The 288,358-nt window shown below is 32.3% G+C and overlaps 1 protein-coding gene across 5 annotated transcripts; it reads right to left on the bottom strand.

Annotated features, from left to right (window-relative positions):
* Positions 1-53,111: 53,111 nt before the first annotated feature.
* Positions 53,112-285,794, bottom strand: LOC122516087 (carbonic anhydrase-related protein 10). Of its 5 annotated transcripts, none has more exons than XM_043633650.1 (11): positions 285,738-285,794; positions 284,096-285,340; positions 170,227-170,274; positions 125,077-125,213; positions 103,149-103,340; positions 85,107-85,202; positions 77,500-77,566; positions 56,637-56,791; positions 56,044-56,169; positions 53,714-53,762; positions 53,112-53,626 (listed from the first exon to the last, which is right to left on the bottom strand). In XM_043633650.1, the coding sequence occupies exons 2-11, from the start codon at positions 284,151-284,153 to the stop codon at positions 53,562-53,564; spliced, it is 993 nt and encodes a 330-aa protein (XP_043489585.1). In that variant the 5' UTR covers positions 284,154-285,340; positions 285,738-285,794; the 3' UTR covers positions 53,112-53,561. The 5 variants fall into 5 exon arrangements, with proteins under 5 accessions (XP_043489585.1, XP_043489584.1, XP_043489586.1 ...); XM_043633649.1 differs by lacking the exon at positions 285,738-285,794 and adding an exon at positions 285,605-285,639; XM_043633651.1 differs by lacking the exon at positions 285,738-285,794 and adding an exon at positions 285,605-285,638 and having other exon boundaries at positions 284,096-285,286.
* Between the last annotated feature and the right edge of the window lie 2,564 nt (positions 285,795-288,358).

Here is a 288,358-nt window from a genome sequence, read left to right as displayed (position 1 = left end):
GTGTATATTTTAAATGTAGACCCCGACAGAGTTCATCTTTGGAAAGGAGATGCCGAAATCTGCGTAACAAGCTGCAGAATCTTTCCGACATAAGGTAATTAACTTTGGTAAGCCACGAAGGAACGAGATGGGCGAAAGGAAGCCCGCATAACCATACGCTAACATAAGTTTATTTTACGAGGATGAATTTAGTTAGTCTAGAGTAAGAGAGAAAGAGATAAGAGTGGGAGGAAGGGGGGAGGGAAGGAGGAAGGGAGGAAGGGAAGTATTTCTCTTCTGTACAAGTTTATCAGGTTGAATTCTTCGGCAGTTACGTAGCCAGAGAGTAATGTTTAATCAAGCCAATAGACCGTGTATATTGTTATCTTATTTTCATTGAAATTTGATCGTTCGAATAATCTAATACGTGATTAATATTTTTATACTTTGAATTCGTTTATAATTGTTAGTTATTATACTTCATTTCGTGTTTATTTTGGAATAGACATCGTTAGGATCGTGTATACTTATGTTTGTACACACACTATTCAAATGCATAATTATTAAAGTATTATATTATTTTATTATAATATTATTAACAGTGTTTTTTGACTTCGATATTAATATTAAAAATTTTCTAAATTTTCCAATAATTATATACAATGATTAATATTGCTACTAAAAATTGATGATCAACGAGATGTTAATATTATTCCTAATTAGTTTGCTTAGAAATTAGTAATCAAGAGACACTTCTAAGATCGTGATAATTCAATCAAAATTATGTTAGATAACACATATTTCAATTATAACTTTTGAAAATTTATTATATATTATACTTATTAATTATTAATGCGTTAAAGTAATTCCTAAATGATTTGTTTTGAAATTACTAAACTCGTGTTGAATATTTCTTTTGTTATAACATTCGTCTTGACTTCTATCATAATCATTATCATCTATTATCGTTATCATCTTCTTCTCCTTCTCCTTCCCTTCTTCTTCTTCTCCTTTTTCTTTTTCTTTTTTCTTATCATAGTCTTTCAGCAACATATCAGTCAATTTCTCGTCCGATAGACACGCACGATTGCTTATACTACCGCGAGCTGCCGTGCATAACCTTAATTTCCGCTTAGGATCCTCTCTTAATTAAGGATCCTTCTCGACTTCCCATTAGATTCTCTTCCTTCTAACATGCTACTACTACTACTACTACTACATACTACTTTACTCGATATATACTCGATATAATATTCTACTCTCTTTTACCGAACTCAAAGATAACGTTTATATTTTCCGGCATCGATGCTATACTACTACTAACCGTGTCCGTTATGATAGATACTTCATCATATATGTTAATACTTATATATATATACATTTATGTATATCTGTAACGGAATGTTACAGAATAATTATTACGAAATTTATTGATCCGATACCAAGACATTTAATTAATTCAATAGCATTTACAATTTCCTTATTTTATTTTCGAATTCGAAGGGATCACATTTTTTCGGACAATAGTTATTACTTTCTTTTTTGAAGTTATACTTCTTTTGGCGCGTTGGGGAAAATGTAATGGGGAGTGATTTTGTTCCGAGCGTCTGGAAAAACGACACCATGAAGTTTGTCGGTATTTACGACGCGCGGCAAAGCGATTTCAAGTATACGGCATGAAGTTGTCTTCTCTTCTTCTTCTTCCCCTTTTTTTCTCAAGCGGGTCACCCATCCAAATACTAATCGTACTCAGCGCTGCTTTACTTAAATGATCGAAGCGAGAACTAATGCTGTAACCGCGCCATGGCTGTTGACGCGTGAATTAATTCGATATATCTCTGTTATATTTAGTGTGGACTGATATCTATATTTTGATATTTTCTTTTTCTTTTTTTTATTCTTTCTTATATATATATATATAATAATAATTATTTTTTTTTTAAGCTATTTTTTTTTCTTTGAAGTTTGGTACGGCAAAGAAGTATAACTTCTTACGTGCGTACATAAGTACACACACCAGTTTTTTTTGTTTTTTTTATTTAAACTGTCTCGTAAGACAATATGTTTTTATCGTGTATTTAAATATTTTCCATGTATTAGGATGTTTTATAATAATTATTTGTAATTTTTAGATATGATACACACGAGGCATGTAATTTTATTTTATATATTTTCATTGTTTTTATTTTTTTGTAATAAAAATGAAAATACGTTTCAGATAAAAGTTACTATTTTCTTTTTAATTCTTTATCTTTTATTTAGAATATGTTGCAACAACTGTTCTTAATTTTTTTTAGATGTGATATTGGGTCCTCGTGATAATTGATTCTCTATAATGCAATTATTTTGTTGTATTTATAATGAAAAATATTTCAAAAAATATTTATTACTTTTTTTATTGATATTTTTTTAATTTAGAATGTGTAGCAATTAAATTACCGTCATTATGTTTAAAAAGAACAATAATGTTGAAAGACTTTATGAAAATATATATCTAGAATTCAATTGGATATGTTTGAAATTTGTGGAAGGAAATATTCATCATAGAAAGCTTTATCAATCAATCTCGTAGAAGATTTTCAGTATGAGCTGAATGAACGTATTTCAAACATTGATTTAATAGATATATGTGTATATCGTTTGGAAGTTTGTGTCAACGTCAAACAAAATTTCGTGATATGTATCTCATTGGATATATATAATAATAATAGTAATGATAATAATTATATATATATGTATTTATTAAATAAGACTTTAGAAAAAAAAAAAAAAAAAAAAATCTATAGATATTTTAACTCGAAATAGGAAGGAAAATAGATTGATAGAAATTTGAAATTATTTCAATACGTAATAAATTAACTTACATCGTAAAATTCATCTACATTTTATTTATCAAAAAGTTAAAACAAAAATATATGTATATATATATATATTTCTTCACGTTCCACTAGACATTTTTAAATATTATTTCAATAAAGTAATTGCGCGTACATTTTCATGGATTTTATTCTTTAAAGGGAAAACATTCTATAAATATCCTGTATACAGAGTGATTCCAAATACGTGGACATAACTTAAGGGGTAGGGATTTCAGTACGATTAAAATAAAAAATTAAAAAAATAACAAAAATTTACACAATCATATAAAATAAGATATAAACTTGTTTTTATAATTATACGTGCTGTTACACGATTTTCGTAAAAAAAAAGAGAAACAAAAAAAATACAAGATACTGTTCGAATTTTCTGTCAACGAAAAGTAAAAATTAACCTACTAGCCTAAATATTCGAAACAAAAACAAAATAAACAATCATTAATGTTCATCAGGAATTTTAATTGTGGACAAAAACAAAGTATTATTTGGAAACAATCAGACAACTCAGATTCGCACGAGATTACACAAACATATTTTTGTTTAAATTCAAACATATTAAATCCACCCTTAGAGGTGGTTGTGGTTAAATATTTAGAAACACCCTGTATATCATATAAGTTGAATTATTGTATATTACATTGGACGTGTTCGTTGGTATCCAATTTTTGTTCATATTATTTTTATTTTTTATTCATTGATTGATCGAAGTGAGATAGGTTTAAATTATAAATATATATATTTTTTCTCTCTCTCTCTCTCTCTCTATTTCTCTCTTTCGTTCGTTCGTTCGTTCGTTCGATGGAATCCTTTAAAAGCTGCCGGCGACATCCGCCTATAGAAACGTATCTACATATTGCTTGTCGGAATAAATAATTCATGTAGAGATGAGAGTTCTCGTCGAGGGTTAAAAAACGGCGTAGCGTTGGCAGAGACGGGGGTAGGAGGAGGGGGTAGGGGGAGGGGAGCGTGAAAGGTGTGGATGAGGGGTGGGTAGGGATGAGTTGGGAGAAAAAGGGAGTTGTTGGTGTTTAAGGGAAAGGGTGATGAATCGATCTGTAGATGTTTTAAACAGCTGCTTCTAAAGCCGGCATTTAAATACGAAACACATTTCGCACTTGTAGTAATGAATTTCAGAAAGGTAGAGACAGAAAGATAGAGACAGACAGGCAGATAGACGGACAGATGGACGGACGGACGGATGGACGGACAGACAGACCGAGGAATCGCATTGGGGTGTTGGTACGACGAGGAAGGAAGATGAGTACCGAGTTGAAAAGTTGCTTGCAGTAACCGAAAAAAAAAAGAAAAAAGAAAAAAGATAGGAAAGAAAGAGATGACACAATGAAAAGAGAGAGTGAGAGGGGGGGGTTGCTGTAAAGTAAAAAAAGGGAAATGAGGGGGAAAAAAAAGATGTTGAAAGCTTCGGAATATATTCCACGAGGTTGGAACACGAAGGAACGAACGAACGAACGAACGAATGAACGAACGAACGAACGATGAACGAACGAATCGCAAAAAGTCGCATTAACGGTACTAAACCGTACTGAAGATTTCCTGGGAGAGATGACGCGTTACTATCTTTTTTTTCGATTCTTTTTTGTTAGTTGTTGTTGTTGTCGTTCTCCTCGTCTTCCTTCTTCTTCTTCCTGTTTTCCTTCTTATTCTTCGATCAAAAGGGAAAAAAGAGATTGGTAGGGATACAGAAAAAAAAACGAAGAAATCGAGGAGGAAGAAGAAGAAGAAGAAGATGAAGAAGAAGAAGAAGAAGAAAATAAACAACCGACGGGACAAATATTCGCGAACGTGGAACGCAATGGTAACAGCAAGGGTTGATTCTAGAGAATTGTAACAAAACGTTCGAGAGCAGGGAGATTTTTTTCTTTTTTTCTTTTTCTACATCCTTCCTCGGCGAGTACGTGTTTCTTTTTTTTTCCCTTATCGTATTTAACAGCCAAAGTTTATACACGTTTGTACGAAATAATTATTAGAAATTTGTATTGCTCGTAAAGAAATATCGTCGGGAGGTTATTTAAATACGGGGATCGGGGTATATTTTGTATTTTTTTGAAATTAAATATATTATATTCAATTTCATTATTAATTATTTTAATAATGTTATATTATGCTTAATAAATTGAATAAACGTTAATTCGTGTTCGTTGTAAACTTAATAAATTTAATTAATTGATTTTTTTAATACTTATAGATTATTATTTTATAAGTTTGAAATAAATCAAATTGCAATAAGTATAATCGTGGTCAATAATTTGAAATATTTTTGAACGTTATCGTGGAATCGTTTTAAATTTAATAAATTCGATTAATTGCTTTTTTTTTAATAATTATAGCTTATTATTTTAATATTGAAATAAATCAATTTGAAATAGTTAATTAAGATCAATTATTTTGAATTTAATCCGTAAGAAAATGAGATAAAATGTATACATTGAAAAATTGGGATGTATTGTATGTATGTATACATGCATGTATGTATGCATGTATGCATGTATGCATGTATATATAGAGAGTATGCTTTTAGGGAAACAAGACATGTCGTTATAACGAAGTCGTTGAAATCAGGATCTTGCAGAATGGGGAAGATTCGTTGTCGTTGTCGTACGAGTCGGTTCAAAGACTCCCTTATGGTTGAGTACTCACACCTCTGTGAATCATGAGAACTCAGGTCAGGCATCTAACTCTTCTCAAGCAACAGGAGACGAGAAGTAGTATAGAGATACTAACAGTCATGCTAGCCTCAGGCTCATTGTCACTCAATGACGACCTCCAAACTATGAAAATGTGTATAGGTGTATACGTATATGCGTGTGTGTCTCTCTATTGAGTGAAACGAATATGAGAGACCCTGAGAGAGAGAGAGAGAGAGAGAAAGAGGGAGAGTAGAACACAACGGTGAAGCTTCTATCAAAGTTTCTTCTGGGAAAAGGAAGTTTGGACACTCTGTTCGTAGCACGTGGAACTTCGTCTTGCTAGTACAAAGGTATAAAGCTGTCGTGTCGTATCGTTTCTATGCAACTTACCAAACGAGATTCTATCTCTGTCTTTTTCTCTCTCTTATTTTTTTCTTTTTCTTTTTTTCATATTTTTATATTATTTTTATTTTTGTTTTTTTTTTTTTTCATTTCGAAAGTAAGGAAACACGTATTTTCTATTGATCTATAAATTTTTTGTTGATATTATTCTAATCGAGATAATAAGTAAATTCTGATCTTTTTTCATAGTTCAGATTGAAAAATTATAATACAATAAATTGTTATTATTTTTATATATAAAAATAAACGCTATATGGGGTATTTTATTTGATTATCTTCAAAATTTGCGTCATCCACGATGGAAATGATTTACACCGATTATTTATCGGCCCGAAAGAATGCAATAAAATATAATCTATTGTTTTCTTTTTTTTTTTTGTATAACAATTCAGCGACGTATACGATTAATCGATTATATTTTATAATAATTTTGTGTTCGAAATAATTTATTATTATATATATAATTATTTAATTCACATTACCTTTCAAAACTTGTCTATTATTTTAACGATAAAAAGAAATAAGATAAATGAAAGAGACGAAGGAATAATAACCGTTGATTAAAAAACGAAAAGTTTCTTCAATTTGTTTTTGTTGTTTTTTTTTCTTTTACAATAAATGGTTTATTTATTCCTCGTAGATATTGACGAGTCTAAGCCGTTTCGACGAAAAGTCAATTTCTCGTTTCCATTGGGTGTCGTCGTTTGAAAATCCCAGCTACGTATTCGTACATGGGGTGAGGGTGGGGGATGGGGGTTGGTACATAAGTATGTTGTATCTTTTAAAATTCTTCGGAGAAGTCGAGGGTGACGGTAACGGAAGTCGTAACGGTGCAACGATCATTCATAGGACATAACCGTATTCACGAATAACTTTCTATTTGCCTTAGGCGATGCAATTTTTTTTTTTACTTTCCTTTTTCCTTTTCTTTCCCTTCTACCTTCCTTCCTTTCTTTCTTCTTTTTTCTTTTTTTTTCTTTTTTATTAACTTAACGTACGGATGTAGAAGTTCAAAAAATATATATGTATATATATATATACATTTGAATGGGAGGAATTTTCCTTTTGTGCATATTGTTAGTTGAAATTCGTTACTCGTACGTCGTTTGGAGGTTACATTTTGTCAAAGGTAAAAGAACAATTTTTATATTCGTTTTTCGAGCAGGTAGTCGAGATTATCTGTTCTTTTCGTTTTTTTTTTTTTAGAAACTAGATATGGTTTTGTCGTGTTTTTCAAGTTGAAGATTATTTATTCGCTTTTTTTTTTCCTTTGCTTTTTTTTTCTTCTCAAAATGATGTCATGAAAATGTGAAAAAATCGCGACTGGTATTTAAAGTAAAAAAAATAAAATATATGTGGGATGCGAGCACCTCCAAACCAAACACTTAAGTAGGCGTTCGTGAGGAGATTGGACGGTGGGCCCTGGATAGCTCAATTGGTTAAAGAGCAGTCGCCCGGAAAGCGGAAGATCCGAGTTCGAGTCCCGGTCCAGTCTGTCCAATGGCCCAATTTTTTCACGAATTCTACATATACGACTTGTTTGTTTCTCGAGCAATTAAATTCATGATTTTTAGTTAGTTTTTAACTGTTTATATTGAATTATATTTTAAGAATGTGAACATAAATGGGAGATAAGATAAGAGTAGCGTCTCTTGAAACTATGGGGGTATTTTCTTCGCAAAATTTGTATTTTCCTTAGGTATATAAGTGTAGTCGTGTACGCGGAAAACATAGCGAGTGTAAACGGAGAATGGTAGTATGCCCCTTGAGAGAAAAGGGTAAATGAATAGAGACAACTTGTATCGTGGCTTCAACGAGGGTTTAAGAGGTAAAAGAGTAAATGCCTTTCGATGGGTAATACCAGAGAGAGAGAGAAGTATAAAAAATACAATGGAGATCACGAAACTAGGATGTCTGTTCAAGAAAACAATTACGTACAAAGGTACTTTGTTTATTTCATTCTTATTTCATTGTAGTCTTAAAAGATATAGAATAAAAAAAGGGGTTGTGTATTTTAAAAATATTTGTAAAAATAATTATTTCAACAAGAAATGATATTTTAATTCTGCAAATAAATAAATTTATCGTTATGATACATAATTCATTCGATGAGTATTATTGTTAAATGAATGATCGATCTGTGTGTGATTGTATGATTAAATATAAATTATAATTAAACGTATTTTGGTTGGTTTCATGGTTTTGTCAAGATTATTTATTGATAGTGTTATTTTTGTTAGAAATATCGGTGAAAAATATCTAACAATAATAAACCAATAAACAGAAACATTTAATTTATATTTCATATCTGATTTTTTTCTTCTTTTTTTTTTGGTTAAAAATGTGTTTAATAAAATGAGAAAATTCATGGGAACGACCTAGACAAGTTCATTTAATATACCTGGAAAAAGATTTAACAAAGTGATGAAAGAACAAGAGAAGGATAGAACTAGAAAAGGGTTCTTCTCAAGAATCATGTTTAACGTGTTTCGTGGTCTCGTGGTTTCTTTGTGAGATAATGTAATTTAAGTATTCTCATATTAGTACAAGTATATGCGCACACACATACACATATACACACACGTATATATAATACATATATTACCAACAAAAAATTGGCGTTTCCTTTTACTCAACGAATTTTTATCATCTGAAAAAACACAAAAAATAAAGAATTTTACATTTCGGCGAGTTATACGAAAAAAAAAAAACATTGTTGTATTTCCGAATTACATACGTGCGCGTGCACTCTTGTTTTCTTTTTTTCTTTTTTCGTTTTCTATTTGATGGGTGGAAATTTTTCTACGAATTCGAATACTCGATCGTTTTACTTTCCGATTTATAAAATCGTTTTAACGGGATTGCAGTAGTTAGTTTTTCTCGTGTCTGGATATGGCAAGTTGAACGCGAATCGATTACTTATTTTCTAGTGTATAAAACAAACTTGTAATTCAATATAGTCATTCTCTTTCTCTCTTTTTTTTTTTTTGTAAAAATTCGTCCTCGTTTTTTTTGCCCTCTCCTTACTTAGAGTTGCACAGATTGAACGGTCGTTAAAGATTTGTTTCAAGATTTACATCGACATATTATTATAGGTTTTTTTAAATTTTCGTATTTACCGTATAAAAAATGTTGAATTATATTTTTTTCTCAAAAATTTGACTTAACTTTTTAATTATTTAAAGCGCATTTTACGTTTTTCTTTTTTCCTATTTGTTACTTTATTCTTTCTTTTTTCTCTCTCTCTCTCTCTCTCTCTCTCTTTCTTAAGGAATGAATATTCTCTGAGTAGGTAGTCGATAAAATCTCACGTGTTAAGAATTCAATTAACCGGTCGAGCTTATTGCCTTTAACCTTACACTCTAATCCAGATTTCTATCTAAGTAAGTAAGTACTTACATGTGTAACCGCGAACAGAATTCTTAAGGGAGAAATCGTATTAGCGATGGAATTGATTCTTATTCTCCATCTCTCTCTCACACACACACACATATATACACATCTCGCCATTCTTCCATCCAACTTCCCATGAGATTTACTTTTTCGATCTTAAAACGTCTTTACCTCTGTATCTTTTACTTCTTTAAGAATACGTTATAATATTTATCGAAATTAATCATTATCATCTCCTTATGGAATCATTTTTTCCAACAATATTTATAATGTTAATCTAATTATTAATTTAGTGTATAAATTTAATCGAATATTTGCTTTAAAAAATGATTATTTAAATTATTAAAATTATGTAAATTTGTTATACGAATCAATTCAAATCTACTTTTTCATATTCATTAATAAATATTCTTTCGCAAAAATGAGGAGGGGGGGAGATATCGTTATCGATATTACAGTGTTGAGAAAGAAAGAGAAAACGAGGTGAAAATGATTCTCTCTCTCTCTTTCACTCTCTTTCTATCTTTCTCTTTTACTTTCTCATCGCAAAAATTCGATTTCGTTCCAAGTCAAAAAGATTAATGCGACGAAACATTTCCAATCATCAATCATAAGGGCCAAATGCCTGCTTTAGATACGATAAAGCTGTTCATTGTTAAGCGGTTAGGTTTTATAATTAATTATGCGCTTTATGCCAGATACACACACACGTTAGATTCTCGACTTTTTATTTGGATTTTTTGTTTTTTGTTTTTTTTTTTTTTTTTCGTACTGAAACCTTGCCTTTTCCTTTGACTTAAATGTAAGATCATTTTCTTTTCACTTTTTTTTCGTCTTTTTAATTTTTTAATTTCAACATTAACACAATTAAAACGTCGGAGTGTTTCAATTTTGTTCGTCAATGAATATTCCCCTAATCAAACTGTTAAATAAAATGAAAATAATTGCCATTTAATTTACTCGTTAGTTAAGAAAATAATATTTTGAATCTTTTCATTCCTAATGACCAATCTAGGGGTGGGACATGCATGCAAAAATCTCGTATGAACGAACGACTCATAGAAGAATCCCAGTATATTCGTTTTCAAGGTAGAAACAAAAAGATAAAGACAGAGAGAAAGAGAGAGACAGAGAGAAAGAGAAAAAGAAAAAAATAAATATTTCTAATTCGTCGGACTACCAATCAGAACGCGTCGAATAATTCGAGTGTTATAACATTTTAATGGAACATTCTATTTCTTTTTTATCGCATTGTATTTATTTTTTTTTTTTATATTCTTTTGTACGGTTTTTGTATTAACACGTTTCGATGTACCACTATCTTTCTCTCTCTCTCTCTCTCTCTCTCTCTCTCTCTCTCTCTTTCTTTCTTTCTTTCTTTCTTTCGCTTTTTCTGATGGACAAAGAATAGAAAGAAGTACTAGCCAATAGGAGAACGTTACCAATTTTGAAATCCAATCGAGTGGGATTACAATTTGTATCTCTACCGCGAAAGGTTTCGTACGTGCGGAAAATGATTTGCACGCTCGCCTTTCAAACCTCTTTTCAAGCTTTTCCATTTTTCTCTCTTTCTCTCTCTCTTTCTCCCTCTCTCTTACTCACGTGTTCGTGTCTATCCACTTTTTCCGCTTCTCGGCGTCCACCCTTTTGCCTGGAAACGATGATGGAAGAGAAGAAGAAAGATGAAGGAAGGAAGAAATAAAGAAAGAAAAAAAGAAAGAAAAAAAGAAAGAAGGAAAGAAGGAAGGAAGGAAAGAAAGAAAGAAGGAAGGAAAAATCGGATTGTCCGGTTTGTTGGATCCGACAGTGCTGACTCCGCAAGCTCACAGTCGGTAATACATCAGAGGCTTACCAAGCCCTCAAATGTAAAATACCTATCTAACTTGCTCTCCTACTTTCTACCTTCTCTCCCCCACTCTCTCTCTCTCTTGCTTTCTATCTATTCATCCATCTATCCTACTCTTTCTCTCTTGTTCTAGTCGAATGCGTTTTTCGAATTCTTTCCTCGCGAATACCTTAACTCTGCTCAACCGATACTTCCTTTTCTACTTCGCGTTTTCTCCAACGTCGAGTTTCTTCCTATCGCTTAAAATTCTCTATGTTCCACGGAAGGGAAACTGTCTTCCTCCCCCTTTTCCTCCTCCTCTTCTTCTTCTTCTTCTTCTTCTTCTACCCCCTCCACCTTCTCCTTCTCCTCTTGATTCTGTGTTTCTTCTTCTTCTTTTTCTTCTTCTTTTTTCGTCAATCGTATTCCCACGTCACCCCTTTTTTCTACCACCCCACAACACTTCTTTTTCTTTTCTTATTTCTTTAGGTTGCAAGAACGTTTGTCCAGATAGCTTCGGTTACGCTTTGAGTTTGTGATCGAAATAGATGCCGGCTAGTAGACTGAAAGAGTAAGAAAGAGAAAGAGAGAGAGAGAGAGTTGGAGAAAAAGAAGAAGAAGAAGAAGAAGAAGAAGAACCGTAAGCGTTTCTCCGCACGTTCCTAGGATGGTGATGTTATTGTGCCGAGTAACGTCGACTCGTTCGATCTTTTCCCGTTTAGTTCCTTCTTTCCCCTCCCCTCCGCTCCCCAACCTTCCCCCATCCTTTACTTTCCTTTACTTTCGTACGAAATCGCGAGCGAAGCTTCACGAACCGGTGGACGGGCTACGTTGAACGTTCCTTTTCCAAAGATTCCTACGAAGAATCGCAATATCGAAGGAGATAGATGGATAGATGGTTTGGTTGGTTGGTTGGTTGGTTGGTTGGTTGGATGGATGGATGGGTGGATGGATGGATAGATGGATGGGTAGATTGCTATCTCGATAGATCTGTGTATATGCCCATGAAAATATTGGACAGTGAATATGGAAAGAATAAAATTATGTGAGATAGTAGTGGATTTTGAAGGATATTAAATGTTCGAGTCCGATATCTGTCTGTTTAGGAATTTTCTTCATACATTTCTATTATATCGCTTGTTATTGTTGGTTAATTATTTTTTTGTCTGACTCGTAGTAATTAATTACTAGGGATAAACGGAATTTAATGGGAAGGGGGAGGGGGAAAGTGTATTTTGAAAGTGCGTTTAAGTTTAGGTTGATATTAATTTGATTTGATTTAATTAGGAAATATTTTTATATTGTAAGTTTCAATGGATGAAATATGTTTTATTTGATATAGAAAATGATTATTAATAATGAATATAATTAAAGTCTATATATTAATAGTGTCTAAGTGTTTGTAATAATATTATAAAGAAAAAATAAATACAATTACATGAAAGATAATAGATTCGAACGATATTAGAAATTCGAATTAGTTTTTCGAATTCAGAATTACGAATTAGAAGTTTCCTTTCTTTTTTAATATTGCTTATTCCAATATAAAAACATTATTTTTTTACCATATCAATTAATTATTATAGATAAACCTAATTAACTGATACGTATTATATTATTATCAACGTATTAAATATTAAAGAAAAAGAAAACAAGAGAGAGATATTACTAAATAAAAAAAGAAACTCGATATCGACAAGAAAATAATAAAGAAATAGCAAAAAAAAGAAAAAAAGAAAAAATAGATAAAAATAAAAAAATTAAAAGAGAAGACAAATACTTACGCCTCGGCATAGATGTATATAAAAAAAAAATAAAAAAAAATAACAAAGATCGATATTATACACCTTTTCGTTAGCAGGTACTTTATTATCTATATTCTAATAATATTCTCGATCTACCCGTCGACGTGACGCGTCTAATTATGTCCTCGTTAAAAGCTAGCTCAGACGACGACGACGACGACGACGACGACGACGACGATGATGACGAGAACGACGGCAGTGTTTTCCCTTCTGTTACCAAAGACCGTAGATAGGTAGGTAGATAGATAGATACATAGAAGAAGAAGAAGAAGAAGAAGAAGAAAAAGACACGAGAAAGAATGTTGTTGGTGGTAGAAGAAAATATACAGATACGTAAAAGAAAGAAAGCAAGAAAGAAAGAAATAAATAAAGAAAGAGAGAGTAAATTTATGGAGTGACTTGAAGAAGGAATCCACGTTTTACTTGCATAATTAATGTATATAGTACCGTTGCAAATTGATAGACACTCTTATGTTAGTGCAGACGTGCTGTTATACCAACCAGAACGTACTTACTTACTTACTTACTTACTCACTTACTTACATTTCTATGTGTGACACCCTATACAACTAGTCTACATCTTTTTCCTAGAGCATATATACAGTACCAACTAAAAGTTTAGAATAGTTATGTAAAATTTTGGAGAGAGAGAGAGAAATATGATATTTGTAAAGAAAACAATTGAATGGTTTTAGAATAACCGATCAATTTATCAAGAAAAATTTCAATATAATACGTTTTATATTTTTTATTATTTGTTTTTTGTTTTAATCGAAGAACGGGTTGTTTTTTTCCCCTTCAAATTATTCTATTTCATAAAAAAAAATATTCGAATTTTATTCTTAATCACAGTCTGATATATTTTGGGCACTACGATTAATTAATTTTGACGAAAATCATCAGGAAAGTGATTTTAAACTTTTGGCTGATAGTGTATGCATGTAGGTAGTATAGCTTTGTACGTATATATCTATGTGTATGAATGTATGAGAACATGGCGCAGGACTTGGATGGAAAGGACGAAAGAAGAGTGTGAGAAAGAATATTAAAGCAAACGTTGGAATACTCGCTTTCATATTTCGAGCGTGTCTTCTCGTACTACATCGGAGGCCAGGGGCTATACAAGAGATGTTGGACCTCCGAAAAGAATTTGCGAACTGAAAGAGAACGTCACGAATTCATATAAGAAGGATACAGCCAAAGACTCTACGGTGTTTTATCTAACGTACGACTACACGACGATGTAGAAAGAAAGAAAGATATGATATGATATTCTTATTCGTTCTTTCGTTTTACCAAAAGTGGATCTTAGTATTTTATTTGATCCTTAAATTCGACCAATGAGAAATTTGCCAGAAGATAAAGGAGTCGCTAAGATATATTTTCGATATAACTAGATTAACGTTTTTAGATAAGAATAATCGCAAATTCATAATTGACGAGTTTTTTTATTTGCTAAATGTTAAATTGTAGGTTCTTTTCTCTATTTTTTTTTGTTATTAAAAATTATTAACCAAAATAGAATAATTTTGTCTTCTCGCGATATCTCGTCTCTCATGTGTCTTAAATTTTAAAGATTTATATTTTCGATTTAAAAAATTATTAAAAACTTCGCATATTTATATTGAGACTAAGGACAACATTTTATCTACGAATATCCTTCTAACATATAACTGCAAAGTAACATGGGCGTCGTGTAGGATGAAAAATAAAACAAAAAAAAAGAAAATAAATTAAATATAAAATAGTTTAGAATTTTTCTGACATAAATTTAATCGGGATAAAAAAATCAATAATTTAAAATAAATAATTAATTGAGAAAAATATCAATTAAAAGAGATAATTCATACAATTAATCTTATTTTTATTAATAAAAACAAAACGAAAATGTCTCGATACATTCGATAATCATTTATATGTTGATTTCAAATAATTTCGAATAAAATTAATTCGTCGAGCCAAAACGTAGTTCGATGCAAATGTAAATATGAATATTAAAAAAACAAAAAGAAAAAATATAAAAATGTGCTTAACATTATTCGCGACCGTAGTAGTTCGGTGGATAGTTTGTTTTCACGCGTCTACTTTCGAAGGTGGGAATTCGTGAGTGAAATGTGGTGTGTTCTGTTGTGTTGTGTTATTCTCGAAGGCCGACTGACGCACGAAACTGTTCTGCAACCATGGTATGCATTTTAATAAGAGCACGCGCGTGCTCTCGCGTTTTCGAGGTTTTAACATCGATGAGCGTGAGAGAGAGAGAGATAGAGAGAGAGAGAGAGAAAATGAGAGAGAGAGTCCATTCTCGGGTTTGCCGTTTGCTCTTGGACGTTTCGTTTCGTTTCGTTTCGTTTCGTTTGTTTTAACGACGTCGCTACCAAGCTTTAGTTCAAATGGTTTACTATCAGTGTGTTGATTTCAAATGTAGTATAGTACACTGATTTACTGAAGTATATATCTTTGTCTCTCTCTCTCTGTCTCTTTCCCTTTTTTTCTTTCTTTTTCATCCTGAAAATGATGATTTGGTTTAATGAGTCAAAATAGCTAGCTAAATTGAAAGATACGTATAATGTTTATTCTATAAATATCAAATTATAATGTTTTATTCGGAATCAACTTTTATAGCTTACAATTAGTTTAATTTATTCTTTAAATATATTTAAAAATATAAATATATTATTAGTATTATATCTATTATACTATATTAAATTATACCTATTATGTATAAGATTTTGGATATGAACGAACGATTAATTAAATGAAAAAATAAATTAAATAAAATTGAAAATTTGCACATATATATATGGAGAATTCCACGTGAAAATCGACCACTTTTGACCCTGACCTCTTTCAATTTGGCTGAAATTCTTTTATCATTTTAAGATAATGTTCATAATCATCATAAGATAATGTTTCGAAGATATTTAAGTAGATCGATTTAAATGAGACACCCTGTATATATATAATATTATACATATATATATAAAAGTAAGGTGATACTTCATGGTGATTTCATTCGCATTTACGTTCTCAAACTGTCGCTGCCACATCGGTGATTATTTAATGGCATATAATTCTAAGATGTCTACCAACGGTGCTGTGTGCTAACAGCTCTGAGTTTTATGATAATTAAATTCCGTGTAACGTTCTCGACGACAAAACGCTCCTTGTGTCGCTCTTTAACAGTTCGCGTCACTTTTTCTCTCTCTCTCGCTCTCTCTCTCTCTCTCTTTCTCTCACTGATACACACACACTCGTTCACACACTCATGCATATATTTTATGTTGAATCGCCATTAGAGCGTCTGCTTTAATGAGCTTGAAAAAGAAAAAAATAGCAAAATAATATTCCATCTTCTTTCGAATAATAATAATAATAATTATAATAATAATAATTATAATAATAATAATAATAATAATAATAATAATAATAATAATAATAGTAATAATCATTTAAAAATTATATATATATATATAGAATGTCACATATAGTATTTATTAATAAATAATAATTACCATATTGTGATAATAAAAAGGTTATCGCAATGAAGTACGAATCGTTTTATTATTCGTGTCTATCTTTTTTATGATATATTATAAAAGATATAATTACTTCGTAAATAAAGATTAAAAAAGAACAAAATAGAATAAGAAATGTGTTAGTGGATCTCTTTCATAATCATTGGCATAATTATTTTCTTTTTCTCTCTCTCTCTTTCTCTCTTTCTATGCTTCTTCATTTTCTTAACCGTCTTTCAGTATCAGCCTTCTATAAAAGAAGGCTACATAAATATTTGTTGAACCTAGATTAAGGCTAATTATTTAAGGAAGTGTATTCTAGGCTTTTCTTTTGTTTTTTTTTCTTCTTTTTTTATTATCCATCGAAACAACTCTTTACGGTAGTTTAGGTTGTTGGCACCATCCCTTTCATCTTTTTCTTTTTTCTTTTGTCGTCGCGTCTTTTCTTTTTCTTTACCATACACACATTTTAATTATATTATTATTAATCATTTTTGCAATCCTATTGCTCATTTTACATTAGTTTATAAATTAATGTCATAAAAATTCTCGCAAAAAGATGAATGAATAATATCAAAAGAGACAAACAAAGTGTTTATGAGTTGCCATAAGAACAATCAAAATTTACAAATTATATTCCTTATACTTTTTCATTATCTTCTTTAATTAAAAAAGAAAAAAAAAGAAAAAACATTTAGATTATACTATCATGTCATTTAAATATGTAATGTCCGATTTCGAACCGAAAGTAAATCAGAGTAATTTAAAGTCACATACTTAATGATCTTCAATATCAACAATATTTACGAGCCCATCGATAAATTAGTTGAATAATAAATGTGTTTAAAAATTGACAAATAAATATTATCATATATTATACATTTGATATTCCAAGAAAATAGCGAATAGGTGAGATATAAAAAGTTCGAGAAAGAGACAGACAGACATACATACAGAGAGAGACAGAGAGAGACAGAGAGAAAGAGAGAGAAAGAGACAGACATACATACATACAGAGAGAGAGAAAGAGAGAGAAGGTTTGTTGGTTATCTTAGAAGGGGTTGAGAAAATGTCAAGAAAGGGATGGGAAACTGGATAGTCGGAGTTGGTTGGGAGGAAAGGAAAGGTACGGTGGAGGGGGGTTTTGAAGAAAATCGAGGTTGCATCCTTGGCTTCTCCATCCTGGGCTATGTCGCTCCATCTAACCGAATGTCTATTGTCTTTCGAGAGGCATTGATTGAAGTTTGTCTTCGTAGTCGCGGGGGTTGGAGGCGGGAACGGGGGCGGGGATTGGAAGGATCGGAAGACGCCACTTCCTCGTCTTCCTCGTCTTCCTCGTCTTCCTCGTCTTCCTCGTCTTCCTCGTCTTCCTCGTCGTCTTCCTCGTCGTCGTGGGACCCGTTATTCCATTACACCAGCCGCGTGTCAGACGTCAAATAAAGGATAAGTAAAAAAAAAAGAAAAAAAAAGGAAGGAAAAGAAATAAAGAAAAAGAAATAAAAAAAGAAAAAAAATAACGGAAGCGAAAGGGAAAGAAAAGGAAAGAAAAGGAAAGAAAAGGAAAGAAAAGGAAAGAAAAAAAAAGAAAAGAAAAGTAAAAGAGGAAAGGTGATAGGATTATATATATGTGAGCTGACAAAGAGAAAACGTGCGAGGAAAAAGAGAGAGAGAGAGAGATGGGGTGAAGGTGAAACGCGTTTCTTTCGCGATGAAAAGCCAACTTATATATCCAACACACATATCTACGTGTTTTCATGCATGTGTCGTGTGTTAGTACATGTATGAGAAAGAGAGTACGAGTGAGTGAAAAAGAACGAAAGAGAGAGAGAGATAGAATAACTCAACGTAGGTGGCACGTGCCTATTTTCACGTGTCTCTCTACGTTTCTCTATGAACGACACGCGATTTCTTCTCGTTCGAACGATCAATCATAGAAAGTTTGACCGACGACTACGACGACAATGAAAAAGAAGGAGGAGGAGGAGTGGAAGGGATGGAGGAGGAGGAGTCTTTATTCTACTCCTTGCACGTGATCTTTCTAGTCGGTAAGCTAAAAACGAATAGGATCTATCTCATATATCTATGAAGATTCTTATTTTTTGGATGGAGTAGTGGATGAGGTAGAAGGGGTGGAGGTAGAAATATCTTCATTCGATTTTATCGAATTCGGTATGTGGAGATAAAATAAGATTCGATGGGCTACGTTATAATAATTAAATATCTCAATAGTGAAATACGTAATTATGTGTGTAATATTTTTAGAATAGATTTTTCAGAAAAAGATTATTTTATTATTATTATTATTATTAAATTATATTTGATTGACTTATTTATAATTTGATTTTTTTAAAATAAGATTATAATGCAGAAGTTGTATCTTCAGTGAAGTTATTATTATCATCTTTCCGTTTCGTTATATTCCTATGTGTTTAAGGAAAATCAATAGGGCGACGGAAGACCATGTATTCTCATATATATTAATATCATTATACAATCCACCCCCGTCTTCTATCTCTTTTTTTCATTTTTCTTCTTTCTCCTATTACGATGTAATAAAATTGGATATTTTGTTGAAATGTCACTAGCCCTTGGCCATCATTTCTTTCGAGTCAATCTCTAATTTTATATCACCCATCTAAATCTCATAATTATGTAATCGATTTTTTTCTTTTTTGTTTCCTTTTTAATTCAATCTCGCAATAATTTCATATAGAAAAAAATATATATATATGATTAATCTAACGAATTATTCTGAACGAACGTTTGAACGGTCATCGAACCGAATGCAAATCTCATTGCTTCTAGTCATGATAACGTACACACACACACACACACATATATATATATATATAGCCTTTTATATGCACACACGCACATATTTCTCTACATATACAAGAACGTACATGTATTTACATATATATCACGTTAATGTAATTATCAGAAACGTGGTGGCCCTCTCTCAATGGGCTACTATGCTTAGAGCGCTTAGATCGTTAGCAACGAAAACGTTCGTCGTTTCTCGTACGTCGTATGCAATACGACAGCCACGAGCGGCTACATACAAAACGTGAGAGAGAATGGGAGAGAGAGAGAGAGAAGAGAGTGGGTGGGTGGTTGGGTTGGTTGGCGAACGCGCGTCCCGGTGGTTTCAAGCGACCATTAAATCAAAAGCCATTATACTAATCGACATTACAGGGCGTTGCTAACGTCGTGCGAGCGGCGGGTGCACGCCGACGTAAAAGGGGCTATTACAAATTTAGGAATATCCTCTAATACGCGAATTTTCATATCCATTTCGTATTCCTTCCTAACTAGACGGGGGCGGGGGAGGGTGTGGGATACCACAAAGTACAAGAAATTTCTACACTTACAATTTAGTTACAGAATTTTCTATATTTGTGGGAATACGTGTGGTGTACTCGTTCGTTCGTGTGTACGTTATTTTTAAGTATACGTTTGTACGTATGTTTGTATGATAGAAAAACAGAAAGAAAGAAAGAATGCAAGAGAGAGAGAGAGAGAGAGAGAGAGAGAAATACTCTTAACTAAAATTCATTTGTGCAAACGCGCTAATGGTACTAACTGCCATTGCGACAAAAGCAATTTCTTTCTTTTTTTCTCTCTCTCTTTCTCTCTTTTTCTCTTTCTCTCCTCCCTCTCTTCTTTTACTTCGTCTTCTTTTTATTAAGGACATCGACAAGGACGAACTAATTAGTAAGTAAAGTGCACGTCCGTAATTAGAAGTTACTAATCGTATATCTTATGTTTTGTATTGTTCCGATACGGGATAGTTTCATAATTCAATCGGCAACGATAAATACTATTATTGTTATAAATAATTTTATATTAACGAATATATTTGAACATAATTATAATATTATTATTTATTTTAATTGGTTTTTATCTTGTCCAGAAAATAAAATTATTAAAATAGGTGTCGTAGGAAGATTGGACGGGTTAAAAAATTTTTTTGAACGTAATTTTGATCTTGTTGAAAGCAGTTATTTTGATCTTTCAACAAGATCAAAATAACGTTCAAAAAAATTTTTTAACCCGTCCAATCTTTCTACGACACCTATTTTAATAATTATTTTTTATATTCAAGTTTACAAGTACTACCGATCATTAACGAGCATCGTCATTTAATGAAAGTCCATAAAAATAAGAAGTCGAAAATGATTTAAAAATTTCGCTTTCGAATAATTTTGTTTTCTTAAAAAAAAACCCCCCAGAGTGTTTGAACGTTCTTGAACACTTTTTACAAACCATATTTTATTTATATTTACTTCCTACTAATTTGTACCACTATCTGTTGGGACACTGTCTACATATTCAAGAATTTTAATTACGAAATATATCAGACGGTAATCATAATATTCTTTTTTAAATTCAACTTTACGAGTGTTACCAATCACTGAAACGCTTTTATTTAAATTACATCCCACCTCACCTCCCCGTTCCCAAAAAAAGAAATAAGTCAAAGGGGGATTTAAATTTTCGCTATCAAATAAATTTGTTTCATCTCAAAAAACTCAAGTCACGTGTTTAAAAACTTTATTAAACATTTTCCATTGAATTTATGCGCGAGATAATTACATTCTTCTTATTTGCATTACAATTGTCGGAACATTTTTTACATATCCACTGCATTTCTAGAAATTTTTTTTTCTTCTATTATTATCACCATATGTCGATAGTTTTTATTAGATGCCGATAAAAAGATTTCCCTTGAGACGAGCTAGGTGTTATACATATACATACGTATATATATGTATATACACATACTATATACACACTAGTGGAGTGCAATTGAAACGCTATTGTTAGACTTTATTAAGCATATTCTAATAGTTCGTATAAATAAAAAAATAAAAAAACGCAATACTGTAAGCAAAATTGGAGGAGCTTAATACGTACTTGCGTACTTGCATATCCACTTACGGTGCAGTTGATGACATTAAAAATTCCTTTCATTCATATATTCCTTATTTATCTACGGATATGAGTAAGTTAGAAATGCGTGTAAGTAATCTATAGTTAACCAAGTCAAAAATGACCTATATACACCGATTTACATAAATTCAATTTACAATTCGTATCTTTTTCTACAATACTGAATAACATGATTTTTTCGTTTTAACATATTTAAAAATTAAATTACGTTAAAATAATAACGCGAATGAACAATGGATCTCATACAACATGGTATTTTCTAGGAACCTATTTAACGTTGTTATAGAACGGTTACCTATACTGAAGATAGTAAGATTATGAAAATTTGTAATATGTAGAAGAAAATTAATTTGAATAATTTTCCATTAAAAGGAATATGGTGGATATTACGACGGCGAGGGGGGGGCTCATTAATTGGTCGAACACGATGAGCCTTGAGAACTGTCAGATCCGCTTTAGAGGATAGAATAATATCATTAAGGTTTAGGAAATAAAATATCCGGGGTATGTTACCTCGGTGTTCTACGCTCTTCCCTTTTCAGGGTACGGTATTGGTTATTCAAAAAGAAAAGAGACAAAAATAAATGAAACGATTTAATTCGTCTACAAAAAAAAAAGAAAACAGAGTCTCCCTTTTTCCAAAAATCATAAATGACTCTCGTTATGGTTTGTATATGTTATGTAGCTGGTAGGTGATGAGTGTGTGAATTGAAATGAAACATATATATATGTGTTAGTATAAATATCGGTATGTGCGTTCGAATTTTTTTGATTAGATATTTTTTTCTTATCGTCAGGATATATACAGTTGTATTGTTGACAGCCAGAGTCACATTTCAACTAAACAGATTTTCTCAAAAATGTTCAATTTAAAAATTTTTTTAAAATTTTATAAGGATATGAATTCAACCGAAATTCGTGTAATTTTTTAATATGAGTATAAACTTGGTAATGCTGCAAAATCTGCAAGCAATATAAACCAGGCGTTTGGGAAGAATACTGGTAACGATCGAAAAGTGCATCGTTGGTTTGAAAAACCTCGGTCTCGGGAATTTTCCCTTCAAAACGAATCGCGTCGAAGACTCAAAACGTCCGTGAAAAACGATATTTGGGAACGAATTCAACTTTATCTACAAGGGAACTTCCTAACAGAATGAAAATTAATCATACAACAGTATTGCGATACCTTTCTGAAATTGGCAAGGTGAAAAAAATGGAACAGTGGATAATACTGCACTAACTAACCAAGCGAAATAAGCTGGATCGATTAAACGTATTCTCATCATTGCTAACCCAATTTTTTGAAGTTATACTTCTTTTGGCGCGTTGGGGAAAACGACACCATGAAGTTTGTCGGTATTTACGACGCGCGGCAAAGCGATTTCAAGTATACGGCATGAAGTTGTCTTCTCTTCTTCTTCCCCCTTTTTTTCTCAAGCGGGTCACCCATCCAAATACTAATCGTACTCAGCGCTGCTTTACTTAAATAATCGAGCGAGAACTAATGCTGTAACCACGCCATGGCTGTTGACGCGTCAAGTAATTCGATATATCTCTCTTATATTTAGTGTGGACTGATATCTATATTTTGATATTTTCTTTTCCTTTTTTTTATTCTTTCTTATATATATAATAATTATTATTTTTTTTTAAGTTATTTATTTTCTTTGAAGTTTTTTTTTGAAGTTATTTTTGAGATTATTGAGATTATATTCGTTTTGGTACGGCAAAGAAGTATAACTTCTTACGTGCGTACATAAGTACACAGACCAGTTTTTTAAATGAATGAAAATATGAAATTTTGCTGCACCTATCTTATTCATCGGATCTTTCGCTAACTAACTTTCATTTTTTTAAACCTTTACAACAATTTTTACGTGCTAAACAATCTAAAAATGAAGACAGTCTGAAAAAGTCCATATCAGAGTTTATTTATTCTAAAGATCAAAATTTTTTTAGACCGACATCTGTGCATTATAATCTCGTTGGGAAAAGTGTATTGAAGAGAATGGATCATATTTTGATTAAATAAACAGCTTTTGAAAAAAGATATGCAGTTTTATATATTCACTTAAAAATCCGACATTTAATACACACCAACCTAATATATATGTTACATGAGGTAGGTGGTAGGTGAGGGTGCAAAAGGGGAGTGAAGAAGAAGGAGGTAAGGGACGGCTCGAAGTCACTTTTCCTGACGATGCAGAAAGATTCTGCCTTTAAGTGGTACTTTGCAAGCATTGTCAACTTAAAGAGAAGGAGGTGAAGGTGGAGGACTAGTAAGAGTTGCTGGAGGAGGAGAAGAATGGGAGGAATAGGAGTAGGAGGGGGAGGGGAGAAGGTGCACCAACGAAGGTTCTTCTCAACGTTGTACCTTATGAATAATTAACATGCGTTGTAAAAGGGTGTGCTAATGGAATCACGTGGACGGAGACTTTAAATTCTTTCTCTCTCTCTCTCTCTCTTTTTTTTTTCTTTCGCTATACTCTTCTCTATCCTTTTCTTTCAACGGTACGACGTGGGTAACATTTTCAAACGAAAAAATACGAAGGAGAGGAGGATAGTCAAGAAAAAAAGGAACAAGATTTTTTGCAGTCAAAGTAAATAAGACTCTTTTTCTCTTTCTCTTTCTCTATTTCTTCTTCTTTCTCTCTTGATTTGATGATTTTTCTTTTTCCATGTTTTTTTGTCTTTCATCTTTTTCTTGAAGTTATGATAAATCTTCGAAAGACATGCTTTTACGTTCCTCCCTTCCTTCTCTGTATGTGAGTTAATGTATATGCATGCATGCATATACATATGCATGTCTGTGTGTGTATGCGTGTGTATGAGTAAAGAAACGAAGAAAAGTCGTTCGTTCGTTCGTTCTTTGCTATATCATTCGTGTATTAAAATATCATCATAGAAAGGCAAGCTCTCTTAAAGTCTCGTAACTGAAAAGATTAGAAAGACTTCTCTTTGGTGACCCTTATGACTTATTATAGCTTCGAATAAGAGCTTCCTCTTTTTTTGTTTTTTATTTTTGTAATTCTCCATAGACGACTCGCTGTTGCGAAAAATTGTGGGCGATTATTTTGACGAGATGAAAATATTAAATTTGGTTTTTTTATTTAACTGCGAATTAATACATTTAAATGAATTTTATTGACTTCATTTGAGAATAGATGAAATTATTTGATAAGATAAAATACGCGAATAAAGAATGTTATTAATTGGATGGAAAATAGGATGGGAGAACAAAATCAAAAGAAAAAAATATACAAATAAATGGAAATATTATAATATGGATATATTATATTACGATTAATAGTTATTTATATTGCAAGGGCGATAAAAGATTATAGTATGGATTCTATTTTGTTGATGAGGGATTTGAAAAAAAATATGATTTATTTTGCGATACAATTCTACCAGGAGTGAATTTTGGAAATTACCCATACCAGATTTGCTATTTCTCGGACTTGTTGCATACGATATTATATGCAATTCGTGACAAGAACATCAAATGCATAAGTCATGGAATCCTTATTAATCATAAGAAAATGGCGAATTAGTTTTTCTTAGCTCATAATTATTATTATAATTAATATTTAGCATCGATTCTCTACTTAAATATTGCAAGTAGGTATATCATTTAAAAATATCAATAAAAAATGTACTCTCTGTACTATAATAAAAGTGTATAAAAAAATATTCGAAAAAATATGAAATGTGGATTAAGAAGAAAATATTAATATTAATATTATTATTATTATTATTATTATACAATTTTTCTACATGTTTCAATTAAAAGATAATATCTGCCGAAAGTAAAATGGATAAGGAAAAATAGTGACGAGGACGAGATTTGAAATTAAAAAAAAAAAAAAAAAAAAAACCAACAAAAAAATAATGCTCCAGCAGAGAGATGGGCAGAAGTCGCAATTTTTTAAGAAAATAAGGAAAGAAAATTGTTAGTAGGCTGAGATCGTCGGTTACGATAACTTGCACCTCGGTGAATATTTTCAATCCTAGTTTCTCTCTCTCTCTCTCTCTCTCTCTCTATTTCTATCTCTTTTTCTCTATCCATCTACCACATCGCTCCGTCGACATCGCTGTAAATCTCATTATTTCGCTCCTCGAATAACGATCTTTTTATGCCCCGCGAGGTAAATCGTTAAGAATAAATTAACGATACCGCGAGCAAAATGGATGGTATTATATTCGTCCTCGGTATTATTATTATTATTATTATTATTATTATATTATTATTATTATTCGTTGCTCGATAGAGAGAGAGAGAGAGAGAAAGAGAGAGAACGTTGTTGTTGGTGCTCATCATCGTTCGTCGAATCCAAACGATGAGAGAACAAGAGAACGAGACAGAACAAAATGTAAGAGAAAGAGAGAAAACTAAAGAAAGTGAGAGAGAGAGAGAGAGAGAGAGAGATAGGTATAGAGAGATGGTTTGAAGAAAAGGATTTTGCAATGATGTCGAGAGAAATTTCGCGAACGAGAATGCATCCCCCTTTTATCGAGAGTCTAACAAATCTAATTTGCTTCGTTTCCTCTCTCTCTCTCTCTCTCTCTCATACACACACACACATACACTCACTATCTTTCTCTCTTACTTACTGCGTTAGTTTCAAAGTTCTCACCTGGTAAGGGCTGGGCTCATTTAGTTGGTACGATATTAAAGGTTCGATAAAGAAAATGGCACTCGGCGCGCACACCAGTGTTGTTGGGTGAATTTCTTCACTCGGTCGATGGATATATATGTGTGCGGAAGATTTTGAGAGGAGACATCGTAGAAAGGGACACGGAGCTTGAGATTTGGATCGGTTCGTTGAGAAGATACAAAGAGCTAGCTAGCTAGCTTGGCTGCGAAGATACCTAAGGGTAGATTCTAATGATGAGACGGTACGGCCCGCGGCAAATATTTTCACCCGATACCTGCAAAACCTTCTGCCTACCTTCTTCTTATTCTTATTCTTATTCTTTTTTTTTTTTCTTTCCCTTCATCTTTTTCTTATTTTTCTTCTTCTTTTCCGTCTATCTGTCTTCCTTTTTATGGTCGTTCATACAACGCTTTAAACCCTCCTTCTTGCATAGGCTTTTACCTAACCCTCGACGGATCCTTTTCTTACAACCGTGAAAGTCGCCAAGAAAGAATAATGAAGATCGATCAAGTAATATGCTTTTCATCGGTATTATTATTATTATTATTATTATTATTATTGATAATATATCCTTTCTCTCTCTCTCTCTGTCTCTCTCTCTTTTTCTCTCTCTATCTGTTTATCTTTATTTTCCTGATATTTTTGCACTTTAGCTGTTGAAACGTTTATAAATTAAATATCATCGATACCACGTGAAGATATTTTAAAGATATTTAAGAGGTACAATCGGAAATTAAGAGTACTGAAAATTTAAAATTCGTGAATATCTACGTTTTATATCACGTTATGAAATTAATTAATTATATTAATATTAGAAAAACATGTATAATAATAAAAAAAAAAAGAAGTAAGAGGCATTTTGAACAAGAAATGATAGATAATATAGACAAAATGGGAAAATAATTTTTGACAGGGAATATGACTTGATTTTAATATAACAAACTAAAACAATTTTGATTTAAATCTTAATATCGTTATTAATAATATTAAAGTTATTAATTATGACATATAAAAATATTATTTATTTTACGTAATCGTAAGAAATAAAATTCTAACATAAAAGGAATAAATTGACTATTAGAAAAATGTTGCACATTCATTCGATTAGAGTAAGATTTTATCTTTCAATCACACATATATATACATACGTATTAGGGTATCTAAACTTTTTTAACGATTCCAAAAAAAGAGAGTAAATTGCTACTAAAAAGATGCTCATTCATTTGATTAGAGTAAAATTTTATCTTCTAATCGCATACACACACACACACACACTCACACACACATACATACACAGAGAAACCATATGTGTATTAGGTCCGTTGTATAGAAGTATGTACGCGTGTCTCTCTTGAAAAGGGAATTCGTCGAGCACGTAGATCTCTGATAAGCCGGATCTATTAATGTCAACGCGCGTTGAGGATTAAAGGATCAAAGGATTAATCGCTTGTTTTGCCTGGGGACAATTATCTTGATCTACGTGACAAGGTGAAACCACCACCGGTGTTGGTTGGAAACGTCCGTCACGTGTTTGCACGTGCACGAGGACTATGACTATGAGGAAAGGAGAGGGTAGGGAAGATAGAGAATGGGGGTATCCTAGGGTACGAGGGTATAGACGGGGGTTGATGGTTATGGTGGTGATGGTGGTGGTGTCTTTAGGTATGTATATATCTTCTACCTTTAGCCAGGAACGTCTGTACGAATCCCCCCAACCACTAGAACGTTAAGTATTCTCAAGTGTTTAGTATTCCGTCGTCATTTGATTCCTCGGCTTCTCTACGTGGTGAGCATTGTTTGCAAGCCTCCTGCATCCTCGACGTTAAGACCAGCCAAGCAAGGCTCGGTCAACCTTTCCACGAATATTCTCTCCAGGAATTATTATCTACGTAATACCTAGTCCCACAGATGACTACCCTTTTTTCCCCTTTTTTCTTCTTTTCCTTAGACATTTTCTTAATTTTTTTTTTTCTATTTATTTGCCTTAAGATTTGCCACCTTGAATAGTTTGATTTGTTATTATCGGTTTTTAGATTTATATTTATCGAACCAGTCAGTGAAATTTGAATTGTATCTAACGCAATTAGATACGGATTTGTTTTACCTTTGAAACGATATATAACAATAGGATATTTTTCATTATTTTTAAATAGATTTAGCTGAAGTGAAATATAAATAGTTCATGTAGGTTTGATTATTTCTTTATTTTATCTTATAAATAAATCAATAGAATTGAATTTGTCTCCAACACGATCAGATCCACATTTATTTTATCTTTATGATGATATATCGCAAGGGAATGTAATTAAAAATTTCTTAAAGAGTAGCCGTAGATGGTACTAATGGAATATGAAACATTAAATATAATCATTATTTTATTGGTTTAATTTGTATCGTTTTTAATTGTAGAGATAATATCAAATAGGATTTATTTAATGTTATTTTCATTAAGAAGAAAAAGTATCTCTTTCTAAAGCATTTTCTCATTACCTATGTACATTACACTAATACCAGGCTCATGTAACCTTCATTTAGCCGAGAGCAGTACTATAAACCGACCACGTTCGTTCAACGTATACACTAAATCCTCCTACCTATCCACGAAGTCCTATCTTTCGGCCTTCGTCTTGTCGTTTGATACTCTTGTACCATCTTCCCCTTTAAACCAAAATCACTGTACTATAGTTAAGATGTATCAGGATAATGTTCTTCCTTTATTAAGATTCTTGTCTAATTACTCTAACTATCATTTTAATCTTTAACGAATTTATTCTATAATATGTATATTATACATTTACATTTAATTATATAATTATAATTAACGAAATAATTATTCTCGCAAATTCGTGTTTTCATTTATATGTGATACGTAAATAAATATTTGCGTTCGTGCATAATCATATTGATTATAATATACATTGTGTTATCCGATTTGTAAACAACTATCTAAATCAACGCTCTTATTTTATTACATAATTAAATATTTATAATCGGTAAACACTTCTAAGGGCAAACCTGACGCAACTCAATGTGCCCTTTTCGTTTGTTTGTTCGTTATTTAAATAATCGCTTGATATGCGACTGGGGAATGTTTTAATTAAAAAAAATGTTGTTGGCTTAAAGAAAAAAAGAAAAAAAGTAGGGTGAAAATGTTAGGGTTTAGGCTTAAAGCCAAAGTTTAGGGAAAATTGGCCAAATGCCTTTGAAGATAGTAGGTAAAGCGTGTAGACATGGTGTGACCAGACGTTTGGTAGTTGCATTTGGTTGTTCCGTTTATGCCAAGCAGCTGTCGACGTGTAGGTGTCTCTTCGTCACGTTGATCTTAACGCCTGATTGTGTCTGCTTTCCTGCCTACCTCACGATCATAGATAAACTCTTGCGTTCCTCTGACGTACCATCAAGAACCATCATTCGAATACGCATACCCTATTGATACGATAATCGATATTTATGTATAGATATAATATATGATATTTATGTAAGATACGTTACTAATATGTATTAACATATTATGAGAACGTGTCGATAAGTTTATCTATAATGTGGGATGCGAGCGCTTCCAAGCCAAGACGCTTAAATAGGCATTCGTGAAGAGATTGAACGGTGGGCCCTGGTAGCTCAATGGAAAGAGCAGTCGCCCGAAAAGCGGAAGATCCGGGTTCGAGTCCCGGTCCAGTCAGTCCGACGGCCCAATTTTTTCACGAATCCTACAATAAATTTCGATGTGTTGGTTATTTTATGGTTTATTCGACCAAACGGTATCAAGGTTGCGTCAAGAATTGCATCATAATTGCGTACGAATACGCAAGAGAAATTGATTTTCTTTCGGGTTTGTGTTTATATCACTTTAAATTAATATAAATCTTTTACGTATGATTAACGAGGTAGAAAGATCAACTTTTATTTTAATACGGATAATCTATTGATACATATATAATCTTTCTGACAATACTAATTGATATTTAAAATATTTTATCGTTTACTATGTGTGAAAACACATAGATAAATTTATCTATAAATTTTTATATTCCGGGTGTCCGAGGTTTTTCCGTTTCAAACGGTACTAGAGTTTGCGTCAAGAGAATTGATTTTGTTTGGGATTCGTTAAATCACTACAAATTAATATAAATATTTTGTAAAATGTTAACGAGATGTTAAAGATCGACGGTCTCTCTATTTGATTTATTTATTTATCTTTTTTTTTGTTTTTTTGTTTTTTGAAGTTATACTTCTTTTTAATTTAGCGTCATTTATAATTTATTTGTAAATAATAGTAATTTTTAGAATAATTGTAAGTTTTTATACGACAAAATATTGATTAAGTTGTTCGTATTTAAAAATATTATTATATTGCATTTTATAGGCATAGTTTTTAATGTTTGGATTTTTGTAAAATGGTCGTTGAACGTACGATAAATTTAACGATTTCATTAAAAGTGAAAAAGAGATAGAAGAACAATGAAGATAATAACCTCTTTGTGTATGTCATCGTCGAATAATCGTTATTAAATCCGAGATAATTACACTCACCGGTGCTACATGACAAAATATTCTTCCTATTCCCAGGTTCATTTTCAATCGTGACACGTAAACGATTTATCGGCATAAAGTAACAACGTCAAATAGGAAAAGAGAAGAGGAAGAGAAAGGGAATAAAAAGCATCGAACGAAAATGCAACGAATGCAAATAATAAATGACTCATATTTTACCATAAAAATGCATATTACAACATTATCGTTACTCTTTGTACTCTAAAAACAAAAATAATATCAAAACAAAAAAATCCAATCTCGAAGTCAAAGTACGATTAAATCGTTTATTTGCTACATGAAACAACAATAGTTAATATTTAATAGAAACAAATTTCGTACGGAAGACACCGATCTTTAATTTCAAACGAAACGAAAATTAAATTAAAAAGAAAACAAAAAACAAAAAAATTACTTTACTTTACTTTCCGCACGTTCGAGCGGAAAGATAAAAAAAATAAAAGTACGAGTCAATCATATTTTATTTGCAACGCAAAAAAAAAAGAAATAAAGAAAGGAAAAACAATCGTTTAATGCAACATTTCGAAAGAACGAAACCGATCGTTTTAATTTCAAACAAAAATCAAAAAAAGAAAAAATATATAAAATAAAGAATAAAATACAACAACAAAAACAACAGCAAAATCCGATCGCACAACGGAATCACGTTGGGCTTTATCATCCGATAGAACAATTTTAATCTAATATCTCATCAAACGGATTCCTAACGACGATATCATCCAATATTTATCTAATTTTCAGATATAAACAAGACGCGAGGGAAAAGGAAACCCAAAAAAAAAAGAAAAAAGAAAATATCAAGGCCTAGCATATCCGAAAAAAGGAAAAAGAAGGAAGAGATGACTCAACACACGGGATCTTCTCAAGTTAATCCTGAGGAAAAAAAAGGAAAAAAAGAAAGAAAGAAAGAATAAGAAGAAGAAGTGGTCGAGGAGCGATCCCCCAGAAACAAGAAAGCCTTCCTAAATCTGGGAGGTTAAGAAGAAGAGTCGGATACACACATACTCGCCAAAGGGAGAGGAGCTGGAGATTCGGGTAAACAGATTCTTCGAGCGGAATCCGCGATCGATAACCTGAAACCGAGGAATCCTCTCTTCCTTTAACCTTCCTTTCCTCTGCCTCCGTTCCCCTGTTCCCCCGTTCACCCTGCTTCCTTCTTCCGTCCTTCTTACAGCTCCTATCAAGCCCTTCCTCCTTTCCTCCTTTACTTTCCTCTTCATCTTGCACCCCCACCCCAACCCCCCTATCCTTTCCTCTTCCCTTTCCTCTCTCTTCTTCTTTTTCTTTACTCTTCTCTTCTCCTCTCCTTCTCTCCCCTCCCCTCCTTCACCTTGTTCTTTTACGCTTTATCCTAGCCCTCTACTTCTATCCTTCAGGCTGCCCACTTATCCAACGTTATATGATAAGTAGAACGAGCGATTGTCTGTAGCCAAGTTAAGGAGGTTAATGCAACTTAACTTCAATTTCGAAGGTGAGTATCATAGTTTTGGTAATAGTATATGTTATATGTATATTTGATCAATTTATATGTGTTATCGTGAATGATCGGAAGTGGAGAATGTCAAGATTCACATAGTCGCTTGTTAACGCATACCAAATACGTCGGTTAAAAACCGAATATTTGGGTTTATTCTTATACATTAACATTTCTAACATATTCCAAGTGACCATGTGAATCTTGACATTTTCTAATTTTGGTTTTTTACGGTAGCATTTGTCTACATATTAATATTGATTTATTATATTTATAAATACATGCAAAATTTGTACTTTCTCAGGTATAGATACTTATTTATTTATTAATTTATAGTGAGAATTATGGTTTTAATGTTAGAAATGTTATATTTGCTCGATTTATAAATATCAGTGTCAATGCATTTAAATATAATTTATAATTATATATTTATATGTATCGAAATATTTATTTATATTATTTTATATTGAAGATCATAGTTTTAGAAATGTTACATTTGCTCGGTTTGTAAATGTCAGTGTCAATGCATTTAAATATAATTTATAATTATATATTTATATGTATCGAAATATTTATTAAAATTATTTCATATTGAAGATCATAGTTTTAGGATAGGTAACATTATATTTGTTTGAATTTTCATAAATATACACAATGTTTTATCCTGTAAGTATATTACTTCAATATTAAGTTATTGGACAAATTAGGTCAAATTATAAGACTAAGAAATAGGGCTTAAGAAATATCGTGTTGATAAGGTTTGATTCATAAATGAGTAATGTGATAGTTTAATAAGTTATCAGTTAAAATTAGAAATCGCGTTAAATAAATATCACACTTTTTTGATAGATTCATAAACATGTAGACACTATTTTACTAAAACGCAAATAATTTATGTTTTGTTGATATTCAACAAAAATAACATATTTATTAGATTGATTCATAAATAATTATATTATCGTACAAAAAACTTTACTTTTAATATCACACAAACTTATACACGAATACATATACAAACAATTATTTATTTGCGAACAAATGAAAAATATTTTGAAAAGAACCATACACGCACAGAACAGAAAGAGAAAAAAAAAGGAAAAAAGAATAAAGAAGGAAAGCAAAAGAAAAAAAAATAGAAAAAGAAGAAAGAAAAAAAAAGGTTTTGACTGATCCAATGGGTGATGGATGTGTTTGAATAGCAAAACGTAGAGCAGAGACGAAAAGTTGGACATTCCGATTGGAAGGTTTTTTTTCGGAGGGTGACATTGTGGGGTAGATTTTGTTGGTGATAGTTGCGTTAGGGATGACCTGACTCTGTGTGAGTTTTTTCGATTGTTGGCAAAGCCATTGCGGCGCGGGGAAGGGGTAGGTCTAGGGGTAGGGGTAGGAATAGGAGTAGGAGTTAGGGGTTAGGAGGGGTTGGAAAAAAGAAAAGGGAGTGAGAAAAAGGGACAGAGGAAACGTTACTTCTTCCCTTATTCCTATGTTTCTTCTTGGCACGGTTTAGTCTTGCGAATCCTTACTTTGGTCTCTCGGTTTGTCCGGGTTTGTCTGGGTTCCTCTCGAGCCACGGGGAGTCTGATTGGCGCCGGTTACATCGAGTAGCAGACAGAAAGACGCCGTGACGTCGTAACCCTGGCGCCAGATATTCTCTGTCTGTCTGTCTCTCTCTTCTTCTCTCTATCACTCACTCTCTGTCCCCTTTTATCTTACTCCCTTTCTTTTTTCTTTTTCTTTTTTTTTTTCTATCTCTCCAACCCCTCTGTGTTTGTCTTTTTAACGGCACTCGGTCTTTTCGTGTTTTATCGCTGCGTGAGGAATATCGATAATAGTACAGTCCATCTAAAAAATTTCTATAAATATCCACCTCCTACCATCCCCTCCCGCTCCAACCCTTAACCCCGACTCGTCACCTATTAACACTCTTTTGTGTTTGTCTCATTGTTATAATTATATTAATGTAGAATTCGTGAAAAAATTGGGTCATTGAACTGACTGGACCGGGACTCGAACCCGGATCTTCCGCTTTCCGGGCGACTGCTCTTTAACCATTGAGCTATCCAGGGCCCACCGTCCAATCTCTTCACGAATGCCTATTTAAGTGTTTGGCTTGGAGGCGCTCGCATCCAACATTAATAATAAATTTTGTCTCGTTTTGTCAATTTAAAAGAGACAAGAAAATATAACATTGTATCGTTCGGTATTTGACAAATACATTGAGTTTAAATTTTAATATAATTATAATGAAGAATATTTACAATTTATTTGATGTAATTACAAATTAACCTTATCACGATTTACTTTCGTATACGTTGATAAATCTCATTACAATGATATTTGTTATCATTTCGACGTATCGAATTTGATAATTGTTTTGATAAAATGCTTAAAAGAAGTTAAAAGAAATTTTTTGGATATATAATTTTGATGTCCTAGTATTAATAACTCAGTGTGTTCGTGGGATCAACCACGACGATATCAAATATCTTTACGGTATCGCAAAAATATTTAACAAAATCTAAGCCATGAAGATTTATCTTTTGGAATCCGCAATTATAAATTATATTTACATAGATTTTACGCATAGGCGTAACTAAGAATTTGATTGGAGATTAAACAAAATTATTAGATATTTTCTTTTATGTTTTTATTTTTTATTTTTTATTCTTTATTCTTGTTGTTGTTGTTGTTGTTGTTGTTGTTGTTGTTGTTGTTGTTAAAATGACGTATTTTTCGTATATGTTTATAGTAGAGAGAGAGAGAGAGAGAGAGAAAAAGAGAGAGTGGCATATGTACATTGAACGTATTTGAGGTATAAGAATTTCCTATAAAAGGTCAGAGCATGAGTCAGTATAGTTATGGTGCAGCAGTGTGCGACCATTTGAGAAAGATCGAATAGAAAAGGAAGAAGCACGTCGTAAACGTGGCGCCAGATACTTTATATCTACCCTCTTATATTCTATATGGAACGAGGGATGCTGGCCAGTACAGACTAGGGCAAAAATATTGCTCTTACGTCTAGGCGAAAGGGGTGTCTTTTATTCCTTTTTTTCTTTTTTTTCTTTTTTTAAAAGGATGAGAACTTTCGTCATTCTTCGAATACGAGGTGAAGAACGGAGGTGTGGGGGAGAAGGGGGGAGGGTGGTGGTGGTGCTCAGAGGTTGAGAATTAATTCAACCGGGGCTTGTCAGTGATTTATTATTAACCTTAGCGCTCGCGAAGAACGTGTGTATAGTACATAAGTTATTCTCGATAAATATCTTTCAAAAATGTTGATAAAGAACGTGACTTTTCCAAGCGATCGTCTTTGAAAAGAAACATTTTCTTTTATTCTTAATATTTTTCTAAATATTTCATAGGGTTAACCCGAAAAATTCGTGTCGATTTATAAATAAGTGTTAATAATATTTCATTTATATTTTCGATAAATAAATTTATATTCATTAATTATTAATCTTTTCTCGTTATACTGGTGACAAATCGTTCATCTAAAAAACACATCATAAAGGGTTCGTACTTGTGCTTGCAACCGATATTTTTCTATTAGAATTTTATTGTTTTTATTTATCTCGCGATATTAAAAGATATTTTTTGCAATGTTGATAGAATTGTTAAAGATCGTCGAATGTAAAATCGCGACTCCCAGGAGTAACGCATTTGTAATCGTGCCTATTCAAAATGTAAGAACGTGGAGAATACTTTAGGGAAAAGTAGAAAAAACTAACAAGCAATACGGATTTCGTATTCTATTGAAAATATTGACTTTTATGATCTAAATATGTGTTTTTATATATTTTTCTGATTTATCATTCAACTAACATATGCCAATTGTTATAATACCGAGAACCATTTTTAAAATACGCGAAACGTTTAATTCGAAAGTAGCTTAAGTTAAAAAATAGAACAAAATGAATTAATAATATTTGTGATTGAAATTTCATTTGATTTAAAAAGAAATTAAAATAATTGAATTCACGTTACTTTTAATATTAAGACGAGAACGTGAATCGATTTATTTCGAGAGCAGCATAAGTCAAAAAATAAAATCAAACTATAAATAATATTTACGATTGAAATCTGATTTTATTAAAAGGAAATCAAAATAACTGAATTTGCGTTACTTTTAAAATAATTGTGGTTACATTAATAGCTCGTTTTAAAAGTGCAGCGTCAAAAGATAGAACAAGAATGATTTGATTAAAAGAAAAAATTAATACTTTTAAAATGAATTCGTTGAAAAAGAAAAAAAAACCCCAAAAATTTGCTATTAAAAAAAAAATGTCTTATTAACCAATTGATTTTCCTAATTCGACGTGAGTTGTTAATTCATCGAAAATGAATCACGAAAAGTCAAAAATGAAATGTGTGTAATCGAACGTATATGCACGAGGGGTTATCAAAATAATTGGAAATAAATTAGAAAATGGATAGTTCGTTTTATTAAATTCTATCGAATATTATTGCTCCCTCCTCCCTCCCCCTCCTACCCGATTATATCTATCTCTCTCTCTCTCTATCTATCTTATTTATTAGTAATATGCATAAAACAATTTCGTAATTTGTTTCCTTTCTCTTCTTGTCCGAGATATTTCGAGTCAGCCCCGACGGATGTGTTAAAAAATGCACAAGTTTCCGACGGCCTTAAACCTCGTGGCTCACCTCCCAAAGCTGTTTCGCCGCACGGTAGGGTTTTGAATTATGAAATAGCCCTTACTAAATTATTTCCACAAGTATACAGTTTCCTATCTTTCTCCCACTACCCCTTTTTCCCCTTCTTTCTTATTGGGTGGACCAAGGGTCTAACACAAGGAGCCGATTGTTTCTTTATAGATCCGTAATCAATAAACAAAGTTTATCAATTATCAAAAGTATTCAACAATTACGAATATTTTTATTGACTGATATTTGGTCGAGTGCAATCTAATATATTGTTTTAGGGTTTAATTATTAATATAATATATTGATGTGTAATATTACCCCCTTGTGTGACCCGTATTAAAGGGTCATCCATGCAAAAGGGATCTTAGGTACGAACGGCCCTTATATGAGCCGTATCATGCAACAATACTCGTACTGAAGAATGCTGTAACGCGAAGGGATTAATAATAAAATATTATTTAGTTCGTATCAACGAGTAAATTTAACTCAATCCCCTTATTCTATTTTAAATAATAATTAATTATATTACACACTAATAATTAATTATTTTCATTTAACAAAATACTCACATACGTATATAGATTTAGCATTTATTTAATATTAATATTCCTTTTAGAATATAATGAGAAACTTATGTGTAAAATCCTATCGCTTAGTTAATAATTTATAAATTAAACGCAAAAATTCGAATCATTTTATTTTCTTCTTTTTCTTTTTTATCGTCGAATTTATTATCCAAGAGAGCGTCACAGGATTGCTTTGGTTTTAGTTTGGAATAGGAAAAAAAAAAAGAAAATTAATAAAAAGAAATAATAAAAATATAAAAGAAAAGGGAACAAAAAAAAAGGAAACGAGAGGAAAAGAGAAAGAAAAATAAAAAGTAGGTAGCAGCGAGTGTCCGTTGAAAATTTTGTTCGGACACGTACTACTTTCCTTAATGGGATGCAATTTTCTCGGGAACGAAGAGGAACATTTCATAATTTTGACGAGTACTCACACTTTAACTCTCGTTATCTTCTCCCACCATTCCAACAAGTCTCTCTCTCTCTCTCTCTCTTTCTCTCTCTTTCTAGTTTTCTTTCACTCTGATGCATATAATACCGTACACGAACGAATGAACGCACGCATGCAAGTATATGTTACTCTCTTTTAAACGTAGTTCTGTCCGTTTTCCCACGCTTACCTTTTCCACCACCACCACCTTCACCACCACCACCTTCACCACCACCACGTTTACCATCACTATCGCATACGAGTTTCGTGTCTACAGTTTCGAAAATCCAAAAAGTCACGTTTCCACAGGCTGATAATGAACCGTGGGCCCTTCCCGATTCGCGTCGCTTAATTGTCCCGTACGTAACGTTCCGCGTTTCTGTTGTTCCAAATAATTATCGCACTCGACGATTTTCACTTAACGCGTCGAAACCTAGCGAACCTTTTCAAATCTATTTAAATCGCAAGCACGATTCGTTCGTTCGTTCGTTCGTTCATTCATTCGTTCACTCGTACTTTATACTATTTCGAATGAGCGAGAGAGAGAGAAAGAGAGAGAGATGCCCTACCCCCTTCCCTTATCCCTTCTTTTTAGGAGAGATTTTCTTCTTTTTTCTCTTTCTTTCTTTCAAGGTTACTTGTTTTATTTCTCGATAAATTCGATTTACTAGCTGCGAGGATCACGGGGATCTTTACGAGCGATATCCCTGAAATAGTGCTATAGTAAGTGAGTATGTAAGTAGTTTAGATAGTACTTTGACATGAAACTATCTTTTAGATTCGGCCACGCCCGAAAATTGAATTTCTTTCGGTTGAGAAATGACACGAAAGATTTCTTATATTAATACTTGCAATACGATGGATGCATCGATATATAATACATATATGTGCTTATAATTATGAAAGTAGTCTAAGTCAAAATTAAGAAAAAATAAGTTTATTAGTTATTTCACACCACATTATTTTAAACTAAATGAATTCAATGTAATTTTCACTAACTAAAAATTCAATGTAAAGTTAGATAGTGTTTGTTATTTCAATATTCTATAGAATTCATTTAATGTTCAAATGTAATCCTTTAAATATACATATATATAAAACACAAGAAATATATGACTTAGACCACTTTCATAATTATGGGCACATATGTAATAACGAATTTGTATCGTAGATACGTCGTTAATCGAAAATTTTGAAATAAACCTTTACAGATTTATAATATTTTTTAATTTGTTTTGATAAATAATATGTAGTGATTTTGATCAAATATTTATTGGAACAAAAATAAGAGAAAAAGGGCTTTGCGTTAAATAGATACGATAAATCATATTTTCATTCATTTCAAAAATATATTTTATTATACATATATGGTATGTAAGTGAGTCAAGAATTAAATAATAATTTCTTTTTTCATTTTCATACCGTTTTTATGAAACAATGTTTATGTAATAATGTATACGTTAATTATTCCATACGTGAGTCACGAATCAGAAGAACATTTGTTCAAATTATATATTTAATATAATTATTTCTAATGAATAAACGTATAGATTACGATTGAATATTTGTTAAATAAAAGAAAAAACATTCCATTATATTAGATAAATGATGTTCTGACTATTAAAGAATAGACAATCGAAAGATTATGGTTCATCCAGTTATGAATTTCTTGGAGAGGAGAATCTTAAAGCAAATTATCACACGATATATCGTTAGTATGAGTTTATCGCGTGACGTTTGTCGATTAGGATCGGCTCATACAACTATCGATCGATCGATCGATATATCGAACAAATGACCAAGGGATCCCCATGTCTGTAGAATTTTATTGAATGAATGGAAGAAAAAAGAAATAAGGAGAAAGAAAGATATATAGATAGATAGATAGATAAATAAATAGATAGATAGATAGGTAGATAGATAGATAGAGAGCGAGAGAGAGGGAGAGAGAAAAAAGTAAATACAATGAAGCACGTCGGACACTTTATTCGAAGAAAAATACTCTCAAGGGAGTATCGATTTGATGAGAAAGAAAGGAAAAAAACAAAAGAAAGTAAGAAAACGCGTAAGAGAGAGAGAGAGAGAGAGAGAGAGAGAGAGTGAGTGAGAGAGAGAGAGCGAGAGAGAGTGAGCGGGGGAAATCTCTCTAGGAAATAATTAATACTTTGCTAGAATGTTAAACCCACTTTCTTTATCTCTCTCTCTCTCTCTCTTTCTTTTCTTTTCTTCTTTAGAAAATAAAGTAGTGATAATCGGAGATCAATTCTCGCGAATTGTCTTCAGTCTCAACGGAGAGCTAATTAACAACTCTCAAGATATCGCGAGAAGAACAAAGTCTGAGATAAAGCAACCAAGTAGTAGGGGTTGATGGAGGGTAGGGTAGGGGGGAGGGGCGAGTTATGAGAAAAACAGAAGAAGACAGACGGAATCAGAGTCGAAGAAAAGAAGATAGAGAATGAGAGAGAGAGAGAGAGAGAGAGAGAGAAAGAGGTTGGTAGTGAGGGTTTGATGAAGGTGGGGAGGATTGGGGGTTAGTAAAATGTCGACAACGATACCCTTCGTGAATGTATTTTATCATACCGTCGGGAAGTCGGCGTTTTCGTTTAATTAGAAGCTCGCTCGAGTGAAATGAAAATGATTTTTCTACTAATTTTGAGGAGAAACGCGCCGGAAGAGTAAACGCCTAGTGCACCGTGGTGATCAGTGGTGGTGCCAGTTATACTGGTTTCAGGATCGTTCTGATGGGAAATCAGAGAGAGAGAGAGAGAGAGAGAGAGAGAGAGAGAGAGAGAGAGAGAGATAGTAATAAAAAGAGAGCGAGAGAGGGTAAAGAAACTTACAGTTTGCGATGCGCATTGGAACACACAATGACATTTCATTGATTTTCACTTAGAGAATAGAGTTCAGTTAACCGTTCGTTTTGATATTTATACGAGTAAAGGATACGTAAAAAATCTAGATTCTATTTTCTAAAATCTCAGTTCTATTTTCGAGCTTTTTTTCCTAGAAAAAAATAATTATATTTTTATTCATGAAATATAACGAATTTTTATAAATTCTATAAAAAGTAATTAGTAATGTAATTAGAGTAGAAAGGCATTAGAGTTGAAAAGCAGTAGGAATGGTAAATTTTTATATTTGTTTTTTTGATGAAATAATTAAATACAATATAATAATGAAAATTATGCATAAAATAATTAAAAGTATTTTTACAAATTGAATAGACAATAATTACGGTAGTATCGTAGAAGGGTTGGTCCTAAATGCTGATATATGTTTTGTTATATTTATTTTCCTTCTATTTTTACGATTTAACTTTTCATCCCCTTTAAAACTGATAACACAACAGTTTATATTTTTTGATAAAATAATTAAAAGTATTTTTACAAATTGAATAGATAATAATACGGTATCGTAGAAGGGTTGGTCCTAAGTGCTGATATTTGTTTTTTTATATTTATTTTCCTTCTATTTTTACGATTTAACTTTTCATCCCTTTAAAACCAGAGAACGGAATAGTTTGTACGTGTCGTAGTTTTCGTCGTCATCGTCGTCGTCGTCGTCGTCGTCGTCGTTGTTGCGCTGTTGTGTTGGTTTTGCCGTGCACTTTATCGTGTTGCGCCAGCTGGTTATTTATTATCCGAGAGCGTCGTCGTGCGTACATTAAATTTCCATTACCCATTTTACACATTGCCGAATCAATAGATTTGATTTACGGTCAAAACTGGGGAGAGTATCGATATCTCCTGCTTTTACTTATTTTCTCATGTTTTCTTTCTATTCGCGGCTTCTTTACTGTTATCGGGCTTTTTTACTTTTCTAAAGGAACTTACTTTCTTTCTTTCTTCTGTTATAATTTTTTTTTTTTTTTCGTTACTTTTCTTTTACCAACAAAAGTGGACGTGTTTTACCTTTTTTGTTGTTAAATCGAATCCAATCGAATTTATTTATAGTTACATTTATTTGATTAATAATTTTTTTGTCATCCTCAAATGCAAAACCCAATGCTATGTGAAAGATCAGTAAATTTCGTAATTTTGTATCGGTACATTTATACGTCGTTTTTTTTACTCTTAAACAGTGATATTTTTATTGTAATCTTTTCTATGTATTTAAAATACTTATTAATAACGTTTGAAAATATTGAACTGTTATAAATTTCATACCTGTTATTGTAACTGTTATAATTTATCATACCGAAAGGTAAAAAATGAAGTTGAATAATTTCGTAGAAAAATAAATTAAATTCTAGAAGAAAAAAAAAAATAAAAAAAAAAGAATAAGTAATTGATAACGTAATTAAAATCAGATTGAAAATACTGTTCCATAGTTAGCATAATTGTCTAAAATGATCGAATAAAAGGAACCATCAATTTGTTATTTTAAAATGTAGAAAGTTAAAAGTAAATAGCAGTATACTCGATATTCCTTGTTTTTCGATTGAATCGAATAGGAGAGTTTGTTAGGATGATTCGATAATATCGTACCGTGTTTCCTCGTCTCTTTCTATCTCTATTTTCTTTTTATTCCTTTTTCTTCTATCTCTGTGGAAGTGTAAATTATTCTTCACGAATCTACGGAAACAACGTTCACGCGTTTCAACGGTTGCGTCTAGAGACGAATGCATGATGGAAGACGTTCGTCGATGAAAATTTACGAGGACACTCGCTTACCCATATACTATACATTCCTATGTATATATGTGTGTATATACATATCTACGTATGAATATTTCATTCGGTACAAATACAAAAGTGTATAAAAATTTATGACGCCGAACGTTTAAATGTTTTATTTACTAGATAGCTTGTGCTTGGAAGGTAACTACCTTATCGACTGAATAATATTCCAAATTTTCTGATCAATTCTTTTCTTTCTTGAATTTTTAATTCGCTACTAATTGTTTTTTTTAATTTTACAAATAAAATGTCAACTATGTATGTAAATATAACTTATCTTCGATTGATTCTTATTCATAATTATAAACAAAAAAAATAATTCTTAAGTTATCAGTGCGTTCTTTTTGCCATGTATACCGTTTTCGGTATAGGTACGTCAAATGTGTCTGTGTGTGTGTGTGATATTTTTTTTATAAATAATAAACGATGAACATTGATATAATTTTAATATGATCTATAATTATTTTCGAAATATTTTTAAACCATTTACCGTTTTAGTTATACATGATGTGACAAACAAATTACATTTGTTCAAATGAATCTTAACAAGGAATATTTTTAATTACAAATTATATAATTTTCATTCAAAAAAAGCAATTATTTGAGATCAAATATGATCTAAATAATTCGAACGATTATATCATTAAATTCAAATTTAAGTGAAAAGATATACAATTATTTAACATGTTTATTCTAAATACATGCATTTAAAGTATGTAAGTCAGTATAATACATGATAGAGAAAAGGAAGATTCGTGGAAGGTAAATTGAAATTCATCCGTCATCAATCACCAGATACGACACTTTCGCAAGCTTTGGACGCGTTATTGTAGACCGTTTACCTAGTGGCATGACTTAAGAATATTACTTACTATCGCGATAACCAGAAGCAAGTGCTATCGGTGTTAACGAGTTTTCGAGATTCGCATTTACTTATTGGCAACATCAATCATGCTATTGGATCCTTTATCTGTTAGGAAAGATCATAAACCGTTACTATGTATCCCACAAGAGTAAGTGAGAATAAGAGAGAGAGAGAGAGAGAGAGAGAGAAGGAAGTGAGGGGGTGAAGGACGGGGGGGAGGAATTGAACTTCCTTCGAAAGTGAACTTCCTTCCAAGGATATTATCATCTCTCTCTCTCGAACTTTCTTATCGCGATGAAGAAGAAGTAGGTGTAAAATTACCTTCGCTCTGGTTATCGTTCGGAGAAACTCAATGACACATACTGAAATATATAATGACACGTACTATTTAAAGAAACAAAATTACAACGAAAAAATTCGGATATAATTGCATATTAACTTTCGCGATTTTGTTTATAAACATTGATTTAATTAAATAGAAATAATATTATGGGATATATGATGATAGGATTTATTCAAAATTGCGTTATTAATCACTTGCTTGGTGGATAAAAAATGATTATTCTGCATGCAAAGTGTCAAAGGATTCTTTTATTCGTTCATTCTATTGGTATGCTTGTGATTAGAAAAAATCGAGATTATTATAATAATTTCTTTTTTAAATCGTATATCTGTAAGAAAATTTATAAAATTCTTCTTTTATTTTTTTTTCTTTTTTTTTTTGGTTTCGAAACTTTTTTCACAAATTATTTTCTATATAAATTTTGTCTATAATGAATAATGAAACTTTAATATGAAACACGGTGTACTGCACAAAATCCAATACCCACATTCCTGGCAATAGAAACTCGTTTCTTTTCTTGCTTTTTGTTCTTTTCCATTTGTTAAAAAAAAGTTCTCGCTCGACAACGCTATTACGTAATACGATTATGTTAATTTCGATAAGTCAAATAAGTTAGACAAGTTGTTAAACATCGACAAGAGACAAGTGTTTTGAATAATATGTTGTCTCTTTCTTTTTTCTCTTTAAAAAAAGAAAAGAACAAAAATGTATACCAAAGTTTGTGGAATTGGAAAATGAATTTTTAAATGCAACTCGAAACAAGTTTGACTATCGAGAATAAAATAGAACATTGTTAGATGTGAGAATATAAGAGAAAGAAAGAAAAAATGTAAGGAAGGAAGGAAGGAAGGAAGGAGGGTTGATAGAGGGTGGACGTCATCCGGTCGTAGTGGTCGTCTTTCGGGGGATAGAAAATCCAAATGATGATATCGGAGCTTGGGAAACAGTCTCTAAGAGAAGAAAAGTAAATCCTTTCCGGGGTTTCGATCGAATTGTTTGAATGTGGTAAGTCCGTTATGGAGGTTTTGGTCCTTTTCAGTGTGCCGCCGGTAAATCGTTTTCCAGTTTGAGCATTGTAGTCGGTAAGCCGATTTCTCTCATGGAGGAATAGAAACGATTTGATGTCCCGGCGTGTATATACGTTAACGTATGTGTATGCGTGTGTGTATGTGTGTGTGTTGTATTGCTATGCTCGTAAGAACTTGACTCGACACGACGGTAGTCGCCGAATGAGGAGTCCCTTTTCCTTCCACCTCCCTGTTCTTCCCCCTTTTCTCCTCATCCCTTCCCTTCGTTTCTTCCACTTCCTTCCTCGTCGTCCTTCTTTATTATTATGCCAAATCGTAACAGGGGAAATTTAACAAAGGAACCTTTTTATCCTCGTTATCAATTTAGGAAGAACGAATTAAATGTCTGTGTTATTTTTTTTTTCTTTTCTTTTCTTTTCTTTTTTTGGGGGAAAAGAAATGAAATGACACAGTAATGGGGGGTGTGCTTTGCCTGATTTATTCATATTTTCTTTATATTTTTCTACATATTACAGAGATTTTCTTTTTTATTTCTTTTGTGATATAAATATTATATTTTTGTTTTGTTTTTTATTTGATTAAATTGGTTTTTCTTTTTTTATATTAATGTGTTGGTGTATTCAAGATAATTTTATTCAATAGAATTAATGACACAGTACTTCAATTAGGATATTTATATATATATATTATTAATTTGTCATCATTTTTATTTCAGATCGATAAGTAATTGTTTTATATGACAGAAAAATTAGAATATACTAAAAAGAAAACTGAAAAATTGACAGTATTTTATTTCCATTAAAATTTTTTAATATAAAAGAAAAATTAGACTATTAAAGATAACAATTCTATTTGATATAAAATGGTATACGGGTACTTCAATTAGAATAATTGTATATATTATTAATTTGTCATAATTTTTATTTCAGATCGGATAAGTGATTGTTTCATATGAAAGAAAAAATTGGAATATGAAAAGTAAAAAAAATTATATTTAATAAAAAAATTGACAGCATTTTAATTAAAACATTTGTAGATATTACTAATTTAATATTTTAATTTTAGATGGTACAACGATCGTAATAAAATATTTAAAAAAGTAATAATTCTAAAAATAGCTATTTAAGTTATCGTTTATTTAAATAAAAAATATATTAATGAATTATTTTGAATAATATAAACGTTTTTATATAGTAACACAATTTTGCACGATAAAGCCACATAGTAATCGTTAGTTATTTGTCAGCAAGAGATATGGCGGATTTGATAGGACTTAAGAATATATCCGGAGAAAAACAATTTTAAAGAATCCTCGACACAAGAATACTCCTCGGTTTCCAATTTATGAGATTTGAAATCTCACAGTGCATCTCTCTCTCTCTCTCTCTCTCTCTCTCTCTCCCTATCTTACTTTTTTTCTTTTTCTTTTTTCAATCGGCTTATCTCTAAAGCCGAATTTTTGTCTCGTACAGAAAAGAGGTGATGTTATGAGTAAGAAAGAAAAAAAAATATTACATACCAGCCAAAATACACATACACGCGCACACATTTACGTGGGTTTAACGATCTCGAGTAAAGTATGTAACACCGTGAGCTAGTACAATCAATGGATGATCCAAATATAGGTGATGTAGGTGTGATTTAATACTCGTAAGATCTTACGTGTAAAATGAGCCGATAAAAATATTATGGGCTCTAAGCTTTCTCCTATAATGGTATCCATAATTCCTTGATGCGTCGTGGAATCATGATCGAACCTACTACTACTACTATTACTACTACCTCACCCTTACGCCCTGCAATTCTTTACTTTTCGATCCCTTTTCTCCTTTTCTTTCTCCTCTCTTTTCACGTCTCCTTTCACGTCGTCGAATCAACCTACAATTTCAAAGAGGAGGAACTCTTTCTATATATTTCTCTTTCCATCTTCCTTTCCCTATGTCTCTCTCTCTTTCTCTCTCTCTCCTTTTCTCTCTTTTTTCCTTCCTTTTTCTTTTTCGTGTTTTTTTTCCCTTTCTTTTTCTTTCTCTTTTTTTTTTCAAACGTAAAAACACGTTGAATGATATCTTTTCGTTCGAGCTATATATATCCCTTTCTCGAGCTTTTCTCAAAGCTTTCGTGGAAATTAAAAATCTTGCTTATATCCTTTATATCGATTTATCGAAATATTTATTGAAATGTTATATTTCGTTTCGACGAGCTTGAACGATTCGGCTCGTGTTGCACTAGGAAGAAAATAAATATTTTATTAATGATTTATATATTTCTTTCATTAGTTACGCGGATATGATTAAATATGTTGTACGATGTTGTATGATTACATGTTTGTCGAATAATAATTTTGTTTTATTTTCTCCCTTTTTTTTTTAATTTGATTAAAATAATGATTTATATATTTCTTTCATTAGTTACGCGGATATGATTAAATATGTTGTACGATGTTGTATGATTACGTGTTTGTCGAATAATAATTTTGTTTTATTTTTTCCCTTTTTTTTTTTTAATTTTATTCGGTAGGAATTCTATTCAAAAAGGTAATGTGGAAAAAAACTAATATTTATTATTTTTATTGCAATAATTTGCGATGTAACGTAGACCGGTTATTAAGGAAAGTGCTTTAAGTCGATTTTTGATAGAAAAAAAAGAACAAAACTAAACTTTGTTGTTTTTACAATTAGTACAAAATTATTTACAATTATGTACAAAAATGAATTTACACGATTGTTCATAACGAACGCTACACATTAAACTATTCATCAATTTCTAATATATACTTTGAATGATTCATCAAGCATCAATTTAATCAAATACATATTTTTATTTAATATAATATATTATTTATTAATTTTTTCCCCGAAAATATATCTATAAATAATTTTATCGATCATTTAATCCCGTAACAAAATTACTTTGCGTTGTTATTGGCATTCGCGATAATAAAAAAAGAAAAAAGAAAAAAGAAGAAAAGAAAAAAAGGAAAAAAAAGAAACACAATGCAGCGTTAACTATAAAAAAAATATTCCCGATCGTTTGATCGTATAAACTGTCGCCGGATGAGTTTATTATTAATGCGAATAAAATAAAAAACAGAAAAAAAAATAAAAATAAAAAGCGTAATAATAATTCGTCCTTCTCGAGATGAGTGAAAATCGCAAAAGGTAATGGTAGGGGGTGGGCAGAGCATGAGGAATAGAGGAGGAGGAGGAGGAGGAGAGGGGGGTAGATTTATCGTCAGGTAGGGTAGAAAATCGCGAGGTTTATTGAAACGGCAATGGACGATAAATAAATCGTCCTTTAACGTTGAAACGTGATTATCGAAATATCCGAAGAAGTGGATTACGTCGATGTCCGTGTCCTCGATTAAAGTCGGATAATGGAAGCTCTATTATGAATGCAACTCGAGCCGTATTATTTAGAATAATCCGATTATCGACAGGTATGTCAACGCGATACACTTTTCTTATTTGCCTGTTCATTCGCGGATCCTTCTCTTTCTCTCTTACGTTATTGTAAACATTTACGATCCTTTTCTTTCTTTCTCTCTTTTTCTTTATTTTTTGTTCTTTTTTGTATTTGTAAGTCTCGCGCGTCTCGGTAAAATTTTGTTCTTTTCGTGTCTTTCTCTTTTCGACTTTTCGGAACATTAACCGCGAATCTTCGTTGCGTTTACGAGCTTAAAAGCACCTTTCTTTCCTTCCTTCCTTCCTTCTCTCTCTTTCTCTCTCTCTCTCTCTCTCTCTAAACCTCCTTCTCCCTCTCCTGTGTTTGCGTCTTTGTCTATTTTTTTCTTTAATTCTTTATTTTTATTCGTTTTATTTTTAGAAAATAATGTCACGTTCGTGCTAGACGGAATGCAAATTCTAATGGGAATTAAGGGAAAGTGATTTGTTTCTAATGACTCTTAAGTATGCAAATAAATAACGTCATTTGTTTTCTTTTTTTCGCAAAACAAAAATTGTTGATTAATAAAATGGAATATTAATTGAATGTAATAATGAAATACTTGTATGATAATAAATAGAATTAGTTACTAGGGGTTGCATTGGAAATAAAATATTCATTAAAATATAATATCGAAATATTAAATAACGTAAAAATTACAATCTTCGTAATTTACAATGAATATAAAAAGAAAATTAAAAAAAAAGAACATAAGGAATTCAAAAAAAAATTTCGATCGCTGATCATTGATCAATAAAAAAAGAAATATTTTCGACAGAAAGATATGATTGCGTCAATATTATTAATTCCTTTTTTAAAAAAAAAACAAAACGAATAAATAATCTTTGTAGCTGCGATGAAAAAATTGTTAAAAAAGAAAGGAAGGAAAAAAAGAAAAAGTGAAAATCCCGACAAGAGTTTTATGAACTCGTTGAAATTTGTTCCCAGTAATTCGAGAACGGTGAAGAAATTTCGATAAAAAGTATCTACCGGTAAAGCCTATGAAGAGATTAACGAAGTGGTTTGAGGATGGGGAGGAGAGGCGGGGGGGGTGGGATAGGAAAAGGGAATACGACATGTTCTCGTGGGACTTGAAATCACATTCTTAATTTCCATAAAGGGGTGCGGAGTGTTCTTTCTTTGTCTTTCTTTCCTTCACACACGTATATATACACACACACAGAGAATATACACGCACACATGGATATACTTGTAGGATGGTTAAAGAAGATCACGAGACTCTTTTACCTTACTTTTTTCATCCCCTTTTTTTCTTCACCCTCGTTCGGCTTTCCTCCATCTTCTTCTCCTCCTTCTTCTTCTTCTTCTTCTTCTTCTTCCCACCTCTCCACCCCTCCTCTTTTTAGAATTTTAAGCTTGGTAAGCATATCCTACTCAAGTCTGTCTATCTCTTTTCTTTTTCTTTTTACTTTCTTTTTCTTTTTCCTTTTTTTTCCCCCTTATTTCTACAGAATTTCGCAACTCGAAGCATCCCTGGACCTTTCTCACCCTCCTTAACTAAATTTCTATGTCCATGTATTAGATACAAACCTTGGGTATGCTAAACCCATAACTGTAAATATTTTTCGCCATAAGCTTCACCATTTTTCTTTCTTTTTGATTCTTTTATAATACGTAGGAGGGGGAGGAGTAGAAATAGAATGGCGTATTAGTTTAAAAAAGGTCGAAGGGTGGTTTATTTATATACCCGTATGTTCCTTTTTTTATATCTAATCTTAGTCAGCACTGAATAAATTTATATATATATTTATTTTTCTTACGTTGTAATATTTATTCATCGAAAATTGAAACTTTTAATCAACAATATCTGACGTTGATAATTATTTAAAAAAAAAAAAGATTAATTTGTTTACTTACCAACGTTCGAAAAATCGCACGAAAAGAAAAGGAAAAGGGAAATTAATTTTCTAATATTTTTTTTCCTCATATTTATTTATTTTTCTGTTTAATTTGCTTAACAAAAAAAGAAGAGAAAAAATAGAATGAGAGAATTGATAAAAAAGAAATTATTTGCGAAAATGACATTAAAGTCGTCTTGTACGGATCTTACGTATCGTGGAAATAATTTTTCTCCAGAGATCAGCACAATCGATTTCACTTACCTTTCATTTGACGCGACTTTGACGCCAAGAAATTCATTGAAGTTTCTTCTTTCTCTCTCTCTCTCTCTCTCTCTTTCTCTCTCTCGATTTTTAGAAAAGTGGAGACTATTAACGGAAGACGGTGCATAATATTAGAATCTTTTATAGGTTTAATCTTTATCTAGTTTAATAGGGATAATCTGTCAGCTATATCCGACGTATTATTCCGACAATATTTTTTATCGAACGTTCTCGATCTCTTTGAAAATTACGAATTAAATTAATTTTTCAATTCTTTTATTTTTATTCAAAAACGAAAAAAAGTAAAAAAAAAAAGAAAAAGAAATTCAATATAGTACGAAAAAACAATTCAAATTCACAAATTAATTATATAAAAGAGAAAAATAGTAACCAATCTTTTTCGAGAATATTTCGGAATCATGAATTACACCAATTGCTAGGATATATTTTCGTACATATTTTTAAGAAAATTAAAAAATAAAATATTTATCAGAATAATAAAACGCGAAGAAAGGAAATGGAGGAGGAAGAGGAGGAGGAGGACGAGGAGGAGGATAAGTGATAGAATGAAAAATGAGAAACATGTACAATATAACGTTGCGTTTATTATTATCGTTATTCGTTAAACCCCGACAATATCACCATCCCTCGTATATTTTATTTATACAGTTTCATTTACTATACACTGTTTTTTTCTTTCGCTCTAGCCTTTTGTTTGTTTAGATATTTTTTTATCCTTTTTGCTTTTTTTGTATATTTTTTTTTCTTCCTTTTTTTGTTTTCTTTTTCGTTAGTTAAATCTGCGTGTAACACGTGTGTAATCTTTCTTGTTTATCCTCTGTGTTTATGTATATATGCGTGTGTGTGTACATGTATTTTATGTACGCCTGTTTATTAATTTATTTTTTTTTCCCTTTCATTGTTATCTTTATTTAATTTAATTTAATTTAATTTAATTTAATTTAATTTTATTTAATTTAATTTTATTTTATTTCATTCACTGTCCATATCGTACATACATAATATGTACGTTATATACAAAAGCGTTGATTTTAATCGTCCCTCCCCCTTTTCTATGCGATGCTACGAAGACACCCAAAAAGAATAAGAGAGAGAGAGAGAGAGAAAGAGTCAGAGAGAGTGAGAGGGGTAAGAAAAAGAAAGAGGATGAGACCGATTTTCTTTCTCTTTCTTTCTTTCTCAGTCTCTTCCTCTTCTTTTTCGTCTACTTCCGATCACTGCTTCTTCCTTTCAACCAATCCCCCAAGCCTTGTGTTCGCGTTCGAAATCCTTTTCCCTTTTTTCGTCTATTATACTACCGACCCTATTTGCGAGCTATTACGAGATTACTCAGAAACGTCTCTCCCTCTCTCTCTTTCTTTCTCTCTCTCTTTTCCTCTTTCCTTCTTTCTTTCTCTTTTTCTTTTCTTCTTTTTCTATCTCCTTTCCTTTTCCTTTCCTTTTTTTCTTCTTCTTGCGAATTCACGAATTTTTGCACGAACGTATTCTAACCTGTCCCTTATCCTTCCTTTATCCCTTCCTTCCTCCCTTTCCTTTTCTTTTTTTTTCTTTTCTTTTCTTTTTTTTTCTTTTCTATCTTTTTTTTTTTCTTCCTTTCTTTACGTCTTAAAATTTCACCGTTCATTCGTTGACGATCCTCCGTTCTTTCCCCCAGTTTCATTTTCTTTCTTTTTTTTAATTATTAGTATTATTATTATTATTATTATTATTATTATTATTATTATTATTATTATTATTATTATATTATTATTATTATTGTTATTATTATTATTCTTTTTTTTTCTCGTCATTTTTTGCTAGTTCTCAACGCGTCGTTGATGTCCGTTTAAATAACTCGGCTAGAAAATAATTGACAATAATCTGTCAAGTAATTCAAATTAATTCGACCCTAATATTTTTTCACCGAACGATCGTAATTCTGACCCAGTTTCCTTTTCCTTTTCTTTTTTTTTTTCTCTTTTTTTCTAATTTTTTACTTTTCATCGAAAAAGGGAGACATTTCTTTTCCCTCCCTTCGTGACACGTTTTTTTAATTTTCTTCTGTTTGTTCTTCTTTTTTTTTCTTTTTTACGGGAACTTTTCTGCCTTTTTAAATTATTTTTTATTTTTTTTCCTTGGTTTATGTTCTTTTTTTTCTTTTTCGTTTGTTTCAATTTTATATTTCGCTTCTCTTATCTTTTACAAACTAATTTATACATAAGTACAACACATCTAAGCGCTCGGTTGTTCAAGAAATAAATTCTCCGTTTGCGTTGGACGCGAGGATTCCACCCCCCTTCTCCCCCCTCTTGACCCTTTTCCTTATGCTCTTTCTTTTTTCTTTTTTTTTCATCTAATATTTTTTACTTCATTTAGATTTTTTTTTTCTCTTTTTTTATTCTTCAATTCAGATACTCCGATGAAGTTTTACACAAACTTTACAACCTTATAAATCCCGTGTATAAAACATAAGTAATTAAAAGTATACCACCGATAATTATTGTAGAAAATCACAACAATATATACCACCTATATAAACCAATAAGAAAAAAAAAAATCCGTAAACAATCTTATCCCACGATATTATTTAAATATAACATATTTCTTATATAATATATATTTCAATTATCGCGTTAAACTTAACTTTAACAATTGTGCGAATTGATTTTCATCTCGTTATACATCACCCGAAACAAATTTAACTCGCATGAGAGATTTGTTTTGATCGTTATTAAAAAAACGTTCAATGTAAAGAACTCACATCATCCCCCATTCTCTCCTATGAAAGGAAAGAAAGAATAAGGAAAATAAAATATATGAGAAAAATAGATAAAACAAAAGAATAGTTTTTCTTCTTCCTTCTCTCATTCTTCCTTTCTTCCTTCCTTCCTTCCTTCCTTCTTTTTGTTCGTCAATGACGTCGTTCTTACATCTTCATTGCACACATCCACACACACACACACACACACACACCTACACGCACACACTCGCAAGTAGTCTTTCTTTTCTAGTAGAAACGAGGAACCGATTCGAGGAGTGCAGTCGGTCTTTATTTTGTCGCGATTAAACTTCAAGTCTCGTTCGTTTTCGTTCCTCTTCGTTTCATCTCCTTTCCCTCCTACCCCCCTGCCCACCCCTCCTGCCACCCTCCGTCAAAGTCCATCGTCTCCAATCCTTATGGCGTGTATCCCCCTACCCCCTTCCACCTTCCCCCTTTCTCCCCTACCCATCCACCCCTCGTTTCAGTAGCTCGTTCACCTAGATCCCCGTTAGTTTCTTCCGCCTCCTCCGTTTCCACCTTCTTGGAAAATAAAAGGTGTCTCGTCGAAAGCGCGTGATCGTGCGATCAACTCAAACGACGTTGTGTGACAAGGATCTGTCGTCTCGCCAAGCATTGGCTGGAAAGAAAAAGTCATCTTTTTAAATTCTCATCGAGTATATTCCTCAATGACGTAAAACATTTTCCCCGGTTCGAGAAAGTTTGGATGATAGGCTTGGGTTACCTCTATAATGCATCTCCTGTGCCATTGTCGGACATTTAGCGTCTGGTCGCTGAAAAAACAAATAATATTATATAGGTTTGAAATAATTTTTTTTTATTAATATGTATTTATTACACACACTTTTTGTTTAATTTATATATATTATATATATTATAGGTTTTATATAATAATTATATATATATTATATATATTATAGCTTTGAAATAATTTCTTTTTATTAATATATATTTATTACTTTTTGTTTAATTTTTAAATATATTCACGCGTATATTATATTATATTTAATATTATATTATTACGTCGCGGTTAATGAAATATTTATTTTTATTCGCATTAATTTGATATATATTTTTTTATAATTTCATTTATGATAAATAAACTATAATTAGAAATTTTTCTGTGTATAATATTATATTTAATTAAATATTTTATTATTTATACAAAAATATATATTGGTATATATTAATTGAATATTTTTCTCAAATTTATATTCGCGTATATAAATTTAATATTACGATTGCGATCAGTGTGTTATTTATTTTTATTCGGATACTTTGAATTATGGTTGTAGAAGAAGAAAAAAAACTATAATTAGATATTTTCGCTTAATTTTGTATTAAATTGTGTTTAAAATAATATCGCGACTAGTGTGAAATTTGCTTACGAATATTTATATATTGGGATAATTTTATTTATAATTATTTTGGGTGGATACATAAAAAAAGAAATTTAATTAAACATTTACGACTAATTTTTATTAGATTCCCATTAAAAATCCTGATTATTATACTTCGATAATAATGTTTGATTACTCCTTGGATATTTGTTTATTTGTATAATTAAATTTCTAGAAATATCAATTAAATGTACTTTGTCATTAGACAGATAATTATAAACACAATAATTAAATTTTAATAGAGAAACGTTCGTAACAATTGCATAAACAATTTTCCAATCATTTTCTAATTATCCCATTAAATATCGCAAAACTTTTTATCTATCATCAAAATTAATTGAAAATCTAATAACAAGAACATCGATAAAATTTAATTAACATATATAATATTATTCGTTAAAATGTTGTTAACATAGAATTAAATAAGAAATGCAATAGGGGAATAGAGGAATAGGGAGGGATGAGTAAATAATCCTTTAAAACATTTTTGCGACACACATTTCCCTTTTCTTTTCTTATTTGATCCAACCTCGTGTTCCTTTCTTCAGTTCCATTGCTGTCTCACCAAGAAAGGATTTCATTTTTGGCCAAGAGAGAAAGAGAAGGGGGGTTTGAGGAGGGTGAGTTGGGAAGGTGCTTTTGGAATGGTCGAGTAGAAAGAATTTAGGGTAGGTAAGTGATGAGTCAGATCAGATTTGCTCGTATGATTTTGCTGAATGTTGTGTGGGGAGGTTGCTGGCTACGAAAGGGAGTGGCTTTCATTCTCTCTCTCTCTCTCTCTCTCTCTCTCTTCCTCTCTATCTTTTTCTTTCTTTTTTCTTATTTTCTCTTTTTATCTTTCTCTTTCTCGTTTTCCAAGCGACCTCGCTGATAGGACACCAATCACTTCCACTGCCTTCCAGTGGTTCTTTGAAGAAATTTAGCAAAAAAGCTTCCAGGGAATATCTATTCTTTGACTATTTCTTTTTTTTTTCTTTCTTTACCTTACCTACTCCCCTACATAATCTTCATCCTTCCCCTCGCCTACTATTCTAATTCATTTTTAATTTTATTTTTATTTTTTTAATATTCTTGAAATACATTGTAATTTTTCAAGCGTACGAAATACGTTAGGTAAAATTGTATTTTTATGATTTCAAATTAATTGTTATTTTATATCGTAAAGTTTTTTTCTTTCTTTCTCTAAATATAGTGTAATCATATTGGTATAATTTTTCCGATTAAACATTCATACAGATAATAAGTATTTTCAATTTACAATAATTATGTATTTAATCGATTTTAAAAATTAATTCTTATTTCGCGCTCTCAGAAGTTTATTTAAAAAAAAATATTTATTTTTTATTTCATAAAATTACTATAATAGATATTATATTTATTTTTATTTTTATTTTCTTATTTTTCAGTTTTGATAAAAGGGGATGTCGTATGAATTATTATAGTACGATTATATTTGTAGAATATTTGGATTACGTATTTATGTTGGATACGAAAAAATAATTGGATTGTATACATAGGGTTGAAATATTCATTTTTTTTTCTTTCACTCGTTGTAACGAGATTGTTGAAAGTAATAAAAAAAATAGGTAGATGGGTTGGTATATAACATAGATATTAGAAAATGGAGGTAAAAGGTAGATGGGTAAGTAGGTACCTTGCGGAAATTGATGTTCGTTCGTATAGTCCTGTGATGAAGGTCTTGCAAGGGTCTGGAATTATTACCGAGGGGTGCCTTTGGGGCGTTGACGGGACCCTGCATGAGTTTCCTCAGGGCATACAACTGCAAACAAAGTAAAGTCTGCCTTTTCACGAGTAATTCGACTAGAACTTCACGATTCTATTCAATTAACGCATATTTTCATTGTTAAACTTCAAATATATATCCATTATATTTATTTATTTATTTAAATTGATAAGAAAAGAAACATATTAAAATAAATTAATATAAATATTTGTATTTTACTATCATCCGATTGGTTGGAAATTTATTTGAATTTTATCATTGAAGAAAAAAATTTGTTTTTTTTTTCTTTTTTTTTTTATGTATACAATTTTAATTCGTTCGTTGTTTCATTTTAATTGAAATATATTATCATATTTTATGTTGCAGAGATATTCTTAATAAAAACTATCACATATTGATCTAACAAAGGGGACTAATGGAAATACAAATCTAATGGGTGCATGAGAAGACCATATCGGATAAGATAAACTTGTACTTTCAGATAAGGGTTAAGTAGTAAGTACCTCTTGTGCAGTAATGTAAATAGGTTTGTTAAGGATCAGCCAAACTGCCGTTTCCCAGCATCCAGGATGCGTTGTACTGCCTTCGTAAGTCATATAACCATTTGTATCCGGAAGTAGACTTCTCAACGATAGATAGCTCACCTGTGCCGTATCACCTGTTTAAACAATTTTTTCATATTTTATTGTATTAACGTTTTAATACAATTTATATACATTTTTTTCTTATTATTATTAAATATACAATTTAATTATTTCATTTACTCGTTAATCACATTCGTATAATTAATTAAATAAAAGTCAAACAAACGATGATTACGATTAACATATGGATTAGTGACCCGTTCGAAAAATCGTATGCTGTTGACCACAGAGAATAAAAATAATTAATTGCATTGAGAAAAGTTTCTCAAAATCACATTTATTTTAATTACAATCGATTCTTCTCCTTTTTCAACATTTATCACAATTTTTTTCTAATAAATTTGTCAATTTTGGGATATTAATAAAAAAAAAAAAGAAGATTAGAGTTTCTCGATAGGAAGAAAAGTTTTAGAGATCGTAGACATAATCAGGACTCGTCAGATCGTTAGCACGTGACAAATACATTTGCCAATCACGTATCTGGATGACTAATCGATATTATTTTCTTTTTTTTCTACATAGGATTTTTCATCCCTCTTTCGACGTCTCGGGGAGCTATAAAAATTGAGGAAAGAAGGTAAGACAAGGAAAAAGGAAAAAAAGGTGGAGGAGGAGGAGGAGGAGGAGGAGGTGGAGGGATCTAGTCAGCGTTGTGGGACCCCTTCTTCTCCTTACGGTTCGTTTCCTTCAAACGACTTCATCTTCGGCTCGTGAGAATAACCTCGAAAATGGTTTGTCTTATGAATTTAACTTTCTCTTCCTAAAGATCTTTTCTTATTTTATTCTTCTGATATTTAATAACGTTATTTATTGGGTTATTAATTTGAGAAAAAAAAAGAAAAAACGAAAACAAAATGATAATACAAATTAATAATTTGATATAGAAAATTATTTAATTTCTTTCGTTATGGTGTGCTTTTGTATTACCCTTATACGGATCGTTGGGTTATTCGATGACCCTTTTATGGGTCGTTAGTAAAGAAAGGATATAAAATTATTATATATATATATTTCTTTTCTATATATTATTATTTTTATATAACATAATTGATAACGATAGACCTTTTTCCTTTCGACTTGAAAACATTTTTCGCAAGATATATTTCTAACCATTTTCACGTATATATAAAACACGTACAGACGTTTTTACGGATGTGTATGGGGGTTGTGGTGGGTGGGTGGAGGGGGGCGAGGGTGGCGGTTTATATGACGAAGGTTCACGAAGGACACGACTAGAAATTACACGAAAATTCGTCGTGGAAAGGTGCTTTTGAACTTTCAACACCGTATTCGTTTCTACGAAACGAAACGAAACGAAACGAAACGAAAAGTAAGAAAAACGCCGATGAATTCCGTAGACGAGGAAAGAAAGGGAGCAAAAGAAAGTGTGCTTGCACGGTGCACTGCAATGATTGCTGCTGTACAAATATACCAACTTCCAACCTACACTTACGTACACACTTACACACAAATTTATCTTGTACTAAGGGATATCCTATAGATATGTACATATATATATATATAAATATACAGGGTGTTTCCATTGAAATCCTGTTCGTACGAATAATATTGCAAATTTGAAAGAAAGTGAGGTAACTTTCAAAAATAAAACTTCGAAACGCAACAAATATCTTATTCGCCGTGTAGATGCGAAAAGTTTCAGCAGAATTTGACTCGATGTTACCAATTTTTCTTTTTCCTTTTCTTGATTTTTGTTGGTTAAAGAGATGTTTTTCGAAATGTGTTCTACGGAACACTGCTGGGGATTCTACGTAATCTTCTCAAGGGTTTTACGAATTATTTTGTAAATATATGACGTCATATTTTATATCATTTGTCGCGTTTGAAAAATTTCATCTAAGATATATTATGTGTGAGAAATTAATTCGGTGCCTTGATATTAAATTCATTGCAATAAAATTGTCATCTTTTATTGTCAAGGTATTCGACAGTATTGACAGATGGACCAAAAATTATCGAAAATAATGGAAACTATTTCGAAGAATAACAAATGTATGTGATTATTTTTTAATTAAATATTAAAATTATTAAAACGACGAATTAATTTCTATTGGGAAAAACCCTCTCCCGTAAAAATCAAGAATTTGGATTACCATTTCAAATGGTATAAAAAGCAATAAACAAAAATATTAACAAACGAAAAGATGGTTTCGTTTGACGTAGTAATAATTCCACGAAAAAAATGTTTACACTCGTAAAGGATTGAACCGTGAACCGAAAAAAGTTTGAAGATCATTGGTTTAGAAAAATATTTGATGTTAACGTCAAATCGAGGATTAGTTTTATCGATTATGTTATGTCTTTTTAGAGAAGAGATTTTTATTCGAAATGGGAGATAAGAGTTTTGTTGGAATCGTCGGTTACAAAGTACCGTATCGATCGTTTTTGATATATGGGCAGATATTGTTACGTGATATGTGTATATATATGTGTGTGTGTGTGTGTGTATGTGTGTATAGATATTTTTTCGAATGGATACATCTAGCAGGTAGTTCTCGATCGTTCTCAAACAGACGTTACGGTGCTGGGCGCTGATAGGGCGTCACTTGTCACGAACCCATCCAACCGATCATTTTACCTTTTATCTCTTTTTTTTTCTTTCTTTCTTTTTCTTACCAACAAGGACACGGTAATCATGTGTAACCTTTGATTTTTTGTGCCCGACTCATGAGCTCCGGGCAATGTGTGAAATAATAATTAAGCAGATTTTTTTTTATTGTTCGTTGAATGAACGCTATTTTTTTTATTTCTTTCATGCTCGTGAAAATATTCTCAGAAAATATTTTCTATTATTATTATTATTTAAAAAGTTTCAACGATTTTTATTCAAACAATCGGGTGGGTTTTAAGCGAAGCAACATGTTCATCGTAAGGAAAGAAGTTTTGTGTATATATGCGAAAAGGGATGATACCTTTGTTTCTTTCCTTTCTAAAAGATATATTTTTTGACTTACAAGTTTATTTGTATTACATTTCTAGTACAATTTTTTTTTTATAGATCCTAGAATTTACGACATCTAACAATCGGAAAAACTTAATACAATTGAATGTTTTTCAGTTTGCAAAGAAAAATATTTTTCATGGTTTCACGAAATGTCATCGTTTCTTCCAATCTCCAAGATGGTTTATTTTAGGACGCGAAATTTCGATTTAGAACGTTTTCTTTTTTTCTTTATAGCTAAAATAGATATTTTTCCCCATATACGCTCGCGGAAAAATATTATATTTTCATTGCACTTCTATTTTGTTTCTTCTTCAAGATTCTACTACGATTTACGATATCTATAAGTGAAATGTTATCGGTTTGAGAGGAAAAATTTTTTCATGGCTCATCATTCTACCCTTTTCCTCTCACATTCTTTTTTTCTTTCCGCAAGACGAGTTTTTCTAGTATCGAAAAAGAATTTGATAGCCTTCTAAGTAAACTTCGTCATTCTCTTCAAACTTGCTTTTAAAAACGTCCCGTCGTTGTGTCGTTTACGTACGCGGTTTGGTGATCCTCGAGGAAAACATGAATTTTTTCCAAAATTCGAATTGATGGGTAAAAAGAAAGAAAAAAAACAAGAAAAGTTGTTCGATAATCGCTAAGATGGGATACCATCTCCCTCTCCCTCTCTCTCTCTTTCTCTTTCTCTTTCTTTTCTCAAGTATAAAAATAAATCAAAGAGTAGTCTTGTGTGTAATATTTCGATGATGAAAACTCTCATCTGTGAAAGCTCGTCTTTCCTCTTCACTTTTATATATATATATACATATATTTTTTTTCATATCCGATGGTTGATCCATTTGGTAGAAATATTTGAATACACGTCTATTCTAGGAAAGATATTTATACGAATCGAAATCGCGGATGATAGGCTGGTCTAGCGAATCGCTTGAATCTGCCTGCCATCGATAATTCTACGTTGTGTGTAAATAACACACACATACACACACATACATAGAGACACGCGTATACAAATATTCGTGTAGAGAGAGCATCTCTTAGTCATCCCCCGTCTTCCTCCCCCAAGCATCCACCCAAGCCTATCCTAGCCTACCCTAAAGCGCATTTCCACCTTCCCTCGTGGATTTTTTTTTTCTCTATACCAATCCCCGAAGTATATATTTTTGAATAAAAGAAAATACACATAACCAACCACCGTTTCAACCAGTCATCCGCCATTTCTTTTCGTGTCTATCTGAAAAGCCTAGACATCATCAAAAGTAAACGTAAGCAGTGTCGTTTGACTTATGTTAGTGATGCATATATATACAAAATACAACCCCGAACTATCATTACTTCACATACCCACATGCACACACAAACACGCATACACAGATATCCAAGAGAAGCATCTATTTCTTGTATTGAGCTGGTGACATTAAAGATGGACGGATGGACGGATGGATGGTTGGACGGATGGTCTTATGGCACTCGTAAATGGTGTCGTTGCCTCAACACATAACCGAGTGAACGTAGTTTTTGCCTCACACCATCCCCCTTCCTCCTCACCCTTCTCCAACTCCATCTCTTTCTTCTCTTTTTTCTTCTTCCACTTCCACTTCCACTTCCACTTCCACTTCCTCTTCCTTTTCCTTTTCCTTTTCCTCTTCCTCTTCCTTTCGACACTCTTCTTCACCTTCGGCCGGCTTCGCGAAGGAAGATTCTTAGGTCGCCATTCAACGAGCTTAGAGGGCGTAAAGTAGAAGCTGTCAAGCTTTTCTAAGCGAATCCCTCTTCCTGCCGACACCTCTCCCACTCCCTCCCCTTCTTCTTCTTCTTCTTTTTTTCTCTTCCTTTATTTTTCCATCTCTTTCTATTTTTCCTTTTTTTTTTCTTTTTGCTACCATATATGGTACCATTTACTACGATATACTGGTGGCTGGTTATACACCGCATCGTAAGACTCCACCGGTTTCCTTTCTTTTTTTCTTCTTTTCATTTCTTTTCCTTTTTCTCCTTCTTCTTCTCCTTTTCTTTTTTTATTTTATCTACCATGTAGTCTACCTTTAGTACGCGTCACCTTATATACTTTTTATGCACGCGTATGTGTATTTATAACCACACACATCTCCGTTCTATCTTTTTCTTTCTTTATATATATATATATACATATATATACGGACACACTAATACAAATATATATTCTTAAATTATATAGAAATGGCGTACGCACACATTCGTACACGCTGCATACAACCTTTAATTCGCGTCATTCTATATATTTATATATGTGTGCCTGTGTATGTGTAACGATTCACCCCTCCTCTTTTAATACATACACATACACAAGTACATACTCTTACATTATATAGAAATGGTATTTGCACATTTGCACGTGTAGTGTGCAGCACACACACAACCCAACACACACACACACACAAATATAAACGTCCTACTCTTAAACCAAGATTTGTATTTTTATTTATCGTTCGTCCTGATTTTCTTCGCGGTCGAGAGAAAAGGTTAGACGGATGGCGGCTTTCGAATTGCGGGGAGGAAAAGAAATGAAGTCTACTGAGTGTGGGGGGTGGCGTCGGGGGGTTGAGGGGGCGGGGGGGGATGACAATAATAACGACCGAACGAAAATGGAAAAATATCAAGCGAGATAGCGTAGAATAAGAAAGATGAAAACCTACATACACACGAAGAGATGCTGGAACAAGTGGAAGAGGAAGAGAAGAAGAAGAAAGAAGAAGGAGGAGGAGGAAGAGGAAGAAGAGGAGGAGAAAGGGGAGGTGGTGGTGGTAGGTGATAGGAGATTGGTGGTATAGGAGGGGGGATTGGAAGGTTGAAAAAGTGGTGTTTGCTGTGGTGGTGGTTGGTGGTGGTGGATGAGATGAAGAAGAAGAAGAAGAAGAAGAAGAAGAAAAGGGACGACGAGATTCCCTCGTGATTAATGAAATACATTAACTCTTTCCACTCTTGCCGAGAGGTTAGGATTTACAATAGAGCTACGTCGTAATCTCTCCTATCTCTTTCTTTTCCTCTTTCGTTTTTCTTTTCTTTTTTTACTCTCTCTCTCTCTTTCTCTCTTTCTCTCTCTTTTTTTCTTTCTTGCCTACTCTTTCTAATTGTATCATACACGGGTTGCATGTACGTATATACCTCGTTCTAGATTACACATAGATATATATTACACGTATAATCTTTTTTTCCATGAGGTATTTGTGAGCGACTGAGCGAAGGCTCAAATATTTTTATGCTAATGTACACACCAAGCGAAAGGATTTATGGTTTGCTCGCGCGCCCGTTCGCCAAAGAGAAAAAAATAATATTTGTCGTAACTTTAGGGAAAGGAAGAAAACAAGACGAAAAATTACATAATGAATGAAAAGACGGAAAGAGAAAAAATAGAGAGGGGAAAAAAAAGAAATAAAAAAAGAAGAAATAGAAAAGAAAAGGAACAAAAAGCAGCGTTCCCGTTTCTTTCGTGCTTTTTATTATACCAGGCTGGAGTACTTTGGTTTTTGTTTAGATTAATTGTTATCGTTTACAAGGAAAACAGTAGAGAAATATTTCATTTAAAATGAAATATCTTTTATCATTGCGTTATTATTTAATTATTTGTTTGTTTAATCGTAAGATTGGATTTACTGTGAAGTCAAGGTCAGATGTAATAGTAGTTAGAAGTAGAAAAAAAAGGGAGGGATCGTCGTCATTTTTTGTGTCTTCCTTTCTTTTAATTTCCTACAACCCCCCCACTCCCCCTCGTCCCTTCACTTACTATATATTATCCGATTGCCTTTAGAACGTGTCAGAGATATTTCTGTTTCGAAAAGGAAACTCTTTTCCTTCTTATTTCGTGACGAAAGAACACGCGCATTAAAGCTCAGCTTGCACGTGCTGTGTTTCGTGAGAAAGTCGAATATCGTCTGTCTGTGTTGGACAATAAGAGCGAAAAAGGGGCTCTTAGAAAAATTGTTAGCTCGAATGGCCGTGACATAGACACATAAAAAAAAAAAAGAAAGAAACAATGACAAAAAGGGAGAAAGATAAACAGAATAGAAAAAGAAAGAGGAGAAAGAAAAGGAAAATAGAGAGACAGAGATAAAGAGTGATAATTATGATGAGCCAAGTAACGTGATATAAAACAAACCTTTTTATCCCCTTTTTTCCTTTCCCTTTTCTTAAGTCCCGCCCACACCCTATTTCTTTTAGTTTCATAATTCGAAGTGATCGTGTCTTTGGATCGGTTAAAATGTGTTGTCGTGATTTTTATTAGCTTTTTTTTTGCGCGATTCGTAAGATTTATTATTTATTTTATATTGAAATAAATGATGTTACGAATTTTTGCATTGGACATTGATAAATTGTACTATTAATTATGAACAAAGTAGGTGTTATATAAAACAAACTATTTTATATATCTTTTCCTTCTTTTTTTTTTTATTTTTCGTTTTAAAACTCTAAGAAAGTGTATATTTGGTTCGTTTTTATATCGTTAAGACTAGTATCTTTGGATTGAAAGATGTAGTATTTTACGTTGAAATAAATTGTGGTATTAATGACATACTTTTACATTAGATTGCAACAACAAAATTAGGACATCGAAATTAATTTTAAGAAATTAAATTTTCTGAAAGAAACAGAATTTTGTTTAGGTCCTAAATTTCACCTGTTTTTTTCTTCTTCTTCTTAAACAATCGTAAACTTTTTATTTTTGAAACAAAAATTCATTTCTCTTACTTGACAAAAAATAAACAAAATATTTCTTCGTATAAACAATACGCAAATGTAATTTCCTCGATAATCGTATGCCGTAACCATTTATTATTAAGGTACGAAATGAGAGAAAGTTTAATCGATACGAATAGAAGCCAACCGAAGAGAAGATGCTAAGAGAGAAGGGTGGTTGGATGGGATGTGTAAGGGTTGGTTGGTTGCTTGGTAGGAAGAAAGAGGTAAAAGAAAATTGTTCGGGTAACGTTCGGTAAAAAGGGGGAAAGACGAAAAGCTTGAAGATAGTCACGGCACGACTTGCTTGCTTGCTTGCTTGCTTGCCGACAAACCGTGCTCGAGAAAACAATGTCAAATTGTGCAACTTCCTTCTCGCTTCTTCTACCATCGATTCTTCCTTCTTGGTTTCCACGTAGGAACCAGACGCCACTTTCGAGTTTCTCCTTATTGTCAGAAATGAGAATCCCTTCTCAAGTTGAAACGAGACAAACGATATTTTCTTCTTCTTATTCTTCTTCATCATTTTCTTCGTCGTCGTTGTCGTTGTTTTTGATATCTTTAAAACGCGAGAAAGCCCATTTCGAAATGTTTTACATAAAATTGACAAAGAATTGAGGAAGCTTAAAATGAAACGGATTAAAATTAACATTCTTTTTTAACTTTGACTACAAGTTAATATTTCTTTTCCTTTTTAAATTTTATTAATATCTTACGAATTAAACATTATCAAATTTGCACTTATCCTAAATTCAAAGACAAATCTTACTTGTATTTAGTGAATGCATAATTATCATTTAATTATGTTTTATTTAATAATAATAATTTATAACATAATCATGTGAAGAGATTGTACAAAATAACATTTGCACATACATGGGAATACATCAAAATATTATATATATATTATAAAAGAAGAGCAGTTTTTCTACGTATAGAATGACTGAAAAGTTCTGAGTTTAGCATGTGAAGGGTTGAAAAGTTTAGAGTCTATTATGTAGAGGGTGTACAAATTTTTTACAAAATTTGCGAAGGGTCGCGTAACAAGTCTTTTTTTTTTAAATTAAATAAATAAAAGTATTACTTATTTATTAAAGAAATGTACTGTGTCTACTACGTATAAAAGGGTTGAAAAGTTCAGACGTTAGTACTATATTTGATTATAATTTTCTTCAATATAAACTTTGGCAAGAATTGCCTTTTATTTTATTTTTTTTAAAACACTAATCTAATTGGATTCCTTTCCTTGTTCAGCTATTTAATTTTAATTGTCCCGAGTTTTCTTTTATTCCCTTTTTTATTCGAAAAGTCAATTTTATTGGCAATATGCACGCTTTCACTTGATATAGGAATTTTTGGAAAAAAGTAAGTTATTGTGAAAAGCCAATGAACGATATTTAAACAAAAATAGATTAACAATTTTCATGTCAAGGGAACGATTCTATTAAATACGTTTATATTCGTTCTCTCATTCTACAAACACACATATATACGTACACGCGTATATTACACACATATGCACATATCTTGGATATTGTGTAGAAAGATTTAATGTTAAGTACGAGAGATGTACTTTGTACAAGCCGAATATTGTTCGTTTAGGAATGAAAATCTCTGAACAAATATAGAAGAGACACATCAAACGTTTTCTTCCATCCTTCCGTTCTTTCCTTCCTTCCTTCCTTCTGTTCGAATTAACGAACGATACAGTTAGCCAGCCCTGTGTTGTAATGTTTCTAACACGATATGAGGATTCACACAAATTTCTCTGACTATTTTGTCGCGAACGTGCTAGTTTCAAGCTAAAGTTGCTGCTGTTGTTGCTGTTACTATTGCAAGCTACTGCAAGCTACTGCAAGCTACTGCAAGCTACTGTGAGTCCTCAAACCACCGCTTTCATTCTAAAGTAATGAATGTATAATTAATGGAACGGAATACTTGCTACTCCAAATTCTTAACTTTCATTTTATCCTTTAAAAGGGATAAAGAGAAAGAGATAGATAGATAGAGAGAGAGAGAGAGAGAGAATATGGAAATGCATATGAGTGCGTGTATGTTCGTTTTTACGTGAGTTTCAAAAAGAAAAAATAGTCACTCCCGTTAATCTCTTTTCCCTTTTTTTTTTAATACGCGAATGGATCCCAAACAAAAGTGGTGGTGGTGTGTATAGATTTCATTAAAATATTAAATTAAATTAAAGAATTAAAGAGATTAAATGAAGAATAATATAAAAAAAAAAGAAAAGAAAATAATAATATTATTCATCGATAGTTGAAATAATCCAAATTCGATATAAATTAAATTAAATTAATTGAATTAAGGAAATAAAAAAATATGATAGGAAAAAAGTTGCTATAAAAAAGAATTAACGAATATGTTATCATAGACGCGCGTGAATGCGATTCTAGAAATTATTTAGAGATAAATTTAATTAAATTTAATCCGATGTTTAATAGTTTTCAGAATGATCTTTAGTATCGAGACCAATCAATTATCGCGTTAAGGTACGTCGGAATTTTGCTTCGGACCATCCTATTTTCGAATTTATATAATATATTTACTTTTTTTTTGTTTACTTCGCTATGCACTTTGTTTCGCAAAAATGAAAATGGAGGGTGAGGGGCTGCGGGCAGTCTTATTGGAAGAGGGGTACGGGGGAACAAAACAAAAACAAAAAAAAATAAAAAAGCCGAGAGTATCGATTTTGGTATCCACGAGGAGGATGGCTTGTCACCGTGATAAATCTACTCCGTCCAATTCTACCCGCGGTTTTTCTCACGGAAAAATATTTTTCCAACCGACCGGATAGACCGCCGACCGAAAAAAAAAGACGAGGGGTGTGTATGAGAGGGAGGGAGGAAGAGGAAGAGAGAGAGAGAGAGAGAGAGGAAGAGAAAGGTAAAGAGTGACTTGGGAAACAAAGATGTACAAAACAAACGAACAAGAAAAAAAGAAAAAATTAGAAGGAGAAGAAGAAAGGAGGTAGCAGAAAAAGGGAAAGAAGAAAAAAAGAAAATAAAAAAAAAATAAAAATAGGACGATAGGATATCTTTCGTATCTCGATTCTATCGAGATACGACTAAACTGTTGTGCACTATATTTCGTTTTAAAACGCGAAAAACGTATTGCATTTTTGTTTATAAACGATGTGATGTGCAGCAGTTTGCTAGTGAAAGCTTCGAGTGTCTCGCGATTGGTACAATTTATTTTTGTTTCTTTTCTCGTTCTATTTATTTTTATATATGGCGTTGTTTCGAATAAGAGGAAAGGAGAGGGAGAGAGAGAGAGAGAGAGAGATAGATGGGATGATATTGATTTTATGTTAAACATATGAGATTCTCGTGAATATTTATGAATACGTTTAATTATAGTATAATAATTATATACGAATTACATTATGTTTTCCCATCTCTCGAAGAATAATATTTTTTTATTATATTATATATGTATATATTATAAATTCAGTAAAGTTTGGAAACAGTATCATTAACAAAAGTAACCAAAATAGAAATGGTTTTGTTTTTGGAGGAATAACAACCGCAAATGTTTTGCATGAGAAACTTGCAAATAATATTTGTTCGAATTTCGGCGTTTAGCTGACGGGTAGGTGTACGTTGGCAGCGAAGTAGTAGATAAAGAGGAGGAGGTGGAGAAGGTTGGGAGGAACAAGGGGGGATGGGTGGAAGAGAAAGAGGAAGAGAGAGAAGTCGGGTCTGGGAAAACGGAAACGACCGGGGCTTTCTAGAGTGTGGGGAAAGGGAATGAGAGGAGCAGGTGGTGGGACAAGGTGGAAAGACTGGGTTAAGGGGGTTAAGGGGGGGAGAGAGAGAGAGAGTTGGTACTAGCTATAAAATACAATTTCTGGGGTGTCGGTTTAATACCACGCATACCATGCGAATATTTCATCTATTATCTACATTTCGTTGGTACGTAGGCATTCGCTTAGATCGTCGTCCTCTGCCGTTCATCGTCTAACGGATGTTGAAAATATCTCTTCGAGTTCGAGCTAATCGATCGTTTTTATTTTTTCATTTTTATATCCTTCTTTCTTTTTTCTTTTTTTTTTTTTTTGAACGTTTCGTTTCAATCGCAATACAGGAAAAAAAAAGGATTTATTAACGAACGCATTTATTTATGGTCGAATATTTATCTTCGGGTCAGTATTTTAAATGGGTATTCGGTATTTATAATAAAACATGAGTTTAAAACGATCATAGCGAGTATAACGAATGTTACTTCAGATTGACACTTTGTTATTTTTTTTATTGAAATAAATATTCACACGTGAAATACGTGACAACGAGTTTTCGTTTCGACGAATATTTGACGTTTAAAGAAATATTTATTTTCATACTTTTTTTCTATTGCATTACTGTTTTAGTTCGGTGGAATTGAACAGTCAAATGAGATACGGATTATTTTTTTCTTTTTTTTTTGACGATAACAAAAGAGAAAAACCTACATCGTGATGGTTTCGAAACGATCGTTGTAATTAATAAAACTACTCGGTGAGTCCAATAAATTTCGATATCTTTTAATATCGATAAACTAATATAATCTCGATTTATTTTTTTAATTCACTTCTACTAACTGAAATCAAAAGCGAAGAAAAAAAAACAAGTAAATAAATAAATAATATAAAATTTTGTTATACCTTGCGGTTCGATTTTGATGTGTTTATTAAATTAAATAGTATGCCGTATTTTTTTTTTGTAACCTAAAATCAACCCTTTTCCTTTATATAAATAAACCCCACACGATGCATGCGTGCAATCAAAAGAGTCTAACAAATAATTAAATATTTCTTATATACTTGTTTATAATTTATTTTTTTATTTTTTTTATTTACGTAGGACGAATATACGAAAGAACGTATAATTCAGTGAGAAAAAAGGGGTTAAAGGGAAGGGGGCATAGGGGGTTGGTAGAAGGACAAAAAATCTCGTTTAGAGTTGTACTTTGTACGGTGCCGTATTTTGTCGGGTTCCAAGTGTATGTAAAGCAGCACACGCGCGCATACTTGAGAGAGAAATTATAGGCCACGCCTTTCAGGCTCTTTTTTTCTCTCCTTGGAAGTACTTAGGTACTTTCGCGAGAAAGGAGAAGAATCCCTTACGAAACCCTTAGGTTTACCTTCATGCAAAATTTCCCTAACCTTAAATGAACAAAAACTTAACGTCTTCCTGTCCGTTTTGATAAAATTGTACCATCCGTGCTTTTTACTTTTTCTCTGTTTTCTTTCCGCACGCACACGCTCGCACACACATGCGTGAACGTATTTTGTCCTAAAAAAAAAAGAAAAACAAAATATAAGCACGGACGTTTTCACCCCTTCGTATAACAGTTTTTTCCAAATGGAACGGATTTGACGGATGAAAAGGGGACCCTGGAGATGGATTGTGCGGAAAATTTAGGATACAACTACCGACAACTAAATTAGGATATATATATATATATATATTTTTTTTTTTCTTTTTTTTTCTTTTTTTCTTTTTTCCAATGTTTCGCGAATCCTTGGAATCTTTTTCCTCTCTTGCTTTCGTACGATAAGATTTAGAATATTGAAATAAAATCTTATGTGTGTATCTATGTTTTTTTTATTATAATAATAAAAATGACAAATAAAACAAGCGTAAATTTATTTCACGAAACAGAATAGAACAAATTTTAATCTTCATGACGAGTAAACACGTTCGTATAAAAAAAAAAAGGAAAGAAATAAAAAAACGTAAAAAGATAACGACGAAAAAGAGAAAAAGAACAAAAAAAATAAAAAAATAGAAGAAATGCTAGTACTTCATACGGAACGTATCGAAAAAAGACAAAAAAATGGTTCGTTGACGTTCGTACATTTGTTGTATTTGTACGTGTCAACGCGTATGCATGCACACACGCCTACTCGAGTGTATTCATATATATATGTGTGTGTGTGTGTGTGTACAATACGGAGATAGATATTCAGGTATATATGAGAAATAGAGACGCGTGAGTATAAAATTGGCTTATTAGTGTGTGAGTGGGAACCAGTATAAAGGGGAGGAAGGTGGATAGGAGGGGGAGGGGGCAGGGGGAGTTGGGGGGCAGAAACTGCTCCCGATCTGTCTAGCTCGGAATTCCAGGCATCCCGTCAGTGCTCGGTACAATCATAATGCTCGAAAGCATGGCACGTTGCATTCAACTGTACTTGACAGCTCCTCTTGTTCTTTACGTAGTAAACGTGAGTAAAAGCGAGAGAGAAAAAGAAAGAGAGAGAGAGAGAGGGAGACCAACGCATCCCCTCCACTAAATTCCTCATCGTAATAATTAATGACAAATAGGCTTCCTGGAATTTGAAATAATTTGTAACTTGGTTTCTATGTTTATAGCAGGTATCAAAAGAAATAGAAGGGAAGAAGATTTTGTGGTAGCTTTTACACGTTTGTTGCGAATATAATTTAACCGAAATATGTGTATAATGGGGGGGAGGAGTGTATGTGTGTGTATGTGTGTGTGTATGAAGGGTGAATATGTGTACGTGTGAAAAATAGATGACAACTACTAGGAAGGATGAATCGTTGCTCGTTAAAACGCGTTAAGTGGATAAACAAAAAGATTCGACGATAACGTACGCTCGAAATACTAGGGATATTCGTATACATATTCCTATATACTCTATTTTCTATATATATATATTTATATATATATAGAACATAGATTCCCATTTTATTGTGACTTTCGAACGAGCATGGATAAACCTTGCCGAGCGTGTACACGTTTAAAATAAAAGAACGAAGAGATTTTGCATAGTAGAAACAACGCCTGCTGCTGTTGCTAGTCCTCCTGCTGTTGGTGTTGCTGTTGCTGATGGTGGTACATATTGGTGTTACTGTGTATCCCCCAAAATCCCGTGCGTTCGTTCGTTCGTTCGTTCATTCGTGCGAAAATCGAAACCAAGCTCATAAATTCATTGGGGACTCATTTGGAGTCAATGAATCCAACGATAGTACTATATCGAGATAATGCAAGACCATCCTGTCGAATATATATATGGTATATATATCTATATATATACGCACACATACACACACACTCTAAATAAATTCTAATATCGTTCGTCCGTTTTGAAAGCAATAGGTGCCGAGTAATACTCACATTCAGAATAGCTACTACAGTTGCGATTCAACTGGGTACACACACATTTCTCATACTCGGTTTAAAGTTAGTTTAGACCAAAGCGAGAAAAGATCCCCCGCACGTTCGTAAACTAACGAATGAGAGTTTAAGTTAGTTCGAGTTGACGAAATTCCTCTTGTCTCACTTTACCTCTCTCTGTCTCTTTCTCTCTCTCTCTCTTTCTTTCTCTGTCTGTCTGTCTGTCTCTGTTTTGCTATTGGACGATCAAATTTAACACTTTAACGTTTCGTCGGGTGAGATTTGTTAACGAATGACCATCCGATGAATATTAGCTAAAAACACTTGAAGCATCAAATGGACTCTAATATTTGAATTTATTCCGATGTGCAGGATTTCAATTGAATGTTTTCTGGTGAATAAAAATATTCAACAGTGTTTGGTTTTCTTTTATCGTATAATAATAACGAGAATGGTAAAAAGCTTTTGTTTTTTTTTTTTTTAGAAATAAATCAGAATACAAATGTAAATAATTTGGTATTTAACGATAAAGGATGAAATAGTTCTCCTCGATCGAGTTTTACATTTACAAAATAACATTACATTCTTTCTGTCAATTTATTGCAGGAAGAAAAATATTCTATCGAAATACAAATCAGAAATATTCCACTGATTTTCCGATACGTTGTCATTTAGTATATTCTTTTTTTTTTTGTTGGTAATAATTTACAATACTTTAATCGAACTCGTTGAAAATTGATTCACGTTTGTAATGAAATATCATTAATTAATTGTAAAATAAGATTTTACGAACATAAATGGTAAATACTATTAGTCATAGACGAGTAAATATATCGATCAACAAAATGTTTCATACTTTTCCAAAACTTATGTTATAATTTCCGAGCATATCTGTTTGCCAGTAGATGCAATAGTAGGTTGACGATATATGTACTACAATAGAATACTTAGATTCCTGCCGTTTCCCCAACCTCCTATAACCCTACTGTTTTCCATTGTCTTATGAGTTATGTGGCCCGGTCTAGGTGTCAACATGGTATTGATTACAATGCACCCATACATGTTCCACCATCTTGCGCTTGGATTTATGTACACGTGGATTTCTAAACATACTCGACAACCGTCATATCTCATCCATTTATTTTATAATTATTCGAAATATTGATAGATCATCAAAAGAGAAAGAGAGAGAGAGAGAGAGAGAGAGAAAATCAATTTGTTTTCATTTATAAATTACAAATAATATTCAGGATTAAATGTACCGGTAATTAAACGTAAAAGAAATAGCAGTATTTAAGGTGATTATTCAATTTAGTTTAAAATCGTGTTTCAACGAACGAAACATTCTCGAGTTTTTTCAAGTTATTCAACATAGAAAATTTGTTGTAATTTTATTATAGCCCAGAACATGAACGGAAATCCGTAACACATAGTGTATTAGTATTAAATCAATCAAGACCGTTTTGACGTGGGACATTGTGAATGAATAATCCGATTGTCAAACCATTGTGTATACGCTATACTAAATACAAACTTTTTTTGGAAATCGGTAAACCATAAATTTACGGAAAAATCCTAAGAGGTAATAAATAAAACAAATAAACGTATCGAGTTGTGCTGATACGAATTTTTCGATCATTTCTATATCAGGAATTAAGCTTCTATCGCATTAATCCGCAAACATACGAATATGCTGCTGTAAATACCTTCCTGTATTCCTTTGTCGCATCACCTAACATACATATATATACACACACACACACAGTATGTAGTTCTCAAATCTTCGTTTAAATATTCAACAATATCATTTATGTATATCCTAACCAAAAAACATCGACTCTATTCTATGACAAACTATGGGGGTTGCTTATTAGCTATTGTTTAATCTAGGTATTTTAATAATCTCAATCCACATTTCGTTACCTTTTGGGAAGGTATTAAAGCAATCTCCAAGGTAACGATTAGCATATATACGCGATAACAATAATATAATAACCACAGCAAACAGTCACATTAATATTAAGCAAGTGTAATTTCAAACAAACCGACAAAGTAAGTTATAATTTGCAAGTATCGCAATTGTTACCCAAAGAAAGAGATTTCACTGAATCAGCAGATAATTGTAACAAGAGATTTCATGCAACTCCTACCGATCCAATTTCATTGTAAACGTGTTACATCAATAAACCTCGTTGTTATTAATAGGGAATGAGAAATCGTAACATTACATCACCTAATCTCATCAATCATTGATTCCATAAGCTAACGGTATCAGGGATGTATAAGGGACCAATCACAGGCAACGGTTGTGCATCAAAATATAATATTATTAACATACAATAAATAAATAATATAATAAATAAAATAGAAAATATATATATCATATAAAATTCATTTGTTTTTTAATATTTTGAAACATAATCCATTGCCCATAATTACCGGCACAAATATTGGTACAATCTTTTCACAAAAATATTGATCATCCCTTTAAAATACTGTTTTCTAATAACGAACATCGTACAAAAATCAAAATATACAAGAAGTTAGATAAAAAGAAGAGACGAATAACAAAATGGTATACTGTTTCAATATCAATTAATTCAATCTGAACGATTTTTTAACTCCTCCTTACATTCATCTCCTCTTTATCATAATCATCGTAATAATAATCATCTCATTTTTTCTCGGAAAAAAAAAAGGAAAAAAAAGAAAAAAAAAGAAAAGAAGAAAAAAAAGCTCGATCATTAAAACGAATTTCTTTTTCCATTTAATTCGCAAGTCTTTCGGGGCTTTAAGTTGAAGCGAAGAAAAAAAATAATTAAAAAGAGAACTCGAGAAGAGATTTAAGAAAAAAAGAAAAAAAAAAGAAAAAAGATAAAAAAAATTGAATGAATGAAAGAAAGAAAGAAAGGAAGAAATAAGCGAGAAGGCATCGAAAGGAATAGCATCTTGGACACGCGGACTCCGCCTCGAGAACGAAGGACAAAAGGAAGTACGGTAAAAGAGGAATCGGAGGAACCGGAGGGTGTTATCGAGTCACGTGACAAGATAGACTCACCCCTTGCACATAAAGTCGCGCACGCGCTGCCACGAATACACACATACACACACACACATATATATATATATATGTATTGTGGCGAAGTGACTCGTTACCTTAAGAGAGTCATTTTCCTACTCTTCGCTTTCACCCTCGACTTCCCCCACCTCCCACTCTTTCACTCACTTTCTTTCTCTCTTTATCGTCCACACTTTTACCCTTTTCCTTTTTTTCTCTACTCTTTACCTCTTGTCTTCTTCATCTCTCTCCATCTCTCTCTCTCTCTCTCTAAAGTCTCGACTTTTCACTCTCTCAATTCTGTCGTGGAAAAGTGAGAAAGCTACTATTTTTCTTTAACTACCTCCCACCTACCCTCTCTCTCTCTCTCTCTTTCTTTTAATCTTTTTTTTTTATATGTACGAATATTTAATATAGAAATAATACTCACTTTCTCCCTTTCTTTTGCTACACATTTTTTCTCACTCTCTCTCTCTCTCTCTTTCTTTTAATCTTTTTTTTTATATGTACGAATATTTAATATAGAAATAATACTCACTTTCTCCCTTTCTTTTGCTACACATTCTTTTTCTCTCTCTCTCTCTCTCTCTCTATTTTTATTTCTATCGTTCTTTCTTCTTCTCTGACTCTTTCTTTCTCTCTCTCTCTCTCTCTTTCCTTTTTTTTACATATATTACATGTATATTAAATATGGAAAAAAGTAGAATATATATCTACATATATATATATATATACGTAGATGTATTTTTTTTTCTTCTTTTGTGAGGCAACATTATATTTATTATCCAAAGTTATCCCACCTAAGACCTCATCCAGCATCGCTCAAGTTCTTTTCCAAGTGTTATTTGGTGCGTGAAGCGCGTATTATTTCTGACGGTGCGGTGTGCTGTTCATTTACACTTTCTACTATCCAACATCAGAAAGAGAGTATGAGAGAGAGAGACAGAGGGAGAGAATACTATAACGAGGGCATACCTACTACCACCAGTGTATTACTATGTTATACATCATAGTCCTTCTTGTTTCATACCACCTTAAAGTCCTATTACGTTCATAGTCCTTCGTTTGATGTTTAATAGGACACGAATTTGTGTCAGTTTATCTAGGTCCTCTCTCAACGCTTTTTTTCTTATATTATCTCTCATAACTCGTCGGTAGTTATGTATTTTGTTCATTCTTCATTATATATATATATAATTTCTTGTAATATTAATAACTTTATTTTTGAAATACTAATGTATAATATTTAATTACTCTATGGTAGAATAAAAGGATTGCTGAATTGTATAAGCCTATTCGAAGACATTGTGTGATTACTCAGTGTTTATATCATAATAATGTTTCAATTAAATAATCATTGATACTTCGAGGTTTGATATATTCTCTAGTAAAATATTAATAAAATTGAATTTAGATTTATTTAGTTAAAGTAATATTTTTCTATTTTTATTTCTAATAATTTGTCGATAAACTATTCTTTCAATTTGGATTGATTTTCGTTTTATACGTTTAATATTTTATTGTTATAACGTGAATGTAAAATACATGTATAATTCGCTATTTCATATCATATAAGTTCTAGCATATACTACATTATACTGATTAAAATTAATCTCCTTTATATGGTCATGATAAATGTTAATTCACTCCTGAAATGTTAAATGTTATAAATAGATGGAGACATGTGTATGTTGGTTCCAAGTGTTTGCCGACAGTATCGATAAGAAGTAGGAGTAGAAAATAGAATACCAAATGTTTCCACGATCGTAGAAACGATCAAAGTTCATTCTAAAGATAAATCTAATTGATTATTCACGTTTCTTGAATTTTATGATACTTTTGGGGTACTTTAGAATCGATCGATAATAATATAATAATAATTATTATTATTATTTTATATTATTTACGATGGGTATAGTATTTTGTGATAATATGTTCTATTTCTTTTTTTTTTTGTTTTATGTTTTGTTCTCTTTTGTTTTTTTTTTATTCGACGATTCCGAAGTGTTTCACTAATTTGAAAGCTCTTCTCTTTCTCACCGAGTACAAAAGTCGATCGCTTTTTTTTATTTCTCTCGTTTTCTTCTTCTTTTCTTTTTTTTTTTTTCGTCGAGGCTATCCAGGATTCAAAGAAAAGGTCTTTTCGAGACGAACTTTCGCGTTCTTCACCTTCCCTTTTGTGCATTTTTCATCTCGCTTTACAATTTCTCCAGCGAATAAATTTCCCGTGTAAAGTACTTGCGTACAATGACATTCTCGCTCTCTTTCTCTCTTTTGAATCTGACTTTAATCGAATCCGATTAAATTTTATTCCATTTAACCTCGATAATGATAACGATTATTAATTGGTCCAAGTTATGTAGAAAGCTATCAAACTCTCCAATGATCTCTAATTGAGGAAATTTTGTTCCAACATTATAATTATTACTTTCTTTCTTTTTCTCAAAAGAAAAAATCATATTTGTTGCGTTTATGTTCTTTCCATATTTTTTTTTCTTTTTTTTAATATTGTCATACAATACTTTTAAAATAAACTTTTTAATAATTAGTGGGGTACAAAATAATTATTATACAAATAAATGATAAATGATAAAACGAAAATAGAAATTTAAAAGTTGTTGCTTGGTTCGATCATTTTTTGCAAAAATAAAAATCAAAATTAAAATTACGAAATTTAATAGTATTTTTAAATAATTTTTTTTTTAGATTAATCGATTTCTGCATAATTTAGCTTAATTGAAAAGTATCCAAATTAAATTTTTTTGGAAAAACAAAATGAAAATTTCATTGTAAAATTCATTGTATAATTAAGTGAAATATTTTGATTTAATAAACATATTATTGATACTTACCCCTATGAAGAACTTTGCTGAATACGCTCGTGATAATTCGTAATTCCGGATTCAAGGTTTCACCTAACTGTAACAGTAAACAAGTTTCTCTTTCTATTATTTTCATTCTTAATGTTTTATCTTCTCTTATTGTTAGATATATAGCTAGATATATATAGATAACTTTAGGGAAAGAAAAGGGGGCAAAGTAAAGAGGAAGATCGTTTGGAAAGTTTCATCGTAGGATACCATTAAAAGGGTATCCGTAAAAGCTATCCAAAACAAACCTCAAGTCGGAAGTGACGATAAATAAGAAGATTTATGTCTTTTACGAATCGTTTCGTGATAAAACACAAAAAAAAAATTATACTCAACTTTGCTGGATCGTAGGAAAAGAAAAAGTTTGTTTTTTTTCTTTTACTCATCCGAAGCATTAATTAGTCGAATATAGACCATTAAAAAGTCTTATAAAATTTTACGTTCATTTGTAAACGATGGGACGAATTAATGAACGTTTAAAAGATCTCGTCGAAAAATTTTAATTGATGGTAATATTTGGCAAAAAGTGTATGCAACGTAATTTTTAATGCTCATGACTGTTATATAGAAAAGATGAAGAAAAATGTTTAATAACAAAATTTTGATCGAATAGAAGATTCATCCATTTTAAAAAAATATCAAATAAATAAATTTGTTCTCGCGAGATTCTTAAACGTTTAGCAAAAATATTTATGGAACGCATTTTTACGTATTTTTATGGTTTGAGAGGAAAGAGAAAAGAAAAATTGTAGGAAAAAATGTATTGTTTAGAAACAAAAATTTTCGATCGTACAGACGATTCACGTTGTTAAAGAACAATTATTGGAATGGGGGAGAAAAAGCAACGAGAGTGATCCATTGGAAATAGTTTTCTCCATTTCGATTCAGTTAAATCGTCAAACTATTCAAAACAATTGAATTTGGTACGAATCGTGTCGAAACTATTTTCTATTCTACGTGAACACGTATACACATATGTATGTTCTATAGAATAATACAAACGATTAATCGAAATTTGTTGAAAAATCCTTACGAATTTGTATAATTCTCTATTTTATTTCAATCCCCGCTTCGATTGAAATATTTTCTTTTTCTTTTTTTCTTTAACCTGGAAAATCATTTTAAATTCGCTTATACAATTATGGCAGATTTAAAAGATTAAAAATATAAACAAAAGTAAAAGAAAAATGAAACCAAATCACGTTAGACATTAGGAGTTAGACGATGATCTTGAAAACGACAATTTTATTTACATTCCTTTTCTTTTCCCCCTATTTTCTTTTCTTTTCTTATTTCCATTTACAAGTCATCTCGTTTTTGCGTCTGATGTGAGGGAGTTGCTTTGAAATTCCAACGGCGTTCAACGCGTGCCAGGCTGCACGTTCTCGTAATATAGTCGTTTATCTTTTCGGAAAATTTACAGAAAGGAGTTGGAGAAGAAGAAGGAGAAAGAAGAGAGAGAGAGAGAGAGAGAGAGAAGGAAAAACGGCAAGCAAGTAGTCTCTCTTGGCACAACTGCAAAGTTTTCCTTTCTACACGCGACATCGTTCTTTCTCTTTCTCTCACTCACACACACACACACACGCACGCTCATTTACTCATACTAATATGCATACACGAGGTAGCGCACTTTTATGCGTGTCAGCATAAATCCGTTGGCTAGGGCTTGCGCTTATTCTCACGATTAAACTTGTAGTAACTTATGATTCTCATATTTCTATTCGTTTAACATAAACATTGTCCGTAATTATATAATTCATTTCGTAGTTACAAATTGCGTCGTAACAATTCATTATTATATTATTTTTTAGCATTGTTTTCACTCGATCAAGAGACAGTTTTGAGAAATCATTGAAAATCATTGAAATATTTGATTTCAAATCGATCAATCGAAATTGTAATATACTTCTACGTCGACGAATGATTTAATAAAAAAAAAAATAAAAAATAAAAAGAACATAATAGCCGGGTAAATTAAGATTGCGTATAAAAACTATCCGCAACAAATTGTATTATAATTAACCTCGCGCAAAAGAGAGAGAGAGAGAGAGACTTGGGTAAAGAAAAAGTGTCGCGTAAATTGAGAAAAACTCGAGTACATTTCATTTGTATTTATTATTAATTTAATACAATTTATTTGTTGAATTATTTTTGTTCCACTTTCAAGACGAGAAGTGGTTATAATTCATTGCAAACGAGATCGAATAGATTTTTCTATTATTTTATTCTGTGCCTTTCTCTCGTTAAGGGAGAGTAACATTAACGTTGGATCTTATCGGCCGATATTAATGCGTTTTCCAGAATATTCAAGAAGAACCAGAAGAAGAAGGGGAGAGAGAGAGAGAGAAGGGGTGGGGAAAGAATGAGATAGATAGAGATTATTTCTCAGTGAAATTATCATAATGAAAAATATCTAACGGCCAGCAGGAAATGAAGACGACGCTAATTCCATCATCTTAACCTACAGTTTAATTCAGGCTGCTTCTGGGAGCCTACCCTGATTATGAATTAAGAGGGTTAATTGCAACGGTGGTGGTCGTACCTAAAGCAAGCAAGCAAGCAAGCAAGCAAGTAAGCAAGCAAGCAAGCAAGCAAGGGTTCATACAGAAGCAACCTTATATAATATATAATCTACATAATATGTATATATATATATATATATATTTCCACCTCTACATCTTTCCCCTTCTCCTTCATCGTAATTGTAGAGAAAGGGAATAGGTATAGGTAATCTCTATGGTTGCTATATTTTAGCAATCTAGCGTGAAAAATATTAACTTCCTCTTTCTCTGATGCTTCATCCTATTCCCTAATTAAATCCTTTCGTTTTAATTATTCCCAGCTACGTGATATTACGTAGACATATATAGGAAAACTCATCGGATAGTAACCAACTGCAACAACGATTTAACGATGAATGAACTTTGCGATGGTTTGAGAAAGTTCGGAGGTAAAAATTTGGTCTAAAAAAATAAAAAAAGGAAAGAAAGAAAGTGTAAAAAGAGAGAGAGACAAAAAAACTGTTGTATCGGAAACAAAACATTTAATTAAAAAACAGAGAGAAAGATAGATGACTGCTGGTATATTTAAACTAACCTGTATATGTACATTTAGTTTTTGCACGGTGACCGGAACAGAAAAAAAAAGAAAAGAAAATACAAGAGAAGAAGAAGAAGAGAGAGAAAAAAAATGAAGTCTCGGCGGAATGCAAGTAAGTATATGAATACACATACGCGTAGGGAAAAAAGGTTGGCTCGTTGGTGAACAGGTGAAAATATTTTTCTCTTTCTAGGTAACCCTCTCTCTTACTGTACCCTCACCTTTCCATTGTATATAATAGGTAGGAAAAAAGTTTGGTGCTGCGAACAGGTGAAAATATATATATATAATGTTTTTTGTTCTCTTTCTAGGTACCAATTCAGCTTACCACCCTTACGTATATATATATATAGGTAGGAAAAAAGTTTGCTGTTGCGAACAGGTGAAAATATTTTTCTCTTTCTCTTTTCCCTTTCTAGATATCCACACTCGCTAAACACCCTTGTGCATTCACACAAAACTATACATATACATACGTACACGTACACAAAGGTTTGGCCACGGAAGAAGGAACGGCGTTTTCATCGTAGCCTGCTCGTTTATATCTCAACCCCTCCGGCGCTCCAGGGTATAATCCGTTTGAATTACAGTCGTCAACCTTAACCCCCCACTCCTCCCTTCCACCCTTCTCTCTCCTCACCCTTTTTCTCTCTTACTCTTTGACTCAGTCATTCTCGCGTGCGCGCGCGACCTGTGTACCCTTTCAACGCACCACCTTACGATATCAACTCCCGGTTAAAAAGAGGAAGCCGAGGAGAGAGAGAAAGAGAGAGAGACGGAGAGAGAAAGAGATGGAGTGAACGGTTGGAGGATCGTTCGGGGGTTGGACAACGACAGGGAAAGAGATCGAGTACTTTCCGCCACTAACTTTCCTATCTGATTCTTCGAGTTCTGAATGTGGAGAAAAATCTTAAACCGTCATTCTAGCCATGGATCGCTAACTCCATTGTCCTTTTCATTACGGCGTAACTCTGATAACTTCTATTATAGTTACCCCCCCCCTTCTCCCCGCTCCCCGCTCCTCCCCCTTTCTCTCATATCTGTTTTCCATTTTTCCTCGATTTTCTCTATTACCGATTAGTATTCTAATCAGTATACCCTCTATCGTTCATTCGATTAATTAACACGCAACGGATATTATCTATTTCTTTTACTACTTCCGGACTAATCAGAAAATTGATACTGAAAAATTAACTTATTTTTATTTCCCTAACGATACGATAATATTCTATTATGCTGGTCTTTTTTTTCGGATTTCACCCATAGATCATTATTTTTAACGTTCATTCGATTAATTAACACGCAACGGATATTATTATATTCTTTTAAATAATTACGAATAATAAGAAATGATACTGAAAATGAACATGATTTTTATTTCCCAACGATACGATAAGATTTATGATGCTGGTCTTTTTTTTCGATTTCCCAATAGATCATTATTTTTTAACAATTAATTACTGTCAGACGTTATCATACAAAACGTATTGATATTTCTTAATAAATACCGATCATTAATTCGGTATACGTATAAAAATGTAAAAAGAATAAAAATAAAAGATAATAATAATAATAATAATAATAATAATAATAATAATAACAATAACAATAACAAGAATGGTAAAGTGTCCGATCAAATTTGATAACAAATGTTTTAAAGTTTACGCGTGAACGTAAACGCGCGTGTGCATGATTTATTCGTGGAACCCTCCTCCCCCTCCCTCTCCCTCGAAAATTCGTATCCTCGTAACGTACGTACGCAAAAGGTATTTAATATGACATGCGCGTGTTAATCTACTTGGCGTTTGTACTGATATTGACAGAGATTGCAATAGCGCGATACAGGTGATACTGGTAGCCGATATGGATCCGTACCACGGCTGCAACCGCCAGCACACACAACATACACACACACACACACACACACAAACACACACAGAGATGATCGAGAGAGAGAAACGTTTATATACGTGTATACTATGTATAGTGAATGAGATAGAGAGAAATAGATAGAGAGAGAGAGAGAGAGAAAGGGGGAGGGGAAAGGGGGTGGAAGGCAGACCAAGCGTCAATTTGCTGACGTTTACATCCGTTATATCAACATGCTTCTTGCTATTAATGAACCACTTGCCTTCTGTTTCTCATTCCTAGTAGATATTCGTGTTTCCACCGATTGATAATCGTTTATTTTCAATCCAAGCAGATGTCGGAATCACTTCTAACACGCGTTATGTTATACACCACTTCTATCTCTCTTTCTTTCCTTTTCTCTTCCGTTTCTTTTTTTAGAGTACCTATATTTTGAAAGGAGAAGTGAATGAACGAGAATGAGGAAGAAAAGGATAGAGAACTCGGACAGTAGCAAGGCGTTCATTAAGAGCCGTTTCGTGTAATCGATTCGAGCCGTTGCTTTCGAAAAGGGCACGAAGGAGCCGCACGCGAGAATAGTCGGAGAGAGAGAGAAAGGAGAGGAAAAGGGGGAGATTAGAGGAAGGGATAAAGAGGAAAAAAGAAGAACCTTCCCTCGGGGTACTCGAGGAACGACTGTCATCGTGAATACGAGAAAGAAAAGCTTTTTCCCTTACTTGTGGTCACAGGTCGTTCGATCTTCTACATTTCTCTCTTTCTCTCTCTCTCTCTGTCTCTCTTTCTTTCTTTGTGATCTTATTTTCAAACTTTTCTCTTTTATTTCCTTATTCTTTCTTATCTTGATCGTGTAAAGTAGTTCCTTTGTTATACGATTTTCGTTTAAATTTTAAAATGTAGAACAAAATATGATATTTGTATCGATTCTATAGATATTTTAGTTCATTCGTTTGCAAACTTTTATTCTACTTAAATGTAAAGAAAAATTTGATCGAAATTTGTATAGATTCTTTTTGGATATATTTTATTTCACTTTTTTAATTTTTTTTTTTTTTCTTTTTATGGGAAGAATTTGTCCTCATTTTTTTGCTGATTAGATTTTTAACAAATTTATTTGTTTTGTTTTGTTTAATTTGCTATTACTGTCAATTCGTATTTCTTATAAATTTTTTCTATCCACGAAATAAGTTCTCATTTTTTTTGTCTTTTGCTGATTTAAGTGTTTGCTAAATTTTGGATTTTACTATTTGAACTGCGTTATTGATTTGTATTTTTCAATTTTTTTTGTTCTGCTAAAAGAATTTGTTCTGCTTTTCTTTTTTTGGAAGGTCTAGCTGATAAACAATCTCGTGGTGATTGTCAAATCCTAGGATCGGTTCTGGTTGAATTACGGAATTCCCAATGGACCGATTCATCTTTCTCGGAAAGGAGCCGTTCCTGTGGCTCGAAGGACAATCCTTACGTGATACTTACTACCTTTTTCTCCCTCTTGGCAACTATACTTGTATAGGAAAACCTTCAATAAAAGATTTCGACTACCACTGATTTCAAGATTTATCGATTACAAAAAATAATCTCAGAATATTACAAAGATATTAATTTTCAATTAAAATAATTCCTTTTAATCCTTTGCTTTATAATCAAATTTAATCGATTTAAAAAAATCTTTGGGTTATTAAAATATCCATTGGTATAAATTTTAATCATAAAACTTGTCTCTTTCCATGCACTGACATTTTTCAAAATGAATTTTTTACCTTTCTATCAATTTGAATTATTACTTAAACCTTTTATTCGATTATTATTATCACACACGACCAGTCAAAATTAGTTAACCTCATTATAAAATAATAATATGAATACCCTCATATATTAAAAAACTGCTGTGTGTACTTATGTAAGCATGTAAGAAGTTATACTTTTTTGGCTTATCAAAACAAATATAACCTCAATAACCTCAAAAATAAATTTAAAAGAAACATCAAAAATAACTTCAATTATCCCGCGTGCCAATATAATACTCTACATTTGTCGAAAAGACGATAAAATGATAAAATAAAATGAAGATATTAAATACCATTGATAAAGGTTTAATTAATAAGAATAATCTAATTTATTTATTTACGAATTACTTTATGCCGTAAATTTGAAATCGCTTTGCCCGTGCATCGTAAATATCGACAGATTTCGTAGTGTCGATTTTTGTGTCGCTGTGCGCGCGCATCGTAAAAATTGACTCTCATCATTTTCCCCAAACGCGCCAAAAGAAGTATAACTTGAAAAAGAATAGTCTAAAAAAATCAATTGTTTGCTCGTAACATTAAGAATTAAACGTGTCATCCGTCAACAAAAATATTCCAAATGTTATAAGCATTTTAATATTAATGAAATAATGTTTTGACCGGTAATGTACGTACAGGCTGTAAAGGTAGATTAAATTATTCATTAATTTAGAATAACGTGTTCTTTCTTATTCAAAGACAACAAAGCATACATAATATTGTCCGACAAAGAAGAATAATAATATGCATAATATAAATGTAAAAGGAGGGAAAAAGAAGAGAGATAGAGAAAGAGAAAGAGAAAGAGAGAGAGAGAGAGAGAAGAAATGTTGGAAAGCTTACCTGAACCATTAGCGAAATTGCGACTAATCCTTGACTCTTGTGTTGTGCTTCGCTGATGTTGTGATAGAGCTCGGCGTTAAATCCGTACACCTGTATCTGAAATACGAGATCAAGAGAGGAAAATTACTTCCTTGTTTGATAACGAGTAATATCGGTAGGTTATTATAAATTTTCTATCGAGCTGTCCTCTCGAATTTCCTATTTCTCCAATCGAACAAAAGCTCGAATTCGACAGGACTCTGCATAAGCAACACGTTCTATACACCTTTGTGTTCTTTGTTTACAGCTTTGTTATCCAAACGAACGTTTACCTCCTATTTACAATACATATATATACACGATCAGCGAGCTTGGCTTAATAACATATAACGAGGATAATTGTCGACACTCGATTGCTAATCGAAATTGCTATTGTTCGTAGAAATAATCTTCACCGTTAGTGCCATTGCTGAAATCATTACTATTACGTTTCTGTTTATATTTGATCAGTATTTTTAACATTCTGTCGATTGAAGAGATTTTTAATTAACGATCCGTATGCAGGAATATTTTTGTTTGTTTGCGTGTATTATAAATAATCATTTTTTGTTTTGAATATATAAAAATCATGATTAGTGTCATATATTGATACTGAGTATATATAATAATATTTTATTATCGATAATTTTTATTTAAAATATTGATATATATATATGTCAGTTGCATCAGGATTACGTATTGATATAAGATATATTAATATTAATTTTTTATTAAAAATAATATAATATCAATTAAAAATATTAACAATATTTTAAAATAATTATTGTAATAAAGATAATTAATATTATCTACATATAAAAATACTTTATTATAAATACTGACAATTTACTTAAAATAATAACTCTGATTCAACTCTGACGCAACCCTTATCCAATAAGTAGTACTCTCTTTCTCTTTCTATTAAACTAATATTCAGTTTGTGCACTTAGAAAACAAAAATATTGTCGAGCTAAGGGAAAACTCTTAATGATCGTTAATGTACCAACGATTGTGTACGAGAATTTACAAGAGAGAGGATGGCGTGACAAGGGAAAATAAATTTAAAAGATAAGCAATGCGAATGAGAGAGTAAAAGAGAGAGAGAGAAAGAGAGAGAAAGACTGATAGAATAAGAAAAAGAAAGTTTAAATCTACTGTGTCTGATGGAAGTACGACTTTCTTTTCATTGCAGTAAGATGTTCCTTTAGGTATCTTTCTCTTTTCCTTTCGCTATCACTCTCTCCCTTTCTCTCTTTCTCTCTTTTCTTACTCTTTCTAGCTTTTCATCGTGTTGCCATCTCTGCTTTACCTTTTTAGTTTCTGCTCCTCTCAACATTGTTTGCTCCGAGACGAAATACAAACGCTTTAAGAGTATGAGAATCCATCCCTTCTTTTTTCTTTTTCTTTCTTTCTTTCTTTCTTTCTCTCTTTCACTCTTTTCCTCTTTTTTACTTTCTCCTTCTCTTTCTGTCTCCTGCGCGATTCTATTTACGCACATATGTATCATTTCATTTCAAAAGGATCAAAGTGAAATTCTAACGTCTCGAAGCTCTTTTCTTCTCTCTCGGTTTGTTCTTTCCTTTTTATTCTCTCGACGTTTTTAGCTATCATACGAGTGAGAGAGAGAGAGAGAGAGAGATAGAGAGAAAGAAAGAAAAAAAAGTGGAAGTTCTCGGGCTTTCAACATACGTCACCACGTATTACAATTTGTAATATAATTTTTATTAATTTTTTGTTTCAAGTCCTAAGTACACATATAGGACATTGTAAATTAATTAATGTCATTGCGTTCCCCATTTTAAAAATGGCTTATTGTTAAGAAATATTTACGCAAAATGAAGTTTCTTTTTTCCGAATCGTCATGACCAGCTGAAGATCTAGATTTTTTAAAAAGTACGATGTATATTCTAATGGACTACTACAAGTGTGCAGAGTTTAAAAGAAATCTGAACCTCTTGTAAATGGTCTTGCCCTTGTTAAAGAGAAAGAGAGAGAAGGGAGCAGGGAGAGAAGGGGGGTGATGCATAGACACGTCGTAGAAATATATTTAAAGAACATGCGGGTTGAACCAGCAACAAGAAACTTCATCGTTCACAAAGGGATGAAATATTTAACTCGTGACCCTTTCGCATTGTACTATATGGACCAACGGGAAGTGATCCCTTGTCCTTGAAGAAGGAAAAAAGGCAAAGGAAGGAAAATGAGAGAGAGAGAGAGAGAGGAAAATTCTTTACTCGTCGTTTTGTATTTTACAACCAATCGAGATCCTATTTAAATATCGACGAAATCGAAAGTTTCTTTACGAAGCTTGGAGAGGAATAAAAAACGAGAGAAAGGAAAAGGAAAAGGGAAGAAAAAAGAGAGATAGGAAAAGAAGGGAGAGAGAGAGAGAGAGAGAGAAATACGATATAAAGGGGTTTATAAAAGGAGTTCGAGTAAACTCGAGGTGTTCAACAAAGAGATATATCGAGTTTGAAGAAGGACTTCCCCTTTCAATGGATCTTCTTTTCCTACTAGGACCTCCTCCTACTTGGAAACATGAAAAACTCTGGATCTCGCGATACAGTTTACTATCTGATTATGTTAACGTGTCATTTCTAAGCACGCCTTAACATATACCATTCTATCTCCCACTAAACCCTCATCCAACACCCTCTATCACTCCCCTTTCAGAAATATATAATATATAAAAAATGATAGAGAAAGTAGATCAGAGGTCGTATGATGTGTATGCATTAAAAAGAGAGAAAATTAGAACCATGTGTAAGTATATGTGTGTGTGTGTGTGTGTATTTGGGTGAGAAAAAGAGAGGGAGAGAGAGAAGTAGAATAAAATTTCAATTGTGTGTAAGTGTGTGTGTGTGTGTGTGTGTAAGTGTGTGAGATAGAGAAAGAAAGAAAAAAAAATTTGAATCGTGTTCATGGTGCGGAGAAAGAAAGAGAATAAAATTCGAACTTTGTATGATTTAGAGAAAGAGAAAGAGAGAAAGGAAAATTTGAACTTTGTATGATATTAGAAAGTATATGTGTGAGAGAAAAAGAGAGAAAGAGAGAAAGTAGAAGTTTGTAGAACGTTAAGAAAAAAAAATTTGAATCGTGTTCATGGTGCAGAGAAAGAAAGAGAGAATAAAATTCGAACTTGTATGATATTAGAGAAAGAGAAAGAGAGAAAGGAAAATTTGAACTTTGTATGATATTAGAAAGTATATGTGTGAGAGAAAAAGAGAGAAAGAGAGAAAGTAGAAGTTTGTAGAACGTTCAGTGCAGATATCTATGTGAAATGCAGAGCAGGGTCTGAGAAATATCTAAGAAATGCGAAGTACCTTTTGAGTGTCCACTTCGTAAAGCATCGGAGGATGCTTCTTTCTTTCTTTCTTTCTCTTTTTATTTTTTTTTCTGTCTATCGCTCTCTCTCTCTCTCTCCTCTCTTTCTCTCTTTCTCTCCTTTTCTCTTCCTTTTTTTCCCTCGCGGCGACTCGTTTTCAGCACCGCGAGTGTCTTTCTCAAACTCCGGAGCTTCTCTCAAGGAGGTACATTTTCTTCTTCTTCTTCTTTTTCTTTTTCTTTTGAGTCTGAGTCTATAGTACTATTCGGTGGTTCTGCCAGTGTATGCCGACACCCGAGAATAAAAGAATAATCGCCGCTTCAAAAGGGCTTTTTAAGAGATCCGCAAGGCAGCAGCAGCAGCAGCAGAAGATCGCGTCAAAATATTTGGCAAGATTTCGAAGATATAACTTGGGGTGTTTAGATAATCGGTATTAACTTCAAATCGATTTCTCATTCGTATTTGTATTTTATTGTATATTTATTTTATTTTTACGACGCGCACCCGTGCATGAGGAATTTATTCCACATTTTTATTCTGTACGGTGGAATAATGCTAACTCTTCAGATGCGCATTTTTCCAATAAATTCTTTTCAACAATATGCTTATACAAAATAATATATCAATTTAAATAACATTTAATTTATTGTTTTATAAATTGACACGTAAATCTTTTGATTATACATTTGCGTTTGTTTTATGTATATTTTTTATTTTATTTGTGATTTGCGTGGAAAATTATGAGAATTGAATTCTATTTGATAGAATAATTCGAACCCATGATAATGCGTGAAATATTTTATCCCAAATTTACTTCAAAAATTCAAAAAATAATATATCATATAAAATAATATATACTTATTTTTTTTTTGTTATATTCCAAATCCAAAACTTTTCAAATGATTGTGAACAATATAATCGAATTTTATTCTTTTAATTAAATTATATCATTTCTACACAAATTTTAAATATAGTATATAATAAAATTATGTGCATTAGTATTATAGTATGGGGATTAAATTCAATGTAGATCGTATACATTAAAGAGATTTAATGTAAACCACAAGATTGCAAAGCTCGAAAGCTTTATTATTCTCACAATTTAACACAGTTACATATATATATATACATATATAGAAGCATAACGTAATTCTTTGTAGTATATCGAGGAAATGGTCCAGAATGGGCGTCAAGATTTCGCATGTCCATTGCTATGCTCTTGCCTGTGGCATGGTCTACGAGCACGCCATCACGATTTCCGGCACAATGCGCTATTCTACCGTGATAGATATATGACTGTAATCCTGCACATTCTCCTGTCTGCTGGCACCCAGAAGCGAGTATATTAACTCAGAGGCTCGTTCGTGATACGCACATTTTCGCGTCTTCTACGACAAACCTCTCTGTGCTAATTTCATCCTCTCTGCATTATTAGTTGTGTAAACACATGGTACACTGAAATGTGCTGTGCAGTCTTGGTAACCATTAACAATCAGCTTTTGGGGTAGATTTTCTTCTTAAAGGGTAAAAGACCAGCCAAGGTTAGGATCGTTAAGATAATTAATTACAACGAGTTAATTATCAAAATAATTTGTTTGTTTGTTAAATCGTTTGTTTGTTTGAATATAAGATCAGAAAAATTGTTTTCAGATAAAATTGAATGAGAGCAACTCGTATGGAAAACGATTACAATTTTAACAGATTAGTCAATAATAATTATTATTCTAAATTTAGCTGTATAAAACCTACGTTTATGGGGAAAAATATTATTTATAATGGCAACACTTTAGTTCCAAACGTTTTCCGATCCGAAAATCGAAAACATTTGTTTACATTGAGTACATTGTTTACATAATACCAAAATTATTGAAATATATAAAATAAATTTATTCAAAGAAGATGATAAGTGGTAGAAAAAAAGGAAAGGAAAGGGAAAAAAAGGGAAGGGAAAAGAAGAGAAGCAAATTGAATATCCGGTTTTAAAACAAGCGCTAAATGAAAAGGACTCTCTTAATTGGTGCATTTAGGAAGGTCGCTAATTGCTGATACCCTGAGCAACATTGAATTGGCTTGACACCTCGAGTATTCTCTCTCCTTTATAAAGGAAAGTAAGGAAAGGCTTTTCTGAGAAGTGAGCAAGAGAGAGAGAGAGAGAGAAAGGGAAAGAGTGTGCGAATCTAACACGCTCTGTAAGGGTCGTTCAACTATAAACGACCACTACAATTACGGAAAGCGTTGGTACGGGCTCTCGACTAGCTACGGCTTTGCCTACACTGATTAGGTGAATTTGCAGGCCACGACTTTAGATTGTGCTTGTTCTTTCTCCTTCCACTACTCTCCTACCTCTTATTCTTACTCTTAGCGCAATTAAAGTTGGTTTTAGAGAGAAATTGAAGAATGAAGTAGGGTAACAGTAAGAACAAACGTCATATCTTTCTTTCCTACGCTTCATTATCATCTCATTTTAGTTTCTTCTTCTTCTTCTTTTTCTTTTTCTTTTTAACTATTCCTTCAAGAATCCTTTATCAAACCTTCATTTTCTTCTTTCACTTTTTCCAGTTCATTCCTATCGAGTCGTCGAATTCCAAGATCGACTTGGACACGGAAAGAGGGGGTGGGTCAGGAGTGGAGTTGGTTGGGATATAGTTAGAGGGATTGTCAAGGACAATTAGTGTGTAAGATCAAGCGTGGCTATTAATTGATCAATCGTGTCTCCTCGATTTGCGTGTTCTCCTCGATACAATAATAATTGGCTTCAAATCCGTAGGGTTGTTTGATCGTTATCGAGTATATCACAGGAGGAAGGGAAGGTACTAGTACTGGCTTGGTCGAGTAACTCACGAATGTGGTATTCGTCAAGAGGATTCTCAGAACCTCGAACTCCCTCTAACGTAACTGTTTATCGAAAGACGGGATAATATAAGCGTGTATTCGAAGTTTGATTTTACTTACAAAACGATGAACCAAATCTCGACCCTAACTGTTGGTCGAAATGTTTTATTATATATGATGATAATTTGTCTCTATGTGTATATCTATGAATATACAATAAGTGTATGTTGAAAGACGTCATCCTAGATTGGCATTTGGTAAACATGGATTTAGCGAGAAAGACTCTAGAGGACGTACGTGTGTACGCAGAATGGGAACGGTCGATCAATTTAAACAAACATCCTCGGAAATTGGAAAACAGTTTACTGGCGGTGTTCCTATCGTGATATACGGGTCTTAAGAAAATATTATCTCACTTTAGAATAAGATCAATTACACGAGTTATATCATAATCTTTGTTCTTATGAATCGTCCGAAAGATCGATTCGATTTATTTGTCATTGTAAATTTCTCTTCTTTCTTTTTGAAGTTATACTTCTTTTGGCGCGTTTGGGAAAAATGATGAGAGTGAATTTTTACGATGCGCACGCACACAGCGACACAAAAATCGACACTACGAAATCTGTCGGTATTTACGATGCGCGGCAAAGCGATTTCAAATTTACGGCATGAAATCGTCTTTTTTCTCTTCTTCTTCCTCTTTCTTTTTTCTCAAGCGGGTCACCCATCCAAATACTAATCGTACTCAGCGTTGCTTAACTTAAATGATCGAGCGGGAACTAATGCTGTAACCGCGCCATGGTTGTTGACGCATAAAGTAATTCGATATATCTCCCTAATATTTAGCGTGGACTGATATTTATATTTTGATATTTTTTTTTAATTCTTTTTTATATATAATAGATCGATCGATTGAAAATATGATTTCTTTCTTTTTTTGTTAAATAAATAAATAATAATAATTAGTAACTTATCTTCTCATACTTCCAATCCTCCCCCTTTTTACCTGTGGTCACGCTATATAGATATTATAATATTAAATAAATAAATAAATGAATAAAAATATAATAATAAAAGAAAAATAATCGGCTTACATTAGCGAATATTATCGATCATCAAGCAGGGAAGGGGGAACAGGTTTCTTTATCAACTATATTCTATGTAAAAAGAAAATTTATAATAATAATAATAATAATATATAAATAATAACATTAATTAAAAAACAAACAAGAAAAATTAAAAAGTTATAAAAAAAACTAATAATAATAATAATAATAATAAATTTTTTTTAAAGTTATTTTTGAGGTTATTGTGGTTATATTCGTTTTGGTACGCCAAGAAAGTATAACTTCTTACGTGCGTATATAAGTACACACACCAGTTTTTTTTCTTTTTTTTATTCCGTCAGTAAAGTATACAATATGTTCAATTCGTATCGGAAGAAAAATAAAAATGGTATTGGATTTTGTATCTGGATAAAGGAGAGACGATCGGAAGACAATAGAAGATTTGACGTAGAGTCAAAACGATTAACGTCGTCCTAGGAGAAATTTCCTGCTGGATCCAATTTGGAGAGCCACCGCGAAGGCATAAATCCGTGAAAGGATCTAACGTAAACGTAGGTAGGTAGGTGTGTGTGTGTGTGTGTGTGTGTATGTGCAGTAAGCAAGGTTGGTGGCGATCCGTTCAGGTGTGGGGACACGAATGGACCTTTCGAGGGGGTGCTCGAGGTACTCCATCAGCTGCTTCTCGAGTATGCTTTCGGCATCAAAGCGGCCCGTCGCTCAAACACGCCGGTAATGGGTCAGACTCGCTCAAGTACCATAGCTCTTGGAATCCCCTTGTTCTCCACCATAGGGCTTTCAAACCGACCATTCCTCCCATTCTATTCACCTCCTTCCTCTCGCTTTCACCTTTATCACCTCCTTATAGTCTTCCTGTCTAACTCTCATCGATACAACTACTCTAATTCTGATTTTCTTTATGCATTAGATCATACTTAGTTTCTTCTTATTCTTTTATAAACTATTATTCTGCTTATTACAGAATAATATTATTTCATTGAAGGGTTTCATTATTTTGACGAAATTTCTTCAGATTTATGTTGTTATCAATTTAACATACTAATTGTTAATTCTAGATCGTAATTATTGTGATCAAGTTTGAGCATAATTAATTTGCAAGCTATAGTGATGTAAAAAAAAAAAGGTGTAGAAAAATTCTATACAATTATTCGTATTCATCGATTTAGAGTACAAACGTTCAAATATTTCAATGATATTATTTTTTCAGATTTATAAGATCTTTCGTTTAAACAAGCAGATTTTGTTAACCTTAGATATTATAGTTATTGCGATTCTGTTTGAACATAATTAATCTGCATACTTTAGTAGTATAAAACAAGATGCAAGGAAAAAAGGTGAATGAGGTTTTTTATGAAAAATGTAAACGGCAATCTACGCATCCCACAAGTGTACATTGGTAAGGGGGACAAAGAACATGTCCCGAGTCGAATTAATATCCAACATTGTCAACAGACTTTCCTGGGAGAGAGAGAGAGAGAGAGAGAGAGGGTGGAAGCCAGGAAACAGGGCAGTTTCGCAGTGCTATTGCAGCCTGACCCGAAGCTATCGTTAATATTGACACACGACGCGTCTCCGTTGGGAGTGGTTCCAGTGTCACGTCACTCTGCCATGTAAGCTGCTCGCTCGATAACATTGCCTTCCTCTCGCTAACTATCACGCAAAATGAGTAGCCAAGAATATTTACCAAATACCTTTAGTCCGATTTACCTAACGATAACTAAATTTTCTAAGATAACAGGACAATTCGTTTTAAAACGTCAGATTTTATAATGGGTCAATAATTTGTTATTTGTCATTAATTATTTACAGTGCACAGATTCCTTGTTTTTATTATAAAAGCGTAAAACGCGTCTTCGATGTTATTCTAACGCGAATGAGTAGACAGGAAAATTTATCAAATCCTCTTAGTCCGATTTTCCTAACGATAACTTAATTTTCTAAGATAACAGAACAATTCGTTCTAAAACGTCAGATTTTATAATGGGTCAATAATTAGCAATATCTGTCATTAATTATTTACGGTGCACAGATTCCTTGTTTTTATTATAAAAGCGTAAAACGCGTCTTCGATGTTATTCTAACGCAAATGAGTAGACAGGAAAATTTATCAAATCCTCTTAGTCCGATTTACCTAATGATAACTTAATTTTCTAAGATAACAGAACGATTCGTTCTTAAACGTCAGATGTTGTTGGTAGGTCAACAAATTGAGTGATACGATTTTTCAATCGTAATTGTCATTTATTATTTATAGCGTACAGATAAAATTTTTCAATAAAAAATATGTACAACGATACTCCGACACAACATTGAGTGCAAATACTTTTATTAATTTTATCTGAAATCATTTTCAAGATAAATGATGAATAAATCAACTCGTCAATCGTTTAAAATAAATCCAGCAAAATTGTAAAATTTTCTATGAAATATTGCATTAGGAAATATCTTATAGGAATAGAGTGAATTAATATGAAGTCGTTCAGAATCAGAAAAACCAGTCGTGTTCGATATCTCGTTGGTTGTTATCTCGAACTCGCGTGCGATAGCGGATTTTAGGTATCGTAACATACACGTAGAGAACGAGTTTCACGTCTTGGACTTGAGTTATATCTTCGATTAACTTCGAATCGATTTTAGACACTTTTCTTTTTCTTTATTTTTCTTTTTGTTCCATGGTGATTCGAGAAAGAACGACCGTGTTTATAAGACATTCTTTTGCAAGTTGAACAGCTTCTTCTTCTTCTTCTTCTTCCTTTTCATCTACTAGCTGTCCTATGTGAATCTTCACGCAAATACCATAGATTTTTCTAAATGTTATTTCGTTTATCGTTTACACACAAATACAATGTGGTTGATTTTCCATAAAAAAAAGAAACAACAAAAAAAAAGAATAAACAATTTAACAATCATAATAAAAAATCATTTTCAATATGATCTTTGATAAAAATTCTCAACGATCAATCGAATTAACAGCTTACTCTTTGTACGCTTTAATTCGATCAAATTTAAAACGCGTACTTTGCCATCCTACAGAATTTTACATGCGCAGAACCAATTACAGATTATATCGGTCGGATACTATATTTATTTCGTGCCGTTTAATTAAGGAGATAATTTCGTTCTCTACGCGCCAAAACCTGGATTCTAATTAATTTCGAAACGTTACCATATATGCACGTATCCTACATTGTATATACGTGTATTCTTTAGATATGTATTGCAAGTGGTTATGTGTTGCAAGTATAGAAAAAAAAAAAAACATAATAAAGTTGAGAGATTAGCAGGTATTACAATTACGATTTAGGTTTTCTTATCAAACGAATAATATTTTGATGGATTATTTTATTAATAAATTGATATTTAAATAAATAAAAACATTAATGTCGTTTATTAAACATTCGTAAGATTTTATAATCGTATATATAAATAACACATAACAATTTTAAATAATGTTTAATTTTATTTGCTCCAAGCCATATTATAATAATATTATTTAATTTTTATTTTTAGCTTGCAATTAGATTGGTCCAAGTCTTCCTCTTACTTTCCTTTTTTTTTTTTTTAAGAATTCATTCGGTAAGTTTATCCTTTTAATAGGGGAAAAAAGAGAGGAGTATGGTCTCTTTCGTGGAAGAATTCTTGAACGAAACAGTTTGAAATGATTTTGGTAAGCTCGGCACACCTTGGAAGACGCTTACCTTTAACCGTGACAATTATCATTCATTGAACTTTTCTTGCCTGGGTGTATTAGAGAGCCGAGCTACGTCGAAATGTAGGTTTAAGTGAATTTAGAAAGAAAGAGAGAGAGAGAGAGAGAGAGTAAAGAAACGAACAAGGAGATAGCTGAGTAAAGTAAGGGAAGAAGAAATTAGTTCTCAAAGCTTGAAGAGGGTGCACTTGGGTAAGAGATGGAAGGTGGAAAACGTAAGTCGAGCTTAAAGGAAAACCTTCTATACTATTAAACCAAGGACTGAAACTTAGAAATGCATACAAAAGTGAGAAGAGTGTGGGTGGGGGTGGTAGAAGAGAATTAGTATCGAAACAGTTTATTACATTAAAAGAAAATCCTATCTTTGGAACAATAAGATATAAAAATAAGTAAATTGCGTTAAACGGAAATTTTCAAAATACCACAAAATACGAGTTTAATGTTACTTCTGGGAAAAAGAAATTGTAATTTTTTGTAGGTACTCATTGCGCGAATAGCTTTTGTGAAATAATAAAAATTATACACATTGTGTTTCGGAAATAGAAAGAGAATAATAATATTTCGTTTAATAACTGTATATGTAAAACATCCCGTATTGTAGAGGGGGAGGAAATAAAAAAGAAGAAAGAAACTTTACCTTAACGAAGTTGTTATTTTACGAAGATAAAATCAAATATAAAGTTTTCTTTTTTCTTTTTTTTTAAACGAATAATATTAATATCACCGATTCCGGGATAGAAATAAAATAAAGTAGAAGTAAACAATTAAATAAATTGTTCAAGAGTTAATAATAATTATATACTGTACATTTAATTATCGAATTAACGAGGTGAAAATTCCTAATTAATGTGACATTAAATCGAAAGTTTCGGCATGCGTTCCAGTATATATCACCATTGGTCAAAACTTTTTAACGATTACGTGAATTCAGAGAAACGAGAATATTTGTAAAAAAAAAATAAAAAATGAATGCTTTTAGGATAACCAAAGTAGATCGATTCGTCAAAAAAAAAAAACTTTAGAGTAGCGTGTTTCACATTTCGTATCATTCTCTTGATCCATTTTTGAATTTTGTCCCGTTATATGGTTTTTTATTTAACAAATAATTTGCGCGAAACTAAAAGAAAGAACAAAAAAGTATACAAATTTTCTGAAACATGTTTTACAGTTTACAAGGTGTATTACATCATGTTGTAACATAATTCGATTTAAAAATGATTTAATGCAATAACAATAAATCACACATTTCAAAATAAATTGATAAATTCGATTATGTGAAAAATCAGCGAGTAATTTCAAATTTTTGGTTGATTTTGTTAATTTTTAATTTTTTAATTTTTCGTTGGTTTCGTTTTGGTTTGGGCCTCGTTAAAATTAAACATATATCGACAAGGATTCAAATTATTTAGTTGATAATTATTTTCTAGAATATACAATATATCCCATGTTAGGAGTGGAATCGATGGTAAGAGGATGTTCGGCGATGATCCAAGGGATACCCAAAGCATGTTCGGTGGGCAAAGGGACGCGCAAGCGCGCACAGTTACGACATCCGCAATAGTTATACAATGTTCATGGTAAATTAGGTAACCATTAGGCGAGACATATTCTACTACGCGGTAGATGCAGGCTCTAATTACACGGCTTATGCGATTACACGGTGAATATTGTTTCAGGTAAACAAATCGACGTTACACGGGTATCTATATGTCACTGGGTATATTACAACCATAAAGAGAATAATTTATTTAATCGATGTACTTTTTAATCCTTTTATGCGTTACGCATTATCGAATATCAAATAGTATAATAAGCATTTGTATTTCATATTACTTATTTAGTTTATAATGTTTACTTTTTCCTTTTCTTTTTCTTTTTTTTTTAACATATTTATTTCTTTCAATTCAATCTCCGATCAGATAGTTTTTTATTAATTTACGCATGACACAATGCACAATTAAGTTCATTTATTTTTAATATATATTTATAATACTTATATAAACTTGATTTTTGCGTGTTACTTTACGTGGTCGTAATTTGATTGGATTCAAAATATTGAAATAAAAATCAATAGGAGAAAATAAATCTGTTGCATAAAATAGGGATTTTAGAGTAAAAGGGTTTGTATATTGGTAGTAGTGGGAGTTTAAAGGGTTTTATATACACGTGCGTGTTTGAGTGTGTGTGTGTTATTCGTGAGAGTGGAGACATGGCAGGCGATCGAGTTCGATTAACGTGTTGGTACTTCGATTATATTTCGCGGGAGGATGCATCGTACATGCAATTAAGCGGCCATTACCGAAAAGCAGGGACGATAATGTCCGGAACGAACTTATAGATTCGGCAATTATTTCTAGCGTAACATTTAATGAAATCATGACGAACGTATCGAATTTCATAGGACGAAGTACGACCAATGGAAAAGAGATAACCAACCAATAATTGCCATCGATCCACCTCTTCTCTGTTTCATATTTCTTTTTTTGCGAATTTGTCGTTTACGATGATTAAATAAACCGAAGTTTGTTCATGCGTTTCCATTAGTTGATTATATCAGCGTGATTATTACCAATCCTGATAAAATTTAACTATGTTTATCGTTGTAAAAAAGAAAATTAATGATTAATACGATTAATGGGAACTTCTGGTCTTTTTTTTCTTTAATATTTTTAACAAATATTTAATAATAATTCAGTGATAAAAAGATGGATTTGATACTGATAGTTAATTATTTAATTAATTATTCAATAGTTTTAAACGATGTGATAATATAAAATTATTAACAAATGTGATTTTTTCTCTTGGTTTTTATGATCGTTCTTTTTTCATGCAGTTGCGTATGTATTTGAATTTAAGTAGTAAGAGTCAAGCTCTCATGTAAGGTCAGACATATTTAAGTAGTAAGAGTCAAGCTCCCATGTGAGCTGAGACATTAATATTTAAAGTAATATTTTTAATTGAAAAAATACGATTTAATATACTGAAATTTTAATTAATTAATTAATTTATAATAATACCGACGATATATAGATAAAATAATTTCTATTATTTAAACAATATTTATTATAATTTTCTTTTCTTTTTTGAGTCAAATTTGTGAATTTCTAATTTCCTTACGTTTTTGTTATTTCCTTGGAATAATCGATAAGAAGATTACATAATATATATTTTTTAATAGATCACATTTAAAGGAAAGTATCGAATGATCGTTAAAGTTAAATACATTCTGACGCTCGTTATTAATCTGATAAAAGAACAAATTCAATAATTTCATGTCGATATTATAGAATCTAGAACGTAATCGATAGTAAAACGAATTTTAACGAGTCTTGCAATTAAATTACAGCGTTAAAAGAAAAAAAAAGAAAAAATTACGATGATAATAATAATAATAATAATAATAATAATAAAAGGTAAAAATGAATGGTAGAAGGAAGAGTTGGCTGACGGAGATCCTTTACCACGAAATATTCTCGCAAACGGGAGAGAGAATTCGGAGTTTTAAAAAGAAGAGAATACCTTTCTTGTACATCGAAACGCTTAATTAAGCAACGAGAGAGCATTGTGTGGCAAGTGTATATATATGTATCCACGTGTATGCGTATGTGTGTATGTGTGTGTCTTTCTTTCCTCACTTCCCCGTTCATTCTCTCATGGTGCTTGTCGTCGTTTCGCTACGATAAAACGTATCATCGCCGTATAAGTGTAGTTTTTACGGTCTTTTACCGTTCCAACGTCGGAAGATATGGAAATTACACGGTTAAAAGAGAGAGAGAGGGGGGGGAAGGAAGACAGAGAAGGGGAGCGAGAAAGAGAGAGAGAGAGAGAGAGAGAGAAAGCTTGTTTACGAGAAGATGAGCTCTCGCGCAGCGGTGGTTTAATGCGTGTTTAATTTGTCCCATTTTGAGGGCCCTGCGTCGCATAATTAATTTCAATTAATTATCTCGTCACTTGGGTCATCCTCTTTATCTCTCGTCTCGTCTAGTCTCGTCTATTTTCGTCTCGTTTCGTTTCGTCTAGTTTTGAAATAGACACGCGCGAATAGGTGCTACGACAAAAACAAAATGTCAAATAATTTTCTCTTTTTTTTTTCTTTTTTTTTTTTTACTTCTATTTTTATTTATACGGTAATACATTTTTCTTTTTTGTTGCGACGATAATAAGCAATCTTTATGTTCATATCGATATCATCGTACAATCGTTATTACAACGTAGGTAATTGCGTGTACAGATTTTAATATAAATACATTTGTATTCCCTTTTTATTCTCCTATCTACAACAACGAACACGAAGAGAATATATGAATTTATTATCCATTTTTTTTTTTTTCATTTTTGCTCTCTTTACGATCATTTCACAGCGAGAGAGAGATATAATCGATTGGAAAAACGAGCGATTAATAATAATTTTCACTTTCGTGGAAACGTGTATTTTTTCTTTTTTTAGAAAAAAAAAAGAGAGAAAAAGAGAGAGAGAGGAAAATAATCGATCGATTGTTGTCGATTTGAAATCGAGTAGTCGTACTTTTTGCTCTTTTTAATGAGCTATTTGAGTGTACAGCATGGAGAAAAAAGAGAGAGAGAGAGAGAAAGAGAACAAAAAAACAGAATACGTGATGAAGCCAGAAACGAAATTAGGACACGCGTTAATATGTAATTATCAGTTGAAATGATCGTCGTCGTCGTTATCGTCGTTGTCGTCGTCGTTGTCGTCACGGATTTCGACCACGAGAAGAGAGAGGGGGTCTAGAGGGAGGAGGGTGATTGGTTGGGAACAAATTCGGCCAATATCGAGTCGATAAAAAATTCAACTCTCTTCTAAATTCGCGGCCTGCGGGATTGGAGTAACCGACGACGAGTAATCCGAAAATGAGAGGCCTATCTATCCACGTACGCACATATATACACACACATACATTTACATACATTTACACGCACATATATTATTTATATATTCGTTTATATATACCATTCTGTTTGTAAGTGTGTGTGTGTGTGTGTGTGTATGAGTGTGTATATGCGAATGGTTAACATCTTTGAGTATAAACGTACGTGCGTGGGGGCGTGTGTGTGTGTGTGTGTGTATGTGTGTGATAGTTTTACACGTACGACGATACATTTTTTTTCAATTTCTTATACCTATTTCGTTTCTTCTCTGTTTTTTTTTTCTATCTTGTTTTTGCAATAGCGATTGCAAAAGATATTATCGGACTTGAATAAAATACGAAAAATGAAATAAAAAAAGGATAGAAACATGCCAGCACGATTCTATTACTTTTTGATGAAAAAAAAAGGCATTTTTCAAATTCCGTTTGAAGTTTTTACGCAAATCACACGCGTTTGCAAGTTTTTCGTATGAGTTTTGAAAGTGTGAGGATACGCGGTTGTATGGGTTAGAATTTTTGTTTGTTTGATTTTCTTGGGTTTTTTTCTTTTTTTCTTTTTCCATTTAATTTAACTCGAGTAACAAATTGGTTGAATCAAATCTAACGATATTTTTACAGACATTTTGTTTACTTTGTTAAACGGTAGTATTTATACGACCTATCAAATCCGTAGATTGAATCACGTTCTTTGAAAAAATTTGCGCTCACACTTGCACGACATTTATTTCATACCGTATAATATCTTATCTTTGAAACTACTTTTTTGTTTTTTAGTATTTTTCCTTTTTTTTTTAATTTTATTTCGGATAAAATTACGATCAGTCGAGGTGCTCAAAAATTCATTAAAATCATGTATTTTAAAATGATGCAAAAAATAATTCTTTCTCTCTCTCTAATAAAGAACTGCTTTTTTTCTATTTCTTCTTTTATTTTTTTATTTTAGACTCATTTAAAATATTACTCATTCAAGGGAGAGACGGGGATAATTTCATGGAAGTTTCAGAAAATTTCAGGTATAAACCTGTAGTTAACATTTTTCGAATGCTTTTAATCTCGCTTTCAAAAATATAAAAAAGGAAGAAATGAAATAAAGAAAAAAAAAGAGAAACAAAAAAAAAGAAATAAAATGGCCGAGTGATTGAAATTGAAAAAGTTTCCGAATATTTCTACTACTGATTGTAGATATACATATGTCCGGCAATGGTAAAATATGTAACGTTTGTAAAATCGTACGTTTCACGTTCATACGAATTCACAAGCGTGGAATTTAATTGATAATCTCGCGCGTGTCCGTTCTGTCGCACTGCCACTAAATTTAATGAAATTAAATGGGGGTAATATTTCTAAATGGAAAAACGATTTCCTCTTTTCGAATTTTTCTGAAAGTACATTTTTGTTTCTTTATCTCTCTTTCTCTCTCTGTTTGTCCTTCTGCTCGTCTCTGGTCAGTTTATCCGCTTGATTGGTCATTGCTACGTTCTATGAAATAATTACACTTTTAAACAAAAATAGAACCAATTTTTGCTCAAATCGTATTCATTTCGAAATTGTTATAATTCCGTTTCAAATAAAAAATATAACAACGTTTCGCTTTACTCTCTTTTTTTTTTTAGTTAAATTATTTACTTAATCAACACGTTTGATATTATTTTTTAATATTAGGTTTACAGGATTCGTATTCGATATGACGTGTTCAGACTTGGTGTGGAAAATTACAAAAATCATTACCATTATTTTCCAACAATTTTAGCTGATTTTTATTGATCGAACGATACGAATCTATATCAAAGACATCATTTCGCCTTCAAAAGCAAACCCTTTAATTATAATATTTTATACGAAGTATACAACAAAATATATATTTTTCTCTTTACTCGTCAATTTGATAGATGTCCGTAAAAATAAGTATACAAAAATATCAGTAAATCTAACGTTAATTACAACGAATGCAAATCCTTAAATAATTTCATCTAAAAATAAGTAGATTAGAACTCTTAAAAAAAAAAAGAAAATATTAAAAGTCTTACACGAGGGTGGATTAAAAATTTATAAATATTTCTTCGTTTAAATAAATGATGAATTAGATAGAACAAAAGTTTTTACGTAATACTCGAAACCGTTGAATCCACTCTCGTATATATAAAAGAAAAAGAAAATTAATTTGAGAGAAAAAGATTGTATACAAACCTCGGCAGGAAAAGAATAATCGTCGACGCGATGTTCGGAACCGTGATTATCGTCCAATCCGTAATGAATATAAATTTCTTCGAATTGATAATGATAAGCCAATGGGCCACCCGTTATATTGACTCTTACTTTGGCCTCTTTGTCTGTACGGAAGACCAAAAACTGGCCGGTGTTGTGCAAGTGTCCGGAAACCTGAAAAGAATGAATCACCATTTACATGTATACCAATACTATGGTAATATCCATATAAAATATAATCTTCGTATGTATGTATATGGGTATGTTTCTGTACGTATGTGTATACATTAAAGTTGTGGGAGTAGAAAATTGGTTGGGTCGCGTATCGAACGATAAATTAAGTCGATCGTACGGCTCGAAACGGTGGAAAATAGCGGTGTTTCAATAGATCAGGGTTGCCGAACGAACGTTCACACGTACATACATACCTATATACATACACAAGTACATAGGATTTATGTATGGATATATAAAGTATTCCATCGTGGTCGTATCTTTCTCTCCCCTAATGTCGGTTGGTCGTTCGACGATCGAGAAACGTGTTTTGAGGTGTAGAAGCAAGAAAGCCAGCGCAACCGTCCGTTCTTCGTGTCGGATAATTGATTAGGCATTTAATTGGACGGAATAGCAAAGGTGAGGAGAAATAGAGACAGAGAGAGAGAGAGAGAGAGAGAGAGAAAGATGGAATATAGGATAGAACGTATATGTGTGAGCATGCGCATAAGTTTCGCGAAGAGAAAGCTCAAGAGGAGCCTGACGAAGTGCAAGTCGAGCCATGGCAAGTCCATTTTCTTGTACGTTACCCCACCTCCCCCCTCCTATTCCTCCCTCTTCCTCTTCCTACTACCGAGCAAGGAGAGGACCTGAATTATGGCGTCATCAGTTAGAAATAATGAGCCTAGCTACAGGACCGAGGGAACGCGTCAGCGAAAGTCTAACCCAGATAACTTACGCTTATTTCAAAATTGATTTACTTAGCCCCCTTCTGCCTCCCCCCACTCCGTCACACCGCCTCTCGCCGTGTTTGTTATATCGTTGCTTTTCATTTTGTTTCAATTATCTCATTCGTGATTGTTAATGAGAAATTTTTTCCTATTTTTTGTTATAATTTTGTTTGTTTATTGAGGTAAATAATTTTTATTCGGGAAAATTTAAGGATTGGATGATCGTAATTGCGTGTTAATTGGTACATAAGAACTTATCTTTCTTTTTTTAATTATATAGTTTTTATTTTTGGTTTTTTTAAATTCGGACAAATGAGAGATTTAGATATTATTTTATAATTTTTTGTATTACAAATTCTCAAGATTTTTCTTTAGGAATAATTTGTTTTTTTTCTTTTTCTTTTGTTAAAAATCAATTTTTCTTTTTTGATCAAATAATGACAAGTAGTTTTAAATTAAAGTAATAAGCGTCGAGAAAACATTTTCTCTCTTTCTTTTTTTCTTTTCTTTATCCAAATGTCCGATTGATCGAGAAGCAATCATCATTTTCAACTTAGCTGATACATAAGTAAAAAATCTCAAATTAGACAGGCGACGACTGACGAGAACCTCCTCTCTTTTCCTATTTTTTTTTTTTTGTTATCTAATCGACATTAAAAAAGTTCCAAAGTTGTAACTTTCAATCCGCCAATTTCTCGATTTAATTGATAAATAAAGGCGTCGTCGTTCTCCTCTTTAGTCTAATTCAGATCTTGAATAGAGAAAAGGAAGATATTTTCTTCTACTTTTCCATTTCGTTTGAAGGAGAAAAAAGAAAAAGTAGAATCGATCGGTACCGAAAGGCTGATTCGAGTTCTTCTTGAGTTGACAGAGAAAAATGAAGACGGCCATTGGCTTTACTTCTTTACGAGAAGAAAGTACTCGTTCGAGGGGGGATGGGGCGGGGGCGTGGGCGGGGACGGGGGGAGGGGTGCATAAGTCATTATTTCGCGATAGATTTTCACCGGCTGGTTGGTGGGGGTACATCGAGGAATAATTCTTAGACCTTCTTTTCAAATCCTAACCCCTTCCAAGCACCCCCCCCTTCTACCCTTGTTCCTTCTTAACGCCACCCCCATTCGCCACCCCAACTCACCTACACCTCTTCTAGTCTTTTCTTTTTCCCTTTCTCTCTTTCTTTCTTTCTTTCTTGCTTTTTTATTGCAGAACCATCGCGGACTTCGAAGGTGTGCGAATCAATGGGCAAAGAACCGCCCGGAGGAACAAAAATTCACGGGATTCTAAACGACTCCGCGGTCTAGACACCAACGAGAAAAACCTTCACAAAAGCTTCTCTATCCTTATTTTTCGCAAAAGCTCTCAAAAGTCCTACTAAGATAAAGTAAGAGAGAGAAATAGGAAAAGGAGAAGATAGAAAGAGTTAGCTCGAGGATGATTCGGTCTAAGGTGAAAAGGGATCATCCTTTCCTGTCTTTCAGAAACGATGCTAACGTTTCTATGAGGTCGTACGAGGCCAAGGAGTCGTATGAAATTCTTTCAGTTGTCACTAGACTCTATCTTTTCTAGTTTTATTTTTATATGAATGAAATAGAAAAAAAGCAAACAAAACGAGACTACGAAGATTAAAATTCTCGCGTATTTTTTGTTTTGATAATTTCGTTAAAATTGAATGTAATAATATTATATTGTTGTCGGTGGGATATAACGATTTGATACATGAATAATATTATTTATTTTAAAAGAAAATGTGAACAAATTCTATTCTATCGTTTTTCGAATTTGTCGACAATTTTCTTTAATGTTTAAAGTAAAATTTGTTAACATCATTGTAAGAATATAATAATACGTGACTAAGATTTAATTGTATTTTTATTGTTTTATTCAAATATTAAATTACACGAAAATGGGTTTAAAAATGTTATTAGAAATCTAATTACAAAATTTACCGAAACTATGAGAAAGTAATTTCCGATAGAACGTTTATAATAATAATTTAATTAAAATATCACCTACTCTCTCTCTCTCTCTCTCTCTCTCTCTCTCTCTCTCTCGTCTGTGTATAATATGTGAAATCTTGAATGTTAAAAAATATGTGATTTAATTTTTCTAAATTGATTTTAATTTGATTAAAGTCGTGCTAGAGATAATAATTTTCTCTTATGTTAAATCCGTTTAAAGACTACGCGGAAGATATGACCTATTTAAATCAGACTTACACGTTGATATGTGCATGTAAACGTGCACACATACACGTACCAAGTATCTGCAAGTAAGTATATTTTGTTAGGTGAACAGAAATTAGAACAGTGTCTTCTTGTGTGAAGTTAGAAAAGATAAATCCAGTTTTCTCCATTTTCGACTATATTCCTAGTTCGAGATTGTCTGTTAATTAATTGAATTTGTTAGAAGACGAACGGTTTCTTTGTATTAAGAGAAGGAAACTATTATGCTTACTGAATGCAGGTGGTGAAAAATTTATTAGATACTTGAATTAATTTAATAAAGGATTACGAAAATATTCTCTCCTTGGTATAAGATTGTAAGAAAATCTTTCAATTATTTGGATTTACGAAAAGTCCATTAAAGATCTTAAAATATTTTATTTTATTATTTCATTTATTTATATTCGACGCAAAATAAACCTTAAGAAAACCGTTGGATTAATAGAATGAACCAAAAGATAATTGTTTAAGGATTTTATAGTTAGAAAAATTTGGTTATTTTTAGTAGAATTGATTTTACTATTTCAGTCATTTATTTCATGTCAAAATAAATTAGATCAGCAGAACGGTACGGTAATACGATTATGTGTGTTTGCGGAATTGTTAAATAATAAAATAACTAACATTGAAATAAAATAATATGCACCCACATAAGCGTTAGATCATAATCAATTTTTGTACAAAATATTTCAAAACATTATAAAAAAGTTAAATTTTAATTAAAATAATTCAAAACAAATAATCAAAGCACGGATTATTCGATAACAAACAAAAAATAACAATCCAAATTTACGAACTTGTCCATACACATACACACACATACACACACATCACATACATCCCTTCATATACATATAAAAATAATTTTTTAAGCTAAATAATGATTCAAATTTCCAAACTCGTCCATGTACGTATAACATATATCCCTTTCATAAGTTTACTATTTGCTAAAAGTTTATTCAACAGGAAACGGAATAATTACCCCGATATAGTTTTAGGAATGAAATGAAAATCAAGATAAACAATATCTAAAATATATCTAGAAGATAAAGATAGGGATAGAGATAGTACAGGTAGGTGTTCATCGTGAATCGTCTTTCGTGCCGTCAGTAGTACGTTCCCATAGCCTCAAGGGAGCCCTTCGTAGGACGTCTAGTAACATTGATTGCACTTACAGAGGTCCATTATACTTGTCTAACTACTGGACCCCGTAAATTGTCCTCGTATAATACAACATACGTCTTCGATGTCTGTATACATTTCGTTCTACAATTTCTTCCTCCCTTTCCACCTTTAACCCTATCTCTGTTTCTATCTTTCTCTCTCTCTCTCTCTCGTATCCTTCTCTCGTTCTATCACTTGCACGCGTAGAACACCCTAGAAACTCATCTAAGGCATTATACGTACGTGAAGATTACTTTGGAGTACAGACGAATGTATTGCTCGGAGCAATGAGCTCTAGCATAATGAGACATTCTATTTCGTAAACAATTGCTCGAAGAACGCACCAATGAAGTAGGAAGGAAGGAAACTACAAATTTACCCTACCGAAAATCATCAAGGGTAAAATCAACAATCATTAGAGATTTTTCGTGACCCATTGTTTATTCCAACGTTGGGGAGAAATGATTTTGGTATTGTTCGTGTATTAAAACGAATGTTTATTTTCTATTATCTTCATCCTTTAATGTTTTTGAAATAATTTAGGATTACATTGATATAAACATCTCAATTGGTGTTATATTTAAAAATATCTAGGAAATAGATTAAGTTATCAGATTTGAATTATTTTTTCGTTTTAATACGAACGCGTTTAGAAGATCATCCTCGTGATTCATTAGAAGTATTGGCAGTATTGCGATTTAAGATCGTCATATGATTTATGTGTTTAAATATCGCGTGAAGATCTTTGGACATTTCAATGATTCGATTAGGTTAAATCATTGTAAGTATATATATTTGATTTTTCTTTTTGGGAGGGGTGGTAAAAAGTGAAAACTTTAGACTTTTATGTACAACAGATGATCGGAGATTGTTATTTACGTTGGAGAATATGTGTTTTTACGGACAGTAATAATAATATTTGAGTATTATCATTTAAAAATTGATCCTTGAAATTATCCGAAAATTGTCAGAAGGCTTTCCTTGGTCATTCGAACATCAACGAGAAATATTCGACGAGCTTTTGATAAAGAAACTAATTCGGTAACGTAACTCATAGAAATCGCGGAGATATCAACCGCGAACGTTCCTCTTAACATATTCGTTCTTACCGTGCCAGTCGATGTACTTGGATTTACATGAATTCAAATACCTTGATTAACGTCACGAATGCAGTATAGTTCGAGGTTTACTTGGATTCCTTTGATTGTCGAAAATCGTCATTCGGGAATTGTAATTCAAAGAACATTCTCATTGAGAGTCTTGTATTCTAATTGAAATAGCTCATTGTCTGAGATAGCTAATTTCTGATTGATCGATTTTTCGAACGAATCAATAAATATTCGCAATCGTATGGAATTTTCTGTTTTGTTTAGATTAACTATACCGTTGTGTTTGTAAATTTATTCTAGAATTTTTGATCACAACTGTACAAATTCGAACACACCAAATTGGTTAGGTCTTGTCTGAAGATTTATCAGGTACCACAATTAATCTAAGATCTTCAGAAACGCATTACAACAGTAACCCCAAATTCATATACACAAAACATTTGACAATACGGCAAACGCAAAATAAATGATCCCATTATATTGCACGTGATTATCGATTAACATAGAATATTATAAGAATAAGACTATGTTGTAAATCCGAGAATCGGTGGTGTTGTCCCAAAAAAAGGTAAAATCTTTTGATGCCTTCAGTTTTTTCCCTTTTATTTTTCTTTATTACTCTTTGATTATGGGCGGACAATTCCTGAAAAATCTGTATTAATCTTGAAGAGTAATTAGTCATATGTCAAAATAGTTTTAAATCATAAGTAAATAACAGGAAAAACTTTCAAAAACCCCTGTTGTTATGAATAATGGATGCAATTCATCCTGGCAGGATATAATATTGGTCAGCAGGTACGAAGAAGTGAAGAGACAAGAAACATGATTCCCTTATATATGCTAGACCGTTTACGAATCCCATGGATAGGGAAATGGGGTTTCCTCTGAAAAAAAGGCGTTACGGAAGGAGGAAACGTGTCCCATTGGTCATGATCGTCCCTTATTCATTGTATAAATATAAATGTGATGTCCTTCGATGAAAGGCAATGATGTGATCGTAAAGGAAAGGGAAACTTTTATTGAACTTCGTTACTCATGTCAGAATGTTGCCAGTTCTAGGAATTTAAGAATATTCTAGCAGCACGATTGACGATTTCAGACTGTCCTATCACCAAGGAAAATATTCTTTATTTGGTTTTATGGCCCATCCTTACGAAGGTTTATCATATTTCTGGAATGGAGTATTTGGAGCTTAGGGATTAGACGAATCGTTTTGTTACGCGGGTCGCTATTACGATTATATGTCTTATGCCAATAAACCGGGACCGAAGGTAGTTTCCTATGTACCGTTATGTTTATGCTTATGCGAATTTCGTATTTCTAAACCAGTAACTCTCAACACTACGCCCCTGGAAAATTTTCTTTTTTATGCTAAAATCAATAATGGAATTCGTATATATATTTCAATCTAAAAGAATTTTCAAATATCCGAAGAATTTTACCCAATTGAGGAATAATTTAACCTATAATGGACTCACTAAATAGCATGATTAATAGTTAGTAAATGGAAAGTTGAATAACTCAGCAAAGATTAATCAGGTTGATTTTCTTTGAATGTTGAAAACGAATATTAGGAAAGCTGAAGTATTCAAATGGTCTGAATTAGTACGATTAGAACATACTAATATCTTGTCAGAAGGTTTACCAGGGACCAAAATCCACATAATACTTTCAGAACAGTATTACAACTACAACACCAAATCCTAATACGCGAACATTTGATAATTCATCAAACGGAAAATAAACGATCCCATTGCATTGCACATGATTATTGACTCACTTAGGATATTACAGGAATAACAATGAAAGGAATATCATTGTTGATAGTTGGCAGATGAAAAGCAGAATGACCGAGCAAAGATTAATCGGCTAGATTTTCTTTGAAAGGTTGAAAACGAATATTAGGAAAGTGGGAGCATCCGAATAGTCTGGATAACCAGTAACAGAATCACTGCATCGTCAATGTACGATCGGAATCGATCATAGCCGAAAATCGATTGTAACTAAAATACGAGATTACTATGCGCCCACTAATTCGATAGAGAGTTACTAGTAACTAGCATGCATAACCCCACCACTCGACCGTCGAGTGAGAGCACCCTGCAGGGCTCATTACAAAAGACATTCGGTCTATTCAACCGCTGGACGCCTACGAGGACACTTGGAGACAAGTTAATCGGAGACTACAAGCGAAAGGAATATTAGAGAGAGAGGCAAGGAATTCATCTGTTGAGACGAATACGTCTTAGAGATATACCCGGTAATAGACGTAGAGGTGGTAACCCGGTAGTAGAGGTAGAGGCGACAATTAACGGTGAGAGATATAATTTTTATTTCTTTCAACTTGATTACCCATCCGGGTGATCGTGACGAGAAGTGATTACGGACTATGTCCGTTATCCATCGTCGTCCATTGTATTAATAACAACCAGGGTTTTTTGCCGCAAGGCTTTTTCCCTGACGAGCCAATAAAGCATTGCACTTATTGGCTCAACCACGTGTTTATTTATTCTAATTCACCTTTTCACCTCCTTATAATAAGCTTAATCCAATCGCCGGAGGACTCCGTGTTGGAGGAATTTTGGCAAATACATTTGGTGCCTCCTGTGAGGTCTGAATTTCTGATTCCTGGTTTGAGTGAAGCTGCGTATACGGAATCGCCACTGAGAAAATCTAGTTCCTGAACATACACGCTGCCACGTCGAGCTAGTCATCACAAAGGATTCGAAAGGGAGATAAGTAGATTGCATCATTTGTGCATACGTTTATGCGTATCCACTTTAAATATTTAAAATATTCTATAGGAAATTACGTCTTCGAACCCCGTAGAAGTTCGTAATTTCTAGTATAAATTTTATTATTTTCTCTCATCTTTCTTACTAAATTGGTATATTAAAATCGGAAACAACTCATTCGAATCCACTTCAAATTTTAACCGAAGTAACGTATATTAATAGAATTTGAAAATCGCTTTGTCTTCGGACAAAGAGCGCGATAACAGTTTATACGGTCACATCGCTTAGCAACGATACATATTTTCAAATCGCTTTGTTTCTACGGTTACATCGCTTAGCAACGATACATATTTTCAAATCGCTTTGTTTTCGGACAAAGAGCGATAACAGTTTCCACGGTTACATCGCTTAGCAACGATACTTTTTCAAACATAAGATTAAGCAACGACGAAATCGTGACGTCGATAGAGCCGATAGATAAGGGACCCCCACCCCCTTCTTTACCAACTCACAGCTCAGGACCGTAACCGCGTAATCGGAAACCCGACGCATTATAACAAAAATTCATATATTAAAATCTTCGTATTCAACATAATTTACATTAACCCATCTTCGAAAAGTAAGATAATTAAAACCGGTAAACGATGGAACCGAAGGAACGTTTGAATCGGTTACGAAGGACATTAAAAATGCAATTGACAATTTTTGAACAAGAAATTGAAGGGGAGAGATTAGATGAAACAACATTAGTAGGTCGATTTAAGAAAATCACGAAACACTTAGAAGCATACGATCAGGCACAACTGGAGTGTGATGATGAGGATTTAGGGGAAGAAGAAATACAAGAAGTAATGTTAATATTACGCCGGTACCATGCCATAGAAGCAAGAGTTCACCCAAATCCAATACCCGCGGCTAACTTCCGAACGATAACAGTATAATTTCAAATCAGACGAGTACGACCGACCGACCGATTAAATTAAAACGAATTGAGATACCTAAATTTGATGGAAGATTAGAAAAATGGTTAGAATTTAAGAAAGGTTTTTTAACTCTGATAGACGCGCGGTCGGACATATCCGATCTAGAAAAACACGCCTATCTTCGAGATGCATTGCAGGGCCGTGCACTCGAAGTGATTACACTATATTCAGGGGACGGGTCGAATTACAAACTCGCGTGGGAAGCATTATTAGAAAAATACGATAGAAAACGCGTACTGCTAGCAAGACTTCTCGACGCGATTCTGGATTTAACACACTCCGAGGATGATTCGGCAAGAGGGATTCAAAAACTCATAAGAGATACGGAGGCATATCTCAACATGATTGATTCGTTTAACGAGCCTCATGCCCTAACAGTGCGCGTTATCGAGCGCCTTTTACCTCGTCGCGTTCGGGAAGAATGGGATCGACAACTCAATTCGGACGATTACCCTACCCTCAAGGAACTCTATAAATTTTTAAAAGAGATAGACCACCGATACAGTGCTTCGGAGAAGCTAACGACGGATATCAAAGACGAGCCCCGCGAAAAACGTAAACGCACCGAACCGACCGCGTTACGACCGCGGAAACGACAAATTGTAAGACCCACGCGTACATTTCTCACGGAGATTAAACAGAAATGCACCCTTTGTAAAAGAGATTCTCACGCACTATTTCGTTGTAGTCGATACGGACGCATGACACCGCTCGAGCGATGGACAGTAGTAAAATCTCGGAGATTATGTCCAAATTGTTTAAAAAGACATGTAGGAAACTGTTCAGGTCCACTTTGTCAGATTTGCTGCAGACCGCATCATACATCGTTACATAGAACTGATTCAAATAATCACGCGGAAAATTATGAAAGCCCGTCGCCAAAAAGGGAAGCTGTCGCGACCGCGTCTCAAACCGATTCTAAAACATTGTGACTTAGGCCAGTTTTTCATGTTAACCCGCGAGGCACAACGCCTCAATTACTCATGAGCGCGATGTGTCGCGTGAGAAGGGGGGACGGAACTTATAAGCAATGCCGCGCACTATTAGACACCTGCGCAGCAGCGCATTTTATAACCGAAGACGTCGCGAAGGAATTACGTTTACCAATCAGACCGTATTCAATTCCTATCAATGCCATTAATGATACACGAACTCGATCGACGGGTATTATCGAGATAACAATTCAATCCTTAGATAGTCGATATAAACGGAACCTTTCATTACTCATCGTACCCAAGATAGCCGACCAAGTTCCAAGCGAAGTCTTTCCTCGAGAACTTATTAAGATTCCAATCGATCGAAAATTAGCAGACCCTCAGTTTCACTTACCGCGACCAGTGGATATTTTGATAGGTTCCGGAGCCACGTTATCCCTTATGTCCGTTGGACAATTTCGTTTGTCACGCGCCCGCGGCGATCTAATACTTCAAAAGACGCAGTTAGGTTGGGTAGTCGTCGGCGGAATCGACTCGGAAGAATCAAAAGAAAAAACCGCACTGTTCGCGACCACAGAGTTGAGAGACCAATTAGAAAGGTTTTGGTTAATCGAGGACGCGATCGTGACGCGAACGGAAGGAACACAGGAAGTAGAATGCGAAACCCATTATACTCAAAATACAAAACGCGACGAAACGGGACGATATATAGTGCGTTTACCATTCCGCGAAAAGGGACACGATTACAGCGAGCTGTATCATATAGCTTTACGTCGCTTCCACAACCTATGGAAAAAGTTGAACGCGAACCCGGAACTTCGGAAAGAGTATGAGCGCACCATGCAGGAATATTTAACATTAGGACACATGTCGCTTGTCGAGGACGACCCGACGGGCGGCTGTTATCTTCCCCACCACGCCGTTATTAAATCAACCAGCACAACGACGAAGGTTCGAGTCGTATTCGACGCTTCTGCAAAGAATAGTCAGGGCATTTCCCTTAATAGTACATTGTTAGTCGGGCCTACGATACAGGACACATTAGTGGACATTTACTGCGATTTCGTACATATCGATACGTGTTAACCGCGGATATAGAGAAAATGTATCGACAGATATGGATACATCCGGACGATCGGCAATATCAACGTATATTTTGGATACATAAGGATCGAATTCGTACGTTCGAGCTCAATACGGTTACATTCGGTATAGCGTCAGCACCCTTTCTCGCCATTCGGACCATAAAGCAACTAGCGACGGATGAAAGCGTCAATTATCCCCTCGGAGCTGAGATTCTAAACCGAGATTTATACGTCGACGATCTCATCACGGGAACCGACGATGTAGAGACACTCGGGAGAATACGAGACCAGACCATCGAGATATTAAAACGAGGCGGTTTTAACATACGGCAATGGGCTTCCAATTATAGGCCGATTCTCGATAAATTAGATACAAAAAAGGTTAACGTCGAATTCTTCTCCGGAGAAACATCGATCCTAAAGACACTCGGAATTTCATGGAATACACATCATGATCATTTGATCTATACAGTCGCGCCGATAGACCTTCATGAGAAAATCACAAAACGTCGGATACTGTCGGAAATCGCGAAAATATATGACCCACTGGGATTATTAGGCCCCATTATCTTAACAGCTAAAATCTTGATCCAAGATTGCTGGAAAACTAAGGTCGAGTGGGACGAGTCGGTACCTAATGCATTGCATTCCTCCTGGACAAGGTTCGCAGAACAATTAAAATTAATTGACAATTTGACCATTGAAAGACGTTTGATCATTGATAATCACATTGAAGTACAAATCCACGGATTTTGCGATGCGAGTCAGGCGGGTTACGGTGGCAGTTTATACGTAAGATCGCGAGATCAAGTTGGTAACGTACACATACGATTATTCTGCGCGAAGAGCCGCGTGGCTCCACTTAAGGACACGACCATACCGCGATTAGAATTGTGTGGAGCATTAACGCTTGCTCGACTATATAGAGAGATTCGGGCATCTTGCGGAATAAGACCTAACAAGATAATCTTTTGGTCCGATTCCACGATTGTATTAGGTTGGTTAAGAAAGGATCCCAACACGTTGAAACAATTCACGGCGAATCGCGTACGCGAAATCCAGGAAATTTGTGTAGGGATCACGTGGCGGCACGTACGTACAGAGAACAATCCCGCGGACGCATTATCTCGCGGACAACTTCCACGCGAATTCATAAAAAACAATTCGTGGTTTCATGGCCCTTCTTGGCTTCACCGACCGGAACTTGAATGGCCAATTCAGACCGAAACAGAGACAGACGAACTACCCGAACTTAAAAAAATTCCATTATTGATGACACGGATCGAACCGGAGAGCATCTTTCGGCGATTCTCTAACTACACGCGATTATTACGAATCACAGCTAGATGTAGAAGATGGGTCAAAACCAATTCATATCGGGGAGAAATTTCGACCGCGGAAATAATAGATACAGAACGACACGTACTCAGGCTCATACAAAATGAACAATTTCGCGCCGAAAAGGATAGATTAACTGAATCGGGGGGAGTAAAGGGCGCAAGACTCGCCGCGCTAAACCCAATCATCGATGAAACGGGCTTGATTCGAGTAGGAGGCCGATTAAAGAATGCGAACTTACCTTTCCAGGAGAAATGTCCAATATTATTACCATCGCACCACCACGTGACCGATCTCCTCATCCGGAAATTCCATGAACAAAATTTTCACGCCGGCATACAAACTACTCTCTACGCTATACGCCAACGATTTTGGCTTTTGGACGGTAAGAATCAAGTGCGAAAAATCGTACGTCATTGCGTACGTTGCATTCGATTCCGTGCATCTGGCATACAATACAAAATGGGCGATCTACCGAGATCTCGAGTCCAAGAAACCATCGCGTTTTCCCACACTGGAGTGGATTTCTTTGGTCCACTCTATGTGAAAGAAAAGAAATACCGAAATAAGGGTCGCGTGAAGGTATACGGGTGCATCTTCGTCTGCATGTGCATAAAGGCCGTGCATATCGAGTTAGTCAGCGACTTGACAACAGACGCTTTTCTGGCCGCCTTTCGACGCTTCACGGGGCGAAGAGCGATTCCATCGCACGTATATTCGGATAACGGTACCAATTTTGTCGGGGCGAACAACCAATTAAGGGAATTATACGCGTTAATCGAATCGGAAGAGTACAAAACAAAGATCCATAATTACGCGACCGACCAAAGAATCTCGTGGCACTTCAACCCCCCATTATCACCTCATTTCGGAGGTCTATGGGAGGCCGCGGTTAAGTCATTCAAACACCATTTTAGACGGGTGGTAGGAGAACCTTATTTACATATGAGGAACTGAACACATTCGCGATCGAAATCGAAGCCATATTAAATTCGAGACCTTTATGCCCTATTTCGTCAGATCCGAACGATGCGACAGCTCTAACACCTGCACATTTTTTAGTAGGAAGACCTCTTAATATGCTACCAGAAGAAAACTACGAAAACACGCCGATAAATCGACTATCGTCATGGAAGCACATTACAAAGGTGCGACAAGACTTCTGGCGACGGTGGTACATCGAATATTTACGCGAGCTGCAGAAACGACAGAAATGGAATAATTCCCAATATAAACTGGAGAAGGACACAATAGTCATCCTCATCGATAAAAATCAACCCTGCATGAGGTGGCAATTGGGACGGATCATAGACGTCCATCCCGGAGAAGACGACGTGGTTCGGGTAGTAACCATAAAAACTACTCACGGAAACATCAAGCGAAACGCGACAACCATCTGTCCTTTATTAAGTGATAGATGAATAGTTTAATATGCACGCTAGACGAAATATTAAGACATAATGTAATTTGCAATAGATAAGCTTGTACGTACAAGATATACAAGATATATAAGTCGCCTGGCCAGCGACATTATAACGACGCTAAACGATCTACGACAAACCCATTGTAACCTAAATTAAGAAATTAACGTCATACCTACGTAGGTTAAGAATATTGTTGATAGGTACCCTCTCAACGGGGGGAGTATGTACGATCGGAATCGATCATAGCCGAAAATCGATTGTAACTAAAATACGAGATTACTATGCGCCCACTAATTCGATAGAGAGTTACTAGTAACTAGCATGCATAACCCCACCACTCGACCGTCGAGTGAGAGCACCCTGCAGGGCTCATTACAAAAGACATTCGGTCTATTCAACCGCTGGACGCCTACGAGGACACTTGGAGACAAGTTAATCGGAGACTACAAGCGAAAGGAATATTAGAGAGAGAGGCAAGGAATTCATCTGTTGAGACGAATACGTCTTAGAGATATACCCGGTAATAGACGTAGAGGTGGTAACCCGGTAGTAGAGGTAGAGGCGACAATTAACGGTGAGAGATATAATTTTTATTTCTTTCAACTTGATTACCCATCCGGGTGATCGTGACGAGAAGTGATTACGGACTATGTCCGTTATCCATCGTCGTCCATTGTATTAATAACAACCAGGGTTTTTTGCCGCAAGGCTTTTTCCCTGACGAGCCAATAAAGCATTGCACTTATTGGCTCAACCACGTGTTTATTTATTCTAATTCACCTTTTCACCTCCTTATAATAAGCTTAATCCAATCGCCGGAGGACTCCGTGTTGGAGGAATTTTGGCAAATACAGTCAATGTTGAACTAACCACCACCATTGCCATCACCATCACCACTACCACGTCTAGTTTGATCGTTTCTCTTATGTAGGATCTACGTTGAGGGACGGGGCTAGACGGGGCGGGGCGGGGAGGGGGAGGGTGTTTTAGTGTTTCCAAGAGATAGAGTGAGAGAGAAGGATTTCAGAGGGGGGAATCTATAGATATATTTTGAGGAAGGAAAACGGAAGTAAATGCAAAGAGAAAGAGAATGAGAAAGGGAGAAGAAGTGGGTGGGAAAGGCGTGGGGAGGGGGAGGAGGTTGAAACCGAGTGGGCTCAGTCGAAGACGTACGTTCGACTTCCGAAAAGCGGCAATGGTGGTAGTGGTGGTGGTGGCAATGGCGGCGCCGGCGGTTCGTTCTATTGTTTAATTTAAGTGCCAAAGTTTTAACCGGGTTGAATGCCGTATAAATTCACGAGGTTCGAGCTGCTTTAGTCGGCTCCTCTCTCTTTTACTATCTTTCTCTATCTTTCCCTATCTTTCTTTATCTTCCTTCTCTCTCTCTCTCACTTACAATCCGGTATGGTACCGATCTGGAAGCGGCGTTGAAACCGCGATTAAATAGCGCGGGAACAGGTGTGACGTCACTGCGGTTTTCATCGCGGTATTAAGCCCCCGCCACCCCTCCCACCTGGAACGCTTTCGAATCATTTTCTTTTTTTTTTCTTTTTTCTGTGTCATCCGTCTTTTTCGGTTTTCGAGGAAAGGGATAAATTTGCAGTTCGATTGTTGATGTTGTACTTCTTCTGCCTGTCTTTTTTTTTGTTTTTTAAGCTATAATTCGTCGAAGAAAGGGAGAGTTAAATTCCGAGTCACGCGTTCTCACGGTGTTTTCCTGTTTTTTTTGTGTTTCGTTTTTTACTGTTTTTCTTTTTTTTTTCAAATGATAGTTTTTTTTTTTGTAAAATGTTATGAGTTATTTGAGTGATGGAGAAGAAACGGGGTAATATCGATTGGATAAAATTTGTTGAAAACGGCATGGAAGAAACGAGACATCCGATACAAATAATTTTAAAGTGCGAGAATGTCGTCGATAAAAATGATTGATATAATGTTTTACTATCACGATAATAAATCGTAAAATAATAGAAATTAACAGTATATAAAATCCAATTTATTGCATCTAAATTTATCGCACGATTTTGATGATGTAACTCAAATTCTGAAATCATTTTCATGGGAGGTCGCAAATTTACATTAAATATTTCCGATAAATAATTATGTTACAAAATTATTTGCCTTGGCGTAATTTTTTTCTAAACATACATCGAGTAAAATATAATTTATTTAACTACCAGGAAAATTATTAAGAATAGTATGATATCTTAATGATGTTTAAATATGTATATGTATTGTAGTTATGTTTATCTAAAATTCAAGATTACATTTAATAATTATTTCTAAAATTATTTCAATCGAAAAACCTTATATAAATATGCACGCATACATATACTTATTAATCATTTGAATAAATAATAAATTTGTCTTTGAAAATATAAAATGCACATCGGTAAAAAAAAAGGAGCATTTAATACATTCATTTTATGTTTTTCATTTCTAAAAAGTAATTTCATAACATGCGTATTTACTTTTTATTTTTACTTTTATTTTATTTTTAATAATAATCCATACGATTGAATGTATGGAGAGTAAGAGAGATATGCGAGAGTGAAAGTCAAATTCAAACGATGCAAATGTTAGTTATGTTTATATCACTCGGCGAATTCTAGGAAATTTATCCTTTATCGAATACACATAGAAAAACATTTTAAAATGATCAGCTAAGGTAATTAGGAGGAAATAGGTGACTCATACACACGATACATTATATTTTGATTTTAAACAACGCAAAGGCAAGACGTAACGTGTTCTTTCTCCGTGTAAGAATTAATTCCTGCTCAATTAAATAATATTTTATTACAAAATTTTATATTTAATCAAATCCCAATTGTTTTATAGGTTTATGCAGTCACAATCGATGATGTGAATGTTTTGAAATTAGATAAGAAAATTTGTAACCCAAAAACAGTAAATGTTAAAACAATCAGTATGGTAAAACAATCATTTTTACCATAGTCTCATTCTTTTTATGGTTTCAAAAAAATCATTGAAGATCCATCATTCCATTGTAATCATACTAATCAATAGTAGAGTATGTAATTGCGTGCAAATATTTTTGTCCACCTTTTCTTTAATTTTTACTAATTTACTTGCTAACTCTTAAATGAATCTTTTTTGCGGAGTAACTTTCCAGATGAAATCCTGTAACCGATATTGCTTATGGTGTCCATAGAATTTGTATGGTGCAACTTAAGCATTGTCAAAAGAATACCTGACGTTCGACGTTTAGTAGAAAATTTTACCTTTTCGTTTCGTTAATTAATTGTAATATGAATGAGAAAATATTTATTTTATTAATTATGTGTCACGTAATTCACTTGTCACACATAAGAATTTCAAATTGAATTCGTTAAATATGTTAATTATGTTATTTATTTCTAAATTTTTTTTCATTCCAAACGCACTAATATAAACATATATATAACATTTCATATAGTATAAATCAATGAATTAATTCATTTCCAGCATAGACAATACGAGTGTTTCACTTTTAATATCGTGCATGAAGATCACACACATTTTTTGTTTCCTAGATTCCGTCGAATAAAAGTTAAAGTCTACTTGAATAATCGAGTTTTATATATTATCGCGAATGTTAAGAATACGTTGGGAACATTGTGTATAATTCAATTAGTTATTTATCGTGTCCAAAAAGTAAAATTATTAAACCAAGTGTCGTAGGAAAGTTGGACGGGTTAAAAATCTTTTCGAACGTTATTTCGATTTTTTTGATATCAGCAAACTTTCCTACGACACTTGGTTTAATAATTGTGTATAATATATTTAATTCATTCGAAACGACTTTGTGGTAAAATTCATTGCATTCGTAATCAATGAATCCTTAAGTGTACGTAGTCTGATATCAGTACGAGAACGAGAGGGATCGAATATATGTTTATCCAATGGAAGATCGCTGCTTTTACGAGATTCGTTGGCATTACTATTGGTTGAACGATGAAAGAGAGAGAGAAAGAGAGAAATAGATCGATAGAAAGAGAAAAAGAGAGAGAGAGAGAGAGAGAGAGAGAGAGAGGGTTGTGAAACGGTCCGTTAAACAGACGCGTTCTCGTATATATAATTAATGGTATTATTATCGAATTAACAGTGAGAACCGCGAAAAACGTAGAGTACAAAAAAGCTCCCTTGGTGATTTGAAATCCATTAACTTGTTCTCGCAATACTTATACATATATATTATATACACATCTGTACATTCATTTATCTATCCCTTTTTCCATCTCGTCCGTTCCTATCGTCGCTCTTGTTCATTACAATTATTAATCGTCATTTTATTTTCATTATATTATACGTATAGTTATACCGTGTAACAGGTATGCATGCACGTATATAACCCGGGGTTATGATTATATCAACGATTGGAGGATTTACGCAGAGTGAAACTTTTTGTTAAGAATATGATTTTCGTTTTTCTTAATTTCTTTTCTTTTCGTTTTGCTTGTTTCTTTTTCTTATCGAATGGGAGTGAACGTTTTATTGAAAAAGATAAATATTAGCTTTGAAATCTTTTCCATCGTGTTGTAACATTGTTATTGTAAATTTAAACGATCTGCTTGTTTTTCTTTTTTCCTTTTCTTTTTTTTTTTCACTGAGAATCACGTTAATAATTTCGTTTTCGTTATATTTGATTGGTCCGATTTTTGGTTGGGTTAGAAATATTTGCACGGTTGCGAATTGTTTGATTAAAAGAAAATAAAAAAAGACGAGAGTAAAATTGGATAAAGACGGACAGAATTTTGTTTGACTTTGGTTTTTTTTAAACGAACGGAATGATCATTTTCAAAAATGGTCAGTCACTTTAAAAATTTGATAATATGTTTTACGTTATCGTTATATTCGATTGCTTGGATGTGGGGGTTGGATTAGAAATATTTGCGCACGTTTTCGAATTATTTAATGAAAAGCAAACAGAAATGAGAATAAAAGAAAGAGAGAGAGAGAGATAAAAATAGACAGACGGACAAATAGGATTTTTCGTTTAATTCCTTTTTTTTAGCGAACTTAATGATAATTTAAAAAAAAATGATTAATCATTAAAAAAAACTTGAACACTTGAACAACTTGAAAAATATGTTTTACATTTTGGTTGGATTTTTGGATTTGGTACGGATGTGCAGTTAAGTTAGAAATATTTGCACGTTGGCGCAATTATTTGATGAAGAGCAAACAAAAACGATAGAATAATAGAAAGAGAGAAAGAGCGAGAGAGAGAGAGAGAGAGAAAGAGAAAGAAAGATAGATTTAACGAAAATTTACAGTCAGAGACTGGTATAATTACAATAGGGCCAGAGTGTAGTTTAAAAACTATGTCTATATATCTATACCATTTAACGCTTGGTCAGCGAGATCACAGCGGATTTGCGTTGAACGTTGAAACGACCTGTTGATAAAGTAATCTCGTCGAACGGAACGGAACGGAACGGAATTTTGTCAGCGAAATACTATAGTAATAGTAAGGCCCAAAAACCGAAACAATTTCGTCGACTAAGCGATTCCCTCATCGAGTTTGCAATCGTTGAGAAAATCGTGAAAGAGAAATAGTTAGATAGATAGATAGATAGATAGATAGATAGATAGATAGATAGATAGATAGATAGATAGAGATAGAAAGAGAGAGAGAGAGAAATAGGGAGGTGAAAAGGGGAAGGGAGGGTGAAGAAATGTGCCGTCGCCGAGGGAGACGTGTCCTCGTTCGTGAATCTTGTTCTTCCACTTCGTAGGTGCTTTAATCTTCTTCGAACGTCGTAGCAGTGATTTTGAGAGAGGAACGCTCGCGGAAAGAATTATACAGGATGGAACATTTCTGATGGAAATTCCTGATATTTCAAGTCGACGAATATAATATTCTAATTTTGAAATATTTTATATCGTTTGATCTCTTTCTTTTGCTTTATTTTTTTTTTTTTTTTTAAAGAAAAGGTTAGATCTTTATCGAAAGTTGCTATTTAATAAATTTCTCTAATAAATTCTAATAAATAAAATGTTAAATATTAAATTCATTTTAATTGAATTAGTATTTTTAAATATTTGTTGAACGTTGTTATCTAATAGATTTCTAATAAACTTATTTGATTAGATATATTTATATTACAAATACTATTTGTACTACTCGAATTCATTTTTCATTGAATCAGTATGTTAATGATATATTCTAAACTTAGATTTATTGGATCACACTTGTTTAATAATTTTTAATTAGTATTGTAAATTGAATAGTCAGTGTTAACATAATTTGTATCGATGTGTACCCTTGATGCAACTATGCCTCTGTTACAAATACCGGTTATTTATTTTATACAGTACCGAAGAAAAATGTTGAAAAAATACTGACCAAATAAATATATTTATTCTTCTCCTTTCTTTTTTCATGTTTTCACTCTATTTTAAATCAACAATTAAATCTTTAATTAGTAAGTAAATCATTTCAGTAGATATTCCAATAAAGTTTCTTTTCTCTTTCTTTCAGAAAAACTTTTCATTTACGTCTATTGCATTACGTATACATGCATTATAATTAGATTAAGAAAGTTTTGATAGTTTTCTAAAGTTTCTTAGTTAAGATTGACGTCAATTAATTATTTTTATTAATATATCCGATAAATACTTATGAAACCATACATTTAACTATAATATATATAGATTTGTTAATTATTTATTTTATTTATATTACTTTATTCGGTTATTAAAAAAAAGATAATTAAGAAAACGTCATTAAGATATTAAATATAATTGATTAGTTAATAATTTGAATGAATAATTAAATGCAACGCAAATTGGATTTAAATGAAATTTAAAATTAAGGAACAGGTTGTATAGTCTTGCGAGAAAAAGAGAGAAAAAGAGAGAGAGAGAGAGAGAATAATGGCTTATCGATCGATTGAGAATCCTCAAAAAGGAATATATTTTGTTAGTAAGAGAGAAGAAGATGGTAAGAACAACCAATTTCTCTTTCTCTCTTCTCCTTAGATGTTGGATAACTTAGCCATTTTGTGTATCGTTTAATCAAGCCACGGAGTACGGCAATTTTGGCTGAGCCATTTAAAGTTTAAGTAAACGAGTTATAGCTCGTTGGAAAAGCTAGCCCGAAGACGGTCTCGTTTAAATTTTCGTTAACTCAAGGACGACGGTTTCGTTCGTTCATTCGTTCCTTCGTTCGTTCGTTCGTTCGTTCGTTTCGCGTACATACACAAATACTCAAATATTTTAAAAGATTTTTCCTCTCATCTTTTCTATCAATTCTGTCATGACAAACTTAATACTTCGTACCTATTTAATAAATAATGAATTATTTTCTTTCTCTTTTTTTCTTTTTTCTTTTTTTATTTACCCCCCTTTACAGTATCTTATTCCTTGTAATTGAATTCCTTTTAACGATCATAAAAGCCGCATAGGGCGGGGGAGGGGGAGAAGGGATGAATTTACGTCATACGTTCACTTGCCGTTGTAAATAAGTTTGCGACGTTGAAGGATCCTCTCTGATAGAATAAACTTGGGGAAAGGGGAGAAAAAACAAAAAGAACTTATTTCTTTTAGTCCAACGGATAGACTGAGAGAGAGAGAGAGAGAGAGAGAGAGAAATTTTTCGAGTAACGAGCATCCATCCGTTGGCTCTTTCATCTTCATTTGAAACGGTCTTGAAACTGTGAGTAAGACGGAGAGATCTAATACGAGCCAGAAATAAAATGATAAAAAGAAAGAGACTGATACCGAGAAGCTAAGACTTTCGAATCCGTCCTCTCCTTTTTTTTTCCTTTTTCTTTTTTATTACTTTTTTTTTTTTTCTAAAGTCACCACGTCGAAACGAGAAAGGAAAGAAAGTAAAAAAAGAAAAGTAGGAGTCAATCCGTCTCTCTTACCAATAGATCGAGAAGGGACACACCCTAATGATGTTGCTCGATTTTATTTAAACTCGCGTGAAAGGAAACGTAAAACTTTTCTTGAATACTTTACCTTGTGCTTATCGACATGCACCGGTCTCAAGTGTGGGTCAAAAAGAAGCTTGTCGGGTTCGATATTGATGGGACTTTGTCGTCTTCCTTTGCTGCACAGGGACCATTGTGGATTGATCAGACCCCAAAACGATGGTCCTGAAATCGAACAACAAAACATTTGTGATTTTTCTTACCAAAGTTTACTACCACGATTTATCTTCATTTTCTTTTTAAACTAATTTTTAACATTATTCTTTTGTTTCGAAGTATTTTTTCTTATTGACTCGTAATTTGATATGTTGCCTTGAAAAAAAAAAGATTGTTATTTTTTTTATTAAATATCGAACGAACGAATGTTTTCTTTATATTGATAAAATTTAAATTAATGCTTTAATACAAGATACAAAAGAATATCTTGATAAACGAGTTTCCATTTAATTGGAAAAGGAAAAATTCTTACTCAATCTTTTGTTTGCTTTCGATGTTTTAAAAAAAAAAAAGAGAAATAATACAATGCAAGAGAGAAGGGTGATATTTATTGGGTTAATACTTCGGAACAAAATATTATTACTTTTTATTGATAATTTGCTCAATATAAATATATTGACCTAATAATTATAATTAATTTCTTTCATTTGCGTTTTTTTTTCCAAAGATAAATAAATCTTGATAAATTAGCTTGTGACTAATTAGAAGGGGAAATATTTTCGTTATGCTTTCATCTCTTGGAAAAAGAGGAAGAAGAAAAAAAAGGGAAGGAAAATATTGTAAGACAGGTAGGAAATAAAAATTTAAAAATCACTTTTACCCTTCCCCCACCACCAAGATTGCAAATACATGCAAAGATGAATGCATGCATACACATGCATATATATGATCTCAGTCGTGTCGTGATGTTAAAGTTGAAACAAAGGCTATAAAGCGTGCATAGTTTACATTTAAGCTTTTCCATTTGACATTAAAGGGTGGTAAGGGGTCTTCTGGCAAAGGATTGTAGGAGTGTAGGGGGATGCGAAAGCGACACAACGCACTCGATCTATCCTTCCGAGCATTCCATTTACCAAGTAGACACGCCGAGGGGGTTTGCAACGTGGTAGGAATCCTATGTATGTTTCTCTATATATGTGCATATGTATGTATGTATCTATGAAGATACGTGTGAACGTATAAATGTATGTACGTACGAATATACGATATATGCGAGTGAGTGAGAAAGAACAAGTTGTATGTATGAATATATGAATGTATGGCGTACGTGAGTGAGTAAGTGAGTGAATGAGTGAGTGAGTGAATGAGTGAGAGAGAACAAGCTCGCCTAACTCACGTCGCCGTGACGATTTCACAAGCGACGTAGCCGTCGGATAAACGCGCAGGAACTGTTTCCTTCGTTCTCTAAACATCGAATTTATTGCACGTCGCATCGCCCTAGGATACTTTAATCCTTCTTCCTTCTTCGACTCTCGTTTCCTTTCTCAAGAGACGACTCGATGTTCTACGTCACGTTTCATGTAATCCGACAAATTTTATCTTTTATTATGAAAGGCTTCTATTCTTCTTTTTTCTTTATTTCACTTGCTTTCTATTTTTTTTTTTTCATATATTATGATCAACGGTTATAATAAAATATCGGTAAACGATTTAAATCGAGTAGTCAATATTAGATCAATAATTATCTAAATTTATGTAGGATTCGTGAAAAAATTTAGGACCTTGGGGACTGACTGGACCGGGACTCGAACCCGGATCTTCCGCTTTCCGGGCGACTGGCTCTTTAACCATTGAGCTATCCAGGGGCCATCGTCCAACCTTTCCACGAATGCCTATTTAAGTATTTGGCTTGGAGACGCTCGCATTCTACATTTATTTAATAGATAATAAGTATTTATAATAAAATATTAGTAAGCAAGATTGAAATCAATGTGGTCTAAATTATATCAATTAATATAAAAATTATTTAATAGATTTAATAGATAAATATATAAATATTAATTACATTAATATATTATTTAATGTATAATAAAATATTAGTTTCAATATCCTATGCATCAAAATATAATTAAACCTACCCCTCTATTACATATACTGACAATTTATTAATTAATTGAACAAAATATTTTGTACAACTCATTTAAATACACGAAAATAAATTAAAATGATAATCAATTTACTTGAAATAAAATTTAAATGTTTGATTCTTTTTTTCTAATTCAACTTTTTTAGATAATTAAAACACCATACGTCTAATGAAATTAAAATTAGCTTCATTTTATGTGACGTGAAAAATTACTATAGAAGAAAAAAAGAGTGCTGGAAGGACACGGTAAAGGATCCTTTTTCTTCTCTCCCTTTTTTTTGCTAGTGTGTGTGTGTGTGGGGGGGAGGGGGTATTTGTGTGTTATTTCTGTAGCTCGAACTTCCGATAAAATTAATGTACATGCTGGTATTAACTCGCTCAGCAACGTAAATGGGTTAATCCATTAAATTCCGTGATCTCGGTAGTAGTACAACTTTTCGACGATGTATCGCGATACTTAGGTATAAACAAACGACTGGCGAGATAATAGATGGAAGTGCAAGATCGAAGCTAGAAAGTTAGAAGCTTCGTGGTATGCTTTCTCCTATCCTTCATAATCCAATACGTATGCAGATATTTTCATAACTATATGCACATATTAACCAACTACATACACATAGGTTCATTTAATTAACATCTGCGCGAAATCTTTATTAAAAAAAAAAAAAAAAAAAAAAAAAAATAATCTTTTTATTCCAGAACGATAATAACAATTTTCAATATTAATAATTTTAATTGGCATACCGGCCAATTGAATATTCCAATCTCTTTTTTATCGGCAGGGAGCAAAATCTTCAAAAGAAAAAAATTACCCCCAGCACGGGTTTGATTAAAGTATCGAATTCGATTGGACTTCAAGTATTGTTTGTGACGTCACTCATAAATTAAAAACCACCATGTACCACTGCATTGAGCCTGACACAACTAATTGTCAGACGCAATTTGCATAGACCACAAAATTGGATACAGTGCATATGACTAATATGCAATGAATTTATTTTAAAAAATTATTTCAACTTTTGTTACTTTTTGAATTAGGTACGTATATTAATAGCGAAACAATGATTATCGATAAATAATATCTTTTATTGCATTTAAAATCGATTATTTCCGTTTGTTAGGACAACTCAAGACAAAATGAATTTCAATAGCACGGAACAATGACTTATTGATTTTATTCCTTCCGATTGTTGTTCACTAATTGCAAACGTTTCGAGTCGTGTAAATGACAACTGACTATCATATATAATTCTTATCCCTTTCTATTATTTCTTGGTAATATGAAAAAGAGAGAGAGAAAGAGAGAGAGAGAGAGAGAAAGAGAGAGAGAGAGTGAGAGAGGGAAAGAGAGAGAGTAACGATACTTTCTCTTCAAGCACACACACACACATACACACACATGCTTGCATTCAATTTCATATATATTCGTACACATGTACGAAATCAACGCGACACATCGTAACTGATGCAAGATAAGCCTGATTGACGGACATTTCTGAACGTCGAGCATCGTATTTCTGATCGCTTATTGCTCGCCTATCAAACGGACGTGATTGTCGTTTGAATCCCGTTCGACTTGCCACGAATAATACGATTTACGGATGGTTAGCATCCAGATCGAAAAGAAAAAGGAAATGAAATAAAAAGTTAAAGAGAGAAACGTATGTATGAATCAAATGTCTTTCATTCCTAATCCTTCGTTATTAACAATTTCTCTTTATTCTATAGAAATGATAAAATGAAAAAACAGACAATGAAACGAGAATTAATTAATAAATTAGAAACTAAGTAATTCGTATGTCTTTTTAACAAGAAAATTATCGTAGATAAATTTATTTATATCAATAAGACAATCGTGCGGCTAATTACGTCGTAGCGCTAATTGGAAGAATGAAAAAGAATTTATAAGATCAATTTATTTTTGCAATTATTTCATTCTCGATTCCGTTGTCTTCTTTAATAATCATCAAAATAATTACGAACGATTAAAACAATAATTTTACTAATCGTAAAAATATACTGCGAATGGAATGCACTTGACGGATCAAAGCTTGGCAAAGCTAATTCCAACAACATTATAAACACAGACGAAAAGAAAAGAAAAGAAAAGAAAAGAAGAAAAAAGAAAGAAACGAAGCAAAACAAAAGAATAGTTAGGATATGTATCCCAGCGAAAAGATCCTCTTATCTCGGGAGCATTCTCAGCATGGGATTCCCGTGACCGTGGTGGAAAAAGTTAAATTTCTCTGAGGGACGACGGAAAATGTGAATTGGAGTGTCCAAAGCTAGGATCAACGGGATGGAGGGACTGGGAAACGGAGAGGGGTGGTTTCACGTAGGAGTCGGGGTGTTTAGGAGGGTGTGGGTAAAAAGAGTTAGACGGCCGATTGAGAGCTACCGTCGGTGGGGTGTTTCGAAAAGAAAGATGTAGAAGAAGAAGAAGTAGAAGAAGAAGAAGAAGAAGAAGAAGAAGGAGAAGGAGGAGGCTGTGTCGACGGTCCCAAGCGTACGAACGATGGAACGAGTTGAAAATCCTTTTTACCGCATGAAAGTAGTGGGACGCCGTTCACGCAGACATACACACACCTATTCCTACCTATACACCCACCCCATCTTCTACTTCCTCATATAACCCCTATCCTCCTCCCACCCTCGCTAGCGAAGTCTCAAACCCTAGGTTGCATTCGCTTCGGTTGCCAGTCGAAATTATAAAAAATGAAAATTTTCCGACAGCTCTGACATACAATGCGAAAGCTTTCTTCCCACGGCAAAGTTCGCTTCCAGTCCGTCGGGAACGGTTCTTAGAACGGTTTCTCACTGAAATTCCTCTACTTCGAAAGTTATTCTAAACAAGTCGAACTGTGTGGAAATTATTGCGCCGGAACACCAAGTAAGAGAGTCTGAGGGCGAGGGGAGGGGAAGAGAGTCCCATCCGCCTTTACCTTTTCAGAGATATCCTTGAGAACAGGGAAAACGAGAGAAATTCGAGATTTCCGTAAGATTGAGTTTTCAAATTTTCTTCCACACCTCCCCTTTCTCACCCACCAACTCCTTCTTCTCCTCCTCTTTCCTCCTCTGTCACTCACTCCCTCTCTCACTCTCTCTCTCTCTCTCTCTTTATACTCTTTTTCTTATATTTTAAATGTACGTGTACACACATATTTATATTATACATTTTCTTCACCCTCTCTACATTTATATTTCTCCTTTTTCTTCTGCTTTTTTTTATAGTTTCGATAAGCATGCGTATTATTGATCAATTCATTCGGGTTGTTTTAAAAAGTGATTTCGTTATTTTGTTCAATGATAAAGTAAGAAAGTTGATTAGTTAATATTTAAATAATTTTAATATATTCTTTTTTTTTTAATTAATAGAAGAAATTTGCACATTTTTCAATTAGATATACCGTATTGGAATTTATTTTATTAATTGTCTTTACTTTCTTTCTCTTTTTTTTTCTTTTTTTCTATTTTTTATATAATATTTATTGATTCGTATATTGAGAGAAACAACGAAGTAATATTTTTCATGCTCTTATCAGTTAAAGTTTAATTAATAAATACGCAAATTTGAAAAGAAATTTGTTTTAGTATAGATAGATAAAGGATCGTAATTTAACCTGTAAGTAAACAAACGTTCGGTTGTGTTTTCTTTCATCCTCCTTGAAATTCCAACTCCCGAGACCACGTAAACAAAACATCAACGATCACGTTAGAGAACACAAAGCTTGTATAACATTGCCAGTATTATCTGTTACGTTCGTGAAGTAACATCGTACGTCTATTCTCTGTCGTAAGTATTATTCTTAAGACATATTATTTTATTTTATTATACATATATTACAATAATTAAGAAAAATTGATTAACAAATAGAAAGAGGAAGAAGAAGAAAAAGAAGAAGCTTAGACATATCTGCGTACTCTCGATAAAAATGACATTTTATTTAATTATTTATCTATAATTGATTATTATTAATAATTCTCATTTTTTTATACGTAAAAATCAACGATCAATATTATTTGCGATTAATTTATTTCTACAATCGTGTAACGCAAATACTATCGAATTAATTCATCGCATATTTCAGTTTAATTAACAAATTTTTCGCATTACCGAATATTTGAAAAAGAAAATATTGTACATTCGATAGACATATTAATATATTAATCATTTCGTAACAATAATTCGTTATATAATTCATCTTTTTCAAACAAGAGTGGCCCAAAATGTCGTCAGACCATTTAAAAATGAAATAACTCTATTATGAATTAAAAATTTACATTTAATCACATTTTCAAACATCAAATACGCTTCTTATAATAAATGATATTTAATTAAAATTTTGTATATTCTTTCCAAAATGCGTTCCATATCACTTCTTTTAATGGTTTTGTGATTTTTAGGCCATCCTGTATATTTATATATATTTTTTTTTTGTAAATTATGATATTAAAGGCATGGTATATACCACATTAACTTGATAAATTAAATCTTTCTAGGAAGTTGATGATATCGGTGCGAAATATTGGAAAAGATCCTCGATGAGTTATTTGTGAGACATTGCGAAGATATTACGGATCTCCATGATTTACGAGTCGAACGATTAAAAAAACAACAGAGGTATGAATCTAAAGTAAGCAATATGGTTCTCTATGTTAACATCGTTTATGCGAAAAATAGATTAAGACAAAAAAAAGTAATCGAATTCATTAAAATTACTCGACGATCTTAGAAAATGATGAGAAAGAAAAGGGATAAAAGAAAAGTCGAATGATAGGATCGATTTCGAAGGAAAAAATAAATGTCTTAACAATAACCCTTTAGTCCACTTAAGTATACTTAAGCCTAATCTAAGTGACAGGTTAAAAGCGTCGACAACTTTACGACAGCGTCGTTTCCACAACCTTGGCTTGTTCCAAAGTCACTGAACTTCCCCCATTTGAGAGAAAGATGTTCCTATGTATATATATAATATATACATGTATAGGTATGTATGTATGTATGTACGTGTAGAGAACGAACGTTTCTATTTAGGTCGTGTTAACATTAGAGACGATTAGAATCGGATAAATGCGTGCAACAAACACATTTATGCATTTCGTTTAATTTAACTATAATCCATAGAAAATTTCCTGAAATTTTTTTTTAACTAAATAGTGTCATTACATTCTGTATACAAAAAATAGAAAAAAAATGTTCTATAATTATACGTCGTTTAAAGATTTATTAGAATGTTATTATTTTAATGATAAACATTGAAATTGTCTTTAAATTTACAACAAATTTTAAGTATTTGTTTTTTTCTTTCTTTTTTATTAAAATCATCAAACGAGCAACTTTGATTACTACTAACGTGTTATTTTTCTTATAACATTTACCAAATTTTTTAATATATTAAATTGTCCGAAAAATTTATACTAATTAGAAAAATATCAAGGAGGAGTAAAAAGTTTTTAATATCATTCCTTTCCAAGTTTTGAAGTAGTGAATTTGATTCTTTCTCTAATAAGCTCAATAATTTCCAACCCTCTCACGTGTTTACATGCGTGAATAAATTTTGTAGTTGTCTGTATTGAAGGGAGAAAACGTTAATTGTTCGTTAAATTCGGTAATTTGTTAACGAAATTGTTGGAGATTATTTTTTCCTTTTCTTTTGCGTAACATCGAAAATTTTGTGAAATACGTAAGATTGTATTCGTGTATACGTAGATATCGTTTCTCAAGATCGAAGAAATATTTCGACTGATGTAAGTCCGATCAGATTTGATCAGATCGAAATCAAATCAATTTACAAGACCTCTCCTCTTGGTTTCTATCGTCAGACTTATCCTCCCCTCCCCTCCCCCCGTCGATCGGAGAAAAATGGAAAAGACCGTTCGTTCATCGATACACTTTCAGATATAGTGTTTCTCAAACTTTGTTGGGCTATATGCTTGGAGAACATCGTAAATATCATATAAAGAAGAAAATATATAAAGAAAGAGGATGACTTTAATACTAGCGAGATGGAACTGACACGATTTGAGAAACGCTGATGCGAATTTTTAGATCCGGATTTTCTGCTTTAACGAAACAACGCAAATTTCTTCTTTATATTTTTATTAATATATTTATATTCTGATTTATACAATTTGTACGTGGACGTTAGGTAAATTTTGTTTGTTTTTTTTATTTTTTTTTTATTTTATACATCACGTGGGTAAAAATCTGTTACCTTTCAGGGTTATCGTTTACTATCATTAATTTTTATGTATATAAATTAACCGAATGTTTCCTTTTCTCATTGTTAGTCTTTTTTCGTGATGACGAACATTTTTCCACGAATGAATTCTCGTTGGTCAATCTTTATAAAAAGAAAAGGGAAAAAAATGCGGAATATCAGAGTAGGCTAGGTTGGCGATAAATTATCGACGTTGTAAAAACAGGTAGCACAACTAATAACCCGGCATGCCAGCCACGTCATGACACCGATCGTAACATGGCCGTGACGGCACGCGAAACCAGTACCACCTGCTGGATGAAGAAAAATTGCGATTTAACTTTCCCAACCTTTGAGTTAACATTTTCTTCATTACGATACACACACAGACACACACACGTACACGCACGCTGCATAAATTCATTACATTAAGGTAGTCGTTTTATTTTAGATACCGTGAATTCATCTCTTTTTCAATTTTAAATAAATCAAACAAAATTTCAATCATTAATTTCAAATACTTTATCTTAATGAAATATGTTTAAAGGGAATGTTCATGGTTTTTTTTGTTTATTTTTTATATTTAAATAACAAAGATTATGTTCATTGAAAAGAAGAAAAGGAAGTAAAAAGTGTCGGTGTGTTTGATATAATTTTTTGTGGGTAAAAGAAACAATATTTGTTTATATCGATTTTTAAAAATTTGTTCTATCATTCTCGGTGCATTTATCGATACGAAATATAGTGGTTCGAAGATCTAATAACAGTCGATTAAACAAAAGTATGAGAGACGAGCGAAACGTAATTTTGTTTCGTACGAGAGTCAAATTTGATCCCATTCGTTTGTCTTTTTTTTTTTCAAAATGTGAACTATAAAATTATACTTCTCACATAGGCACATACGTTATAATGTTAAAATAAAATATTAAAATTCGATGATAACTTTTATTTTTATTTATTTTATTTTAGTTATGTTTCTTTTTGTTTTTTTGATAAAAATTATTGACCGATAAAAATAATATTTTAAGTTGCGTATATGTATCTCTAATACGATTTATTATAACGTTGGAAAAATCATTCGTTCGTTTCGTTCTTCAAAAGAAGATGAAAATTGTTGATCGACCACACACACACGTACACATTTCGAATTGAAAACTTTAATAACGTAATCGTTAATTACGCAAACGAATATCTCGTTTGGTTTAGGTAAACTCGATAATTTTCAAACGTGTCGGGTAAATTTGTTAATGAAAATATAGGTAACACATATACAACCTTTTATTTCTCTCTCATTCTTTATTTCTTTCATTTTTTTGCCTCTTTTTCAGTTTTTGTTTTGTTTTATTATCAGCACGATGCATTTCGAATATACGTAACTCTATATATTATAAAATTGCAAATTGTGTTTATTCGCAAACGAATTTGTTTTCCACGTAAAATAGTATTTCATTACCGAATACGTCGATGCATATCAAATGTATATATTTGTTTATGATAACGAGTTAACAAATTCATACGAAGAGAGAGAGAGAGAGAGAGAGAAAGGGAGGAAAAGAGTAGAACAAAAACTATGTGAATGCAAGTGTAATTTTTTTCTTGTCAACTAATGCATTTTCATTCATACATTTTTATTTATTTTCCTTTTTATAAAAATATATAGCTAAGATATTTTTAAAAATAGTTCGATCGAGAAACGCGTATAATTTTCTCTTTTTTTATTTATTTAATTTTATTATCATTATAAATACAATTTGTACTGAACGTACTGAATATATCTGCATAGTTTCTCGTAAATGACATTTTATTTGCAATCGAAAATATGTCTTTTTTATATCCTATAATGTGTGTGTGTGTGTGTGTGTGTGTGTGTGTGTATTTGTGTTTACACGTATTAACACAAGTTTATACGTGTGTGGGAATAAATAAACATAATCACGTAATCCTTCTTTTTAGAGATATATTTTTTATTTTATTTTTTTTTTATCGACCCATAAAATTGATATTCATATGTTAACCCATTTTAAATGGAGCAATCGAAGAATATGGCCCTTTTTATTATTATTATTATTATTCTCATCATTATTATCGAATCAATTCGTTCCCAACGATTCGTAAATATTCCTACGGATTATCGAAAATTGAATTTGATTCGCCAATAAAAAATTGTTTCGTTTTTTTATTTTTTTTATTTTTTTTTTTTTTATATTGTAAAATATGTTTTCTTCTTGATTTTCTTTTTTAATTTTTACATAGGACGCGTCGATGCATACAAAATGTATGTTTATAATAATCAACAATAAAATATTCGTAAACGTGTCAAATAATATGTGAAACCTTGTTAGTAATGTAAGTGAAATATTTTTCTTTTCCTTTCTTTTTTTGGCCACGATAAAAAAATAATTTTCATTTATTTTCGTTTATAAACGATTGCATTTGTTGTAAAAATAGAAAAAAAAAAAAGAAAAAGGAAGGTAAGAAAGAATGAAAGAAATTACGCGGGGTTTTGGAAAAAATAAAAATAACGTTAATAACTTTCGTAAAATACACACACATTCATAGGTAGACGTATGCATATTCATAGGTAAACGCGCGCACACACGCATACATACGCGCGCGCGCTCAAATATGTAGAAGCGAACAAAGTCTAACACATAGTAATACATTAATTACAAAGTTGTAAGGCCATAGAGAGGTCGAACACATCGTCCACTTACCCCTTAACGAAAATACAAATACGTCAAATGCAAAACGTAGGACGGAACACTCGGGAATTGTAGGTAGTAACGGTGATGCAAGTTATCGTTCGCGCGACCGCACAAATTGTACGCCAGTGATTAGTTCTGCCTTGGACATCTCGAACAAGTATATAATCCTGTCGCACCTATCGTCAAACTATTGTTTCAAGACTTATCAAAGACATCTTACCTTCAGTGCAAACAATAATTAAATTATCGATACCAAAAATAAAAAACTACTTTAATCGCTTAATCCGATTTCTAAAATTTTTTTTATTATTTTAATATTTTACTTTTATTTATATTCTATCTACGATACTATGCGAAAGTTAATATTATGGTCGTTGTTGAATAATTTATAAAGAAAAAAAAAAAGATTTTATCAATATTTTATGGATATTCAAAATGATTTTTTATTATTTATTGAATTTGTCGTTTAATCGGTAAGACCATGTAAGAATCAATTTTTCTAATCCAAATCAATTAACTTGTAGAAATTTATTTTGTTAATATTTTTGTGTACATTGGATACTATTTTTATTTTTTATCATATTATTTATTCTCAGTCAATTAATTTGAAAATATGAAATAATTTTATTAATATAGTACATCCTTGATCTTTTTTTTTTTATCGATTTTATTTGATAGATGATGGGATTGTAATTTAAATATTTGTTCATATTTCACTTTAAAATCAGTCATATTTAATACGCGTTGCTAATGAATGGAAGTAAGAAAATTGTGTTAGTGAATAATTTATAAGATATATATATATATATATATATGAATTATTTCTAAAATATCTATAACTGTTAGCCGTTCGTTCTGACCAAGAGAGTTTCTTACTTCGGAGGAACATATTTTAATTAAATCTAAACTCGTCGAATTGTGCTGAGAGAAAGGAAATAAGAGATGGAGAAGTTAAACTTCAAGAACAGACCGAGACTTTTCTTTTTATCCATCCATTTCTCTTTTTCTTGTATCTTTCTGTTTCTGTTTTTTTTTCTTTTTTTTTTTTTTTTCTTTATTTTATATCCTTTCATTTTCTTTAACTATCGTCCGGACACATTTTACGATAACAAAATTTGTTCCTTCCCTTTTTTCTTTTCCTTTGAAAAGTATAACGAACAAATAGGATTTATTACAGACAAAAAATATACAAATGCGTACGTATGTATGCTCGTATGGGGGTGAGTTTCGTAAAAAAAAAAAAAAAATTGAAAAGGTGTAAGATAGAAACGTTTTTCAGTATATGTGTTGGATTAACGAAGTATTAGACTGGAATAAAGCGGGGTTAGCGTGTACCAACGCGTCGACACGCGAACGTAATTAAAAATTATAGCTCGACCGATAAGTCTTCGATAACGCGTATCTGATCGATACAGGTACTTCCTCTTTCTGTCTCTGACATTTCCCCTTTTTAACCCTCATCCTCACCCTCACCCTCGTTTTTTGATCTAGCATTAAATAATCGTTACGTTGTTCTTGTAAAGCGAATCTCACATTGATAACGCAGTTTAAAAGAAAATGTGAAATCCGGTTCTAAAAGAAAAAAAAAAAAATAAGAAAAAATACAAAAAAATTTTGACAAACAATATTGTATTCATAAATAATCGAGTTAAATAAATTCTCCAATTTGAATCTCATTTTTCAATAAAAATAGGGATTTTTCTTTTTAAAATATCTCGTATCTTTGTAAATTTTTAATTCGAGAAAATGTTTGCGCGACGAAATAAAGTATTAAAATAAAACAAACAAAAAATATTAATAATGTTCGATCCGGGTTAGCGGGTAACCATGCGAGAAAATCATAACATTCGTTTACGCGTGTAATATACAAACACATGTACGCGCCATGCATAGATGCAGGCGAATGGTGGTGATCGTGGTGGTGAATTCGATACACGCGTTTCGGGAATTTATTTTGCAAATATATGCATTTCTCTACGCACAAAATACAACTGACCATTTCTCTATTGGAAATTTATCGTGACTTTTCAAAAATAGAAATAGAGAGAGAGAGAGAGAGAGAAAAAGAGAAAGAGATAGAATTCATTGACCTTGTTTATACCAAAATCCAAAAACAAAATCCGAAAACAAAATTTATTTAAAAATGTTAGTCGACTATCTATCTATTCATTACTTTTATGGAACGAACGAATAAATAGTCGGATGTATATTTTCGCGTAAATAAACGTGTATTCGAGAATGATTATTATTTTATATATACAAAAAAAAAGGAAAACAAATAATCTCTCAAAAAGAATGAAAAGTATAAAAGAGAAAAAGAAAAACATATTCGACGTAAAGTGAAAAGTCCGGTAAGTTTAGAAACATAAAAAAAAAATAAAAATAAAAAAAGATTAAAAATTGGAGAAGTAAGAGGGAGTAATAGAAGAAGAAGGAAAAGAAGAAGAAGAAGAAGAAGAAAGATGTTAAAGCCTTAGATAAAGTTGAACGTTTCTGGTAACAGGTCACTCGACTTTAAGCGGCGAAATCTCGCGCACTAGGAGTCACTGGGAATCCCTTGAGTAGTTCCCTCGTTAGTCATCAAGTATCACCGGCCAAAGTTCAACTAAGTTACAAATCTAAGGTCTCGTATAGCGACCGAAATCTTCCCTTATTATACGACGTTTCATTCCTTAGGATTATACTACCTATGGGTAAACCCTTACACGTAGATGAAATTTCATCGATTATATATTTCTCCATCGTGATTTTATCTCAAGAAGGTCGTACGTTTTATTTTTTAATATTATATTTCGATAATAATAATAATAATAATAATAATTTACAAAAAAAAATTGATTCTCTTTTCCGGTACGATCAAATGAACCTGGGGGAAAAGTGAAATTATTTTATTAACGAAATATTTCTATAATTTTTGTTTTATTTTACATTAATTTTTCTCATATTTTATTTCAACAAAAATCTTCTTTTTTATTGGACAATATTTTTTTTCTTTCGAACCGAAGAGATTTAATCGATTGAATTTCCATCGGTATCTACAATCATCCTATTGAATGTTAAATACTAATAGTAATTTTAAAAAATATGTTTATTCGTTAATTATTATTATTATTATTATTATTATTATTATTATTATTATCATCATCATCTTATTTTTGTACCATTTTTTGTTATGTTTTATTTTAACAACAAATATCTTTCCCTACGAATTACGGATTTAATTAACAAAATTTCTATAAAGATTTCAGTCGAAAGAGATTTACACGATACTAATAACAATAATAACAACAAACAAATATTTTCTTTAAAGGTTGTCCGAATATAAAGAAAGATAATAATCTTACCAACGTAATAACTCGATAATTTCTTCCTTACATGTTATACAATTATTCTCGTGCAATTTTCTAAATATTCTATACACACACACACACACACGCGCACGCAAATAAACCCATAAGGACACATGAACATATTTCTTTCTTTAATTCTGTTTTATTCTTTCATTCGCGTGTAAAAGAAGCGTTAAAAGAATGAAAAGATCGATAAGCCGAGGTTTTTGAGTTCAACGTCGTGAATCTAATAGAGGTTCTATGCATCATGTTAGGAAGAAAATCACAGGGACACCTTGAATTCTCCATGGATGTATAATTGTGTAATTAGGTGGTACTGGGCCTTCCTTAGGTTCACCTCATCCTCCCTTGAACTATGGTAGATGCTAGAGAGAGCAGTATAGTAACCAAGAGAGAGTAGTAGGTAGGGTGGAGCTTAAAGTGGTAGCTTAGGGAGTAAAGTGGGGTAGGAAGAAGGAGTAGTACTGGCAACAAATCGGAGATGAGGCAGGTAATGGAATACCGCTAGCAAGATGGAGTGATTACTTTCTTATCACCTAAAGGCAGCTACCCAGTTATACCGTTCATCACGCTTTCTACCTTTAGAAGGTAACCACCGGCTAGTACTTCTCTTCTATTAGCAAAAGTAAAAAAAAAAAGAAAAAACTGAAAGTGAAAAAGGAGAGAGAGAAGGAAAAGAAGAGTCAACGAAGTAAAACCAGGTGGTAATGTAGCCGAGGATTGTAACAAGCCCATTATTGAAACTTCAAGCTGGTAGCAATCATTGTGCAATTAGCAAAAGTAATTAAGTGTAGACGCAAACACGACTAGAGTCGAGGCCCTTTCGCAAACGAGTCCACGCGACTACTATATCAGAGTAATACTACTCATTTTCCGCTTTTCTCGTGCCAGTTAATTCCTCTTTTAGTATTCTTATTATATTAGATTTGATTACTCTTATTATTATTATTATTATTAATATTATTTGTATAATTCATAGTTTATTGAACTTTGGAATAATTCCTTTTGATCCTTTAGATTGAATTAATCGCAGGAATCTCTAATGGAAATTTCTCTTTGATTATTATTTTCCTTTTAATTCCGTTTAGAAAAGGTCAACCCTGTTTCGTATCGAACCGAACTCTCCCAGAGAGAGAGAGAGAGAGAGAGAGAGAGAGAGAGAGTTAAGGGGGATGGATTGGAAGGGGATGAAGTTAGGAGTAAGCCGAGGATTAATCAATTATGGATTCGTCTTATCGGAATCCATAAGTTCAAAATTAATTAATCGTAGAATCTGTTATACGAGGATAAAAGAATCTTTAACGGCGTGCTTGGAATATCGGAATATTGAGCACGCTCGTTCATTGGGTATATACTATGGTAGATATTAGGAGAATATTTAGGAGAGTTTTAACGAGCGGTTTATTTAATCGTTCGTCTGTTCGTCCATTGGTTGGTTGGTTGGTTGGTTGGTTGGTTGGTTCATTCGTTCGTTCGTTCGTTCATTCGTTCGTTCGTTCGTTCGTTCGTACAGTTCAGTTTGTTCAGTTCGTTTGTTCGTTCAGTTGAGTACGTTCGTTGATTCGTCGTTCCTCATCGTAATTCCATTTAATTAAAAAGTTAAACGTATCGGTGTCGTAGTTCTTATCTATGACGTAGAGGAACGTTACTTCATAACTAACAAATTCTAAGGATATAATCCTTGCATCGATTTCTCGATGCAGAGAAGAATGGGTGGAAAGGGGTTAGACAGAGATTTGCACGTGCGGATGACTCGCAGTCGGATCAACTTGGTCTTTTACAGTCGAACAGATCGAGCTAACCGAAAACTTTGCTCAGAAACCCGCAACTGCGCTTGTCTATTGTCGGAAGACGTTGAATCGTTTTGATGTTTCTCCATATACCTTACATTTAACCCTCTATAACGTCTATATAACTTTGAAGTCACACTCCTTTGGTATACCTATACATAGTTGATATATATAGAACCAATTTTGCAGTGTTTTTGCTCGGTATTTTCGGAATTCCTGTTAAAAAGAACCGCGTAAAGGAAATTCACGTTGAAAGAATACCGTGTAGGAAAGAATTTGTGTGTATAAAAAAAGAAATGAGTCGTCCACGAGAAAAACCCTGTGGAACAATACCCACGTTAAAAAATAATACATGTAAAATAATTACAATTTTGAAAAAACAGGACACCGTGGCGTATCTCTGATAACATAGGTTTCCGTTATTGGATTTTGAAAATCCTATCGGGGATAAAATTTGATATAAAAAATAATTATTTCGTTTTTCTTTTTTCCAATTCATTTCACAAGCTAATAATTCAATGTTTGATAACGCGACAAAATTATTCGACAATCGATAGTTTTACTTGCATAAATAGGATTACATTCGGTTTGATATTTCTCGCTATATCTATAAATAGATGACTATTCGAATCGATTCATGCGACGAACAAAATTTCAATTAATCGAAATCAATCGAAAATTATCCTACAATAATAATACGTACACAATTAATACCCGTATTTCTGTTTGTTTAATATTCTTATTTCTTTTTCCTTTTTTTCTTTTGTCTTTCCTTTCTTTCGTGGCATATTTTACGCTGTTAATATTAATCGTTATGTTCGATAATGTACGACTAAATTATTCAATAATCAGCACTTATGCACGTAAACATAATTACATTCTCATCCTATCAAAACTATGAATTAATACATATATCTACCACGTAATTACCTAAATATATTTAATACATTCATTAATAAATTCAAATAATTATTCAAACTTCTCTCTCTCTCTTTCTCTCTCTCTCTCTCTCTCACACACACTCTCTCTTGGAAATACATAATGATCAACGAGATTCTTACGTAAGAACGTTTAACGTGAGAATTATACAAGAAACTTAGCGGAGGGATAATCACCCTAAGTATTTTTCCCTAGACGCACGCAGGAAAACGAACGACTTTAACAACCCCCGTAACCCCGTAACCACTTTCCTCTCCTACCTCGTAATAAGATAGGAAACATTATTTTTTGGCACAAAATTACATACCAACATATAACACCTATCTTAACGAGGTGCACTTAGAACCACTGCATCTTCCGCGTGCAGATCCGTAACCGATTTTTTAAGAAGATACGTAACCCCATCTTCTACCCTCTTCCTTCCCCTTCCCCGTCCACCTTTTCCTCCTTTTCTCGTACTAACTCTGCCGTTTACGGTGTTACGATAGTCGTGGTGATGGTGGTGGTGGTGGTGTTGAGCACACGCTTGGAAAATTTCACGAGTAATTCTTACGTTATTTTTCATAACCAAAAATTTGCTAACGTTTTTCAAGAAAATATAGGGCATCATTAACACTGACTTGTGTATTCCCCTCCCTTCCTCCTCCTCCTCCTCCTCCTAGACTCCTTCCTTCCCTCCTCCAGTTCGCGTTCGCTCTAACGCTCATTATTTATTTCGTGGCGCTTGCCGCGTTGAAAATGTTCGTTGAGAACGCTAACGTAATGCTTTTCGCAGTTTCTCTAGTCCTAATTATTCTTGGACAGAACCGCATGCATCATAACTTCCGAGTATAAGAAGCGGAAAACAAACGTTTAACTCTTTCTCCTTCCGTCTTTCTTTCTTTCTGTATTTCTTTTCTTTTCTTTTTCTTTTTTTTTTCTCTCCCTTTATTTTCTTCTATTGTTTTATTTTTACTCGACCCTTCTCTTAGCCTCGACCATTTTCTTTCTCTATCAATTTAATACGGGACGCGTGTTAAATCCCTGTTTTTTAAGTCAATATTTTCTTTTTCCGCGTTGAACGATATTTAAAACATTATACGCAATCCGCGTAACGATTAACATTCGATCGGTATAGAATTTTTTATTTCTCTTCGTACAATAAAAATATTTTATATAATTCGATTAGTTGTTTATATATATCACTTCCAAAAATAAAATTATTAATAAATGTGTCGCAAGGACGTTGGACATGGTAAGAATTTAGGACGTTATATTTGGATCTTATTGAACGTTTCGTTCCTTCGTCAAGACTTCTTCAGCAACTTTAAAGTTAAACTTAAACGTTAAAGTTCAGAGTCTCTTATACATTATTACAAAGACATACAATTCTTATATTTTTTTAAATAATAAAACTGTACTTAGCATATATATTTATAAATCGTTAAAATTTAAACATCTAATCAAAACAATACTGATATTTTTGTATAATTTTGTAAGTTCATTTTGTAACGTCTTATCGAAATACATTGGATGAATAAATAAATAAGTATCCTCGTTGATAATTCAACTTTAAATTAAACTCATTTCATTTGAAAAAGTATGTTTGTATTATTATATTATATTAAAAATCGCAATGAAGTCAAATAAGGAGTTCGCATTTATTGTGTTAGAAAAATATAATATTTAGAGAGAGATAGAGAGAGAGAGAGAGAGAGAGAGAGAGAGAGAGAGAGAGACAAATATTTGAGACACAAGTATTGTGTCGAGTATCACGTCAATTTTGTACAAGTTGACGACATGAAAGTTTGCATAGCGTTTGCGGTGAGGTTAATGACATGCATCGTGTTAGAATTTGTCGAATGAGAGTCAGACACACACAAAAATATGAAGAAAAATAGAGAAAGAGAAGTAGTAACAGTAAAGAAGGGGGGAAAAATTTAGAGAAGAAGGAAGAGGTGGCGGGGGAGGGGGAATGGGAAAATAGAGGTGTTAAAACATTCTCATTAGCATGTACATTTTCTTTGGTCATAAAGAATTTATCCCATGCTCGAAGAAGCTAATTTAACCATCTATCTTGACGTTGTAGTCTGGCGTACGCAAAATGGGGTTAATGACGCGTTAAAAGCAACCATTTTACGTGAGTAATTACTCTCTGCGTTTCCTACGTCGATTTAAATACCGCTTCATTTCTTTAGAGAAAAAGGAATGGGTTAAACCATATAACTGACTCTTCACTATACATATATAATATATATCTGTACATAGATAAACTAGTTCAATTGTAGACTGATTAAACGTTTGATCGATGCAACCTCGTTAAACGCATACCTGATTATTCATTAATTACTCCTGCTGTTCATCTTTACATACAATTTTTTTTCTCATTTTTATTATTCATTGTATTCTTTGGTACTGTTTGTCTTTCATTCAAATTCCCTTTTTTATTATTTTATTATGTATAAGTACCGTTCGTCTTCAAATATATTTTGTAAAATTATTTATATAAGCATTGTTCGTGTTCACGTATACTTTTATTTTGATTATTCGTAACATATACTTTTTATTTTTACATACGTAATTATATTATTCATAATTTATTACTTATTTATTTATCTTTATTAGTACCGTTCATCTTCATATAATTTTTTATTATTATTTACGAACTATTAATGTTTATTTTTACATAAGTTTAATTATTATCTATTACTTATAGGTACTGTACATTTTTCAATCATCTTATTTTTATTATTCATTTATAGTATACTCTCTATCTTTTCATAATTTATTTTTTTGTTTTCTAAATAAACTCATAGATCATAATTGAAGACAATAAAATATTCCCTATCCCCCCACCCCTTCCTGATAACACACGTTTCACTGTAAAAGTAATTAAAAAGCGTGTTTTTACAAGACGAGAACAAAATTCTTCTTCTCGCCTGGTTGGAAGAGAAAGAAGAGGGTCGAGAAGAAAAAGAGGAAGAAGAAAAAAAAACAACAAACTGAGAAAGAAAAAGAAAAAGAAGAGAAAGTAAGTCAGAAAGAGAGAGAGAGAGTCTCAGAGAGAGAGAAGAATAAATGAAAGAAATGTTAATATCACGTTACAGAGGATGGTTCTTCATTAGCGTGTGGATTTAGCTGTGGATTCAAAAAATATACCGCATCTGTGTGCAAGAGTCTAACAGATATTGCTGTTTAAAAGTAGTAGTAGTAGTAGTAGTAGTAGTAGTAGTAGTAGTAGTAGTAGTAGTAGTAGTAGTAGTAGTAGTAGTAGTAGTAGTAGTAGTAATAGTAGTAGTAGTAGTAGTAGGGTATATGGAAATAGAGGTACTAGTACCAAAAGACTTTTTCCTTCTCACTTTCTCTCACATATTTGAACTACTAACTCACTCACTTTTCCTCTGTCTCGTTAAAACGTATACACATACGAACAAAAGATTTGCAGCATACGAAGAGATAGATAGATAGATAGGTATAGATAGAGATAGATAAAGAGAGAGAGAGGGGAGGGGGATAGTGGGTACGGATAGTTGATTGGGGAACAGTGAAATATATTCATGTATGCATACGAATTCAGCAGTCTATAGGCCGTTGGGACGTGGCAACGGGACGCGACAACGAGAGTAAGGGGTAAAAGGGGGCAAGGGGTTTAGGATGAGGTTGGGTGATGGGTGTATAGAAAGGGTGGTAAAGGAGGGTGGTATGTAGCCGACGCCTAGATACGCCGACGTCTGCAGACTAAAGCCCACTCCTACCCTCTTGGTGAAAAACATCTTAATTGGACTTCGCGCTCAACCTGACTGTCGAGTTTCGGTGCCAAACCTTCCATCTTTTTTTCCCTTCAAACGTGGACACCTTTCTCTTTCAAATATCACGTATTCTCTTTAGCCTAGGTTCGAAAGCCTGTCTATGAATTCGCTTCAAATTGTCCGTACGAATGAGTTTTTCTATCTTTTTGTTTTGTTCGTTTGTTCGTTTTTCTTTGAATTAATATCAACGACCGACAATCGTTCGGCTTTCATCGTCGGTAATGTTTTAATCTATGGTTTAATCTTTAACTTGTCATGTCGAGTTGTTCCTAAGAACTGTTTATTGATACCCAAAATTACGTTTTATCTAACCTTTTTTCTCTTTTTTTCTTTTTACAAGAAATACCACGTCTATGATTTTAATTATCTAAATATATTAATAAGTCATTTGTGTGTGTGGGTTTTGTTTTTTTTTCAGAACAAGGATATGTATGTATTTAATTTTTAAATATCGTTTAAAAACAATCTTTTTAGTTATTTATTAAAGGTTAAAAAAAAAGACAGACATAGAAACTGAAAGAAAATTGCAGATAATTGGAGAATTTATATATAGTCAAACGTTTATTTTCTTAGGTACGAATGGACGAATTATTATTTAACAACAGAAATAATGTAAATTATTCTGCAAATAATTTTTTCTTTCTTTAATAATTAAATCGAAATTAATATATATTTCTTTGTAAGTTTTTTTCTTTTTCAAATTAATCGTTTGTTATTCGAGGTGTTTATGAAAGATAAATATCTAAATAAATATTACTGTTCCTTCAACGTGTTTCATTATCTTCGTTCATTGGCTTCACAGTGTTCTTTTAGCTATTTTACCAAGACGAGATGGAACGATATTTCAAATATACCCGACTGTTAGAGTATAAAATATTCAACTCATTAATAAATTCAATGAGTCACCGCTTTCAATCATAAAATTCTCTCTCTCTCTCTCTTTTTTCTTTTTATCTATTTTCCTCATCCTCTCTGCCCCCCTTCCTTTCCCCCTCTTACATTCTATATTCGGTCCTTCTCTTCCTATATTGTTTTTTTCTAATTTTTCATCCTTCTCATTTTTTCTATCATTTTCTATCATGTTCTATTTTTATCATCCCTCCTTCTCTCTCTCTCTCTCTCTTTTTTTTTCTTTTCGTTTCCTTTGATCTATCAATTTTTATCCAATAAGAACTTTTGAACTCGTGACCTCGATAACTCATTTACACCGAAGATATGCGATCATTCTACTCGTTCAAGATAGATCAATTGATCGAATCAACAACGAAGCAAGTTTCTTCTTCTTTTTCCTTTCCTACGATCATCGATTCTAAAAATGTTACCCGATTTCTACGGAAATAATCATTTTTGTCCTATAGTCTGGAATAATAAAATAATAGACCAGACGTGTAATGATTTCTAAAGATAAAATAGAACATACTATATTCCTTGATTAATTCAGCCAGTCGGCTAGTTCTTTTTTGTCACAAATTTTTTAACTACTTTAAAAATCCAGAAAGGAAGTTGAAATGTCAAAGTATCGATATTGTCTCGTCTCGATCATAGATTCACTCTATTTATAAATTTGAATCTAGTAGTTCGTTTCAGATGGATAAATACAATATATATATTTTTTTTACAGTTTAATTTGAGAAAAAAAGAAATCATAGAAAAAATATACATGGGTGGATTGAAAAGTTTTGAACTTTATAGTTTTCCACACCCATGTTAAGCTACAGGATACCAAAAATCGGTGTCCTGTCAATTTGACTCCTCCCTTGAAAAATCAAAATACTTTGGAATGTTTTATTAATAATGAATAAAAATAAATAGTTATTAATAATGTTAAATAATAGTTATTAATAATCATAATAGTTATTAATAATTATTATTAATAATTATTAATAATGAATAAAAATAAATAGTATTTTATTTTTTTTTTAGCAGTAATAAAAATTAAAAATAAATAGATATACCAAATATTCGGTCTTTCACGTTAACATATATACATATATTATATAATACTATAGTACCAGTTCAACATTTATAAATAATTAATTTAAAAAATTAATATATATTATTACAGTAGCAAAATATAATAATATTATTGATTTTACAATGATTAAAAGATTTTTAAACTCTATTAATTTATTGAAAAAATAAATCAACAAAATTTATCTACGTTGTTACAGTAATTAATAAAGATAACATATATTATTATTATTATTATTATTATAGTAATAGCTTAGTATCATTGATTATAATCTAAAGTCGAGGATCGATTGAAAATTGGAGAATGTGAGACAACTTTCTCTCTCTCTTATTCACTAACTCTCTATGTCTGTTTCTCTTTTACTCTCTCGCCGTGCTACTTTGATATTATAACGTATCATACCTCTAAAATCGTAGTGACGTTGATTAATTGACGTACATAATTAATTGGAAGTAAATGGGACGGGCTTAAGCACCGTCGAAACTCCAGGCCGAAGACCTTCGTTGATGAGCCATAATGCAGGAGCATGACGTACCGAAATGTTTCGTGTGTATTCGCTTATCAACGACCTTTGTGTGTCACGGAGTAAAACCATCCCACGACAATGCAATCGCATTAGTTGAAGTCGCCTCCAACGATCTTCGAACAAAGCCGAGCATCTAATTTCAACGATACATTTTTCTATTTCCTCTTCTTTTACTTTTTTTTAATGTTTCCCCCTTTTTAGTGCCGAATACTTTTAGCTAAAATGTTTCGTATATATAGATACGAAATAGTTTATTACTTAATATGACTATTTTCTTTCGTTGATTGATATTTATTAACCAGATTCTAATAATAAATTATATTTAATAATTTAAGGTTTTTCTTTCTTATATATAAATATAATTTTCATGTGACAATGCTACAAACAATAATTAATAAATAAATCGACATTACATTATTTTACATTCGTATTAACAAGCACGTATATGTATACGTATACTGATTACGCTGGCAACTTTTACCAAACGCATATATGCGTTCATAGCAGTCGAAAGGTTAATTCATTTTATTTCATCTCAACTAATATTTTTTTTCTACTTTGGCAAATAACAAATTCGTCGTTTCGATGACGATGATTTTAAAATTTCTTTTTTTTCTTCTTTTTGAAGGGGAAAGAAAAAAACAAACTTATAATAAATAATTTTCTGTCGTAATAATAATTTAATTAAATATTTTGGAACGTTATAAAGTATTATTTATTTTCTCTCTCTCTCTCTCTCTCTCTCTCTTTCACGTAAGCGAACACGCGTAAAAATGGGAAAAAAATAATAATAAGGTTTGCGAGAGTTTTCTAAGAGAAACGAAAACGAAGGCGCGTTCATAAATATCAGTGGCCCGTTAAAATTCATGCATTTAACGCAACTGGAGACCTTTATCCTATTAGCATATCAAAAGGGTGAATGTACTTTATAAATAATGAATTTGTATAAATCTTTATTAATGCGATGTAAATGTAGTAACGTATTTACGATAGGACGACAACTATACTTCACGTATATTGTCTGACTTCTCCCCTTTTTTATTCGATTTTACAGCTATAACTAAGTACTCTTACCCAAAAGAAGATGATGGAAGAAGAAAAAGAGAGAGTGATTCGTTATTTTCTAAAATGTCAAACAACTTTTTATGTATTTCTATTTTATTTGATTCAATATTCACAAATATTTTTGGTAGGTTTAATGTAAGATATATTATATGATTAGTTATGTGAATATTTTTATTTTAAGTATAAATAATAATTGAATAATTTTAGTAATGAAAAATATATTTTATTGTATGCTTAAATAGCTAATATATATATTTTTTTTTTCTTTTTAATATTTACTATGCACTTTATATAATAATTAAAAAAAAATTACATAATTATTAGTTATATCAACTACACATAGATGGATTGATAAAAAATTCCACCCACGTATATGTGTTATATTAATTATTTTGTTTAGAATAAATAATAATTAACTATCATATCCATATTACATAAAAATATTTTATTATAAATGTTAAACCGATAAAACAAAAGCTATTACTTAATTGAAAAATAATATGATCGCAAAATAATCATTTCGAATATAGTTACATAAATCGGTATCGATGAAATAAATAAAACAATAGGATAAATGAGATAAATAAAATAAATGATATCCTTCATTTTATTGGTATCGTTAACAATCGGGCATCAATATTCAACAAAAGGAAATAATCGATCTTCTTGTTTTCTTTCTTCCCCGTTCTCTTTTTTCTTCTTCTTCTTAATCATCTTGTTTCATAAATTCATTGCACGACAAAGAAATATTCGTTCAGGAACTCGTCAACTATCAACGACTTATTCTCAAACATGATGCGAGAAAGTCTAGTCGTATCATTCCATTCGAATCGTTAATTTTAACGACCGTCTGTAGGAATATTTCAACATGCAAAGGCCACGTGTAACGATCGTTAAGCTTCACCGATTTCGAGTTTGATTTTACGATCGTACACATTAGCAAGAAAGAAAGAAAAAGAAAGAGAAAGGGAGAACAAAATTTACTTTTTTCCTATTTGAAAATATGTATACACCTGTCTCGCGGGAGAAAATAAAGCGAGTTAGTTCATTTATTCATTTCCTAGAAAGATGAACGAGCAATCTCAAGAGAATTATATTAAATCCATCATCGTTTAAATTAATCATAAGTACGAAAGAGAGAAAAAGATTACGTGAGAAGTCAAATATGACTTGAAATTTAAAAACATTGTCCATTTTTTTCTACACACACACACATAATTTCGCGCGTTACTCTTTTTATTTCAATAATTATTAAACAAACAAGTGGGGGATAATTTTGTATTTAATTTTTTCTTTTTATTTTCTATTAAAAAAAAAAAAGGAGATAATTAAAAAATTAGATTATACTTTTTCGTTACAAATCTTAATCTAATGTTTACAAAAATAATTATTATTACGTTGCATTATTTTATTACATTACTATCGTATTATTTTTTAAAGAATCGTAAATTGTGCTTAGAAATTTTTTCTGATATTCAGAAACCAAAGAATTATTATGTCACACAGTTACACATTATGGTTTTATGGGGTGCCGAGTAAATTTGAATTTGGGTGTCCTACGTATGGTGCTGGATTTTTCTCCAGGTCGAAATTTCTTTTTTATTTTCATTTCATCCCCCAGATATGAGACTGAAATTTAATTTCTGATTTATTTTTTATCACAAAAATGAGTTTACAGATAATCGATTTAAGGACTTCGGGGTCCTTTATCGACAAAGGGACCCAATTTATCCTTTCTGCCGATAAAAAACAACGAACCGGTGATGGCACATAATTTCATTACACGTCTTTCTAACCTTCCATCACTTTAATACAATACTTTCAAAGACTATAAATAATTGTAACAACAAATATATCTATGTATATTTTATCTGGAAAAAAAAAACAAAAAATAGATACGTCACATAATTTTAATTTCTTCAACGCGATATCCTAACGAAACGCAATAAATCAGAGAGATTTCTCTTTTAAGAATTACAATTAAAAATGAAAAGAAAAAGAGAGAAGCAAATAAAAAGAAAAAGGTAAAAGGAAAGGAAAAGAAAAAAACCAAAATAACAAAAGAAATTATGAAACGTATTGGGAAGGAAAAATATGCATGTACAATACATGTATATCGATTTCCAGAAGATTGCTTCGATAGTCAATGTGTGTTCATTGTGTTAAAACGAATAACGAATTGTCGTAGCGGGTTATTGGACGCAACGCATGCGATAAACATCGACGTTTCGAAGGGTGCGAATGAGAACATACACACATATATATATATATACATACATACATACGTATATATATTCACATACATATATACGATATCGGTGTGTCTCTCTTGTAAATGTGTACGTATAATACATCTACATATTTATATGTGTGTATGTATGTCTGTGTACGTCGACCTATCGCTTTTGCTAGCTTCGAGAAGGTAAATAAAAAGCTTGTAAAATGCAATCGGATCACCACCGGGGAATTGTACTTTCAATTGAAGAGCCGTTCCAGCGTGCCGCAAAAGTGCACTTCAACGTGGCCTCCTTCGAATCAAACGAACGAACCTTTTTATAATGAGTGCCACTTGAATTCTCTCTCTCTCTCTCTCTCTCTCTCTCTCTCTCTCTCCCTCCCTGTTTCTTTTTATTATTTCTTTCTTTCTCTATTTCTCTCATACACTCTTTCGAGATACCATCGACTAAACCTTATTAACGTATAAACGTGTACGAGTGCATTTGTATAAGAGTAAGAAGATTGTAACCCTCCTCATCGTGCAAAATCTTCTTTTCGCGTAGATATGAGAAAAAAAGATTTGATTGATTTTCACTATGCTAACTCTTAATTAATATCTTTCTCTCTCATTTTTTTCTGTCTTTTTTTTGTTGTTCGTTTTTTTTTTTATCGTGCCTCCTCCGTTGGTGTCGAACCACTTGTATATTTTTGTATATTGGATTTACGTTCACCGTCGTCTTTTTATACGCGATTTTATGTATAGAATTTTTATTAATAATTTATATCAGTATCGCGAGACACTAGATTTTTTTCATTATTTTTATATTATTTTATATTTCATTATTCATATATTAATGTTTAATAATTTTTATTGATATGGGACACAAAAATAACAAAACGTTGAGAATGTTGATATGTTTTTGGAGTTTTAAAGAAATTGAATTATTTGTATGCACCAAATTGTTAATTATTTGTATATAATATCAACATTATTTATTAACATTAATAAAATGGTGTATAAAAAAAATAAAACCTTGTGACAAATTGTTTTTAAAAAGTTTGTAATATTTAATATTCGACTAAGAAAATTTACAAATTTGCATTAATATCGATTAGAAAATAAAACTCTAAATCGAAATATTTTAAATCCTGATTTCAAAACATAAAATATATATTATTATAAATTTATATTAGCAATGATTATATAAAACGATTAGTTAAATTTGAATACACATTAAATCACATCTTACAAATTTAATTTTAACAAAATTTGATTGGATTTTCAATTGTGATAATTAAAATATAAAAATTAAATAAAATTTGGATATATTATACGTACATGTACATATACCTATACACATCAAATAGTAATTTATAAAATATGTATTACAATTTTTTTGAAAGAAAATGATTTTGAAATTATTTCTAAGAGTAAATATAAATAGAATATTTGAATAGTATTATAAAAAAAGAAAAAAGATATAAAACGTTAATGTCAAGGAAAAAGATTAGTTCGTAACGAAGTAACAAGCTTATAGGAAAGTATTTTGGACGTATTCCGTCTATTTTGGAATAGACGTTGGCATTACCCTGTACATGTCGAGCATTCCGAAAGCTCTCTCTCTCTCTCTCTCTCTCTCTCTCTCTCTCTCTTGGTCACTCGACCACAGCAACACTTCTCTCATGTTTTCACGGAATTGATAAATCTCCTATCCGTTTGGTAGGAAAGTAGTCTGTCCGTAGCGAACTGTTGAACGGAGAACGTACGAACAGAGACGAATAGATTGGTATGGTGAAAAAGAGAGAGAAAGAATATGTATATGTGTGTGTGAGAAAGGGAGAGAGAGAGAGAGAGAAAGAGAGAGAGAGAGAAGAATCGCTAGGAGGGACGACGATATATTTTTTATCCCTTTCAACGAGGTTTTATATCACTTTTTTTCCATTAGATCCTTTTCCCAGTCTCCACTAGTTCTGTTACTTTCTTCTCTCTCTCTCTCTCTCTCTCTCTCTCTCTTACTCTCTATGTACGTGCATCGAAAAAAGGTAACGGCGATCCTGAAAAGAAAATCAGATCGCCGGATTTTAATGAAAAAGCACGTTTACCATTCGTATTTCGCTGTTCGTTTCCACTGGTGGGGGTTTTTTTTCTTCTTTTTCGTTTTTTTTTTCTTCTTCTTCTTTTTATTTCATTCATCATCATTCATTCTTCATCTATATAATTTAATTGTCCTGCCCGTATAAATTGGTCGACCATAAAACGTATATAGTATAATAATTTGAAAAGATTTTCTCAATTTTTTAGAACAAAATTCAAGAAGAACGAAAACGTGGGTGTGACTTCTTTTTTTTTTCTTTTTTTTCTAACAAAGACGCGAATAAAATTTGAAATCGTGGTATCTCGTTACTTATTTTTATTTACGCAAATTTCGTAGTAACTCGAAAAGAATTTTTTTATTTAATTATATTCAAAGAGACAATTATTAATGTACGTATAATTTCGTGTTGTAAAATCATGATAAAAATTGGAATTATCTATTGCCGTTTATTTCTATATTTTTTGTTCTGTTCATTCATTCATTTGACATTAATTAATTTTGCATTTATTAATCCAAAATCTATACTTTAATTTGTATAGAAATAAATTCTAAAAATGAAAAAAGAAATAAAAATATAGTTGCGTGATTTTTATACCAAAAAAACAAAAGATAAAACGATGACGAAAAGTAAGATAATTCTTGTCGAGATGAATCTCAGAAATAGTAATCTGATTGAGCACGTTTGGACCGATTGAACGTAAGGATGGCAAACGATTCGATGGTTCAAAATCGAATGGTTCGAGATTCTATCACGATCCGTGTCACGCTTCGACCATTCCTTTCTCCCTTGCTACGAGAAACCGATTGACCGTTCCACTGAAAAATCAACTCATCTTACGACGTGAAACGACGTCTTTTCACTTTTTTCTTTTCCACAATGATAAAACAAAGAGAACAATTCATATATCGCGACGTAATAATAATTCCCAATCGCTTAAAATAAAATTCAAATGTATGAAATAATAATGAACCGTTTATTTTTAAATTGCTAAACGAGCCCATTTTGTATTTTGTTTCGAAAAAAATAATTATCAGGATATTTAGTCAATTTAAAAATATAAATTAATTACATGTCAAATGTGTGTCAATGTTTCTATTAACTTATCAATATGTAATTTGATTATATAAATATCTTTTAAACGAATTTAATTAAAATATAATATAATATATTTACGAACTGTAAATGAATTTACATAACTTTCAAAATAAAACGGTCTAATTGTTTATTTCTATTTTGTTTTTTAGAGTATCCTTCTCGTCGTTCTTCCTTTTTCTTTTTTTCTGATTTATTACATTAAGGATTAAGAAAAAATTGTCAAACAGATTCTTTTTCAAATAAAACTTTCGAAAAACTGTTTATATTAGATAGAAATGGAACAATATGAAAATATCATTTAATACGTACACGCGTGTTTCCCGTAAATGCTTTATTAAAAAGTTTCTAACAATGTGAAGGAAACGTTGGAAGAATTAATATCGCAGATAGGTACAGAACGTTTCCTTCCTTCAGATTATTATAACTTTTTAATGAAGCAGTTATAAACCTATCCTCTTATATTTAAAACCGGTGGAAACAACATACTCAGACAAAGTTTCGGAATAACTTATCAAACGTCCTGTAATACGCATGTTATACATACATTTTACAATTCATATTACGACTATACATAAATAATAGAAAAGATATATAAAAATCAAGAATTTAAACTAATTGCATCAACTTTATAGAAGAAAAGCAGTACTACCAGAAGAAAATAATTCTAACGAGGCTCCTAGCAAAATCATAAAAGTTTTTGAGTAAGTATCAACGAAACGCAATACAAGAACAATACATTTCAAACGTTCGATAATCGTTATTTTAAAAAAGAAAATAATTATAATGAGATCAATGTAATCCAAGAACAATCCATATCTTAAGAACGTTCAACTATTGCCATTTAAACAAAATGAAAAAACAATCCTAACGAGGTCAATCAAATCATCAAAGTTTTCAAATAAATAAAACCAACGTCATACAAGAACAATCCCATACCTTATGAACGTTGAGAACGGCGATTATTTTGATAAAAGAACATATTCTTAACAAGACCACAACGAAAATCATCGAAATTTTCGAGTAAGAACATCGAAACTATGAAAAGGGATTAAAAGGTAACCCGTTGACGATCTCCGTTCGTAATTTAGGTGGTAAAGTACTACGGTATATGATGAGAAAGAGAAGGAAGGTGTAGGAGTTTGAAAGGAATAGGGATTTTGATGGGGAAGGGATGTAGCACGCGGTATCCGCATCGGGCTTGTTCAAAATTAGTTTGGAAGCAGTCGATGTATGTACGGCATGGACTCCTATCCAGTGTTGGACTACGTATGTACTAACAATGCCTAGTACTCACATAGTTTCGTGGGTGTGAATTGCACATACTCTCTCTCTCTCTTTCTCTCTCTCTCTCTATACATCTCTTTCTTTCTATCCCATATCGTTCAAAGACGAAATATGATACTTCCTAACGCATCGTATTTCAACCTTAACTTTAATGTTACTATTTGTTGTACTTGATCCATATGTTCATAACATCTACCCTCTTATGTATGTGTGTGTATATTTCTGCTTATATGTAGACACACGCGTGATACGTGTTCGTTGCACATATTATATTTAACTATCTAAATACATAGCAGAGTAGTGGTAATGATAGTAAAAGGTAAACGCGTGTCAAAATTTGATTTGTTCATTTATGTGTGTGTGCGTGTGTGTGTATTGCTTAAAATCTTTCTCGTCTGTTGTAGTGTAACAGTAGTAGTTTATATATGTAACGATATGGACCAATTTTTATTTGAAAACTCTCCGGTGATTTATGCGTCTCGTTTAATCAAAGAGACCAGAAAATAATTTATCTACCGCGACCAAGTCCCTTCTTCTTCTTCTTCTCCCCCTCCACCTCCCCCTCCTCCTCCTCCTCTTCATCCCTATCCGGAAAGGATTTATTATCTTCCGTGAGCCCGAGCGTTTCTGCAAGCATTCTCTCTCTTATTCTCTATGTAAAATCGAACTCGAGTCTCGGTCGAGTCAACATTCTCCAGAATTTCTTTTTCTCTATTTCTGAACGTCACTATTGTTATTCGAGTGAGGGTTGGTTTTTCGTTTTATTACGAATTCTCGGCTTTAGAAATTTTTTTTAATCCCCCCTTCCCCCTGATCCCTCCTCTAACCCCCTCCCTCGCCGCCTACTCTTTTTTCTTTTTTGTTTTTTATATGTTTTATTATTGTTGTTGTTGTTGTTGTTCTGTTTTGTTCGTTTCAACGTAAAACGTAATATCAAAGGAATTCTTTATTTGAATATTATTTTAAGCGGATTAATAATATATTTATTAAAAAGCAAACAACGAGTCTATTACCGTGCAAATATTAAGATGAGAGAGTAGTGTCGTTTGTCTATCGTCATTGAATTATCTTATTTTCATTTATTCATCAGAACGTAATTGCATTCAGGAAAACGCACTTCGGCTTACATTTCATCTATTTTTAATTTGAATTTGGTGTTGAGTTTTCACTTTGAAGAAGGGGGCATCTAGCGAAAGCGTTTAATTAAATTTTAATTAATTAGACAATCAAATCTACAGCATTATTATTAAATATCATTAAAAATTTTCTACGAACATTTATTTATGATAAAATTAAATATTAAAAGACAAAAAAGTATATTAAAAGATAGAAATAAAGAGAGTGTGCGTTTAATGTAAAAAGAAAGTGTTAATTTACAAGATAATGATAAACGTGAAATGTAACCCTGACGAGACCGAAAATAAAAATAAAAGGTCTACAAAATATGTATATACTTAATACAATTTAAAGCTTGGAAAAAAAGTGAACACCTGTCGTAGAAATAAAGGAAAAGGAATAAAGAGAGAATGTGTATTTCGAAAAAGCGTTTAATTCAAGATAAAAAACGCGTAATGCAACTTTGACGGCAAAAAACCTGATGAAACTTCGTCGCAACGAAACGAAACGAAACGAAACGAAACGAAACGTAACGAGACAAAGTAAAAGAGAAAAAAAAGAAACCCCAAAACAATCGTAAAAATGTATTATTTTGGATAAAATCTAAAGTTTAAAAAAATGAACGCGCGTGGTGGATATAAAAGCGAGAAAAAGAAAAAAAAAGAGAGAGAGAGAGAAGAGTACATTTTGTTTAATTCATATTTTTTTGGTCATTAAAAAAAAAGGAAAGAAAAAAAAAACGTATAAAAAGAAAAGCGGCATTTGAAATTCATTTCACTTTTAATGAAACTTTTGAAAAAGCGCGCCGTTTTTAATTTACGAGATAAAGATAAACGCGGAATTAGTTCTCCGTTTCCTAAAGTGAGAGAAAGAGAGAGAGAGAGAGAGAGAAAGCTTTCGCAGAATAGCAGGTAGAGAGTTTGGTAAGCGAATAAACAACAGCAACGAGCTTTCGAGGCTTATACGCGTAGCATGTAACAATTTGGATTCTCGATATCGCCTTGTTATCGACGCACGCACCGTGCGATAACAATATCGTTCGAACCGGTAAGCGACCGTCGCGATTCACTCCCTTTTCATCCCCTTTTCACCCCCTTTTCACCCTAACCCTCATTCACCCTCGCATTTTCCAGTCCCTTTTCAAGCCTCTCGCTTTGTATGTATACGTGTGCGTATGCGTGTGCGTGTGTGTGTGTGTGAGTACGGACACAAAGTTCCAGCAGCAGGTTACCCAAGCTCCCCGCGGATTTGCACACGCTCGTTGTGTTGCAGTTGTAAATTCGTTAATTAACTAAGGTAATTGCTTCTGTAGCCTAGTAATGCGTTCAATTCACGACGCAGCCTGGGAGAACGAGTGGACAAGCGAGAAAATAGGGATGGCATCGAACGAGCCCCTAATGCGAGCCAACGTTGACGTACATCCCCGTAACCTACGTTTACATTATTTACCATACACCCCCTCCCCACCCCCTCTCTTGTAGCACGGCCATTATTGAAAGTTTCAATTATTTTTTTCGTCAGAAAAATAAATGTGTTTTTTTATTTTGATATTTAATTGAAACATTTAGTCGGTAGTTTTTTTTTCTCGTTTATTTATTCATTCGTTGCTATTATTCGTTGGATCGATATTTATGATAAATTATCTTTAAATTGTCGATCGAATGAGAGAAGGAAATAATATTATTTGATATTAGAAAAATTTTGCTTCGGTTTTTTACTTTTTTTATTGACCGTTATTTGTTCGATCAATATTTATAATTAAATATCTATTTAATTATGCATATCTATTTAAAATATTATTTATTGCGAATACTGATCTCAAATTGTAGTGAAATAATATTATTCAATATTATCAAAATCTGCTTTCCCCCATTATTGACCATATTATTTATCATAGAAAAATTATTTTTATTAACCGAATGAATACAACTACTTACCGTTAGATATTATCGTTCCTAGATATAAACCAAATTTTTTGTTATTTTACTTACTTATAAATTTTGAAGAAAAAATATACATAAATATATATACACATATATATAAATGGTATTTGCGTGTATGAGTTGAATAGAATTTTGAAGAGACATAGGGAGAAAGGGATGAATTCGATTTTGGGGGACATTTCAATCAATGGAGAACAAGTGGCCGTTTTCGAAATGTCCAGACAGAGAGAGCAGTTGCATTTGCACTCTCGAGTACATCGCTGCTAATGTATGCACGCAATCCAGCCAGCCGGTGGATAGGACCAGCACCAACCAACCAACCAACCAACCAACCAACCAACCAACCAACCAGCTAGCCAACCAGCCAGCTAGCCATCCACCTAGCGGAGGGTGGCTTGCTTTTCCGGAAAACATATTCTATGCATACATGCATGTTCAACACCTGCGAAGCACGGTCCATCGTCTGACAGTCGACTGGATAGGATGTTAAATTACCGCATTTAAATAATTTCATTTAATCTCTGCTTCGTCCTCCTTTTCTTTATTCCTATCTCTCTCTATCTCTCTATCTCTGTCTCTCTCTCTCTCTCTCTCTTTTCTCTCTAACTCAACATTTCTCGACAAATCTCAATTTCATCCGAAACAGGCGATTCTTTAAATCTTTTATCCGCATTTCCTATAATTCACTTGTCCCTTTCAAGAATTAACAAGAATTCTGACATGTTAAAACAAGGATACTCAAACTTTATCCTACGCGGATCGCATATACTCGTTTCGTGTATTAAACGTGGGCCGCATATTTGCACCAGTTGAAAAAGATATTTCACAAATTATAAATCATTAAAGATGATAAACAATAATAATAATATTTATTTTTAGTTTACAAAATTAATTAATATAATATAAATAATATATGAAAAATAAGTTAATATAAAACATGAATGATATTATAAATGAAATTAAACAATATTGAATAAAATATGATAAAGTACATTATATAAAAATGAACAAAATATATGCGTAATATTTACATCAGTATTAGTTAAGTAGTTCATTATCGTTAAATGTTAATTAAGTATTAAACATAACACCGATTGTCTAAACGTATATTTAGATCCAGCTAAAGGATTAATTTTGTCCGATATTGAGTTTGAATAATTGCACATTCTTGTAATGGGGGTTCAGTATAAATCTGATTGTGAGATTATTAGAATGTAAGTTAACGCGTAAGACCGAAGTGTGAACAAAGAGTGAATTTAATAAACTGTAACTTACTTACCTAAATATAATAACTTATTTAACAAAAAAGGAAGATAAATTCATGATCGAACGTTTAGGTCCAGTTATGCTAAAAAGAGAGAAAGAGAGAAAGAGAGAGACTCGTCTAATTTTGTTAAAACGAAATTTTCTTCTATCCTCTATTTTTCTCGAGATTAACGATCGATAAGTTAAAAAAAAAATAACCCGATCTTCTCTTATCTCCCTTTTTTATCTTTTTGTGAACGTAAGAGAATTCGATCGAAAATCGCAAGATTGAAACTATAACGACCATTACGCGAAATCGAATATCGACCAAGTTCAGATATCGTGACGACAGATATCGTATATGTGTGTGTATGTGTGTGGGTAGGTGTTTGTTAAAAGAATGAAACTAAGGGTTGAAAGAACTAGAAGCAAGCTCCGAAAACCTCACCCACTCCTCTTATTTCTCGATCTCGTGGTAAACGTGGAATCGCGAAAATTTTGTATAAAAAACAAAACAAAACGAAACGAAAAAGAAAAGAATCGGGGGAAAAAAAATGTGTCGATATTATCATAGCGATCAGTGTCGAGTGCATCAGCACGCGTCGATTTCTTTTCGATACAACACGTGTAGATATCTATGTGTATGTAATATACATGCTCGCTGATCGTTGCGAACAGATCCAAGAAAAAGTTTCTTCTCCTCGACTGTCGATACATATGTATCCACATATATATGTATATATAGTATTTTCAATTGAATGTCTTTTGAATTCAACGAATACGAAATCAAAGAACGACTCGGGAAGAGTACTTGCAGGAATAAGAGTCGAACTATATATGACTTTGAATAAAATCATTTTTCTTCTTGAATTCGTTTCACGAGTATCTCTACTCAACTGCTTGACCAACGCTATGTTTAAAATCATTTACGTGAAAAATAATTTCATTTGATTACAGGATTTCGGAAAAAAAAGTATTCAAAATTATTTGACGCGACTATTAATAATTATTTGATATCTTTATCAATCGAGATGATGCAATGTTGAACACACGTTAATTTTCAATATTTTGTGTTGAAAAATAATAATTTTCTTGAAAATAAATTTAATTAAAGTATTAACGTAAAATAAAATTCATTAATTGTAAGATAAAAGTATGTTATTATCGTATATTATTTAGCAAAAAGAGAGAGAAAAACAAGTTAACGAGTTTACATAAAACTTGGCATTAGATTAAACAAAATATTACGATTAATCATTCATGATTTCAATGATTAATAATAAGAAAAACAATGAAATTCTAATAAGAGAGAGAGAATAAATTATTTAATCATAAAAAGTTAAGATTTACATATATCGATAATTGAAGTAAAAAATCGTTTAAAAAAAAAGTGACATAGGTAGAGTGAACGAAACTTAGAACGTTGTGGAATATTGAAATTCCAGGTGCAATATTGGAAGAAAAATTGTCGATTTGTAGGATCAAGAAATGGCACATTCCTAAAATCTATTAATCCGTCCGTCCCATTCTCCATGGTCATCTCCCCATAGCCATTGGATGAGCACCTAACCTTTCTTCGTGGCTAAAACCACAAGTTCCGGTGAGATCGGAAGCTGACCACGCTGTGTGAGCCACCTTACTCTCGTCTCTCACGGCTTATCTCACTCCCACCACCATTCGCCATCACCATCACAACCACCACCATCACCATCACCACCACCACGACTTCTAGGACTAGTACTACCACCATCACCATCACCACCAGTAGCACTTTCAAACTCGGTCGGCTTAGAATCCGTAAAGCTATGCTACTTATACGATATTGCACCGATATTAAATACGATATATTTAATCGATAGGGAAAATAGCTTTATAGTAAGGGATACTCTTATGAGAATAGAAACGACCATAATCTAATAACCTCTATTTTTGTTCACTCATAAACATCAATTATAAATTTAAGAAGAAAAAAAGAAATATTAAGATAGTTGAACCTTGACATTAACGTATGGTATAAACACTTAACTATTAATTATAATTAAAAAATTATAAATAATATTATCAGACACGCGCAAACTTTTGGATAATATTGATCGGTGCTAGAAGATGTTAATACAGAAGTGACTCGAAATCCCATAACAGGGATATTAAAATAACAAAATAATATAAATTAATTTATTTTTATTTCAGTAAACACATATTTTATTTATACTGAAAATAATTTTATAGCGAAGATACTCTTATGAAAATAATGATTCCATAATCATTCTTTTTTTTCCTTACAATTATCGATTATTAACGATAATTAAAAATGAATTAGAAAATGATAGATATAATATTATTGACTTTATTCATAATTTAATAAACGCAATTAAGCACACAACACACAAATATCTTATTAATTAAACAATATAATTTAAAATTCACGATACTTAACAAAAGTTTAATAAATAATCTATAACGTTCCTAAAATTAAACGGGAGAAAAGCTAGGAAATCCTTGAAAGTGTTATAATTTTATTAAATTTAAATGATTCCAAAATAAAATATCCTAATAAATAGGTTATCCTATCTGGAATAATCAAACAAATAAATAATCTATATAAATATTCTATCCGGAATAATCAAAAAAATAATCAACCGAAAGAAGTAGTAAAAAAGAAAGAAAGAAATAAAAATAGAAAGAGAGCGTAGGTTTCTTTTTCTTATTAGGGGTGGCCTCCTTTTTAAAAACTTAAGCCAAATCTAAATCTTAAGTCGGCACACTGTATTCAGTGCGAAGTGATAAAGATGGAAAGTGGTTAGGTATTTGCATGTTTTTTACATGCTTCTTTAATTCCAACCGTATCTTTCTCCCTCCACTTGCACCCCCACCCCTTCTTTTTCTCTCTCTTTCTTTCTCTTTCTCATTCGTTGGAATAGTAGTGGTTTTCACGGCAGTTACTCCGGAAAATATACGAAAACATTTGCGCCTTGGGTGGAACGCCAAAGTCCTCTTCTGTTGGAAAAAGGTTCACCAACTGGTCGTATTATGATCCTCACCTACTCTTTAGCTTTCTCGAACTATTCACAAGGGTTCCGGTTTGCTTTATACGCGTCTTAGCCACTGAGAAACCTTTCTACTTTCTCTCTTTTTCTTTTTCCTTTCCCTTTTTTTATTCTTTCTCTGACAACAGCACACAGAAGAACCAAAGAAACCAACCTAACCCTCATCCCCTGCCCCACCCCCATACCACCCTCTTTTTCACAGTGAACTTGGACTTTATCCAGCTTGACTATACCTTCTTAGTACTCGATTGCATATAAACATTCTTTTTTACTTTCACATGCACGTCTTCATCTCTTCTCACGACGAATCCTCGATGTTAACGCACCGCGACACTTTGCTGAAACGTTTATCCTTTTTCTTTTTCCTTTCCTTCCCTTTCCTTCTTTTCTCTCTTTTCTTCTTTTCTTTTTTCTTTTCTTTTCTTTTTCATTCTCTCGTTCGTTCGTTCTATCTCGTTAATCCTCTCATTTTTCTTTATGAAAATATTTCTACTAGTTCTTTTAAAAAAGATAATCGAGATAAGTCGAAAACAATTTGTTAGTATCGAAGATTCTTCGAATAATTTTGTTTTCTTAATATTTCAAGTTAAAAGAAAAACAAAAACAAGAAAAAAAGAAAAGCGATACTCCGATGTAACTTTCGTCGAATTTATAAAAAATAAATGTTTGCGAGTTCGTTGACTTTACGAATGGGGTTCATCGAACAGGAAATCTCGTGTAAGTAATTATTGACTCGTACTACTTTAAGAGTTTCTTTGTATCTTTTATTTTTTTTTCTTTTTATTTTTTACTCTCATTCTCGTACTTTTCAATATATCTTTAAAATTTTTATTTACTTTCCGTAAGATTTGGAAAAATTCAATTTCCACGCGATAGGGAAAAGAGAAAGAAAAAAAAAGAAAAGAAAAGAAAAGAAAAGAAGAAGAAACGATATTTGAATTTATTTATTGTTTCTTCTTAAAAAATATTAAAATATGTATGTGTATTAAATATTTGGCGAGTAGAAAACGCTAACTCGTTTCTTTCAGAATACGAGGACGGCGATATGACAGGAGCATTCATATACGACGCGTTTTTAATATCACTGCTTTATACATATTCCGCCACCTCCTTTCATATTGGTCGACGTCTTCTGAAATTGTGCTGCGCTGGTAACTCGGCCCGTAGAATATATATATATCTATGTATATGCCTCGACTATATGAATGCTTTTTCGGTACGAGGGTTGATATCAAGGCTGAGATAACCTGCCACTCGGCTATCGAACTTACGAAAGTCTACTTCGATTCTTCTTTTTTTTCTCTTTTTCCATCCTTACCTTTCTTTATTTCTTTCATTCTTACTTTCTTTTTTCCTTTCTTTCCTATTGCTTTTTACTCCGCCGTTATAATTATTTTTTTTTCTTCTTATCTGTTCTTCTGTCCATATAATACGCATTGAAAATTTATTTCTCATTAATATTATAATATCGAAGAGAGAAAAATCACGCGAGTTAGATTATGATAAGTCAAATGAAGATCTTCGAGAGAATTATTTTTGTTGCCTTTTTTTTTTTTTCTTAAGAAAACTCTAACGTTAAGATTCTGTCATAATCGAATTCGATGAAATTCAAATTTCCCCCTAAAATGATATAAATACGATCATGGTGTTCGTTTAAGAATATTATTTGCGTTAGGATTGAGAGAGTGCGAGAATTTGATGAAATAAAAATATGATCTTCGAAAATAATATTATAAATTAATATATATATATTATAAATATTATTATAAAAAAAAAAAAACAATTCCGAGATGATATTTTAAAAAAAAATTCTAATGTTCGTCTAATGCGTCAGAATTAGGTATATAAATTTTAATTAAATCAAATAAGGGTCTTCAAAAAAAAAAAAAGCTATAAACACGGTCCTGGGTGTTGGTTAGAGAAAATTTATTCGTTCAAATTGCGTCAGGGTTGCGCGTATGAATTTGATTAGGGTCTTAAAAACTATAAATACGGTCCCGTTTTGTTTGTTTGTTTGTTTGTTTAGGAAAAATACTGGGGGGATTATTAGATTTTCTTCGAACGTTTGATGTTTAATAAGAATCGACGAGAGTTATGAATAGAAAACGATCGGAATATAAGTAAGCTCGGGTATGGTATGGGTGAAAGGGGGAGGAGGAGGAGTGGTGGTGTTGGGGGAGGGGATATATAAACGTGGGTAAAAATATGAGAATAGTAGGAGCAAAGTTTAAGAAAACATCGTCCTTTTTCCGCCATTGTATGGAAGAACGACGAGCGAACGAGGTAAAACGCCGGAATGGTGGAAAAAAGATTTATGGAAAATGCGGGAATGGCGTCGAAGTGCATAAGTCGAAGTCGTTTGGGTCGTCGGAGGATGGTGGTTAACGGGTAACGATGGTGGTGGTGGTGGTGGTGGTGGTGGTGGTGATAAGGTGGGAATGAGAAGGGTGGAAGAAAAATAAAGTAAAAAAGAGACGGTGAAGGGAAAGAAAGAGAGAGAGGGAGGGAGAGAGAGAGGGTCGAGTGAAAATAAAAAGAAAAAAAAAAGATGAAAGAGAGAGCAGTTAGAGGAGCGAAAAAGGAATCTTCACGGGGCATAGAATTTTCCCCCGTAGTCTGAATTAAACGACGAAATTCTCGACTTTTCGTGTAAACGGGAGAGTCGTCCTACGACTACGCCTTCGACCGAAGATGAAGGAAGGAAGGAAGGAAGGAAAGAAGAAAACTCGAGCTGGTTTTCTTCAACAAACGAACAAAACGAATTGTTTGACCGTACCCCCCCGAACTTCTTCGAAATCTCTTCGAAAGAATTCTCTCAAAGGATCTTTTCTTCGTTTTTGTTTTACCGTGGATTCAGGACTCGTGGTCGTATCTATTTTTTTATTTGTATTTTTATTTAAAAAAAAACAATGGAAAATAAATAGCGAAGATATAGACAAATCGATCGGATCGTATTTGTACGAATTAATTTAGGAATAATTCTATAGATTTTTGTCCAACATATTAGAATTGGTCAGTAATTTCGTTCGTATGGGACTTTTGCATGATAGGCCCCGTATATGGGTCGCTAATAACGAGAAAGGGGATTAAATATAATTTCATTCAAATAGACTAAATTTTGTTTTTTTTTCTTATCTATCACATTTAATATGAGAAAAACACAAAAAAGGAAACAATACAAATTTTTTCGCGTAATCTTAACGTAACTCGTAAAAAAAGGAAACAACCGTGAAGATATTTAAAAAAAAAAAAGAAACAAAAAAACAAAGTAACGGGTTATCGCGTAATAATTTTCGTTAGAAAAGAAAACAAAATAAAATCTATGGAGATTTGAAGGGCTCGGTAGGTACGTGCTTTGACCGTGAATAAAGTTTCGCGTTTATAGTACCTACGTACTCTCTCAGATATTATATGAGATATCGGGGCTTATGGTGATGCCTAAGCGATGGTTTTCTACAAGGACCCTTGAGGCAGGCGAGTTCAAGGATGCAGAAGGCGCAAGGATATAGATATATAGGCTTTAACGTCGAAGTACAAGGGAAGCTTTTCGAAAGTGCAACCAGCCGGTTTTCCCGTCTACGCCTATTGGTTGTAAACGTTGGAACCATCTGTCCGAGATATGAGGGCCTTACATACGTTCCCAAAATCTATTTCTGGCGGACATCGATCCGTGAGGGAAGAATGAGGTGGGGTAGGGAATGGGGGGTAATAAGTTATCCAAGTACCCAACTTATCCCTCCTACGAGATTCACGAATCCAAATATCTGATCGTATGAAAATTCATTCCTTCCGTTCTTACATACGTGATCTTTGTAAAAATCATATGTTGATTTCTTTTCCTCCTTCATAAACTAGGAACTTTGTACTGTTAGAATTTTTTGAACGCAAATTTGACCAAATGTTTCTACGCGATTTGAAATGTATTAATTATCACTTTTTTTTTTTTCAAATTACAATCAAGTTTCGAGGCTTATTAGTTGTACATTTTAAAAGATAGAAAAAAACTACCTTTTTACTAGGAACAAAAATGAAAAAGAAGGAGTAACGAATTACTTAAGCATTTTTTGACTCACTTTGAAACTTTTAATCTATTTTGCATTTAACAAAAATATACACCAAAATGTTGGCATCCCCTTGCGTAACCACGAATTAATTTAAAATTGAATAATCAATGTTACTTTGTAACATTCCAACGTTGTAACTTCGACGAATAAATATTTCCAAAAACGTTGATAAATTTAGAAGAAAAAAACATTAAAGGATAGTTAGAGTCGAATGATATAATATATTATACTTCGTGAGATTTATTGAAAGCTCGAACCGTACGTAAAAAAAAAAAAATAAAAAAAAAAGAATAAAAAGAGGATGCACTTTAGAGTTGATTAATTGTAAGTAAAACATGAATATAATAAATATTTGATAATTTAGGAGAGCACTTATCGCACGCCGACCTTTACCAACGGAATACTCGTACTAACATGAGCTTAACATAAAGAGAGAAAGCTTTCGACGGTAACATTCCGGTAAAGCCGTCTGTCCATCCGTCCTACCGCGTCGTTAATTTTGACTCTGCATCGTACTTCACAATTTCTCAAATGTACCATGCGAAACGAATATTCCCTGCTAGCTTGCATTCATCATGCTCGGGACAGACGTCTTTTCGTATGTTGACGTGAAAGTAGTAACCCCGGTTTTAGCTTATAAACGCACCACACACTCATCCCCTCCTCCTCTCACATACTCACTGGTTGGTTGAATCTTTCCAGTATGCGTATTACATTAAATAGGTCAATTTAGAATTAGTTTGATACATATATAAGTAAATACATATGTATTTATGTACTTATATATGTATGTATACATGTATGTATGTATTTGTGTAAGTGTGGGGGTGTATAGGCATGGGTGTTTGTGTCTACTCAGCTAAATTATCGTACGTTATGTTAGGACAAGCGAATCGTGCTAATTAAGACGACGAATAAAAGAATAAAAAAAGAGAAAGAAAGAAAGAAAGAGAGAAAGAGAGAGAGAGAGAGAGAGATGAAAAGAGAAAGTCAAGGACGAAAGGAAACGAAAAGGATTTACCGAGTTGTTCAATTAAAAGAAAATAGAATATAATCCCCTGTGTGGGTGATGGGGGGAGGGAGAGGAGGAAGGGAAGTCTGGGGAATACAGTATACATAGCCGCACAAATTTATTTTAATCCTAGCACCGGTAGCACCGTTAGTATTAAGAGTCCCATTTATAGAACTAGGACTAGAGATAAGCGAGCCACTTTCGTGTCCTGTTCGTATTTTCTTTTCTTTTTTCTTTTTCTTTTTCTCTTTTTTTTTTTTTTTGGTCTTTTTGCCTTTCTTTTTCTCGTATTTCTAATCGTCTTTTCCTTTATTTTCCTTAACACGTCGAGTGGGAATACAACATGATATTTTCTTTTTTTTTCTTTTCTTTTTTTTGAATCATATTTACATATATGCGTGTAAGTATATGTTCGTATGTTTTCATGAATATAATCGGTACGTAAGTGGAATTTAGTGCGAGATAAGAAGAAAAAAAAAAGCTGTTTCTTATGGGAGAAAGAAAAGAATATTTATTTTATTTTTTAAATTAATATATATGTATATACAAAATATCTGATCGAATAATATAATATATCACATCTGTTATCTCGTTAATTAAATGGATCCATTCGGGAAGACACATCGATTACTAGATCGAAACAAGTTGATAAATATCAAAGTACTCTGTCGTAAATACTTTATGAAGATAATTCTCTTGTCATTTTTCTTCTTCTTCTTCTTCTTCATCTTCTTTTAACACGTATCGAATAGAAGAGAAGGAGAAGAGAAAATGAACGCCCAAAAATATATAATATATAAGAAGTTTTACATACCGCGCGTTTGATGTAAAGGAATATTTGATTTATGGATAGGAAAGGTATACAAAAAAGAAAAAATAAAAAAGAAAGATATTAAAAAATAATGAGAGAGTGAGAGAGAGAGAGAGAAGAAAAGAAAAAGAAAAATTAGAAGAGAAAAATTTGGAAGTATTTCACGCAAGGTGCTTCTTAAAGCGAATATACGACACTGGTTGCTTTTTTGTTTTCTTTTTTTTTTAACTCTCTCTCTCTCTCTCTCTCTTTCTCTTTCTTTCTGTCGTGGCAGCTGGTTCGCATAAACGTAGGAAACACTAAACTCCAGGCCTCGACTTTGAACGACCGTATCGCAAACCCCCCGTGTGCGCCTTATTTTTAATAAAAACTACGAAAGAGGAGGACGATAGAACGAACGAACGAACGAACGAAACGAGACGAACGATGAAATTAAAAAGTAAGTTAAAAAATAAAAAATAAAAAGACCAAAATGAACAAATAGAAACTAAGAATGCGCAAAAATTTGATAGCTTTTCTTTTTTTCTTGTTGGAATAAATTGTACGTGGTGTGTGTGTGTGTTTGTGTGTCGAAATTATTTATTATCTACGGTCGATATAAGCATTGTCAGAACGTTGAATATTTTAATTCATGACTATAAATTTTTCCAAATAATTTTTACCTTTACCAATTAGCTTTTTATTCATATTTAATTAAAAATTATTATTATTAATAATTAAAATCATAACAACTTCTAACATTTATTTTTGGACCCAATTCAATAAAGTATACAAATTTGACATGTTTAGTGTTAACTAAACTCGAATTTTGTTTAGATCATCAACTTACCGGAAATCCCATCGTAGGTCCACCATTCCTCCCAGCTTGCCTCGGATTCTGTAACACGAAAGAAAAAAAAATTATCTGATCTGTACTTCATTAAAATACTTTTCTTTTTTTTTTATTTTACTTTCTTTTTTTTTTACATCGAACGATACTACGAAATTAATAGATGGCGTATATTGAATCGATCGTTTCTCTGTGGTTTATCGACGTTTCGACATTCTATCGCGTGGTAGATCAATTATATTGTTCTACTTCTTTCTCTCTCCCTCTCTCTCTCCCTCTCTCACTCTTTCTCTTTCTAACCAACGAGATCAGGCTACATCGAATGTTGGTACTTTTAATTAACCGAAAAATAAGTTCCTAACGTGAATAATATCTAAAATGACCAAATTTCTATATCGTTATATGAACTTTTATATTTTTTTTTTATTATATATTATTATTATATATATTAACACATGAATTAATAAGACACGGATAGTAAAAACACTTTCGAACGAGATTTATTAAAAAAGAAAAAAGTAAAGTACGATAAAGCATTATACATTTTTAATCAGTTTTAAAAACTGAATACACTCCAACAAATACACACACACAGAGCATTTATATACAAACACATATACAAAACCTAGAAGAAAGTTTACTTCTTTTACAAAGTTGTATTAAAAAGTAAGATGATGCATATTTAATGTTAATTAAAAGTAGTAAATGTGAGTAATAGATAAAGAGTGAAGGAGAAATAAAGAGGTGGAATTAATTGAAGAAGAAAATATCGAAAAGGAAAAGTTGAAAGTTGGTTCCATCATTGCGGTAACCAAAAGACAAAAGAAGTTACACGAGAGTATAATTGCTCGTAATATCGATCAATTGTTCTGGTAAAATAAAGAAAGAAAGACATAAAGGGAAAGAGAACGAGAGAGATAGATAGAAAGATCGATTTAACGATTTCTGATCATCCTTCTATGGACTGGGGTGGGGTAGGGGGTGGGGAGGGGAAGGGGGTGATCAGAAACCTAACAGAACTTGATCGGTATTGCGTGATGGTGGTTTCATGCACGTCGAGCATGCTCAGCTAACGTCTACGATTTAATTCTCTCTCTATATATCTCTATCTTTCTCTAGAGAATAGTAATAGTAATAGCACAGTTACTCGAACCCAAATACCTATGCGCTTGACCAATCATCGATCTGATTAAATGTTTGTCCGATAAAATCCTCTCCTGTTCTCCTTCAATGTTATTACTTAACGTTTTCTTTTCCTTATTATTTGAATTCACTTGTTTTTTTTTTTCTTGTATGTTTATATTTTTTCCTTCATATTTTTATTTCTTTGTAATATTTTAAGTAGAAATAATTTATTTATTAATATTTTTTTCTTTTAGTTTTTTAAAATATTCCTTTTTTTACATATCTTTATACGATGTTTATTGAAATACATATTTGATATTGTAACATATCAAATTGGTTGTATATCAGATTTCGTTTTATTAATATTATTATTATTATTTTTATTATTATTATTAGCATCGAAAATGACTCGATTTATAACGGATCTATATTATTCTTACTTAAATATTATCTTAAAAATTAAAAACTATTAAGTGTATTATTACTTTTATTATTATTATTATTATTATTATTATTATTATTATTGTAAGATTTACGTATAGTGATGAGATATATTTATAATGGTAACAGTAAAGTATTTATTTATTAAAAAATAATAACAAGGTATAATGTTTGTAAGAAATAAAATAGTAAGTATCTATAATCTAATGATCTAATGCTAACAATAAGTGCAACTCTCTACGTCCGAAAACAACCGCAAGGAACACCCGAATCCGACTCGTCGTCGCCTATCGTAATCCTTCGCCGTTCCCCGTTGTCTTCCATACTCCCCGTTACACTTATCACTCGTCAATTATTATTGAACTCACAGAAAAACGCACAGCCTGCCCAACGCCCGTCCCTTCCGTCGCCTACTTATACCCTACATCCCCTCCATCGTCTCCTGTTGTTCCCGTCATCTCCCTGGAAACTTCCCGATCATTCCAAACCACGCGCAAAGGCTTTTCCGGTATTTCACATTATCGAGAACGTTCGGGAGACTTCGATGTAGCTATACAAAGGCGACAAATCCAGAGATGTAACCTTAGACCTAAACTACATTCTTATCTAACGCTCTTTCTTTGTCTCGACCGGATGCATTCTTTCATTTCTTTCAATCACTCTCACACTCATACCATTACACACATTCATATCTATACTTCTTAAACAATTCAAAACCCCACATTATTATTATTATTATTATTTTTATATATATATTTCTTTTCTCAATATAAATAAAAAATATCACTTCTGATAATCAATAAATATTTTATTGCAATAATATTCATAGAATACTGTTCCATTAGTCGTTATGATTTGATACTTCCTTTTTTTTTGTTCTTTGTCCTTCTCTTTCTCTCTCTCTCCCTCTCATACACTCAATAAATCAAAATACGATTATTAGTTCATAAGATAAATAGAACGTCAAGCAGAGATCCATCTATTTCTCTATTATATATATACACACACACACACAGACACACAGGCACATACACAAATACATATAGGTATCTATATATATATTTATATAGATGTATATATCCTCCTCATTCCATCTCGTTTGGCCGAGGTTATCACACGACTTCTAGCACCGAAGTTGACCCATATTCGATTATCTGGACGCATGCTATTCAGTCTAGTACTGCAAACTAATTGCTTCAAATTGGAAAACTTTCTCCGAATCGTACTCCGAACGATCTTCTCTCTCGAGCATCCAATTGTCAATCTCCGTTTCGTTTCATTTTATATACATTTTCTTTTTTTCTTTCTCTTTCTTTTTTTCCTTTTTTTACTTTTTTTCTTTTTTCATCGATATTTATAACAATGTTCCTTAAATGTATTTATCATTATTATTTCCTTGTGTTCTCTAGTTTCTTCTTCTTCCTTTTTTTTCTTTTATTATTATTTCTCAAATAAGAAAAAGAAAGATATATAAAAAGTGAATGATAAAGAGTAAAAGAGAGACAGAAAGAGAGAGAGAGAGAGAGAGAAGAATTTTTGCCGAGTTTCTCTCGTCTGAATCAAGCGAACAGGAACAAAAAAATATTTCCAGATGAGTCTCTCTCTCACAATCAGATCCGTAACAATAGCGTCTCATCAATTAAGTACAAACGATAAATGAAAAAAAAAAAATATTTAAAAAATATAAAAATATAAATATGTAGGAATATATTACAGTTAAAAAATAAAAATTATAATTAAATGAAAAGTATATAAAAAAGAAAAACCAATGATATGATAATATTAATATAATATAATTAGATATGTTTAAAAATGTATAACACAAAATTAGGATTAAAACAATATGATCGAAAGAATCGTAATGTCGAATTCTCTAAAATGGCAATGTACCATAAAATTGAAAAAAAGAATTTTAAAAAATGATGAAAATATCGAAAGGATATTCTAATGGCGGCGCCACTCAAGCGGCGAATGCATAATTACGGGTATTAAAAAATGCATAAAAAAAAAATTAATAAAATATAGAAAGTATTGCAATGGTGATTCCTTTAAAATGTCGAGTTAATAAATATTAAAAATAAAAGGAATTTTTGAAAATGATTAAAATATCGAAAAAATTCCAATGGCGTATACGTAAATGTTAAGAAAAAAAGAAAAAGGAATTTAACAAAAGATAATTAAAATATTGAAAGGACTTCTTCAATAGGGCGTCTGAATGATACTTAAACGTACAAAAAAAAATGTATTTTAATACAGAAGTAAAAATTATTCCATCGAAAAATTAGAAATAATTATGCGTTTTCATAAGTGAATTGGGAAAAAAAATAAAATTGTTAAAATGTATAAATCGGTGGGATATAACAATGATGAATTGTACATGCATAATTACGTTTTCCTCTGACACGTTGCGTGTGTAGATCAATGCGCGAAGATGAACGCAACGTACACGGATAACAAAATTACCGGCTAAATAATATGAATTTTGAAGATATGTAAAGGACCGGGGCGAGCGGGATAAAGCAATATACCGGGTGTCCCATTTTAATTAATCGCTACGCTAAACTATTCATAGAAAAAAATTGCTTTTTTGATTGATTCGTTTGAATCGATTTGAGATTCATTTTTGTTGTTGTAGATGAAATCTCGTTGAGAAGAGATTAAAAAGACTTTTTTTTTTATTTCAAATATCACATGAAAGCGAAAAATTTGGATTGCACAATAGTTTCCTCGAATATTCTTCGATATTCTACGTGACACACAATAAATTCTCTTTTTTAATTATTATCATTATTATTATTATTATTATTATTATTATTATTGTTATTATTATTATTATTATTATTTAAACAATAAATATCGCTCCGTAATAATCCGAAATGAAAATATTATCCCACGCGATTAGTTAAATGTTGAAATGAAAATTTGTTATTTGCATCGAGAATAAATTTAATGAATAAATAAACAAAATATTTAATTAAGTTATAAATTATTCTATGTAATAATATAAAATATTGTGTTGAATATTAACGACGAGTGTGGTAGGATATTCTGGGAAAGAAAGGGTTTGTTTGAAATTACGAAAATAGGCTACCTTGTATATAGAAGTATGACAGCAAACGCAGAGGAAACACGAGAAGAGCGAAGCATAATCGATGCATCGAGCGAAGCCGCGTATTGTCGCATTTCGATTAATCAATGAGAAGAACCAGCAGAGGTAGACAGGATAATCGGTCACGACAAAGCGTGCTACGAATAAAGACCGTTTATGCGATTGTTACACGCTTGTATTCGAACGTACTAACACTTACAGATACATACACTCACATACATACACACACATATATATACATATATATATTTACAGGTTAGCATATAGTAATACATATTATTTAATGAGAATGCAATCGAGAATACAATTTAGAATAAAAGATCCACCATTTTTTGTACGTACCCCATAAAAATGAATATAATAAATTCCAAATAAAACGCACGCGACGGATTGTGAAAACGAAAAAAAAAAAGAATACTTTAATATTTTATATTCAAATAAAAATAAGATTAATATTAATTTATATTAATAATTGTATAATTAATTATTGATCGTTCATAATGTAAATACATATAAATGTGCATAGTGATCGTTGACAAAGTTTCATCGAGAATCTTTTCGTAAATTGGTAAAGCTCGTTGTGTTTCTCTACGAATCTGTTATACAAACACATACATATGTATATATATATATATAGAACATACTTTAAAAAGTATAAGAAAAAGAAGGAGAAGAAGAAGAAGAGAGGAAATATACTGCAGGTATAGTTTCTCGTTGTTCGTTTTAAGTACCGAAGCAAGGCTAGTAGTATAGATATATAGAAAGACGTCCGCGTTGAAAGTTAGCGTGTAGGAAGTGTATAGGATCGTGGGAAGAAAAGAAGAAGGAGAGATCATAAATCATTCGGTAGGAAAACTTGAGATACTTTAGGCATCTACTCCTTCCTGTGTATTAGAATGGCTAAAGGGACTACTACTACTACTACTTGCTAAAGTGAGTCAATCCTTATCGCCATTCTAAATAAATTCCCAAATAACAAAATATGTTTCTTTTGTAGATATACAAATAAAAATACAAAGAAATAAAAATATAATGTATGAAAGTATATGAAGGTATATTTATTGTTTTTTATATGTATATATGTAACATTGTATAAAACAAATATACGAAATTAGTATATTTGTATATTAGATTTGATAAATAATTATTGAAAAATATTAATTGTAATAAAATAATTTAAAAAAAAAGGAAATCTTTCGCGGTTTCTTAATTAACCAATTGGAATTTTTGTATGTACATAAAATCAGAAACGAATTGACGAGATTTGATGAGATTTCCGATTCAATGTGATTGAATGGAAGGAACTTGAATCAACGGAAGATTCGACTTCGGACAAAGTCGGCTAACTGATAATTCGGTTAATCGGGAGGAGTTTGAAAAAGCTTATTGGCTTTTATATAACGGTGACTTGGTAGTTCTAGCTAGCCACCTACCTACCTACCTACCTACCTACCTACCAACCAACCAATCTCTCCACTCTTTTCTTGATCAACTCTTTTTTCTTTCTTTCTCTTTCTACTTTTCGTTCGAGAGACCAGCAAGTAAAAGCAACTCGTTTTGTTGGATCACGTGCCGGAAGAGTCGTACGAGCCATTGCCTTTTCGCACGCTCGATTTCACGTATTTCACTTCTACGTGAGATTAATAAAATCCTTAGAAAGAATGTCCGAATGATAGAAAGAGAACGAGAGAGAGAGCGAGAGAGAGCGGTTTTATTTTTTCTTACTCTTACATTTCTTATTCTTTCCAAATCGACGATTCCACTTTCGACGAGGCGTAAAGTGAGAAAGAAAGAAAAAAAATAACAAAAATATAAAATAGGAAACTTGGGGCCACCGTATCGTTGAACAGTTAATGGATCGAATTTAATTCTTATTTAACCCAATTTTTGTTGAATTTTGAAATAAAAAATTATATTCAAACGAAAGTTAATTAATTTCTCTTTTTTAGCTACCACAAATATAGAATCTAATTTGTAAAACATATTAATAACTTTCATATTTTTTAATAATTTTTTACAATAACTAATAATAACTGCTTCGATCAACTACGTAGTCAGAAATAGTTGACTTGGGTTACAATTTAAAGTTCAATCATTTTGTATAAAAACAACAAATAGTATATATATATATATAAATTAATAAATAAATTTAAAATTATAATATAAATTATTATATACACAATTTTTTAATAAAAAGTTAATAGGAAAATTCTGATAGCTTTTATCCTAAGTGAACGATTTGCTCAATTACTTGAGACTCATCTCGTCTTTCTGTCCTCTTCTTCACACCTACAATCAACCTACACAAATACATACTTACCACACGATGCAATACTTTTTATTAAAACGGCTATACCGTCTTGATGAAGAAGGAGCATGTGGGCCCGCGTTGATGGAGGCAAAAAGAGTTTGAGGTAGTCCCGTAACTCTTGCAAACTTCGCCATCTGGGGTCTCCTATCCCCCTATATCCATCTTTAGCTCTAGACAAGCTAAGTATATGTATACTTCGTCTTTTTTCTCTTCTTTCTCATCTTTTCTCTCTCCCTTTCGCTCAGATATTAACAGCCTTGGTACAACAACAACAACAACACCTAGAATCGCGTCAATGGGATTCTCATTGTTTTCTTCGTTAGATAAATATTATACTCGGGTAAAACAATATTACGTTTGATCCATTTCATTAGATAGAAAAAATTCTCATTTGCTTAATGGGTAGTTTTAAAACGGATTGCAAAAATTATCTGAAAAATTTGGTCTCCAGCTTGGATTCTTAAGGATTTATACGTATTCCTTTTCTTTTTTGACAAAGAAAAAGTAAAAGAGACGTAGTATCGGTTTCGAAAGATATAAAAAAGAAAATGAAAGAAAGTGCGCAAAGCGAAATACATTAATAAGTTCGTAGACTAGTTGAAAATAGAACACGTTAAAAATTTGTTATAAAGCAATAATGATATATTATTCATAAATACATTAATAAGTTCGTAGACTAGTTGAAAATAGAACACGTTAAAAAGTTGTTATAAAGCAATAATGATATATTTATTCATTGAATTATTTAATTATTAAGTTAAAGTTTTATGACAAAGTATTACGTATAATTTATAGTTTCTTTTGACAGATACGAGTCATCTACGAACACCTTCTCACACCTATCCAATTACTTTCAAAGAAGTTCGCGTGTCTTTATACTGTTTCTCTGTAGTCAGCAACATACGATTTTTTTTTTTTTTCTAACGGGTCACCCATCCATTTTATTTTAACCGTGCCCACGTTTCTTGACTTTAATGATCTGACGGAAATTGTTAATTCAACGTGATTAAAACGTTGACTAATTAAGTATGGGTAAATCGTGTAAAAAAGTATCATCGTTTAATCAACTCTGTTTATTTGACCAACACAGGCTGTGAATAATTATAAATATTAATCTTTTACGTTTTTAAATAAAATTAAATTTAATTTTTCCTTAATATTCTATTTTACTTGACCGAAAAGGGAAACATCGTTATCCTAGACGTGATTCGAACGATTTAAAAGGAAAACATGGTTTATCACGTACGACGTGCTAGATCCGACCGGGAAAAACTGGGAAGTTGTAAATAATCGCGAAACACGGTTGGCTCTCGGCTCCTGGCACGTGTACGCGTTTCGACATAAAAATCGTTCTGCCTGCATAATTCAACTCGAAATCTCCTTTCTCTCTCACACATTCTTATGTCAGTCTTTTTGGGATAACTCGTCTAGTTCAGCTAAACATAAAGAAAAACATAATTTGGGAGAAAGAACAAGACAAATAATCCCGATGATCTTCAATTCGGAAAATTTCTGCGAATTCGAACGTATTCGTTCAAATGATTTCTACACGAATATTTTTCTTAATCATTTTTCGGAGAAAGAGAGTTGAAGAAAACGAGAAAATCGATCAATTGCGATCTTCGATGCGGACTTCTGAACTTTCAGAAAGTACTTTGCGAAAAATATTATAAATATTTATTAATTTTTAATAATCATAGTTTCGACAATTTAAAAATCTTTGATGTAGGCTGAACATTGCGAAAGAATAATTGAAAAAAATATTTGAATGATTTAACGATTAATATTTGTCTTTTTATTTTTGTTTCAAAAACGATAGACAGACAAATATTGATAGAGAAAATCGAGGAATGCAATCGTTTTACGAATCGGTTAAGGGATATTTTTTGCTCGGAATATTTTTAACGCCATGTGTCAAGTCAAAGTTGTACGATGTTGGATGGTCTGCATCGAGATGGCAGAAGAGAAAAATACATAAAACTTCTTAGAAAATCTAAGAACGATCGAGATCGGCACGTTTCGCGGAAGTTTTTTCGAGTAGAGAGAGAGAGAGAGAGAGAGAGACAAAACCGAAAGACAGTTTGGTTGCGTTCAAAAAGAAAAGGATGGATAAGTTAAAAGTGAGATGAACATAGAAAGAAAAAGAATAAAGAAAAAGAAAAGGAATGAGACAGAAAGAGGAATCTCGGGTAATCGTGTTACGACTTTACGAATTTGTACCAGAAATGCATAAGGTCAGAATAAACACGGATGCATGTGTGAGTATGTACATATATGCATCTGTATATGCGTCGATGATGTTTGTACATCAAAAAGAGAAATGGAAATAGCGGATTTATTAAATAAAAAGAGAGAGAAATAGAGAGATAGGAAGAGAGTGTGGGAAAGATACACCGATGGCTGACCTGTTTTTGACGAACTACTTACACTAAGTAACAGGATGATGTAGGGTTGCAGCTGGTGCATCTCGAACCTTCAACTACCTTATATATATATCATAAACTCTCTTTCTACCTATATATATAAAAATATAAAAAGAGAGAGAAAGATAGTTTATTATATATAGATATATATATAATATTTTTTCAGTTAGTAAATATAGTAACATATAATAAAATATAGTAAATATATATACAAGGTATCCTAGTTATTTCTTTTACCGTCAAATTTTACCACAATATTCTACAAATAAAAATACGCAAAAGAAAAAAAAAAGAATTGTTACACAAACGTAGATTATGAAAGTATATAATTTACCAAAAGTATATAATTTACCAAAAGTATATAATTATAACGAAAAATTTCAAAATGACAATAAACCGATTTTTCGTTAGATAATTACATAATAAATAAATCGCGCCGATTAGTATTATAATATTTCATTTCAAAATATTGCTCGTTATTACGAATGCAAGACCGATATCTTAATAGAATTTATTGAGTTACTCGTTTCATATCTTATCATTTTCCTTAACTGCGATAAATACGTCACGAATCGTTTGCATTCATTTGCGCTTGATCAACTTTATCTTTCCACGTTTCTCAGAATAAGAAGTAAAAATGTATTCGACGTGATATCCGATAATCTTGGAGGCGGGAGAAGAGAGGAGAAGTTATTATAAGAAGTATCGCATAATGTACCGGACAATCAATCTAATTTGGATTCATAAATGTTAACGAGATAATACTGGAATATCACCTACTCAATTTTGTTCCCAATACACTTAGTAAGAAATCTAAAAATGTGCAATTAATTATTTCAGGTAGAAAAGCTAAGCTCCGAATATGTTATCGTTGTATATTCAGATAAATATCAGCAAAATGTTTTTTATACTGCGTCGACGAAAGCCCCAGTCCGTTATCGTATCGTATTTTTTTCTCCATATCTTTTTTTAATTAAACATTTAAGAGCTCATATTTGTATAACATATTTTACTTATTTATACATATAAAATATGTTGGTAAAATTTTGCGTAAAAAATACTGGACCAACCTGTATATACGTATACACACACACACACACACAAATAGGAAGATATAGTAAATATATATATTTATATACATATATGTGGTTGTATAGGGTATATGGGAAAAGTTGCAAGAAACAGTTGGAGAATTTAAGTAGTATATGCGGTTATACTTCATCAATTTTTTATTACGATCGAGGCTAGATGCTAGGAATACTACTCGTGCACTCTCTCTATTTTTTTCTTACTCCACCTTTAAGTAATAGAGAAAAAAAACGAGAAAGGGTATACTCAACGTTTTGAACGACCGACGCCTTGAATCGGTACTCCGGTGATTTTTCTTGTCGTGGAAAATGCACTCACAGGTGGATGTTAGGAATCGTTTATTTATGAGGAATGAGGATAGGTAAAATTAAATTAAAATATATTTTTGAGCCCAGTTAGTACTAAAAAGTACAATTTATTTGACTTGTCAGGGAAAAGCCTTTCGGCATAAAAACCCTGGATGAAATACACAGATGACGATGATATTTCGCTGGCTTGCCTATCGGCAGCTATAGACGATGATGATATTCCAAAGGCAGAATAGAATTCTGACCATGTGCCTTCTTCCTTTGTTGTTCCTTTGTGTTCCTTGTATTCCGCTGGTGTATCCGTAACGCAGGAGTGTAGCTCTCTTCGATGTGATCGCTCGCAGGTCTCGTGTTAGAATCATCATTTAAGTGTGAAAGCACGCGGCTTTTTTAGAAAAAGGCGATGCACCGCGCGGACCATTGTGAGAGTTGTATGCGAACCAAACGCAATAAATTATTATCCGCTTTAGTTTCACGAAGAAAGAGTAACGCCTAAATAACTCGGATGGAGCGTCTAATTTCGCGTGCGTTGTAATCCTTTTCATTTTTGGATTTTCGATTGATTCCAATCAACTATGTGGCCAATTTGATAACGGCTTGTGCGATAATGACCGTTTTATCGCGTGAAATCTTCGCAATGCGTTCGCGTAAAAATCGCCTAACTGATACCACTCTTTCTAAAATGGTAATCTTATTATGTATCTACTCGTTTAATCCCGTCGCGTATTATATCTAGAATTGGCTCCGCATAATTTTTCTTCGTGCGACCTAATATTATTTTTCGCTACTTCCTCAATTTTCCAAAATTTCTCCAACTGCTAGTGCAATTCTACAGTAGCGGCGTGGCAATTAACGCTCTGTGGAATACTCTTGGTCCCTGCGTTCATCACGAGCCATCCTAATACCGTTTTTTGGGCTATTAGACCTTCACTTAATCGAATGGTCTGACCCGAGCGCCATAATGACACAAAGATTTCGATACCGAGAATCGCGTCGACATTCACAGGTTGATGAAATTCGGGATCTGCCAATTGGATCCTTGCCGGTATGAATAATTCTTCTCCCGGAATTCGTTGAGAGGACAACCGATTCGTTACGGTTGGTAACAGTAAAAGTTTTAACTTTATTGCGTAATCTTCTGTTCGCGATTTCATGGTTATTTCGATTGCCTGGATTACTTTAGTTTGAGTTCGGTTTAACCCCGATATCGGTACGTCCACGTCTTGTGTGGATGTACCGAATCCAGGAGTACACGGCACTCGTGTGGCCTACCGTCGCGATCTAACAAGTGCACAACCGCCGTTAGTAGCAACGCAGGTGCTTGCGAGTGATTGAGCTGTACGTGTGACCTGAGACCATTTAAAAATAAAACAACTCTTCTTTTATGTATAAAATATCTACATTTATTCTTTTCTAAAAAAATAAATATACTTCTTGGAAATGATATTTAATTAGTTTTATAGGTTATATCTTTCAAATGGCCACCATTTTGTTCTGGAAAGTGATGAGCTCTTTTTTAAGCGTGTTCAATTATTTCTTGTAATGTGACTTTTGACCAACCCTATATAATATTTAGTATTTACGCGAACGTAGATAATAAATTAGAAGTATGTACAGTATTATAGAAGTAATATCTGCGATGATTAATATACAATGGAAATACGATAATCTTTCTAATATATACGATATCTAATCTAATATACGAAATACGATAATCTAATCTAATATACGATGAATCATCGTATATTATCGATGATTAATACAAGAGGAAACGTTGTGTTGTGTATCTTACGCAAGCGAGTGAGTGAGATCATCAGGACGTGTCGAATAATGTCGACGCGAGTCGAGATATAGCGACAAAGAAGCATCTTAGTTCAGCGGTAAAACCAAGGCGCAGTGATCCCTTTGTAAGGGAGCCTACGTTCTTCTAGCGTGCGTTCTCCCACCATTTCTATTAGGCCAATCATATGCATCGACAGCTACGTTATCTATCTTTTTCTATCACCATTTCTATTAGGCCAATCATATGCATCGACAGCTACGTTATCTATCTTTTTCTATCACCATTTCTATTAGGCCAATCATATGCATCGACAGCTACGTTATCTATCTTTTTCTATAAAAGCCGCGTGCTTTTACACTAAAATTATGATTCTACCACGAGATCTACGAGCGATCACATCGAAGAAAGCTACACTCCTGCGTTACGGATACACCAGCGGAATACAAGGAACACAAAGGAACAACAAAGGAAGAAGGCACATGGTCAGAATTCTATTCTGCCTTTGGAATATCATCATCGACTATAGCTGCCGATAGGCAAGCCAGCGAAATATCATCGTCATCTGTGTATTTCATCCAGGGTTTTTATGCCGAAAGGCTTTCCCCTGACGATCCAAATAAATTGTACTTTTTAGTACTAACTGGGCTCAAAAAATATATCTTTGCATTTTCCACGACAAGAAAAATCACCGGAGTACCGATTCAAGGCGTCGGTCGTTCAACATAAAATTTGATCCTTCGAGCCAGATCGGAGAGCTTCCTCTCCACTCTTCGTCCGGCATCTATTGTGCAAGCAGTCCATTAGAAGCTGAAGAGAAAGAGGCAACGGAAGACTTCCGGCCGAGCAACAAAGGAGCTCGTGAGTTATCGCAACAAGCCTAGAAACTGCGGTTATTCCAGACTGTGAGTACGACACGAGACACTTTGTACAGAGGATTCACGTGAGTTTTTATAAAAGGATTTCCTGATTGAACATTTTTACGAATTCGTAGTTCCTCCTCTTTTCTCTTTAAATTTCCGCCTTTGTCGTAAAAATGTCTCGTCCGACTAGCTCGCGTGGTGAAACCGAACGTATTGTACGGAAATACGGTCGTGTTAAAAGAGGAATCGAACAATTAAAAAAATTATTAAGTGAAGTAAATCGCACAAGTCCACTTGATATTAAAAGATTAAAAGTTAGAATTATCGAACTCGATAAGGACGTAGCAATACTCAAAGAAATAATGGAAGAAACTCCCGAAAATACCGAAGAAAAATTAGTTGAGGAAATTAACACACATTTCGAAGCCGTTCTCGATATCAAAGCTGAAACCGAATTAATGATAGAAAGGTTCGAATCAATAAGTGCTCAGGATACGAATTCACCTGCCGCAAGTTTGATTTCTCACACGGGTATTGCGGCTAGCAATCCGTCCATAGACAATAATTATGGGATACCAGTGGGGCAGTTGCCTCGGTTCGACGGGCGACACGAAGAATGGCCGAGTTTTGCGGAAGCTTTTCAACAGGTGATAGGAAGAAATTCCGAACTTCGGAATATAGAAAAGTTCAGTTATTTAAAATCGTCTTTATCGGGACAGGCCGCAGAAAAAATACGTACGCTCGAAATTACCGCAGATAATTATCCTATAGCTTGGAAGACGTTAACCGAGTATTATGATAATATGGTATTAATTAATAAACACGTGAGGGCCATTTTGGAAGGCCCTCCAATTAAAGATAATTATCCCGTGACATTAATCGTCGCGTCCGATGCTTTGAATGCTAACTATGGGGCATTGTTGGCAACTAAAAAACCATTCGTCGATCAGTTTGCCATTTTCGCGCATCTTTCGCGATTAGATCAGACTACTCGCGACCTATGGGAAGAAAGGCGATCTCAAGACACGTTACCTACGGTAGAAGAGTTCGTGGTTTTTCTACGCGAGAGAGGAAACGAGCTATTAAACGCTCTACCGACGGGAAGGAATAGAAAGGTTGAACCTAGTAATAGGAACGCGCCAACAGGACCCGATAGGATTCGTTCGAGGAGATCATTCCGTAACGAGCTTCGTTATAACAGTTCCACTCGTTATTCCGCTCGTACACCTATCTCGTGTGGCATATGTCGCGATAAGCATTACACATGGAAGTGCGACGTGTTACTTAAGGCCGAGCCTGAAGAGCGCAGAAAGATCGCGGCTAAGGCCCAACTATGTTTAAATTGCTTAGAAGCTGGTCATCAAATTGATGCATGCAAGAAAGGCCGTTGCAGGAAGTGCAACGGCGGGCATCATGAGTTGTTACATGCAAGAGAGACCGTTGCGGCAAGTGCAACGGTGGACACCACGAATAATTTCATCTAAAGGGTATAAAAAGTGCAGGTTACTATTTAGCTATCCTATACTTACGTAATTTCTCTTACGTTTTCTTATCTTTTGCGTTTTGTATTTAATAATCAATGTATTTTAGAAAAATTCTGTTGAAAATATTTATCATTCGAGAGAAACAAAACCGGGTCTTGATCTTTTATTCTAATGTCAATAAGATAACAGTATCTATCTATGATACTCAAATAAAAAACCAAAAGTTAATATAAAAAAAAATATATAAAATGATATCGCTCGAAGTGCACAATAACAGCAACTACAACAACAACGAGAAAACGATTTTCATTATCTTCACCAAGAAGCAGTAAAAATTGATAAACGAATAAAAAAAAAAGGACAAAGAACAAAATCATTTTCATCTACTTGAAATTTATATACGAAAAAGCGGACAATAAATCCTTGCAAAAAAAAAAAGGGGAAAAGGCGAAGAAGATGAGAGAGTAATGGATAAAAAAGAAAAAAAAAAAAAAAAAAAAAAAAACCAGATAAAATCGTATAACTCGAAGTGTGTACAACAAGAAGGGAAAAAAAATCATTTTCATTATCGTGAAATTTTTATCAAGAAGCAGCAGAAGAAGAATCAAAGATGAGAAAGAGGGGTGGGTGCCCGAAGTGGGGGGGAGGGGGACAAGAGGAAGAAGAAGACTAGATTGTGCACACGGATGCGCAGAAAAGAGATGAGAGAAGAGGAGAGAAGATGAGAGGGATGGGGTGGAAAGGAAAATGGGGGGGCAGAGGAAGAGGAGGAGGAGGAGGAGGAGGAGGAGGAGGAGGAGGAACTTCGCTCAAAGCGTTATCGAACGATATCGAGTTCGAAGTTCGAGGTTAAAGACGGCAGGAGCAAAGATATCTACTCTTAATGCGATAGCTTGATCCCGGAGCACAATATTGAAAACTTAAATCGGATAAGTGTTTCGGAACGGAAACTTGGAATCGCTGAGAAAACTCGTAAAGAAGTAAGGCAGGTACGGCTTCTTAGAAGGACGGGAGATAGAATAGATAGTTTCGTGATCGGCCAAAAGTGGAAAAAAGTAAAGTAGATGCAAGAAAGAACAGGGGTACTCAACCGTTTTTTTTTTGTTGCTCATGACCCATAAACGTCTGTTTCTTACATCAAACAAGCCGCAATATTGGTACCGTAAACGGTGCGAAAAAGCAACCTCCTCCCCCTCTCTAACCACCATATTTCGCACCACGAAGTTTAAACAAGACAATTTGACACACTCGCGTCGGATCATTTATGCAGGGTGGCCACTGAAATATTGAATAATGTAAAACAAAAATAACTTTTGTTAAGGCACGTTTTATTATAATAGTTTTTCATTCGTTTCTGGACATCGTACGTAGTCATTTTATTATCCATGGGATGTACTATAATTTGAAAAAAGTTAAAGAAAATAAAAAAGATCAGTAAGCAACAAGTTACAAACTTTTTTAAATTTATCTCTTATCTCCACTTATCTTTTCATAAACAAACATGTCTATCTTAATAACTATTGATCGACGTGTATCCTCATTCATACACACTTCACACACAACACTAACACTAGAACTTTCCATATACTCGTTCAACTGTTGATCGACTGTTCGCATCATATATATACACATACACACATATAGAAAGAGAAAAAGAGAGAGGGAAAGTCTTGATCGCACCCTTGGGACCATGGAATGAGTATTTCGAGAAAAAACATTCTTTTTATGGTTCCTACGAACCATCATCCTTAAATAATGACCCTCGATTTATATTTAGAGGATCTTTTACGATCCTCGAATCAATGTGATATCGACGTTCCGTTGGGTTAATCGAATAATCTTGAGAAAAGAACCGCTAATAAATAATACGAGTTTTTTTTCTATCTGATTGCCAAATAGAATATCGAGTAAAAATCCTGATATCTCTATGGGATTATTATTTTAGTGTGTAATAAATTATTAACCTTAATAGTTCAAATATATTAGGGATGTAATAAAGGTGATCACTGTTGTAGTAATTTTAATAGACAAATTATATCAATATTTAAATAAATAATCATTTTTACGTTATTTCGAATAAATAATTAATATATGCATTAAATATATAATAATATAAGCTGTCATTAAATTAACGCAATTTCGACGGAACTTTGTCAAACGACGACGACACACGCCCAATTTGTTTGTAGCGAGAAATTTGTTCGCCTATTAGTAAAATATTTCAATTTTAAAAAATTACAAACATTATAACGGTATCATATAAAATCGCGTACTAAAGAGAGGAGTAGGACGGGGGAGAGTGGCAATTTCATTCTTATTCTGTACCTCTTTGTTATTTATTTTTTACGTATATGCTTTTCCTTTTCTTTTTTTTTTTAATATGTAAAGCTCCAAGCCCTGGCCCCTCCTCCCCACCGATCACTCACCAACCATCCCGTCACCAGTACCCCTCAAAAACGCAAAAACATTTACAAACATTCGTGAAATTTTAAACATTTCGTCGCAGAAATATCGATTCCCAGCGAATATACGCGGCGTGGCGCCGCACATATTTCGAATACGCCGACCCCTGGCGACCCTGTTTTTTAAATATCGCGCATTTCATTAACGAGAAAGCAACGTTGGCTCTGGTGGTGAATCGCACCGGGCGATGTTGCATGGGTACCGCATGGATAAAGCTAGGCATGCTAGTGCTCAAAACAGATATCTCCTCGTTACTACTATTCCCCCTACCTACCAACCAACCCCAACCAACCCCATTCCCAATTTGTTGTCGACAGAAATTCATGCGTCGATTCTAAAAAATATCGGATGCGCATTAATTTTCATCCATCCACCATTCCCCTACCAACCCCCACCCCGCCACTTTCCCGTGGGATTTGTAGCGTCATTTCGACGAGTGCGCGCATGTTTTACTTTTTTTTTTTTTCTTTCTTTTTTTTTATACGCGCGCGTGTATAATTCATTTTCTTCTTCCTGTTGCCTTCTTCTCTCTTCTTTTTTTTGTTTTTTGTTTCCAGATTCTTTTTCATCCTCCATTCGTCCCATTAAACACCGCGAGTACATGAGTATATTTTTTTTATTTTCCTTTTTATTTCTTTTTTTTTTTCAACACTTGCGAGAAACTCTTCCTGCCAGTTAAGTCTTTTTCTTTTTCCCTTTCCTTTTTTTTTATTTAATATTCTTCCCGTCGTTCATTTCAATCCGAACACCAATATCGGATGCGCTAATTTTCACCAATTGGAATTTCTCTCTCGTCAATTACCTTCCGCGATTTATTTGCTTCTTTTGTATTTTCTTTTTTTTCTTCTTTTTAGATATTTTTATCTCTCCGTTCGTCATTTCGAGCGAGTTAACTTTTTTATTTTAATTTCATTTGTTTAACACTTTATTGAAAGTAAAGTTACCAGTGGTTCAGTCGTTGAATCGTTCTTTTTCTTTTTTTTATTTACTATTCTTTATCGTACATTTTGATGTGAAAAAGTATAGGATTTCGTTCCTATTATTCATTCTTTGCAATTTTGTTATTAATATATATTTGTATGTATCTTCTTTCGTTTATTATTATTATTATTATTATTCGTTTATTATCCTTGCGATTTTGATCAATCAATACTTTCGAGAACAATGTTTTTTAATACCCGCTTCAAGTTTTATTATCCTTATCGTTCATTTTGATTTAATTTTTCTATTCTTGCAATATAAAATCTCTCGAGTACGATAAAAAAAAATCCTATCGATAATTTTCGCTCACAAATAACAAAAAACTTCTTTCGTTTTTCTGAAACAACACACGACGTCTCGATCGTACTGCAAACTTCGTTTTTCTTGAAATAAAAAACCGAACAAAAAAGGCAACCCCTCCCCCTCTCCCACAGCCCCCCTTTCCCTCTCACACATATATACACGAACGAGCATACAAGAAGACAGACAGACGGATAGAAGAAAACAATAAAATAAAAAAGAGGAAGCGTCCGACGGCAAAATCCGATTATACCAACCTATAGGAAAATAAAATCGTTCGGACGGCTTTTCGCAGGATCGAATCGAAGCATCCGAACCACCCTCTATCCTCTCCTTCCTCCTCCTCATCCTCCTTCTCCTTTTCCCTCATTCAATCCTCCTTCTTTTTCTACCACGGTTTGCTATTAATCGCGATTTTTTTTTTTATCGGAGATGCATTTCGTTCCTCGCGGGCGAGAGGAAAAGAAAATAAAATGAAATTTTTCTATTCGACCAATGAATAGAAGTTAGAGGTAAATCATTATATTTTTGTTTTCATCGAATCATATGTATTTTGAATTTTCATCAATCAACGTAGTTCGTGTAAAAAAAATGTAAAAATAAAAAACGAATATAAACCCTTCGGATTACGGTTGGGTCGAATTCGGTAAAGGGATCAACTTTCGTAACTCGTACCGATTTTTCACTAATAAATATTTGCAAGAACCCTTTTTAACCTTTGCTTAAATACGTAGTTGTATTTTTTGTAAATTTGTTTGACTTGAAATTAATCCACTGGCATAGAAATAATTTAAGGAAATCATAATTTTTTCTTATTCTTATTATGTACTTTAAAATTGACACCTATTACTTTTATTAAATTTGTTCGCATGATTTTTGAATGATATTAATATTTCGAATGTTTCCTATATGATGTATTATTATTAATAAATAAATAAATAAATAAATAAATAAATAAATAAATAAATGTAAATAATAATTTTTTTTCGATACTCTTTCATTTTTTACTCGTTGGTTAGATATTAATCGTGATATTTTATCGGAGATGTATTTCGTTGCTTGCGCGATAGAAAAGAATAGAAAAAAAGAAAAATAACTTTTCTTCCTGACCGATGAATAGATTCGAGCCCTTCATGGCAGTCTGCCAACCAACCAACCAGCCAACCAGCTAACCTGCAAGCCAACCAGCAAGCACAGCCAGCCAACAAGCCAGGTTTGCGCGTTACGTTTACAAAAGTATTTCGTTCGAATCCTTTCCTAAGAAAAGCAAGCAAAGAGGAAAGAAAGAGAGGGGGGGAAAAAAAGGGAGAGAGAAAAGGATCGACAAAGTGGGTAAAAGGGAAAGAAAAAAGAAGAAAGTCACTCTATTTAATCATCCGCCTTATTCTTTGACTTTTGATAGGAATGACTTCTATGACTTTTTTCAAAAAGTAAAAATCGTTATAAAAGGTGGGAAATTCGATAGAATTAGGCGTTGTATTCAAAAGAAACCAACCATATGTTCCTCTTATTCTTTTCCCTTTCTTTTCTTTTATTATTTCTTTTTTTTTTATATATATTAAAATATATTAAAATATGTATATTTGAAATATTATATAATTTATGTTAATATAAACCTTATGCAATCCCAATTGAAATCCATATTTCGTATACATAAAACATAAATTGTTTCTACTGAAAGAAAAATATTTATTTATGTATACTAACCAAATAAATAGAAGTATATATTATTCCTTAAAACGATGACATCGTTATAACGATAACTCAAATATAACAGGTTTCGAATTTCAATGTAAAATCATCAACACACACACACACACACAATATTTTTCTTTCTCACTTTTTATTATCGAAGAAGGGAAAGATAGAGAGAGAGAGAAAAAAAAAGAGAGAGAGAGATAGAATAAATACTGTATAATATTATATACTTTGTAACAAGGAACTTTCTATTCGATTATATCTCGAAAAATCGACCTCGATCGTTTGTAAGAAAAATAGAATATAAAAGCAATAGAAAGGTGACAAACATCTCGAATCTAATATTCGATTTTGAAAATCGCATGAACAACTTATTATATGTGTACTTTTCTTTATGATACAGGTTGGAATCAAATTTAATGTATCAAACTGTAAAACTTTACGAGAGATTGCATTTTCAATTTTTATTACTTGCTTATTTATTCATTTTCTTTTTTCTTTGTATTTATCATTTTTATCTTTTTTTATAATATTTCATTTTTTTCTTATTTTTTGATTTAATTAATGTTACATCTTACACAAAAGTAGTCAGAAAATAATTTTAAATATTCCATGTATTTCAGCCAAAGATGGGATCACTTTTTTCCTAGCGTAAAAATTGAAAATAAATGTGTCGTTTAATTATTAATAAACCCTCGAAGACGCGTTTTCTCAAGTACTAAAAAAGTCTTATATTTTGTTTGACTATCGAACAGATATATTATACGTAATAATTCATTTTAAATAAGAAAATTTAAATCTATGGTATATATCTGTTGATAAAAGCCCTACGCAAACATATATATATATATATATATATATATAATTCGTGACACTTTATGTTGACCAAGCTATTCCAATGTATTATACAAATTTATATAATATTTTATTAACACTCACGTCACAGAGACTCTTTCTCTACTACAAACAAACAAAAAATCCTTTTAAAACCATCAAACAGATTTATACATTATATTTACTTAAAAATATAATCAAATATAGATTGATTTATTCTTAAATAATAGTGGCAAACAAAAATCCATAGTTAGGTTGCACTTTAAATTGGTCAACGCTCTTAAACAGATCCATCACGTGTGGAGTATATAACAAAAATTGATTTATTTTAATATTTTATAAATTTCCTCTATAAAAACAAAAAATCTTGTTAAGTCTATCATCGAACATATTAATACCTTACAATATAAATTAATTAAAAAATAAGAAACAAAATAATAATAATACCAAACAAAAATGCATAGTTGGTAACATTTTAAATGGGCCACTCTCTTACATACACATACATATGTATCTATCTATGTGTATACAGTTATCTATGTATATGTAACACTTAGAGACGGTCGTGTATCGTGCAACCTTTTCCTTTCCCCTCGGCAAATTGTTACTCTTGTTATGCGAGAATCGATAGAATCGCTATTCTGCCTCGGTAGCTATTATCCTGCTTTCTCCCGATCCTTTTCCCCAAGAGAAAACCCTCGCACTTCCCCCTGCCTCACCCCTTACCCATACCCCTTTCCACCATCCTTACTACACTCCTATACTCCTTTTTCCTTTTCTCTTTCTTTCCCTTTCTTTCGTTATTTCTATCACGCTCATGCACGTTCCCATACACACTCAAATAGAGGTTGTGGTGCACGCGCGTGCTCGTTCTAACACCAACCAACTCCGGCTACCTTAAGACCAGAGGAATAATTTTCTACGAGGTTTTCAATAATTCATGCCACGTGCTACGGCCCGCTCTGCTATGGGTCGTCGGATTACAAGAAAACGAAAAAGAAGGAAAGAGAGAGAAAGAGAGAGAGAAATAGCGCGAAAAATCAGTCTTACGAAATTTCCAGCATGGATAATTTAATTCCCTTACGAAACGACCACCCTTTCTTCTTCTTCTTCTTCTTCTATACTTTCTTTTGCTTCCTTCTCCCTCCCCCCCTCTCTCTCTCTCTCTCTCTCTTTCTCTCTCTCTTTCTATCTCTTTCATTCTTTTTATTCCTTTCTTTCTTTTTCTTTTTTTCTCTTTTTTTTTTCGTATTATCTCCACGTGAAATCGTTTCAATAACTCTTTTCTTTCTTCTGTTTTGTGAGATAATACATCGAATTATATATTATGCACGAATTGTTTAGATAAATCAGAGATTAAATTTAGTTCGAATGAATCTGTGTGAAAATTTGTCTATTATTTTTGTCTTCTTTTATAATATATTCACCTCGGTTCGTTTGTAATATTGAAAATTGTATCATTCGTCGTGTTGTTCTTTATTCATCGGTAATCAAAAAATAATACCGGCGACTTTGGATAATTAAAGTATACAAAATTGAATAAAAATGGGTGAGAAACTTTTAACGCGAGTTTTTGATTTCGAAAAGCTTGTACTTGTATAAAAAAAAAAGGGTAGGACAGTTCTTGGTGTTTATGGGACCCAATGGAAAATAATATATAATTTTGTAAAAAGAAATGACCCCTTGAGAAAAGTAACCAACTTTATTATTTTCATTGGTAACACTATTTTTGTTTGTTTTCGATTCAAATTCGTACTACTTATTTGTCATTTTATTTTAAATAATAATTTCATTATTATTAAATTAATGACACGATGGTCGAATGATCGATCAATGAACGGATCCGATTGATTACGATTTCGAATGTTAAAGTTCGTTTGCAAATATTGAAATTGATCGGACGCATCGATGTACTAACGTCGAATTACATCATCTCGTCATTTGATGACGAATTTATACGGTTTGCGAAAACATTTATTGCATGTATAATGCACGTGCTCTATTAAGTATCGACTTATATAATAGGTCACCTAGAGTGTGTAAAAATCATCAAAAAAATTAGCAGTTCACAGAACTTTAATAACCTAGTCGTTGAATGATTATACGAACTGATACGTTTTTATCCATACTTACAATCAATTTTTACTTATAAATATACACGTAGGTATTAGTAATATTTATCTCTTGAAATTAATCTACAAGCTCTTGAGCAACTCTTAACGAGCTGTTTTTTAAAAAGAAAGAAAAGGAACAACGTACCCACGAGTTTTCATTAATACCTAATCTTTAAAAAGAAACCACGTATAGTTCTAAACATTCATGCATATTCACATATTCAGGACGTAATTTATGAGACACATGAATCAACCTGCAAATTATTATCATAGATTATTTATTTATCTTTTTCTTTTTTTCTTTTTTTTTAATCATATGTTCGAATCGTTCTAATATGTAACTTCATCGACGTATAATAATAATAATTATCACATTAAATTTATCTTCAAACTTGAGCAACCTTTAACGAACTGATTCGAAAGGAAAAAAAGCAGAAAAGGTAATATGTATCTAATAGTTTTTATTAATATATCTAAATCTTTTAAAAATGATACACTCATTTCTAAACATTCGTGCATATTCATAGACAATTTATGTAACAACACATAATTACTAATTTTTCTTTTCGTTTTTTAAATTTTAAATAATAGTTCTAATTTATAACTTCATTGATGCATGTATATAATTACATGTACTCTCGTATATGTGTTGGATGTATTATCAAGATCACGTAATAACGTTCAACATTAATAAAAATATTCTAGAACAGAGAGACAGAGAGAGAGATTGCTATAGGGGGGAGGAAGAGAGAGGGAAAGGGGGAAAGATAGAGAAGGGAAGCATAAGCGGAAGTTTTGTCTAATGAAATTACATAATTACTGAGCTACATGAAACTTTCTTCTGGAATGTTTTCTCAGGAGATGAAACGAAGTTCGGTGCCGGTTAATCAAATCGACTCACTTCGAACGAAACGTAGAGGATAACTCAACCAGAGTAGTAGGATCTCTCTATCTCTCTCTCTCTCCCGTATATTAGCCGCGAAAATTAATCGATTTCAGATAGAAATATAACGTATAGAAACCTTTCTAAACTCAACTGATCTTTGCCCCTATATCAGATCCGATGAAATATAAATTCTTTTACCAAGGTATTATCGATATATGTAATGGAGAGAGAAAGAGAGAGAGAGAGAGAGAGAGAAAAAGAGAAATGTAAGTTTCAGTTATAAAAAAGAAAATTTGATAATCAATAATCACGTTATTTCATTATATATTGCTTAAGATTATTGTTAGTTAATGTCTAACAAAACAAAAACCCGAAAGAAGTATTGTTCGAATTTTTAATTTTATATTACTGTATCGTAATATTGTTTTACACGTGTAACAATGACAGTGAATTGAATTAAAATGAGACGAGAGAAAAGTGTAGATTTATTTTATATATAACATTGTTATATAATTAATTATTTAATTAATTAAATAAAATTATTGTCGGTATTGTTGTCGTTAGAACAAGTATACCAAGTGACATTTCAATTAAATCGAGACGGAAGAAAATTTCTAATTTTTTTCTCTAAACTAATCTAATTAATTAAATAAAAAATATTATTTGTTATATCGAATGCTGCAAGTATGAAAGTATATTGAACAACATTTAAAATGCGATTACAAGAAAAAGAAAACAAAATTCGAATAATCATTTGAACGAATTCTACTTGCACGAAGTTTACGTACAAATGATAAACAAGAATAAACAAAAAAATATATATATAAATTTAATTATTTCTAACAATAGAAAAATAATATTCAAAGTACGAACGTCCTATTGTAAAAAATAAATAAATCGAAAATGTCCGATTATAGTTTGAACGTGGTTTTCCTCGCTGGCATGAATTGCGGCGTGACTAAAGTCACTTAGCTCGCTTAAAGGGTTAACAACGCTCCCAAACGTGGCCTCGAGGCTACGTTTTGGCTTTTCGTGTGCGTATCGAACGAGCTGAGAGAATGAAAGCTAGAGACTCTTGAGCGGAGTCCTGTGGTATCTGTGTGTAGTAAACGTATATTTACGTGTACGCGTGTGCATGAAAAAGAGAAAGGGTGAAGAGGGGGTAAGTAGGGGTTGGGGGGATGATGAGGGGAGAGATCGCAGCCCGCGGGCCGCCAAGTTTTGTTAGTTTCGTGCTCGCACTCGCTCGTTTCTCTCTACTTGCTTGCTTGCTTGCTTGCTTGCTTGCTTACGAAAGCTTCATCTTTATGCATTCAAACTCAACCATCTCCTCCCCTACCCCCTCCGGTGAACGCAAGTCAACCATATTATTGTTTTACTTTGCCTCTGGTGGGTAATATCGACCTACGAAAATAACTCTTTTTTATTTCTCCCTCAAAACAACGCATTTCTCTATCTTCGTTTTTCATTTTTTTTGTCGCTCTCCACCCCCGACCATTTTGCTTTCCCTCTCCTTTACCTTTTTCTTTTCAAGTATTCAAATAATTTTAGTTGTTGTATTCTTTGCGACCGTGTAACCGGATATTTTCTTTTTTGTTTATTTCTATTGTTGTTATCCTTTATTGCTTTCTTTTCTTTTTCTTTTTTTACTATTCGCCAAAAATAATTTTAAAAAATTGTAAATATTTAATATTATTATTAATCAATATCATTTATTGAGAAAACAAATTGACCAATTTAAACATAAAAATATTGTGAATTTCGAGTCAAAATTTGTTCCTTCTTGATTTTTAGAATATAGTAGAATAAAAAATATAATAAAAATCATGCGATAAACGTACACAATCCGTTTTTATTCCGGTTAATAACGTTCTCTCGTTTCGAAAAACAAAATCTGACGTTTTTTCGTTGAATATATATAATATATATTGTTTTCTTTCTTTCTTTTCTTTTTTTTTTGTAACCGTAGAAAAAGTTTCTTGCGGATTTTTTTTATTTATTCTCAACTTTCTAGGGAGTTGGTTTCACAATACCATGACCGTGACTATAAATTCTCTCAACGAATACATAACTTCTTGCAAAAGCTTCGTCGACATTCCATTCGACGAATCTCGATGGAATTGTAAAAACTCGAACATGTCTCACGAGAATGTGTGAGTGAAAGAGAGAGAGAAAGAGAAAGGTCCTACGTATCTCAAATAATTAAAAATTAATTTATCTTCCAGTGTTAGTCTTGTATTGTCATAAGTATACGCATATATTTTCAGTGGTGCATAATTGCGACAGCATAATTTTCAAATTATTGCTCCCGTAAATATTTCTACACAATATTGATTCGATTATTTATTATAAAAATATTTCTTTTACTCTAACTCGTCGTTCATAAATAATCTAAAAGAGAAAAAAAACACAAAATCAAGAAACCATTAATTTATTTTATTATCGACCAAGTATAATAACTACGTACGTGTTTAATTACTTGAAGAAAAAAAATGAACGTGTAAACTAGACCATATAAATTATCGATCGTTGTTAAAATGAAAAAAAGAAATTGTTCTTGTCGAGATGAAAATCGATTACATGCGCACGTACGTTAGTTGTTCAAGGTATATAAAAATCATGTTCGACCTAATCGTAATTTAATAGCAACTCGTTTATGGGAGTACAATATAAAAGAAAATAATAACAGCTCGTATTTTATAACATATCAGTAATTTATTTTACCAAATTTCATCCCTTAAATTTGATAAAAATTGATATTAAGAAAAAAAAGTATCAGCGTGCAAAATAAATAATCAATGTTGTATTTAAAATATTTGATAATAAATAAATAATCGAAATTGATAATAAAATAACACGTGTTGTCACAATAAATTGAGGCAACATAATAAATAAATAAAATGCGATTGAATATTGACGCTTAATTAATTATATTAAACAAAACATTTCCTACACACGTTGATCATTTATTATACGCTATAATTATAATTGATAACTAAAAAATACTGACCAAACAAATATAAATAATTTCATAATTTCCATTTCGTTTAACTTCTCACTTTTATCCCCTTCTCTATCACTCTAACAAAAAGAACATCAAAAAATAGTAAAAGAGAATACTGTCAGATCGAATATACGCGTGAAATCAATTAGATAAAACTGTAAGCTTAACCAATGATGGTCGAGTTCGTTAGATTCTCGTTGACTATCGAAATTGAATCGCGTTTTTCCCGTGTTGGTGGGAGCAACGAAAACGAGGTGCAACTGAAGAGTGGTGTGAGCGAGGGTGGTAGTGACGGTGAGGGGGAGGGGGGTTTGGTTGGCAAAGGGTCGAAAGTGTTTTCACCGTGGGAAAAGGCGGTTGCACGTGTAGTAAAGTAACCTCGGAATATAATTTAAGTAAATATTTCGAAGCATAAGCGAAGATAGAACCACGTGAGGAAAGTACTGATTAAACATTAAGATCGATCGTCTCGAAAGGGGTTCTATGGGAGTTCTGAGGGTTTTAGCGAAAGAGGGGGATGAAAAGGGGAGGAAGGATAGCTGTTTGTTTCCAGACTTAACCTTCATTTATAACTATACATATAATATAATATATATATTTATATGTATTCATATATATGTGTGAATGTGTGTATGTGTATGTGTGTGTATGTGTGTGTATCGATGAAACGAAATTGGTGGTGTAGGATGCTTCCTCGACAGTAGTTCGAAACGATAAGATCGAGCAAATAACGGTGTAGATTCTATCGGATCTCGGCATTCTTTTATCACGGAAGCATATCAAATAAGTCTATAACTAACCACGTGCTACTATATAGTATCCTTATCGTCCTACCAAGGTATCTAGAGAAATACCTGTGTAAGTATATACATTCTTTTAGATTTGATGAAATTTCTCTTACACATACACAGACAGACAGACAGACAGACAGACATACACATACGTACAAGTATTTTTTTATCAATTGAATTTACTCCCAAAAACTCGTTAAAACGTGATCACCCAAAAGTATTTTCCATTCGATCATAATATTAAACTCCTGTTGAATATACTAAAGGAAAAAGTGTTGTGAAAAAAGGTTGAATAAAAATGAGACGCCCTGTATAATGCGAATACATTATAGATGTAAATAGCATGTGCCTATATGTTGTGTGTATGTGTGTGTGTGTATACATAGATAGAAAATTGTAATTCGAACGAGTTTTGCGACGATTAACGAAAGAAAAACGTTTGATCGATCGATTATATGCGTGTACCGGGACATAATGACGTAATAAAATATTTATCGACGATCTGGTAAACATTGACGTCGTGTTTCACGCTCGTCAAAATGAAAAACCAAGAGAGAGAGAGAGAGAAAAAGAGAAAGATAAATAGGTGGATAGTTAGAGAAAGAGAGAGAGAGAGAGAGAAAGAGAAAAAGAGAAAGAAAATGAGAGAGGGAAAAAGAGAGTAAGAGAGAAGTGGATTCGATTTTATCAGGATGCCTGAAGCACACGATACGCCGGCCGATCCTGTATCTCAATGCAAATTCGAATTTTCATTGAAACCGTTCCCATGAGAGCTAGGCTATGGGTATAGAGAAGAGAAAGAGAACATTAGGATTAACCGTAAAAGATGGATAAGGAGTAGCTCGTAAAATGAATTCCTCTTCCTCTCTGATGTGAGCCCTTTTCCCTTCTCTTATTCCATCCATCCTTCCTTCATTCCTTCCTCCCTACATTCGTTGGTTCATTTCTAGGTAGATAGTAATGTGGTGAATGTACGAAAACGAGAGTATGTGTTAGACTGATTGTGAGCGAGTGAAAAAGAATAAAGTGAAGTAAAGAAGAAAAGAGAAGAGAAGATTAGGGAAGGGAAGAGAAGGAAAGAAGATAGTGAGGTAAAGGGAGAGACCAAACGAGTGGCCAAATGTAATTTAAAGAAGGAACGAACTTCATCCTCTCACCACCACCACCACCACTTTCGACCCCACTTCATCCCATCCCATCCCCGTACACCATTCTCGGGCAACGACCAGAAAAGAAGGCGAAAAGTTCAGTCCGGTTTACAATTCAGTCCGCATAGAACCAACCTACTAGGAACCCTTCTGTAACTCCCAAGACCAACCCTATCTCACCCCTTTTACTCAAACCCACCCATTCGCCCATCCACCATCACTACCTTCTCTTCCTTTTCCTTCCTCTTACGTCACCACTCCTATTTGATTTTGGTGGCTTTAGGTGTGTTACGCGTTTAGATGTATATATATGTGTATGTGTGTCCATACACATACAACCACGTCACACATCTACCCTTTTTACACTTCTAGTAAGGAACCCTTTCTTCTCATCTTCCTATTTTTTTTCTTTTTTGTTCTATCCCCGATTCTCTTATGGTATTTTTTTTTCTTTTTTCTTATTCTTTAGACGTCCCCCCCTTCCCCCTCTACCCTTCCCACACTTCGTTTTACAGCCCATACAACGAGTCTTCGATCTACCAAAATTACACCTACCTACACTACCAACCAAAAGTTTCAAATCTCTACCTAAATTCGGAAAAAATGGTATAGCTTTAAGAACAAAAAATTCATTCTCTTAAAGTAATCAAAGTAAATTTGTCAACATAAACTTATGATTACCGTATTTTACATTTTTTTTATTATTATTTGTTTGATCAAGGAACGACTATTTTGTTTAAAAATTGTAATTCCGTCCGATAGAAAAGTGCGCATTTATTTTTAACGACAAATGAAAATATTCTAACCATTTTGGCAATTAGTTTCTTACGGAAATCGGCACAAGTGGTTTGAAACTTTTGAACGATAGTGTATGAAAGTATTTTCGTACTATCTTTGGTATTACGCTCAACCATAACTTTTGCTTTCTTGATGTCTTTTTCGTTCTTTTCTTTCATGGATCCTTGGGTATGTTCGGTAGAAAAAGGGATAAGTTATATAGGGGTTGATATAACAGTTAAGGGATGAGAAGGTAAAGTTGATTTCGTTATCGATTCACCTTATCTATCGATAGTCGTTTGCGACCATGTCTCATGAGGTGGTAGCATCACTTGGGACACGTCTGTTTTCGATATTTTCTTTTAAGCCTACGGCTAGGTTTATCTTCTCTTACTCCTTTTTCTTTTAACAAGGCTTTGTGTTCTCCTACGGAATAGGCCAAACACATTTGCCCTCGGGTTAATTCGCTTCCGTTTTCACAATACTTTTCTCAACCATAAAGGAATTTTCTTTTCGTTAACGTCAGCTGCTCCTTTTTTCCTTTTTTTTTTGTCCAATTTTATTTGCGATTACGTTTCGTAGTTTCTTTTTTTTTTCTTTTATTGTTTATTTGTTTTGTTTTGTTTTGTTTAAATCAATCAACTCGATTAATTAAAATTCATTTATCTTAATAATGTTTAAAACAATTTAATGTTAAAATTAAATAATTAAATATGTTTAAATTAATGTAAAATAATTTAATTTAAACAAAAAAATTATGCAAACATTAAAAAAGAAAATGCTGACGTATACGCGAACTTTTTATAACGGATACTAAACACGAATATTCTAAAACCAAAGAATAAAATGTTGCAATTTTTGTGTAATAAAATAAAAAAGAAAACAGGGCAGGAAAAAGAAAAATGTAGATGGTACTTAAGCCGTTTAACGTATCATAAACACGTTCGAAGAATCCAAGGAATACAATTTTCTATTCAAAATAACTCGGTGGGCGGGGGAAAGGGAGGGGGGTGGGTGAGGAGAGGAGGTAGAGAAAAATACGAAGAACAATTTCATAATGGAATAGTTGGACATTGTCCGCACGAACGCGTTGATTTTCTTCACGATCCGTTTCCACGAAACGTTTCGTTCAGCAAGCAGGTCTACACACACCCTCAAAGAAGAACGAAACGAAGAAGCGAGAAGAAGATAAGGAATGGAAAAGGAAAAAAGAAAGAAAAAAAAGGAAGTAAGAAAGAAAGAAAGAAAGGAAGGAAGGAAGGAAGGAAAAGGTCTTGGGTGGATTCTTTTAAGATGCGGTTGAATTCCAAGTGGCCCATCCGGATTCGCGACATATTTCAGAGCTCGCCGTAATCGAGGGTGCCCACTTAAAGTTGAGCTATCAAGAAAAGGAAGGAAGGAAGGAAGGAAGGAAGAAAGGAAGGAAGGAAGGAAGGAAGTGTAGGAGAATTTTTCCAAAAGGTTCCTTTCCTCTCGTTGGCATAAGAAATACGAATAAGGGTGAAGGTAAGAAAGGAGAGCATAATGTTTCGTTAATCCGAGCCTCATTCGGCCCGGTCATCCCAAAATTTACGATTTTTCTTCCCCCACTTTAAACCCCACTCCCAACCCTCATCCCACTACCACCCTCACGTCATCTTCTCTATTTCTATGTAGTAGCATGGCTTCGTCGTCGTCGTCGTCGTCGTCGTCGTCGTGTCATGAAAATCCTCATCTTCAACGGCACGCCATGGGTATAAACGTTTTAGCAGAAATTCGCTTGGTGAGCCGTAAAACGCGAAGAAACGTTCCCCGAGTGCTTGTGTGTGCTCCTGCACGTTGTTGAATCCGTAGGATAGGGATGAATAAAAATGGTAAGAGAGAGAGAGAGAGAGAAAGAAAGAGAGGGGGGCAGGAAAACGAAGAGATGCTGGAATGAGAGAGAATGGTAGTAGGGGGGAGGGGACAGGGAGAGAAAAAGGGGGCTTGGTTTACCACTGCGTCATCAGCGTAATTGTATGCGAAGGAATAAACAAAACTATAAAGCTTGCCGTTCTTGGATTACTTTTCATCCCTTCCACTCCTGAGTTTTCTTTTCCCGATGCTTACTTTACTCTTCCTCTTTTTTCTTTCTTTATTTCTTTCTCCTTCTTCAAGAAAAGTAGAAGACCACTTCTCCTTCTTCTTCTTCTTCTTCTTCTTTTTACTTATGTTAGATTTCTTTTTGTTCGACTATGTCATACACAATTGCATATTACGTGACACTGAATATAGTAGGATATAAGACTTCGTCGGGAATATCAAAATCTTATTGGGCAATGAACTTTTTATTCAATGTTTAGTAGCAGTTGTATTTATTGCCAACAAGATTGGACCTATTTCGTTTCTATTTCATATACTTTCGTTCGTATTTATTATATTTTTTAATCTTTCATTTATAATTAATAAAAGAGAGATTGATAAATTTGGCATTAGAAGCAATAGATACAAATCATTCCCTTCTTTTGTTTTGTTTTTTGTTCATTAAAGAAGGAACAAATTGTTCTCGTAATTTAATTTAATTCTTACTCGGCAACAACAACAAAAAAACTATTTTTTTTTCCGAACATATCCAATTTTTTCGACCCAATTAATTTCTATTGTATGTTCATTTATATTTTTATCATAGAAATTGATTTACGATTGTAATTGCGATTCATTAATGAAAAGAATACTTCTTCTTTTTTTTTCTTATATACTCGGATGTATACATATATAACACATCACTCAATAAATCACTGGTCTGATATCCGATTTTAAACTGAAAGTATTCGGAATAATCGAACGTTTCATACTTATATTTAATGACTTAATATAATTGAATTTTACTTTGCATATTAATAAACTCGTTAATTCATTGAGAACGAAGATCAGATAAATATATCTTATCGTAAGAAACAAACGGAAGTTCTTCTTTGCTTTTTCTTCTCATAGTTCTCTTTAACCCTCCTCAACTCAACCCCCTCCTCCCGACCCCGTTGCCCTCGTAGAACACGTGCGAATGCACACACATCGAACTCATTCCGATTGTTCCTCTTCTTTAGCAGTTGCTTTTATTTACCTCATTTCCTGCTTTGTTTACACGAGAGCTCTGTCTTGCCCTCCCCTCTCCACCCCCTCCCACCCTCCTCCTTCTTTTCCTCGTCTATTTCTTGAATCCTCGAAGGATCTCTTTCTCTCTCTCTCTCTCTCTTTTTCTTTCTCTTTCTTTATCTCTTTCTTTCACATTTTCTCATTCGTACGAACGTGGTTACCAGGAATGAAAGAAAGAGTGAGATAGAAATAGAAAAGAGGCCTCGATCGTTCCACGATTAACTCTCTAGAGTCCGACCAATGGGATTAGAGAGGCCGATCATGCTCGAGGGAAAGCATTTTTCCGATATTCGAAGAGGCCAATGGGTCGGTCGAATCGTCGACGAAAAAAAAAAAAGAAAGAAGGAATTCAAACAAAAGTCCAACGCAACCACACGGCTCGCTTTATATTAGCTTGGTCGAAAAGAACCATCGGATATTTTAATCAGATTAAAATAATCATTTTAATTAAGTATACTAATTTAACGATAGGAGATAAGAAATCGGGTCAAATATTTATTATGTTTTCATAGAATCGAAGCTTCAACGATATCTCAACATAATCGTACAATTTGATCAAATTAATTTAACAAAATATACGGAATATTTATTCGATAAAGTATTGTAATGATTTTTTGTTTGTAAATTTACAATGAAAAAAAACGTGTAATAGTAATTTTATAAAAATTCTTAAAAGAAAGTTTGGTAATTATTTGGTTTAAATTAACGAAAAGAGATGTGATAATAAATTTAGAAAGATTTATAAAAGAAAAAGGTATGATGATCACACATGAAACCAAAAAGGCACAAAATAATTCTTTAAAGAAATAAAACTTAATTTTTTTTATGTTTTAGACAATCATTAAAAATCCGTGTATAAAACTTTTAGAGAGACAAAAATATTAAGAAATGCATTATAATAATAGTAATATCATAATAATAATAACAATAATAATAAAATTCGTATCATGAACGTTATTTGGTTTTTCTAATAAATAATATCATTATTATTTTTCTATTATATATCGGAGGATGTTTATCTTGATTTAAAATATCGAATGTCAAGAAGCTTTGTGCTATCAATATAACATGCTTAATGTATTATCGATATATATATTTCATAATTTTTCTCAACATCAGAACTATATGTATATCCAATACACACATATATATATTTGTATATAATGCGTATACGTGATTGTACGTAGGTGTTAGAATTTTCGTTACTTTTTTCTCCAATGTCTCAAAATTCTATTATATTTTATCCGAATTTTTTCCGTATCTTTTTTTTCTTCTTCCTCTATTATTTTTTGCCAGATTATGTTATCACGTTCGAAAGATAGATACAAAATGGATTCTTATCTTATTTTTGGTAGATTGAAGAGAATGAGAGTTCTTTGATACGTTGCCAGGATATCTTCCCCTCTTCTACCACGTACACACATACACATAAACACACATACATACATATAAATACGTAATACTTATACAGTAAGATATACTCTGGTATTTCATAAGGCCAATTTGTATATCGCACCTCAGCCCGTTTATATTTTTTACTATACACACGCATACAAACACACACACACACACGCCCACGCATGCATACACGTAGATAACTATACTTGATATAACCTCTATCATTTACATTTATGCATTCTTTCTTTCTCTTTCTCTCTTTTTCTTTCTTTCTGTTTTTTTTTCACTTTCCTAACCATACGAAAGATAATTCTCGACTCTAAAAGAGATGTTTTATATTACCACGTATAATAAGATAAGAATAATAAAGCTATGACGATTTCCTCGAACGAAATTGAAAATAACAAAAAGAGAAAAGAAAAGAAAAGAAAAGAAAAGAGAAGGAAAGGAAAGAAAAAGTTATATCCTAAAATGCGATCGGCATAATCTAACCGAACCAATTCAAGTCTTATGAATATTTGAACATTTTGTATTATTTTTATTAAATTTTAATTTAAAAATCTCCATTTTCTGTAGACCAACTGTTCAAACTTAATCTCGCGTGTTGAAAGATTACAAGAATTATCTCATTTTTCCCTTACCTTGTGTGGAAGAAATATTTTTAATCCCCACCCACTTCCCCCCCCCATCCCCATCATTCTGTTCCACCTCTTCGGGATAATAAATTTCAAATCTAAAAGCATAACGAGCCAACATCGAGGGATTACTCGATAAAAAATATAATATATATATGTGTATATACATACACACACACACACATATATATATATATATATTGGATATCTACGAAGGTGGGATCAAGGACACGTTCAGTTCTATTTCATTCGTTCGATGGCACACCATTCTTATGGGAAAAAAATTCCTTCTGATGGTTTTTCTACCTTTTATCGAGATCTATCGAGATCTTTATCGAATATGTTTTTTTATTTTCTTTCTATTTTATTTTCCATTATCACTACCCGTCGTCGTTTTTATCCTAGCATTTAAATAATATCCTTGTATTAAACGTGTATTATATTTTTTAAACATATATATTGACTAACATAAAAATAACGTGACTCTGACGTATTGAATATTTTCTATTTTTTAAAACACCTTATTCATTTACATAATAATAATATAATAATAATAATAATAATATATATTATGTGAGAACAAAGATAATATTTCTAAACTAGTGTGTGTGTGTGTGTGTGTGTGTGTGTGTGTGTGTGTGTGTATCTGTTCGCAAATCATTAAATTTATGCACACGTATTTATCCTATATTTTAATATTAATATTAATATTTATATGTATATGTATATGCATACACTTTATAATTAGTTTTTTATATTAAGACTTTTATATAAACAACTGTTAATTAGTTAATCACTTGAATAAATCTCCTATCGAAAATATTCCGATATAAAAATACGCGCATCGTTTAACGCGATCGATGTTTCCTTTCTTTTTTCTATTCGTCGTAAATTCGCAACAGGAAAGATTAATTATTATTCATTTCCACTTAACAAACGTACGAATAATTTTCTTTTGTTTATACACTACAAATAAGAAAGAATATAAATAATATAGGATACGTATTTTAAAAAAAACTGGTGTGTGTACTTATGTACGCACGTAAGAAATTATACTTCTTTGCCGTATCAAAACGAATATAACCTCAATAACCTCAAAAATAACAAAAAAAAAAATTATTATTATTATAAATATATATATAAGAAAGAATAAAAAAAAAGAAAAAGAAAATATCAAAGTATAGATATCAGTCCACATTAAATAGAGATATATCGAATTACTTCATAGCCATGGCGTGGTTACAGCATTAGTTCTCGCTTCGACCATTTAAGTAAAGCAGCGCTGAGTACGATTAAGTATTTGGATGGGTGACCAGCTTGAGAAAAAAGTGGAAGAAGAAGAGAAGACAACTTCATGCCGTATACTTGAAATCGCTTTGCCGCGCGTCGTAAATACCGACAAACTTCATGGTGTCGTTTTTTCAGACGCTTGGAACAAAATCACTCCCCATTACATTTTCCCCAACGCGCCAAAAGAAGTATAACTTCAAAAAAAAAAGTCGAAAGGTATTTTTGATGATTAAATTTTGTCGATCGTATTTCAAAATGAAGAAAAAAAAAGAAAGAGAAGGGAGATAAGGTTGCTATGAGATTGAACAAAAAACAAAAATAAAAAATCTCGATAAAATATTCGGTGTATTTATAAGAGTGAAAGAACGAGAGGGGGAAAAAGAAGAGGAAAAGTTTGTACAAAGTAAAAGGGTGAATAAAAGAAAACCAAAAAAAATTAGTCTCCATTAATCGGAATATTTTCGAATAAGAGAAGAGCGAAGAGAAGAGAAGAGAAGAGAAGAGAAGAGAAGAGAAGGGAAGAGAAGAGAAGGAATAGCGTAGGAAGGTAAGTTGTATTTTCATGAAAATTTCAAAAAATAATCATGCTGACGTTAGAAGGCAAAAGATACTCAAGAAAGATATCAAGGTAGAAATGAAAAATTTGTAAACGTGCTCTTTTAGAAAGAGATAGAAAAAAAGAGAGGAAAGATGAAAAAGGGCATGCTGTGGTAAATAGTCTTTCTCCTTCTCTCTCTCTCTCTCTCTCTCTTTTTCTCTCGTGTTCTTCTATCCTTACTAAGCTTTACTCTAACTATTATGCGAATCACGTCCTGCCGAGTGAGTGATATAAGTGCGATAGGAAGAGGATAGGTGTGCTCGTTCGTGGATCAACTCTAGTTTCCCTTCTTCCTTCCTTCCTTCCTTCCTTCCTTCCTTTGGATAACCTCTTTGAAAGAAACTTTCCATCGATAACTTTCTATATTATCAAATAAATTATGTCTTTTAGAGGTGTAGAAATTAATAACGATTTCCGTTTGAACAAATTTAATATTCGTTTGTAAAATTTATCGTATTATCGCTGTCTTCTTTTTTTTTTCTAAATAGTCCTTCGATTATTTTCGATTCAAATTTGATTAAATCTTTAAGGGGACCGTCGAATTTCATGATAAAATAAAAATAATGTGCTATTGATGCCATGAATTTAATATAAAAGGATAAAATTAATTTTAATTAAATCTAAAATATATTTTGAAATATTTTTTAATAAGATAATTACTTCGTTTATTTTTATCTTTCTTTTTTTGTTTGAACTTATGTATTATTTTATTATTTTTTATCGTATTCGTGGTCATTAATTAGGGCGAATTGTGTTAAAAGTTGCAACGTTAGATATGAAAACAAATTCGTGTTAAAAAATTTTTTAATTGATTTTCTTATCAATTTTTTAATATACGTATAATTAGTATATAATAAAATACAAAATTAGTATAATTAATTAATAAGACTATATAATACTATACTAATAAAACAATTAGTAAATAAATTAATATACACAATTAGTGTATAATTATATTATACAAGTAACATAAAAAATATAAAACGAGTATTAGATTTTTATCGAAAGCTTTTTTAATGAGTAAAATTAAATTTTGATATAATATGTCTTTATTCCTCTTCTTTTTTACGGTTTCAAGGGGTCCTTGTACGTTGCATTCGTTTAACAACAATCCTTCGAGAATTTTAATATAGTAAATGTTTCCTATATCCCTTAATTTCTATATTTTTATTTTCATTACAAATTCTATGATTCGTATGGTAAAGTTTCCTTATTCATGTTTTTTTTTTTTTCGTCTATAAATTTTTTATTAGTACCTTAGAAGTCTCTATTAAATTTTAATCTCTCGCGTTCTTTCTTTTTTTTTTTTCTTTCTCTCTCTCTCTCTCTCTCTCTCTCTTCTCGCTCTCTCTCTCCCCTCCTCTCTCTCCCTCTCCAGAGAACAATTGTCTCCATTTCAACGTAATTTCATCAACTTTATTAGGATTGATATTACTATATTTATGTTACATTTACAATTTTTTAATTAAACTAGACGCATTTAATTTCTTCGCATTAGATGCTAGCTAACTCCAGAGTTTCACATACCTCGAGGCTCACATACATACATACATTCCATACACACTGATATAAATGAAATCTCGTTTTCTACGCACATTTTAAAAAAATTAAAAGAGTAAAGATAAGAGATAACACGTTCCGTTCTTATTTCTTTCCTTTTTTTTTTATTTATTTTCAAGCGTCCTGCATAATAATGGTCAAATTCATGCGAACCGAATAAAAAGTAAAAAAACAACAGTAGAAATAATTCAAATACACGGAAAAAAAGGAGAAGAGAGAGAGAATGAGTGAGTGAGTCTGATTCATATTCGTGAACAAGAAGGTAGAAAATAAATAGAACGCTATTATATTCATTAGCAACAACCAGAAATATAAATTACTTGATTGCTGGAAAATCACTGACCACATTATCACGCCTACTCGAATATTTACGATCTACGGCAACGTACTTAGATCCCAAATATACACAACACAACAAGAAGGAAAGTTAAATTACTTGATATTAGCAGACCTGGCTAATGTATTATTTCCCAAGTAACTCGGTGTGACCCACCTACACGCATATATACTTAACTACGTATATTTGTGTATTTATGTATGCGTGTGTGGGTGTATATGTACGTTGGCAAAATATATATGTGTTGGTTGTCTTTCGGTGTGAAAGTAAGTGCCTTTCCATTTCGACTCTAGGCTACTACAATATACTACAAATAGAGAAATGGGCGTAGAACTTGCCGGGAGATAAGTTAACCGCGATTAAAACAAATGAACTTATAAGCAACCAGTGTAAATAATAGAATTATTGCCACTATTTCTACAGCTAATCATAATACCCGCTTCGGTTGACCTCGTCTCTTCATAATCTACGAATTATTTGAATATTTTGTTTTTTTCCCGGAATTATGATCATCAATTTGAATCAAATTATGTTAAAAGCCAGCAATCCCAGAAATGGAGGGAACTAAATTCAACAGTGATATAATAATTTTGTGATATTAATTGTTTTTAAATTATCTTTTACCTGTATAATTATTATTAAAATTATTATAAATACTGAACTATTATTAAAAAAAACTATCATAATACTATTGTATTATAAAATTGTTATATTTTAATTTAATTAAAATTACACTCAAACATTTTAGGATTATTTTTATTTGTTTTTTTGTGATATTAATTATATTACTCACTGTTAAATAACGTAGAAAAAAGTATTATAAAACAAATCGTATAACTAAATAACAATTTCTGATTCGAAAATAGATATATTTTCACTTAAAAAAAAATAGTTTCTGCGAATAAAATTTAACGATAATAGGTCAATAAAAAATTCTTTTTATTTACTTAAGTTTAGCTTAATCTGTAGAAAATTGCCAGAAGACATTAGGTAGTCCGATTTTATCGCAAATTACACTATCACGTACACGTTTTATGCTTACATGTGTACATAGATACACTAGTGTAAGACTTACAAACTCGTAAAGAGTTGAGAAAATGTGAAGGCTTTTTTTACGAGCACGCGTTTACATAAAACTCTCGTCTATTCTTTTTTTGTTTCTTCTTCTTCTTGTTCCTTTTTTTATTTTTTTTTTTGTATTTTTTTCACTACTTTTAGAATATAAAAATCCGTCGTCGAATAACCGTGAAAATTGTTTAAAAAAAAGGGAACGTAAAAATGAGAAGAGACGAAAGATGTATGATAAAAAAAAAATAAAGACAAGAAAAACAAAAAGCAAATGCACAAACAAATAAATAAATTTAAAAAATTAAAAGAATAAAAAGAAGAGGATAAAGAAGAAGAAGAAGAAAAAAAAGGGAAGGAATAAAAACAATCAGGATATTTATTATTTAAATAAACCATACATATGTGTATTGTACACGTGTTTTTCCGTGCCATAAATCGCTTCGAGCCCTGTTGTGTTGCAAAGTAAAAATGCTGAAAAAAAAAAAAAAAAGCAATGACAAAAAAAAGACAAAGAACGAAACGACGCATGTCAACACGCAACAACACCAACAACAACACAACACAACGACGAGTACGACAATGACGAATATCGCAACAATAAAACGATAACTCGAAGTGTATATGTAAACGTATATGTAAACGTGTATGTTACGCGTGTGTGTTCGTAAGTTGTGCGTATGCGTTTACTGACGTATGAACATCGGAGAAATAAAAATTCGATGGTAAAGCGCGCGCGGTCGAATCTGTAAATGGAAATCCGTAATAATATTTCCTGGGGAATAAAAATGGGATGCAAATTTTTCAAAACTTCCCTTTCCCGCCTGCAACCCGCCCCCCGGCCCCTCCCACGCCCCCGTTCCTCCTCGGTGAATTGCAATGATGGACGGTGGGATGAGTTGGTAGAGATGATGAGAATATAATAAAAAAATAAAAAAGAAAGTGATAAAAGAGAAAAGAAAAAAAAGCAATAAAAACAAAATAAAGATAACAATCAAATATCAAATCAAATCAAATGGAGTGAAAGACAAAAATAAAAATAAATAAAAAAACTATATCCGCGAAATGAAAAAAGTATTAGAATTTTAATTCAAATACTTTAATATATCAACGTAACACAAACATTTGATTAGATTTTTTCTAATTGAGCGAATGGAATGAATCATATTTTGTTTTACAATCGACATTACATCAATTAATCGGAACATTTAGTAATCCCATATTATTAATCGTTGAGTATATGTAATAATTATTGAATTCGTTCAATGTTAAACTAAATGCGAATACTTTTATCAATCAATTATATGGTAGTGTTCGTGACCATCGATTAGGGTAAATTATGGTAAAAGTTAGTAACCTTAGAAATAACAATAAAAATTATTCGATACTGATCCTATCATTTTTTGATATTTTATTTATTTATAATGCTATTAGCGACTTAACAAAATTTGTTCGTTGAAAAATATTACGCATAAAATAAAAATAAAATAATTGTTTATAGCGATTTATCATGTTTACATTATTAATAGTTCGTTCAATCATTAATAGAAAGTATAATAAATTTTTTGTCTCTCGCTTCGATTGTTTTATTTTTCTTAGAAAAACAAAATTAGGAAAAATTTAAATGAATTACAATAATAACAAGTTTGTAGTGAAATTAAAAGCTTGAACTTTTCAAATAATTAAATTTAAATATTCATACGTACGTTCAAAAGCAAATGATGCGAAGAAATAGATATGCATAAAGTTTTTACGAAAATTCGCTGACAAAGAGCCAGATGTATGGGTGCGTGTGTGCAGTATCTGTGTGCGAACAACGAGACAGGTTTTTTCGGTCGTCTACTTTATTTTTTGGTACAAACGGAATTTTATTTAAAAAAATTTTAAATATACTCATTTTATTAGATCCAAAAATTATATGAGTTATAATTACTTCTTTCGAAAAAATTATATGGGTTAGTAGGGAGGATAGATCAAAACTTTTACTATCAACATTTTTCCTATTGTACTATAAAATATATATAAAAATAATACATCTAGTGTGTTAAATATTTATATTTATAAAGAAAATATAACTGCAGTTTATATGAGATCAAATAAAAATACTATTTGTTTTATTATATTATATTATGGTATATTATTTTATTATCAATTTGAAGTATTTTATTAATTTAATTTAATTTAATGACATATGTTTTAATATAGAACATAAAAAAAATTAAATAAAACTATTATACTTTAATTGTTCATCAATCTTATCTCACATTAGTGTATATTCAATATTAAAAAACCACACACGTATATATATATACATGCACACTTATTCGTATACAAATTTTCTACACATATACACACGTATAGATGAAAACGTATTTATTGAAATATCTTCTACGCATACATACAAATACTCATTTACACATACACTCGTATACACATACGATATATATACACTCAATAAGGAGAATAACAACAACCAAACGTTCAAACCTATTTGAAGGACATGAATGAGAAAACGTATTTAGTTCTTCCTGATATTTCGACGTGTTCGGTTCTACGACGACGTTGGCTGAATTATTATCGAATATGTAAGTTAATATTTCATTTATCATCAAATAATTTTATTCTAATATGTTAATTAACTTTTATCGTGATTTATTGAGTATTTATATTCAAATTTTTGTTTTCTATCAAGATTTCTATTATGACATAATATATTACATGATATGTTATATATTTAAAAAATTAAATTATATAATATATTATCATATATTATTAACAATGACAATAAAGGACTAACAATAAGAAAAAAGATTAGAAAAATGAGTATTATGATTTATTTTATATGAAAATTATTTATATTGTCAAATGAATCATCGAATAAATTTGTATAATAATTTTTTCACTTAGGTCACTGTCATAATTACCAGCAGAATTGTATGTAAATTTTATTTAAATCTAATTTAACAGAGTTTATTTAACATAAATAGGATTCAAAACAGAAAATTTACTCGTGTGTGTGTGTGTGAGTGTATATTACTGAAATAACAAATTTGATGTTAAAGAGGATACTCATCTTTATACATAATAAAATTATAATGAATTAAAATTAGTACAATTCGTAGATCTCTCGAGTTTATAAAATTAGTCATTTATTTCAAATATAAATAAAATTCTTAACGTGTGATTAGATTTTAATCGATATTATTTGCAATTTTTCTAATCCCTAATCAAAAATTATGTAGCACAAGTTACAACCACCTGACGAATGATTGCATACTTCATTTATACCGTTACAAAATACAAAAACAATTTCTTTTTCTTCTAATTACAGCTAAACAATATTGTCCATATCATATCATAAACACATAAATATAAATTAAATAAAACTACAAAATATAGAAACGTATTAAAAGTACGTGGAAAAAAGATATCAGATTCCATTAGTTTTCAATTAATCGATACTAATTTCGATGCAATAATCTTAAATAGAAAATAAAACCGAATAGATGTTGAGAAAAAGGATAAAATTACGACACGAAGAGGATCCAATTTTTCTCTTACAAACAGATACACACACACACACACACACATATACACATACACAGAGAGAAATATAGAGACACATATGAGACGTCGGTGGATAAATGCTCGTAAACACGTGCTCTTGGGTATGGTGACATTAGGGCAAGAAAATGAACTAATACCATGTTCCATTTTACTTTTAGCTTTCTCCACTTTTCCGCTACACTCTTCCCATCTCATTTCATATATATATCCATCTCTATCTCTCACTCACTCATTCTCTCTCTCTCTCTCTCTCTCTCTCTCTGTCTTTCGTCTACTACTCGTTAGAGTGCTTTCCGAGCTCTGTCCTAATTACAGTCGCATAATGAGTCCGTGAGACACGATCTAACGCACGATGATTTCATAATATTCCCGCGCGAAGTAAGGGTTGATATAGAAAGGAACGAAGGATATAAAGGTCGTAGGTCGTCGTGGGAAAAGCGGACTTTCTCTTTCTCTCTCTCTCTTTCTCGTTCGTTGATTCGTTCATTCGTTCGTTCGTTGGTTCGTTGGTACGCTTGGCTGAAACTTACCACGAAAATACGGCAAACACGTACGGGCCACGTATGAGTGCAACTAATTAAACTCCCTAGGAAAGCCGCACGAGAACCGTAGGAGAACCGTTGGCCCGTACCAACGGACATTTTCTCCCACGAATCGCCACGATGGTGGTGCTGCTTGTGAAAGTGGTGGAAGAGGTGAAAGGGGTGATGAACGGGGTAAAAGTAGTGGTAACACCACCAGCACTAGCACCAGCACCAGCCGCGCTTTTCACAGCTACGAATTAGATGATACATGTATATATATATATATATATATATATGTATAGGTATATATATATTCACGGACGTGTCGTCGAAAGAAATCGAAATCAATTTTCGTTTGCTAGGAAATTTCAATTCCATTTGTTTGCTAAGAACATTTCCCTTTATTTCTTTACCATTCTCTACCTGCAATAATAGACAATACGATGTAAAACTAGAATTTTATCTAGCTTCTATTTGTTTCATTATTTATCAAGGTTGATCGATAAATTATGTCGGATTTTGTATATATATATATATATATATGTATGAAAATACAAGAATATATTTAAATCATTTTTTCGATACGATTTTGTTCACCGAGTAGAAAACATTTGAATTGTTTTTTAATAAGATAAAAATTTTTAATTTTTACATAGAGTATTGGTTAAAGGAGAATTGATAAATTGTGTCGAAGTATTTTTTTTTTCTAGTATTTTATATGCGAGAATTCAACATTGTATTTAATGATCTTTTTATTGAAAATTATGTATAAAATCAAAACCTATACTATTGTATATTATAATCTACTTTACTTATATATAAAATACTACAAATACCAAAATTACTAATTACCCAGTAGAAAATAACATGATAAATAAGTATTTATTCTCCTTTATAAATATATTCGGGTATCTTTCAAAATTAATCTATGCGATTATATAATCACGGGACAAATTAAAAAATGATCAATACTTCCTCGAATTAATTAATCTCTTAGAAAACTAAAATATTAATTACAAGTAAAAAAAAAAAAATAAAAACAAACAACGTACTGTTATATACCGTTTATACTTATTCAATTAATTATTCACCACGATGAAATGTTATTCTTGCGTTAGAAAAAAAAAAACAAAAAAAAAAAAAAAGAAAAAGAAAATCAACGAAAACGGTATCAAAAGCTTTGCATTAATTTTGTTAGCATTCATCTGATTAGTTATGCACGTTGTTTTAAGATATTCCAATGAATCGAGTATTTTCCACGAGGACTAACGTCCGTTCGTCGTTCATTAAAGCACAAGCAAGCACCAACTCCCCCGCATAGTCTCACGTTTATTTATGTACTTCGCGTTTAGCCGGCAGCAACCTCTAATGCGTGCGAACGTATCCACCCGTTTCGTTCTCGCAGCACAGGAGCACCGCACACACACATACACACACACACACGCACACGCATTCATGTATATCCCATTTAAAGCCACGCATAAGCTCACAAACATACGCACACACTCATAAATACATAGAGTGACACGAGTAAGTAGAGTTGTGTTGGTACGAAAGTGCGTGTACACTTACAGTCCCGGAAATTGTCGGCGACGAGAAGGATAACTTCGTTCAGGTTAGAGGTGATTCGATGTACCTGGGAGGTCAGCTGGGCCAAAGCGATATATGGGACGATGCAAGCTGGGACAGCAATATGTAATCCACTTTAGCCATGTATACTCCCTCTCTCCCTCTCTCTCTCTCTCTCATTTACTCACTCACTCACTCACTTACTCACACACTCACTCACTCACCCTCTTGCTCACTCTTACTCCTTTTAACTCCCATCTTCCTCCCTCTTTCTCGACTTTTGTGTGCTTGGTGTCTTCTTCATTCTTGCGGTCACAATATATCGAAAAAGCTTTGGCAAATAAAATTATTTAACTATTGGTAGTTGCTTGTTATCTCGATTAGTTTTACATTTTCATTTCAATCCATATAATGATATATATAGACTTTTACCTATTATATAGAAAAACGTCGTTAAAAGTTGATACTTGAGTAAGGAATTTAAAAAAGTAGGTATGGTACTTCCTTTTCTTTGTCTTTTTTTTTTTCGTTTAATATTACGTTTCTACTGATAGTTTGTATTGATCGAATGATCGATTTTTGGACATGTGATTTGCAATTTTTTGACTATTGGATCATATTAAGTTAATTAATATTAATTGTCATAGTGATAAAATAAAATAAAATGACAATAAAATTTATTGACAATTCATAAACGATCTTTCTATCAATCGTGGTACGTTTTTAATGTTTAATAAATATCTTTAAAAAAAGATTTAAATATTGTTTTGCTATTAAACGCGAATTATTTTTCCTATAATTATAATAATAATTATAATAAACGAAATAACGACGAGTAATTATAAACACGAGATAAAAAAAAAAGCATAATGCAAAATGAGAAATTCTTATAAAAAATACGTTTAATTATTAAATGTCTCAGAAATTTCATTTTCTCCGCTAACTTCGTTTTTTTTTTTTTTAAATTATAAAAATAAAAATTGTTCTAATTCTCTCGACACCACGTTAAACCTGCTAGATATATACATATATATGTATATATAATAAACTCGTTTTAAAAGTCGATACTTAAGTAAGGAAAAAAGAAAAAAGAAAAAAAAAAAAAAAAAGAAAAAGAAACAAGAAAAAACTAAAACGTAGCTGCTGCTCTTTTTTATAACACTCGATATAGATTGTGTACCTTTTTCATTTTTTTTTTATACCTATAAACGCATCATCATTATAAAACAATATGTAAGAGTCTCTTTGGATGAGAAGAACAAGCAATTTCGTGAGGTTGTTCGATTAGTGATTCTGTCATGGACCAGAAATGTGTTCTATACGTCATAAAATAGTCTCACGAAAGTATATGCACATAAATATATCTATTTCTATGTAGAAACGGTAGCTTCAAACCCGATTGGAGTATGTCGCTCAGCGAGCAAGTTTAGAGACGACTCTTCGTACTCGTCGATGTCGATAGCTACTTGAGAACTTCGATCGTATACTCAATCTCATTATAATTAATATCGAACATATTTCCATTTACTCGCTAGTTCCTAAATATAACATACTATAACCGACTATTATTTCCTGTTAGGGACATTACCAAATGTTCAATTTGTTACCGATCGCAAGAAAATTGTATGATACATAGGCTACTAGTAACTTGTTGTTCAATTATTTAATATTTATCGTCTATTAAGTTCGACACGAAAAAGAGGGTTGAAAATAAAAATTAGGAATTATTCGTTTGATGCATTTGTGATTTTTAAAAGAAAAACAAGAAAGTTTGTTTTCGATTTTAAATTTATCATTATCGATAAAAATGGTTACGAATGTTCTCGAGTATTTGATACTCGTCGATACTTCTATCATCGAACTTGACAGATAATTATAATTCAAATATTTTCATACAAATATTGACCGTTCGTTTAAGATATTCATTAAATATATATATTATAAAAATATCGAACCAATATAAATACCCAAGTGAATTGACAAGTTTTGAATCCAACATAAAAACAAAACAAATTTAATTCCTAATCAAATTATTATTAACCAAATTGTATATTTCAAAACTTGTCAATCCATTCTCCTATCCGACTTGTGAATGAATTAAATTAAGAAATAGAATTTTGTTGAATAATCCTCTTAACTTATTGTTAGATCACACAAATTAGTAAACTATCGTTCAATTTAGGTAGATAGTTGAGGGGTGAAGGGTGTGAGAGGTGGGGGAAAATGATAAAAACGTAGGTAACATTAACCAAGCATTGCTACTTCGTAAACAACGCCGCAAATGATGACTCCAGTACTTGGAAAACGTAACTGTTCCGAATAATGACGTTGTTACGGTCGTTAGTCGAGACCGAGTAGCATGTAGGCTTGCCATCACTATCGACGCTGCGAGAGATAATAGTACCGAAGTACTGACCTATTTAACGTTTTCATTAAAAGCCCGATTTTGTGCCCGGCCATTTTCTACCTCGCTATCGTGCCATTCGTAAAGCAAATACAGGTATTATTATTCATGGACTCGGGGACGTTCGGTAACGTAACGAACGATGAAAATTATTCTACGAGTATGCATGCATGTAAGTATATTTATAGGTATACGTATACGTGTACGTGTACATGTGTGTGTGTGTGTGTGTGTGTATTTGTGGTATCCAACCTTGTAGATTCGAATTATATGACATTAAAGGTTTTACATGAGTGGCAATTATTATTAAAATAACCTAATATATGTGAACGATCTCTTAGGAAGAAATGAAATTTCTTCGTTCGATCGAATTTTATTATAATAATTTGTTTTATTATACCAAGGCGGGTTGAAATGTTTTGAGCCATAAGAAAGAAAGAAACTTTTATTTTATTTCCAAATAAAATTGTTTCTGCATTAAATTCGAAACTTTTCGACTAACCTACGTCGATATTGTTAGTGTTGCTACAGAAAATAGGATAGAAATTAATCTAGGAATTATGTTATTTTTATTACATTATTATTGATGTGCTAAAATATCGGTGTTTCAACCGATTCTTAAAAATTTTCAAATGCAACACTTTTATTTATACATTCATATGCTTTTATTATATATTTTTATTTATTTGTATTTTATTTATATTTAATAATTGAAAAAATATTTAATTTTTAATATTGATCGTAGACTCAGTGTTTAATTTTAATGTTAAAACTAAAAACACCGGATAAAAATTGTCAAATACCTCTCGTTGTAGCACGAGTGGTGGGGCGGGGGGCTAGAATTTTCGATAAAACGCGAAAAGAATTAACCTTGACTTGGATTATTTTCATTTATACTGTAAAAAATGATCGCTGGAAGACAATTAAATCATATTTACAATTCTTTTAATTTTCTTTTATCTCTAATAGTTCTAAATGCACGGGGACTAAAAACAGGAGAAGGAAAAAAAAGAAGAAGAAACGCAATTACAAAAGAGAAAGAATAACGAATGTTGTAGGGAAGTTATTATGGAATATCGTGCGACCACGTCATGTCCTATGCAGGATAGTAAGGTCGAGTGAAAGAACGAGCAACGTCCACCACCACCACCATTGTAAACCGTATCGTGGCGGTGTGTAATCCACTTCAGTTACACATGTATATATATATATATACACACACACACACACATATACGTAGATATCCAGTTAAAGTCTCAGTGTTGAATTAAGAATACCTGGGGAGTTGGCCGAGCCAAAATTTATGTGGTATCTTTTAAGTGCCAAACGATATTCGCACCATTAAACGCTTTTGTCCTTTGAACGTAACGAAACCACACGGTGATCCTTAGGATAGCTTCTGCTACTGCTTCCTATGGCTTTTGGTGATTCAGTATCATCCCATTATTTCGTCGAAATTATTGGAATTTCGTATTGGTTAATTTAAAACATTTTCGGGATCTTAGAATATTATGAACATTAATGTTTTATTGTATTAACTCTCGTTACATGTATTTTTGTTGAATTAAAAAAGATCATTTTGAATAGAACAAAGCATGATATATATATATATATTTGGTATATTTTGTGGAAATTTATTTGAATTTAATTTTGAAGATCTTAGGTTATGTTACAACGATGGCAAATCTTTAATGGCGGTCGCTTAGAATCAAAGTAAGTAATATTCTATAACATTTGCGGTTAAAATATTTAATTAAATAATTTAAACAAAATAAAAACGAATTCTATGTAATTATTTAACAAAAAAAAAAAAGGAAAAGAAAATATTCTACCAAATCGATAAATAATTTGAAGTTTTTTTTCTCTCTCTGCCTTAAAAAAAGATTTGAAATCTTAATTCACTTGTAAAACTTACTCCAAACGTTTCAAAAATTCATAAACTTACTAAAACAACCCTCGCAGGTCAAAAGTTTGCTATCTCTGTTCTTAGATTTTACTTCATAAAAAATAAGATTTTAAAAATCATTTATTTATAAAAGACACTCAAGAAGAGATAGTCTCTCCAAAAATATAATGGAAAATGTTTGAGATTTTTGAATAGTTTTTGAAGGATATTGTGTTTTAAGATTAAATTAAATTAATTAATCCATCTTTCCGATCAATTTTGGTGATCTTGTATAAAAAATGCTAAATATATTAGTCTAAAAAACTATTTATTTATGGAACTATTTATTTAAAAATATTGTCAAATAGAATAAAAATGAGAAAAATATCTAAGATTTTGAATTGTTTTTGAAGGATTGTGTTTTAAGATTGAATTATATTAATCGATCTTTTCTGATAGCGCGATTCCGGTGATCTTGTATAACAGATGCTAGGGACATCAGTGAAGGTGAAGTGAAGGAACGTTGAGTTCGGTCATAATAGTCGCTCTAATAGTCGCAGTAATAATAACAGGAGGAGCAGACGCGTAATTAAGCCCTCAGGACTAGACATGTTCTTCCTTAATGACGGTCCGCTGATCGTTCTCATTAATAAGCACTCGGCAACGCGTAAATCTACGGAAATGAAGGACCCTTCAATTTTGTAATCGATATCTCCTCTCTCTCTCTCTCGTATCTTAAAACTTCTTCTTCTTCTTTCAAATGCTTTCTCTCTATTTAATAATTTTATTTCAATCATTTTTATCGATTGCCATACCAAACTTTATACTTAAACTTATAATGTTTTTTATTTCTCGTTCCTTACGACTATCCAATAGGATTATCGATTTCAATTTTATATTAAACAAAAAAATTATTTTTTCAATTAAAAATCTATCCTATAAAATTACGATTAATTTATCGGTTTATTGTGAAAGTATAATACTTTTGTTACGTTTTTAACTTTGGATACTTTTGGAAATATTTTCTTCGTAAATTATTGGATAATTTTAAAAGTTAAATTACTGACTATTGTATTATTATAGACAGTAATTTATCGATAAGATAAAGTTTAATGTTACAGAAGGAAACACCATACGATCCAATAACAATTTTAATATTGGTTTACAAAATTAATAGAAAAAACTATTCAATAATTTATCGATAAGAAAATTTACATTGTAAAACGAAGCCCCGTATAATCAGTAAAAAATACTTTTAATATCAATCTACGGAACTCGTATCAAAATCGTAAGATAATTTTATCGATATGTAAAAGTTTTATTTATAAAAGAAGCCATGCGTACACTTAACTCGAGTACATTTTAAGGATAAACTTGGATAAAGATTTCTATGGTATTATGGAAACGACTGCTATCAATTGTAATATTCAATTACACATAACATTTGTTTGATAATAAATATCAAGATCGGGAGGGTCCCGGGTATTATACAAAATAATTAGTAATAATACTTTAACTCTAATTTACAAATTTCAATTTATCAATAAAGTATTATGTTTTCACAATGACCACCCTATAAATTTACCTCGCTTTTAACAATTACAAAAAATCAATGACACCTATAATGCCAACATACAAAAATTCATATAAGAATCATACAATGATTTATTAAGATAATGAAATATATATATCTTCACAAAAAAACCCTATAAATAATATTCAATATTATAAAATTGAATAGATAAAACAAATCTTCAAAATACCGATATACATAAATATCAAACGATAATATTTGAAAAGTTTCATTTATCCAAATATTTGGCATATATATAAAACCGATATGTATTTGAAATAGAAGGAAAATTCGTGATTCTCATTTCGTCCCTCGTACCGTTCTCGATAAATATAAACACGATTCGAGATTTCAATGTTGAATTCTGAATCGCAACGTTAAGTTCTTGTTGTATACTTCGTCTGGCATGGTTCAAAACTTGGTACTTGGTCGAGCAACGTTGAGGCGTTCATTTTCGGATAACCACGAGCATAGGTGAATATCTGGCGCTTTCTCTATTCGTCGTAGCATATCGTTATACACACGTGCATACATACATACACGTATAGATGCATATACGTGGATATACGTAACTGCATAGGATAGGAAAGAGAGAAAGAGAAGAGAAGAGTAGAGAGAGGAAGAGAGAGGAAAGGAGAGGAGAGGAAGGGAGAGGAATATTCACGCAAGTTGAAGCACGCTTCGTTGTTCCTGGTGCGTGTAAACGTTACGCTCGTTGCCCTATCCATAAGCTCGGCTATAGAATGCGTGTTTCGAGTTAGGATTTCTCTGGCAACGTTACCCATGCTGTGGAGGACGACAGGTAATCCCAACGAAAGAGAGAGACAGAAACATAGAGTGTGCGTGCGAGAGAGAAAGGTTGTGTTGCTAACGAAAGGTTAGCAGCAGCAGCACCACCACCAGCAGCAGCACCAGCAGTAGCAGCACCAGCATTTGGAGGATGGAGGTTTGGCTCGAATTTAGCCTACGCGATAAGGGTAATCCAAGGCTTTCGAAATACCAGATAATTTCTCTGCGAATCGTGTCCCACGTTTGCCGGTTGGTACTATTTTGAAAGCGATGCCAATCCTCGGAGAGAAAGAGAGAATGGGAGAGAAGGAGAATACACGTGATTTCAGATCAACTGGGGTATTTTCCATACTAGGAGACATCAATGAGTGGATCGGAGTTATCGATAATTTTATAATATCATCGGTATTCTTTGAAAGTTTCGTCATTAATTCGTGTTTTACGTGTGTTCGGTGAATATTTGACTAATTGTATCATTTAAATGATTATATTTTCTTGCGTATATATATATATATTTTATTTTTATATTATTTATATAAAATAAATTAGTATTTTTACCCGTAAATATATAAGTTTATATATAGTTATATTTATTTATTTATTCATGTTTTTTAATCCAAAAATATCGATTTTAAAGAATGTTTAGAAATGATTGCGAACATAAATATCATCGTCCATTTATATTTTCTTTATAAATTTAGTTATCATCGTATGAAAGCTTGAAATGGTTTTTTGACAGATATTGTACACACGTACTTTTTTTTAAATAAGATAATTATTTTATATTTCATTTATTTCTCTTTATTTATGTAAAATAAATTAATACTCGGATTTTGTTTCTTCTTTTTTTTTTTCTTTTAATTAATTTTATATAACACATATTTTATTATTTATTTATTTCTTAATTGTAAATACTGATTGAAAGACAAAAATATTTGCAACAGTAAATAAGAGGATTCCTTTGTTTTTTTCTTTTAATTTTCTTTTTTTTTGTTTTGTCATTTAGTTATTATCATTAAAATCTTTAAACGGTTCTCTGACAGTTATTATACATGCATACAACTTTTGAGATAAGATAAACCGGCGAGAGAATCAGTGGGATCGAATGTCAATAAAAACGTGTCGGTCTTGCATAAGCTTATCTAAGCCGATGATATGGGCAAGGTAATGCAATTGCCAGCGTTAATCCACACCAACCATCATTGGTATTACGATCATAATGTTATCATCGTTCGTAGCGAGACACGGTTTGTGGTAAATCTTTGATTACGTGCAAACGTTTATGCATATCGATTATGTAAAATCGATTATACGTATGTACCTACGAATGTGTATATGTGTGTGTGTGTATATATACATATTTAAATACCCGTAATTACGTTGCTTATTTCTCCCTTTCTATTTCATTTTGTTTTTTGTATTCTACGTTTACTCAAGTGGCATTAAAAAATAAAGGAAAAATGATTTGTAAACAAAATCTTACACAAAAGTAGTAAGGTACACACAATTTCGGGAACAACAAACGAGCCGAGATGAGCGACTTTAAACGTCAAATTAGATTTTTCTTTCTACGTTGTCAATGAAATCTGCGAAAACTGTCGATTCTAATTTACCCTCTGAAATCTTTTCTTGACGTCTCCTCTACGTGGTAAGCAGCGTCTCTTCAATCCCGCGATGTGATATAAAAAAAAAAAAAGAGAAAAAAGAAAAAAATAAGAAGAAGAGAAATAAAAGTACAAGTGGAAAATATCTTGGGGCAAAAAAGAAAAAAAAAAGACGGCTTTTCGAGTTTAATAAAAGTTTCGAAACATACTATGGTGTATGTTAGGAAGAGTCAAAGAAATTCGGAAGGTGCTTTTGAAGCTTTTAAAAGTTTCTCTCCTTATTCCTGATCCTCCTTGTTCCTGTTACGTTACAAATATCTACGTCATTTTTTTAATAACGAATTATATATTTATACTCGTTTATATTTTTTATGAGAATAAATCAATAACAATTCACGATTGTTAATGTGATTTTCTGTACACCTTAATCGTACTGTCAAATATATTCGTGCATTATTATTTGCGGTTTACCTCTCATCATAATTGGATAGATTTGAACGTATCGTGGTCGGTTAAGTTTTATTTATCGTGACATTAACAAACTATATTTTATATTTGCGTCGCAAAATGAAGTCATTAAAACAATTATTTTTGTCAATCAATGTTCTCAAAATTTGTGATTTGTTTTTTTATTTATTTATTTGTCAAACGATACATGATAAACTAAGCTTCTACAAGTGTTCATTCGTAGCAGGAATAAAAAGAAAAACTACTTTAACGATTATTTATTAACGCCTCATATTATTTCCCATAGATTTGAAATTGTAACAAAAAATACGTATAGGAAATTAAAAACCGAAACACGAGACAACTCGTGAGCTATCGTTTAAGTGTCAAAAACTAATTATTATTAATATTATATCGATGATAATAATTGACTGATTCTCGTAAAAAAAGAAAAAAAGAAAAAAATTTCTAGAATTAGTTTTTTTTTTGGATATTGTCGAATATTTCGAATACCAAATGCACGCAGGAATTAAACTTGCGCCAAAAAAATTCTTTTCGCCTAACAAAAACACCGAGAAAAATATTTCCGTTGATAATAATTGAACAAAATATGTAATAGAGAAAATATTCTTACGATAGGAAGAAACAGATATCTGATATAAGAAATAAATTTTTGTGCTAGCATTCGATAAGAAATATTCGTAAAATCTTATTAACATCTTGTTTTCATTCAACATTTTCAAATGATTTGAGTTACCAGCTATGCGTTGTAGACGACAGTGAACAATTTTTCAGAATATCGTCCAGGAGTTATCGTATAAGTGAAAGAAAAGAAAAGGAAAGAAAGAAAGAGAGAAGAAAAAAAAAATAGAAAGAGAAAAAGAAATAGTACAGTAGTCCTTTTTCTCCCAAAGGACAATAATCCTCTTCGTCTTCCCGACAACAGCAGTTTTCCTCTGTTCGTTGAGGAAAATACCTGAAAGTCATGCAAATGCCTTCCTCAAGCAAACTCCGGGAATTTGAACGCGCCGATATTTCGCGTTTCTTCTTTTCCCTCAAGAAAGAATTTTCTTTCTCTCTCTCTCTCTCTCTCTCTCTCTCTCTCGTATAGATCGATTTTTCGCAATTCGATATTTTCTAGCCAATAAATTCCATGGGAATTCTTAAGTGCTATTGACTAACGTAAAAAAAAAACTCCGGTCATGTAAATAAATAAAAAGAAGAAGAAGAAGAAGAAAAAACAAAAAAGAAAAGAGAAAAAAATTAAAATAAAGATATAATATAATGAATAAATCAAAAACGTCTCGATCGATAGATAATCGTTCAAGTTTTCATGAGTTTCTTTTTCTTTGATATTTTTTTTTTACTTTTTTATTATATAATATATTATTTTCCAAAGTCTCGTCAAAGGATCTAAAAGTACTTGTACGAGAAATAAATGATACTCGTTCAAAAGTCATCAACGAACCATCTACAAGTTTGTAGATTCTTACACAAATGCAAACATGCACACACACACACGCACACGCAGGCACACACATACACATACACATAGCCATACACATATAAGTATAGACGTATAAACCAACATACTTTTCGTCTTTTCGTTCTTTCAAAAGAAATAATCAGAGAATCGAGGAATGAGTTTTTCACGAACGAGAATAAGAGAGGGAGGGGCGAGGGGGGTGGGTGGGGGGAGGAAAGACGAAAGAAAGTCTCGGGCTAAGTTATTCCAACGTCGCCGAATTCTTCGACTATCGGCACAAAGAAGGAAATATTATTCCACCTTTCCCTTCTTTTCTCACTTTCTCGTTCTATCTTTTTCTTCGTCTGTCTCGTTAATCGAAAATTCGAACTTTAGATTACACTCGGCTTCCGCCTACGTTCCCTTGCTTCTCTACGGTGGTAAGAATTCAAAGGACATTGTGTCGAAACTTAGGGACGACACTCCTTGGATAAGGACCTTCTTTCCTTCCTTTTTGTCTTTTTTCTTTTTTTGCGAAGGAAAGAAACAGACAGGTTAAAAAAAAGATAGAAGAAGAAGAAGAAGAAGAAGTGGGAGAAGTTTAAAAAAATCAAAGAAAGAAGGAAAAGATAGACTACGGTTATTTCTACCCTCCTCTTTTACTTCTTCTACTTCTACTTCTATTTCTACTTTTTCTTCTTCTTCTTCTTCTTCTTCTTCTTCTAAGGAAGAGAGAAGTTATCCTGTGAAAAGACGAACGGTTGGTGCCTCGAAGGCAAACTTTTCGTCGCTTACCAACCACCGCAAACCGACGTTTTCCTTTCTCTTTCTTTACTTTCTTTCTTTCTTTTTCTTGCTGTCTTATTTTTTGACAAATGGACCCTGGCGAAGTGAGAATCTGTGCCAATGTCTTTTAAATCGGACCAAAGAGAAGGCTCTCGACCGCTGTTAGATCGAAAATGAGAGAATCTTCTTGGCTAAATAGAAAATTACGTTTTAGTCGTTGGAACAACTTTGGCGAACACTCTTAACAACTTTATTTCATTCATTCATTCGTTTGTTCGTTCGTTCGTTCGTTCGATCTTTTCTTTTCTTTTTTTTTTGTTCCTTGATTTATTTCCTTTTATCATAGTCGTTCAACCAGTAATAAGATTTTGTTTCGACAAAAATTAATCGTCGAATAACAAAATCACTTCATAATCAAAGATTTCTGTATTTTTTATTGAAACCTTTCAACGTATCGTTTAAATGATTAATAAATATTTACTTGAATATATCCAAAAAAAAAAAAAAACTGGTGTGTGTACTTACGTACGCACGTAAGAAGTTATACTTTTTTACCGTACCAAAACGAATATAACCTCAATAACCTCAAAAATAACTTCAAAAAAACTTCAAAGAAAAAAATAACTTAAAAAAAATAATTATTATTATTATATATATATATATAAGAAAGAATAAAAAAAGAAAAAGAAAATATCAAAATGTAGATATCAGTCCACACTAAAATAAGAGAGATATATCGAATTACTTCGCGCGTCAACAGCCATGGTGCGGTTACAGCATTAGTCCTCGCCTCGATCATTTAAGTAAGCAGCGCTGAGTACGATTAGTATTTGGATGGGTGACCCGCTTGAGAATAAAAGGGGAAGAAGAAGAGAAGACAACTTCATGCCGTATACTTGAAATCGCTTTGTCGCGCGTCGTAAATACCGACAAACTTCATGGTGTCGTTTTTCCAGACGCTCGGAACAAAATCACTCCCCATTACATTTTCCCCAACGCGCCAAAAGAAGTATAACTTCAAAAAAAAATCAATAAGAAAAATTAAAGATGCTTTAAGACATCGAGTTTTTATTTGATTTATAATTAGTAAAGGCAACGTTTTATTCTTAATTTGAAAACTTTTTCGTTCAAACGATGACGATGACAAATGTTGAATATAAAATAAAAAAAAAAAGAAAGAAAGAAACGTCCGTGGATCAACAGTAACAAACAAATTAATTAAATATTATAAGAAGACAATGAGGAAATAATTAGAAAAATCTTGTCTCTAACGGTTACCGATGGATAAAAATGAGGCCAAACTAATAACAAGTTGAAACTTGTTCTGCATTATCACAACTAGTTTCTCGGGAGTTAACAAAAATAGAAAAGAAGAATGTCAGGCTAGTTGATACCAGTGTATAACACGCGAGGCTACGTAGCTTAACTCGCCTTGTGTGTTGGCCAGTGTAAAATACTGTGGAAAATTGTTACCGAAAACTATTTGCAAGCGTTTCCCCAACTATGTTGGAAACCAGCTATAAAGAGAGAGAGAGAGAGAGAGAGAGAGAAGAAGAAGGGGTGGGAGTTACATTTCTAAAGTGTCCATGTTATTTGGAAAAAGAAGAAGGAAACGTCGTTTTTGTCCTTTTAACGTGTTTCGACGTGAGGAATGAGAAAGATGTAAAGAGAAAAAAGAAAGAAAAATAAAATAGAAATAGAAATAGAAGCAAAATAATGAGAAAAACCGAGAAAACAAAACAAAACAAAACAAAACAAGACAAGACAAGACAAAAGGAAAAAAGAAGAAAATGTGGAAACTGATAAAAGAGTGGTGTGCCATTAATAGAACCGCAACAGAATGGTGCGGATTAAGGGAAGGGAAAGGGAAAAATTCGAAAGGAAATTCAGTGTCTCCGGTGTACCTGTCAGCTGATAATATGTAGTACGGGGATGAGTATTCTTTCTTTCTTTTTTTTTCTTTTTTTTCTATCTCTCCTTCTTACTCGTTCGCTCGTTCGTTCGTTCGTTCGTTCGTTCGTTCTTTTTCTTTCTCTCTTTTTATATCAATTCTCAGCGACAGTTACAGAGAGGCCAATCCGCCCTTCGGCTTGCACCTAGGTCTGGATTCTTGGCGGTGTTCCACGTTGCTGTCTTCGGTGACGAGACGCTAATCGTAACTCGTGCTCCACCTTAGCTGTAGTGAATCGGTTCTCGGATAATTAGAAATGGCGGAGACAGTCGGGTTAGGAACGTTTTTCTCCTTGACAATTACGTGACTCGAAAATATAGTACATACTATACTCCATATATTCTATGCCTTTGCTATTGGTACAGGGTATATACTCAAATAAAAAAAAAAAAATATATATAATACATCAAAATATCTTTAATTGATAGAAATGAATTTTCTTCTTTTTCTGTTTTAATCAAACAAATGAAAATTCATTTTTGAACAATTCGATTGAATTTAATAATAAGTAAAAGAAGGAATATATATTTATAACAATTATCAACAATAGTTATTGTTTTTCTCGTGAAAAGAAATATTTCTAATACGTTTACATAAATTCAGGTATTTACTGAGACTACAAAGTAAATCATATTTTGAATTTGAATGAACTTTTTTGTAGATCGAATAAATGAATCAATTTTGAGTACATTCGTTTGAATTTAATTTAAATAAGAAAGAGAAATGAAATATATGTATAACAATTATCAAGATATTGATTATTTTTCTCGTGAAATAAAAAAAAAACATTTCAAAAGCGTTGTCATAGATTTAGATATTAACTGATGCGAGACTAAAATGAAATCGTATATTATGAATTTGAAGAAATTAACGAATATACTTTTCTAATATTTATCTCTCTCGATTCAAGATAAATTAATATCATCCAATTGAATGAAATCGAAAAACGAAAAAAAAAAAGCAAAAAACAAAAGAAAGAAAAGAAATAGATATCACAATTATCAAGATTAACACCTACCTACCCTACATATATACCATATTTCTATTCTCCTTGAAAATATAATACTTCAGATAAGAAAAATAATCGAAATGTTAGAGAAATGAGCACAACAAGAGTCGAAGATAAAGATGAAATAGTTCTTTAATCCGTCATCTCACGTACAATCGATCGTTCCGGTTTTTTCAACTTGATCAAAAGATCTCCTAACAAGAAGAATAAAATTCGAGAGAAACGTACGTACGTACGTATCAAGTGAAATGGAGAAATAAAAAGGAAAGAAAAATAAAGATAAAGAAATATAGAAAAAAAAAGAAAAGAAAAGAAAAGAAAAGCAAAGAAAAAGAAAAGAAAAGAAAAGAAAAGAATGAAAGAATGAGAGTGGACATTAGAGAAGATGAGTGGAAACTTCAAAAATGTGTCTTCTACGCGAAAACGATCAAATCCTTTCGAACAGTTTGAGAGGATCATTGTGATAAAAAGAATGAAGGCGAGAGAATGAAAGTGAAGAAACAGAGAAATAGAGAAAGACAGACAGAGAGGGTGAGTGAGAGAGAGAGAGAGAGAGAGAGAGAGAGAGAGAGAGAGAGAGAGAGAAAGAAAGAAAGAAAGAAAGAAAGAAGAGAGAGAGAGAGAGATAGATGTAAAGAAAGAAAGAGAGAGAGAGATAGATAGATGTAAAAAAAGAAAGAGAGAGAGGGGGGGAGATGGAATAAGAGAGATAGAAGGAGAGGGTTAAGCCCCAAGCTATCGACTGATGGTATGTAGTAGGATAGGATTAGTCGACCGCAGACTAAATTGGGTTTCTGTACAGTCGCCTGCAAATACTTCCTCGACAGATACCCACTGTGCCGGAGGGTAGTAGACAGATAGACGAGCACAGGCTATGGATAGATAGATAGATATATAGAAAGATAGATAGATAGATAAATAGATAGATAGAAACCAAGTTAGTGAGAAGGGGAAGGATGGCAATGGGTGAAACAGTAGGAGAGGAAAAGAATGAATGAGAGAGAGAGAGAAAGAGGTGGCAGAAAACCGAAAGAGAAATTATCTTTTACCCTTTTTTCCAATTAAACCGGTTCCTCTTACGAGTACGGCTTAAAAGGGAGGGGGGAGGTACCTATTCTCTATCTAGGAGTAACAAAGGTAGGGTATTTCTTCGGGGTTGCCATTTTTGAATCTTGTAGAAGAAACTTGTATAGTCTGATAGTCCTTTCCTACTTTTCTTTGGCTATACTCTTGAATGTTATACTTTGCGTAAATGTATTTGTATATGTGTTTGTTTGTTTGTTTGTTGTTTGTTTGTTGTGTGTGTACGTGTGAATGTAAGTAAAGGCGGCGAAGTAGACGTTTATTGTATGTCTGAGAGAAAAGTTTCTTATTCGGATAAAATGTATAACGCGAATGTTAATATTAGAATAGGAGCGATATTGAAGATATATTTTTATTCTAAGCTAGGAGTAAACTTAAATTAATAATAAATAAGAGGAGTATGTAAAGTATTGGAGTATATAAGAGTAAGTGATTACATCATTTTTCTTTTGTTTGTGTCTATGATGTTTTTGTACGATTAAGGGTAATGTTTCGAGTGAATTTTTCTAGTGTGATATCTTAACCAACCTTAACCTTTAATTGCTAGAATGCACAGAATATGTCAGACCGTGATTGTAAGAATAATTAGAATTTTTTTTTGTTACGAAATGGTCACTTGAAGAAAAACATTCATTGCTCAGATAAAACGTGAAATATTATGTTACTCGTGAGCATTTGACAAATGGATTGTTTATTATAAAAAGTATTTTTTTTATTTTCATTAATTATAAGTAAAACATTAGAATATAAATTTCTCGATCTCGTTCAAAAATTAACTCACATAATAACAACGCACTTTTTTAATAAACGAATTGAAATAAATCTAGCTCGGTTAGTTTTCTAACAAATATTCGAATCTCTTTGAATTTGGTTGGTAATATAAACGTGCTGTAACTGGTGTTTGTATGTAACAAAGGAAAATAGTTCATTCGAGTAAAATTATTTGAATAAAGAATGTTTATGTTAAACAAACATTATCGCGACAATAGGAAAGATATCAAAGATAGTCTAGTAAGGTATAAGCTCAAATTCTACTACGTTGAAACTAATGAGAAAGAAAGAGAAAGGGAAAGAAACAGAGAGGAAGAGAGAGAGAGAGAAAAATATATATAAAGGAGAATAGTCGTTATACGGATCGGTAAATGTAAAGAGAAACTCGCGTGGTTTCCGCAACAAACTGGAAGAATGCACGAGCCAAGGCCGGAAACTAGCACTTAGGGAAAGTGCTCAAGGAAGAAAATTAAAGAGATAAATTCTATCCTACGATCCGATGAAGCAAATAACAAGACGACCTCTAAAACCCTCACTTTTCTCTCCCTCCCTCTCTCCCTCTCCCTTTCCATCTTCTTCTTGTTCCTCTTCCTCTTTCTCTATTTTATTTATTTTGTTAATTTATTTATTTAATTTTTTCTTTCTTTTTCCTGTGGTCGATTCAAAAATAAAAAACAATTCACTTAACATCAAAATTGTTCATTATTATATTATTATTAATAATTACAAAGGTTTGTAAACTCTTGTTAAATATTCTTATTAGAAATAAGTAAAATATGCTATGTAATTCGTTAGTATTCTCTTTTATTCCGTGTGTGTGTGTGTTGTATGCGTGTGTATATATATAAGTGGGTCACAAAAAATAAACGTTAAGCGTAACAAATTTTGAAGGAATTCTGAAGACAAGCTTGAATCTTTTAGAAGAATTTATTAAAAAATACTTGGCGTGCTGTTGCAACTTATCCTCCTGCTATTATCTTTACTTTTTTATCTGATTATTATTAACGAAGAGAGATAAGATAAAATATAAACAAAAAATAATTTAATACGTATATCTAACCCTATAAGATATGAGACAAAATTCTTATTAAAAAAAAAAAAAAAAAAAGACAAAAAAACCTATACGAATAAACGTTCCTATCCTATTTTTATTTTGTATTCTCCTTGTCTAACAAACTGTAAGACACATTTTAAAGTAAGAAAAAGAAAAAGCAGAAAAAAAGATATTTCCGCGCAGAACATCAAAATTTATTCCCATTTCTTATTCGCTGTAAGATAGAGAATAGAAATTCACATACTAATAAAAATGTTATCTTTCAATCTAGAAACGTAACGATCCGCGGCAAAGAGGAGCAAAAGAAGGAAGAGGAGAAGGAGGAATAGGAGGAAGAGGAGAAGAAAAAGAAGAAACTGGAAAAAGGTACTTACGGCTCGACGAAATTGCTTTAAAAGGGCAGACTTAAATATTATAAAAGGAAGAAGGTACTATACGTGTACATCATTTATCTACAATACATATACATATATATATACATACTTGCTTATGTATTTAACAATGTATGTATGCATATGATATATAAGAGAAGGTATACAGGTATACAGAGAAGTAGAGGTTGCGGTCGAGTTAGCTAGCGTACGCTCACAGTCCGGATGAGAAATGATACGGAATTTATAATGTAGTGCGTTCCGGTTACTATCCTCTTCCAGGGTCCAGCCCTCCAAACGTGTGTAATCGCGATGCAAAAGGATTTATTTTATCGCTACTCTCCCTCACTTTCTCTCTTCTTTCTCGTTCATCTTCTTACCTACTCACGAGTAGCACCATTCTCCCTTTTTTTACAATGAAATATATATTTTATATATACAGATAGAGTAGAGATGGAAATAGTATCAGTCGAGTTTAATATATAAGAAGAAAGACTCGGAGAAATGGTTTACTTGCGAAATTCCTTAATCTATATTTGAAGTTATACTTCTTTGGCGCGTTGGGGGAAAGTAATGGGGAGTGATTTTGTTCCGGGCGTCTGGAAAAACGACACCATGAGTTTGTCGGTATTACGACGCGCGGCAGCAATTTCAAGTAACGGCATAAGTTGTCTTCTTTTCTTCTTCCCCTTTTTTCTCAAGCGGGTCACCCCAATACTAATCGTACTCAGCGCTGCGTTACTTAAATGATCGAAGCGAGAACTAATGCTGTAACCGCGCCATGGCTGACGCGTGAAGTATTCGATATATCTCTCTTATATTTAGTGTGGACTGATATCTATATATTGATTTCTTTTTCCTTTTTTTTATTTTCTTATATATATAATAAATAATTATTTTTTTTTTAAGTTATTTTTTGAAGTTATTTTTGAGGTTATTGGAGGTTATTGAGGTTATATTCGTTTTGGTACGGCAAAGAAGTATAACTTCTTACGTGCGTACTTAAGTACACATCCAGTTTTTTTTTTAAGTTATTTTTTTTCTTTGAAGTTTTTTTTGAAGTTATTTTTGAGGTATTGAGGTTATATTCGTTTTGGTACGGCAAAAAGTATAACTTCTTACGTGCGTACATAGTACACACACCAGTTTTTTTCTTATACGATTACTTATTTCGGCTATTTCTTCTAGTAAGTTTAGGTTTTGAAAATATGAATAGAAGATTGTTATTTTGATGGAGGGATTTTTTCTTTCTTTTTTTTTTAAAAAAAAGGAATCTACTTGGGTTAGATTTTATACAATTTACAGGAATACGTGAAAATGATTAGTTGCTAATGTGTTACAATTAAAGAAACAATTGGTGTAATTTGTGCATACAATTTTGAAAAATATTATTAATAATTATGAGAAAGTTATTGAATTATTGTATACGTTTGTAGGTTTTTATGTAGGTCAAAATGCGCGCGTCAATTCTTTCGGAATTATTCAAAGCTGTATGTGGCTGCATCCTCCCCACTCTTAGCCTCGTTTTAGTGAGCCCACTGCTGGGTCAACTTCCAAAACCGTTCTTTCTATTTTCTTTCCTAACGAGCCATTAAAATCTTCTATTTCTATTGGCTCAACTACGTTTTTATTTCATATAATTAATTCTCGTTTTCGTCACCTCAACATAACTTATCCGAATCAACAAAAGGACTCCATATTGGAAAAATTACGAACGTAGATACGTATTGCAACGCACGAAATTGGATATAAAGATCACTGTTTCTGACAATTCTTGGCAAGTTGTTTTACATTACAATTTTTTGTAAGTTATATCCGACTTTTTCTTTCACTGCTACAGGAAATAATGACCGTTTCGTACGTTTTCTCTTTAAATTTTTTCCCACTCATTCATTTGGTTATTCATTGCACTTTAACTTCCTGTATTATAGAAAAATTAATAAATGATTATGGGATTGCGAAAAAAAATATATAAAATAATATGTGAAATATTTTTTTTATATACAGGGTGGGAAAAAATGTCAATGAAAACACAAAACAAAAGCAGAGAATTTGGAGAGAAACGATTTTTATAATATCTACATCCTATAAATATCAAATATATCGATATAAATTTACTCGAACATAAAAAGAACAATTTAGATGTAGGTTCGATTCGATGACGTTACTGAGAGAGAGATAGAGAACTTTATCCGTCTGACGAAGCAATTTTCAGAAAGGGAAAAAAAGATTATGTCGAACAAGTGGCGCGATGATCGTGCGCCTTCCAATGGCACTCGTAACATTTTTTTTCTCTGTGTTTTTTTTCCCCGAACGAATACGTGAGCTCTTTTGATTTATAGAAAAAAAAATATTTTTAATAGAAAAAAGAGAAAATTTTTTATAAAATAGGAGGAAAAAGAAATATAAAAAATAAACCATATATATATACGTAAGGTGCAACGTATTACGAATTTGATTTTCAATTACGAGTTTCGTCCATATCAAGGTTCCAATATACACAGATACATATACGTATACATAGATGTATATAACACATATGTAACTCGCGCCCTTCTACAAAAGTACGCGAAAAGGGATTTGAAGTAATTCCACTCGTGTGCCTATTCGTATATTCAAATACTCCATGTGTATGCTTCATCATCGAGAACTACGTTTTTCATAGAGGAAAAGTGTGGGTAAATATGAGGGAAATGGAATAGCGCTGGGTGCGCGCTTCGAAATTTTTCTTCATTTCCTAGGATTTCCTTTCTCTCTCTCTCTCTTTATTGCTTTCTTTTTTTTTTTCTCTGTTTTTATAATCTTTCTCACAGACGGGATTGGGCAAAAGAAAATAAGATTTTGTCGAACGCACACACGCATCGAGATTTTGTATCTTTTGTTTGTCGAACAGAATAAGATTTCATATTTTATTGATTAGTAACTCGATGATGAAAAAAAAAACTTCCACGCAAAGCTGAAATTTTTGATGTTGCTAGTTGTTTTTGTTTTTCTTTTTTTATAAAATATAAATGGTAGTTTTTCATTTTCTCAATACTCTCGAATATCAATAGAGAATTTTGATATTTTCGGCTAACGCGAATATTATTTTTCTCGTCAATATTAATTAACAAATAAATAAATGTGGATATAGATATTTTTGTAATAATAATGTCGAAATTTTTAATAATATTTATTTAAATAAATAACACACACGTAAACACACAGTTGTAATAAAATAAATCAAAAACTATGTAGTATATTTTTTAATGAAAAAAATTTTTTTTTCTCCTTTTCAATGTTTTCTATCTAAATAAATAAAATACTATACAAACTAAAATTAAATTAAACAAAACTTTAGTCTTTGTTTTTATTGAAAACATTTTTTTCTGTATTTTCTATCTGAATAAATAACACACTATGAATTATTTGTTTTTTTTTTTTTACTGTAACATTTTGCAATATTTTATATTTAAACAAATAAAACTAGTATTTTTTATATTAAAAATTACGACATTGTTTATTTTTCAGTTCAATAAATATAAATTTCATTTGTCAATGCAAGGAAAAAGAAATGAAGTTCTTAAAAATATATATGTAAATGATATATGTGTGTGATCTATGATATATCTGATCAAATATAAATGATCTGCTAATCAGAGACAGTATTATAAATTTTGTCAGAAGGTGAAGGAGGAGGAGAAGGAAATGGGGAGGGTTTTTCCAATAATTAATGAAAGAAATCCGATTGATTTTATAAATGTAACACACATCCCAGATTTGAGAAAGAGCAAGGTATAACAAAATTCAATTTTATATCTAGTGAAAACTAATACTATCCATACAAGTCTATATTCGGTTCGAAGAAGAAATTGAATCGATCGATCTTATCCAAAAAAAAAAAGAAAATAAAAGAAAGAAGAGTGAAAAATACAACGAAAAAAAAGACTGTTCGTGTGCACGCGAAAAATGAAATTAAGTAAAAAAACGAAATTCTATTCCATTCGAAGATGATTAATTTTTTTGTAAATTATCGAATAAATCTTATTCTCATCGATATGTAATAAGTGCTTCGTAATATTAATTAAAATGAAATAATTAAAAAATAAATACATAAATAAATAAATAAGTAAATAGAAATAATTTTCTCTAGATATCGAGATTAATTGGTTAATATATTTTTCATATCGCTATCGTGTGCATTTGTTTTTCCGATTTGAAAAAAAAAAGAAACAAAAGAAAAATCTAACATCACTTCAAAATCGCGTTCATATTTTTTTGTTAGAAAAAGAAGAAGATGAATATAAATATAGACAAAGAGTGAACTTTAGATTTCCGCGGAATATTTTTCAAGAAAAGGAGATAAAGTGAAAAAACAAAAAATAGAAGAAAAAGAAGAAGAAGAAGAAGAAAGAGAAAAAAAATCTTCCGATAGCTTCAACGATCGTCCGTTAAAGCACGAGCTCACGTAATCGTTTCTTTCCCGAACGAAAGCAAGCACATATAAAAAGAAATAAACCAAGACAGAAAAAGAAGCAAAGAGAAAGATAGGAAGAGGGAGAGAGAGAGAGAGAAAGAGAGAGAAAGAAAGAGTACATAGAATATCTAGGAAAGCAAGTACAATGTTATGGAAAATTCAAGCGAAAGAACGCCATTACTTTTTTATTTATTCGATACCGTCGCATTACGAAAGGGGTCTAAATTCGAAACTTTCTCACACCGATATAGTTATCCTTTTTCTTTTTAACTTACTTCCTTTTACTCTTGAACTATCCTCTCTTGACCAAGGCAACAAATAAAAAAAAAGGTAAAAGAAAAATGTAGCAAAATCAACTAACACGGGAAAATAACAAATTTAATCTGTGCAATTAAAAAAAAGAAATGTTCGTTACGTGTTCTATAAATAAATTAAACCAATAAATATCAATTGTTTTTTTATTCGAATCTTAACGTAGATTATAATTTCATTCTATTTCAGAATCGAGAATTTGAAAATATCAATCCTTAAATACAAGTAAAGAATTATTTACAAATTTATTTGCGATATTTTCAAGTAAAAGTAAAAAGATATTTTCAAGTATGAATTATGTAGTTTTTAGCCAAAAATTAATTCAAACAACAATACGTCCGCGTCATATTGAAATTAAAATAAAATGAGATAACAAAAATTGAGATATTTCATATTATTTCTACTATAATAAATAAAAATAGAAGATATTAATTGAATAATTATTAATTGAAAAAAATTACCATTCAAATTATTTTCATTATATTATAAATAAATAAAATTACGATACATAAAAAATTTTTTTAAATCAATATTTCACTCTATTTTATATATTACAATATATAATTTATATTATAATATAAATTAATATAAATTTCATTTAATATAAAAATCATTAAAATTCTACCTCACAAATACTCAGAACAATTTTTTCCAATTTCTTTTTTTCTTTTATTTAAAACACCATCATAATTATCAATACGTGTATCCTTACTCCAAAGTTAGACACGAAACTGTAGAAAGAAAGGTGAAAAAGAAAGAATAACAAAAAGAAAAAACAAAAAATAGATAAAAAAAAAAAAAAAAAAAAAAAAACAGAAAAAAATTAGAACGAGCGAAAAGATACAGAAATCGATTCTAAAATGTGAAAGGTTCTCGAATAGTAACAATGGTGGAAAATGTAAAAAAACAGGCTTGGTGTGTGAATTCGATGAAAACGTTCCGAGTGATCGCGAATTCAGCATTCGGCAATTCATCCGATTTTCTTTCTTTCTCTCTCACACACTCGCTCTCTTTTTCTCCAGCTATCAATCGAAACGGAGTCGCGAACAGGGAAAAGGGTGGTCCGGAGGGGGAAAGGGAGGGAGTTGTAGGTAGATAGGGGTGAAGAAGGATAAAGCGACCAGTCCGGGGCTCGTCGTTCATTACGATTCCGACGATTTTCTGATTCATCCTCTCATCCACGTGTACGATTCGATAAAGAGAACTTGTCAATCAGTTTGAAAGGTTTGTACATTGTATATTGTGGACCTTTTCTATGCGTATCTTTCAACCACCTCTGTCAACCCCCTAATCCCTTTTACTACGTTCTCTACCTTCCCCCACCCTCCCCCACCCCCACCACCCACTCTCGCCACCGCCACTCTTCATTATCCTGCTCATTCATGTTTTTTTTTTATCTACACCGATAGAAGTATGAATTACCAATAGTAACACACTCCTTTAGATACCAGTCAGTAATTCACATGCATTCGATACTTATGTTACAAATATGAAACGGCGCCGTTGAAAATTGTCGAGGTTAGGGATTTTCAAACGCGATTGTGTCAATTCGTGGTGTACAGTTCATGCCAGAAACATTATGTTCCCTTTTAAATCCCATATTAAATGGAATTTTCTTTTTTTTTCTTCTTTTAAATCGTTGAAAAATAACACGTACATAGCCACGCATTTGTTTCGATAGATTATTCGGATAATATATTTGTGCCGATAATTAGGATAATATGTCTAAATGAAAAAATAATACGAATCTATTATTCGATAATGTTTTATATAATATATAAATAATTTTAGCATAAGAGAGAGAGAGAGAGAGAGAGAGAGAGAGAGAGAGAGAGAGAGATAAATCGAAATGTCAATTTATTTAATTTTTTTATTCAGTCCGTTGTCATAATTGATCGTCACACTTATAAAAAGAAATTATTCTTCTATTAGTTTAATTTTTCAACGTGGGGGTGGGAACTAGATGATCGAATTATTTTTTACATCTTCCAATAATACTCGATATTTTAATATATTTCGTTAACAATTGTTTATTGTACGATAGAAAAAAGGAAAAAGAATAAGGAAAATGAAAATAATAATTAAGAACACGTAGGAGAAATAAATATTGTGTTGGGAAATATTTGAAAGAATACAATTGGAGTTTGCAGGAACGGGTATTTAACGAGGATATTCGTTGGAAAATTTTTCGAAAGGTTATATCGTAGGTATCTCTTCCTCTTATCGTGTATGAAGAAATTTTCCTCAATCTGATCGATATAATATGACCGAGGAAAATTTTGAGAGGCGCGAGCGGCCGTTCTATCAGCCGTGAAATTGAACCACGCGCGGTTTCACTCGGTCCCGTAGACTGTGTGTCGTTGGAGATTTTCACCATAAAGAAAAAAAAAAAAAAGATAGAAAAAAAAGGAAAAGAAATTTTTATATATAAAGAAAAAAATAATACCGATGCAAGAAAATAGCCTATAAAAAGATCTAGGACGCGTAAACGATTTTCCACAAAATTTATTGGGGAATTTTTCCCAAATAAGATGGAATATCATTTTATTTTTTTTATTTTTCCATAAACCGTTCAAATATTAATACCTTTTGATACGACATTGGATTGAAATACGAATGAATTTTCGCTAATTAGAAACTAAATTCTTAAATTTGACTCTTTGAATTGGGAAAAAAAAAAGCAAAAAATGAAAAGAAAAATGTAGTCGCGTTAATTCGTTGCGTAGACATGCTAAAAAAGAAAATATCATTGCGAAAATTTCCCCATTTAAAATGAGAATCAAATAATTCTAAGTAAATATAAATACGAATATGAATACTTTATTCGTTACACGTAATAAATTCATTTGTTTGCATAAAAAGAAATTAAATAAAAAATTATTCGCGTAAATTCATCCGCGCTTAGCGTGGAATATAATTGGAAAAAAAAAGAAAAGAAAAAAAGAAGAAACACGCGTCTCTCTGTTGATTAAAATATATAGAAATTATTTTTGTTCTTTTTCATTTATTGACTTATAAATCGACCCGTATAAATTAAAAAAAAAGAAAAAAAGAAAAGTCAGTGTATTTCCAAACCAATCAAACGAAACGAACTGTATTAAAAAAAATAATAATAACAATAATAATGATGACTTTAATAATAATAATAATAATAATAATTCGTAGAAATTCATCAAATCGATAAGAAATATCTCGATATAATTCGAAAAGCACGTAATATCGTTTCGAAAAACAATTTTGCAGCGATCAACAGAGAGAATTTAAAAAGAGAGGAATGGGTAGGGGGAGGAGGGAGTGAAAGGAGGTGAAGGGTGTATATTTCGGATAATACCGAGGGGATATCGCTTTAATACGTCATTTTTAACGATACAAGAACGCGATAAAACCTATATAGTACGGTTGAATAGACTGAAGTTTCATAACGTCGTGTTCGGTCTACTACTTTAGATGATCGTATAAGCTCTGCATAAGAGAGCTTAGTATGACCGTTTCCGGTATACATATTTTCATATATATATATTTATACAAATGTATTTATATGTGTGTGTGTATATAAATTATGTGTATATTATATTTAATATAAACTAATGACAAACACTTTGAAACGTTAAGTATACTACTCTTGTATGTTATTAATCCTTTGCTTATAAGCATACTCGATCGAGGTACCAAATAATATCGCATAAAAAAGATTTATAATTGACATAGCCCATTAACGCGTTAAACGTTAAATTCGAATTTACAATATATGTGTACCTTTAGAATCCTCGGTTTATGTTATGAACGCGTGTCCTGAATATACTAATAGGAACCCTTCCATGGATTAGTGTTTTGAGACGATTAGCTACAGTCAAAGGTTTTTATGTTAAAAGGTTTCTATAAAACCCACTTTTAAAAATGACGTTTAAAACATGTATGTATTATATACTATTATATTTAAATCTTTTTCAGTTTAAAAATAATTAAAAATATTCGTATATTTTTATATCTACGAATTCAAATAAAATAATAATTCTGTATATTGCATTGAAATATGGAATTAGTTTCGTAAAAAAATTAGTCATGGTCGAAGGTTTTTATGATATTCTTCATCGCAAATGAAAATGACACGGCAACAAATATTTATTTTTATATTACATTTTCGTTCTTTTTCAATTTTAAATACTTAAGCGTATTCGTATAATATACTTTTCCTTCGCAATTAAAATAAATACATTAACTATTATAATATGCTATATAAACATAAATTGTTATATTATTTTAATAATATTATCATTTCATCCATTTCGATTTTAAATATTTACAAGAATTCGTAGAATTTTATTAGAAATTAAATTTAATTAGTTAACGAGTCTTTGTTTCGCTTAAAAAACATTTCATCGTATTTCATATTTGTAATGCAAATTTTTCGATTCGTCAAGACGCTTTCTACCCTCCCCCAATCCTTCTTTCTTTCTCTCTCTCTCTTTCTCTTTCTCTTTCTCTTTCTATTTTCATCAAGACAATAAAGGGTTTCTTCAAGAACGAGATTAAGAACCTCTTAGACTTTTGTTGTCTCGGATACGTCTTTTCCAAGGAACTCGAATTATCGCTAGTAAAGGATATGGTGATGGGGTGGGGATGGGGGATGAGGTGAAGGGTTGGAGGTTAGTACTCGGAATAGAGCCGCGAATAATATTTCTCGTGTCTATCACGGAAACACAAAGTTCATCAGAGGACGCAAAATTTAGATTTAAATTTACATTAGCGAAAGTAAAATATAATCTTCGTTATTACTTATGTATAAAAGAGCAGAAAAGGGGTGTCACGTTTAAAATGGTATTGCGAAAACAACTCCGATAGAAATTATTTATCTTATGTTGTTTAATGATATACAAAATCTTGTAAACTTTAATAAAAAAATAAAAAAGAAAATAAACGAAGGAACATTATAACAACATTTGTAAATTAAAATCAAACATTTGATATTTCATATATGCAATATAATTATTATGATTTATATAAAATTATGTATATAAACACACGACGGTTTGAAATTTGATAAGTTTCGATACTTGCTAGAGAAAAATATAATAAATAATAATATAATATTATAATGTTTATAAATTATAGCGAGATTGTACGACAATAAAAAATAATTGTTCCCATGTTAGACTCAAAACTTTTAGACTCACTCACATACGATTATTAATTATAAAAATGTATAAGTGTATAAGAAGAAAATCATGTTATTTAATAATTTATGAAAAAAAAACAATCAAATATTAATATTCTGTAAATATTGTCAGGTGAGAAGAGATTGGTAACACAATTAGTCATCTGGTGTATATGTAATGTATGTTTGTCTGTGTGTAAGTGTAGAAAGATTAACCGAGAAAACGTCCTTTTCACGTGAACGAGATATTAAATAGTCTCTCCCTCTCTCTCTCTCTCTTTCTCTCTTTCTCCCTCTCTTTTTTGAATAAAGCTAAGACGTAGGGAGATAATGAAGTGCAGATTTTAAAGTGACAGACTGAAAGAGAAACCACCGAAACGAGGCAACGACGACGACGAAAAGGAGAATGACGAGAGAGAAAGAGAAAGAGAAAGAGAAAGAGAGAGAGGGTGGCATTAAGTTGACTTTGTTGGTGTTAGTGATCGCATAGTTTGCTGTGCTTTCTCTTCTTCGTTGGCTTTTCTCTTAACGACTTTAGAGTATCAATCAGTTGAGATATTTGCGTTAACGATTAACAAATACCTAATCGAAATAGTAGTTCTATCGTTTTCACCTAATCGTTATCTTTTTTATAGCGCAAATATTTTATTTTTAATAATTATTTATTTAAACAATCTCTTATGTCGTTTGTATTAATTTATAAAAAACGACGAATTAAGATAAATATTATAATGTATCGTAAAAATTGTAAAAGAATCGTTTCGTGATTTTTATTTCGAAAAATTGTATTAGTAAAGATAAGTGAGTATGTAAAAAGAAATGTAATAAGAAACACATTTACTTATTACTGAATTGAATAATAAAATATTTGCTCCAATAATCGTGAAACTATGAAGACACGCACATGATTACTTTATTTTTATTATTTATGAAGAAAATAAAAAACTGATTAGCGAGATATTACAAAATAATACTAATTTTTTTGAAAATGACGATAAATTAAAGTAATACGATATTAAATAATTAATCGTAACGATAACGTAAGAAATAATAAAAATGCGTCTTATATTATATATTATATTTATATTTTTACGATAAAAAAAAAAAGAAAAAGGAAAATTTCGTTTCGGTGGGGAGATATTAAGAAAATAAACCGATTACTAAAACCGATGATAAATTAAATGAGAATGAAATTAACGTCTCAATGAAATATCGTTTCGAACAGATAATTACGACATCAGTTTTTAAAACCGCGTTAATTCGTACGAATATCCTTCATTAAATTTGCATGCGACAGAATAATGAAAAGAAAAGAAAAGAAAAGGAAAGAAAAGGGAAGAAAATAAAAGAAAAGAAAAAAGAAAAAAAGGGAGAAAAAAAAACCCCGGAGAAGCTAACTCGCGATTGAATCAACACGACGTGGTGGTGGTGGTGGTGGTGGTGGTGGAACGCCCCCTTGAACGGTGGAAAGAATTCCCTTTAGGAATGACAAAAAGTATTCCAACTTCCAGCGTGAAAGTTCCGAACGGCGGCACACATTCACATAATGGGTAATTGGTATTCCGCGAGAAAGAGCTTTAGCCGTCTACTATCGGATCCGTAAAAATCCTAGAACTCTTTGCACCTTCTTTCGGTTTACGTATTAAAAAAAAAGGAAAAAGAAAAAAAACAGAAAAAGGAAAGAGATAAAGGTACACACCATTCATAGTAACCTACTACGAAACTTTATTTTACGATAAGAAGATAAAAAAAAAAAAAGGAATTAATATCGTTTTTAGAAAACAACACAGTTATGTTCTTGTTAATTATATTATTATGATTAATAATGATATTAAAAAATGTTCGAACTTATGATCGACAATAATTAAAATCCTTAATATTATTTATTAAATAATAATGAAAAAATACAAAATTAACACAGTTTTGTAATTATTTACTATGATTATCATCAACAATAATTAGCCTAAAATATTATTTATTTAATATACATACAGAAATAACATTTATTTTAAAAAGATATAAATTTTTTTGTTCTTTTTTTTTTTAATTAAACCAAAATGTAATTTATTTCAGCAACGGTATATTATTTAAATATAATTTTAGTGGAATATACAATTTTAAGATTATTAACGATATAGAAATGATTAATTTATTTGGTAAAAATGTATCTTTTTACATAATATTTCAATGGAACATTATTCGCTTTGGTCCTCTAGTCAGGCTTAAGCTATCAAGATACAAGACATGTGATATATAGTTATATATATATGTGTATATATATGTAAACCGAAGTTCCTAGATATCGTACGTTCAAAGGCAAGAGGTTGGTATGGTGGTGGTCTTAGGTAGTACTAGCAGTACCTTTGAATTCGCCTTAGGCGTTTCCATAGCAGCAAAATAAGCGGTTCCATGGTGGGTTTCTCGAAAGCCTGTCTGCCTATCTCTCTCAAGTTCGTATATCGGTGAACGTAAACGCATTGAGAACGGTCATGGTCGAATGAAACGTCGAAAGGAGCAGAACCATATTGGCAATAATGGCTAGTATATATATATACTTATTATGTATTACATACGTGTCTCCACAAACACATTTATGTATGCGTAAACATGTATATTTGTGTAATTAATGGAATGTATCTGTATGAACACTTACATCTACGTAGTATACGTGAGTACGTCTCTTTGTATAATTGAAGGAATGCATCTGTAGAAACACCCATATCTATGCTTGTTCGATTGTGTATATGTGTACGAGTAAAGGATTGTATACATGCACAAATGCACAGATGCATCTACATCTGTGCATTCTTGAGCGCGTATGTTAGAGTATATGTGCGTTGATGAAGTGTATAAGGAGTAGATTTGTATGGGTATGTAGAAATGGGTTTGTATGGGGATGTGAACAGCTAACAACGAGGTGAAAGGCGAGGTTAAATCGAGTCGCAATGCTTACACCTCGTCTCGCACCGTCGGAGAAACGTCAGCGAGTGTTCGGTTCTTGTCGGGTAGCTCTTGATTCCGTAGCAGTGACGTCGTTTCAAGGATTATGTGGAAAATCTAGCGCCGGTGTTAACTTCCTACCCCTTAGCTTTTCATTGCCTACGATGGGGTGGGGGGGTGATAGTCTTCTTCTCTAAGTCACACTAACGCATTTATTCATCTTTCATTAAAACTCTGATCTTTTACGATCGTGTTGATCAACTTTTTATTGAAAAAGAGTGAAATTTTTAAGTTAACGATTTTTATTTACATGATGTTTTGATAGACAATGAATTTAGTAAATTAATATTTTGCGAATACTTTTATTTAACGAGTTATAATTTATTCAATGAAATATTCATCGAAAATGTTGATGAAAAATAATGACAATAAATAATAAATATCAGAGTGTTCGATTAAACACGGGAATGTTCAATGTCGAGAATAAACGCATTCTGATCGTCAATGGTAAATATAAATGAGAGACATGGGATTATTCAATTGTTATTAATAATAATGTAATAAAAAACAAACTGCGAGACGATATCGGTAACAAGTAGTAAAAGAGGAATAATAATCGATTATATATTTCAACCTGTTGCAAATTATGATAATATTATTTAACAATAATACGACAATATTATTAATAATAAAAATAACAATCGAGAAAATTAGAGATTTATTTATTAATTTATTATTTTTCATTGACGATTAATTTTTCTTACAAATCGGGATAGAAATATGAAATAGAAGACAAAAAGAATATATACGGATATAAAATTACTCAATTATTATTAATAATAATTCAATAAAAACGGACTTTGCTAGATGATATCAACAACTAATAACGAAAAGGAATACAATAATTGAATTATTTATTTAATTGTTCAATTTATGATCCACTTGGACGATTATTTTTCTACAAAATCAGACAAATACGAAGATAAGAAAATATAAACGGGTTAGAACCCCGAGAGTATTTATTTCTCAAGTGGAAACATTGCCGGGTTATTCCGTTTTGAAAAACATTTTGTACTCGGGGATCCAAATGTGCTAGGAAGGGTTAAAAGGGTGGGGCGATGGCGGGGGGGGTACAGGGAGGGTGAAGGAATGTTTCCATGAAGTTCGTGTCCTACGGGAATAGCTCCCCGTGCGAAACGTGAACAGGAGAAAAGCAAAGTGAGTGTGAGTAAATGTGTGTGTGTGTGTGTGTGTGTGCGAGTGCGACTGAAAGAGAGAAGAGAGAGAGAGAGAGAAGGAAAAGCTGCACTTTCATAACGGGGCTTGACGTTTCGTATTCCGTTCTCGTTTTGCACACCGGAAAGTGACGTGTACAACGCGAACTTCGAACCATCGACGTTCCAACGGATCTACCAAGGATAAAATTTAGTCACGTCTCCGTGCACGTTTCCGTCATCTTCGAATGGATTCCGATAGAAAAAAAAGAAGGAAAAGAGCAAAAAGAAGAAAAACAAGATGAAAAAAAAGAACGAAAGGTTAATCTTTCGATTTATTATATTCTATTTTTTCTTTTTTTTTTTATTTAGTTAGAAATCTTAAGGAAAAACGTAATTATTTTTAGAGTTAATATATTCGAAGAAATATCATCGTGGAAATGTATTCATTTAAATTGAAATGACATTTTATATACAATGTATAATTATTTTTCGGCAAATTGTTTAAAAAAAATTGTTCAAAGAGAAATTATGGGAAGAAAATGATCTTACTATGATATGTTTGTTTGTTAGATTGAAAATTTAAATGAAAACGTGGAATCGGAGTAATTACGTTGTTTGTTTTTTTTGTTTTCTTTTTTAACTTTTATTCAGGATAAAAGAATGATTAAAATCGATGAATAGGTCAGTAGGATAAGGTAAATTCCTGTATAGGAGTAAAACTTGTCAAAGTCGAATCGGACCAAACATTGTACCGAAGCTCCGAAGCCCAATTCGAATTTTATAATTAGATTCGAGTCGATACATTCACGTTGAGGAAGTTTGTGAACGACCTACTACTATGCGAAACCTCCCTAAACTTTCTCATGGACTACCGATTTAATGACCAACGCGTGTATACCAAGTTGTATATACTTATACATGTATATATGTATATCTCGATGGTATCATGAAAAGGATAACAAAACGAAACAGGGTCTCTCCTTCAAAACATTTATTAATTATACATTCTCAAAATTCTATCCAATTATTAAAGACATTATAATTTATAAAAAATACAAACGCTATTGTCATAAATGTAAACAAATAAAATAATTCAACGCAATTAAAATAAATAAATAAATAAATAAATAAATAAATAAATTAATAAATATATAATTTTTCTATTTAAAATTCTCTATATAAATTTTTAATATAATCGAAGTAAAAATAATAATTATCTTTTGTGAGACGTTGTTTATAAATTAATTATAATAATAATAATAATCATTATTATATTAAGAATCTATTTTGCATAAAATTTATAAATACGAGATATAAGATAAAAAATTAAAAAACAAAATTTCATAACGCAAACAAAACCAAACTAAATTGTTAAGCGAATACAATAATTAATATACACATCAATTACAAAAATTATTATTAAGAATCAATATTACAACAATTACAACCTAAACCCACCAACCCTAAAAATCACTAAATTTTCATCAAATGGTCTATCAATTAAATGAATAGATCGGATCGATTGATAAAGGATCATCACGTGAACATTAGACAAACGAGAAGGATGAGGATGTGAAGAGGGGAATAGGGATTGGTGGTTGGAGTTTAGGGAGAGGGGGTGGGGGGTTGGGAGCGAATTGATAAGAGGCGTGCAGCTGCGGTTGCGCAGCTGTGTTTGCAAATCGTCGTCCCCCTTAGAACACGAATATTCTCGAGCCTCGACAAGGTAAGACAAGACACTCGTCCGTCACTCGTAAACTCGATGCCTAACTGGTAGCGTAGCTATCAGTGTTAGTTGCTGGTTGATTATCAGTTAAGGCGAAGATCATGGCTGGTAGCATTGCTCAGGGTCATTAGGCTTGACCCATAATTAGCCCAAGTAAGCCTCAGGATGTTACCACGTCGTGCAAACGACGTGCAAACCCCTCAGTGTATGTGATAATCAAAGATGAATATACTAACAATAAGATAGAAATATAGAGAATGAGAGACAGTGAAACAAACAAACAAAGAGGTAAGAATTGGATAGAAAAGGTAGAAACGATTCACACGCGTCATCCTGTAGGTGCAAATATTCCAATTGTTTTCCAATAGAAACGGATCGTGCTATATGTTTCCACTCTAGCCTGAATACCTACCACAAACACACACACACACACACACGTTTTCTATCCTTCTTTTTTTTTTGCTTTTTCCTTTTTTTTGTCTCTCTTTCTCTTTTTCATTTTAGCTCTGCAAATCCGAAGACCCGATGTGTGGTTAAAACGATGACGCTCCTGTACGCGCGTGCAGCCCTCAAAAAAAAACTTTGACAATGATTCTTTGTATGTTTCTATCTCTTTCTCGTTTGTTTATGTGGATGCGTGCATTCCTGCTTGCATGTGTATATTATTTGCTTTTTTCCTTCCCTTTTTTTTGTTCAGGAAAAAGCTTTTATTTTCTTTTTTGTTTTTTTTTTTTTATTTTTTCTTTTATATTATTTTAATATACTTCACACATCGGTACAGAACAGAACAAAATAACTGTAACGTTTGAATGAAGATTGGAACGTGCCTCATTTGTTCTTTTATCGAACGATGATGAATATTTTTGAAAAAGTAATCAATATTACACTCCTTTTTTTTTTAGTCGTAATTTTAATAAAACGTAAAGTAATGTTTATATATAGACGATGATTTTATTATTTATTTGATCAGTTTGTGTGTGTATGTGTGTATGTTTTGTTTAATACCAATATTAATTAGATAGTATTTAGATTAAATGCATATAATAGAGATTATATTATTTGAATTATAATTACTAAACGCGAGAAAGTAGAGAAATATTCTGTCAATAAACAATAGTCAGAAATCAATGTTAATGTTAGACTATATTGCAATAATTGCATTTGAATATGTATTAATCGAGTGCGTAGGTTTATAATTGCAATTTGAAATAATACTTATAAATCTATATTTTGTTTAACATTAACGTTAATTATTCGATATTATATATAATAATAGATGCATAATAGCAATCATACTATTTTATTATATTATAATGATTAAATAAAAATATTGAAAAATATTTCATCGATAAAAAATAACCAGGAATAAAAATTATTATCAGAAAATTTTGCAATAATAATTTTTGAACGATTCTCTTAATCAAAAACATAAGTTTTGCAATTGAAAATAATATTTTGTTCAAATACAAATATTAATTTGTACCGATATTCGTTTAATAAACGTATAATAAAAACAAAAAAGAACAGAATAACGTCAATAGAAAATTTTCCATCGAAATATATATATATATTAGAACTTACTTTTTAAATTATCTTCATAAGTATCAAGATTGTTGATGAGTGATTCAATTTTGGCGAAGACTCAAATCCATCCATAGAAAATGGGTGGCAAGGAATCGAGAAGAACGGCTAGCTATTTAGAGGCTTAGCACCTTACCAGACAGGAGAAAGAGGGATAGAAAGGGGATGAGTAGAGATGTACGTGAGAGTAATAGCGATGTTAGTGTTAGTAGGGGGAGTCCTAGATCGAAAGGGAAGGACACCATCCTTGGTAGAAGGTAGGTAGGATGCTGTGAGATGGTGTTGGAAAAGGGGCAGGCTGGTACAAGGCTCGCAACCACCGTGTCACCTTTATCACCTTTATCACCTGCTGCAAATTGCCACCATTTAAATGCTAAATCCCTACGTGTCTCTCTCTCTCTCTCTCTCTCTCTCTCTCTCTGTCTCTCTCTCTCTTTCTCTGTCTATCTTACATACACACACTTAGCCATGAAGACTATCGGTACTCTTTATATTCTCACTTATTTCAAATAATTTCCAAAAAAATCGAGTAACATTTAAAGAAAAAGAAAAATAATAAACGAAAGGATGCACACAAACATCGAAATAATCAATAGATCTCAGATTATTTGATATAAAATTATTCTTTTTATATTTCTTTCTAGTATAACATTTATTACCTTTGGGTTGATTGAATATATGCAATATTTTTACAAGATTATAAAAAAAATGAAAAAACAAGAATAATGAACTTAGTTAATCAAATTTTTATCCATACGTTTGTATTCAAATTTTATTTGAGTCTGTGGTTTTTAGCTAATAAAATAGATTGTTTTATACATTATTATTTGCGACGAGGAGTATGGTTTTAAAACGTGAATCCATTCCCCATAGATAAAATGAGACTACAGCTTGCGCTTATGGTAAATGGCAGCGGCCTTCTGTTCAAGCGTATTTTAATCTACTTTATTTCCATCTCTATCTCTCTCTCTCTCTGTCTCTCTCTCTCTCTCTCATTGTCTATTCAATAGACAAAGTCAAAGCTAATGACATTAAAAAACACGGTGAGATATGAGAAATAATTCTTTCTCTTTCTCTACTATTTTTTCTGTTTTTTTTTTTTTTTTTTTTTTTTTTATTTCAATTCTTTATAACGAATGATCGTAGAAAGAGAAGAGAAGAAAAAAATCGCTCATCCCTTTCCGCATATGTTTCAAATACATACACCTATGTATACGTATACATATGCACAGATAGAATTATTTTTAATTAATTCTCTGACTTTTATCGGATGCTTTACATCGTTTATCGACAACGTATGCGAATACGTATGAAATGCATATTACGATATAATACCCGTACTGTTACGTTACGTTACATTAAGTTACTATCTACATATATGTGTGTGTGTGTGTATATGCGCGTGAATTGTGTTTGCGTGAATGTAGTATAATATACTTTATATCGATGCAGTCTTTAAACTCGATACTCGTTCTGCAAACGAGCTTCATTTTTCTTCGAGAGGATTGTCATCGTTTCAATGAATATCCGGGAACCTATCTACGTTGATTCATATGCGTTGCTCTCCACCTTTACGTCGTTATTATTTCATCGAAAAATAAATATGGACATGGTGGAATAAAATGTGAAAGAAAAAGATGGATAGATTGTAGAGAGAGAGAGAGAGAGAGAAAGAGAGAGAAAGGGAAAAAGAGAGAGAGGGGGCTGAGGGAATTTCGAATCAATATTATTGCGACGTTACAACCATTCCGGTATTTCCTTCCTTCTATTAAAATGACATTGATATCCTGTAATTTGAAAACTTTCAAAAGTGAAATTGATCATTAAAGATAAATTGTTTTATACTTGTTTTTTTTTTTTCAAAATGAAAGCGAACGAACAGAGGGATGCATACGTGTTCGAGCGTTTGTAATGATAGAGAGACAAAAATAACATGTTAATTAATTAAATTACAATAATATAAAAGTGAGTAAAATATGATAACATAATATATATTTCTGATTAGATGACCATCATTGTTTATAATATTTTTTTTTAAGAGAAATTTATCTTTAACGGTAAATTGCTTTATGCTTTTTTTCATAATGAAAAAAAAAGAGAAGAATGTGTATGTGTATGTGTTTGTTTATATAAATATAGGGATAAAAGTAGCATACGAATTAGTTAATATCAAATTAAAATGACAAAAATGTGAAAAATATTTATGAATATATAGCAGTCATTTTGAAGCATATCTAAACTTTTGTTTACGGAAAATTTAATTAAAGGGAAAGAAAGGAAGAGAAATTCAAAGGTCGGAGTATTTTTGAAATGATATTTCGCGTTGGTAAATTTTGATTTATGACAAAGAAAATTTCTTCTCTCGAGTATTAAGGGGGTGTTAAAAGGGTTATTACTTTTGTAGGGCAAAACAGTATAATAGAAAAATATTATATTTTAAACGAAAAACATATGAAAACTTTATTACAAAAAAAAAGAAAGAAAATAGGAAACTATAGAAATTATAATTAGTATTTACTAATATAATTCTGATTAGGATAATAATGGACACTGATAGACACAATGATGACACACAATAATTTATATTTTTTTTAAATGTTATATAAAATTTGTTATTAAAAAAATTAATGAAATTAGTCGAAATAAAATATTCTCTCAATCGATTCTAATTAAAACAATAATAATATAATACAATATACGTATTTATGATACTATTACAATATAATTCCGATAGTGGAAAAACAAAAACGTTATTATAAAATTAATTATAATTATAAAAAAGAAAAAAACAAACACACAAAAAATGCTAATAGAAATATCTTTAGAATGTATTCAAATAGATACAATTTTGCATAACAACAACAACAATAATAATAATAATAATAATAAAGGTAAAACATTAACGATCACGTAATATCATAATAATACGAATAATAGCCTATGATGAAAAGGTGGAAAGGGTAACATAAAATAACTCGTCAAAGTGTCCAATTAATATGACTCGTATCTAACTACTATTGTATACGTATAGTACGACATAGATTGTAGATACATGGGGACAAAATTCATATGTAGGAATAGAAGTTTATCGAAAGGGAAGATCGATCGTCGATATTCGGTGTAACGGATTTCGCAAGGTTTGATCGAACACAACGTCCCATAGATCCATAATGCATTTTCCACCTCTCATCTCTCTCTCTCTCTCTCTCTCTCATTGGACTCTTGACGTTGTCGATTTTTTCGAAGGTACGCTGACATTTTCAACAAATTGTCCTCGACGAGGTAGAGGCCGCTATCATCGTTGACATGATGCAGCGATTGCACGGCCCGTCCCGTCGTCAATTTTGGAGAAAATGTTCGAGCGAACGCGCGACAGCATCATTTTACTCCTATGTGTTTGGTATGTATGTGTGTGTATGGGTCAGGGGACGCACACGTGGCGGGGGCAATGGGTTCACCTATTTCGAACACGACGCACGTATACCGCCTATCTCCCACCCTTTCTTTTATCTCCGATGACTTTATAGACGGGCATTGTTTGTCGTCGAGGTGATTTATTACATTTTCACTCGATTTCAAAGAAGAGACAGAAAGAGACACATACAAACGCAAAGAGAGAGAGAGAGAGAAAGAGTTGTTCGAAAAAATTCATCGACGAGAAAGATAATAAGGGTTGAATTCATCGAATAGAGACAAATGATGGTTGTTTTTTCCTTTTTTTTTTTTTTTACTTTTTTTTGGGGCTTATCGAATATGAGACTGCTGATTTGGATTTGAACATCATTTTTTGTTTTTTATTATTATTATATAAATTCATTAACGAGAAAGATTAATGGAATTTAGAAGAGTGACAATTCTTGTTGGATCGAAAAAAAAGAACATTATTACGCGATGATATTCGTTTGAAAATAGAATATAATGTTTCAGGGTTGAATGTATTTTTATTTGATTATTATTATTCATTAACAAGAAAGATTAATTATGGAAGTGAGATTAATGTTAATGGATAATATCATGATGTTTCTTATTTGATAAAAATATGATTGATTGTTTGTATTTGTTCAAAAATAACATACTAAAGTATTTTAAAGTTTAACCTAAATTCGTATTTGTAATTTATAAAACGTTAATTTTTTCCTTTTGAAATGTTAAATAGCAGATTGATTGTAGAAAAGCTCGGTATAAATAATAATGTAAATATATATTACAAAGAGTGTAAAAATAATACGATTTATAATTTCAAAAAATCTTATACTATTAACGAATTTAATTGTTACCGGTCCAACTTGAAAATACAGCTTTTTTTTCCTTATTCGCATATTTTCGTTAAATACTTTATTTTGAAAAAAATAAAATCATTCAGTGATGATATTAATAATAGTCATTTTAATAAACGTAATATATATATTTTTATTCTTTAATCTCGTAATAGTATTTTAAAATGTAAAATAATTAAAAAAATGTAATATCCAAGCGCGATATATTCGTAGGAATTAAAATATAATGAAATCTTTATTTCTCTCTCTCTCTCTTTCGTTATTTCTGTCTCTTCAAACGATCTCTCTAACGTAACGATATTAAAAAATGATACGGTTAAAATAAAATCCCGTAGAAATTCCCTAAGGGTACGATAATTCTCGATTGAGATAGATATATCGAGAGTAGGATTTTCGATATTCGATAAGTTACTCGACGTGAGCCTTCCGTTCGATTGGAAGACATTTTGGACAAAAAAAAAAAGAAGAAAAAAAAGGCAGGGGAAAGAACGCAACCGAGGCAACTAATTTTTCCCACGGAAAAAAAAAATAAACAGGGAAAGGTAAAAAGAAAGAAAGAAAGAAAGAAAGAAAGAAAAAATGAAACCAAAAACCAAAAACAAAAACGAAATAAAAGAAGAAGCCTGCCCTCCCCCCTAACCCCGTAGGTAAATATCGCGAATATGCTTGGAAGAAACGTAGCGGAAACGATCGAGGATATTTTTTTTCTTGTTTTTCTTTTTTAACATGACATGAGGTTATGGTGGTTATATGGTGAGTTAAATTCGATCGAGGTTCCTTGTTTCCCAGGTTTAAACGAAAATTCACGGTAATGATCCAACGTGGTCGTCATTTAATCGCGACTGAATAAAAATAAAGAAAAAGAAATAAAAAAATAAAAAAAAAGACGAAAAGAGCATGATAGCCGAGTATTTGGTAAAACTGTTCGTAACGCGTAACAAGGAAACGGTCGAAGTTTTTAGCGGAAGAGCCAGCTCGGCAAATTGCCTAGGGATATTCGAATCCAGGTGGGGTTGAACAGCATCCGAGTGAAAACGCGAATGGACGAGCGGAAGTACGTGTCCCTGAGGAAATCCCTGCCCCGAAACCATCCCTTCTTTCCTTCTCTTTCTCTTTTATCCCCACACCCCCCCACCACTCGCCCCTTCTATCTCTTTCTTTCTCACGTCCCTCTACGTGTCGTACACTCCTTTCCCTACCAACCGAAGGACATTATTTTGTTCATCCACCTGGCAATTTTAAACCCCCTACCACCCCAACTCTTTTTTTCTCTCTCTTTCAACTTTTTCTACTCTTCTTTACACACACGTGCTAACGATGTTACATCTTTTGATCGATCGTTTAACCGTGATTACACTTTGTAAAGGCTGTTCAAACCCGTTGATTAATTTTCGTTGTATATATATATATATATATATTTATATATTTTTGCAGAAGTTTAGTAATTAATAGTATCACTGATTGACCGCATAATTGCTGATCGTTTATCTTAACAATTTTTGTCTATTAATAAATAAATAATAATAGACACTTTTCACATTCTCGCATGAATTTCTTGACAATTTTTTCTCATTATTTTGTCACAATTCTTCACGATTATCGATGAAATAATAATTACTTAAACGTTTTAATGGTGACCGGAAAAATGATACTTAAAGACTAGATCCAAATTGATATGTGTATGTGTGTGTATGTAATTTAATTATAATTCAAGATAACAGGTATAAAAATAAAAGTACTCGAAATGAAGGCAGAGAAAAAAGTGATTAACAAATGTGCTTCAATATTTGTCGAAAATCGTATTAATAAAATATTTCTTTAAAATCAGTAGGAAAAAATATATCATTGCCCAATACTAAAAAAAGTTACAATACATTCGATATAGTTACAATAAAACATTGTTATAAATACGATAAAGAATAATTACAAAAATAATATAATAAAAAAAAAAAAAGGATTAAAATCCTTGAAAAGATTCTTTTCTACTCGCAAAATAATGATTGTTCAAAAAAAAAATAGAAAACGTTTAGAACTCATCGGTGTAACAATACAATACAATACAATGCAATACAATGCAATACAATACCAAAAAAACAACAACAATAACACTAGACGACACAACATCTAAGAAGGGAGGAAAATGGTGGAAATAAAGTATAACACTCCGTATGGAAACGAAGGAGCGGATAAAAAAAAAAAAAAAAGGAAAAGAAAAATTGGAGAGCGATTTGAAAGAACTCGTCCAGGTTCTGTTTATCTTGACGCGCTTCAGCAATTTTCCCTGGCTTCCTTTGGATGCCGTTCCAAGTCTCGACATACTCCTTCTTCCTCCCACCCCCCCTTCCCCCTCCTACCTCTCTTTCCCTTCGTCTTCGTCTTCGTCGTCGTCGTCGTCGTCGTCTTTTAACAAGTTGGAAGTCTTTGCCATTACGCAAACTGTGTTTCGTCGTACTTTCTTGATAAACGTACTCGAAACCTGGATTAGCCACGGTCGAAAGGAACTTGAATGGGGTGGTTCCACCCCCCCCCACTCTCTCTCCTCTCTTTCTCTTTTTATCCACTCGTTCTTTCTGCCTATTTCTCATCCACTTGCAGCCTTTGAATTTAATAGCTTCGAACCTTTCGTTAATACTCTTTCGACCGTCACAAGCTTGTAACTGAATTAACCCTCTATAAACAAACCCCACCCCCCCCACCTCTCTTTTTGTTTTCGATTCGGGAAATGAAAAAGTATTTCTAACGTAAGTCATTTTCTTTCTTTTTCAAATGTGTTGATTTTGTATAATACTTTGGTTCCTATTTATAAGAATAATATTTTGGGCTGCGATTTTAATTTAAAAAAAATAATAAGAAATGTCGTAATACGTCGGTATTTAAATTTTTCTTCGAAAAAGGAAAAAAATTTTTTATATTCCAAATGAATATCTTAAATATTAAATAGATCAAATTATTGTTATATTGCATTTAGTATAATTCTGATGATAATACAAAAGAAAAAAAGAAAAAGAAGACGAAGAATACGTTTAAAGATCCACAGTTAAACTAGAAACAATGAAAAAAACATACAGGATCTACTCGAAATATCCTGGAGATTTCAATTTCAAAGTAATAACAAAATCAAATACAAATATTGATCCTATATGTTGCTATCCCTTTGTTTTTTTTTTCTTCTTTTCTTGTTTTGTCGAATTTTGCGAACGAGCAAGAAAAAAATAGATGAACACGCCGCGGCAACAACGAAAAAAAGTAAAAAAAGGAAAAAATCGCGGCTACGTCGGTTCAATATGATTTTTGTTCTCCCGTTTTGGTTATTTTGTTTCTAAAGCCACCCCATTTTTCACTTTCCAAACAAAGTAACGAAATACGAGGAAGCTAGTACATTTCGTCGCAAACGAGTTCTACGAATGCAACACGATTCTTTGATAAAAGGCTGCAAGTGTCACCTTTATGGGGGTTACGTATAGAAGATCAAAGAGTTTTTCGATGATTTACACGCGTCAAAGGCTTACATCGCGATCATACCTAACTTGAAATTTACTAAAGACCTTCGATGGCTCTTCCCCCTTTATTTTCTTTATTTCAAAAAACTATCTAGAAATATTAAACACCTAGTCGCGTGAATAATTTCGAAAGATTTATCAAACGATTATAAACGAAAAAAAGTGCCAAATAATAAAATTCGATTGATATTAAAATCGTATAAAATTGTTGTGTGCCAAATAAATTCATTGACGAAATCAAAATAAAATATATTAAGTTAACGACACAATATTGATCTCAGACGTATAAATAATATTATATTTCAACGAAATGACAACAACGGTACTTTTTCGAATGAAAGAAGAAGAAGAAGAAGAAGAAGTAAAGGAATAAAAAAAAAATAAAAATAAAAAGAAAGAAAGAAAGAGAGAGAGAGAGAGAGAAAGAAAAAGAATAAAATAAAAGGGGGCTGGAAGGTGGGGTAAAAAATGAAGAGAAGAGGGAAAGTGTGTAGCGACTGAAAAATGACGGTGGATACATGTAGCCCCGTTCGGGGGTGTCTCGAGAAAGAGAAACGCAGCAAAGGCACAGAAGGAATTCAAAGTATGTAATATAATGGGTGCCTTTAGAGAGACTCGGTAACTTCAACAGGCTTCATTTCTACAACGGCGCCGCCCGAGAGAAAAATTCTAAAAGACTCGAGTAAGGTAGCGTATACGTGTCTGTGGTGTATATGTGTAAGCTGTACACCCTGTACCTTTCTGCACCCTTTCACACATACGCGTACTCATACAGGTATTCATACGTATACATTGACATACAGGAGCTTACACGCAAATCCCAATAATCCTAATCGAATTAAAATAAAAAGGAAGAAATAACTTTATATGGGTGGATAAAAGGGTGTAAATCAAATTATAGATTGAAATAGGAATAAATTGTGTGATGTATTTTAAATTATTCTAATGTATTATATCAAGTTTCATTGGTGAATTATTTTGTATTAATGTTTCTTTATCAAAATTATCGCGGGTCCCTGTAATCGTAGTTGAATTAAACAACAATAAATTTAACTTTCTTTATGTGAGTGAGTAAAATCGTGGATTGAAACGGAATAAATTAAATGATGAGGAATATGTTATCGAATTACGTGTTTTGTTTTTTGCAAAATATTATAATTTATTGGATAACATCAATTATCGATGATTTTGACGTTTGTTAAACACCAAAGAGAAAGAGAAAGACAAAGATATCATGTTCATTGAGTTTATTAGGTCAGGTTTGTGTTTGATCGCGATCCGGTTTAACTTTGTAACAGTATCGTTAACAATTGAATGAACTACTGAAGTTCACTGTAACATTTCTATAGATAGTAGTATGATAATGTACTTCAAATGACCATAATCGTTACCGAGTAATTACGAACTTTGTAATAATAAATTACGTTTGACTTTGTAAAGTAACGAAAAAAAAAATCCGGAAAAATTTCATGGCGGTATAATTCTCGTTACGATGAAAAAAAGAATAATTGGCAATTTATTTATCGGTGGATATTCAATGGAATATCCAGGAATTACGAATGGTCGTGGTGTATCGACGTATGACAAGTGAATCCATCCTGTACAAGGCTCGTCAGAACTTCGACACGGGTTCATCAAAAACAACAACAATAATAACAACAACAACAACAAGAATACTCTCAAATCCGGATAAAATGTTAACGTGCAACGATATGCTTTTATTTATAGATTTTTTTTTGTTCCCCTTACTCGTTATCGTTTCGTTTGTTAATAATAATAGGACGTACGTGTTGTTGACATTTACAAAAAAAGGGAACAAATATAAATAATAAAATAAAATAAGTACACATTTTTTTCGAAGACATAGAATTCGTATTTCAATGCAAATTTCGTAATGGGAGTTATCTTCCGTAATTTATCCCCAAATGTGATTCTTTAAAAAATATATTTCACGGAATATCGGAGTACGTTTAAAGTTCCACAATTATACGAGTGGTAACAAACCGCAAAAAAATATTCCGTTGATCTCATCTTACTACTACTATTACTACTACTACTACTACTACTACTACTACTACTACTACTACTACTACTACTACTACTACTATTACTACTACTACTACTACTACTACTACTACTACTACTACTACTACTACCGCTGCTGCTGCGAGTTTATTGAAACGTTTCTCTCCTAAAAGCGGAGACTTTTCAATATAATTTTATATTCAAATAAGAATATAGCGTATTTTACAGGAAGACTTCTTTTTCTTCTTCTTCCCTTCAAAACGACAACCAAAAGATAGAAAGAATATGATATCTCTATTGCTCTCTCTCCTTCTCTCAACGATACAAGAATTGCATTCGATATTGAGATTCAAAATGGTGTGCTATTCCAGGCACGAACGTGAAATATACATCGTTAAAGTTGCACGCGTAAAAAGCCTTATTATGCATTACAAAGCATGGATAACCAAGCGAAACGAAAGGGCTAATGAGTAATTCATACTCTCCGAAAGTTGCTCTACTTTCAAGAACGTTGAATACTAATTTGATGCTAAGTTAACTCGAGCTCCTCTCCTTGAGAGCTGTTCGCTCATAGTGATTGTAATAAACGATCGCTTACTCGGACAATACTTTTTCAACGGAATTTAACGTATTCTTCATTCACTCTTTGGTCCTATCTTCAACAAATTATAATGAAAACTTTTACGATGATGAAAATAATAATAATAATAATATATATGTATACATTACCTATTTACAACGAGAAATAATTCAACTTCCCCTTGAAATCCTTTCAAAAATATTTGTTGACAAATAATACTGATCAAAAATATTAAAAATATACTGACCCAATAAATAATAAGCCAAGACGTATTTCACTTTCTTGAAGAAGTAAAAAAGATAGATATATGAAAAAGTTAGCGAAGCGTACAAGTGTTACGAGAGGGATGCTTTTATTCCGAAAAAAAAAAAAGAAAGAAGGAAGAAAAAACTTGTGTAAGAAAGAAAGAAAGAAGGAAAGCAAGAAAGAGAGATAGAATCTTTTAGTTAACACCAGAACGGATAAGCGGAAGAGCATGGTACGGATGGTAGGGAATGACAGAAGAGAGCAAAGCGTCGTAGAAGGTAGTCACGGGTCGGTAAAGGATAGGGATGGGGGTAGGCCACTTCCTACGACGATAAGTTAGGAAGGCGTCTTGCGGATGTTCGCGCCATTTGCGCAAGAGCTGGCCGAGATAATATGGCGTAGATAGACGATACTCGTTCGCGATGTCGCTTACTAGTTCGTTCCCACTGATGGACATACTCGTCTTATCTTCGTGAAACCGAGATACCGTTTACTTCTTCCCTCCATTTTCAACGATCTTTTTTCCTTTGCCGTTTCTCTTTCAAAAATTTCTCTATCGAGAAAATGTGAAATAAAGTCACGAGGTGGAGGAAGACATCAACTGTGTAGCCGGCCGGTCGGCCATATTGCCGTTCCTTTTATAATATAATATCATTTCAAAAATACCAACACACAACAAAAGAAAACGAAATAGAAATTGCGTGTTAGCGTTTATGAAATTGATCGAACGATGAAAAATGATGGCTCACTTTTTTCGGGAAATGAATAAACAATAAAAATGTATAAACCTGGGATAGGATTCTATTAACGTGTTACGGATAGTGCTGGAATATACAGATACATATATAGATACATACAATCCATACATACATACATGCATGCATACATAGGTACCTAACACCAAACACGATATGGAAAATTTTTAATTTTATCCTAAAAACTTCGATAGCGACGTACGTCCCTTGCAGACAATACGTCGACGTTCGATCGAAATCCGTTTAACGATACGGATCTCACGATCGACGGATTCGAATTCATCGAACGAGTATATCCTTCGCCTCTTTTTCTCCAACGAAATTCGAAATTTGATCTTCGTATCGTTGTTCGATCGAATAACGTCCGAATAAAACAAAAGCTCCTAAAAAAAAGAAGTTAAAAGAATTTTATATAATATAATAAAAAGAAAAGATAAAATTCGGATTCTCTCTTCCTCTCTTTCTCACTCCCTCTCTCTTTCCTTTCGTAATTTAATTTTTTTGTATTTTACAGAGAGAGAAAGAGAGATAATCCTGGAAGCGAGAATGAATGACATAATTCAAAAACGATCGTGACACCAGCTCACTTGCCTTTTTCAGTAACTCGCTCGAAGCCCTTTCGATCGTCCTCTGATCTCACCTCTCCACTTGCAGCCTTTTTCTCTGCTTTTTTTGTTTTTTTTTTCAAACGAATTAATACGTTCGATGAGAGCTTCCGGGCGTGGAGCCAGACACGACGGCACGGTTTCAATTTGCGAGCCGACTCAAACAGGTTCCCCCAGGCATAGCCCCATGGTGCGTGCATCCCTCTATATATTTGCGTATACACGTGCAAATATACCAACCATCTATCTATCTATCTCTCTCTTTTTCTCTCTATCTATCTACCTTTCATATACTCTCTCACGTAGCAGTAACCCTTTAACAACCCCCTATACACACAAACACTAACCTATCTTCAATACGCCTTTTCCTCGTGTCTCTTCTTCTTCGTCATACGCCCCCCACCCCTCCTGTCTCACCTTCACCGCCCAATACTCCTCCGATATCTCACCCCCCCTCCCACCACTTCTCTTTCATTTCCACTTCTCCTTTCTTTTTTTCCACCGCAACTGCTTCCTCTTTTATTCTGCTCGTTCATTCATTTCGTTTATTTTAATTTTCGTATTTCTGGTCGTCCTGTCGGTTTTAGCAGGTGGTCCTCCAGCAACAGCACCAACACACCATAACCGCCACCGACCAACAGCACCGTTGCTGCTTTTTCCCTCGGCACGTCGTATATTAGTAGCGATACGTTCCACCTCTGTCCAAACCCTTTCTCCCCCCACTCTCTCTCTCTCTCTTTCATTCCTCTTTTTCCGAGCAACCAAATCCCCTATCCACGGCAGACCACACTCTGCAACTCTCTCTTTCTCTTTCTCTTTTTCTCCGTTGTATTTCTTTCTCTCCATCCTTTTCACCCATTTCCTACTTTTTTCCTATTTCATTTTGTTCTCTTCTTCTATCTCTCTATTTCCCGACATACCTCTTTTCCTCTTCCTTCTTCTCTCTTCTCACTCACTCTCTTTTTCTCTTTCTCTCACACTTTCTCTCTTTCACTTGTCCACGTATACGCAATCTTTATCGCAACTCGAAAAATTAGAAAACAAAATGATTGTCCCTCGACCCACATATGTATATACACAGATCTATGTACCGACATGTATATATGTACGTAGATAAATATATATGTACATGTATATGTGTATATATATATATCGGTTCGATATTGAGCGTAACTCGAACAAGCCGTGCGCAAAAAGAGGAAGACTGGATCTGGGTGTACGCTTGGTGAGATTCGAGCGTGATCGTAAAGCAAACGTGGAGGAGGAGGAGAAGAAGGAGGAGAATATATCGAACCGGAAACACGTGAGTACATCAATTTATATATCCCCTCATGCATTTTAGAGTCTTACGTGTATACCTAAACGTACGAAAATGTTTATGTTGAGTTGAATATTGGTGTTAGGTACGATATTTATTAAAGGATCGATCGATCATAAATACCTACGACAATGTTGACATCTCGCTAGCGTATAATTGATTGTTGTTAACTATTATTATTACAATATAATAATAATAGTTAGAAACTACTTGGAAGATTTGATTCGAAGTGTTAAGGATGCCTTCAAGACAGGTAGAAAGGATAGTAGGAAGGAAGATCGATCGAGCAAACCTCGTCGATTTCAATGAACAGAGAGAGAGAAAGAGAGAGAGAGAGAGAGAGAGAGGAAGAGGAAGAGAAAAAGGGAGAGAGGAGAGAGTAGGTAATTACGGATGAACTAATTAAACCGCGATCATTAAACGCGAAGCGAATCTATGCCACGGCAAAGTGAGAGATTCCTTAAACGCTCACTCGAAACTTCCGCAAAAGGTAAGTCTCTCTCCTATCTATCTCTTTCTCTCTCTCTCTCTCTCTCTTTCTCTTTCTCTATCTGTGTCTGTCTGTCTCGTTCTCTGTCTATATATATATATAGATATATATATATATATATCTGTTTTTATACTCCTCACTCCTCTTTTAAAATCCGTGGTATCAGTGAACCACGTCGAAACTAGTTGGCCAACCAACTCGAAAGTGCCTGGTCAAGCAAAGAAACGCGATAGGAAACTTCAAAAACGTTTACCCGTTCGACATAGAAAATATTTATCAAATGAATTCGAACGTATTTACTTTTTATGATAAAAATATTTCATTCATTTGAAACCAAATATTTTAAAATATTAATTAGTTACGTATTACAGAATCAGTAATAGTCAAGAAACCGTTACGATAGAAATATATTTTATCGATCCACGATTATTTAAATACAAAATTTCTTTGACTAATTAACAAAATACGAGTGAAAATATTATTTTATCGATCAATGATCGTTACAAAATAATTTCCATTATTTATCGTAACAAAAATTTTTCATATATTTTTACATATTTACATTGTCTCTCTGTTCATTGGTATTTGGAAAACAAGTAGGTATATATCGATTGAGAAGATAATGATAATAAGTCTGATTAGAATTAATTCAGTGAATGAGGAGAAGAGAGAGAGAAGACTCGTTAACCAGCTGACGAGACGATAGACGGATAGGGGTTGGTGGTCTGGCTACGTCAGTAGCAAGCAAACAAGCCGTAGATGCTTAGCGAGCATCAGCGAGCTCCTCAAAACGAGTGACGACCTCAGAACGACCTAGTGCTAGTAGTAGGTAGAAACCTAGGCTAGTCCTCGATTCTCGAGCGAGTCATCGTAACTGCACCGAAGCTGCACTACTGAATTCTCTTCCTCTATCATCCATCTTTCTCTCTCTCTCTTTCTCTCTCTCTCTGTCATACACACACATATACACATATTCTCACATTGACTATCTCTGTCTTTCTCTCTTTCTACCCTACTGAGAGAGTCTCTATCGACGTAATTCAGGCAACTCGTGTTAGCTTTCATACACGTATCACGAAATGTTAGTAGTGGAATCTTCTCTAACCGTGCTGTTGTTGTGTACAACGCATCGTCAGAGGGATAGAATACAATATACCTCACGAACTCGATTTCCATTCCGTCAAGAATATCCAACAGGACTACGAAGAGAAAGAGAAAGAGAGAGTGAGATAGTGAGAGTGAGAGAAGCGGGGCGGGAGGGGGGGTGGGGAGGTAGAAGAGAACTCTCTCGACAAAGTCAGTGTTTATACGTAGCCTGAGAAATCCCAGTGATGTCATAAGAAGTGGAATTAATCGCCGTCATCGTCACCTGCCGACTCTACCGTTGGCTCTGCTCTGCTGTGGGCGGAACTTTATACCGTACAAATTTGACAAGAGATATTGCCTTTACTTGCAAGAACGTACCCAACGTGGTTTCAACCTAGGATTAAACACTTTTAACTGCGTGCGATCTCGCCAATGCAAATATAAAAGGAAAGAAAAAAGAAACCCGGGGGTTGGGGACTGGGGTTTAAAGCAGACAAACGAAAAGTGTAATAAAAAGGTACAAGAAGGGTAAGAATTTTTAGTCGTTGTTGTTGTTATTATTGTTGTTGTTTATTCACAAAGACACATGAGATAGATTAATCGAAACGTTTATTCGTACCTTTCTGCTTTGTCTGTTACTTTATCTATTCCTCTTTCTCTCTAATTCCCATTTGAAAGATAAAAGTGCAAAAGCGGCAAAGAGAACGATCGATTCGATTCGATTCGATTCGATTGGAGGAGCCAGGACAGCAAAGCATAGTCCAGTGCATAGCATAGCACAGCACAGCCCAGCATGGCATAGTATAGCATAGCATAGCACAGCAAAGCAGCACGGGGCTACGAAAACTATACCCAGAAATTGGCTTCCCAGAAAAATCTTTCTACTCGTATGATCATTTTTATTAATAAAAAAAAAAAAAAGAAAAGGAGTAGGAGAAAAAGAGCAGAAAAAGCAGAAAAAACGCAAGTCTACAGATAAGTCCGTTCAGTGGTTCGGTACGACATTGGCTTTCCATCTCTGCTAACTCCACCAGTTCTACCTCTTCTTCCTTCCACCACCTTCTCCTCCTCCTCCTCCTCCTCCTCCCCTACTCTTATTCTTCATCCTCTACACTTGCCATTACTTCCTCCTCTCCTAGCTAGCTCGTTTTCTTCTTCCACCCATTACGTTATATTTACCCAGGAAAATAATGTTCATGCACATTTCACCCGCGTTATCTATTCCCTGGCTAGCGCTTTTCCTCGTACTCATCCTCGCTTTGCTTTCTCCTCCTATACACACCGGTTTCCACTGTCCCAATGTGTCTACCCTCTAACCCTCCCTCTCTCCCTCCCGATTTACCACCTCCAAACGCCACCACCCGCTTTTTCAACCTCCTCTATAACCCTTTAAGCGAAAACTCCAGTCCCCTGCTGACGTCACTATCCGAATTGAAACGAACCTAGTCATCCCATACCCTCTCTCTCTCTTTCCCTCTCTTTTTCTCTCGATACACTCGCAACCCTTACTCATCCCTTTTTTTTCCCCATCTCCATGAATATCTCCTGGCTGCCATTTATCTCGTCACGACTGCATTATACATTGCCTATGTGGATGTGTCTGTATGTTTCTATCTTTGCTGAATAGTAGGTACTAACGAAATCGCAGTTCCAATTTCTTACTTTTTCCATTTGTTATATTCCCCACGTTCATACTTTTTATATTATTTTTTATTGCACTATCATCGACGAGTTATTTAAAACGAAGTCACTTGTATATTTTCATGTTTCTTTTTTGTTTTGTTTTTTATGTTGGTACGATCTGTTTGAAATAGTTCGACCTGTACGTTTCTCAAACGGTGAGAAAATTTAATTCAGGATTATAAAGATAAAACGTTAAGGCGTCTTCGAAAGTTTATATTCTGGTGTATTACGATGTGTACAATATGTTATATAATAAAAACATACATGTTTATATATGTATGTATGTATGTATGCAAATTGTTGCAGTTAAAGTTTAATTAATCGTATTAATAAGAGAAAGAAAGTTGGCTGTTTGTAAGCGTCAACGGTTAACACAGAACAAACTCCTGTAGTAGTCACGTTAATGGAAATGTTAAACGTTCTCGAGCTTAGTTACGATCGTTTGCTCGTTCACGATAACAAGAAGAAGGTTTTAAATTATACGACATTGCGCGAGAATTTAAAAAGAAAATTACGATCAACCCTTATCCTCTTCTTTTTAGATTTTTATTATTATTAATATTATTATTTCGTCAATTATTTTGAGCAGGTGCTGAAGTTTCCTCTGAGAAATTTGTGGGGACAAATTTAGTACAAAAAAAATAGTCTCCTATGGAAGATTATTATTATTATTATTATTATTATTGTTGTTGGATTATATACAGGGTGTCTCGAATTGTTGTATTTGATTATAAACTCTAACAAAGTGTGTTAACTCTTACTTTATCTAATATTCTTTTCTTTCTTTTCAGATCTTCGCAGTTTTGGGACACCCTTTTTGTATGAGAACATGGTATGTAAATGTTTGGAAATACAAATATTATAATTTTGGTAGCTTATTCTTCAATTTTTAATCTTCTTGAACTATTCCATAAGTTTCAATCAACCAAATTTTTTTCATCTCAACATTATTAATATCATTATTATAATTGTTATTATTATTATTATTACTCTTGTTTGTTTCAGCAGATTAGTTTTGGTGTTCTAGAGAACACAGTATGCGGTTTGATGCCAAGCATAGTATCTATTCAAAATGTTCTAGATGTGAATGTGTGTAATTGAGAAATTTTCGAGTGAGTGAGCAAGTGTTTGCCATAATTGTTTTCTGTAAATGTGTATAATATATATATATATGCACATGTGGTCGTAGTAGGAAGACCAAATGTTTTAAAGTAGTATTTTAGGTTCTTCGGTATGATTCCGTGAAATGAAAATAATGATTGCAACTATTTCCATATTCTCTTCGTGCATACATATTATTTGTTGCATTTTTGTTGAAATATAATACCTATGTCTTTTTATCATTACTATTATTATTATTATTATTATCATTATTAATAATATTATTATTATCTTTTTTTATTCGTTTTGCTGGACGATTTTTCATCAGGATTTAAATGACCAGCAATAGGATGAACCAAAGCCAGCGTCCATTTTTTTGTGCGTTTAGGAATCTACGGATTATGAATGCATGTATTGCATATTATACATGTGTACTCAATAATCACACTTCCTTTTTAAATTCTCTCACATATTTGAACACATTTTGTAATATCTGTAGATTTCAAAGTACGATTTTCATGAAAATATTTGGAAATATTATATTTTTTATCTTGCTTGTCATAATTTACTTTTATTATTATTATTATTATAATTATTAATAAGCATAGTAGTCTAACATTTGCCATGATTTATTATCATTAATTATAAATTATAATCACTACTATTATACATAGTAGTCTAAGTTGTTTTTATCATATTTTATTATTATTATCATTAGTATTATAGATAGTAGCTTATCATGTTTACTACGTTTTATTATTATTATTATTATTATTATTATTATTATTATTATTTGATCGATAAAAAAGAAAAGTGCAAAAGGATAGTTCAGTCGATAGCTTCGAATCGAATAAAGAAATAATGCAATTTACGTATCGTCTCTCGTTCGCGATCTGTCATTTCAAATCCGCTTGGTACATCCTTCACGTTCTGCGGCTTCAAAAGAACCAGTACAATCCCCCGTCGACGCATCCTTTTCGCATAAATGCACTCTATCTCTCTCTCTCTCTCTCTCTCTTTTTAACTCACTCGGTCTCCTTTCAAAATGATATCGTCAATCTGCTAGGAATATTCGACGATGGTAGAATCCGTTATTGCTTTTACAGCAAACGAGACTGACAGGATTTTTCGTGAGCTGGGTCTCTCTCTCTCTCTTTCTTTTTCTTTCTCTTTCTCTCTCTTTGAATACCTGGACTTGTCAGTTGTGTGTGTGTGTGTCTCTCTCTCTCCCCCTTCTCTCGTGTTTTTTTCTTTTCTTTTTATTTTCTACTATTTTTTATTTATTTTTTGTATTTCGCAAATGTTATTGCGAAAGCAAACGGCGGAATGAAAATATAACGTTTTTATACTATATTTCACGAACGATAATACATAAATGTGAATATTCCTTTGTCTAGTTTCTCTTTCTTTCTCTTATTCTCTTGTATTCTCTCTAGCACACTCGGTCGTACACCGTTGTTTCTCTCGGTACATTTTTACAATAATAATCAGACTTTTCAGCGAGATGGTTACGTCAAACAGGGATTACTATTGTTGTTATTGTTATTACAACAAAGAGAAAGAAAGAGAGATAGTAAGGTGGAATAAAAGGGACGGGTGGGGAAGGAGGGAGAAGGAAGGAAATATGAAATAAACGAAATCGAAACAAATGGGATGTTACGTGTTTATATGAGCCCACATATATCAAAGTTTTACCACTCACTCGGTACAAGTCAGTTATTCTTTCATCTCCCTTTACGACGTCTAAATGATTTGATTTCTTTCTTGTTTGTTTGTTTTTTTATTTCTCCTTTCTTGTTTCTTTTTCTATATGGTATATTTATATATTTTTGTTCTCTTTGGCGCAAGCTTTCCTTCTTCTTCTTCTTCTTCTTCTTATTGCAAGATCTCTTCCTTTTAGGTTTGATCAATCGCCACGGAGCTGTCTTCCAGTCGAGTATTATTCCTGGTAGAAAAATCAGAAAGTTTTTCGCGAAAGAGGAGAAGCCCAAAGGATCGATCTTATTTCTTCGCAATCATCCGTCATAATATCCAACAATGTTCTTCCACCGAACATCGGATTGAAACATCATAATGCTTACATACTTTCTTATCAAAGCAGCTTAGCTTTCAGTATCTCAGAAAAAATGTATACCGAGTGTATTCCGTAACATCGTCATTTTATCGGGAATGAAATAATTCTCACAGAGAAAATTAATATTCATTTTGCTAATAATAAATGTATATATATATATTAAATATATATTTAATGTATATATATACTGTTTCTATATTATAATGGATCAAACGAACTTCTTCTCTTCAAAATGTCATTTATATATTACAAAATGAATTATTCATTTCATTAAATAAATGGTAAATAATTTTCAATTCGCAGATTTTTCTTATAGAAAATTGAAGATCAAATGGGAGGATGATTTTGTTCGTTAAAAGTAAATAAGTAGGTCAAATTCGTACGGTTTCTTTATTCGATACTTTCCAAAAAGGAAGGAAAAAAGTAGAAAAAGGCGAACTATTTTCGGAAAACTAACAACGAACCAAGATAGATCTTAGTTTAGATCTTCGGTAGGAGAAAACTTTTCAGCTGATTTCAAGAACTTTCTCCTAATTCGTGAAAGAAAAACAAACGGTTTCTCGAATGAAAAAGACCTAAAAAAAAAATATATATATATACATACATATATATATATATATATAAAGAGAGAGGAAGTGGGTAGAATGAGCATGTTATTTGCTCGACGAAAATAAATGGAAAAAGAAAAAAAATAAACAAAGTATCGAACGATTCGACTTCCTGAAGAACAAAACGAGAAAATTTAAACATAAAATATCAAAATAATAATGGGTGAAAAAAAATAGATAAAAGCCACCCCATTCTCAATGGCTACGTCACAATACGTTCAATATAATTTGAAAAAACAATATTTAAAATTCAATCTATGTTACGTTGTGGACACTTTTAAATATTTATTTAAATACAACAAATTCTGACTATTTCTATAAAGTACTGATCAAAAAATATCAATTCCAAAAATAGTTGCTCGCACTAAATAAATTGGTTTATGAGTTTTAATAAACTATTGTATATTACACATTAATATTTTTACATTACACATCACTTTTATAACATATTAATACTTTAATATTATAAATTCTATTAATCTCTACGCGTATCTAGAAAATATTATGATAACCAAAAGTATTACAAAATACCAAACCCAATAAACAATATCCAAAACAAAAAAAATAGTAATAATTGTCTCTTTAGTTTTCTAAACAATTATATTGCACAATAATATTTTTAATATTACAAATATCAATTATCTTTATAAAATAGTAAGAGAAAAAATAAAAAGTAACAATTTGCTCGTAAATTTAATTAGCAAATAAAATTTGTCTAATCCGCATTCAAATGTGTTATCAATTGAAACCAATTAGAATAGAGATAGAAACAGAAACAGAAATAGAAAGAGAGAGAGAGAGAGAGAGTATTAGAGAAATGGAGAAGTCGTGGAGGTGACGTCAGAAATAACAGTAAGCATATAGATACTGTTGAAGATTTGAAACTATCTTAGATGTAAACTCGCTATCGGCGGCTGGCAGACAGGCGGCTAGACATTGCTAAAGTTCGTCGAAGAGGAAGTGCAGAATTGTCCGAGGGTGGTAAAGAGAAAGATAGAGACAGAGAAATGGAAAGAGAAAGAAAAGGGGGTGGGGGCTGGGAGGTGGTGGGGGACGAGTATGAACCGGGTAAGCGCAGTTTCCTCCTCCGTCTTCCATTGTTTTCTAGACTTTTCGGCGGGAAAACTTACTCAACTCTTTGGAACCCCCAACCCCAACCCCCCACCCCCACCCTTCTGTGAACGATATAGAACTGTGCACCCCGACAATGCCTTTAAACTTACATATACTTCACTGCCATCTTTCCTATTTCTGGTATATATATATGTATATATGTACAAGTATATATGTATTTGGATATAAAGGGTGGAACGAATTGAACATTACAACAGGATTTCTCTATTATATTTTTGTATATACGTTGATTTCGAATTTTGTAGGGGTTTTTTCTTTCTATGGGAGGTTTAAATAAATTTGTTTCCTTTCGTTACATACGGCATATATTTTAGATTGCGAGTATCGTTTTATATGAATTCGATATATGATTGCATAGTTCACACGGGAATTTTTGTACGGACGACCTCATATATATAAATTACTAGTAACGAAAAGATTAGATATAAAAAGGATGCTATACAAAATTTCGGAAAGAATTCATTCGTAACAGAATCGAATTATTTCCAAATGGTTATTAACGATAATTAAAATTAATTCGAATTGTCATTGTAATTTCGGTACAATTTTTGTTCATTTTATTTTCGAAGTTGACGGTAGATTTTTTATGCTGTTAAATATGTGAAATAAATAATGCTTTTTGAGGAAGATAATATTTGAAGATCGATTGAAAATGTTTAGTAATATTTTATGTGGACCACTGTGTAGATTTTCACGTACATTTATATAGTACATATATATATATATATTTTTTTTTTCGGCTTTTTCTTTCTTTCATTCTACCTCTAACAACTTTTTCCCGAAGCAATCCGAACAAATTCGAAACTTATTAGCAGAAAGACGGCCTCGATGCACTATGGCGTATAGTCGAAACGTATTTATTTGATCGCATTATCGATATCGAACGAAATTAAAAGATGACTCTTGGTAATTAGAGAAATTTCATCATCTTCTTCTTCTTCTTCTTCTTCTTCTTCTTTCTTCTTCTACTTTTTCTTCTTCTTCGTTAATGATAAAAGGAAAAAAGAGAAAATAAAAAAGATGGTTCTTAAGAAACGTACATTTATATTAGATAAATTAATAAGTAACACGAAAATTTTGAAAACAAAAATAAGATAATTCGAAAGTTACTTAATAATTTGACAAATTAATTCCTACTTACACGAAATACAACAATTACAAACCTTAACAACATTTAAGTAGTCCCACCAAAAAAAAAAGAAAAAGTAACGTCTCGAACTTTCGAAAAAAAAATTCGTAAAATCTCTCGCGAACTTTTTCGAATCCACTTTTGGATACTTAACAAAAAATCCAAACTTTACTTATCGACCAATTGTAATATAAGAAGTACATAATATATAAAAGAGTCATCGTCCAATATATCTAAAAAGAAATCTTTTGATCTAGTCAATTTGAAAGTTTTACCCGGATATTCTCTTCGGATCCTCGAATTATCGAAAGAGTCAAATTATTGTATTTTCAGAGAAAACGACCGACGACTAGCATTGAGTTAATACTTGGCATTCGATATAATATATAAGTAAGTACTTACTCGCAACGCTAAAATTTCCAACTTAACGAGCACGTCTTTTCCATCAAGACCACAACACGTAGACGAGGAAGTTTGTCAAAGTAATTCGAGCGTTCCAAGCTAGAAAATTCCAGTCACGTACAGTCAAACACTCCTTACCTTCTTGAGAAATCCTTATTATACTACACTCGCGATAATAATCCATGCTCTCGCCCTCCTTCCCTTCCATGCCCTTCTCTCTTTCCCACTCTCTCACTCTCTCTCTCTTTCTCTCATTCGTTTTCTATCTTTTTCTTTATCTCTCTCTCATTTATCACTTTCTTCTTTTTATCTCTTTCTTTCCACATATATCTGTCTTACTCTCTTTGTCTCACTCATCTATCTCTCTTTATTTTCTCTTTATAAATCTATCTGCTGTCTTTCTCTCTCTCTCTCTCTCTCTCTCTCTATATATATATATATATATATATATGTATTTCTTTATTTTCATCTGCCGTCCGTCTCTCTATCATTCTCTTTATCTATTTCCCAATTTCTCTTTCTATCTCTTTATTTTCTATTTCTTTTTATCATTGACCATTCCTGAACTCAATATCTCAAAACAAATCGTATCGTTAATCTCGATGATATCGAAACTGTCGAAGGAAAAGAAAAAAAGAAAAAGAAATTCGAATTGCATAACTTCTCTGAATATCTATGCATAACTTCAACGAGATAAAAATAAAGAAAGAGGGAGAGAAAAATAGCGAGAGAGACAGACAGATATCGGAAAAGATAATTTAAATAGAAAATTGATGCAATTAATTGAACGATCGGATCCAGTTCGAACTAACGATTAAAATCATCAACTTTTTTGATAACGATACTCGTAATAATAATCGCAAAGCCATTGAACAAAACTTTCCTCTATCCTTCTTTCCCTCTCTTTCTCATTTTCCCTTCCCTTTTTCGTTCTCTCTTTTTATCTCTTTCTTTCTTTTCGAACTGATTCTCGTTAACTGTGAAGACTTTGGGAAAAACGAGAAACTCGAATGGGCAAACGTTACGACTACTTAAAAGAGACAATTTTTCTACAAAATCTACTTCTATTAGACTCTTTCCTTCTCTCTCTCTCTCTCTCTCTTTCTTGTCTACGAGCTGCGATGACAATTTTAGGATGACTATTTTCTCCCTCTCTCTCTCTCTTACATAGAAAATCTTATCTCGAGCTTTGTGCAGAAAAGCTTCTTACTTTCCTTCCTGTTCTTCTACAAAGTACAGTGCTATGATATTAAGAGAAGAAATAAAAAATACAGAAAGTTTTTCCCTTTTTTTTCGATATACTGTGTCAATGTGTGCAATCGATTTATCAATCACAAATATAATCTCTTATCTAAATTTCAACAAATGAAAATATAAACTGTTTTGTAACAATAATTAAAAAATATTAGAATTAGTAAAAAGGTTTTTTTGATCGGGAAAGAAATAACTAATGCAATGCTAAATGGTACATCTTTGACATTGAAATTTCCATACCTGAAAATCATTCACGACTTGTTCTTTCTAATATCACATGTTTTCCATAAATATCACGTTTCAGATGCACGCTAGTATGTGACACGATCCAATTAGTATTAATAAAATTATGCTACCTGATAAAGACACCTAATGAGAAAATTGGCAGAAACTTTTTCGATTATCTAATATTATTTGAGATAATTAAATAAATAAATATTGTAAACTCTTTTCCACTAATTAAAACCTTCGAAATGTTTATTGCAATAAATTATTAACAAAATATTATTCTTGTAAATAAAAATTTGGACGTTTTACTTGTTGATCAAGCCATTAAAATAATTCAAGCAAAATACATTAATTATTATTTTTATATTATTTAAAAAAAAGTATTAAAAAATAATAGATACGAGTAATGCGGCGAAAGAGGAAGAGAAGTATGAAATTCGTTGACAAAAAATAAAGAATGAAAGAAAAGAAAAGAAAAGAAAAGAAAGAAAGAAAGAAAGAAGCAAAGGTTTTCTCGGAGCTTAAATAAGCTCATATTAGCAGAGTTTTCTGTAGCCAAGTACTACATGCTGGTAGGAAAACTCCTACAAAAAGGTCGCCCTTAACCTCGTGACTCGCGGCCCTTTAAAACTTTATTAAGCGCAGCTGCCTTCCGCGAATGCGGACTGTCCACCGAATTTCCCTGGGAGCTCGCTAACTCTCCTGTTCACTAAATTTTTATACCAATTTGACATTCATTTTTCATGCTAGAATAATATATTATCTATACATGGTACCGTGTATACCTGTAAAAGAAAATTTTTATCTTTTTTTTTTTTTTTTATATGTTTCCATCGACATTTTATTTATCAAATAATCTTCGTTGAATATTTTATCGAAGAAATAAATTTTTGTTTAATTCATTGCGTCGATACAGTATTAGAAATTATAATAATAATATTTGTATATGCAAGGATATATAACAGGCATACACATCTATACGTGGGCGGATTGAAAACTTTTCAATCTCAACAACAAAAAACTAATGTTTTTTATTTTATAAAAGTAAATTTAATCGAAAACAATTGGGTCAATACTTTTCAACTCATTCCACGTACACGTAATATTTAAAAATGATATTTTTTGTGTAAAAATAATATTAAAAATAATATTAAAAATAGTATTAAAAATAATATTAATCTAACGTTACCGATTTAGTATTAAAGATGATAATCGTAATAATATTTATATACGCAAATATATTTTACTGGCACACATACACATATACGTGAACGGATTGAAAAGTTCTGAGCCTCGCATAGAAACAAATTTTTTTCGTTCAAACTCGTATTTATGTAGAAAAAAGAAAAAAAATAGCAAAAGAAGAAATAAAAGCTTTTTTCGTTAAAACTTTTCAACCCGCACTCGTACGAATCGTATTTAAAAATTAATTCATTTGATACCCATTGGTACCCATAGGACAAAATTAGTTACCTCATACGAAATAAAAAGTAAAATTCATAGAAGTAATTTTTGTCGTTGGGAAAAAAACGTAACCGATCCGAAATCCAACAAGTAAATTTAAAATTAATCATTCGATTTAAGGTTCATTTCAAATTCAATCTTGTAAGTAGGTACAGCAAAGGATACCACAGGTCTTAAGATATAACAGGAAACTTCTCGCGTAGAAAAATAAGAAATTATTCAAGGGAATCAGGGCTGTACGATGTATCATCGATAAAATACACCATAATCGTTCTCTACTACGTGTTGCCTGGTGAGTGTAAACGGAATTTAGATCATCGTTTTCCCGAGCCCGTGCTTTCGAATACAAGCACCACACACTGCCATCCTAAATTTCCTCTCTAATGAAAGGATCTCTCCTAGTCGAAGATAACGAGCGATAAATTCTCATTGTTTCGATAAAAGAACCAAAAAAATGCATCTAAAGAGAATTATTCCTAAACCTTTATCCGCGTGAATTCATATTCATATACGTAATATTCCTAAAAAGAAATTTAACGGATTAAAAAAAATGAAAAATTAATTTATTGAAAATATTAAAAGCACTCAAGAAATATAAAAAAAAATAAAAGAGAACAGAAATTAACAAAATAAACATATGCTTTTAATAAAAAAAAAGTCACGCGATAATTAAAAAGAAAATATATATATAATAATTAATATGAATATATAATTGAAATTAACAAATATATAATAAATATATAAATAAATAACATATACATACAAAATAATTACCGAATTTATTGTATATATTAACGAATACTTGACAATTGATTTAATTAAAAGTAACGATCGTAAAAAAAAAGAAAATATCCTGAATAAATAAATAAACAAACACACGCGTGAGGACAGGGTTTATAATAAAATCTGATTGGGGAAGCAGTCATTTGAGGTGATCTCAGAGAGAAAAGATGATTCCAAAGATTAGATAGATAAAAATAAATCGATAGTTAAACATCAAGGTAGCAACATTGAGTAGGATCTTAAAGGCAGATGAAAAGGCCCTTAAAAGAAATGAATCTCTTGAAGAAGGTTAGTATGGGATAAGAGAGAGAGTGCTAGAGATATATTTCGTTCTAAGAAGCCCTTACAGTCGATTATAACTATCCCGACTATCGCGTATTATCGTGAGAAACATCTTTCGACGGGGTGACTCTCTCTCTCTCTCTCTCTCTCTCTCTCTCTCTCTCTCTCTCTCTCTCTCTCCCTCTCTCTCTCTCTCTCTCTCTTTCTCTCTCTCTCTCTCTTTCTCTCCTTCTTAACTCTAAATAACCTTCGAGAATAAATGAGTTTCCTAGATAAAGCGATTTTCCTTGGTGCCTTACTTATTGGATAAAATCACTTCCAACCTTATACATATATACTTATTATTCATATTATTCATATAATACATATATGCATATATAATTTTTTTTTATTTTTTAATAAAAATTTTTTAATTTTATTAAAATAAAATAATACAAATTCTGAGATAGATAGATGATATATTTACATAATCGACGAAAATATAATTTATACAAATATACTATACAATTCTCTTTTCACCCCTTTTTATGTCTATTTCTTTTTTTGGAGAATATTTCCATAACCAAAGAATATAAGATTAAATAATAAAATATTTGTTAACATAATTAAACAAAATATAATTTATATACAAAATATAAAAATCTCTTCCCATCCCCCCCAAATTTATATTTTTTTCTTAAATGTTATTATATAATGATTAAAAGGTATACGTCGTTTTTGTTAATAAATTTTGCTTGTTCAACCTTTTGTAAATCATAATTCATACTTATTCCGACTGACAATATGGATTTATATAATATAATAACTATCTTTTTCTAGAATGTAATTATCACGACTAAAGATTATAACTCGATTTTTTTTCTGTTTCTTTTCAAATCATATTCAACCCCTATCATAAAACAAATCAATCATTTGTAAATGAAATTTATCTTTATTGTTACCGATGTTTAATTTTAAATTAATCATATGTATGAAATATAAAAGATAAGTGTATAAAAAGTATTGATCTTAGGATTGGAAGCGTATATTATTTCAAGCTAGAGTAATATGATTTTAGTATGAAAATTGGGGTTACTGGCTAGAACGTTCTCTAGTCTCTATTCTCGTAACATGGATTTACGCTAGCTTAATCGACATCAATCGAACTGTCTACGGTTCGCTAAATAGACCCTGAGAGATAGAGACTCGATCGTCGATAAACTCAAAAGTGTCGAGAAATTGACATCGTACTGACATCCTTTTAAATGACCGTGATAATAACTGACTCAGTTTAATATAATAGTTTAATCAATAGGAAAACATTGATTTTATTAGTCACGATAATTATATTTCTTACTTGTCACTAATATCACATCTATTACGTTTAACAATTATTAAAATGATGATAGAAAAAATATTACAAATTGTAATCGAACGTATAAGTATTTTATTACAACATAATTTTCTGTCCCTTTTCTAATCAAACTGACGAATAAATAATTTCATAAATTGTATTATTATTTTAAATACTATACTATATGACAATATGACATTAGATTGCATCAAAATTGTTAACACGAAATTTCTAAATATAACAAATTCCAATACAATTTAACGATCAAACTAATCCATACAGAAAATTAAAAAACTATAAAATATAATGTAACAAATAATTAGTATTATTTTAAGTATTATACTAAACAATAATATCGTATTGGATTACGTGAAAAATTATGAACGAAAATTTGTCTAATGCACTGTCGATTTGATACAAAATATTTCAAATTCCAGCACAACTTAATGACCAACTTAATCTATACAGAAAATTAGAAAACAAGAGAGAGAGAGAGAGAGAGAGAGAAGGAGAGACGACGATAATGAAATTAAAAAAAGTCAGAAAAGAAAAGAAGTTTCCTATCGTAGTGCTATTATACGCGATGCGTTAGCGTTATTGACAAAAGGGAAGATTGTGTTAGCGAGCTGTTGTGTAAAGAGCTGTCAGTCATTTTAGACGAATTGTTATTCGCCGTTCGTCCGAACTTTCAATCATACTGATTGACGGTCGTACGTCCCACCACCATCGTCTAACACATAGCTATTAAAGACTCGTACGTTCGTTGTGTGTATATGAGTTTCTATACGTACGTGCGTTTCTCTGTGTGAATTGTATGTGTTTATCGTATACATATTCGAGACTCATCCTCGTTAGCATCCTACCTGCGATTAGCGACAACAACCCTTGTAGTTTGCGGAAACCGTAACAGTTGAGTGTACCAGCTTCGTTGGATAGCTGAAGATCGATCGAAGAAGATCTATTCGATTTTAATGACGACTAACTCTACCCTCCCCACCCCCCACTCCACTTTCTACCCCATTCTCTACCCTCGTATCGATCATATTCTAAATATTTCACGAAAACGAGATATTCTGTTGAAATTTATATATATTTTTTTTTTTTTTAATATTTAATTATAATGATTTTCAAGGAATTTTTGTGTTCTTTTTAATTTTGCGTTTTGTTTTTTGGATTCAGTTTGATCGAGGAGATATTAGGTATTAAGATAATCAATGTAATATTATATTTATAAATTTTTGTTGGATCTTGATGTTACGAATTAACGTGTAAATTGTTTACCTATAAACTCTGATCGATATATTTTCTTTTTTTATATTTCAAGGTTGAAAGGCATAAAATTTTATACGTTTATTAATAATAATATTAAAAAATTATTATTTCATTAGAATTATTTGTAATTTCAATGGATTATTTTTTGTAAAATCATTTAACCGAATAATAACGAATGTAATATTCAAAATGAATTACTACTATTATCATAATTGTTATATATAAAAAATTAAAATTTAAAAGAATGAACGTGCATTAAAATTAAAATTAGAATAAAAATAATCTTCGAATGTAAATTAGTCAACGATGAAATTCTACATAAATTTTATTTAAAAAAAAAATCAAGGATCAACAAACACACACATAGACATCCATACATCAATCCATGCATCCATCCATCCATCCATACATACATACATCCATACATACATGCGTCTATTCACATACGGGAACAAGGAAATGGGATCACATTTTCTCTCACGAAACATTAATCTCTCATGGACGATTGATTTTCTCATTCGAGATTAGTAATGAAATAATCGGTGATTAGGATTTCGAGATGACTTTTCATTGGATTCAGATAGAAAGAGATAAAGAGAGAGAGAGAGAGAGAGAGATTAGTTTTAACGAACATAACAGGAATCGAAGAGGGAAGAGTGTGGTTCAAAAAGGGGACTGCAGGAAGAGAGAAAGAGGGGTAGGGGTGGGGGGTTTAGTAAAACCTTTTTCGGTCATTCTCTCGGTGGAATCTCAGTGGACGTATGAAAACGGGCAAGTCAATTTCCAATGGTGATGGTGCGAAGCTTTGTTGGCAATAAGCGCTCATTTTATGCCCATTGACCGATCCTCGTCCACTATGCAATGTTTGTACAAGCGCATTTTGCGCCCCGTATACCTATATACATACCTATCTATACATCTATCTATCTATCTATCTATCTATCTACACGTGTATCTATCTATCCATGTATGTAAATACATATGTACGTATGCGATATGTATGTATGTGTGTAGATTTTAGTAACGTCGAAAATGTTACTTGCCATCCTCGTTTTACGATCGAACGAACAACGTCCAGAAAAAGAGACTAGAGAAAGATAAAGATAGACAGAAAGAGAGAGAGAGAGAGAGAGAGAGAGAGAAAGAGAGATAGAAAGGAAGAGAATATATTCTTGGTAAACACGAAATTTCCGCAGAGAAAATGATAGATCTGAAAAACAATCGAACGATTTGTCCAATTCTTACCGACACGTGTCTCTTTCTCTCTCTCTCTCTATTTCTCTCTACGACGAAAATAAACGCTTATATACTACATATATGTATATGTTATATCGTGAAAGACCAAAATTGGAGAATGTCAAGATTCACATGGTGAGTTTTAGCAGATACCAAATACCTCGGTGAAAGACCGAGAATATTTATACAATTATAATTAATTTATATTTGTATAAATGTATAAATTTATTATCAAAACCTCTCCTCTGTTTAACGAATTTAATAGAAGCTTTCCCCTGTGTCCTGTTAATTAACGCGCAAGAGGCATATTTAAATTAGTCGTAGCTACCACCCCCTCTCCACTTATCCTAGTGTTGTTCATCGTTCATAGGGATACGCTAACGCGTATACAATCGGCCGAAACTCATTCCGTATGTATCTAAAATGCTAATTTCCGCTCGATATCCCATATGGGGAGGGTGGGTAGGAGGGGGGGGTTAAAAGGAGAGAAGTTGGGGATGAAGGAAGAAGAGGGTGAGAGAAGAGAATGCAAAGGGATAAAATTCATCGACCTACTATCAAATAATAATAATTAGAATAATATAAAGTAATAATAATAATTTATTGTTATTGTTATTTTTATTGTTATTATTATTGTTAAGTATACTGAAAAGGGATCATCGAAAATTCCCGTGCAATTTGGCAAATGCATCCTCGTAGTTCGTTCATTTTGTTCCGTTCTGTTCTGTTCGTTCATTCTCCTCTCTTCTCTTCTATTCTCTTCTATTCTCTTCTCTTCTCTTCAGTTCTGGTTGTATTCTGTTCCGTTCTGTTCGTACGTTCAGTTCGTTCTGTTCGTTCGTTCAACATTGCGTCGATTATTGCATAAAGCAAGGACGCAACACGTTGCAGATAAATCTAAAGCTACGAGTTGGTCTGCACGTTAAACGAAAACGGTACTTTCCAAAGAGAAAGAGAGAGAGAGAGAGAGAATGTGTGTGTGTATGAGCGCGTCTTACTTTTCACACCGAATGAATAATTTTGGTTACCAGAGAGAATAGAAAGAACTATTAGACAATATTAATTAACCATATGTTAAAGAAAAAAAAAAGAAAAAGATACCGAACAAACGTATGAAATAAATATTTCGTCCTTGATATTTGATGCGAATATAAGGATTAACAATTTCGTTCGACATGTTTAACCTCAAATGATTCCGACGTGAAATTATTTTTTTAAGAACAAAAATTATTTTAGGAAGGGCAGATGTAAAGAAAAGTATTGGTAACTGAAATTTCGTTAAAAAAAAAAAAATCTCTCCAACAGATCGTTCGTTTAACGAATCCTGTTAGAAATGTTAAATTACAATTTTGTTTTATCGAAATGGTTACATCGATTATTTACCTGAAACGATAATGAGCAACAATTATTATTAATGCGAATGAATGCTCACACGTGCGTTCGAACGTTCGTAGGAATTTATCCGACAAAGTTTTCCTTTATTCGGGGATACGGATTCGAACGAATTCGAACGAAAACAAAAAAAAAAAGAAAAGAGATCTCCATAACGCGAATTTGTGCAAAATCGTTGATACGTTGTAACGAGAACAAGAATTTTATCTAGACGATGTAATTTTTCAAATAAATGACATCGTTTTAATTAACACGTAACGAATATCGTTTTCGCGTTGTAATTAAATTATATTATTCAAGTTTAGGTACTGCGAGAAATAGAGTAACAATGCATTCATTCTATTTCATTTCGAACTACTGTACGTGTAAAAAAAAAGAAAAAAAAGAAAAAGAATTAAAAGAAAAATAAACAAAACGGAGGAGTCTCTCAACGCGTTTGATTTTTTTCCTACTAATTCAGTTAGTTCTTTTGACTTTGCATTATTCCGTTGCGAGCCTATATAGAAAAAAAAAATGAAAAGAAAAACGTAAAACAAAGATTTCCATTTTGGTATTTAACGTTAGACGAAATATTTCTATTACTTTCAGCCTGTAAAAGGGTCACAGTTTTGTGCGTAGATATTCAACACCCTTAAATCTCGTTTAATTTTTGTAATAAAACCCTTTTTCCCCTTATACTTCACCAATTGTTTTTAATATTATTATCACGAACCACATAATAATATTGTTATTGAGGTACGTAGATTTTGAAAACCCTAGCACCACGTTTAATTTTTGTTCGTAAAACCTGTTCCCCTTACTACTATCATTATTTGAAAATATTAATATTATTATTACTACTTCTATCCTTTTTTCCGTATCTAATTTTGTTTTTAATAGTAATAGTAATTGTTGTTGTAGTAGTAGTAAAAAATCTAGTATCCTTTCCTTTAGTCCTTTTTCAACATATACAAACCCACCCCCAACTTTTTCTCTCTCTTTTTCGTTCTCTTTCTATTTCTGTCTTTCCCTCTCTATCTCTCTAAAACTTTTTTCGTCCATCTCTCTCCATCATCCTCGATTTCAACACGTAGATTACGACCGCTGACACGCGGCAACGCGCCCGTAAAAACTGTCGACGTATAAAACCGACGTGTTCCCGCGTAGTCGCCGCGTTCAGCTTTTTGCACCATTTTCCAACCCCTCTTTCGGTTACTCTCCGTGGCACTCGTCCATCGAGAGACAAAAAGAAAAGAGGGAAGGAGGATGACACGAAAACGATGAAAAGAAAAAAAATTCGCTATTTTTTCTTTTTCTTCTTCTGTTTTTCATATATATATATATATATGTTTCTAGTAATGTCGGACAAGAAAGGAACGATTTCCATTCATATACGCGTAAATAAATGAACGAAACAATATTAAACATTAATTAGCAAGAATAAAAAGAGAAAAAATGTTTATCGACTTACCATTAACGATGAATAGAACACCGAGGACGCAAAGAAGACGCAAGGAATAAGCACACATCTTTAATATCTCTTCTGATTATCAATGACAAACGATGAAATTACCATCAGAAGAGTGAAGATGATCGTAGGAGTTAACGAACGAGTAGTATTACCGTAATAATATTCGTAGATCGTAGAACAAAAAAACAACAATAATATTAAAGAAAATAATTAGGAGAAACAAACACACAGCGTAAGAGTTCTCACTTAGTTCCTAGAATGAAAGTATCATCATCATAATCATCATAATCATCATCATCTTCTTTTCATTCACGCTTCGTTCGTGTTTTTAAACCACCGATTACTCGATTAACTATGAGGGTTTGTTACAAGGGTTAACAATGGGGTTACGATAGCTGTTTCTTCTTTCTTCTTGGTAAACTTCATCGATCGGTTTTACGTATAGATCGTTGATCTCACACCCTTAATTCCGTATCATTTGACGTTTTTCTTTCTTTTTTCTGTGCTAAAGTACCCTTCCTTTTATTTCTTACAGACCAACCCTAAAACAACCCTTCCTTCCTAACCTTTCTTTCTTTCCTTCCTTCCTTCCTTCCTTCCTTCCTTCCTTCTTCCGGTGTAGGAAACGATCGGTCACGAAAGCAGATTGGAAACAGCCGAGTGGAGAGCTTTAACGATTGCTAATTACAGACGATCGCGTTAATCGGCTTCGATCTCTTCCTTCTCAAAAGGGGAATCCTTCCTATCATAAACCAATTCCCTTCTATATCGTTCCACGGATAAACCCGAATGCTAGTTCCAAGAAAATAGAACCAAAATAGGTTTTCACTTTCTAATCTATCTCTTTCTTTCTTTCTTTCTTTCTTTTGCTTATTTCTTTTTTATATCAAATCGTTATCTCTCTCTCTCTTTTCTTTTTATCCTCTTATCCTTGTCTTTGTTATACTCTAACTTTTCTTTACCGATATACCTTTTTTCGTTTTGTTTTCTTGACGTTTAACCCCCTTTTATTCACGATACACTTATTCTTTCTTTTATCATATTATTTTTACTCCTTCTCTCCTTTTTCTATATTTTATTTATTTTTCTTTTGATCTTCTTCAAATTTAGCATTCGTCAAATGAAAATAGTTCGCAATGTTCACGAGATCGATTTACATTTCGACAATATTTTTGCGATCGTTAATTCGATCTAACAACGATCCAATCGATAAATATTTTTAACACGCGCGAAAATTCCGTGACACTGGGAATTAAATAATTTAAACAACAACAAACAAAAAAAAAAGAAAAATAAATACATAAAGAAACTAATTCAAATTTTTGTTAATCGTTCCGAACGTACATGTTTAGTCCGAAACCATCGAAATAGGATATCAAAATGATAAAAAGAATATAAGAAAGTGGAACAAGAAGAAAAGAGAAAGAAGAAGAAAGAAAAGAAAAAAAAAATATATATATATATATATAAGTATTTTAACAGATAATAATAAAATAAATATATATATACATATATATAATTCCCAACTGTTATATTATAAAATAATAATAATAATAATAATAATAATATTAATCAAAGTATAAATAGAGAAAGAATATGCCGAGAGCAAAGCGTCCATCCACGTCGAGCTCGCGGCGCTTACTGAAGCGTTTGTCCGTCGTCTCTTTGGCGAGTGCATCCGTGACAAGCACGTTTCTCATCCCCACCACTTCTCTTAAGAATCGAGGAGTGGGGAGGTAGTACGGAGATTGGTAGTAGTAGTATATAGTAGAGGAGCAGTGTAGTAATAGTAGAAATAGTAGTAGTGGGGTGCCTTCGGAATGGGGGAGGTTTGAAGTAGTGGAAGGGTGAGTTCGACGCCGAAGGGGCGCGCAGATTTTCATTGTACGCATGCGCATTGAAGAAAAACCTTTGGCTACTTTTCTCCCGTCGATCCGGCGCGCTTTTCACGGAAATCTACGAAACTTGGCGAATATGAGCCGAATGCGATCGCGATTAGCAAAGTGCGCTCTACCGGTCGGTAACTTTAACGTAGTGGGGGATGAAAAGGACATCGAGTATGTCCCGCGAAACGCGCACACACGTTTTCACCCTCTCTCTCTTTCTCTCTCTCTCTCTCTCTCTCTCTCTCTCTCTCTCTCTCTCTCCCGCGTTCACGTTCACTCTTGTGTGAGCGAACGAACCGACCGGCAAAACTTATGACCTCAAAGGGGTCGTTAACGAGCACCCACCAAATTAGTATAACGGCCACTCCTCTCTCCGTCTCATTCACCCTCATCTCCAACGCCATTAGCCTTTCGCTCGTCTCTCCTCCGGTTCACTCGATTTTCACTCGCGGATACTTTGAGACGCCGAAAATTCGGATTACCCGGAGACTTCGTTTCGCTTATTTTTTTTATCTTTTCTCTACTTTTCTTCTTTTTTTTTTTTATCGTTGAAACCGTCTATGGATCCGTCTATTTGTCTCTCTATCGGTCTACTATATCCGTGTCTTTGAGCAGAAAATTCATCTCAGAAAAGGTCGATGCCTGGGTTCGTTGGTTGGTTGGTTCGTTCGTTCGTTGGTTGGTTCATTCGTTCGGGCTAGACGGTGGAGGACGAAAAACAAAGGATATCGATATGCGGGCGAAGTAAAACAGAATTGAAATGAGACAGCGAGCACGTTCGCTTTGAAGTAACGTCGATCAAAGCTAGTTGAAAAGAGGTACCCCCAGAGATGAGGATAGGGAGATATCGACAGAGGAAAACTTCTTCTCACGTCGAATTCATCAATTCATCGGCCTCGTTGCCCGAGGATCATAGAAAAGTGTCCGTTCTTTGCCACCCTCTATGAAGAGAGATTCTCTTTTTTCCTTTCTTTTTTTTTACTCCATTTTGTATAATTTCGCTTGGATATGCACATATCCCCCTACATGCAAATTTATCCGAACGTTTTGTTTCCAAGTTATCTAATATCAAAGACTCGTGTTCATTTTTAGATTATTATAGTCTATTTTGTAATATCATTTTGTTGTAACAATTACTACTTTATTTTATATCAAATGTTATTGGGTGAATTTTTTATTTTAACGATAGCGTAAAAATTTTAATTATTTCATTTTTGTTATAGTCGGTATTAATATGACAGAAAATGGGTGAAGTTCGACGCGATTGATTTTATTTTTAAACCAATTCAATTTCTTTTTTATCTATCATAAATAAAATTAAGAGATACAAATTTTTGGATATAACTAACATAAAATCAATAATAAGTCATAGTCGAATGTGTGTCTACATAAAAATCATATAAGGATCTTATTCTCTCGATCTTAATATCGTGTATTCTTGGTTAATGGGGCTAAAGTTTTAACGAAGGAATTGGAATGGATAGTCGAAATTTAGATAGCAAATGGATTTTCAGTATTCGCGAAACATATCCCGAAGGGAAATTTAGCAAACGTAGTGACGCTGGTCACCCTGATAGTGGTGCATTAAAAGCAGGAGCACGGAGGACCCTGGATCGTTTCGGGTACGAAGTCATTGCCTGTCCTGTGGGACGTTACGAAATGAAATTGTCACAATAATCATGCGCTAACGTACATAAACGAACGTATGGTAGTGTGTACATACACGTCCAACAGAAGATCGGTACGTGCTTTCGAATCGACAAAGCGTTAATCTTTATCTGTATATGAGCATGTATATTTGTGTATGCGTATGTATATCTGTGTGTGTGTGTGTGTGTGTGTGTATACATATGTGTCTCTATGTACCTTAACACATGCACTTAGGATCACAGGAATTTCCAATTTCTTTGAATACTCAAAATGTTAAATTAAGATCACCAACAAATCGAATTATTATTATTGTATTTCTATTTAAATATTTGCAAAAATGGTCCTTTTATTTATCGTTTAAAAAAATAAAAAGAAATTAATCGTCCTACAAATCTCGTAAAAAAAAAAATACGATCTTGAGAAACAATTATTTCAACGATTAAATTCCCCTTTTTGCAATAGCGTAATCTTTTTCTTTGAAATTTTCTAATACGATTGTAAACAAACCAAAATATTTAAATGTTCCCATTTATATGATCCATCCTGGTATATAAAATACATTATATATATAAATTAAACTATCGAGTTATATTGATAAACTACGGATCCGCAACTCTAGAAGGTTAAAGAAGAATTTTTAAGAAAAATTGAAAGAGGAAGAAAGAGAAAGAGAGAATAGCTTTTATAGGAAGAAATTCCGTTTCTTGGACGATCGATGCACCACTAG

The sequence above is a fragment of the Polistes fuscatus genome, unplaced genomic scaffold (genome assembly GCF_010416935.1).
Source record: "Polistes fuscatus isolate 324 unplaced genomic scaffold, CU_Pfus_HIC Scaffold2, whole genome shotgun sequence".
In the NCBI taxonomy this organism is placed as follows: Eukaryota; Metazoa; Arthropoda; class Insecta; order Hymenoptera; family Vespidae; genus Polistes; species Polistes fuscatus.
The sequence above is the reverse complement of the archived record's forward strand: the minus strand, read 5'-3'. Positions and strand labels throughout refer to the sequence as shown.

Coding starts and splice junctions, on each gene's coding strand:
- LOC122516087 (XM_043633650.1), bottom strand. CDS start 284,153: ATGTGTGCTTATTCCTTGCGTCTTCTTTGCGTCCTCGGTGTTCTATTC. Junction 125,214..170,226: donor GACCTACGATGGGATTTCCG/GTAAGTTGATGA, acceptor GTTCGATTTCAG/GACCATCGTTTTGGGGTCTG. Junction 53,627..53,713: donor ACAGGAGATGCATTATAGAG/GTAACCCAAGCC, acceptor GAATTTAAAAAG/ATGACTTTTTCTTTCCAGCC.